At 55.8% G+C, this 277428-nt stretch overlaps 7 protein-coding genes across 17 annotated transcripts; 2 read left to right on the plus strand and 5 right to left on the minus strand.

The window, feature by feature from the left end:
• Positions 1–595: 595 nt before the first annotated feature.
• SPMIP8 (sperm microtubule inner protein 8) lies at positions 596–8897 on the minus strand. Of its 3 annotated transcripts, XM_037041624.1 has the most exons (7): positions 8059–8893; positions 4791–4852; positions 4338–4512; positions 3775–3836; positions 3434–3498; positions 3105–3137; positions 1856–1978 (listed from the first exon to the last, which is right to left on the minus strand). In XM_037041624.1, exons 1-7 carry the CDS (start codon positions 8279–8281, stop codon positions 1948–1950), a joined length of 651 nt encoding a protein of 216 aa, XP_036897519.1. In that variant the 5' UTR covers positions 8282–8893; the 3' UTR covers positions 1856–1947. The 3 variants fall into 3 exon arrangements, with proteins under 3 accessions (XP_036897517.1, XP_036897518.1, XP_036897519.1); XM_037041622.1 differs by lacking the exon at positions 3434–3498 and having other exon boundaries at positions 596–1978; positions 8059–8891; XM_037041623.1 differs by lacking the exons at positions 3105–3137; positions 3434–3498 and having other exon boundaries at positions 596–1978; positions 8059–8897.
• Positions 8898–11783: 2886 nt separating this feature from the next.
• Positions 11784–71261, plus strand: CNGB1 (cyclic nucleotide gated channel subunit beta 1). The gene is made up of 34 exons (XM_037041625.1): positions 11784–11866; positions 13921–14105; positions 16183–16240; positions 16534–16606; positions 17385–17502; positions 17597–17639; positions 17834–17870; positions 18403–18478; positions 18709–18748; positions 19147–19306; positions 20118–20193; positions 21303–21339; positions 26673–26838; positions 27791–27883; positions 34425–34512; positions 35587–35626; positions 39967–40129; positions 41960–42067; positions 44037–44194; positions 45242–45397; positions 46521–46729; positions 49565–49615; positions 49896–49982; positions 51077–51141; positions 51881–52003; positions 55175–55316; positions 56071–56230; positions 57573–57670; positions 57768–57851; positions 60940–61058; positions 61322–61468; positions 67000–67213; positions 69782–69890; positions 70236–71261. Exons 2-34 carry the CDS (start codon positions 13929–13931, stop codon positions 70409–70411), a joined length of 3651 nt encoding a protein of 1216 aa, XP_036897520.1. The 5' UTR covers positions 11784–11866; positions 13921–13928; the 3' UTR covers positions 70412–71261.
• An 18360-nt stretch (positions 71262–89621) lies between these two features.
• On the plus strand, positions 89622–152872 carry KIFC3 (kinesin family member C3). 5 transcript variants are annotated; one of them, XM_037041626.1, is made up of 22 exons: positions 89622–89859; positions 91135–91663; positions 123165–123369; positions 125981–126123; positions 130010–130148; positions 134254–134453; positions 141841–141906; positions 142433–142576; positions 142722–142961; positions 143492–143665; positions 144086–144233; positions 144316–144446; positions 145560–145671; positions 146948–147129; positions 148017–148121; positions 149304–149434; positions 149728–149851; positions 150074–150203; positions 150291–150520; positions 150785–150919; positions 151324–151432; positions 152180–152872. In XM_037041626.1, exons 2-22 carry the CDS (start codon positions 91433–91435, stop codon positions 152203–152205), a joined length of 3105 nt encoding a protein of 1034 aa, XP_036897521.1. In that variant the 5' UTR covers positions 89622–89859; positions 91135–91432; the 3' UTR covers positions 152206–152872. The 5 variants fall into 5 exon arrangements, with proteins under 5 accessions (XP_036897521.1, XP_036897524.1, XP_036897525.1 ...); XM_037041629.1 differs by lacking the exons at positions 89622–89859; positions 91135–91663 and adding an exon at positions 119382–119484; XM_037041627.1 differs by lacking the exons at positions 89622–89859; positions 91135–91663 and adding an exon at positions 151972–151999.
• A 905-nt stretch (positions 152873–153777) lies between these two features.
• Positions 153778–171717, minus strand: KATNB1 (katanin regulatory subunit B1). Of its 2 annotated transcripts, none has more exons than XM_037041632.1 (20): positions 171594–171717; positions 170191–170475; positions 165994–166124; positions 164002–164119; positions 160029–160129; positions 159620–159661; positions 158987–159070; positions 158652–158767; positions 158191–158262; positions 157878–158028; positions 157534–157724; positions 156909–157039; positions 156488–156538; positions 155824–155891; positions 155586–155705; positions 155346–155495; positions 154972–155048; positions 154817–154891; positions 154533–154649; positions 153778–154209 (listed from the first exon to the last, which is right to left on the minus strand). In XM_037041632.1, exons 2-20 carry the CDS (start codon positions 170228–170230, stop codon positions 154077–154079), a joined length of 1968 nt encoding a protein of 655 aa, XP_036897527.1. In that variant the 5' UTR covers positions 170231–170475; positions 171594–171717; the 3' UTR covers positions 153778–154076. The 2 variants fall into 2 exon arrangements, with proteins under 2 accessions (XP_036897527.1, XP_036897526.1); XM_037041631.1 differs by having other exon boundaries at positions 171528–171717.
• A 2003-nt stretch (positions 171718–173720) lies between these two features.
• DRC7 (dynein regulatory complex subunit 7) lies at positions 173721–193198 on the minus strand. 2 transcript variants are annotated; one of them, XM_037041633.1, is made up of 18 exons: positions 193119–193198; positions 190410–190638; positions 189587–189761; positions 188483–188608; positions 187655–187849; positions 185845–186003; positions 184686–184904; positions 182185–182313; positions 180452–180524; positions 179444–179572; positions 179135–179263; positions 177931–178151; positions 176919–177134; positions 176219–176329; positions 176020–176130; positions 174956–175150; positions 174057–174196; positions 173721–173964 (listed from the first exon to the last, which is right to left on the minus strand). In XM_037041633.1, the coding sequence occupies exons 2-18, from the start codon at positions 190601–190603 to the stop codon at positions 173871–173873; spliced, it is 2616 nt and encodes an 871-aa protein (XP_036897528.1). In that variant the 5' UTR covers positions 190604–190638; positions 193119–193198; the 3' UTR covers positions 173721–173870. The 2 variants fall into 2 exon arrangements, with proteins under 2 accessions (XP_036897528.1, XP_036897529.1); XM_037041634.1 differs by lacking the exon at positions 193119–193198 and adding an exon at positions 192789–192892.
• A 962-nt stretch (positions 193199–194160) lies between these two features.
• Positions 194161–215138, minus strand: ADGRG3 (adhesion G protein-coupled receptor G3). The gene is given in 13 exon segments (XM_037041635.1): positions 194161–197142; positions 198289–198563; positions 199877–199970; positions 200160–200440; positions 201847–201956; positions 202090–202190; positions 202372–202411; positions 202942–203076; positions 203797–203943; positions 206732–206870; positions 210552–210735; positions 214926–215028; positions 215031–215138. Coding segments are annotated over 13 exon segments (1830 nt in total). The 3' UTR covers positions 194161–197029.
• Positions 215139–218424: 3286 nt separating this feature from the next.
• Positions 218425–257113, minus strand: ADGRG1 (adhesion G protein-coupled receptor G1). Of its 3 annotated transcripts, none has more exons than XM_037041637.1 (14): positions 256782–257113; positions 231528–231664; positions 230586–231008; positions 228899–229034; positions 228139–228286; positions 227403–227534; positions 227041–227157; positions 226770–226815; positions 226435–226538; positions 225558–225676; positions 222987–223255; positions 221815–221923; positions 221248–221516; positions 218425–219845 (listed from the first exon to the last, which is right to left on the minus strand). In XM_037041637.1, the coding sequence occupies exons 2-14, from the start codon at positions 231589–231591 to the stop codon at positions 219715–219717; spliced, it is 2067 nt and encodes a 688-aa protein (XP_036897532.1). In that variant the 5' UTR covers positions 231592–231664; positions 256782–257113; the 3' UTR covers positions 218425–219714. The 3 variants fall into 3 exon arrangements, with proteins under 3 accessions (XP_036897532.1, XP_036897531.1, XP_036897533.1); XM_037041636.1 differs by lacking the exon at positions 256782–257113 and adding an exon at positions 248337–248528; XM_037041638.1 differs by lacking the exon at positions 256782–257113 and adding an exon at positions 239122–239188.
• Between the last annotated feature and the right edge of the window lie 20315 nt (positions 257114–277428).

The raw sequence follows: 277428 nt of genomic DNA on the forward strand, positions 1-277428 counted from the left end.
TCAGGCCAGGAAGGCCTGGAGTTGAGGCCATGGAGGCTGGGCTGCCCCTAAGGCAGTCAATGCAGGGGGGCAGTCGATGCAGGGAAAGTTTCTAATGTAATCTATTTATAATGAGCAAAGAGGCCCCCGAGGCTGGTGGGGGGTAACCCTGCTGGGTGGGGGCAGGGCTTTCCATTTCTTGGCCTCTGGGTGGGATTTTGAACCTTGCAGATTCCACCACTGTCAGCAACTCCAAGAGAGCTTTCTAGTGGAATATCTCCTACCAAGCCCAGGTCAAATGTCTCCCCCTCCAAGAAGCCTCCTCTTGTTTTTTCCCCACTCTTGGCTTGCATCTCTCTCCTAAAGCAGGAAGGCAGTAGACTGTGGGGGCCACAGGCTCAGGGGTCAGGGGTCAGGCAGGCTGGCTTCAATTCCCAGCTCTGCCAGTCACCCTCTCTGTGACCTTGGGCCAGTCGCCTAACCTCCCCAACCCTTTCCTCATCTGTAAAACGGGTATATAATTACGCACCCCATGGGGCCTGCAGAGTGCCTAATACATGGCCTTGCACTTAAAAAATGGAAAGTGCATGCTAACTCAGCCTTGTTAATGCTCATCTGCTCTGCATTTCCTTTATTCCTGGGCACACATTTTCATATCTATGACATGAGGGTTCAATGTACAGACAGGGGCAAGAACCTGTTCAAATTGCTGGTGTGGGTCACCATTCACAGCCCTGGGGCTTGAGGAACTCGGCCTTGGCACGCCCACATTCTTTCCTCCTGCTTTCAGCTCCGAGGCAGCTGGACTGGAAGCGCTTCAGAGGCAGAGATGGTATCTGGTCTGTGTCCCTCCGGCACCCAGCCCAGCACCTGGCAAGGCCTCAGCTGTCTGCTGGACCACATTCCTGGAGGGACTTGCCCAGTCAGTCACTCAGTGTCGCTGAAGCAGGGCCAGGAAGGCTCCAGGCACTTGATTCCCTCTGGCGGGTTCTCTGGATGTCCCCAATTTCACGCAGGCCAGGACTCCAGCGCCCCTGCTGCCAGCCTGTTAGGCGAATCTCTTCTTGGCACTGGCATGTTAGAGGGGACACGCTGGGCTGCAGAGTTTGGCCTTGACACCCCAAGGGGCTCTGCCAATGGCTTCCCAAGGTTCAAGCCAGGCTGAATATCTGCTGAACTTGGAGGAAAGGGCTTCTTCCTGCATGAAATGGGGGGAGGCTGGCCACCTTCTCGACAGGGCTCCAAGGAGGAAGGGGCTCTGTGACCTGCTTACCATTTCCTGTCTGCTCTCCGCCATACCCCCCGTCTTCTGCACTATTATCATCAAAGCCCCCTACTCAGGACAAAGAGATGGACACCATGGTCCCACACCTTGCTGTAATGATCGTCACCTCCACCCCTAAGAGAGATTAAGATCAGCCTTGAGTCTCTAAGGCAGGCTCAGTCTGCATTCCAGACAATGGCACAAGGTTAAACAAAACATGCTCATTCTGGGAGGTATTCTACAAACGTTGAGCACCAATTATAAGTGAGCACTGTGTCCAGTGCTGGGACTCACTCTGAGCCCCAGGTTCTGGGCTGGACCAGAGGCTGACAGAAAGGCGTGCTGCCTTGGGGACGGCCGTGGAAGCTCCGGGGCTGTGTCCAGGACAACCCCACTCAGAGAGGCTGGGGGAGAGTCTGTCTTCAGCAAGGTGAGGGACCATGGTGCTCATCTCTGTCCTGAGCAGGGGACTTTGATGAAAACAGGGCAGAAGACAGGCCCTGCCCTCCCCACTGGCCCCACACACAGACACACGACATGGGCCTGGCACCTCCCTGTGGGAGCATTAGGTTTATTTCCAGTCAGGCTGAACTCTTGGGGAGACGAGGGAGGCCACCATTCACCGGCTGTCCTGCTGGGGAACCTGAGGTGCCATGGTCTGGCAGCCTGGAGGTTGGCCTCCTGGGCGTCGGACTCCTTCCAGATTAATGCCAGGGAATTAGGTAGTTGGAACGACTGTGGAGAGAGAAACAGGGCCAAGGTGGGCGTCTCCAGGGTATCCTGGGGAAAAAGCAGGCTCTCCTTCTCTAGGCCACCCCCCAAAACCCACCCTCCTGCCCTCAAAGCTCGGAAAACACAGCTTCCACCCTGTCTCTCTATGGTTCAAGGAGCTTGAATGCCTCCCTTCCTACTTCCTTCGGTGTATTTTCACTTGCTGTGCTTGACTTCCAAGCCCCTCCCTTCCAGCCTGCCTCATCTTTATGTCCCTGCGATCCCCAGCTGCACACTGCTGTACACGTTTTCAGTCCTTCTTCGAACCTCCTCTGGCAGGCATAGGACTGCAGGAAAAAATGTAGCAAGTGACCCCTTGGTTGTGCACAGGGTGGGGGAGAGAAGGCAAGTTTTCCATCAGTAATTTCGACGCCACAGTCTGTGTGGCGTGGTGTCATCAGATGGGGTGGTGTGCGTGGTGATGGGTGGGAGGGGTCTGAACTGGAGGGGAGAGGCAGATGGTCAGGGAAGACTTCAAGGATGGGACCTCCAGGTGGGGCTTTAAAGACTGAAGAGTTTTCCCAATACCAAAGGGTCATCTAGGCACTGAAATAGCACAAGTGAAGGGGTGGAGTGCTTGGTTGAGTTGGGGCCTTGGGTCACACCCAGGAGGAGACTGCGGAAAGGCAGGGAACGGGGCTGGAGAGGGAGAGGCGGGAGGTGGCACAATTAGGGAGACGCCTGGTCGTGTGGCCGCTCCAGCAAGGAACCCTAGCTCCAGCTCTGGACACCCCTCGGCGTCCTGGAAAGCAGAGTCTTGGCTCTTTCCAAGTTCCTTATGTCTGCTTGCTCTTCTGGCCCCTGCGCTCCTTCCAGGTAATCCCCTCACCCCCACTCTTGGCCTCCTCAGGGACAAATTGGGTGGGACAGGCTGTCAGCTCCCTCCAGGGGGAGCTGCACTGGGTCTCTCAGGAGGGACGCAGTTTCTCTCTTTCTCTCTGTCCCCCCACCCCGGCCCCCGACATCATGGGGGCTATGAATCCTTTGGAGCCTCCCTCGCCAGGGCCTAAAGGCAGAGCAGGGCTCTGAGAATCCCAGGAGCCGGCAGCGGCCAGGTGTAGGGCAGGGCGGGGTCGGAGTCAGTCCCTACCTGTAGTGGGATCCGAAATGGCGGAAAGTGTTCCTGGGAAAAAGGGAGCTGGATAAGCCAGAGGTGGGGAGGCGCACCCCTACCCCATCTCAGGGAACCTCACTCCCCTCTGGGAGGCGCCATGCCCCCAGAAGGGTCACATTGCCCCTTCGCCCCACCCAAATGCCTCCACCCGCCAAAGGGCGCATTTGCCAGGGACCGGAGGGCAGGGCGCTGCATTTAGTGGGAGTAAACAATTTGTTTTGAAATTGAGACTTTGTTGTGGGGTATTGGAGCGGACCGGTTTTTCCCAGGCCTCACAGGGGTCCGGGGCCTGCGGCCCCACTTACAGGGAGTCGAAGGGCAAGGGCTTCTGTCCGTAACGGTCCAGGCTGGGGTTCTGGTTGAGACAATACTGGGCGGGCCAAAGGGACGGGGAGGGGTGGTGGGTGATCCTGGGACAGCGATTGGGGGGAGCCTTTGGTTCCCACTCACGCCCCCCCCCCCCCCCCCCCCCCCCCCCCCCCCCCCCCCCCCGCACAGCACTGTCCGCGGGCATGCTAGCCCTGGAGGTTGGGGGACGCGGCTTTCGGTCTCCTCTCCCTCTCCCCACACCCCATCCCGGGTTAGCCGCTGCTCCCCTTCACCATGCCCCGCCCCAAGGGACAGGTCGGCGCAGAGCCCTCCCTACCCGCCAGTTCTGGGTCACCTCCGGCTTCAAGTGCCGCACCGCGTAGCCGCTGAAACTCTCGGCTGCGGAGACAGTGCGGGCCTTCCGCCCCCAGCTCCCCAGTCCCCCGCCCCGCCCACAAACACTGGCCCCGCCCTCACCTGAGCCCCGCCTCTGGATCAAGCCCCGCCCCACTCGCTCCTAGACTCCGCCCCCAGCCCTGCCAGGGTCACACCTGTACCTCTCCGCCAGAACAAGCCCCGCCTCCAGATCCCGCTTCCTGGGTCTCGCAACCCTCCCCGCCCTCAGTCCCAGCCCCAGCCCCGGTGGCTCTGCGCCCGAGCCTGGCTTCCACCCTGTCCCTAACTAACACGAGTGCCTTGTCTATGTCCCTCGGTCCGTCTTAGCTCTTCCCTCCCTAAGTGCCCCGACTGCCCCCCAGCTTCCCGCCCTGTCCTTGCTGGAGCCCGCCTGGAGACACGCGGATGTCCCCGTCCCAGTCCGCAGTCCAGGGCTGGACTCCAGGGTGCCCGCTGCTCCGCTGCTCTCCCGCCCAGGGCAGCCTCCGCGCCCGGTAGACTGACCCCTCTTGCTCGAGCAGGGCAGCCTGAACTCTCTGGCAGAGGACACGAAATGGGACCAGTCCTCCAAGGCGCGCATGAAGCAGGGCCAGTCTAGCCGGCTGATGCCGGGCGTGATGGGCGCCAGCTTTCCTTCGCGGCACCTGTCGCGGAGCCTCTGGCCGGTCGCAGTGATGTCCTGCCAGAGCGAGGGGAGTCAGGGCCCGAGAGGAAGATGCAGAAGCCAAGGGAGGCAGCTCCAAACCACCCCGGAGGGCGGAGCCGACACTGGGTTCATCCAACCGAGGGGCGCCTGAAGCCCCTAATGGAGATGGAAACAGGACGAGGGTCTCAAGGCAGAAGCTGAGGAAGTACGCGGAGTAGAGCCCAAGACCAGAGGTGCTGGGGCTGGATGCAGACGGGGCCTTTGCCCATCTCCCCTGAGCAAAGCAAGGGCTGGGGGCAAAGGACACTCACCAAGCACTGCAGGGGTTTGTTGGGGACACCAAGGAGTGTGAAGTAGGCGTTGTCAAAGTCATCTGAAGAAGGAAGAGAAAGGGAGATGTCTCCTGCAGTAGCAGTCACAGACCCACACAGGGGGTCTAAATTATTAGAAAGCTTTCAATTATTTATATATATATATGTGAGACAACTTCTAAAAACCTAAGATAAAGTAGATTTTTACTTAACTTGGCTTAAAACAATATAAACACCTGATAGATCAAAAATTTCAACATAAAAAAAATGAAACCATAGATGTACAGAAGACAACATGGGTGAATTTCTTTTTAACCTTGGGTTGGGGAAGGCCAACCCAGCTCTAACTCAAAATCCAGGAGCCTTAAAGGAAAGATTGATAACTTTTGCTGCATAAAGATAAACTTTGGCATTGCATAAAACAACATGAGAACTCCAAAGACAGGTGGAAAACACATTTTCACTTAATTTACAAATGAGTTTCGATTTCCCTGTTACTGAAAAGCACTCCTTGAAGTCAAGACCAAAAAAGCAAAAAAAAAAAAAAAAAAAAAAAAAAAAAAAAAAAAAAAAAAAAAAAAAAAAAAGAAAGAAAGAAAGAAAAGAAAAGAAAAGAAAAATGGGTAAAAATGAGTACCCAACATGCATAGATAGTTTACACGAAAACACAAGAAATGCAGATGTCCCTTAAGCACATGAAAAAGCACTCAACCTCCTGCACAGTAAGATGGATGCATACATATATTCAAAGTACAATAAGATTTGCCTATCAGATTGGAAACAACCCAAAAGTGAGCGCAGTCACCAGAAACAGGCCCATAGAAAGCAATTGGCAATACGTATCAGAATGACAAATACACACATCTTTTGACTCCACGGTCCTGATTCTGGGAATTTGTCCCGTTTTACAACCGCCCGGCTGGGAAATAACGTGGGGAGGATGTTTACCCTTTCCAGCATTGTCTGTGATAGCAAATGGATGGAATCCACTCAAGTGTCTGTCGTGAAAGAACTGAGCAAGCCAGGATATACCCTCACTAGGCAGCTACCCAAAATAAATCAAGTTCTCCATACAGGGCGGCTAAGGTATGGAAGCACGTACGTCATATGCTACTTTTTGCTTTAAAGCCTAAAACCAAGATGATTGGATGCAGAAAAGGATACACATTCAGGTTACTACTGAATCGTGGGACAGTGACAATCTGTGCCTCCCGCTGAAGCGTTATGGCAAACACAGCATCCATCGCCTGTGAAAGATTCTGGCCAGCAATGTTTCACCGGGCTAATCAAGTCCCTATGCCAGGCTTCTAGTTTACAGAGAATAGATGACCAGGATAAAGAACACCACAAGGAAGCACACGCTCAAGTTCACAATGCAGGACTATCTACACTATAACTGCTTTGGACTCTAAAAAAATATTATGAAGGACGGAAACTGGGGAGACTGTTTCAGCCTACAGCTAAAGAGACATCACAACTAGCTGCAATGCTCAACCCTACCCTGAATCCTGCCCCCCTGCACCCCACCACGTTAAGCTGTAAGAGACATCTTTGGGGGGTAATTGAAGACATTTTCATATGGACTGAATGTTAGATATGATGGAATTATTGTTAACTTCCCTACATCAGATAATGGTATTGTATCATGTAGGAGGTTCTTGTCATTGGGAGCTGCTTGTTAAAGTATGTGCATGCGTGTGTGTGTGTGTGTGTGTGTGTGTGTGTGTGAGAGAGAGAGAGAGTGAGCGAGAACAAAAACAGCAAAACATTAATTGAAGCGGGTGGAAGGTAATGGGTGTTAATAGCATTATTCTTTCAACTTTTCTCCATGTTTGAATATGTTCATAATAAAAAGTGGGCGAGTAGCATAATGCATGTTTGTGTTTGCAATAGTATGGGATGGGAGGAGAGTTTCACACCAAGAGTGTTTACCTGCAAGCGGGCATAGGAGGAGGGGGAGGAGGGAGGCTTGGTAAAACGTACCTTGGTGCAGCATTTTGAATTTTAAACCTGTGACTCAGGTACTGTTTTTGAAACATGCACTTGGAGCAAATACGTATCTAAACCACGAGCAAGCTTTCCCTAAAAACCCAGATTCCAAGAAGAGCCAGGGAATTGGAGGGTCTGCCAGCTGTGCAGACACCCCCCACATGGCAGTGGGGGTGGGGGGAGCCCAGTAGCTGCGCCCCTATGGAGGGGGCCCCACTTCTCCTTTCCCAGTTCCCATCTTGGCCTTGCAGGGATCTGCGTGGGACCTCTGAAGATCACCATGCAGTCTCTGATATGCGTGGGACCAGAGACCAGGGGGACCAGGGTCTTGCTCTGGGCTCCCCCCTCTGCCCCTCTGTCCACACCGGTACCAAATCCTATATTTTTACCTCCTAAATACTTGTCACAATGCTTGCCAGTGGCCAAGACACTGTCACTCCTCCTAAAGTCTGTGGCTTCTCCCAGTGTCTCACGACCCCTTCCCCGTTATCCACCTCTAGTCCCTCTGGGTCATCCTCCACCCCCTCCCCTACAATGCTCGGAACTCTTTTCTGCTCAAAGTCTTCAGAGGTTCATAGCTCCCTCCTGAGAAAGTCAGGGTCCCCGAGCTCAGCGGCAGGGCCCTTCCTGGGCTGTGCCCTGGTCCCCAGCCGCTGCTCCTGCTGCCCCCTCTCACCTTTTCCTCCAGTGCTACCACACCCCAATACCTTGTGCAACTTCTCCCTTCCAGGCCTCTGCATATGCTGTTCCCTCTAGCTGCAATACCCTGCGTTTCCCTGGGGACTCGGCACAGTGTCAGGCATGAATGAGGTGGAGGGTCTCTGTCCCTTTTCAAGGTGGAGAGACGACTGGACAGAAGCTGGTATCGTGGCTGTTATTATTCCTCCTCCTGCAGCACCCACTGACCTCCCACCTGGTTCTCCTCGTTACAATAACAGCATCAAAGACAGCAATGTGCTCCACCTGCTGAGCACCCAGTAGGTGCCAGGCACTACTCTCAGCGCTGTCCCTGCCTCGTCTCACCTTAACCTTGCACCCGCCTTGGGGGGCAGGCCCCACCACCATCCCTTTTCTCCCGAGAAGGAGACAGAGGCCCAGATCTGGCGAGGTTCGAGGTTCTCTGGGGAGGGAGCGGCACAGCTGGAACTAGCCCTCAACTGCTTTCACCCGCCACTGGTGGCCTTTCACTCCCAGATCTCTCTCCTCCAGACCATCCACTCCTTCCCTGGCCCAGGTGGCCCCAGAGGCAGAGGCAGAGGTGGGGTGGGCGGTGCCCGACCTTTGCGGCAGTAGGTGGAGGACCGGCAGTGCTCCTCCGACAGGCAGGCCCTGACAGAGTCCATGTCCATGCGGCGCAGGCTGGGCAGGGCCGGGTGGTAGAGCTGCTGCTTCACGCCGGCCAGCTGGTTTCTCTGTCGCTCCACTGGGAGCAGGATGGCTGGGGACGAGTACACGTGGGTGGAGCCGTCCTCCCAGGGCACCAGGTCGATGATGCGGGCCATGGCTGGGGAGCCGAGTGTGCAAAGGGGTTCGCCCAGGGCTCAGGCCAGCCAGACACCCTTCCACGTGGAGACATGGTCTTGGCCAGGGCTGGCTTGTCTACTGTCCCACAGTTATGGAGCACCCGCTGGATGCCAGATCCTGTTTTTTCAGGGGCTCCCGTGTGGTGGCAGGACATTCAGACGACATGACAGATACACAGAGGATGTGCTAAGGGCACTGACTGAAGCGCATGCCTGGGGAGGGGGCCGAGGCGTTCAGGGCACTGTCTGAAAGGGGTGGCGTTCCAGTCTGTTCTTAAATAATTAGCAGGAAGGGGCAGTAGCAAGTGGGCTCAGATTTAGCTCAGCTGCCTCTGGGCAACTGATTACGGACTCTGGGCCTTAGCGAAGGTCCCTGGCATTTGCTCAGCGTCTACAGGGAGACAAGGGAGAGATGTCATAGGCGTGAACTGGGGAAACAGTGCTGGCTAGGCAGCACCTTCCTGTAAAACGCGGGTGTTCCCAGGAGCCCTTCAGCCATGTCAACTTTAGTGAGAATCTGTTGACTCAGCTTGCTTCCTTCCTGAGCCCCGTTAGCAGTGAGAGATGCAGGTGGGTGGCGGGTGGGCAGGGGCTGAGGACCTAGGGCCGTGGAGGAGCAGGGAGAGGCCATGGGGAGTGGAGAGGGGAGAGGAGGGAAGGGGGGACTCCCTGCTCCTGACCCACCGACAATGGCGGCTGGCCCCCAGGGCAGGGGCCTCAGGTGCACCAGTGTGTAAGGATTTGCTGCTCTTCCAGCTGCTCAGTGGAGAGAGGAATCAAGGAGATGGGCCAGGCCCCAGTGCCTTAGGAGGTGGTAGGAGAATAAAGAATGTTCTGCAGACAATGCCCATTGTAGCCTGATTGTGAGGGCACCCACTTCTTGGCAACCCTGGCAACCACAGGCTTCCAGGGATCCTGTGCTCCCCCTGCCCTTTTCAGCCCCTCCCCCCAAAGGCTGCTCTCCCCAGGGCCACGGCGCAGGCCAGGCATGTTGGGCAGTAGACAGGAAGCAGGACTCTCCTGGGATGAGCGTGCCAGGGTTGGCTGGGGCAGGCTCTGTGTCCCTGTCACTGTTTTCTCTCTGGGCCTCAAGGCTCCCCTCTGTGCTCAGCAAGGGCCCTCGACCCTGCCACGAGGGATGTCTGTGATCTGAAAGGGTCCTCCCCTTCCCGAAAACTTTAGGGCGCTATCCTGCCTGCCAGCCCTTGGGGTCCCAGGGGTGGAGATTAGTGGTGGCCAGTACCCAGGGTCAGCGTAAGGGGATCAGGGAGAGTGGTAGCCTCAGCAGGACAGGGATTAGCAGATGAGACGTCATCCCCAGGTCCCTGCAGGCCTGCAGCCTCCCTCCCTTTTTCCCAGAAAGCAGACTTACCAGTGCCTAAGCCCAGCGCCCCAGAGACAGACCCTTCAGGTGAGGGAACCCTCTGGGAGCCTAACTTATTTGCATATGTTGGTGTGGGCTTTGCAGATACCTGCCCAGGTGCTGAGCCTGTGAGAGGGTCTGGCTCCCCTGTTGCCCCTCCTGCCGTGTTCCACCCAGCCCCAGGGTGGCATAGAAAACTCTGCAGAGTTGATTCCTTTCATCCACCCACCCCATTTATTTTAAACTCTTTTAAAGCTGTAAAATATAGCAAAATACATAAAGTGCATAAATAATGTAACTAATCATTTATAAAGGGAGACCCAATGTAACTAACCACCACTCAAGACAGAGGGTACTACTTTGCAAAAGCAGTTCAGCAGCTTCTTAAAAAGTAAACTATAGCCCTGGCTGGTGTGGCTCAGTGGATTGAGCATGGGCTGCAAACCAAAAGGTTGCCGGTTTGATTCCCAGTCAGGGCACATGCCTGGGTTGCAGGCCAGGTCCCCAGGGGGGGCCGTGTGGGAGGCAACCACATATTGATGTTTCTCTCCTTTTCTTTCTCCCTCTCTTCCCCCCTCTCTAAAAATAAATAAAATCTTTTTAAACAGTGAACCATCAATTGACTATATGACCCAGCAATTCTACCAGAAATCAGGAATCTGGCCAAGAGCAATGAAAACATACATCCACACAAAGGCTTGCACGCCATGTGCGTGCATAGCGGCGTTTCTTTATCGTGGCCGGAAATGGGAAGAACCCGGGTGTCCATTGACTGGTGAACAGGTGAGAACAGACTGTGGTGTATCTAGGTCACGGAATTCTCCTGAGAATGAGAAAGAGCCAGAACCTGTTGCTCTCATGTGGATGATCTTCAAAAACGTTACGCTAAGTGAGAGAAATCAGACGCAGAAGCGCTCCCCGTACGGGGTGATTCATTCACATAACATGTCCACAAAGGGCAGGTTCTCGAGACAGGGGGCAGATCAGTGGTTGCCCAGGCAGGGGGTGGGGGTGGGGAGGGACCATCACAGAGCAGGAGGGAGCTTGTTGGGGTGATGGGGGATGGGGACCCTTGGACACAAGAAGGTGCCTAGCTTGGGCAGTCTGCTAAAAACCGCTGAGTTGTGCACTTGAAATGGGTGAATTTTAGGGCATGTAAATAATACCTCAATAAAGTTGTGCTGTTTTATTTTTAAATATTTATTTATTTTTAGGCAGAGGGGAAGGGAGAAGGAGAGGGAGAGAAACATCAGTGTGAGAGAGAAACACCAATGGGTTGTCTTCCAGACCCACCCCCCCACCCCCCCACCCCCCCAGGCACGTGCCCTGACCAGGAATTGAACCTACGACCTTTCAGTTTGCAGGCTGACGCCCAGCCAGCTGAGCCACGACCGTCAGGGCCCAGGCCTGTGTTGACCAGATGCCAAGGCTGGTACACTGCCGGGCGCATTCAAAGAGCTTGAGAAATATTGTGATCAAGTCAGGTTCCTGCCTCTTTGCTGAATATTTTTCTACCCTACCTCCCACCCAGGTTCACTGGGCCCCTGTCCCTCTTGTCTTCTCCCCCTAGACCTGTCTCCCGTCTCGGGTCTGACTGTAGTTCTGGGGGTCAGCTTCCCTGCAGTCAGCCACCCATCGGTCCTCGTGTCCTTCCGAAGGTGCCCACCCTGGGACCACAACCATCAGGCAGACCCCAGGGCAGGGGCTGCTGAGGCCCTGTCCCAGCCACCGAGGGCCCCGGACCAGAGAGGACCTGATGAGTACGGCACTGGGAGGCTGGGGCGCACTGCCACTGCTCACCGAGAGAGGACAAGCCCCTGCCATGTTGGGGAGTCTCCCAGAATCACAAAGGGACTCCAAGCTGTCATTCTCCCACCAGCCACTCTGCAGCTTGGCCAAGGTGTGTGGGGAGCCAGGCCACTGGTGCCTGGGCAGGCCCTCTGGCAACACATGGCGCCCAAACCCGGGCCACCTGGCACCCCTTGCCTGGACCCCATATCCCTGTGGCCTCTAGGAGGCTGCTGTTGGCTCCCAGGGCATCATCCTCCCCTCTTCCACCACCAGCTCCCCAGCTCCGTTCAGCACCTGCTAATCCTTTGCACACGGCCCCAGAGCTGCCAATTAATCCCCCTGCGTTTGGGAGGCCAGCTGTAGGCAGCAGGGAGAGGGCAATTCCTGGCTGGTGGCCGGCATCGGAGCAGGTAACTCGGGATGTGGTGGCAGCTCGGTGGTGGTGGGACTGCTGATGGGGTCGCCACACTGTCCTGCTAGCAGGGCATTTAGACATGAAGAAGCAGGCAAGGCTGAGAACCCTGGGGCTTCCCTCACCTCTCCCTCCCCATGTGGTGCAAGGGCAGCTGCCGAAATGCAGATTCTAGGTCCCACGGGGTGGGGGAGTTGGAGGAGCCTGGGAATCTGTATTTTTACCAACTCCCCAGTAGATTCTGAAAGGCTGGTGGTCCAAGCACCACTCTTGTCCTGGGCTATCACCTCAGGTCCCACTTTCTACCTGGGCCACCGTCATCAAAGTGGAGTCAGCAGGGATGTGGCTGGAAGACAGAGGGGTCTGCAGAGGTTTCCACGTAGGAGGAAAGGGCTGAGTCTGGGGGCAGAAGAGAAACTGGGAGTGAGGCGGGCTTCTGTAGACCTTTCCAGAAGGTTCAGAGACAGGAGCCAGTGGCTGACTGCTGGGAGGGGTTTGCAGGGCAGGCCTGCTGGTACCACGGTGGGGGGAGGGGACACCTGGGGTCCGGCAGCCCTGAGCATAAATCCACCTGGCTGGGCCACTTACTGGCTGTGTTGCTTTGGGCAAGTGTCCCGACCACTCTGTGCTCCCATTTCCGCTGCTGTGAAGTGCGATGACAACGCTTTTTTACTGGGGCTGGGCGGGAGGCAGTGAGAAGGAGGATGGGTGTGGCCATGGCTGAAGAGCTCTTAGCTTGGTTTGGGCGTGTGAGGCTGCCAGGAGCTGGCTGGGGTCGGTGGAATCCACCTCGTGACCTTGGGATCTTGGGACCTGGGTAATCACTGTATCTATACCCTCATTCCACAGAGAATGGACGACCAGAGGGGTTGTGTGTGTTCCAAGTTCATCTTTTTGGAGACTGAACCGAGGCTCTGTCCCCTGCCACAACCTCTCACAGGGGAAGCTGGGCTTCTGAGGACAGAGTGGGGATAGCAGAGCTCTGAGCAGAAGGGAAGGTGGTGGCCAGGGGCCGCAGGGAGCTGGGCCCTGGGGCAGCGTCCTGGGCCCCGTGCCTGCCCTTTCCAGCCTGGGGCCGGGTCATTGGTGGAGGAGGGAGAGAGGAGCATTCTCCCAGCACCTGGGGGGTGTGGGGGCACACCGTGGTGGGCACTGGCCTGGAAGGGCCCTTTCAGGGCTGGGAGTTGGCACACACTGACCTGTGTGGTGCCTGCAGGCCAAGCCATCCTGCAGGGATCTAGTCACAAGGCCGGGGGCCCGTTCCCCGAAGGTAAATGAAACCAGAAACTGAGCTCATGCAAGGCAGGGTTGAAATGTCACAGTAAACCACAAAAAAGGGGTTTCACTGTCATTTTACCTTAAAAACTGTTAATCATGACAATAGGTTCATTTTGTCTATATTAAGACAGATTTTCCATTTACATATTACTTGTGAAATTTGCATTTATAAAAATTTGCAAGGGGAGTATGCTGAACATGGTATTCCAAAACAGCATTTTTACTTGACACCAACTAATAGTCACAGCCAACATTTTATTAAGCTCCTATTGTATGCAAGCCACTATTCTTAACTGTTTATTTCATCCTTACCATCCCCTCACCCCTACAAAGTAGGTACTATTAACATCCCATTTTACAGACAAGCAAACTGAAGCCCTAAGAGTTTAATGGATCAGCTCATGACTGGAGTCCAGAGCATGCACATCTTTCCACGTTAGTTCAAATAGATCCTTAATATTCTATTATTGGAGGTAGCGTAAATGAATTTAACACGCACCCCTCTTACAGGCTAACAGTTGGGGACTTTCCAGCAGCCAAGCTCCTGCCGATGGGTATTCGAATGGTTTTCATCTTTTGCTGCAATGCTGTCGTGGTCAACCTCTTTTGCACGTACATGTTTGTGGGCTTGAGTATTTCTACGGGGAGATAGAATTGCAAAAATGTTTTACAATGTGAGAGGAAAGGGAAGTGTGTAATTCACAAAAGAGGCCCCCGGATGGTGGGAGCGCTGCTGAGAGCACTCTGGGGGGCTAAGGACTCTGCCCCCTACAGGCGTCAGGATGTTCGGCTGGGTCCAGAGGGTGCTGCCTCAGCCCCCAGGGACCCCTGAGAAGACCAAGGTTCAGGAGGAGGAGGGGACAGAACCAGAGCCAGAGCCTGACCTGGAGACGGAGCTGGAACCAGAGCCAGAGCCTGAAATAGCCCCCCAGGAGGCCAGACTAGAGGAAGAGTCCCTGGTAAGAAGCGGAGGCTGCAGAAGGACATGCGGGGTAGTATTGTAAATATTTTAGGCTTTGTGGGTCATGCCATCTCTGTTAATTACTTCATTCTGTCACTGGTGTGTGAAAACAACTGTAGACAATACGTAAACAAATGAGCATAGCCATGTTCCAATAAAACTTTATTTACAAAACGAGCAGCAGACTGCATTCGGCCCATGGTCATTGTTTGCCAGCCTCTGGCATCTAGAACAGAGCCTTTCGAAGTAGCCAGTGCATGAACCATTTGTGACCAGGCCAGGGTGGAATTAGGAGCTTGCTGGGTGGGAAATCTGCTCTGTAACTAGGCACCTGCTTGGTTCTGTTGTATTTGCTCTGCAGTGAGACTTCCTCAGTGAAGGAAGTGGTGTGTTGATAAACATTGAGGTGCAAACTGCCCATAGTCACTACGGGCCAGTAACAGTTTGCAGGCAGACACGGGTTCATGGACCACCCTTTTAGCAGTGCTGCTCTAGAACCTTCCTTCGAGCACAGCAAAAGTTGCCAGTCTGCATACCCTTCATTCAGGAGCCTGATGACAACTGGTTCAGGAGCTCAGTTGAACAGATTTGATTTAGCTCCTCACGGACTTCAGGCTCTGGGTGCAGTGCTGGGAGCCTAGTGAGGAATATGGCATTGCTCCTGGGGTCAGCGGACAAGGACCTGCTGGGTCACTCTGCAAGGAGGCAGAGGCGATGTGGACATGGGGGGCACCCCAACACTGGCCTCAGGACTCCCCTTCTGTGGGGGCCAAATAAGTATGTCAGACTGAGAACGATGGGAGCTCAGAACAGGGAGAGAGTGTTCTCTTTGGGGATCGGACGCTGGCAGGTAGGGGCTTCCTAAACACAGAGGGCTGAGCGAGTAGTAACTGGAGCAGATAAAGAGGTGGAGTGTGCCGGGGAGAAAGGTTATATCACAGGGTACTGCAGGATGTTTGGGAAACAGGGAGCCACCCAGCTAGAGGGCTTGTGCATGTGTGTGTGTTTGCATGTGCACACGTGTGTGCACATAGAGGAATACTCTGTGCATCCTCAGTGGTATGTTTGTGCATATGTGTGTGTTCAAAATCAGGTGCATATGACTATGCACACACATGGGCATGCACAAGCAGATGTATACACATGTGCCAATGTGCACACTAGTGTGTGCACAGGCAGCATACTAATGTGTACACCTGGGCACATGCACACATGTTTCAGAATCTGTGAATGCATTTGCATGTGTGTGCATCTATGTACATGTTTGTGTGTCTGTGCAGTATGCCCCCGCGTTTGATTTTGTGCCACAGGCACATGCATATGTGTACACCTGCATGTATGCACACATGCACACATATGGTTGCATATATGTGTGTGCCAGGGTATGCAACACAAATGTATGTGCACATATGTTTTGTGTCTTGCATGTGTAATGTGTGGGGACACATTTATTTATTTTGTGCTGGTGCATGCATGCACATGTGCACAAACCCACACCTGTGTCTCCATTTATACACACATGAGCTCACGTATGTTTGTGGCTGTATGTAAATGCCTGTGAGAGTGAGTGTGCACAAGCTCGTGCGTCTGTCTGTTGTATATTTCACATACATGTACACAGCAACAGGAAGTGGCTTTGCAGAGGCAGGTGAGAGGCAGGTGGCAGTGGTGGAAGTCCACCTGGCTGCTGGAGGGGAACGGAAGGTTTGGCCCAGGAAGAGAGGGTTGGGTGGAGGTTCCTTTCACCTCCCTCTTCCCCTCACTTTGCTCCAGGCCTCCATAACTCTGTAACATTCCCCCTTCTCCCCAGGGCACTGGAGTGGGGCAGCTTCCTGGGCAAGGTGATAGGCCTGGGGACCACCTTCGAGGGAGTGTGAGGGCCTAGTCCTGGATGAGGGGACCCTGAGGCTGGGAGAATGGGAGTGTCCCAGGTGGAGGTGAGGCCACCAGGATTCATAGAGACAATTATGAGAACACAGTTGTTTGGTACTGTTGGGGGAGGGGGTGAGAGGGTCCCCTGCCTGAACAAGGCTGGTCCCTCTGAGGGCTTACATGGTCCTGTGTGAACCCCTCAGCCACCCGAGGAGCCATTTGGAGGGGAGGAAGTAGCTGTGGCTGACCCAAACCCTCAGGGTGAGTGCTGGAAGCCCAGGATGGCTAGGCGGGCAGTGGGAAGGGGCTGTGTTCTCCCCTCTGAGCCTCGTCAAAGAACCAGGAGGCTGGCTGGCCCATTTCACAGATGAAGAAACTGAGGCTCAGAGAGGCTAAGGGTGAGCTCCTTGGAACTTTTTAGCTGAGCTGGAGTCCCAGCCTTCTGACCCCCTTGAGGGTCTCCCCTCTCCCCTGCCTCTGACCTGACATCCCCAATGGGGTAGAAACGGGTTCCCTGAGGCCCCAGAGCTGAAGTGTGAGGGACTCTTTTGCAGAGACCCAGAAAGCTGCCTCCGCCCCACCCACAGGCCTTTGGGCCCAGGTTGCTGCAGTTCCCGAAGTGAACAGGTACTGTGCCACCTCACCCCTCCACAGGGCTTCCCCCCATCCAAGCTAAGGAGCCCCTGGGGGGTGGGGACCAGCAGAACTGTCAGGCCCACAGTCACTCCCAGGCAAAGTTTGGGACATTTTGGGAAGGGGCTGAAGGGAGCCCAAGGAAGACATTTTGGGTGTCTCCTGGGCCATATGGGTGGGGCTAGAGGTTCGTCAGCACCTGGGTGAAATGCAGGTCCAGAGTGGCCAGAGCTTCTGATTTTCCCAGGATGCCAGAAATCCAGACTTTCACACAAAATCTCCCAGTTGGCTCCAACATTTTAGACCAATGGTGCCGATCTGAGCAAGCACATCTGTGGCTGGTGGGGAGCCTGTAGCCCCCCTGTTTAGGATGGCCCACCTCAGCCACAAGGAGATACCCCTAGGAATCCCTCAATCCTTTTGGGAGCACAGGGTGTGTGCCCAGGGTGGGATGGGGACCCCTGGGGCCAGGCTAGCAGGGGGCAGGACGGTGGAGAGAACTGCATCTGATAGGGATGGGCTCGGGACGGCACGGGGTGGGCGTAGCTGACTCCCAAAGACATGGTGTCCCCACTTTCCAGAGAGAAAGAAACACAAGGCTCAGGGGGCAGAGGACACAGTGTGTGAAGTCTCGCAGTCGGGAGGGAGAGGTTTGCCATTCCCACCAACTTCTTCAGGTTGAAAAACCGAGACCTTTCGTTGTCAGCGGCCCCTCTGACCAGGCTGGGGCTGGGGAGGTTGAGGCCTGGCTGGTGTCTCTGTCCCTCTGCAGCCCTAGTGCCTGGGTGCTGAGCTGGCTCAGGAGGGGTGTGGAGAAGGTCGTCCCGCAGCCCGTGGCTAGCGGCGGGCCAGCCCAGAGCTTGGCAGCTGGCCCGGAAGGCCCGGATCAGGTACTGCTGGGGCTGGAGCTGCAGAGGGTGGAGGCCAGCGCACCTGGGCTCTCTTCCCACTCCTGTCTGTCTGTCTGTCTGTCTCTCCTGGCAGGCAGGAGCACAGACCCTTGGGTACTGCAGCGCTGGGGGCTCAGGTAAGGCCGCGAGGTAGGCAGGTGTTACAGAGTTGGGGTGGAGGGGTGATTGGCATGGGCCTTGCCCTTGGGGGGAGCCTATGGGGCTGAGTGTCTCGCTGGACTGGCCTTGGGTTCAAACCTGGGTTTGAGTTGGGCTAACTGGAGTCTCTGGACGGTCCTCTTGCTCTTCACCGCCTTGCTTTCTCCTGCAGCTGGGTCCAAGGAGGCCTCCAGGGCGAAGGATGCTGGGTGAGTCCCCATCCCTGAGCGCTGGTTTGGGACCCGACGTCTGCCCCAGGGCAGCTAAATAATTTGGGAGGCCAGGGCAGCATGCAAACGCAGGACTCCTTTAAAGATTGCTAAGGGTTTAAGACTGTGATGACAGAGCATCAAAAATAAAAAATGGGCCCTTCTAAGTGTGGGGCCCAGTGTGACTGCACTGATCACATCCCCATGGAGCCGGACCTATCTGTCCTGGTCACAGGGTGTCCACTGCTGCATCTGGGTCCCTCAGCAGCCCCTACCCCTCACCTGCTGCCCAGGAGGCCAAGGCTGGGCCTGTTAGCCAAGAGCTTGGCCCAGCCCTGGCCAGAATTTGAGGTTGGCAGGTTTCCCCACCACCTGAGGTCTTTTGGGAGTGTCCAGCATAAGGCCTCCACTGTGCAGAATAGGAGCTGAGGGCCAGGAAGGGAGGGGTGAGGCCTGGGGCCCCAGTTGGGGGACAGACCAGTGTAGCTGGCCACTCCTCAGGCCACCAGGCTGACTACCAGCCCCTCTGCAGGCCCGGGCCCTGGCTGCTCAGGTGGTTTGAGCAGAACCTGGAGAAAGTGCTGCCTCAGCCTCCAAAAACCTCCGAGGTAAGTGGAGGAAGAGGGGAAGCAGGAAGCTGACCACCTCAGGGGGCTCAGGAAGGACATACCTACTCCAGCAGTGTGTTCCCACCCCACTCAGGGTCCCGGATGGGAGGAGTGACCGCAGGGCAGAGACAGGGGATTCAGGGGGAAGGCAGGCCAGTGCATGGCTGGCCAGGGGAGGGAGTGGGCAGGGCATGCTTTACTCCATGCCCTTTCTCCCTGCTTATGTCCAGGGCTGCAGAGATGAGCCCGCAGACGCTGCTTTGGGCCCAGGTATGGGGAGGGGGCCTGGGAAGGGGCTGTCTGAGACGGTCACAGCCTGGCCTGGGGGTACAACTGGGGCCTGAGGGATCCTGGGGGAGGACCGTAGCTCTCACCCAGGCTAGGGAGGGGTTCAGGGCTTGCTGGGAGTGGTCTCTTGTGGGGGCATTAGAACCCCCTCCAAAGTCCAGGCTGGACAGCCAGGGGTCTGGGACAGCCTCATGAAGTCTTAGTCAAGTCCCTTCTGCTCCCCCAGCCTTGGTTCTGTGTCTGTTCAATGATAGGGCAACCCCAAGGGGCCCCCACTCAGTTATTTTTGCCTCTCAAGTCTGGCCCCCTGTGCCCGTCAGGGGTTACACGGAGCCCTGACACGTCTGTCATCTTAGTTTCCTGCTGTCCCTGCTGCTTAGAGCCCCCGGGACACCCCGTGGAAACAGAGCCCACGCTGCAGGCCCCGGAGAGTCACCCCCTGCCCACTCCTGGCCCCCCGGAGCCTGAGGAGGAGCTGATTCCACAGCCCGAGCCCGGCTTCCAGGCTTCCTCCCTGCCGCCCCCCAGCGACCCTGCCAGGTGAGCCTCCCTCAATGCCACACATCCTGGGGAGCAGCCGCCCAGCACCCACCCTTCACCAAACACTTTTTAAATTATAAAAGTAACACATGCCCCTGGGAGAAAATTCAGAGGGGCTTCCAGGGCCCCTTCCCAGGGCAACTGCATCCGCAGCTCCTTGGCCTTCCCAGCGTTTTCTAGGCACGGACAAGCTTGTGAGCGCGTTTCACTTTTAAGTGAACCCACCTGACAATAGCACACTGTGTATACTCTTCTGTATCTTTCTTTCTTCACCCTGAAATGTCTCTTTGAAGTGGTTTTGTCTGTTTAGGCCAGCTTCATTCTTTCCACGGCTGCGTAGTACTCTGTTAGACGCATGCGCCAGCTTTTATGTAACCACGTGGTAGACATTGAGTTTGTTTCCACTCTCTTACTGTAAGCCAGAGCCTCGTAGAGGCATCATTTCACCACATGCAAGCAGTTCTGTAGGGTAAACCATAGGAAAAGAAGTTGCTGGTCCAAAGGGTACATGCATGTAAAATCGGGGTTGGTACTGACAGGTGCCCTGCCCCGGCAGTGGGTGAGGGGCCTGAGGTGGACCTATGGGGGTGGGGTGGGGGTTGGGGGGAGCCTGAGTTCCCTGCTGGGGTCTGACCGTCAGCTAGAGACTTGCCTAAGGAGGCCAGGGAGGGGGACCATTGTCTTTGGGCTGGAGACCTGGGTTCTGGTCTGCCTCCTGGCAGGCTTGCTGTCTGCCTTGGGTTGGGGGGGATCAGGCTCAGGCTCTGGTGTCACTTTCCCGCCTGGACAAATGGCTCTCTCCCACCTGCAGGTTGGTGGCGTGGCTCCTGCGTAGGCTGGAGATGGCCCTGCCGCAACCGGCGCTCCGTGCGAAGGCTGAGGAACAGGTGGGTGCTGGGCCTGGGGAGAGAGGGCCTTGCGTGGAGGCAGGAGGGTTATTGGGAGCCCAGGTGAGAATGGGGAGGGAGGCTTCAGTGGGAGCCCAGCCAGCCCAGCCTGCCCGTCTGCACTGCCCAGCCTCTCTGCATGCCCTCTGAGGATCCACATCTGCAGGGCTGAGCCTACGGGTTCAGCTCTGCCTGCTGAGTGGTCCCAGCTGCGGGGGGGGCGGGGGGTGCAGCAGTACAGGGAGGAGACTCCCAGGATCATCAGGGAAGGCTTCCCAGTGGAGGTGGCCTGCAAGCTGAGACCTGAAGGATGAGCAGGAAGTGGGTGTGTGAAAGTGAATGCAGGTGGTTTTGAAAGGGCCCTTTTGGGCAAAGGACCCGCATGTGCAAAGGCCCAGAGATGAGAGAGGCCAGGAATGTCCTGGGGAGAAGGCAGGGATCTAAGAAGCCAGTGGCTCTGTGTGTACTGCTAATGACCTAGGAGTCCAGCAGGGATGGTGCCATGCAGGCAGCAGGGCCTCTGTCACCTCTTCCTGTCCAAGAACTTGGCCCCTGGCCCTTCTCTCTTGGAGACGATTGGCCGTTGTCACAGAAGCACCTGAACCTGGAAGGTGGGAGGCTTGCTGCAGTAGAGGGAGGGCAGGGTCCCCAGCCTGCGACCTGGGCCCTCCATGCGGCCTCTAGGGAGGCAGAAGGAGCGTGGCTTTGGCGTTTCCCAAGAGCATGGAAGGGGGTCTGGTGGTAGAAACAATTAGTCACCGAAGATGCTGGGATGGAGAGCAGGGGCCCCTGAGGACGGAAGTAGGGGACAGGGAAGGTACAGAGAGGACCTGGTGCAGACAGAGCTTTGAGACAACCCTCCCGGGTTTTTCATGCAAAGAGAACCGAAGAGGATGCTCCAGGCACGGAGCCCAGCCTGGGCAAAGGAGCTGAGGCAGGACCGGGCAGGGGCGGAGGGCCACCTTGGAGACGGGAGAGGAGAGGCAGGGAAGAGGGGAGCCCCGGGCAAGGGGATCTTCTGATAGTGTCCTTGTAGGGAAGGAGGGACGGTTGACACAGGGAAGCCGGTAAGGGGCCACAGCAGTTCTTCCCCCTTTCCCCCCATGCAGGAGCCTGGCTCCCCTGGGACGTGTGACGTGCAGTCCAGTAAGTGACACGCTGGGGAGGTCCTCACATGCATCTCTGGGAGTGTTGCATGGGCAATGAGACTGTCTCTCGCCCGAACTTACTTGGGGGTGGGTTGGGGGCAGAGTCAGTGTCTCCCAACCAGGAGCTGAAGGAGCCTGTGCCCTGGAGGCCCCACCTCAGGCCAGCCTGGCCAGGTAGCAGATGGTGGCTGGAGGACCCTGCTGGAGGCTGGGGAGATGGTTGTACTTGGCCTGCCTTCCAGCTTCTATGCAGAGAAGACAGCTCTGAGGCCCAGGAGGTGGGAGCCCCCAGAGGGAGCTCCCATTGCCCCTGGCAGCTGGGCTTGTGGGTTCGGCTGAGTGGAGTCCCTGGCTGAAGGGTGAGGGCAGACGGATGGGGAACTGGAGGCGCAGACTCAGCTCCCTTGAGCTGGGAGGGAAGCCGGCCCCCGTCCCCATGGCCAGGTTGGGCAGGTGAGTGTGGTACCTTTTATCCCAGGCCTGCATCCAGACTGGGGGACAGTCTGAGGCCAAGAGGAGTGGGCCAGAACCCCAAATCTGCCCTTCTTTCATTTCATGGCCTCTGAAAGGTGTGAAGTGAACAGGGTACCCATCCATCCATCATCCATCATCCATCATCCATCATCCATCATCCATCCATGCATTCATTCACACAAGTCACGGAGGGCCTGCTCTGTGCCAGGCCCCTGGGGAGTGCTAGAGGTGGGTCAGCCCAGTCCCCCTAGGCTGAGGGTGGTCTTTACGAGACCTCTGAGGCAGGGGGTGGCCACGGTGGCCTGGAGTCCAGGCAGGGAAGCTGACGGTAGAGCCTGGTCTGACAGAGTGGCTGTGGGAGGCGGGGGGTCTGCGTGACCGAGACGACATTGTGAGCAGGGCTCATTCAGTCTCATGGAGCTCATGGCCACCCTGTTGGACACAGAACAGGGACCCCCATGGCTGCTGGGCCAGGCAGTGACATGTCCAAGGTCACAGAGCAAGTTCTCATGGAGTGGAGGTTAGAGTCCCCTTGGCCTGGCAGCACTTTCCCAGCTGGGCTGAGGTTAAAGGAAGAGGGAAAGTTCCTTGGGACAGAGCCCCCCACCCCTGCCCCTCAACCAGGGGTTGCTGAGAGCATTGACAGATGGAGCCTCTGGCTCCCCTTAGCCTGTCCCTGCTCCTCTGGAGGCAGGCAGAACTCTAGGAAGCAGGACTCTAGGCCAGTTGTAGGTAGGGCCTCCCTGTGTGCTGGAGTGTGGGGCCAGGGGTCAGGGGTCAGGGGTCAGGGGTGGGCACTAGGGCAGCAATGGGGTGAGTCAACACTCCGCCAGGAACTGGGCGTTAGTTTCCTGGGGCTGCCATAACCCAGGGCCACCGACTGGTGCTTCCAAGGAGCAGAAATGTACCCCTCCCCTGTCCAGGAGGCCAGGAGTCCCAAACCCAAGTGTGGGCAAGGTTGGCTCTTCCCGGAGCTCTGAGGGGGGCACCATCCCCGCCTCTCTCCTGGCTTCCAGTGGCGGTTAGCAATCCTTGGTGCCCCAGGCTCCTAGCTGCCTCCTGCCCTCTGTCCGTTTCTGGCACATCCCCTGCTTCCTCTCTTATAAGGATACTGGTCACTGGCCTGCCCTAAATCCAGGGTGATCCCATCTTGAGATCTATAACTAATGCCATCTGTAAAGACCCTGTTTCCAAACAAGGTTATAATCGCAAGTAACAGGAGTTAAGACTTGGGTTATGTTTTGGGGGAACACTACTTGATCCAGTAGACAGGGTGATCTTGAGGGGCTGGGGATGAAGGTCCCCTTCTCCCCGCCCCATCCCCCAGCCTCCCCCTCCTTCACTCGCTCAGGCACTCACTCCTTCTGTGTCTGCGCCTAGCCACCCACCCTTCTGTCTTCTCCTTTGTCTCAGGGGTGGCAGCGGCTGGAGGCCACTGAAATAAGGGAGAAGGGAGTCTGGGAGAGCGGATGGACAAACGGACAGATGATGGAAGGAAAGAAGGGTGTCCTGAAGAGAAGACCTGCAGGGGTGGGGGGATGGGGTGGCTGTGGACCCCCTATGCTCCTTAAACACTGACCCCTGGCCCTCCCCACACTCCCAGGCCAAGCAAGGGGGAACCAGAGTCCCTCCCATGGCCCCAGAGCTTCCTCTTGGGGACTGAGGCTGGCCCCTTTCCCCCAGAACAAGGGGAAGGTCAGCTTGGGGCAGCTGGTGGCTTTAAGGCTAGACAGCAGGGAGAATTCCCACCGGAAGGCTGGGAAGGCCCTTGAAGGGCTTAAGTGGACACCTGCCCAGCCCTTGGCACGGTCCCACCACACAGCTGGTGTCCCCATGGGACATGGGTTTTCCCAGAAGAGGTTCTTCTAGGCTTGGCCTCGTCCCCTCCCCCAGAGGATCGGGGAGTGGACAGCAACAGATGCTTTTATTGACATTAAAGAGCACAAATCAGCACATTGAACCTGTGAATGCCTGATATGAGTACTCCAGACAGGCTAAAACGCCTGCTCAGGTTTGAAAAGTGGGTGCATTCGGTGTGGCCTGTGGTGTGGGGGATGTGGGGGTGGGGAGGAGGGAGCCATGGTCCCGAGCTGCTTGCCCTGGGTCCCTGCCGGCCCACGGATGTCTGTATTTGGGGCCTGGAGTGATTTTAAAAATTAGAATTAGTTGCCAACATCTAAAATGCAGTTGGCTTTTCATAGAAGAAGGCTGGCTTCTCTTGGAAACTGGGAAGAACCAGCTATAACGGGCCCACACTCTGTATTCCACTTCACCCATATACGCCATCTGCCCGGCTGGGGGGGCCTTTGAGTGTGAGACCCCTGAGGTCTCAAACTGGTGGTGAGGGTACAGTAGTCCTGCTAGAAAGAGAGGGACAGCTAATCCCAAGTCCTCCAGGCAGGAGGCAAAACTAGAAGAGTTAGAGACTATGTTTAAGGGACTAGGCTGTGGCAATGGGCAGCCACTGAAGGTGTCTGAGCAGGGGAGTGCCTTCAAAAAGAATACTGAGGCTTAGCAAACATTGCACTTTGGGCCCCATCCAAAGCATCCCAGAGCATCCAAAGCCTGCCGGGGGGGGGGGGAGGTTTTGAGCCAGGGCTCAGGCTGTGCCAGAGCCCAGGGTCTGGGTGGGGCCCTCGGCCTAGAAGTTGTGCCCCCTGCTCCCTGTCTGCTGGTCCTGGAAACAGGAGCTCCTTCCCCAGAGGATGCCGGTGAGCTTCACGGCCAGGGTCAGAACTTCACTCAGTGGCCCTGAGTGACATCCTAGGCTGGCAGAGAGGATGCTGGCCAGGTGGTGGCAGGCCCATACGGACTCCAGGGGTGAAGTGTGAGCCCCAGAAGGATCGGCAGTTTCCACGTGAGCTTGAGCATCCACAGTGGCCCATCTGTGACCTGGACACCTGGGGAACCCTGGAAAAGCCAGGACAGATGTGAATCATGTGTCTGCAGAGAGGGCCTCAAAGCCCCAGGGACAGGGACAGTGGCTCCTTCACCAAGGCCCTGCCCCAGGATCAGTGTGGCAGAATGCCCGCCCTTCCTAGCTGGTACCTGGGGCACCATCCTCCCCCAACCACAGAATCTTTGGCTGTAAACTGGGGACAGCTTGGGGCAGGCCTTGCAGGCCTAGCACAGAGCAGAAAGGAGGAAGTGCCTGTAAAACACTTACTCCCTAAATAGTATCTAAAAGAAAAGGTTAATGAAAGGAAAACAAGGACGCAAGCAAGGATACCTAGACTCTTTGGGACACCAGGGAGGCCCTCGGGGGCACATTTATCACCTGGGATTGCCCGCCAGGGAAACAGGACACAGGAGACCTGGCACTGCCTCTGCCATCCTGCGCGGCTTTGGACACGTCACTCGGCCTCTCTGAGCTAGCTCTGGGTCTGTAAAATGGGCGAGTACACTTCTCACCCTGCAGGGCTGCCATCAAAGCTAATGAGCTCACGGGCCAGGGAATGCACTGTCCCCTGGATGTCCCCTGCTATGCCCAGCAGGGACTTGCACCCAGTGGCTGCTTGGGGTGGAGACTCCACACCATTGCTGGATGGAAACGTAGAATGACACGCGCGACACAGCCCATCACCGCATTTGGGGCCACGCGTGGAAGAGCCCCCTGGGCAAACCCCAAGGCTGCTTGTAGGGCCGGAGGCTTTCCGCAGAGGGCGGCGGGCAGGTGCTCCCCTGTGAGGCGGGGTAACGTCTGCTGTTGGAGGCCAGGAGGCGGCCGTGGGGAGCGAGGCGGCTCCTGGAAAGGGTTTAGCTCTGTGCCTTGTGCATGAGAAGCACCCCATAAAGGGAAGTGCTAATCTGTGTCTCGGTTTGCTCATCAATAGAATGGGGCACAACCTATAATAGATGAAAAAGAACATGGAGATAATTGTTCCCACTTCGAAAGGCTGATGGAAGGACTGATTGAGTTAATCCATGTCATTCACCTAGCACAGGGCCTGGCACTAGTAACTGTTGTCATTATTATTACATATTATTCCACACCATGAATGATGATGTCCAAAGTCACAGGATCAGACTGGAAGCCAGCTTCCAGTTGAAGTCACCATTAGGAATTCATGCTTGGTGCAAGGGCCACCTAGATCCCCAGGGCTTTTGGAAACACCTGGTATCCAGGCAATTTCCTGTTTCTCCCCTTCTCTCCTGCCTGGGGGTGGGCTTAGCTTCCTGATGAGTTTCCCCCGCTCGCAATTCTGCCAAGCTCACAGCCCCAGTGTTCTCACCATCAGGGACCAGGGGATGCGGGGAAATGTTGGAAACTGCAGACTCCTCTCTGAAGGTGGGACCACCTCCATGAAAAAGTTGACCCCCTCAGGGGGCGGGGTCTGTAGGTCTACCAAAGAGAAAAAGACTCCCAGAAGCAGGTGCTGAGATTATGGGCACAAAGTACGCTGTCACCAGTGGGTGGCATCTAGAAGCAGGCTGCGGGTAAGCTCTTTCTCTGCATCCCTTGGGACATGGCAGGCCACCCTGCACCTGGATGTGGCTGGTGGACCTCCAGCTTGGGTCTTTTGGCATCACCTGCAACATTGTGGTTAGAAGCAGTTTCTACTCCACACTAATCCCAAGAAGGGGGTCTCAAAAAGAAACAAAAACTACCTATAATGGAAGCTCCCTCTCAAGTGGAAAAGGGTGGGGGTAGAACAGAAGGGGACAGGGTGAATGATCGTGGGCATCAGCCCATCACGTTAGCGCTGATCTGGTTGCTAATGGTCCTGTTGATAATGGTGCCGTGGCCAGGGTTGGCTGAGGGCTGCTGCGCAGCCGGTGAGGGCCAAGGCTCCCTGTGGGTTCCCTGGGACTCAGAGCCCCAAGCCCACTCTCCCCCACACCCTGTGTCCCCTGCAGTCAGCATCCTGCCCGGAGGGCAAGAGGAGCCGGATCTCGTGCTGGAAGAGATTGACCCTCACCGGGAGGAGGGTGAGCATCAGGAGGGCAGCCCCAGCCCACAGGGCTCAGCAGTGGCGGCTCCAGCTTATGAAGAGGAGCACGTGGCCGCGGAAGAGATGCCCAGGTGGGAACCAGAGAAGGCCCTGAACAAGGACTGGGAAGATAAGGGAGACACAGAACCTCAATCAGAGGCATGCAAGGGCCTAGAGGGGGAACCAAGTCTGCCCCTCCCTCCCTCCCCTTCCCCCAGACACCCATTCCTTCCCCAGGGCACAGCAGCTGCCAGGTTCTTCTGTGCCATTCCCGGAACCACCTGAGCACGACCTCCCCTCTTTTATTTTTGCACAAACCACGGCCTATCGCATGCACCTGCCCATCTGCACCTTGCTGTATGCACTTGGCGATTTCGCTTGAGATCTTTGCACCTTCAGTACATAGAGATATCTGCCCTTTTTTAGCAACTGTGTTGTATTCCATCATATGGATGTCCCCAGAATTTATCTAACCTGTCTACTATTAACGGGCATTGAGGCTGATTCAGAAGTTTGTGATTGTGAATAATTCTGCAACCAGGCCCCTTGCACATGCCTGTGAGTGCAAAGATGGGGAAACTGAGGCTTGGAGAGGATCAGGGGCTAAATAGTCACCATTAGGATCTCAGGCCATAAAGAGGCCTGCTGCTAGAGAGAGCCTGGGGCTACTCGGGTGGGGGGCCCCAAGTTGATTCTTTTAAAAATTTATTTATTTATTTATTTTTAGACAGAGGGGAAGGGAGGAAGAAAGAGAGGGAGAGAAACATCAATGTGTGGTTGCCTCTCATGCATCCCCCCCACTGGGGACCTGGCCTGCAACCCAGGCATGGGCCCTGACTGGGAATCGAATCAGCAACCCTTTGGTTCACAGGCTGACACTCAATCCACTGAGCTACACCAGCCAGACCCCCAAGTTGATTCTCGGTTGAGGGGTTCAGATATGGTCTCCAGGGGTCACAGGACATCTTACTGAAAGTGGGGGCAGGAGGTGGACTTGGGGTGCCCCGGCAGGGGGCTTATCTATTGCTTCTGAACTCATTTCAGGGAGCTTCCCCAGATTCAAGAAGAGAAAGAAGATGAGGAGGAGGAGGAAGATGAGGAAGAGGAGGAGGAAGAAGAAGAGGAGGAGGAGTCTGAGTAAGGCACTTAGGCCCTTGGTTAAGGAGTGACCCAGGGAGGTGGGGTTGCAGGGAGGGGCACCAGGCTTCTGGGGTGGGGCTGCACACAGGAGTGCCTTCCTTTCTTCTGTGCTGGTGCCGCTGAGCACAGACTGGGGAGGCTGGGGGAAGCTGGAGTCCCCCACCCACAGTGCTCACGATGACCTGGAACTCAGTACCCACTGCTCCCCAAACCCATCCCCACACACATGCAAACAAACATGAGAATGCAACCTCCACAGGGAGGGGGTGGGGGCATTTTGTTTATTGTGTCCGCTGCCACGTCCTCAGAGCCTCGAACAGTGCCTGGTACGGCAGGCACGACGTCAGTTTGTTTGAGTGCACAGAGGGGTGAAGGAGTGGACACAGCAGCAAGCTCCCAGCTCTGCCCCACAATTAACCAAACCAAGGCGCAGAGCCCTCTCCCGCCGACACAGCGCCCCCAGTGGTGACCCCGGCTGCCTCTGCGCCCAGTAAGGCTGCTGCGGTGGATTCCGCTCCCGGGCTGGTTAATCGCTGATTCTCCACCCACGCCCACAAACATCTCAGCGGCCAGAGTTCAGGTAAAACAGAGGTTAAAGAAGGGAGATCAGAACCCACTAAAAGTGAGACTCATCAAACTTGCTGAGAAACTCTGTCTTAATTATTCCAACCACTAAAAAGAGTCACTAGGTAACACGATAGAGGTGCCACAATATATAAATGTTATATTAACATTTATGTTAACAGTGACAAATCAACCTGACATTTTGCACAGTGTTGTGTCAAATAGATTTCACTAAAAAAAAAACAAACCAAAACCACCAAGAGGGAGCAGATTTGTAGGCTCGTGGGCTGGATGGAAGGACGGATGCAGGGGGGAAAACTGGGAGGTGAGGATCAGGCAGCTGGACGCCTGAGTCCAGAGTTAAGGGAGCGAGAGGTTGGACTGGAGACTGGATGGCAGGACCCTGGGCGTAGATGGGGCTGAAGCCCGAAAGCCACGTGGCTGGAGGAGATGCCCAGAGAGTGGGCATGGAGAGAGGAGAGGCCCACAGGCCAGATTAGAGCCAAGGAGAGGGGGAGGGGGCTCGGCGAGGGGGGAGGGAGGGGGAAAATGCCAGGCCTNCCGACACAGCGCCCCCAGTGGTGACCCCGGCTGCCTCTGCGCCCAGTAAGGCTGCTGCGGTGGATTCCGCTCCCGGGCTGGTTAATCGCTGATTCTCCACCCACGCCCACAAACATCTCAGCGGCCAGAGTTCAGGTAAAACAGAGGTTAAAGAAGGGAGATCAGAACCCACTAAAAGTGAGACTCATCAAACTTGCTGAGAAACTCTGTCTTAATTATTCCAACCACTAAAAAGAGTCACTAGGTAACACGATAGAGCTGCCACAATATATAAATGTTATATTAACATTTATGTTAACAGTGACAAATCAACCTGACATTGCACAGTGTTGTGTCAAATAGATTTCACTAAAAAAAAACAAACCAAAACCACCAAGAGGGAGCAGATTTGTAGGCTCGTGGGCTGGATGGAAGGACGGATGCAGGGGGGAAAACTGGGAGGTGAGGATCGGGCAGCTGGACGCCTGAATCCAGAGTTAAGGGAGCGAGAGGTTGGACTGGAGACTGGATGGCAGGACCCTGGGCGTAGATGGGGCTGAAGCCCGAAAGCCACGTGGCTGGAGGAGATGCCCAGAGAGTGGGCGTGGAGAGAGGAGAGGCCCACAGGCCAGATTAGAGCCAAGGAGAGGGGGAGGGGGCTCGGCGAGGGGGGAGGGAGGGGGAAAATGCCAGGCCTGAAGGTTGGAAAGTATTTCAAGGAAGGAGGAGGTGATCTTTTGCCTCAAGAGCAGACCACAGTTCCGGGGACCAGTGACAATGTAGCTGTGGAAGGATGGGAGATGATGCTTCAAAGGCCTTGAACTTGACTTCCTGGGAGCAATGAGGAGCCACAAAATGAGGTTTGTGAGCAGAGGAATGGCACAATCTGGCCGCTGCTTTGTGGAAGGACGAGGCAGGGAGAGCAGGGAGGAGGCCGCTGTCCCAATCGGGCCAGACTGATTGGATCAGTCCCTTGCTCCACCCCCTCAAAATATCCACCCCTTTGGCCTTCGGTAGACCCAGGGCAGGGTAGCACCTGGAGTGTTAGGAGCATGGGCTCTGCTCTTAGCAGAGAGTCTTGGGCCAGGGGCACACCTGCACGGAGCTTCCACCCCACACCTGTAAAATGGGGGGCAACAATAGCGCCCTGCAGAGTGGTCATGGGCCCAGCGATGGGTGTGGTAAGATCTGTGCTACAGTGAGGGCCCCACAGAAGGTCCCTGATGTTCAAATCCCCACTGAGGGCTGTGTTTAGTCCCTACCAGGAAAGAGTTAAAATGATGAGACCAACACAAGATTTTGGGGCAGGAATGCTGCTCAGTGTCATCTGCTTTTAGTCCACCCCTGCCTGGGTTGCATATAATCTTTCCATCCCTAGCAAGAAGCCATGTAGCTGCTTGCTTCCCTCCAATGATGGGGAGCTCACCTCTCAAAGGCCGTCCGTTCCATCCACATGCCCCTCTCACTTATGAAATTATTTCTTCCCTTAAAATGAAGTATGCTTCCTTATGATTTCTGTGACCCTGGACTCATTCTGCCCTCTGGGTCCCCCAGAGCCTGCCTACTCTCACTAACAGGTGGCTGCTCTTCCCCTTGGTGAGCACCTTTGATGCTGCCTACCTTCCTTAGCGCAGCCTTGTTCACTGTCTGCTTTCCACCCGCCTCTGTGCAGAGCGTACCAGGGGCAGTAGTTCCCCCGTTAAACCTGTGTGCCCAACACCTAGTCCTGAAAACCCCCTTCTATGCACCATTCCTGAGCTGAAACACCCCTCGAAGGCCAATGATCCAATGTGCTCACACACATGCACGTGCACTACTTGTGTTCTCAGTGCACAGTGCACATACACACTGTCATAGACACAGCAGCACACACATGGTGGGGTCTGCAAACAGACACAAGCTCACATGTACACACTTGTGGATACACTACCCCCTGGGTGTATTCTCATGCACACACAGCATGTGCATCCAGTTACTCACAAATGCTGCAGGCACATACACACTCCCACAAATGTTTACCCAGAGTTTCACACTTAGGGATGTTTTGGGCCCAGGGCTCCAGGCAGGGATGGGGGCGTTCTATGGTGAGAGAGTGTGATCCCAGAGCCCGGGCCAGAGGGTTCCAGGATGGGCAAGGGGCAGGCTGTCACTGTCTGGGGAAGGATGCTCTCAGCCAGCGTTGTGGAGGCGCAGGGGTTACTGATGACGCTGGCAGATGGTCACCTAGCGACCAGGTCTCTGCGGGCAGCAGTTCAGCTTTTCCTAGCAACCGCAGACTTTTGGTCCCCACCTGGCCTCCTGGGAGGGTTTCTGCAGAGTTCCCTGCACATCCCTTCAATCTGATTAGAGGCAGGAAGAATCGGTGGCTCATCCGTCACCCGAGCCACACTGGTTCCAGAGCCAGCCTTGCAGGCTCAGGGCTGAGTAGGTGCTTCGAAGTCTCCACTCGCAGGCCCTGTCTAGGGGCTTGGGATGAGTGCCGTAGCCCCTAGCTGAACTTCCGCACCATGGGCGTCCTTGTCAGCACAGACAGCAAGATCCAAGTAGGTGGCTGCGTCTCCCTAAGGGCTCCCCTCCTCCCTTCTTTTGGGGTTACGGTGCCGGGTGAAGAGTCTGCTGAAGGTGACTGTGAGGGCCTTAATTTGGGGGCACAGCCTGCTGGGCGGCCTGGGGGAGGAGGAGCGGGCTCTGGGCTGCCAGTGCTCCTCCCTGCACCTTTAACCCTTTCACTTGGAGAGCCCGGGACTGGGAGGGCGCTCTGTGTCCGACCCTCCACTTGGAATTCCCTGGGATTTGGGGACCTTCCAGAAGTTGATGGCTTGCTGCTTCTGGGCCAGGGAAGAGGGTTTCTTGGCAGGCACTGCTGACCGGAGGCAAATACGACTTTAGGCACATAAGTCCCCAAACGACCCCTGGTGGCATGGATGGGGCCACGGTAGGGCTGGTTAGGCGTCTCAATAGTGGGGGATGTTTTTCAAAACGTTTCCCAATCCACGTGGGTGATTCATAGCCCTGAAGAGCGCTGCCTCCACTGGGGTTGATAATGGTAATGAGAACGATCCTAGAAACAGCTGTGATTTGGCAAGCACTTGTTCTCTGTGCCAGGCACTGCGCCATGGCGTCTGCCGTGAACCCCATTTCACCGGTGAGCAATCGGGGGCTCAGAGACACGGGTGTCTGCCCTCAGGTGCAGGGCTGGCCTTCTGTCCCAGGCCAGGCTGGCTCCTAACAGACCCTTGGCACCACAGAGAGGGAACGCTGAGGGCCAGTCGTTAGAGAGGGAGAATCGAGAATGACCCCTGGCATGGGGAGTCTTTTCTGACTTTTCCATGAGACTCTCAGTGGCCCTCTGACCTCACCGAAATAGGTCGGGCTGTATGGGTGGGGCAAGTCCTACCCATTCGACAGGTGAGCAAACTGAGGCAGCATGAGGGCTTCCCAGTAACACCCATGGCCACACAGTGCCTTCCTGGCCTAACTCTGGAACAATCCAGACTTTGGGCAGCCTCTCACCGGGTTGTGGGAAGCTCATTTCCTGGAGCTTTGGGCTCTAAGAACCAAGGAGGGCCTAATTCCCACAATGCTTATAGGGGCCCACAGGAATGTTTAAATTTCTTTTAAAATCAGACCAAAAATTAAACTTTGAGATGGCAGAGAATGTTTTCATATATAACATTAACACATGAATCTTCATATAAATGCAGTCACAAAATGTATTTTTTCAATGCAATTTTACGGAGGCAGTGGCCTGTGAAACCTGAAGTGCCCGGCCCCACGGGCGTCATGATATGCCCTCGCTTCTGTGAGTTGAGTCTCTTTAAGGGACTCTTCCTCCCTGGGCAGAGTGGGGAGCACGACACCGACAAGTCAGGCCCCTCAGGATGGAAATGCTCATTCGGCGAAGAGAAATAAAGCGAGCTGGGTCTCTGGGTCCTGCTGACACTCGCCTCGCTCCTCCCTGTCACGTGGGGTCATGGGGACACTCAGAGGCGGGCAGTAGAGTTTTGTGCGTGGTCCTGGGGTCAGAGACACTGTGTTTTATCCAGATTTGCCTTGCACAGGCTGTGTGACTGTGGACAGGACACCTGACCTCTCTGAGCCTCTGATTTCCAAGCCAGCATGGGGGCAGTCGCAGCCCTGGCCTCCCAGGGTCACGTGGGGGAGGATTTGGGGAGACGCTGCATGCAGAGTGCTGAGTGCCGTGCCGTGGCATGCACCCTGTGAGAGCCGCTGTGATGATGGGGTTGCCCGTTGATCCTTTTCCCAGCTTCTGGCTGCAAACTGCCTGGGGCTGTAGCCTGCCTCCTCTGCACGCCCCCTCCCAAACCTTGGGAGGGCCGAGAATAGCGAATCCAGGTTCATCGCCGGTCACCCTCCATGAGCCCTTGCTGACTGGTCTGCTGGGTGAGCGGGCTGTGCGGAAGCGAGAGCTAATTGTACCCACAAAAATCTCATCAGCCCTGATCTGAGTCACATGTTAACCCAGAGGTCACACCTGGGCATCTAAGGCCCCAATTTAGCCTGGAGACAGGCTCTTTGGAATGTCTACATGTTAATACATGGATAGATTAATTTGGATTAATTATCAGCACCAGGAGATTCCACCTTAAAACGTGTAGTTTAGGCTCCTCTAGAAAATCAGATCTGGCCACTGAGACCCCACTCCAAGTGGAGTATGGTTGCTTTCTCAGGGGGCATAGGTTCTCTGATTTGCCTCAGTCCTCTCTGCTCCCCAGAGTATCCCCCTGGTCCCTGTCATTCATGCGTGCCTGCTGCCTGGGCTAGGGACCCCTGAGAGCTTCAGCAGTTGCAGTGTGGCTCTGCTCCCACATGTGGAAAAAGTGCAGGCTGGTGTGTGAGGGTTTATGTGGAGTGTGGCAATGTGCTGTGTGATTTCGGCCAGGTCACTTCGCCTCTCTGGGCCTCGCTTTTCTCGTACTCCCTGCCATGTCTGCATTGTCACCAAGGTTGCCTGGAGACTCTCAGAGAGGAAATACGGGACATGTATTTTGAACACCATACAGTGCCCTTTGATCCCACCCCGGGGGACAGTTCCTCTAGCTGTCCTCCACACTCTTCTTTGCACATGCTGCTCCCCCTTCCTGGACACCCTTCCCCACCTATTCCTGATGGGCAGCTCATCATCCTTGAGGTCCAGCTCAGAGGTCACCTCCTCTTAGAAGCCCTCCTTCCTAGGCAGAATTGTGGCTATGCCCTTCACAGCCCCTTGTGCCCTCATGAGTCTCAGACCGGGAGGCTGTCAGCAGGCCACTTGGTCTGCTGTCCTCCCTGTGCTGGGAGCCTCGGGAGGGTGAGGACATATCCAGGGCAACTTTGTGCTCCAGTTCCTGGCATAGGGCTGGCACTTAGCAGTGCTCAGGAAACATTTGACACCCCTAACCCTGGCCCTTTCCTCCCCGACTCTGGGTCACAGTGTCCTGCTGGATAGCTGTCTGGTGTCAGAGGCCGGCGAGGACCCGAGAGGAGTAGACAAGAAGGTCACCCAGAGGGCCTCATGCCAGGTAGGAGCATCAGCAGGCCTGGCACCGGCTCCCTGTGAGGCTTGGGCTGGCTTTGGTGGGAGGGGCTGGGACCTCATCCCTTTGCTTACAGGGGACAAGGTCTTGTGCGGTGCCCACTGGACAGAGGGGAGCAGGGTGGTGGGGGCTGCCATGCCCTGCTTATACCAGCGGTCCGATGGTGTTAGGAGGGGCCTGAGGTGGCAGTGGGTGGGGAGCCACTGGACCTCATGTGGCTGTGTGGCCCTGGACAAGTCACCACCCCTCTCTGGGCCTCAGTGGCCACCTTTGTAAAGACACCTGCCTGGGTGTGGCACACAGCTGTTTGCTGTGAAGTGTGGTGCCCGGCGGGAGGGCTGCAGTGGGTTCATTCCCGAACACGTGGGGCTGTGTGACAAGACCCCCTTGTTATATGTGACAAGTTGGGGTGGGGCCTGGGGCTCCTGCATGCCGCCCCCCCAACAAGGTGGAGGCCACCTCCCCAGATGCCCCAGAAGGTGGGCTGCACAGGGCTGGGATGGGGCATGGTGGTCACAGCTTCTGTTTCCCCCTTTATTTTTTCAGGAGGAGGCCTCCGCTGCCAGCTCAGGAGGTAGGTGTGTGGTGGGGGTGGAGGGTTACAGAGAATGTCCAGGCTGTACTTTCAGGCTGGGGCCAGTCTGGGTGCAGGGGCACCCCACCTCCTCTCCCTCCATCTGCACCACCCCTATACCCCTCCGCCTGCCCCATCCTTAGGCAAAACTGTCCTCTGTATCTTGGGGCCACATTATCGCAGCCGGCTGATGTATTTCCAAGGGCCCAGGGGGATGGCACTGAGGCCCCAGAACGCCAGCAGGCCTGGGAAACTGCTCTCAGCCAGCACTGCCCCCTCCCCCACTGAGAACGTAGCTCCCTCGGCTGTCACCCAGTGGGGGTTTGGCTCAGACATAACATGTCACAGTGACAACTGGGCCCAGAGCTTGCTAGTCTAGAAGGGCACATCCTAGACTCCACATCTCTTGATGAGCTTTTTCTTGCTGCTAAGTTCTCCAGGCTGGACCCAGCATGTCCCCTCCTACACAGGGACTATGGGGACAGAGTCTGGGGTCTGAGGCTATCTGGACACTGAGCCCTGCCCGTATAAGTTGGTATTGCCCTGGCTGACGTGGCTCAGTGGATTGAGTGCTGGCCTACAAAACAAAATGTCGCCAGTTCGATTCCCAGCCAGGGCACATGTCTGAGTTGTGGGCCAGGTCCTCAGTAGGGGGTCAGCGAGAGGCAACCCCACCTTGATGTTTCTCTCCCTCTCTTTCTCCCTTCCCCTCTGTATAAAAATAAATAAATAAAATCTTTTTAAAAAATCACCAAATACTTAAAAAAAAAAAGAAATCCTGGCATCTGGCTGAACCCCAGGCTATTAAATCAGAATCTCTGGAATGGGCCTGGGCATCGGACATTTCCAGTGCCCCCAGGAGATTCAATGTGCAGCCCCGTTGGGAACCGAGGCCCTAGGAAAATTTACTGCTTCTGTTGTAAGTGGAATTAACTCCAGGGTTTCTGTCTCTGGGATGGAAAATCCTGTAAGGCTAGGAATGTTCGAGTCTTGAGTCTATGAGTCTAAGGGTCTGAGAGTTCTAGGCTCTTTGATTTTCATTTAGTTTGAGTCTTGGGTGGGAAATGCTCCTGGTGATAGGTTAACAGAGAGTGCAAGGGTGGGGGGTGGCCCTGGGCTGGTTCTCAGAGCTGTTGGGTGGATCAGCTGTGTAACATGGTGATGCATTTTGACACTGAATTCCAGGGACAAGAGGGATGCCCCAAGACTTCCCATGTGGCTGCTGTGGGTGCAGGCAGACACCGGGATGGTCCGTGTTGGCCCCACCTCCCTAACTCCTTGCTCCTCCTTGCAGTCGCCAGAGTCCCGCCTCTGCCTAAGACTCCCCTGGTCCCAGCACCATGGCTAATCCAGGCCGGGACATGGAGCTGAGTCGCCTGGTCCAGGACCAGCCACCTGGCCAGGTGACCCTCGGGCTTGCACCCCCAAACCTGGTGGAGCACCTCCCGAATATGCCCAGCTACCGCCCCCCAATCACCCGCATCCCTGTCCTCATCTCCCGGAGGACCACCTTGTCCAACTCCAACTTCGCCAAGGTGACCAGGAGCTCCGTCCGCCGCCTAGGTAGCATTTCTCCCCAACCAGCATGCTCGCACCTGTGCTGTGTGCTTCTGCATGGCTGAGGCTACTTCCCAGCATGCTGTTGCGCTCAGGGTGTGGGACCACGAGATGGGCTCCTGGAAAACCACCCCTTCTTCCTCTGCTATCTGTGCCTTCATCATGCTTTGTGGTGACTTGAGGGTCCTTAGAGTAGACCCCTTCTCTCTGTGCCTAAAATGCCACAATTAGCAATTCATTTTGGGGGGTTAAACATTGCTTTCTGCAGATCATCATTTTTTAAAATACAAGTAGTCACTCACACCCTAGTGTGAACAAGTCACTCAGACCTCCAGGTCAAGAGGCTTGGGGCGGGGAGCTGGGTGGGGGAAGAGAATGAGCAGAGGGAAATGAAGTAGAAAAGGAATGTGGGTGTCCATTTCAGACAGACTCTTCTGACCTTGAGAGTTTGCTGGGTGCTGGCATTTCTGAGGACTGTTGGTATCTGCCCTGCAATTCCATCTCAGGGAAGGAGAGGCCCCGAGGCTGGCGGGCAGGGCAGGGGGAGAGGTATCCTTGGGGGCCGGGGCCGAGGGCAGGCCTGCCTGGCTCTGTGTAACTGTGACACAGTCCCCTCGGTGGCCTTCGGGCTTGCCACTTGCTGCCTGACGCCAAAGCACTCAGACATTCAGGACACACCCCAGTCATTGTCTGCCCAAACACAACCCAGACCCGCCCACTTTCCCTTTGGATCTGTTTATTTTTGGATGACACTGGCCAGAGTCACCTCTGACATCCGTCAGCAGGTAAAACCCGACATTTCCTGCTGTGAGACCCTGTGTCGTCCTCTCTTCTTTTCCCAACTTGGGGTGGGCGCAGAGTGGGTGGAGGTGGTGTGCTGTCATCACAGGACAAGGGCGGTGGCCAGGTTCAGGCTTCCCGGTGAACCCCACGTCCGCTCACTCCACAGGGTCCCCGACCTTTACCCCACACATCACTCCAGGATTTGTAGTCTGTACCAACTCTGCTTTTGTTTGCTTACTATTTTTCTTTCAACGGGTGTGCTTTTTTATTTGATGGCGTCTACCTAAGCAGGAAGCTTGCCTTGCCTATTAAAATGAAAACCGGCGTGGCTTGCCATAAATAGAAATAACCACAAAGGCACTGAAAATGAAGTGATGTTGATGATCTGTAGTGAGACAGATAGGGTGGTCGGCTGAAGGCTCCCAGCTGAGACCTGCTGTCCCAGCCACAAAGAAAGGGGCGAGAGTGGTCACCGAGGTGTTGCGGCCATAGGAGCGTGAGCCTGAGACTTCCGCTCTGTCCATTCGGGACCTAGACAGTTGGAATGAGAGCAATGTTCTCATCTGTGCTGTCCTTCGCCTGCTCTGTGCCACCTGAAGTCACCTTGTGTCCCGCCCTGGTCCCCGGGAGCCCCACACTTTGAGAAATATTCCCAGGAACACATTGGGACAGAGGCAGAACCGGCTGTCGTAAGACACAGGGTTTTAGCTGCGGCAAAGTCAGTGACAGCCGTGGTGAGAGCATCCTCGGTGCTGCTGCTTGGTACCTGTGAGGCTGGGTTGACGCGGGGCCTCTGCTGGTCCCCAGCCTCAGGATGGGGTAGAGTTTGAGCTCTGGGCCCGGCTGCCTGGGCCCACAAAACAGGGACGACTGTGCGAGCCAAGAGCAGCCAGGAAGGGAAAAAGAATGACTGTGTGTAAAGTACTTGGAGTTTAGTATAACAAATGCCTGGCGGGCACACAGAAAGTGCCAACAGTAAATATTATTATTCTCTAAGGAGTTACAAATATTATTCCTTGTATTCTTAATAGTATTGTCCTTGTTCTAGAAATCACTATAATGTAAACCAGTACGATTCCTATTCAAGTTCCCACTGTTTGAGAAATGCAAAGGCCAGGCTCAGGGATTTCCCTTCTCCCCTGGGGCGATTGAGGCGGCAGGTCTCACTCAGGGGTCGGGGAGCACCTGCTCCCACCCAGGCTCCGTGAGACAAACTCCTGGATGGGGGGGCATGGGCGTTTTCTGCTGGACCGTACGTGTCAGGGGCGGTGGGGCCCTTGTCCCTGCTGCCTGCGTGCCTCTGCCCCCACTCAGCTCCCTTCCTGAGTCTGCCAAGAAGCAGCATGCAGTCCCCTCTTCTCACGTTCTCTCCTGCTTCCCGCAGCCCGGGGCATCTCTTGTTAGTCTGGTAGCACTTCTTACATTTAAAAACGTCTCCATTCCTGCTCATTCTTTTCTCCTGGGAGCCTGGGGCCTAGTAAGACCGATGCCCCAAAGACCTGACACCTGCTTAGGTTCTTTCCACCGAACTCTGCCGAGGGTTGGCTCTCCCCGTGGTGGCATCAAAAAGAAGTCACAGGTGTTTTCAGGATGTTCCCTTTCCCCATCGAGGGATGTGTCCCTGCTGGGCCCGGCTGCTGTGGGGAGATCACATGCCCAGGTGCGCTGGGGTGTGGGGGCACCCCCTCCACCCCTCGGCGTCCTCTGAGCTCCGCCTTGGAGCAGACCTGGTCCCAAGTCCCAGGGGTGGGGAACAGCGCCACACCCAGGCTCCAGGGGGAGGGCCAGATTCTTGGGACGTGGGACTCGGCACCAGGCCTCTCAGGCCTCAGGAGAGGGGTTTGGTTGATGGGTTTGGGGGGCTCCCGGCATGTACAAAAACAAAGAAATACCAAACAGGCACCCAAAGAGGACCAATACTCACGACAAAGACAGGCAGTTACCCCTGACTGGAGGAAACTTCCAGAAGTCTCCCTTTGAAGCCCTTTAAGAGAATGGGGCCATGTGCCCCGCCCCCCGCCGGCCCGGGCCTGGGAAGGCACCATCACCCCCACCTCAGGTTGGGGAAACTGAGGCCCAGAGAAGGGAAGCAACTGAGCCAGGCTGTGCTAGGCTTGGCCCTAGGACTTGGGCACCCCCAGGTTCCCCACGCTTTCTCTGAGTGCTGATCCCCCTCCCCCCAACCCCGGGGTCCTTGGTGCTTCCCCAGGCCCAGGGAATGCAGGTGGGGCTTTGGACACCTGGGCCTCACGCAGGCTGTGTCTGGGAGCTCCTGAGACTCCCGTGGTTCGTGGCTTCTTCTGTGGGCCCTGGACTGGTGTCTGGGGTCGCATGGCCCTTGGAGGGCCCTGGGATCTGCTCTCTTGCATGTCCTGCACGGAGCGCACCCCCCTGCCGCGGGTCCCACTGGGAGGTGGCTGTTAGTGCTGCTTCAAGCCTGCTTCCCGTGGCTTCCCTGAAGGACACAGTGGGGCCCCTGGTCTTCTCTCCCTCCCTCTGACTGTCCCCTGCTTCCTCTCTCCAAGTGCCTGCCACGAAAGAGCACCCTGAAGTGCAGGTGGAAGACACGGATGCTGACCGCCACCCCCTCATCGAGGAGGACAAGCCGCCCTCACCAGAGCTGCCGCCACCTTCTCCTGCCAAATCCGACACCCTCACAGTCCCCGGGTCGGCCGCGGGGACCCGCAGGTCGCTTTTCTTGCTTCTCTTGGGCTTTTCACAGCACGGTGCCACCTGTCCATTAAGCAAATGAGGAGACTGAGGTCAGAGAGGGAGACAATTGGCCCCAGGTCACTCAGCGAGTTGGTGTTGGGACTGGCGTTGGGCCCTCCTTTCTCGGTTCCCCCAATTCCCGGCATGGGGCTTGACAACAAACTCACCAGGGAAGCCCTGACCCACCCACCCTCAGCTGTGTGTAAGAAGCGGTACCGAATGTGACAAGGCTGAATTGCAGCCCCCATTTTGTTACGAAATAATGCCATGGAAACACCAAAGAGCACCAGAAAAATAATCATCCGTAACCCCACCACACTAGATGGTGTTTTAGTTTTGTTTTCTCTTCCACACCTTGTTTATAGGCCCGTGCCTTTCTGGGCTTTTAATCGAAGGAGTGGTTTGGATTAGTTTTGTTTGCTGATCCCCTTTCCATTCTGCTAGCCTGGCTCCTTAGCACTCATTTATGATGGCTCCGCGATGTTCCTCCAGCTCCGTGTGCCAGACTGGCCATCCAGCCCCTCCTCCTTCCATTGTCCGTAAAGGCGCTAGGAACTCCCAGGCCTTCTGCTCTCAGTCTGTGGGCTCCTTGCTCATGTGTGGGGTTCCTGGTCAAGGTTGCAGATGTTTCTAAGCATCTTGAGGTGGATGTGCGGCTGCGTGCTTGGAGCTGGTTTTGGATAGCCCGAGCCAGCTTACCGAGACAGGTCCTGCGGGGAGCTGTGGGCAAACGGTGAAGGGCGGGGCAGTGCCTGGTGACTGACTAGAGTGAAGCTAAAGGGGCGTTGCCAGTGCTCTCCAGGAGAGGGCGCCCGGCTGCCTGCTGGAGGGCTGAGTGTGGGTCCCCCTGTAGGACTTCGGCCTCGGCCTTCTCAGCCTTTAATTAGAGTGTGAATGTGGTCATTCATGAGTTTTGCCATGTGAGGCGAGTTGGCAGAAGGCAGCAGGACAGTTTCAGAGCCCTCCTAGTGTGTCCCTGCAGAGGCCCTGCTGGTAGAATCCAGAGGCACAGGGTTGAGGATGGAAGAGTCTCAGGTGGCATCATACCTGGATGCCGTTGGCCGGGACCCCAGAGGCCCACGTGCAGTGCCTGGTGGAGGACTTGGCCTGGGTGATGGGCGAAAATTTAGTCTTTGTCCTTCAGATAAGTCACCTGGAGCTCCAGGTGGGAAAGGGCCTGTCCCAGGTCACCTTATAAACTAGAACTGGACGCTGTGACGCTAACTTTCCCAGCTGGAGACATCTGCAAAGGGAGGGGGTGCTGAGCCTCCAGAGGAGTTAGCCAGATATAGTGGGGGCCCCCAGACTTCACAGCAGCTGAGAGGGTGGGGCCACAGAGAAAGGGGGGTATGGGAGGTAGGGCAGCAACTTTGGACCTGGAAGGGGAAAGGGGGAGAATGTTTAAGCTGAGGCCTAACTGAGAGGTAAGTGTCTCATGGAGTTGGGTAGATTTGGCCCCATTTCACAGAAGGGAAAACTGAGGCGGCTCAGAGAGCGTAAATAACTTGCAAAGGTTACACACTGGTAAGAGGCAGGGCAGGACGCTGGCTCAGAAACCTGAGACAGAGACTGAGTCACTCTCAATGGTATCTCTATCACTATCACTCATATGCTTGGCCACTGAACAGATGACTGAGGCCCTGAGAGCCGCTGCGACCCTTCCTTCTCCCTTTTGCCCCCTGCAGGCAAGTGAGGCCCCTGGGCAGCATCCTCGCCTGCCCCGCCCCCACCCGGGATTTGGCTCTGGGGGATCTGCCAGGGCCTCTGCCCTTGCCGAAGCCCCCTTCTCCATCTGTGTCCCTGCAGGAAGCGGCTGCCTTCTCAAGACGATGAGGCTGAAGAACTCAGGGTGCTGTCACCCACTGAGGCCCCCATGATCGCCTGGTCAGAGGCCTCCACCCCGCAGGAGAACGAGTGAGTAGGGGCCACATTTGGGGTCTCAGAGAGTCCGAAGGCTGGGTGGGGACGGGTGGGCGCGGAGTGGGGAGGACCATGGATGCTTTTAGAGTCCTCCACCACAAGGCAGACTCTGCCCTTGACTTCCAAGAAGTGGGGCGTGGCTGAGCCTCCTGCCAATGCTGCTTCTGGCTGGCCTGGGAGTTCCGCAAAATCTGAAAGATGGGCTCAGACTCAGGGTACCGCTGCATCCACAGCCAGCAGTGATCAGACAGGAAGGTGTCCCTGTGCAGGGGAATCTGTTGTGAAGGAGAAGCTGAGGGGAGCCTCAGGCAGGGGCTAGCTCCTGACGCTGGACCCCTGAAAGGGTCAGCAGGGAGAGAAAGGACCAGGAGGAGCCCAACCCGGGGAGCTGGTGAGAAATGCAGACGCCCAGGCCCACCCCAGCCTGCTGGGTCAGTGGACCTCAGCGACTCCACCTCTATCAGCTCCCAGAGGTTTCGGCCGCAGCCGGTCTGTAGGATGGTGTTGGAGGCAGCTGCGGTGGCAATGGGACCTGAGTCTTTCACATCCAGCCACCCCAAGGCGGGACAGGCAGCGGGAGATGTTTTTCTGTGGCCTTAGCCTGGTGGATGGTGAGGCCCCTCCCAGCCGCAGCTCCTGAAGTAGCCATAGGGGTCACTGGGCTTCTCTTCCAGGCTTTTTTCTGTCCATAATTTTTGGAGTTTATCAGAATTGTGGGGACTTCAGAGTAGTTCAAGAAGTAGAACCCCCCCCCACCACAAACTTACCAGTAATCTAGTGGTTCACATCTTAGGCAGTAGGGTGGGGATTTGGGCAGGGATTAGTAACAGAGAATAAGACAGAAATCTGGCATAATAATAAAAATTACCCTTGAAAACTCTTAAAAAGGTCAGAAACACTTTAGAAGCCTATCACGTGTTAGCTAGGTAGCATAAGCCGCTGTAACAAATAGACCCCAAAGATTCAGCGGCTTAAGAAACAAGATGTCTCAAGTGTCATAGTCCTGTCACTAGTTGCCTGCTTCAGGTCGTTGGAAGGCTCTGCTCCATGCAGTCCTTTAGGGGCCCAGCTGGCAGTGGCTCCCAGGGTCCCGCCGGTCACCACTGGACAGGGAGGATGCAGGCCTGTGGAGCGTGTTCTCTGGCTGGGCGTCTGTGCTGGAGGGGCCCCTCCCCACGGGAAGGTGCCGCTGTGGGCTGGCAGCTGGGGTCTCCGCCACAACCACGTTCGATCTCTTATTCGGGCCCCACGCTGGCTGTTCCCAGTCTGGCTTCCTCAGCCCAGCCCAAGAGGAGTAGCCTTGAGCTTGGTGCCTCGACATATAGGGATAAAAACCAGGTCTGAGGTATCACAGCAGCCCAGCGAGGCGAACGCGGTGAGCCACTCCAAGGGGAGCTGACCGATGTGCCCTTGTCAGCTCGCCCGGGCACTTGCCACACTCTCAGTGGAATGTCGGGCAGACGCTTGTTTGTCTGTTCATTTGCTCATTCTGCCTCTTTCTCTGGCTGTGAGTTCATAGTTTAAATGCCTGCAAGTTAAAAGGGTGTATAACGTAGCTGCACTGTGTGTTTTCGCCACCAGCTCTTTCTGAAGCCTAAACAGCCAGCCCCGTCTCGCTCTGATCTGTGTCAGACACAGTCTCATGTGAGCCCCGCACAGGGACTGACAGCCCTGAACAGTGTTGCCCCCACATCACAGGTAGAATCAAAGGTTGTTCAGAGCGGCCCATCTGAATCAGGGCCTGCCTGGTGCATTTTGTAAAAGCTGGGCCCCCGGGCGTTATTCCTGGGCTGAGCTGCTCGCTAGTGAAGTGGGTTTGATGTTTCTGATTTCCAAAGGAACCTGGGGCAGGCTTCACCTCCTGCAGGCTGGGTGGGACTGAGCTCTTGCTGAGGCGGGGGGCCGGGGGGGCACGGAGCCCCTTCCCACTCAGCCCGCTCAGCCCCGGGTGGTGTCTCCACAGTGGCCAGGACCGGGCATCCTCCACAGCCAGCCAGAACAGCGCCATCATCAATGACCGCCTCCAGGAGCTGGTGAAGCTCTTCAAGGAACGGACGGAGAAGGTGAAGGAGAAGCTCATCGACCCGGATGTCACCTCTGACGAGGAGAGCCCCAAGCCCTGTGAGCTCACAGCTGGGGATGGTCCCCCGCTGCCAGGGGTGGGGTGGGATCCCAAAAGTCCCCTGCCAACTCATGGGGAAGGTTGTCCCCCAAAGTGACTGGAGTGTTTGAGAGAAGCCCTGGTCCCCACTGTCTGGATTTTTGGGTCCTCTGTGCACAGGTTCAGCCGTCTACCCAGGAAAGGGAAGAAGGTCAAAGTTCTGACCAATGATCTGGTTGTACTTGGCTCCCTGCCCCACAGGGCAAGTGCCCTCATTGACGTTCTGCCTCCCCCCAACCCCTGCAGGCAGGCAGCTCACCTTGGGACGCACCTCATGGCCTTACACTCAGGTGGTATAGGGCAGTCGTGGTTTTGAGATGCTTCCGTTGCAATATTCTTACGGGGCTACACAAAAGTTTCTACTTTCAAGGTGCCAGTTGTCCGGGGGGAGGGAGCAGAGGCTCCTAGGTCTTCCCAAAGGGGGACTGTGCCTTAGAATGCGTGGTGACAGCCACGAACCTAGCAGAGCCCAACTCCTCAATCCTAAAGCCAGAAACATGGCCGTGTTGAACCTGGAAGAGCCAGTTCCAGGTCACAACATCACCATGGACGCGGAGGAAGGCTGTGATCCCCTCTGGTGTCTTGGCTGAGAGGTGAAGCAGCTGCTCTGAGAAATCGAGAGCAACGCTGCCCTGACCTGTGACCCTGGGTGGTGGAAGCCCTGGGTATGAGGTGCTCCCGGCCCCGCAGGGAACCACAGGGGCCCAAACACGGACACACAGGCAGGATCTCAGCGGAAACATCCAGGTTGCCCAGCAGCACTTTCGGATCAGGAGCTGGTGCGGGCTTGTGGCTGGGCGCCCAGGTCCCTGTGGGAGAGGGAGCTGGTGGGGGGGCGTGCTCCAAGAGAGCGCCTTGGTTTCTGCACACAGAGCTCGTAGCAGCCTGTGGGATGGTGCAGGGTCCCCTCAGCTCCAGTTCTAGGGTCTGCCGTTGGGAGCCTTTACTCTTCGTCCTCCACATGAGCCTCGGGGCTGGGATAAGTGGTCACCTGTGTCATCCCATAGCTCCAGCCAAGAAAACCCCGGAGCCGGCCCCCGACACAAAGCCCGCGGAGGCGGGGCAGGTGGAGGAGGAGCACTACTGTGACATGCTCTGCTGCAAGTTCAAACGCCGGCCCTGGAAGAAGTACCAGTTCCCCAAGAGCATCGACCCGCTGACCAGTGAGTCCCATGTAACACGAGGGGGCGGGAGGCTGGGAGGGGAGTCGAGGGCTCTGACGGCGGTGGGCCGGGAGGCTGTGGACATCCAAGGTTTGTGACCCCAAAACAGACAAACACAAAAATCCCTGGAATAGGAACACAAGAGCATACCCATCTTACAGACAAGGAAACTAAGGCATGGAGGAGTTAACTGGCCTGAACACACGACTCGTTAGCAGCAGTCTAGGACTCCTGACTCCTGGCCTAGTCTTTCTGCTCTACTCTTGGTCACTCCTTCCTGGAGGTGCTGCTCGGGGCAGAAACGGGAAGAAGTTCTTCCAACACCTCGCAGGGGTGTCCAACCTCCAGCCTGCGGCCCACATATGACCCAGGAAGGCTGTGAATGTGGCCCTACACAAACTTGTAAATTCACTTAAATCATTATGAGATTCTTTTGTGATTACCTGTCGCAGTGTATTTAACGTGTGGCCCAAGACAACTCTTCTTCCGGTGTGGGGCAGAGATGCTGAAAGGCTGGACACCCCTAGATTCCAAAGTGAATTCCCTCTTGCCTCCCTTTTAGCCCACTTTATATTCCTCGGGAGTAACGACCTTGAACATGTGCATGGTTCTTAATAGTTTACAAAGAGTCTCCCTGCCTTTGTCATCTTTGGTGAGGAGGGCAGGGCAGGTGCCACAGAGGGACTTTCCCGAGGTCACACAAGCAGTCGTTTGAGGGACAGACCTCCTACCCCAGTGTCCACTGGGTGTTTACGATGATCAGGTGACCTATGGTATCCACCCATCCACCACATGTCTGTGCATCCATCTGTCCATCTTCTCTGCATCACTTAACCATCGTGCATTTACTAAGGCAGGAAAAAGATTTTTGGAAAAATTTCAATGAGAATGAAAGCAGAGATGTTTCGAGTTGGCTGTCTATTATCCAATAATGCCCCCATGCCTTCTCCTCCTCAGGGCACTTCATTTATTAGGGGCTCACAGTGGTTTATTTGTACTTCCGAGCGGGTTTCACCCCTGTCCAAGTTACGGTGGGGTCAGGCATATTGTTGAGAGGAAAGGTCAGATGCCAGGAGCCCTGCCCTGCTGAGGCTCCGCCTGCACCCGCCCCTCCCCGCTGCAGACCTGATGTACATCCTGTGGCTGTTCTTCGTGGTGCTGGCCTGGAACTGGAACTGCTGGCTGATCCCTGTGCGGTGGGCCTTCCCCTACCAGACGCCGGGCAACATCCACCTCTGGCTGCTGATGGACTACCTGTGCGACCTCATCTACTTCCTGGACCTGACCGTGTTCCAGATGCGCCTGCAGTTCGTCAAAGGCGGGGACATCATAGTGAGTGCCAGGCAGGTGGGGTGGGTGGTTGGGGGCCCACCCCTGATGCTGTGTAGAAGACAAGAGAGACGAACAAGGGAATCCGGGGAACGTCTGCCCCTGCTTCTGCAGCACCATGGCCACCTGGGTCGCACACCTCTGACATAGTCAGATATTGCTCGTGGGCAGAGCCGCTCCTGGACCACCTTGGGGAAGGAGTCTGGAGAGTGGCCTTCAGTGCAGGTGGACCTGGTTCAAGCCCCAGCTCTGCCCCAACTAGCTGTGCCANGAGCTCGTAGCAGCCTGTGGGATGGTGCAGGGTCCCCTCAGCTCCAGTTCCAGGGTCTGCCATTGGGAGCCTTTACTCTGCGTCCTCCACATGAGCCTCGGGGCTGGGATAAGTGGTCACCTGTGTCATCCCATAGCTCCAGCCAAGAAAACCCCGGAGCCGGCCCCCGACACAAAGCCCGCAGAGGCGGGGCAGGTGGAGGAGGAGCACTACTGTGACATGCTCTGCTGCAAGTTCAAACGCCGGCCCTGGAAGAAGTACCAGTTCCCCAAGAGCATCGACCCGCTGACCAGTGAGTCCCACGTAACATGAGGGGGCGGGAGGCTGGGAGGGGAGTCGAGGGGCTCTGATGGCGGTGGGCCGGGAGGCTGTGGACATCCTAGGTTTGTGACCCCAAAACAGACAAACACAAAAATCCCCGGAATAGGAACACAAGAGCATACCCATCTTACAGACAAGGAAACTAAGGCATGGAGGAGTTAACTGGCCTGAACACACGACTCGTTAGCAGCAGACTAGGACTCCTGACTCCTGGCCTAGTCTTTCTGCTCTACTCTTGGTCACTCCTTCCTGGAGGTGCTGCTCGGGGCAGAAACGGGAAGAAGTTCTTCCAACACCTCGCAGGGGTGTCCAACCTCCAGCCTGCAGCCCACATATGACCCAGGAAGGCTGTGAATGTGGCCCTACACAAACTTGTAAATTCACTTAAATCATTATGAGATTCTTTTGTGATTACCTGTCGCAGTGTATTTAACGTGTGGCCCAAGACAACTCTTCTTCCGGTGTGGGGCAGAGATGCCGAAAGGCTGGACACCCCTAGATTCCAAAGTGAATTCCCTCTTGCCTCCCTTTTAGCCCACTTTATATTCCTCAGGAGTAACGACCTTGAACATGTGCATGGCTCTTAATAGTTTACAAAGAGTCTCCCTGCCTTTGTCATCTTTGGTGAGGAGGGCAGGGCAGGTGCCACAGAAGGACTTTCCCGAGGTCACACAAGCAGTCGTTTGAGGGACAGACCTCCTACCCCAGTGTCCACTGGGTGTCTACGATGATCAGGTGACCTATGGTATCCACCCCCCATCCATCCACATGTCTGTGCATCCATCTGTCCATCTTCTCTGCATCACTTAACCATCGTGCATTTACTAAGGCAGGAAACAGATTTTTGGAAAAATTTCAATGAGAATGAAAGCAGAGATGTTTCGAGTTGGCTGTCTATTATCCAATAATGCCCCCATGCCTTCTCCTCCTCAGGGCACTTCATTTATTAGGGGCTCACAGTGGTTTATTTGTACTTCCGAGCGGGTTTCACCCCTGTCCAAGTTACGGTGGGGTCAGGCATATTGTTGAGAGGAAAGGTCAGATGCCAGGAGCCCTGCCCTGCTGAGGCTCCGCCTGCACCCGCCCCTCCCCGCTGCAGACCTGATGTACATCCTGTGGCTGTTCTTCGTGGTGCTGGCCTGGAACTGGAACTGCTGGCTGATCCCTGTGCGGTGGGCCTTCCCCTACCAGACGCCGGGCAACATCCACCTCTGGCTGCTGATGGACTACCTGTGCGACCTCATCTACTTCCTGGACCTGACCGTGTTCCAGATGCGCCTGCAGTTCGTCAAAGGCGGGGACATCATAGTGAGTGCCAGGCAGGTGGGGTGGGTGGTTGGGGGCCCACCCCTGATGCTGTGTAGAAGACAAGAGAGACGAACAAGGGAATCCGGGGAACGTCTGCCCCTGCTTCTGCAGCACCATGGCCACCTGGGTCGCACACCTCTGACATAGTCAGATATTGCTCGTGGGCAGAGCCGCTCCTGGACCACCTTGGAGAAGGAGTCTGGAGAGTGGCCTTCAGTGCAGGTGGACCTGGTTCAAGCCCCAGCTCTGCCCCAACTAGCTGTGCCACCTCTCTGAGCCCCAGTGTCCACAGTAACTGTCCCCACCTCACGGCATTGCTCCGAGGATCCACTGAGACGGTGCGTAGCGCGCTCAGCACAGCTGACTGCTGGCGGTCGGCATTCCCCGGGGGTCCTGCAGAGGGAGCACCACTCTGGCCACTTTGGGACCCTGGGCTTTGGTGGTGCGGGCCTCACTACTGGGGAGCGGACTGAAGTCCTGATGGAGACTTGGCAGAAGCAGGTGCAGAGTCCCTGTGTCCCTGTGTGGGTCTTTTCGAAATTCCGCAGTGACGGCTCTGTGTGTGCAGACAAGCTGAGGTTGTGCTTTTAGAACAAAAAGCATTCCTTGGGCAACCTCTTTGCTGATCTGATCAGAGCCATTGCCAGGTCCTCGGTCAACAAGGTTGCAAATGGCCCAGGGAAGACCACTGTGCTGAGCAGATGGGCTCTGGCCTCGCCTTAATCTTGCTGGGCGACCTTGGACAGCTCCCTCCTGGCTGGGGCTGGGGGCTGGGGGCTCCCCCGGCCCCATTCCGGCTCCTCCTCACCTTCGGGGCTACAGCTCTGATGGGAAGGTGGGGGGTCTTTGCAGATTTCCATTGAGGCTCCGCTCGGGTCAGGGTCAGGGATGATTAAGCTCTCAGGCTGTTTCACGGTCACTACTCCTTTTTCTTCCAGACAGACAAAAAGGAGATGCGGAATAACTACCTGAAGTCTCCCCGCTTCAAGGTGTGTGCTGGCGGCGATGACAGTGTCCGTGGTTCTCGAAAAGTGGTGTCTCTGGGGACCCCGGGGGCTTTGGGGCCAGCAGGACGTGGTTGCCCCAGGATGGGCACTGGCCGGGCAGCCAGACTGAGGCCTGCGGGAGGGGTGTCTCCTGCTGCCCTTTAGGCCCTTCCAGGGCATTGGAGGATCCTCTGTCCATCGCAGGTAGAGGTCCCCACTCACGCCACCCCGCAGCCCTGGGGTTTCCCATTTTACACAGTGTGGTGTCCCCCTGGGGTTTCAGATGGACTTGCTGTGCCTGCTGCCCCTGGACTTCCTGTATCTGAAGTTCGGTGTGAACCCCCTCCTGCGTTTTCCCCGCTGTCTGAAGGTAAGGCCAGGGGCTCCCCGTCTGCACCGGCATTGGCATCTGAGTCTGCCCTGAGCAGCACTGGGGAGTGGGGAGGGGTGTCCCCCAGGGACAGGCAGTGAGGCAGAGTAGAAAGAGCTGGCAGTGAAGAGTCCAGTCTGGGTTCAGGCCCTGGCTCTGCCGTGTACCGCCTGGGAGCTCTGGGCAATCTGCTGAGCTTGCCTGAGCGCCTGTTTTCTCTCTGTAAATGGAGGATGGTTATGCATGCCTCACATGTGAAAACATACAAAGGTTTTATACACACACATGCATGCACGCACACACGGCTAACCTTGAACAGCGTGGGTCTGAACTGCACAGCCCACTGACATGCAGGTTTTTTTCACAGACACATATAATGCTATAAACATATCTTCTCTTCCTTACGATTTGCTTAACGACATTTCTTTTCTTACTTTATTGTAGGAATACAGTGTAGAATACACATAACATGCAAAGTACACATTAATCGACTGGTTATCAGTAAGGCTTCCTGTCACAGCAGGCTATTAGCAGTTAAGTTTTTGGGGAGTCGGAACTTGCAATGGAGTTTCGACGGCACAGGGGTTGGCACCCCACCCAACCTTTGTCACCTGTAAAGCGCAGTCCCCAAAGGTGCTCAGCAGGGAAGAGCGGCTTATTGGTGCAGAAGGGCCCTGAAGCGTGCAAGTGAGGAGTGTTAGGGATGCTGTTCCTTCATGCAATTGTTTTCTTTCTAAGTAAACCCTGAAAACAGTGTCCTTAACCTGGGACACAGGTACCCCTAAAGGTTTCCCCCAGCCCCCAGCCCCCAGCCAGGAGGGAGCTGTCCGATTTAGAGGTGCTGGGAGTCCCCTGCGGTTGTATGCAAACTTTGAAGACTTCGCTACCTGTAATTGTCAGAGGGAGAGGGGCCATGGGGTTAGTCAATGGAATTTCCAGCCCTGATTGCTCCAAGGGCTCAGGGTCAAGTGTCCCCTCCCTGGTCCCCTCCCAGTGGGGGTGTTAGAAAGAGCCCAGTCCTGGTGATGTGGGGTACAGTCTAAGGTGTCCCCCCACGGATGTGGGCTGCCCTGACACCTTCCTTTCCCGCCCAGTACTTGGCCTTCTTCGAGTTTAACAGCCGCCTGGAATCGATCCTCAGCAAAGCCTACGTTTACAGGTGAGACCCCTACGCCTGCGCACACACCCACACAGGCGGCATCTTCTACCTCTGTCGCTTCCCCGGGCCCTGCAGGTCTCCCCGCCACCGGAAGCCAGGCCTCTTCCTGGCCCTTCACTGGGGGATGTTTGTTTTTTAGAGGAGCAGGAATGTCCCATTTCCCCCAATTGTAAGAAGGGCGCACCTAGGTCAACAGCGTGTATGGCTCACCATTGTCCAGGGAGCTGCGCCTCAGTTTGGTTTCAGCTCAGGGCACCGAGCCGCCGCCCCCAGCTGCTCACACACAGGCGTGGAGGGTGTCCAAGGGTGCACCGGGAGACCAGCCAGGCCCTGCTCGGGGACAAGGCTCCTCCCCTCCTCTCTCATGGGCTGGCACTTGGGCACACATCTGTCCCTTCTCTTTCCCTCCCCATGGACGCACTGCCCCGGGACTGTCTGTACAAAGCAGCTCTGTGTCCACTCCAGTCCCCGGCCTTGACAATGCTGTTCAAGTGCCACTGTCCCTGACTAGTGCAGTCTCCAAAGAGCATCTGGTTGGCTCAGTCCAGCCAGTGCCGTTCCATTGGCAGTTTCCGCCCTGCCAGGCACTGGGTAGGGCCGTGCGGCTCCAACGGGGCACATCTGCGGGGCAGGCGTTGGGAGAGGTGAGGACAGGCTTGTTCCCTGCGTCCCCAGCCCTGTGCAAGATGTCACAGCCACCCTTCCTGCTGCTATGTCCGTGCCCTTTCCTCTTCTGTAGGGTTATCAGGACCACTGCCTACCTGCTCTACAGTTTGCACCTGAACTCATGTCTGTATTACTGGGCGTCCACCTACCAGGGCATTGGCTCTACTCACTGGGTCTATGACGGCGTGGGAAACAGGTGAGCCACCCCCTTCCTCACAGGGCTGTCACCCGTGCACAAGGACTCCATACGGAAGTCCCACTGATGCTCATTGTCGAGGCCTCCTTGACCCCAAGGAACCTCTGACATGAAAGGCTGAAGAGCCAAGTCTTCAGATCCCCCCGAAGCTAACGTTTCCTGAGCACCTTCTGCATGCCAGGCAGAGAGGGGCCTGGGCATGAACAAGACCTGCTAGGAAGGTCCGTCCAGCATCCCAGTGTCTAGGAGAGCTGGCACATCCACTGCGCAGGTGCCTGCCCATCCACCCTAAGGGCTCGGTGGGGAGGGAAGGAGGCCAGAGAAACGTCGGCACAGCTCCTGGGCATCACAGGCCTCGGAGGGGCTGGCCCGTAAGGTGAAAGCTCCTTGCCAACCTAGACAGCTGCCATACATAATCGAGTGATTACGGTGATGGTGAAGGCAATGGCAGTGGCCACGCTAATAATAATAACACAATAACAACAGCAGCAGGTTCTGGGGAACAGTGACCATGTACTAGCCCTATTCTGGGCACTTAACAAAGTCGCTCACTTAATCCTCCCAACAGTCATGTGACAGAGGCACTGTCATCACCCCATTTTACGGGTGAGGTCACAGATGTGCAGTGACTTCCCAGGGTCACCTAGCTGTTAAGTTAGAGAGCTGGGATTTGAACCCAGGAGGCGTGGCCACAGAGCCTTAAATGTCACATCACCTGCCCGGTGCTGACGCGTTGGCATGGGACGGTCAGTAGTGAAAGGTTACGTTTGTTCTTGGCCTTTGTAGAGGGAGAGAGGGGCAGAGAACCCCTGGGGGAGGGAGCAACCTGAAGAAAGGTGTGGAGTTCAGAACGATGGTGTTAAGGAGCTGGGTGCACTCTTGTGTCGCAGGAGGTGGGGATGTGCGGACTTACCTGGGGAGGGAGCCAGGGCCAGGTTGCCGAACAGCTTCCTCACCTGGGCGTTCTAACGTCACCTTCTAGACCTTTGCTGTCCAGTACTGCGGCCACTAGCCACATCGGCTACCCAGTGCTTGGGGTGCAAGGGCAGCTGAGATGTGTGGGGCATACTGGCCTTTCTCAGGGTTCTCAAAGGGGTCTGTGTCCCAGCAAGCTAAGGACCCGCGTCCTGGGGCTGGGCCTGGTGAGGAGTGGCCAGCAGGGGGGAGACCTGGGGATGGCTGTCCTGTCTGGGATTTTTTCCTGCAGGGCCCTCGATGCTGAGTGGGGGAGGGGCAGCCTTTCTTGACAACACTACACTTTCCCAAGTGAAATCGTACAGGGAACCCCGATACATACCCAAAGCACAAGTAGTGAAGGACAGTTCCTCTAGAAGCCTAATACCATGGATGATGATTATATTATTAAGTTTTATTATTACTATTATTATTTCCAAAGTAGCAACCATTTGCCGAGTGCCTGGTGTGGCCCAGGCTTGAGGACTCAAGTTCCTACATATCTGGGTCCTTCATTCGGCTTCTGCCCAGCCTGGGGCATGCAGGGGTCCCTGCAGAGCCAGTAGCATGGAAGACAAGGACTTCAGGGAGTCCCCTAAGATGTGGGGTGCCAGAGGAAGATTCCTCCCACCAGGAAGGGCATGGGGGAAGCCTGGGGTTTGTGGACATTACTTCTGTTGGCCCAACAGCTCAGTCCCCTGAAGGGCTATTTCATGCGCCCCCTGGTGACCAGGGCTGGTATGACATGGAATTTAGCAGGACGGGCCTATGTTGTCCTGTGATTTTTCCAGGCAGCAGGTGTTAAGGGGGGGCAGGGGCGGGGTCTGAAGCGCTGCCCCAGGCCTCCAAGCTGGTCAGACACAGAGACCCCTCTCCTGCAATTCCCAACAACCTCTTCTTTCCCCTCCCTCCACCCATCTCATGACACATTTGCTTGCCTGTCCCTACCAGACGGTGAGCTTCTTGAGGACACAGGGGCGTCTTGTTCCCACAGCAGGCACATGACAGGTACCAGCCACAGGGAGGGCCCTGACAGCTGACATTTAGTGAGAGCCCACCTGGCCCAGGTGCTCTAGCCCCTCATTCTGTCCTAACGTCACCTGCGAAGGGTGGTTTCTACTGCCACGCCCACTCCGGGAGGAGGACGCTGAGGCTGACTGGGATGTCGTCACCTGCCCAGGCTATGCAGCTAGAAGGTGGCAGAGCCCAGGCAGCCTGGCCCCGGAGCTCATGTTCTGACTGGGATGCTGAGCGAACACCTGGTGGGAGGGGCCCAGGAAGGACCGATGGGGATCATTCTCAGAGAGGATGGCTTGCCAGCTGGGTGACATTCTAGATTTTGGAGTTGAGCAGAGACGCTGGAGGCATGGGTGTCACAGGACACCGGAGCTGGGCCAGGCCCTGGATGGCTCCCATGTGCCCTGGTGGGAGGACAGGAAGGCACAGGAAGGCTGGAGGGGAGTGCCCCGTGACCCCTGGGACGGCACAGTGTAGGGGTGTGGAAAAGCATATGAGTGACTCTTGCTGCTTTGTGATAATCAGGCGAGTTCAGGGCTTGGCCTTTCCTTCCACCCTGGGACCCATTCCCCTTCCCAGTGGTTCCCACGTGTGCGTCACAGGGTTAGAGATGGTGGGGTGACAGCTCAGAGAAGCAGATGACACCCTGGCCCTATTCCTACCTCTGGAACTTGAGAGCATTGAACATTCTTTTTCCCCTTCAGGGCCTCAATTTTACTATCTGGAAAATGGGTGGGCAAGGGAGAGGGTCAGAAAAGGGGGTCCTTGAGATATATCCCAACTCTGATGGGGCTCGGCTTTCCATGAACAAATGCGACCAGATTGCCAAGAAAAGCCTGGAAATCGACAGAATATGGAGGGAAATGGAGGGATTCCGGGCACCAGGAGTCAGAGGGGCCTGGTCTGTCCTCCTGTCAGCTCTTCCTGTCCATCTTCTGGAGCTTCCGTTTACCTATCTGTAAAAGGGGATGACCCCCTGTCTCTGCAGGGTTGGGGCAGAGCCAGGACAAGCCATCCAGCAGCTGCGGCCATGCTCCGCAGCCTTCAGAGAGCTGTGCGGGCCTGGAGGCTGTCCATCTCAGACACCGAAGCTGTAAAGGGTTTCTTTCCCGGACAGTGCTCATCGGTGAGACCCAGGCCCCCAGGGTCGGTGGCATGGGGCCTGCGATGATTGTGCTCTCCTTCCTCTTCCCTCCCTAGTTACATTCGCTGTTACTACTGGGCTGTGAAGACCCTCATCACCATTGGCGGGCTGCCCGACCCCAAGACGCTGTTTGAGATTGTCTTCCAGCTGCTCAACTACTTCACAGGCGTCTTTGCTTTCTCTGTGATGATCGGACAGGTAGCTGGGCCACTAGGCTGGCTTCCCACCCACCTGTCTGCAGGGCCTCTCTCTCCCTTGCTGACAGAAGTGTCCCCATCTGCACCTGAACCTTTTAGCCTGAGCTTGGGAAAGAGCCCTGGACTTAGGAGCCTGGAGCTCTGGGGCTCCCTGCGTCAGGGGTAGGGGAGGGTGAGTCCCATTCTCTTTGTGAGGAGCTTCCATTTGAAACATCACTTCCTGTGGGGTGTCTCAGAGGGCTGAGTTGAATGGCTTTCCGCGAAGGCTGAGGATTTGGGTTGTTCCCTTGGAGAGGAACCCCTGGAGGTTCCTAGTGGGCTGGGGGCACAGCTCATATTCCAGCCAGCACAGGAGGTGACAATCAGCGATCCTCAGAGTTACCTTTGAGGGGCCCTGCCCTGAGAAGTACACAGGGCACATTTCCCCCAGTGTGGCCTCTGGCGCAAAGGGGCCGTGTTGTACCAGAGTCAGCCCAGCCCGGCGAGGCATTCCCCAGGGACCTGAGGCCACTGAGGGGCCAGCAGCCTTGCCCCTTCACTCCCACCTTTGTCCTTGCTGGAGGCAGAACTTCCACCAGCCAGCAAAACCTTCTCTGTGCATGGACACGGGTCCCCCTCTCTCTGGTCTCCCCCACTACCTCGAGCTTCCCTCACCCCTGCTCTGTGTAAGGTAAACCCATGACGGAGGCCCCCAAAGCCCAGGTGAGCACCCCCCTCTGACCGAGCAGCTTGCTTGACATCTCCTTTGCCCCCAGATGAGAGATGTGGTGGGGGCCGCCACCGCGGGGCAGACCTACTACCGCAGCTGCATGGACAGCACGGTGAAGTACATGAACTTCTACAAGATCCCCAGGTCCGTGCAGAACCGCGTCAAGACCTGGTACGAGTACACCTGGCACTCCCAAGGCATGCTGGGTAAGACTCTTGCTGACTCGTTGACTTGGTACTTTGCTTCTGAAATTCCTCGGCCACTGTTCTTTCTGCTTTCCTGCCCATGATGGGGTGTGTTCAGTAATTCTTACAAAGTGGGAGAATCTTACCTGAAAATCATTTCCAGGTGTAGTGAAGTTTTCCCAGTTTCTAAATGGAACCTTTACTGAAATCAGACTATGCTAATTACATGTTAATGAGTTAAATTTTCCCAGTTTCTTTTTTTATCTTTGGGAGCTAGTTATTTTGTTCTCAGAGCCTGGATGTCGTTTTGGGTGTCTCTGAAAAGCCCAAAGGTCACCGACACTGTGCCTTGGCCCACCCCCACCCCACTCCCTCAGCCAAATGGAAGGGCCCCATTGCCTCCGAGGGGTTCCCTCTGGTCTCAGGGAAGCCATACCTCAGCCCCAAATTCTCCAGAGGTGGGGTGTGGGCAAGCCTGTGGACAATGAGCATTAGGGCTTCATTACTGACCGTCGCCAAAGCATGTAACTCTACACTCTACCAGGCACGTTCACCTCCCTTACCTCATTTCCTTCCGGTGAGGGTGTGCGCTGAGATACAGAGAGGGCCCTGCCCCGCCCAGGCTCGCTCAGACCTCGGGCTCCTACGTCATTATAGCGCGGTGGGAGGGGCACCGGGGTTGGACCCGTGCATTTCCTGTCTCCAGAAGCCAACATTCATGCCATGCCTGGCTCTCTGCGGGGCACCACAGACCTCACACTGGACAAAACAGATCCAGCCCTTCCTGTCCTGGGACAGGTTCTGGAACCATGCCCTCCCACCCCGCATCCCCCACCAGGGTGGGATCCTGAGTCCACCCCCTGGGCTACATGGCCACCGGCAAGTCACTGCTTTCCCGAGCCTCTTCTTCCTTGTCTGTAAAGTGAGGGCTACGATAGTGAGCACCTCTTGGGTTGCTGGGAGGAATTAATAAAATCATCTTCATAAAGGATTCTGTAAAAACAGTACTCGAAGTACTTTAGTTCTTGCTCATTTTGTTGTAGAGAAGATCCATCACAAAGAAACAATTGCAATAGGGGGTGGGATGTGTGCTACAGCACAGGGACTGCTAACATCATAGCTGGTGGGAGGTCTTGGAAGGCTTCCTGGAGGAGGTGACATTAGTTCTAATTTTTGAAGAATGAGTAGAAGTTAACCAGGAAAGTGTACACAAGGGAGTGCCATCTGCAAAGGCGAGAGAGGGCGCTCTCCCAATCCCGGTGACGCAGGAGCGGTGTGGCGGGGTCAGGAGCAGTGCAGACGGGGCCACGTGTTGGGGAGGAGCCTGCCCTGCCTCTGACTGTTGCCAGGGTCTCCTGTGCAGATGAGTCAGAGCTGATGGTGCAGCTTCCAGACAAGATGCGGCTGGACCTGGCCATCGATGTGAACTACGACATCGTCAGCAAAGTGGCGCTCTTCCAGGTACCACCCACCCGGCGCCCTCACCCCGGGGCTTTGGCAGGCCCGAGCCCACGCCTTCCTCTTAATGGGGAGTCCTTTCTGCTCCTCCCCGGGACAGGGCTGTGACCGACAGATGATCTTTGACATGCTGAAGCGGCTGCGCTCTGTTGTCTACCTGCCCAACGACTACGTGTGCAAGAAGGTGAGAGGCCTGAGGCAGCGGGAGCACAGCCTGGGATTGGCTGACCGCTGGCTGCCGGGGGCAGGGCCGGAGGGGTGGTTGCAAACCCTGTCCCTTGCATAGGTGTTTGTGGTTCTTTTTTCCCCTAATCTGAAAAAAAAATGTTGAATTAGTCTCCAACCTTAAAAATGGAAGGTTTTACATAAAAATTCAGATTTCTGGCTGAAAACGGAACATCCACTAGCACTGACGGAGCCTAGTTTCCCCAATAGCAAGAGTCAGCCAGGGTGGAAAAGGGGCTGCCCCTCCAGGGAGACTCCATCCTCACTCCTGAGCCACAAGCCCCACTACTCCCTCACTGCCTCCCACCAGGCTGCCTTCGCGCCTTTATATCACCTGGTTGATCCTGGAAAACATTTGGGTTTGAATCCTGGGGTTAAGCAGTGTCTAGGGCCCTTCTGGTCCCACTCTTTGGGATTCCAGGTGAGACCAAGGTCACTTGGAGTGAGTGATCAGTAGTGAGAGAACAGGAATCAGATTTTAGGCCTCTCATTACAGAGCTGTTAATAAGGCTGGTGTGAATATGGGGGTAAAAATACTGCCCAAGCAACCCCCGTGAGACTCAGAAACCCCCAGCTCAAGAAGCTCCCTGTTTTTAAGCTGTATGCTTTAGCTTTAGTAATTTCTGGAAACAGAGAGCTGGGGGAAGTGTGCTATGTACGGCTGTGAATTGAAGCTGCAGCCTTAGAGACCAAAAGGGGTTTGGGTGCGTTTGGCCCTGGAGCTGCTCCCTAGCTGTGCACCCTTGGGGAAGTGGCTGGCCCTCTCTGAGTTTCTCTCTTCTCATGGGTGAAGTAGAGCTGCTGAGAGTACCTTCCTCCCAAGTTCGTTGTGCGAGTTGAATACGATGTGCACGCAGAGTTTGGCACTGTGCCTGGCACAGAGCAGCTGCTGTCATCCTGTGGGTGACGGAGAATTTGCTTCAGATGAGAAAAAGTGACTCAGGTTGGGAAGTTTGCAGTTGTGAGTCTAAGTGAGCCCTTGGTGAGCATGTGTGAATGGCGCCCTCTGCTGCCTGGTTTTGCTTTGCGAAGATTTTACTGAGATACCCCAGGCCACACCCCTGGGCTGGTTACCGAGGTGAGGGTGAGCTCTTTAACCCCTCCCACATAACACTTCAGCCCCTTGTCAAGTTGGACACAGAAACAGGAAAGTAACACTTTCTTCCTTTTTTGTTAAGAAGGTCATGCAGGTACGAGATACCCAGGAAACATCAGTCAAATGACTCAAAGTGTAATTGGCTTACCTGTCCTTGGTCTTCCTCCCTGTAAACAGGGCAGGTGGGACTGACAGGTAGTGGACCAGGGCAGAAGCCTGTGAGGCCACGAGGAGAGGAAGGTGTGTGGCAGCCTGGGAATTTTTTTTTAATCTTTAAAAAAAATTTTTTTAAAGATTTTATTTATTTATCTTTAGAGGGGAAGGAAAGGAGAGAGGGAGAGAAATATCAATGTATGGTTGCTTCACACGTGTCCCCTGCTGGGAACTGGCCTGCAACCCAGGCATGTGCCCTGACTGGGAATCAAACTGCGATCGTGTGGTTCGCAGGCCCTCGCTCAATCCACTGAGCTACACCAGCCAGGGCCAGACTGTGAATTTCTGATTGCGGTCTGAAGCAAGCTGTTCATTCATTCATTCATTCATTCATTCATTCATTCGGTTTAACCTGGGACAAAGGCCATTGTATTCCTTTGCTACAGCTGCTAAGCACCACAGACCCAGTGGCTTAAAGAACAGAAACATACGTTTCACAGTTCTGGGGGCTGGAAGTCCAGGACAAAATGTCACTGGGGTGGTTCTTTCTGAGCACTGGAGGGAAGGCGTCTCTCCTCGGCTTGTTGGTGGCTGTTTCCTGCCTGCATCTCTCCACATTGCCTTCCTTCTATGTCTCTCTGCGTCTGAATGTGCCTTTTAGAAGGACGTCGGTCATCGTGGACTAGGGGCGCCCCCAACTCCAGTATGACCTCATCTTAATTTAATGCCATCTGTGAAGGACCTATTTCCAAATAAGGCCACGTTCTGAGGAACCAGGGGGTAGGGTGAATTTGGGGGAAGGGACGACACAGTCTGACCCACAACAACCATGGACCTGGAACCAGACTGTCCGGCTTTGAATTCCAGCTCTGCCTGTGGCTGGTTTTGTGACCTCCGGGGAGAGCTGCTGCCTCGGGGGGCGGTTGAGGAGCATGCTGGCTCGGCNGTTCTTTCTGAGTACTGGAGGGAAGGCGTCTCTCCTCGACTTGTTGGTGGCTGTTTCCTGCCTGCATCTCTCCACATTGCCTTCCTTCTATGTCTCTCTGTGTCTGAATGTGCCTTTTAGAAGGACGTCGGTCATAGTGGACTAGGGGCGCCCCCAACGCCAGTATGACCTCATCTTAATTTAATACCATCTGTGAAGGACCTATTTCCAAATAAGGCCACGTTCTGAGGAACCAGGGGGTAGGGTGAATTTGGGGGAAGGGACGACACAGTCTGACCCACAACAACCATGGACCTGGAACCAGACTGTCCGGCTTTGAATTCCAGCTCTGCCTGTGGCTGGTTTTGTGACCTCCGGGGAGAGCTGCTGCCTCGGGGGGCGGTTGAGGAGCATGCTGGCTCGGCCACATCCAGCCCGTAGGACAGGGGCAGGCCCAGACTCACGTGGCCTAGGTGCTGGGCCCTTTTTTGTTAGCAGGTGCCAGGCGCTCACCGTGCCCCGATGCGCCCCTGATGCACCCCTGATGTGGTGTGCGCTGGGCATTGGTATCGGTTTACCGTCTGAGGCACTGCAGGCGGCCCACACTTCTGGGCCGTGTCATGGGAGTTTTCAGAGGACCGGTACCCCTGCCTGGTTACATCTAGTGCTCTGCTTTCCACCACCATACTAACTCCCACTGTGATCCCTCCCCACAGTCCACAGATAGAGGGATCGAGACCACCCCCTCCTTGCCCCAAGGAGTTGGCGGCAGGGCGGGGCCTCAGGGCAGGTGTCTCCGCACTGTGCCTCGCTGGGCCAGGTCCTACTGCATCTGTGGTCACTTTGACAATGACTTCCCTTTCTCTGTCTCAGGGGGAGATAGGCCGAGAGATGTACATCATCCAGGCGGGGCAGGTGCAGGTCCTGGGTGGCCCTGACGGGAAGTCTGTGCTGGTGACGCTGAAAGCTGGCTCTGTGTTTGGAGAAATAAGGTCAGAGGGGAGCAGAGTGAAAGAAGGGGAAGGTCAGGGGGGTGGCCAGGGATAGGTATGGGACCTCATCCTCCAGGGAACCTCGGTGGGTCTGAGGGAACTACTGCCGGGTGCAGCCCCGGCACCTGTGGGTGTAGGTAGGTGACACGTGCTCTCACCTGTGTGGGGCTGCCATTGTGCCCACGTGGGACTGGGAATGGACACTCAGTGTGATCAGAACCTCGGCCTCCGGAGGGCCTCACCACCCTGCTCTCTCACCGCAGCCTGCTGGCTGTCGGGGGTGGGAACCGCCGCACCGCCAACGTGGTGGCCCACGGGTTCACCAACCTCTTCATTCTGGACAAGAAGGACCTGAACGAGATTTTGGTGCATTACCCCGAGTCCCAGAAGTTACTCCGGAAGAAGGCCAGGTACGCTTTTTTATTTTAAAAATCCACCTATGCTTTAGTGTGCATTTCTGAAGGACTAAGACGTTCTCTTACGTAACTGTGGCAACTTTATCAAAACCAGGAGATTCAGTGTTGAAACAATACTGTATCTCATCCCTAACCCAGATGTGAACTTTGCTAATTGTTCCAACCCTGTCTTTCATAGCTTTTCTTTTCTTCTTTTTCGCTCCTGGGTCATGTCGGGGATCCACTGCGTGATGTTGCCGTATTTTGTCCCCTTCAATCTGGGATCGACGTTCCTCAGTCTTTTCCTGTCTTTAATGGGTTTGACTCCTTTGACCATCCATTCTTGCTGTTTGTGTTTATCTATATTTATCCATTGCAACCCGACACCACAGAGTTCATCTCAACCTCCTCCTTTTCCGTGTTTGTAAATTCCTTCTGCCACCCAGAGGAACTTGACTCTCTATTCTCCCCACATCAAGACGGAGAAAGTAGCATCCGCATCACGACCAGGTGTCACCAGAAAAAAGAGAGGCTTCTGAGTGCAGTGCGGTTCTCTCTGTCTTTAGCGGGAGGGTGTGTGACAGACGCCTGTCTTCAGTGTGACTTGGATTAATTCTCATGCCCTCCCCTGAGTCCTCCTGAAATGCAGCGGGGTTGGTGTGTTCTGTTCTAGGGATCCAAATTCATGTGTATGTGGGTGTGTGGCTTTGAGCACGAGATGTATTAACATGGTACCAAAAGTCAGTCTGCTACAAAATAGGATCCTCAGAGAAGGGTCCCACCTTCCGCCCACCCCCACCCCCCCGCCTATTGCCACCCACCCCCTAAAGGACCCCAGTCTCATTAGTTTCTGCTTTTTCCTCCCTGGGTTTCCTTTTGCGAAAACAGGCAGATCCGTGGATGTTTCCTGACCTCTGTTTCTGTCTTGCACGACACACAGCGTACCGTAGATTCTCTTTTGCACTTTGCTTGCTTGTTATCCCCATGAGCACATGTCCTGAAAAGCTTTCTCCCTCGGGCTGCAGGCAGCACGCCCATCCCTGCAGGAGCCGCAGACCCTGCTGGCGAGTGGGCATTCAGGCGGTTGGCAGTGTTTTGTAACAGAAACAGTGCTGCAGTGAGGAACCTTGTATATCTGTATTTTGGATTGCTGGGGAGTAGGTGATTTCTTAGAAGAGCACACTTTTGCTTTCAGCCCCTTCGGATTAGGCTTTTAATTGAACGATGGAGGCCTCATTGTATGGTATCAAGCTTGGGAGGTGGATAGGGCTTAAATCTCATCTGCGTGGTACTGGCTGTGTGACCTCGGAAAAGTTACTTAACTTTTCTGGTCTCAGCGTTCTCCCCTGTAAACTAGTGGTAACCATAAATGAAATACCATGTGTAGATGTCTCCAGCAGGGAGCCGGGCCTGTGGGAGAGCTCAATAAAAACAGTCACCCGTTAAAGCCCCTTTATAATTTTTCCATTGGATTATGACCTTTTAATCACCTCTCTGCTTTCTGCCCCACCTTGCCTTTCATCGCACATTATTTTCCACTCCTTTTGATGAGATAACACCATAAATATACTGCCCAGAGAGTGGTTGTGATAAAAGGAACCGACTCACCAGCATGTATTCATCCAGCACAATAATTTATTGAGGACATAGCTCTTGGCCCTGGGCACGCAGCGGGGACCAAACGGAGCTTACGTTCCAGTCGGGGAGACCAGCAATGGGGAAATGAAGGGCTGGGAGACATGTCAGCTGGGAGTAAGGGAATATGAGGGAACATAGAGCCCCGTGAGGGCACAAAGTGATGGAGAGAGCTGTTGGAGATAAGTTGGTAAGGAAAAGCCGTTCTGAGGAGGTGGCATTTCAGCTGAGACCTGCCCAGAGTAAGGGAGTGGGCTGGGGCACTGCCTGCAGGGAAGAGCATGCCAGGCAGAGGGAACAGCATGTGCAATGGCCCTGAGTTGGCACAGCCTCAGGGGGTGTGCAGACCAGTGAGAACGTGCAAGCGTCACTGGATATGGGATGGGAGAAGCCGAGGAGCTGAGACTGGGTGCGGACCCTGGGCAAAGCCTCAAAATCCCTCGGGCGCTTACTCTGAGGGAGATGAGATGTATGCAGGGTTTTACACAGGGGACGACTTGCGACTCAGGTCTCCACAGGGCCCTCTTGGCAGCCACTCCCAGGTGAGTGGATGTAACGCCGATATCATAGGACAACACACAGGAGGCACTGGGGTCCCCTGGGGAAGGCGGTTCAGCCTGAACTGCTCCTGCAAAATTGCCCATTGCCCCTTCCTCTCCCGAGGGCCAGGGAAGTGAGGTGAGCACTCGTTATTCATGGACCTTGTAGTTGCAGTTGCCTCCTCACTGAAATTTATTTACGACCCCATATCAATACTCAAGGCCATCCTGGTGCTTTGCAGACAGCGCGGAGCAGCGGAGAATGTGAGGTGGCCCCCGCCCCGCCTGTGTGTTTAAGCTGAGGGCTGAGCGGCAGACACTCTGCCTTCTTGTTCCAGCTCCTACTGTAAATGAGTGTCTTTTTTTTTTTTTTTGGTGGCCTGTTAGGTGCCATGTTTTTTACATTTTTGCAAACAATTTTTGGTGGTTTTGCTGCTTAAAAGGGCCCCTGAGTGTGGTGCTGAAATGCTGTCTCGTGTCTCTAAGGGCGAGAAGGCTGGGATGTGCCTTCGTTCAGACCCCAGTGATGGAGCTGGTGGCCCGGGCTTCATTGTTAATGGGTCAACGGTGTGTTAAATGAGATGCCTTTAAAGAGAAACACGCACACGCAGGCTTCGTATTGATCTGCTGATGGAAGTGCTGTGTTGAGGGGCACGCAGAGCCTTTATCCTGCCGTCCCCCAGCGGCAGCAGTTCAGTAGTTGCTAATTCAGGGTTTGCAGGGACTTGATAGACCCGAATCAGGGGGACGGACTGTTTATGTTTGAGAACCGGCCCCGTCCCTGCCCCTCCCTCCTTCCCTCCCTTCGTCCCCCCACCCACTTCCCTCCCACAAGAGGAGCACGGCAGGAAAGCCTGCTGCCCCCAGTCTCAGGCCGGCTTAGGTGAGGGTTTGCCGAACCGGCCGCATCCTCCCGAGGCCTCGCGCCTGACCTGCCTGCAGTGTGCTGCGGGCATGGGGCAGGGAGGAGGGTCTGATTCGGGTTCTCCGGACAACGAGCTTGAGGAGAGAGGCCCAGGCTCTGCCCACCGAAAGAGAGCCTCAGCCTGAGTGGGCCTGGGGATATCTGAGGGGGTGAGAGCCCCAAGTGGGGTTCTGCCTGAGCTCCCCAGTTTATGGGGGAGACCTGAGGCCCCACACAAAGGAGGTGCTCAGGTCTTTGACTTGGCTTCTGCAAGAAACGGGGCAAAAATATCTCATGTGTACCACTTCCTTCANTGCCGAACCAGCCGCATCCTCCCGAGGCCTCGCACCTGACCTGCCTGCAGTGTGCTGCGGGCATGGGGCAGGGAGGAGGGTCTGATTCAGGTTCTCCGGACAATGAGCTTCAGGAGAGAGGCCCGGGCTCTGCCCACCGAAAGAGAGCCTCAGCCTGAGTGGGCCTGGGGATATCTGAGGGGGTGAGAGCCCCAAGTGGGGTTCTGCCTGAGCTCCCCAGTTTATGGGGGAGACCTGAGGCCCCACACAAAGGAGGTGCTCAGGTCTTTGACTTGGCTTCTGCAAGAAACGGGGCAAAAATATCTCATGTGTACCACTTCCTTCAGGGGTGAATGTTTGATCCTAATTAGAGTGAAATGCATGTCCTGTGAACACGAGGCTCCATTTCCTCCATCTGGAAATGTCCCAGAAGCCCGCTCGATGTTTCAAAACGGAGCCAGCCACCAGCCACTAGCCACTAGCCATCAGCCGTCAGCAAAGGTCCTATAGGTAGTTCTCTTGGGTCATTTTGGTATCACGCCAAGCCTTCCTGTGGACTGGTGTGCTATGCACGATTGTATCGAATGACACAGGTGACGGTGCCGGGCATGGGAGAGGCCTCTGATGGGTTATGATGTTTGTGTTCTCCTGGGAGAACCCCCGCCAGCAAATTCCAGGCTTGGGCAATTAGTATCAATACGCACAATTTAAATCCATTGCCTCTGATTAGATAAGCAGCCAGCGACGGCCTCATTTTTAAACAAACCAGCTTTGCTGGAACTCTGATGAATGGATTGGCCAATTAGTAGTCGAGGCCCTAGACTGCAGGCAAAACTCATTTGTTCTCGAGCCAAACCACGCATCATAAATTTGTAGTATGGAAAACTCCTTAGAGAAGGCCAGGGCTCTGTCGGATGGAGAATTCTCTCTTCATCTGGGAGTCGGCTGATAGGTTGCGTTTCGTCTGGGTTGTTACTCTGTGTCTGCCACTTCCTGGCAAGTCACTCCCTCCATTCTGGGCCTCAGTTTCCCCAACTCTCACAGGCACAGTAACCCTTCAGCATCTAAGAAGAGCATGACCGAGATGTAGCTTTGTAATCACTGAGCTCTGCGATGCTGGGGTCGGAGGCGTGCGTTTGAAACCCAGCTCTGCCACTTCCTGGCTGTGTGGCCTTGGGAAAGTTACTCAGCCCCTCTGGACTTCCATCTCCTCATCTGAAATGAGGGAAGGTAATAGGGCCTACCTGAGGGTTACCTCGAGAGTTAAACGACAGAGTGCATTACCAGTCATCTGTTGCTGCATAAAAACATTACCACAAGTTTAGTAGCTTAAACATCACAAAAACCTCAAGTTCAGGTGGGAAGGGATCTGCTTCCAAGGTCACGTGGTTATCGGCCGGATCCAGTTCTTATAGTTATTGAACTGGGGACCTCTATTCCTAGCTAGTTGCTGACCGGTGGCTGCCCTTAGGTTCTTGTCACCTCATGTCCCTCGATGTGGCAGCTCGCTTCCTCCGAGTCAGCAGGGATTTGCTTGTCCTTGCAAGACAGCGATCACAAGGCTATGTGACATATTCATAAATGTTAGATTTGAGCGCCCTTGCTGTGTTCTGTTGATTAGAAGTGAGTCGGATGTCCCACTCACCCTCGGGGGAGGGATAACACAGAGGCATGAACACCAGGCGGGGGATCCCAGAGGCCACCAATGAGTGCCTGCCTGTAAAGGACTGAGCACAGGGCCTGACACTACAGACAGACACTCAGCAAATGCCGACGGTGGTGCCAGTGCTGATGGTGAGGTGACAATGAAGCAAAAGAGAGAGAAGCAAAAAGCTTGGGGTTCTTTGTCATCTGGGCATCTTCCTTCTGATCCCGTTTACTGAAGTACCCTTCCTTATTTCCTGTGTGACCTCAGAAAAGTTACTCAACCCCTCTGGGCCTCCGTTTCTCCATATAGAAGGTGCAGACAGCAAGGCCCACATCGGTTGTTCTGACCATTCAGTGAGATGCTATGCATTCAGCGCTGTGCATGGCTCAGAAAATGCACCCAAAAACGGCTCGCCAAACAAGCACCGTCACACACGAGTCCAACTCAGAGGGCGCAGACGACGCACACGAGCCCCTTTTCTGTCCCAGAGCCGGCTTGTGACACCCGTGGACCCTGCTTTCTTTCAGGCGCATGCTGAGGAACAACAACAAGCCTAAGGAGAAGAGCGTGCTGATCCTTCCCCCCCGGGCCGGCACCCCCAAGCTCTTCAACGCCGCCCTGGCCGCAGCGGGGAAGATGGCCAGGGGGGCGAAGGGCGGCAGGCTGGCCCACCTCCGGGCTCGACTCAAGGAGCTGGCTGCGCAGGAGGCGGCTGCGAAACAGCAACAGTTGCTGGAACAGGTAACGTGGTGGGAACCCAGCCGCCCACTCATTTCACCTGTGGGCCGGGAAGGAGGCCTGGGGACCTCAGAGAGCAGGTCCCACATTTAATTTTAGGGAGTCCTTTCCCTTCCTTCTCTCTGGCAGGGCTTGTCTGATTGCGAGTGACAGAAACGCAAGTGACAGTACAAGCTCTTATTCCATTGAGAAAATGGAATTTATTGGGTCAAATAATTAAAAAGTTCAGGCAGGGCTGGATCCCAAAGCTCAAATGATGAGAATGGGGTGCGGGGTGCTGGTCAACAACTCTGCTCCCCTCGGGGGTGGCTCTATTCCCAGGCTGGCCCCCGAGAACTCTGGCTTACTCCCTCCTGGTTTAACAAGTCCCACAGAAAGAGGACCTCTCTCCCAGTGAATCCAGCAAAAGTTTCAGGGCTCCCTGTCATTGGATGGCTTGGGTCACATGTCAGTTCCTAAGCCATTTAATGGGTGCTCTGCAGAGGCCTGGCTCACATGCCCCTGGCTATGTTGAGGGGATGGGGTGGGTTCCCAAAGGGAAGTCTTGGTGTGGGCAGGGAATGCCCCTCCCTCCCCAGATGAGAGTGGTGTTCTCATAGTTAATTTTGTGTCTGTGACAATTTAAAAGATTTGAAAATGTGACAGGCATGGTGCCGACTGCCCCATCCCCATAAATCTAAAGGGAATTTTGAAATTAGTTCTGGGACTTTTTCTGTGACTAATGCCAAGAATGCCAATTAGAACGATTGCATTAATTATGGCTGCTCATCACTGTCCTTCAGGGAGGCTGCCGGGAAGGGGGGGTGGGGTTAGGCAGGGGCTCAGTGGCAGGAGGGGACAGCAGTCTCCGTGAGACCATTCAGAGGAGCCCAGTGAAGTCAGGTTCAATCCAGGCCAGTGTCAGAGTCCAGGGACCCCATCAAAAGCCATGTGACAGCAGGGGACTGAGGGGTGATCTCAAAGCCACCTGGGGTTCCAGTTCTCAGATGTGATCAGCAATGCCGCAGACCGAGGACAGACGTGCCGATCTGGCTCACAAACTGTCCGGGGCGGCGTCAGGCTGGTAACTGGGGTCTTCGGGGAGGCTGAGTGGACGTGAGCTCCGAGCATGTTCTGGGTACAGTGACAGGCTTTACCTGAAAGGGGTTCCTGGTGTTGGTGCCTCACTGGGGCAGCTGGGAGACATGAATTCAATGTGCACAAAGCTGCCAGTAAAAGGCACGTCCCCCGCAATTCGGAACCAGGGCAGAATGGCGGAGTGTGAGAAGCCCTCAGGTAGCCGTCCAAAGGCACAGTCCGAGTCCCAGGTCTGTCATTGCCGGCTCTGTGACCTGGGTGGCTAGCTCCTCAAGACTCCCGAGACACCCTGATTCCTCGTGGTTGCCATATAGGGTGTCAGAGGGGAGGCGGGGCGCCCAGGCTGCCTTTTGTAAAAGCAGTCTGACCATGGCCAAGCCCTGGACCAAGCTTTTCACAATTCTTCTGGCTCTGTTTAGAGCAGGATGCTTCCCTCGGCCCCACAGGGGGCCACACCCATGGCCTCAGGAACAGGGTCCCACAGGGGGCACACCCACGGCCTCAGGACACCCAGCCATCCTGCCTTGGGGCGTTGTCAGAGTTCAGAGTAGATGGGGGAGGGTGGAACAGGTACGACAAACGTGCAGGAACAGGGACAGAGGGCGTGGTGAGTCCCCCAAGGTGCCTTGGGTTCTAGGAGCATCCTGTCCCCCATTCTCCTTCCTTCAACACTTCAGGACTCCAGCAAACTTCGGGGTCTCTATTTCTCACAAGCATGCCGACTGCCCTCACTTGAACTCACCACCACCCTCTCAAGTGGGTCTTAGACATCTGGGGACCCCCTGGGGCTCCTGGTCTGGAGGCTGCACTGTCCCCTCTGTCCTTCTGTGCAGAGATGGGGTGGGACAGGGCAGGAGGGGGCCATGGGCGCCTGCTAAAGCATGGGCGTTCAACCAATCTGCCACTGATACACAGGCCGTGGCCAGCACCCATGCGCAGACCACAGGCTGGAGGCTGGAGCTTCCCACCAAGTCCCCAAACTGGGGGGCTCAGCCCAGCCCAATGCCAGTGGCCCCTGGGCAGCTCAACCTTTGAGACCTTCCAGAAAGGGGGTCAGGCCACATCTGCTCCTGCCCTCATCAGTCTTTTCCCTGTTTTCCTAGGGTTTTTCTCACTCAGGAGCAGGCAGCCCTGAGAACTGGGTGGGCAGGGAGGCCAGCTCAGCTTGGCAAGGAGATGCGCCCTCAAGGTCATGGCCTCTCCTGCTTTCCTAGCTCAGGGAAGGGTTGGGGTGGGGGCTCGGTCCTGCAATGCAGCTGAGACCGAAAATGTTGCCCTGGAGCCTTCCACTAAATCCATCCAGGACTCAGAACCCCTAAACCTGCGTCCTCTGTGATGTATTGTCTGTACCATTAAGCCTGATGCGGCTCTGCCAAACCCTCCGTCCTGAGCCTCCACCAGCCCCTCCCAAGGGGGTCCGACAAGGGGAGCAGGGGGGTGCCTAAGAGCCCTTGGATGTGCTCTGCCTCACCAGTCGCTCTTTTGGGATTCCAGGCCAAGAGCTCGGAAGATGCTGCAGGAGAGGCAGGCTCCGCCGTCCCTGACCAGCCTGCGCCCCCAGAACCCCCAGCCCCAGAACCCCCAGCCCCAGCCTCNGGGCCGGGTGGGGGTGGGGGCTCGGTCCTGCAATGCAGCTGAGACCGAAAATGTTGCCCTGGGGCCTTCCACTAAATCCATCCAGGACTCAGAACCCCTAAACCTGCGTCCTCTGTGATGTATTGTCTGTACCATTAAGCCTGATGCGGCTCTGCCAAGCCCTCCGTCCTGAGCCTCCACCAGCCCCTCCCAAGAGGGTCCGACAAGGGGAGCAGGGGGGTGCCTAAGAGCCCTTGGATGTGCTCTGCCTCACCAGTCGCTCTTTTGGGATTCCAGGCCAAGAGCTCGGAAGATGCTGCAGGAGAGGCAGGCTCCACCGTCCCTGACCAGCCTGCGCCCCCAGAACCCCCAGCCCCAGAACCCCCAGCCCCAGCCTCTCAGCCACCTGCCTCCCCAGGGGATGCCAAGAAGGAGGCAGCTGGTCCCGAGGAACATTCGGTGCGGATCTGCATTAGCCCCGGCCCGGACCCTGACGAACAGATCCTGTCCGTGGAGATCCCAGAAGAAGAGAAGAAGGAGGCAGAGTGAGGTGCCCACTACTTGTGCTCCCCCAGCAGCCAAGCAGCAAGACGCTGGTCCCCAGGGGTGGCCTCAGTGGCTCTGAGCTAGCTGCCCGCCACCCTTCCTGCCCCGACATCAGCCTCTCCCGGGGCTGCTCTTGAAATCAACACATTTCCCAGTGTCCCTAAGCTCCCACCCTTGCTTGAAAATCCTACTTCCCTTGACTATTATTTTTAAGAACAGCAATTTTTTCTGGTTTGGAAGTTCATAGACAGGGAACAGATAAGGCTCTAACATCATGGGATGCTTCGTTGGAGATGACAAGGCTTTGAATGTTTGGGGTTTCCCTTTGGGAATCTGTCCCCCACAGTTCAAGGGCAGGAAGTGTCCAGCACAAAGGCGGGCAGCTGTACTGTCCTTTGGGCCCGCTGGGAACCGGGGTCCTCTGACCCCATGTCGCATGCCATCTTTGCCGGCAGCCACGTTGGCAGCAGGATGCTGGTTAGGGCATGAATGCTTGTCTTCCCCAGACCACGTTCAGCCCCTGCGATGCCATTATCTCAGAGCAGATACAATAGAAACAGGCCCGCTGGCCAGGAGCTGTGGGCGTTTCTGAGTGCCCCCTCTGCCAGTCACCCCCTCTCCTTAGCAGGGATCGACCTACCCCTCACTTTCAACACCCTTGCTGTCAAGGCGATGGTGGCAGCTTTGATGACTCCTAGGAGATGAAATCTTTCAGTTGATACCCCTGAAATTTCCTAAGCTTCTCCCCATCACCCCATGCTGCTTTTATGATTTAAAAAGGGGGGAGGAGAGTGATTCAGTCGATGGATTTTTAAAAATGTCCCCCAAAGAGATGTTTATTGATTTTAAAGAGAGAGGAAGGGAGCGAGAGAAACATCGATGTTAGAGAGAGACATTGATTGGCTGCCTTCTGCACGCGCCCCAACCAGGGATTGAACTTGGGTACGTGCCCTGACCGGGGATCAAACCAGGAACATTTCGTTGTACGGGATGGCACTCCAACCAGCTGAGCCGCCCGGGAGGACAATGGGTATTTATTGAGAGGATCTGATTTGCAAACCGAGTGGCTCTTAGGGGAGTGGGGACTGAAAAATACAATCTAGTGCTGGGCCGTTTGTTCCCGCCAGCGACGATGAACACAAAGGGTTTCTGGTAGGCAGTGCCCATTTTGTATAAACTCACTGAACACAGGGAACTGCTAACCGGGCCTTTGAGGGCTTGCAAATGGTCTATGTTTTCCCACCAACCGAAAAGCAGCACTTTCATTTCCCCTGTGAAAAAAATTAAACTCGTTTGATGGGGGGTCTACACCTCCAGGTGCCAGGGTAACGAGCGGATTTACCTAGTTGGTAACGTGTCGCTGGACCAGAGTGGCCATCACATCGGATACAATGAGGAGCGACATTATTTTACCCTTTAGAAAAAGCTTTTGTTAATTTGTTTTGATGGCTAGTCGTGTATTTACATGGGTGTGGAAGGGAATCCCGTAAAAAATTCTCCCTCTTCCCCCTGGTGCCCAGCCTCCCTCGTCTCCTTCCTGGAAGCCACCACTGTTACTATGAGTTTCTTCCACGTCCTTTCAGAGGTACTGGAAGCTTTCACAAGGAATTGTGCAAATTCATTCTTGTTCCCTTCCTTTGCAACCCCTCTGCCCCCTACAAATGGTAACACGCGAGAGCTACTGTTACTTTTCTCTTGATTTGTTTGGGAGCGTCTTCCCTTTCTGTCCATAAGAGTGGGCTTGTTTTTTCACCGCTGCACTCCAGTCCACTGCCTGGCGGTGACGTGACATTTCTAATGATCTGCCACTGACGTGCATTTGCGTCGGCTCCACTCTTACTCAGTTAAACAGACGCTGCAATGACAAATTCCGCACAGGCGTCCTGTCACTGGGAAACACTGTTTTGAGTAAGAGGTCTGGAGGTTTGGGCTCATTTTTTTTTTCTCGGCCATCCCCGTCGATCATTCCCATAGTTGCACGACATGTTCTAAGGCCCCAGCACAGAGAATGCTTTCAGCTTTAGCAAGGATTCCAGATGCAGCCAGTAAGCAAGCGTGCTGCCCTTCAGCCGCTGGCTCAGTGTTTCCAAGGCAGGCGCCCTCACTGTGAGATCCTATTTTATAAGAAAAATTGTTATACTAATGTACTTATTCTTTTAGGCACCAGCCCTTGAATGTATACTGCTTATTACACAAAGCATGGGATTTTTGAGGGCCCCAAAGATTGTCCTGGAAAGAAAATTGATTTTGAGACGAGATTAACAGTGTCTTAATTGCGCTGAGCTATCTCATTAAACTCGACAATTCCACAGGACTTGGACATCAGATAAATTGAATTTGAGGCTGGCATTTGGCTCCAGATGGAACTGGATGGGTGGATCGCCAAGGCAGAAATGGTATTGCTCAGAGATATTGTAATTCTGCAGTTGAACAGGGGCTGTTACGTGTGTGCGTTGAATCTCGACTGATTGAAAATGTCTCAGCCTTTCCTGCACTTTGGTAGAAAATGAATAGCAAGCTATTTTTTTAAACTACATAAACATCTTAAGTAAAATTAAACCAAGAAGCTATTTCAAATTTCATTATCAAAAGTGTATTCAGCTAAACCTGGAATATGCTCATGTTTTCCTAGCAAACGTGAAGACTGCCTTTTACACTCTGGCTCTCGTCCTGTTACAATGCATTTTAATTAAAAGTATTTAGACAAATGTCCCTGGCTCGTGGCTTCATTTCAGAAACTGACCGTGTATGACAGACACTTTTGTGGGAAAAAGTGCGTGTATTTCCTGGCTCAGGCTCCCGGGCTCGTCTCCCTTTGACAGTTTTGGGGTTATCACCCGAACTGTGTTCCTGTGTCCAAGTGATACCCCTGTGGCACCCCCTACCAAAGCTCCCTGGGGCCTAGGATTCTAAGACCCTCCCCACTCTAAAAAAAGCAGCCCCTTTATATCTGGGCTCACCAAGGCGGTTGTTCGTAATTTCCCCGACCCCCTTAGATTTACTCAGTGATGCAGAGGCTGATAATCACAGGTTCTGGGTTCAGAGAGCCTGGCTTCCAGGCCCAGCTTGCCCATGTCCTGTGGGTGACCATGGACCTCTCTGGGCCCCAGCGACCACGTCTATAAGACGGAGATAATTCATTCTACTGCACGGGGCCCCTGTGGTGAGCAGATGATAGACAGACAGGCATCACCAGCCTGAGTGGGCATGAGGATGAAAGCTGCCTTCCCCCTACTTCCTCTGCTACGGTTGGGGTGGAGTGGACCCCCCAGAGACTTGTCTTCTCTGAATTCTGCCTCCGCCCTGGGTTATATGCACAGAAAGGGGGTGGCCGCCTCTTTCTTTGCTCTCTGAGACCTAGTACTAAGGCCTGGACACATGGTTATTATAACAAAACAAATCACAGCTTTCCCCACTACCCATGAATGTATTTTAATCCAATTTCATGCGAAAACAGACTCTAAAACACCTTCACCAAAGCTTCTGGGGATGGTGACTCTGCTCTGGGCCAGGCCAGGGCAGACTTCACGGCCGTGACCTGGGCAGTCCCACAGGGTGCATCCTCCAAAGGGCCCCACGTTTGTTTAATGCTCTGCTGTTACCGTCTTCAAATTCTCCATAATTTGGGGGCAATCAGGTCCTGCATTTTTATTTGTACCAGGTCCCGTGAACTACACAGCGTCCCCTGGAATGCCACCTGCTGTCTGCAAGGGCCGGTGGGAGAGGGAGGTGGAGCAGAGCCCCTTGCACTCAGCCTCCGTCCCCTGTCTTCCAGCGAGGATCCTGCTTCCTTCTGACATGTCACCTTTCAGTCGCCCACTGTGACTCGGGCCAGGCTCATTGGTTCTCTTTCAGTCCGTCTCCCATTCAGTTACTCTCTTCGCTGGGCATTGAATGCCGAGAGCCCCTGCCCCGTCTTCCTCGCTAATGGAACCTTGATTTGAGGCAGCAACACGCCCAGCCCTGGAAATGAGGTCCTGGTGTAAGCCAATCGCTGCTCTTCTGTTCCCTCTGCCCCGTGCTCACTCCCCAGCCTTCCTCGTGGCTGGGGGTGGGCCTCGGCCCCAGTTCCAACCAATGAATTATAAAGGGGTGAACTTGGGGGGGGAGCTCTTCAGTAAAAAGGAAACCTCCCTGTTTCTGCTGTCCCTCTTTTTCCCTGCTTGCAGTACTGGTGGGAGAATGAGTCTGGAGCCGCTGCAGCCTTCTTGTGACAAAACAACCAAAGAATTGGAGGCGCAGACCGTGGCATGCGCGAGCCGCCAGGCCGACCCCCACAAACCACGCATCTCGGTAAGACAGTGAAATGAACACCTGTGTCCGTTCAGCCACTCTTGGTCATGACCCCGGTTTCCTGCAGCTGAGAAGCCTCCAAGTCACAGAGCAACACGATGAGAGGAAAGGGAAGAAGCAGAAGTGGACACGTCACAGGACTCAGCATCCTCGCCACACGGACCGTTCGTTGCTGGTGCTCAGATTCTCGTTACTCCCTCTGTTCCTGTCCTTCCTGGTCTCGTCTTGTGTTTTCCCTAATTCCTCGAGCTGCCTTGTGTATTTTTGAAAAAAATTCGCCTTCGGCTCAAGTCTGCCGGAGTTGGGTTCTGTCGCTCACACGGGTAGGGACAGCGCCGACGCAGATGAAGGCACTCCGGGAGTTTCCCGGTTATTTAAAATGCAGGATCTAGGCCACCCAGCCTGGGTGTGATTTGTGGTCTAGCACAGGCACTTGCCGCTTCTCGGTTTAGACACCAGGAGGAGATCCTGGGGGAAGGGAATAGAGGAGGGAGGCAGCTGTTTTGGCCCAGATCACATTCAAATCCTTCCCTGCGGAAACCCACAGGAGGGCTTGGGCATTGAGCCTCCTCCCCCACAGGCTCTCCCCAGCTTCCTCCTTGTCCTTGACAGGGACACGGCAGCCAAGCTCCTGGGACAGACCCCTCATTGAGGACCCTTTACTGATCTGCCTCCCACCGCTCGCCGTCTTTTACAATTAAGTGCCAAGAACACAGGTGGGTGTCCTTACGGTTTTTGGAGACCTTTCCCAGTCAGCTTGCCTCACCGGGCACGCAGCTGTGGGATGACCAGGAAGGGGTTTATGAGACCTAAATTAGAGATGAGGAAATCCAAACCCAGGCAGGCAAAGGGATTTCATCTTTGGGGAATCAGCACCTTGGCCAGCGACAGAAACAGCTGGGGAGAAAGGACCCCTGAAGCCACAGCCCTGCCACAGTCCTGCCACAGCCCCGTTTGGTTGTTAATATTCGTCATTATTAACTTATCCTGAATGCACGCACGAGGTGTTCTGCCTCTGAGACAGATTTCTTATTAATTTCCTTAATGCAAATCATAAATACATCAACCCACTGGCATATCCTCGAGATCTTACCCTGGGCCAAGGACCAAATGCCTTTGCAAGCAGCCCAATGGTCCACAGAGGAGGGATAAGGAAAATAGCTCCTCTGCTTCTGGAGAGGAAGGGGGGAGCTGTGCCCCTCCCTTCCTGAAGGACTCTCCTTGGAAACTTAGCGGGTAGATAATCTCTCCTGGCGCTAGACATCCTCAGTGTCCCCACTGTCACCGCCCGGTAGGGTCTCCAAGGTCTGGCACCTCACCACTTTTGATGTGAACACCGATGGAGACAGTGCTGGAGTCTGCCGGCACCTTGGGGCATCACCTAGAGACCAGGGCCCAGCTGCAGCCGTTTGGCCTCTCCCTGAGATCCGAGTTTATCACCCTTTCAGAGGAGAGCAATTGACTAGACAAATGGCTACAGATCTCATTATCACAATCCCTGCAGAGTCGCAGGAGGCTGGCGCTTTTCCCTGGAACCCTGAGAAATCTGGGGACTTTGTGTTTCCCACAGTCAGTCTCTCAGAAAATATGCATACAGACCGCCGGTGAAGCCCACCTTCCACCTTTCCAGGTTTCTGAAACCCAAAACGCTCTGCTCCTTAAGAAAGGGGGAAGGAAAAGAAGTGTTTCAAGACAGGATCAAAAGAATAATTCTGATAATGCTGAAAAGATCCACCTATCAGCCATTAGCATAAGTGAACCGTTTTAAAATCAGACCGGCCTCACCTCCGTGGAGGATAATACCTGTATTTTGGGTGATTTTCAGCCAATTTGCAACAACCAGCACCCACCAGGAAGGAACCTGCTAGGAAGGAGGATGAGCCACAGAAGCTGGTCCCTAGAAACCACACTGCACTCGGTCAGAATCTAAGTCTACGTGAAAGGGTGGAACTGAGAATCCTTTTCCAAATGACTCCTGAGGAGCGTGGTTACAGGATGGCTACGGAGGAGGAGGTTTTGAAGACCAGACCAGGAGGTCAGAAACTTTGTGCGATTCCGATTTGAATGGTCGTTGCAATCCGGGGCGACTCCTCCCCGTGTGAGCAGTGCCTCCGAGAGAACAGTGGGCCGGAGCGGAGAGCAGAGCCCTGGGGCCGCAGAACCGCTCAGGCGGCCCTCAGAGCCCCGTGCGCTCGGGGACTTGGAGCTGTCCTCCTTAGCAGTTCCTTTGGGGTGTTCACAGGGTATCTCCCAGGAGAGACAATTGCTCTTTTAAAGCCATAAAATGAAATAAGGAAGTGGTCAGCTACTGAGACTGCCTTCCTTTTTGATGTTCTGTCTCATTGTAATCTTTGGTCGCTGCTGAAATCTCTTCGTGTTCTGCGGGTTAGGAAGCTGCGCATGTGCGGAATCTTCAATCGGCTTTCTTACAAGGCCTCCAGTTGAGTGTTTTGTGACTTCTACTTAGCACAAAACTGCCGCTCTCAAGGCCACTAGACTGTTTGTGAACGATAGCCGCAATGTCCCCTACCTTGTCACTGGTTCTTTATTGGGTTTTTGACCTTTAGTCTGTCTGTTACTCACACTTGGTGGGTGTGTCACCTAGATGTCCCTGCTCAGTCAGCCTCTGCCGTCCCTGGAAACGCCCCTCTCCTTCCTCCCATTGGAGACGCTGTGTCCAGCTTTCTTGGCTGTGGGCTTACATCCATCTCCTTTCTTAGTATTTTATCACATTTTTAGATGTTTATGTTATGGAAAGTATGTATGCATGTACTTATAATCTAATCCGTGTTTCTTTTCAGGATATATGTGTGTGTATATATGTATACACACACACACACACACACATATGTATCCCCAGGCATTGAAAGAAGTAGTTTTTCTTTTATTTGGGCCCCTGCATAATATTGGGTGCTTTCCTTTACTTACATTGTGCAATACTACCTTTCTTTTTTTTAATGCATTCTTTTTTAAAAGATTTTATTTATTTATTTTTAGAGGGGAAGGGAAGGAGAGAAGAACAGAAATATCAATGTATGGTTGCTTCTTGTGAGTCCCCTGCTGGGAACTGGCCTGTAACCCAGACATGTGCCCTGACTGGGAATTGAACCACGATCGTGTGGTTTGCAGGCCCACGCTCAATCCACTGAGCTACACCAGCCAGGGCTGTGCAATACTTTCTTGAGGGGACAGTCCACTGTCTTATAATAGCTTTGGGACTAGTCTTCACAATCCCTGTGAAGTTTACTGGACCCAAATGGCCATGTCATTTTTCAAGGATATTATCTTTTTAGAGGCTTGGAGTAGCTCATAATTCTGTGCATTTATAATCTGAGCATTTGGATTCTTCCATAAGCATGGAATTTGACAGCATAAACACACACACACACACACACACAAAATTGACTGTTAAGCATACAGCCTGAACTTTGAACTGATTCTAGGTCTTTGACTCATTAAAGCAAAATATTTTTACTTAAGGATTTTATTTTTTTCCCTCTCAAACAACTCGCTTCTTGCAAGGCTTCTATCTTCAGGAAGAACCTAGAAATAAATTAATGTTGTTCCTATCGATCTATTCATTGATTTCAATGGTTGGGAAGCAGTTCAGTTGACAGAGTGAAAACACGGGGGAAAATTCCACCTATGAAGCACATTATTGGAACAAAGGAAATGGTTCTTACGGAATTAACTAATTCAATGATCTGCTTTAACGTAACTCTTCTTATTGTTAACCTAACCCAAAACGAAACACTAGGGACATCGAGTGGGCGCACAAAGCGTGCGTGACAGAAATGCTTGGACACTGGGGATAAGAAGTGGCATTTTTTAGCTGCGCCTTTGTTGTGTGATATCAGCTCATCGAGTTGACAGGTCCATTAATCAAGGGACACTTACATCCAGCAAGCTGAAAAGACAGGCTTCATTGGCTGAGTATTCATTACAGGAAAAATAACTCATGAGAACCTCTAAGCAGGGCACACTTATCAACAAAACAGAGGGAATGCCGGTGACATCCGTGGAAACACAGAATTTCCAAATGGAATTTCAGGACAAAAAAAGGGTGAGGGGGGTGAGTCTGGAGAATAAGAGCACATTTACATTTCAATGGGTGACGATTCAGAAGGTAATTTTTCACGATAGCCTAATATACTTTAAATCACCATGAAATTAATTGCATTGAAGTTAATTAATGGTGTTCCTTGTTTGGATTTTATTATGGAGCTGATGACTTTGCAACTGGGCTAACGGACTTTCTCCCCGAGTTCTCTGCTGACCGATATAAGTGTTATTAGAATTTAAAGTTATTATTTATTTAAAGTTTGTCAATCAATAACAGGGAGCCAAACATACGGTGGTGGAAGGTGATTTGACTGCGTGATGGGTACACAGTGCAATATACAGATCATGTATGATAGAAATGTACACTCGAACCCTATATAATCTTACTGGCCTATGTCACCTCAACAAACTGAACTTAAAAAGTTGGTTTTTCAACTCTGTGCATTTGAAACTCTTTTTGAATTTGTCAGATAAAATGGAGCTGACCTGGAGAGAGCACATCCTCCTTCGTGTAACTGTATTGGGGATAAAGGACAGGCAACTAGAATGCTTACAGGTTGAGGCTTTCATTAATATTTAATGGCAGGTGGAATGTAAAAATCAGGCTCATAAGCCCATCACTCATAAATGGCTACATTCTTTTATGCGGTTAATGCCTGAGCCGTTGGTGCCCAGAGACTCATCCGCTTCCTTCAAATCTGTCTCGGAAACCTGCCCGCTGGAGGCTGCGTCCAGCCACAGAAAGGCCGGTCTGTCTCTCCTTCTGCAGTTTCTGCCGTTTTCGCCCACGTCCGGATGATACACTTCCCAAGAAAGAGAGAACCTGGAGGCATGCGCATTGGCCGTCTGGGTTTCCCCTTTGTCTCCATGCGCAATTCTTGTCCGTGCCAGTGGCCTTATATGGGGTTTGGGAGGTGTGGTCACGGTTTGGGAGGTATGGTCCAGTTTCATTGCTACACTCTCTGCGTTCCCGGGGTCATGCAGTAATGGTGGCTGCATACCCAAGGCACCAGTCAATACATAGTTACGGGGGTCCTATCAGCCCCCCGGAGGGCTGATGTAGGGGAGCAGATTTATGCAGTGGTGCTACCATGATTTGCTGATGTGATTCAGCTCCGCAGTGGGACCTCCCTTTGGGGGTGGTGCCAGTGTAGGGCCGATTTGCCTCCTTTCTCCCCTCAAAGGCCGCCCCCCCCCCCATTTACTAGGTGACTATTGAGTGCCTGCTCTTTGGAATGTTTGCCTTGCCCAGACGGTGGTCTCAGGGTAACTCAGAGACCAAGGATCAGGACAGGGCAATGTTTAGGTCAGTGGGTTTACATGGGATTTGCTTAGACACCAGTGTTTTGTGACGGTTGTTGCCGCTTCTCTCAGAATCGTCCTTAGTGTTTTCCGTAATGTTAATTGGCCATACCCGTATTTTTAGCATGTTTTACCGCACTCCGATGAAGGTTAAACAATTTTTAAAAAGCTGAATTAAATACTAAACTTAATGGTTTTGTTGGATTATTAGAGTTCTGTGCCAGGATTCAATCAGGCTAACAGCAGAAACTTGATCAGAGACGACCGTAGTAAACGGAATGGTTGCTGCCTTTTCATGTCCCAGGTATCTGGGGTTCCCTGGTTATTTCATCACAAGGATAAAGGACTCAAGGTCGCTGAAGCGAGGCCTCTTGGTTCAACTTCGCGGTTGACCTAATTTCTGTCGCCTCCTAACGTGTTTAAGCTTGGCATCTCTTTCTCACGCTCAGCAGCCCCACTGGCCGCCTTTCTCCCCGCTGCTGCAGCGCCTGTGTACCACTAGATGGCGCTAAGACCTGGGTTATAGCGGCTAGAGGCTCAGGCAAACAGGTGTTCTGGAGCCCAGGGGCTGGAATTTGGGAACTGGGCGATCCCTTCAAAGCTCATCTGAGCAGCACGCGTGTGTTACAAATGAGGAAACAAACTCAGGGAAATTAAGCAATTTGTTAGAGTTCCAGGGAACTCCCTTCCTCCCCGTCCCCTGCCCTCCGCCCCCCTCTTTCATCTTGTTAACAGCTCCCAGTCTAACCTCAACGTCTCCGAAGGAGCCCAGGAAGGAATACAGGTGGAAGTGATGCAGTCAGGTTTGCTTTGTAGAAACAGCTCTCTGGCAGCTGCAGGGTACCACTCATTCATTCATCCATCCATCCTTTCACCTGTCCAGATAGAAGCCATTATTAAATATGCTCATTTTGCTTTGCACAGTGCTAGGCCCTGGGAATTTTTTTTTAAAAGCAAGGGCCTTAGGAACTCATATTCTCTTAGGGAATATAGCAATGAAAAAAATCACACCCTGAATCAAAGATGCTGCAACATAGGACGAGCTGGTCACTTAGAGGAATTTGAAAGCAACTGCATGAAGCACTTACAGGGGAGCGTTCGGTGGGATCACATTAGAGGCTGGAGGGCACCTGGGGTCTGTAGGCTGAGAAGTGGGAGGAAGGACCTTCCAGGCAGAGAAGGGAGGGGTGTGCTGGGGGGCAGCTGGTTGTGGCCACACTCAGTGGGCAATGGGAAGAATGGCGGCTGGTGATCTGGGAGGAGGGAACAGACTGTGAGGGTCCAGTCCAAGGTGTCACCCTTGGGAATTTGCCCTTTATCCTGAAGGCGCTGGGACAGCTGGAGAAGCAGTATTGTACAATAGCTCAGAAAGTGGTGCGGACAGGTGGCTTTTCCGAAACAGCGCCCTGCTGGCTGTGTGGGGGCTCAGGGACAAGGAAGGCTGGGGGTGGGGGCTGCTGTCACAGAGCAGGGCCAGGTGAGGGTGGCACAGGGTGGGGGGGAGAGGATTCCAGGAGTGGAGGCGACTGGCTTCTCCTTGCAAAGCAGTGATTAGCACTGTAACCAGCCTCCTTGGAGGGCTGTTACAATTCCAGTGCTTGAATTACTTACAAGCATTCAACAAATTAAGTTGTAATTAAATGCACATATTACTTGGATAGCATCTTTAAAATGATTTTCGAAGTGTAATTGAACGTCATTCCAAGTTGGAGTAGATCAAATCTTCCAATAGGGGAACTGCGGCCCCCAACCCTGCTCATGAGCCCCCCAGCCCACTGCCCCATGCTCCACCCATTTCTGTATTGCCGCATGTATGAAGTCAGTCCGCAGTTTTCACGGAGAAGTTAAGGGAGGCCTCTCTGGCAACGTGACACTGGAGCTGAGACCTGAAGGACAAGAAGGTGCCACCATCTAAGGGACACAGCTGCTGTAAGCCCGCCTGTCTGGGTTTGCACCGGGAAGCTCACCCTCACTCTTTGCTGCTCTACACGCATTACAGACCAGTCGTCCTGCTCCTGGAGCTTGGGCACATCCTGCCCCTAGGAAAAGGTTCTCTTGGTCACGCAGCACCCTTCTGCCCTCCTGCCCCTCGATACCACGAGGAACACTCACGAGTGTCCACTGGGAAAGTGCCAGCTGCCAGGTCCGTCTGCCGTGTTTCCTTGAGAACGTTCAGGCCCATCGTTTGCCCTGGTCAACCCCATTCGATCTGTGAGACCAGCAAACTGATGATCTAAATTTCATTGAGATCATTTTCATTGAGATCAAAATTTCATCTAATTTCATAGAATTAGAAGGAATAGAAGATTGGTAGCGGTGATGAGTGAAAAAAATGCAAGTTCATTTCATTTGAATGCCCAGTTTGATTTTTCTGAACTTCACTCTGCATTTATATAGTTTCACTGAGAGGGTTTAAGAGACCTCCACCTGGCCAGTGCAGCTTATTCACCCCTCGCTGAGGCGGGTCCTTCCCTGGGGGAAGTTAGCTTTCGGGAGACACTGAGGCCTCTGGACGACAGCCAGGTGAGTGAGTCTCCTTAGAAGGGCGACCTCAGCCATGGTCAAGGCTTCAGGCGCCTGCAGCCCCAGGTGACACCTTGCAAACTCATGGGGACCTGGAGCCAGAACCATCCAGCTAAGCTACTCCCAGATTCCTGACCTTCAGAAATTGTGAGATAATACATGGCTATTGGGTTTTAAGCAACTAAGTTATGTAGTATTTTTCTTGCACAGTAGTAGATAATAATCTACTAAAAATCACCCTAAAATTAGAAAAAAGAGAGATGTTCATCCGCCACTCTTGTTTTAATCTTCAACATTTTTACAAGTCATGTGTTTTGAAATGAAACCAAGAGTTCAGAGTTTTTAGTTTCCTGCACAGTTGCCCCTTCCACCCCCCCAACCATGGTGACTATCTTCAAGGCCAACGAAGACAACATCATCTCAGGGTCTGTGGCAGCTCAGCAGGAATGAAGGAGCCCCACAGTGGGGTTTCCGAAAGCAGCTATAATTAGTATCTCTAACTAGTATCATTTTTACTCCCAACTGAAGTCATTCATGCTCCTGGAACCACTGTAACCTGATTTAGGGGAAGGCGGCAGAGAGGGAGTGGCGGGGGAGGGGGGTCTAGGAGTATAGCCTTTTCTTAAACTTGGAAGCAGAAACGAAGAAAAATAAGCAGAGAATATACGTTAGTAAACTATCTTCTTTTGGTGCATGGGAAATTAGTGGTTGTAGCACAAACATTTCTGGAAGGCTTTGTCTTCCCTCTTTGGGGTCGGGCCTTTCACATTGTCCTTGCCGCCCACCACAGTGCAAAGCAGAGGGCAGCTGGCTGTAAGGAACTCTGACTCCGGCTTCCCCAGAATAGAAACTGTTTAAGACTTCCCTGAAATAGAGCGGTGGATGTGGTCCTATATGTTATTTTCAGGCTCTTAAGAGTGTGAAGTAAAGATGTCTTTTTGTTTACTTTCTTTAGTCGTAAAACCAAAGAATACATTGTAGAATATTTTTCTCTGCATTTGTCTGTCTCGATCCACACGGAATTAAATTTGCTCTGAGAATTCAATTATGCCTTTTCATTAAGCTCATTGAAGGAAGGGAGGGTATTTTTTTTAAAAAAGGCGTGCTGGTGAATTAGTGAACAATAGAAAGTAGACAGCATTTAATTATACACCTGGAACAGAACCCCGGAGACAGACAATGCTGGCTGTCGTGGTGTGAGTTTTGTTTTCTGGTGAGCAGTGCAGGACATTTACGTTGTGCGCCTTTCCACTATTGAAGTGTGACAGGAAGGAAGAAAACAAAAACAAATGAAACAGAATGCAAAAACCACACAAAACAGAAACCTTCAACTGGCTTCAGTTGCTCTGGATTTGGGGGAGACCCAGGCTTCACCGAGGGGACAAAGTGATCTTGGCGCTGGGGAGACTTCAGTGGTCGTGCCAGGAGGCTGTGAGGACTAAAAGAAGCCACGCTTCTCTGCTTACTAAGTATCAGGAAACGTGAAAAGAGAGAGGGAGGAAGTTTGGGAGGGTTTTAGGAGAGGCTGGGAAGGGAGAACGGAGAGATGAGTCTCGGAAGGCCAGACTGAAGTCAGGGGACCCAGAGGGAAGCTTTCAGAAGGAGGGAGGGCTGGCGTCTTGGGAACAGCGATGCTTGACCCTCAGGCAACTCCGCTTCCTGGGGAGGTTGGCAACAGCCAGGAGAATATACCCTTCCCCCTGGAGACCCTTAGAGAGACACACACGGCACGCAAGGGGAGTGGCCTGTGTCACTCTACCATTAAACTAAGGCCTCCACCCAGCTTGCGCCGATGGGTTTTGTGGTGTGTGGTCAGCGATGGGCGGCACTAACATCGACATGTGGAACTCATTGCTGTCGGTAGCGCTGGCCTCAGGCCATGAGTTGGGAGGTGTCTCTTGTCTACTTATCGCAAGAGATTGTGAGGAGCTCGTATTATAACGTCTCCAAATATCTGATAAAATTTATCCGTGAAACCATCCGGGCCTGGGATTTTCTTTATCAGAAGAATTTGACAAGGAATCCAATTTCTTATTGTAGTGATAGGACTGTTCAGACCATTTTCAAAAATGGATTTCTAGCTTAATTTCTTTATGGTCAGAGAATATATCTTGTGTGATTTAAAATTTTAAAAATATTTTATTTATTTATTTTTAGACAGAGGGGAAGGGAAGGAGAAAGAGTGGGAGAGAAACATCAATGTGTGGCTGCCTCTCATGTGTCTCCTACTGGGGACCTGGCCTGCAACCCAGGCATGTACCCTGACTGGGAATTGAACTGGCGACCCTTTGCTTCATAGGACCATGCTCAATCCACTGAGCTACACCAGCCAGGGCTGATTTAAAATTTTTAAAATTTCTTACAGTTTGTTTTACAGCCCAGCACATTGTCTATCTTAGTGACTGTTCTATATGTACTCGAAAAGAACATGTATTTGGAGCCCTGGCCTGGATGGCCCATAACCAAGGGGTTGAAGTTTCGATTCCTGGTCCGGGCACACACCTGGGTTGCGGGTCAGATCCCCAGTCTGGGTGTGGGTGCATGTGACTCCCCGTCCGTACACCTATGATCCCTAGTTGGGGTACGCGCAGGAGGCAGCCGATTGGTGCTTCTCTCTCACCTCGATGTTTCTCTCTCTCCCTTCCTCTCTCTCTCAAAGCAACAACATAAAAATGTCCTCAGGTGAGGCTAAAAATTTATTTATTGATTTATTTATTTATCTTTAGAGGGGAAGGGAAGGAGACAGGGAGAGAAATACCAATGTATGGTTGCCTCTCATGTGTCCCCTGCAGGGAACCGGCCTACAACACAGGCATGCACCCCGACTGGGAATCGAACCGTGATCCCCTGGTTCACAGACCCTCGCTCAATCCACTGAGTTACACCAGCCAGGGCAAAATTTTTTAAAAAAATATGTATCTGCTTTTATTGGGTGAACTATTCCATAAATATCAATTAGATTCAGTTAGTTGATGGCAATGTTTATTTCTGTGTCCTTGATAATTTTCTGCCTGCCTCTCTGTCAGTTCCTGAGAAAGACATGTTGACGTCTCCAACAATAATACGGATCTGTCCATTTCTTTTTTTTTTGTTACAAGTCTCTCAGTTTTTGCTGCGTGTATTTTTACGCTCTACTGTCAGGTGCATACACATTTAGCATTGTTATATCCTATGGTGAATAGGCCCTCTTATTATTATGTCAAGCTCCTCTCTACCCCTGGTAATTTCCTCGATCTGCAGTTTAGTTTGTTAGTATTAATTTAGGCATCAGCCCTTAATTTGCATAGTACATATTTTCCCATCGTTATGCTTTTAATATAACTATACCATTATAGGTAAAGTGAGTTCCTGATAGGTAGCACATAGTTGGATCTTTTTTAAAACTCCAACTTAATCATTTTTGTCTTTTAGTTGGTGTGTTTAGATTACTTACACTTAATGTAATTATTAATATTTTAAAATTTAGGTCCATCATTTTATTATTTGTTTTCTGTTTGTCTCCCACACTTTTCTCTATTTTGCCTTTTCTTTCCCTCTTTTAGGTTATTTGAGCATTTTGATTATGTTCTTTCAATTTATCTATTGGGTGTCTTATTATAGTTCTTTGTATAGTTTTTCTATCCAAAGAAAATTTCTACTTCTATGCTAGTTTTTGTTCTATACAGACAAATTTCTAGCTGTTTCATGCAAAGTGATATTCTGCAAAAATGTTTAAATTGCTCTAGGAATATATATAACTTTCCACAGCCTGCTTAAACTTGATAGTCTACCACTGCAGGTCAAATACAGAAATCTTTTCACCACATAGCTCTCTTTTCTCTCCCCGAGTTGGGTTCATTGCCTGAACCCTCAGGAAGTAAAATATGAATGTGTACAACTCCTAGTTACGCATGGAGGCTGGATCCCATGGGTTTATTTTCATCCATTCCTGAACCCGTACGAAATGACTGTCTGGCGTTTAAGAAGTAAAAACCTGCAAGAATGAGGATATCAGAAGAGGAAACAACAGCAGACAGGAGATGTCAAGGAGTCTGGATTTGGAGAAGTGGGCCCACGAGGCACCGAACCCAACACAGGGATCATGGCAAACTCTGACTCTGAGCGATGAAACGTCCAACTTCCTTCCTCTCTGAGGTCTCAGAGTGTTGGCCGCCAGGACTATCCCCAACCTAAGCAGGAGGTGGGTGGGACTCTCCATTTCTGGGAGAACTGAACAGCTCAAGAGAAAAGACCTAACAACACTGACAAAGGAGGCCTTCGGGTAAAGGTCTTGGCCCCGCTCCCTCACCCTGCAGGGCGCTGGCTTTGTGGGGCCCCGTCCTTAAATATGCACAGAAAGTCAAGAGTAATCTAACAGGAAGTCTCTTAAGTAACGCGTAGATACCGAAACAAAACACACAGGAAAATTGGCCTACAGCCATATGATAAAATGATCAACTTCATTAATCACCAGGGAAATTAAAGAAAATCACAGTGCGTGGTTGGACTCCAACATGGGTAGACCTCAAGGACATTACACTGAGTGGGGGGGATGGGAGAGGTGAGTGAATTATTTTTGCTTTTCTTTAAATAAATTGAATAAATAAATAAAAACATGCAGGATAAAAGAGGGAGGAAGCAGACAGCCCAGGCAGCAAAAGAGAGAGAGGACAAAACCAAACCTTGTAATTAATAGCCCCAGAGAGATGAAATGCAATCCTGTTGTTGAAATGCTGTTGATAAATGAATGGGGGGGAAAGTCTCGGGGGAATTAAAATGCCATGTGAAGGGAAGAAAATCAATAGGTGGGTTGGAAGCTCAAGCTGAGGAAATTTCTCAGGAGCTAGAACAAAACGAGAGAGGTTAAAAGATAGAAGAGAAAAGCAAGGTAGCATCTGATCAAGAATTGCAAAAAACAGACCCAAAAGAAATCTGGAAAGAACCAAGAAAATAGAGTGGAGAAAAAATACATCCAAGAAACAACACAGGAACTTCCCCTCAACTGACACGCATGAGGTTCTAGGTTGAAACTGTCTTGCTCAGTGACCAGAACGATGAATGACTCATTCTTTGAGGAGTCAGGTATCTCAGGTACACCCAGGTACTGTCTGTCTGTTCCCTCAGCCATTTTCACCATTAAGCGAAAGAGGAAACTGCTCATCTCTTCTTTCACAAAGTTTCCCCCTTTTAAAGAAATTCCCCATGGCAACCAGGAGTGACCCACGGGAAACCCGGTGAACGGTAGCGTCGTGCGGTGATGGACATTCAACACTTGCCCTAAGCCCCTCCGCTCAGCCTCTTCTGGTCCAGCAGCCGTGAGTTTCCGCCCTTCCCTTCGCAAAACAAAGGGCACTCACTCTGCAGTTGGAAAATCTACACCGACCTTCAGGTCCTCGCAGAAGTGCCACCATGCATTCCCTGAGCACTTGACCGAGTGCTTGAAAGTTAGCCCAGCAGTGATGACAAAGGACGTGCCTTCCCCATAGACCCTGGAGGGAGTTTATCTCCATGGATCTGGTGGGTCCAAATTGGCATTGTCGTTATCTACCCAGTAATTCATCTCAATTAAACTGGTCTGTAGGGAATAAATGGGTGAGTGAAAAATGGGTTTCATAGCTGCACTTACTTACCTGCCGGTGACCCTTCCGACTGAGACCACCAGTTATCAAGAAGCCTCGGTGGCAGTCGCCTTTGGACTGACTGGTGAATGGGGTTTTCGTCTCCAATCCCAGGGCCCGATTCAGGTGGCAGGTATAAACCTCCGAAGCCTGTGGCTAATCCCTCTGCTAATCCCTGCACCATCTGATCAGCGGGTATGATTGTTTTCTGCTCGTCAAAACGCCCTTCCAAAGTGGCTTTCTTATCATGACATCGAAGGGGCGATGTTTTTAGGATTCTAGGATTACGCTTCAAAGAGACAAACTTTAGATCACCAGAGAGATTCCCTCCCAAAGCTTGATTTTACGGGAATAGTTTCTCCCTTGAAATCAAAACACGTTTCAGGTTGCTGCCTGCAAGGAACCTAACACCTTTGGAATTGTTTTCCTAACAGAATTTGTTTGACCTTGAAAAGGTCTGTCTAGGCCTTCGCTGTTTTCCTTCAAGGCTGCCTAAAGCTATCGGGAGGGTGATGTCCTCAGATGAGGCATCTGAGTTAGAAACACCCTGGGGGCCTTCTCGGGGCTGCTGGCTCCTGGGAGAGGGGCGCCAGTTGTCCACACGCAGACCTGAGACCGAGATTCAAGTCTTCACACAGGTCTGGGACGTCAGCTCTCTGGGTGGTCCTGCTGCGGTCAGTGAGTCACCCCTTGTTACTTCCAGCTTTGTACTAAGAAAACAGTTACGCAATAACATTGATGCCAGGACCCCTCTGACTTCCCGGGGGGCATCTTAACAACAGATGAACGCCTGGGTGGATGAAACAAGCTTCTCAATTTAGCAGGCTCCCCCAAAATGTGTGGCAATTTCAAGGTATTAGACAGAAAATGATGACTTGATAAAACTTCGGCCTCTGGATTATTTTTTAATTAACAACAAAGAGGCCCCAACAATCATGTTTTTGGAGTATTTTGATACTACTCTATCTTTGCAAAGGACTGTTCTGGCATCTAAAAGTCTATTCTATATTTGAACAATAAGATGGAGGAAGAGAAGCCTCGGTCGCTTCTTCGACACCCAGAACATCGGCAGATTTCCTTACAGATCTTGCCTGGCCGGCTTCTTTATCACAGAAAATCAGGTGACCCTGTGTGTGTTTGACACAGACGATTGGGAATCACAAGGGGAGAGAAACTCGTTTTTATTGGGCATTTCTTTGTCTTGCTCATAAAAAAGTTGCCCCAGGTCGTAGTCCAGATGGTGAAATTCATTTAAGTAGGAAGTTTCTCAAAACCCACACCTGAGTGTGTATGGGGGGGAAGGAAACTGGACCTGTGGGAATGGACTGAAGGTGGACGGGGCTGTGGGGCTGCGGCTCTGAACCAGCCAGGGGAGTGGCCTTTCTAATCCGATTTTCCCATTGACAGCCAGATGGAGAGGGAGGGAGGGAAGAAGCTGGGTTGTCTGTGACCAGATGCACGGAAGAGTCGCCCTGACGGTTTGAGGAGGGAACTTGCAGTTGCTGGGGCTGCGCAGGGCTGTCCTCTCCGCCTGGGTGGCGAGAGGGACAGGATATTCCCTCGTCTTCAGCGAGCCCACTTCTATTAGGATCACACTCCACCCCTCACATTTCAAGATCAAGGTTTTAGGAAGCTGAGTGCCTGGAAGGCCCACACGCAGGTGGGAGGCCACAGGTAGGCAAAGACGCGTCCTTCAGCTCTGGCTGCTTCTCCGTCCTGGAGCCAGGAGCCCCAAGGTGCTCTGAGGGCAGCTGAGGACCGAGCCACCAGTCCCTAGAGGTCAAGGACCTCCTCTCCTGTTGGGGGTGGGAGTGGGCGTAAGTTTGCAAGTGGCTGTGTGTGAAGGTGCCTGTCTTCATCCCTCCTCCCACCCTCTCCCCCAACTCATCTCCCCAGCGGCAGGAAAGTCCAAAACATTCCCTCTGTTTCCTTCCTCCTCTTTTTTCCCCCCCACAGAAATTCCATGCCTCCCTGGGCCTCGCCTGAATTTCATGAATCTTTTCTGAACCTTTAATACATGCCAGGATCTGTGCGGCTGCACGAGACAGACCGGCACCCGAAACAGGCACACTACACCTTGTCTGCTCCCTCCCCTTCACGGGCAGGGGAGACAGGTAATGAACAGCAGACACAACAAAGATGCCCGAGGAGAGGGGTTAAGGGCTGTGAAGGAAGAAGGAAAAACCAGAGTAGGGCGCGGGCGTCAGGAGGGCAGGTGGAGCAGGGGGTACAGAGGCAGAAGGTGGAGGGTGAGCAATGAATTGTCATTTTCAGTGAATGAGCTTCCTTGAGGAAAAGACATGTGAGCAGCTGTGGAGGCAGGCGGGGAGGAAGCCGTGAACATCCGGGTTGAGGAAACAGCATGTGCAAAGGCCCTGGGGGAGCCAGGGGGGATTTTAGGAGCAGAGTGCAGAGGAGTGGTGGGTTTGAGGTGGAGAGGCCTCCGGGGCTGTGTGCGGTCACACCTGGACTTTTAGGCAGAGTGATTGTGGGGGCCATCGAAGGCTCTCTGCAGGAGAGTGGCAGGCAATGGCTTTGATTGTGACCGGATGCTCTGGCTGCTGAGCTGGGCAGGGATGGCAGTGAGTCAGGGCTGGAGCTGGGAGGCCAGGCAGAGACTGTTCCCGGCGTCCACGCGGAGGCGGCAGGCACCGTGGACATGGTGAGAGTGGCCAGACTCTGACCCCTATTTGGAGGAGCTGTAACCGGTAGGATGTGGGGTGTGCAAGAGCGCTGGAGCCCCAGATGCCTACGAGGTTTCTACTGAAGTCCCTGGAAGGTGAGGTCACTATTACCTGGGATGAGAAGGCTGGGGGTGGAGCAGGATTTGGGGGGTGAAAATCCAGATTAAGTTTTAGGTATCTCAAGTTCCCACTTGAATGTCAGGAGCCTAATTCACTTTATTTTTGCCCCCTGCCTTCCACTATCACAATTCGAATTCTTCTCAAGGCCCTGAGGACTGCAAAGAACGCATGCTGGCTGGCTGGCTAACTCAGAGGACTTTGTGTTAAGACCCTTGCTTGGGACCCATGTCATCACTTGGAAACTAAAGGAGATCGTGTCCTCAAAGCCTTTTAATTACTGGACGGAAGACTGAATGCCCGCCTTGTTCGACACCAAAGCCGCTGCTGGTCCAGCTAAAAATTGGTGAACGAAGCAGAAAATTCCAGGGCACAGGCGATTACAGGCTCCCATCTGGAAGATTCTGTTCCCACAGCCTGACGGGGCGAGCCGGGCCACAGCTGCCATGTTCGTGGTCCCTGCCCTGGTGCGGCTTAGCTCCAACAGCTGGGCCCTGTGGAGGGGACAGAAGGGAGAATGGCAAGGACACCCCAGCACAGGCCAGCAGGAGGAGGAGGAGGCCCCCCGATGGCACCGGCTTGGCTCCGGCACCTCCCTCGGAGCTCTCCTTGCCCAAGTGCGGGCCCCTTCCCGAGGCAGCGGCCCGGTGTCGGAGACAGCGGCCCAGGGCTCACAGGTGAGGAGCGGAGGGGAAGGCCTTTCCAAGGGTTCTCTGTGACTTCAGATCAAGGAAAGAACCTTCTCCAGGATGGGGTATGGGTGTTTCCCCCCACATCCTGCAAACGTGTCTGAAGGTTTTTCCAGACCAGCCATTTCTGGTATCTTCTATCTCCTGCCATCTGACCAGATCTAACCCCAAGAGCACTAGGTTTTTCCTGTGATGGGTCTCTGTGCCGCCAGAGCTGAGGTCAGTACTCAGCTCGGTCGCTTCCCAGCCAAGGGAACTTGAGCAAGTAACTTAATCGCTCTGTGCCTCAGTTTCCTCATTTGTGAACTGGGGATGACAGCACATAGAAATGAGGTCATGCGTGTCCACTGCATGGCCCGGGGCCTTGCTGATAGTGAGCGCTCCATACACGGCAGTTCACATTCGCATTGTGACGATACCACGGTTGGGTCTCTTTCAAGTAGTTCAGCCTCAATCAAATATCCTTTCATCAGAACCATCCCACTTTGCCTGTGAGACGATCTCTTTCTGAAAATTTTCTTGCACCGGCTCCTTTCACACCGTAAGTGCCCCTGTGGTTTCTTTAGAGTAATTGGAATATAAGTGTGTAGCTTCTGTTAGGATCCTGGCTCTATCCCATACCAGGGGTCACAAAACACCTCAAAATCTCACGTGTTGGTCCCATGGAAATGGGACTAGGGGCCCATCTCTCACCGTGTTGTCACAAGGATGAAAAGGGGAATGCCTAGGTCTTCCGATAAACACCCAAGTTACGAGTGTGTCTGAGCTGCCTCGCAGAATGGAATCACGCCCCAAAATTACCGAATTATTACTGAATTGTTCTGGTTGCTATTGTCATCGTTGTCCTTATTCTGGATAAGACGGCAGAGCCTGAGATGGGGGTGGACTTGTTTTTGAGTGATTCCCGCTTTGCTGCCCTGGACTGCATTAATTATTTACAAGTTCATTATCTGGTTCTCTGTGATTGATTGATTTCTTCACTGGATAAATATGTATTGAATGTTTGCTCTGTCCCAGGCCCTGTTCCAGGCTGTTCCAGGCAGCACCATTCTCTCTCTTTTGGAACTTGCATCCCTGGAGGGGAGGCAGACAGGAAAGGAGATGATTTCAAATGGTGATAAGAGCCACAATGTGCATAAAACACAGAAGGAGGGCAGGTGATGGGAGGCTGGCAGTGGTCAGGGAAGGCTTCTTGGAGGAAGTGGCATCTTTAATATCTGAGGGTGGACAGGAGCCAGCCTTGAGAAAAGGAGAATGGAGGGTGGGGGTGTCAACCTAAATAAAGAAGTAAACTGAGGCAGGAAACCTAAATAAAGAAGTAAACTGAATGACCAGGAAGTGAGTTCACTTGGGAAGAACAGAGGAATTGCAATTCAGGAAAACATGTTTTAGCAACCTATTGACACGTGAGAATCTGTTCAGGGTTTGGGGTGGGCTGTGTTTATGAGCAAGGAGTGCAAAGAGGGGGGAAGTCCAGCCAGAGGCCAAGCAGTAAGTGAGTTCATTGGCTTGAGGATGGAGAGGAATCCTCAGCAGGTATTCATTGGTCAGGAGACAGGTCTGGGTCTTCTGTAAATGGGGCCCATACGGGAAACCAGTCTCTCATTTCCTACATTCCAGTCATCTGAGGGTGCATGGGTGAGATTCTCCGTTTCATAATCTCGGGTTCCGTTTCAGACTGAAATCCTTTCACAGGGCGTGTGTGTGAAGGGTGTATCCCAGAAAGAGGGCACCTGAAATGGGAAAGAGCTGGGCGTGGAGACAGACCCAAGAGAGACTCACGTGGGCAGAGAACGGAGGGGTCGAGGGTGCAGATGCTGTAGGACCTCGTGGGCGATGGCAGGGAGTTCAGGTTTTATTGTGATGGGATAAGAGGCCGTCAGAGGTTGTCCCTCTTCTCTGGGTATTGGGTGGACCTCTCTCCCACCTCCTTCAGGCCTCAGACGCTCCCTTCGGTGGGGCTTTCGCGCACCGCTGTACCTAACGCGGCCACCCCCATTTATAGAGCTGGAATGAATCCCGCCGCTCGCCGCACTCCAGGGCCTCCTTCTCTGGGTTGTGTCTCTGCACAAGTCTTCTTGCCCTCTAACACCGTGCGTTTCATCCCTTACGTTGTTGATTGTCCTCTCCCTGACATGAACGCAAGGTCTAGAAAGTGCTGGAACCGTGTCGGCGTGGGGTGTGTCATTATTCGCTGAGTGCAAGACAGAATAAAGTGACTCGGGGTAGGTTATGCTTTCATAAGGTCTCATGGGGGCGGGGTGTTGGGGACCCAGAGAGACTAGAGAGGCGACTTCCAAAGCCCTCCAGGATGAGGGTGGTGGGAGGCGGTCTGGTTTGAGGTCGAGTTGCCCGTGGGCCCACTGGACTTGCTCATGGTCAGTGCATGGGTTGGCTCCAGGGTTTTCACTGGAGTGACTGTGACCATCTGTGTGACTGGGAAAGCTGGGGAGGAACAGATCGGGGAGGTGACACTCCAGTCAGAGCCAACGCAAGGAGGCTATCAGGCAAGTCAGAGTGTCATCGTCCATGGACAAAGATGGGTATGAAAAAGAAAGCGCTTAAAATAGTAGAGAAACGGTAAACAGTCAAAGCAGCAAATACAAACTGTTCAAGTAGCATGGAATTTGGGATCCAGAAAACCCCCCCAAAAACCTGGATCTGAGTAAGTCTGGGTGAATAAATCTGATCCTTTTTTTTAAAGATTTTATTTATTTATTTTTACAGAGGAGAAGGGAAGGACAGAAAGGTCAGTGTGTAGTTGCATCTCACACGGCCCCTACTGGAGACTTGGCCTATAACCCAGGCATGTGTCCTGACTGGGAATCGAACTAGTGACCCTTTGGTTCGAAGGCCAGCGCTCAATCCACTGAGCCTTGACAGCCAGGGCTAAATCTAATCCTTATATTACATTGAAGTACAAAGCATGAAATAATAATATTAGCCAAAATGCCTATATTTTCAAGTCACAGGAAGGGCTTCAAAATAAATGTCAATGGAACTTAAAATAAAATGAACAGAATGGCAATGGGGGAGATGTCCAATTTGTAGGATTTTTTTTGGCCTTTCAGTCACAGAAATAATTACAAATCATATTTAATATTATAGGGGCAGAGTACCATCCCAAATAAGGGTTATTTCCCAGAATACCATTCTCAGCTTTCAGATTTCAGGAAGAGGCCGCTGAGTTTTCCCTCTGCACGGGACTGTTCCTGCCTCCCCCTCATTTCCCAGGGGCCATGTCAACCAGGCCACCAGGCCACAGAGAGCTTCGTGTGTCTGCATGCACCGCTGTGTTGTTGTTTGGTTTTCATGCACACAGACGCCAATCTTTCTATGATGAGATTTGTGGTAAGACGCAGGCGCGGTTCCAGGGCAGAGGTGACAACACCAAACCTGTGTGGAAATGAACTAGGCAAAGCGATGGTGCTGGCTAACCTTGATGGGCTTCTGGAAAAGCATTTTTTGCTTTCCTTAAAAAATGGAAGTTCCTCCCGGAGAAGTCGTCAGAGCAATATTTTCCACCTAAAGGTTTTCCTGCCCCCGCTGAGGCGTTGTGCTGACGGCTCATATTTTCCTGCACGGAGCTGTGCTTTCTGCACACTGTCTGTCTACGGATGCTCTGTAATAGATTTTCGCATGAAGCCTGGCCTTTGAAATTGCTGCAGACAAGCTCGGGCAGGGCTGTAACCAGGTGGCCGTGTTGGGAACTCTGGGGTGTGTTTAGCATTCCATGTGCATCGAGGTTGCAAGGACCCAGCCAGGGCTGCCTCCGCGATGGCCGGGCAACGCCCAGGGCACATGGGTGCCAAATCTCAGAGGCCGCTTGGAGGAGGATGGTAGTCAAAACATCAGCTGCTCCTGCAGGGACATCTGCATTACATTCCATCTCTAGTCACTTGACCTTGAGGGGAATGCTTCCCCCCAGGTCTCTGTTCTCTTTCCTCTGGCTGCGGATTCGCTGGCAACGCATGGTCGGTGCAGAACATGACTGCTCCTCTGGAACAGGAAAGATGACCGTGCTCTGTGGGCGGAGCTAAGTTGTGCTGTGCTGCCTCCTCTCCTTGTTTTGTCCCCCAGCCCCTTCTACTTGACCCTGGTTTAGCAAACCAGTGTGCCTCAGCCACCAGGAGTCGGTGGCCTCGCACAGTCCTGCACCTGAGCCTCAGCATCCCATCGGGTGGCAGCACATGGCACCTGGTGTGAGACCGGGGGAGTCACACCAGACCTTGGTTCAGCAACTTGGTACCTGCGCTCTGGCTAGGAAAGAATTCAGAGTCGAGACTCAAACTATAAGGGAACATTTGTTCAGAAAGTTACAGAGGGCCCTGGCTGGTGTAGCTCAGTGGATTGAGCACAGGCCTGTGAAGCAAAGGGTACCAAGTTGCTGGTTTGATTCCCAGTCAGGGCACATGCCTGGGTTGCAAGCCAGGTTCCCAACAGGGGGCACATGAGAGGCAACCACATATTGATGTTTCTCTCCCACTCTTTCTCCTTCCCTTCCTCTTTTTCTAAAGATAGGTAAATAAAATATTTTTAAAAAGAAGAGAAAGTCACAAAGGTAGCAGAAATGGGCTCAGGAAATGAGTCACAGCAGCAAAAGAAGGGCCCTTGGAGCCTGGGAGGGAGGGAAGCAAAGGTAATGCACTTGGGGAAGAAACAGGGCACAGGAAAGGTCCAGGCGTGCTCCCGGGAGGGAGAGTGCGCTGGGTCCTCCCTCTTAAGGGCTTTTAAGGGTGGAGATTTTAGGGGCGCTCTCAGGGAGGATCTCAATAGAATATTCGTCAGCTTTCCAGGTGTGTCCTTTCAGGACCAGGGCAGGGGGCCATTAGCCAATGCAGCTGGTCCTGATGTTGGCCGTGGCGTTGCCTGTCTGGTTTTGCTGCTTTTCTGGGCCTGGAGCTGAAACACAACTGTGGCCTAGATGTATCGACGTGGGTCAGAACCTCATTGTCCTGGGGACTTCATGCTTCAGGGCTGTTCTCCAGGCCCCTTGTTCATTCCCCCTCAGTGGGGGTCTGACCCCCCATAACTAGCAACATGCCGGATGGGGAGAGGCCAGGGGAGGGTCCTAATTGCATGACCAACAATATACCAGGGGAGCAAAGGTTACTTTAGGGGGTGAGGTCCTTGTTTTCCCAGTTTTACCCGTTGCTAGGCACCCAGGGCTCTCCTGGCCTATCGTCCTTGCTCTGCTCAAATCCGTCTCACTGCTGACCACGCATCCATTAAATGAAGAAGTTCAAAATAGCATTGCCCAACTCTGCTACAGGGTGGTGATGCAGTGCCTGGCAAGGGTGCTCAGAGACCCAGGCTTCTCTGGGCACTGACTGTCTAAGGCCCCAGCTCCACGGGCCTTACCTAGAGGCAGTCTCAGTGCCCCCAGTTATGAACAATAACAGCAGCAAGTGGGCACACCCTCAGCTCCACTCATTCCCCGGGACACTATCTGCTGGCACCTGCCCAGAGTAAATGCTGGGAAAATGAAAATGTCAATTAAATGGTTGCTGTGGCAACCCGATCTCCTGTTTGCTGCTATATTTTCAGGGTTGTAATTGGTCCTCCTCCCCCCACCTCCCATGGAGTTCATTGAATTCCTCAGTGGTTGTAGCCTTCCCCAACTCCGACTGCCTTTCAAAACATACACATACACATTCAGGCACTCACACCCCTCACCCACTGGTTTGAAGACTAACAGAGCAGGTGATGCATCTTTAAGGGGCTGAGATAGAAGCTGTGAGAATGCTTTCGAAGCAAGAGTACACATTTATGAGCCTTTTGGGGGTAGTTTAATGAGATATAGTTTCCCCCGAGACCAGGAAAACTCTCCCAGGAATCCCCTTCTCCAGGTTGCATAAGGTCCCCGGCTTCTTTAGCAGGAGGTTCAGCTCTTTATCAAGAGGAAATAGACTCTTAGCTCCACCCAGGGTCTGGTCAACACCCACGAGAAAGTGCCTGCAACCTTCGTGTTCCCCTGAGAGGAGCAATTTGCACGCTGGTCTGGGCTGGGTTTCGCTCCGGAGCCCAGAGTGGCCCAGGAAGGAGCAAGGGCCTGGAGGCAGGTGCGGGTTGGAATCGGGTTTTATTAGCCACAAAACTTTGGGTCAGGTACTCCCTCTGTTGGTCTGGGACGCCGAGGTGGAAAAGACCAGTGCTATCTCATCAGGCTGTTCCGACACTCGGTGATACGCCATAGTAAATGCTGGCATGTGGGAAGTACCCAATAGACGGTCGCTCTTATTGTATTCATGTCAGTCGCTTCAGGAAGCCCATAAAGGAAAACTGTACAGTCCAATCGTCCTCGTTGGAAGACCTGTGCTTGAACTTCTTTCATGCGCATCTTCACAGCTTTTGGAATGCGTTCAGCTTTATCTTTCAGAGCAGAATGGGCTGCCTGGAATAAACGTTTGTGTTTCTTCTCCCAGTTGAGAAATGAGCTGATTTGATTTTTGATGTTTTAAAATTTTGTTTCATTTTTTAAAAAGTGTTTTATTTTTGCATCTAATATCTTAAATTCAGGTAACATTGGTTAATGACATGATATAGTTTCCGTTGTATACCATGATCATTTGGTATCTGTACACTCTATGGCAGCAGTCCTCAACTGTTTTGGCACCAGGGATGGTTTTGTAGAAGATGGGGGTGGGCCGGGAGGAGGTAGGTGAGTCTGGGGGGCCCTGTTCTATGATGTGCTCACCACCCAAAGTCTAGTTGCTTTCTGTTACTATGTATTTGATCCCCTAACCCATTTTGCCCCCCCGCACCTGCTTCCCGCCTCATAACCACCCTTCTGTTGTCTGTCTCTCTGAGTTTGTTTCCGACCTTTTTTTTTTTCCTATTGACAAAACCTGATGATGGAATTGTCTGTCATTAACTCAGAGAGATACCAGTGCTGAAGTGCCTTGAGGGAAGAGGTAGTATTGCTCCCATGACTGAGTGGCTAGACACAGAGGGCGGCATCTCTGTCCTTACTCACAGGGCGAGTCCCTGCAGGGACCCAGGCGGCCTTGGCAACGAGGAAAAGGAACGAGGGAAGCTTTGGATGGCTTTTTTTATGCTCCGGCGTTTACTCTTTCCCAGACGGGTGTTTCCCCCTGTTTCCTCGATCTACGTTCTTGGGGAAGACGGAGGGACAGCAATGCTTGTCTGTCGCTGCCTCTGCGGCAGGAGGGGACACAGAGAGCCACCCATTCTAGGTGGCATCGGAAGGACTTATTATTTTACAGAAATCTCAGAATTTTAACACTTTAGAAGAAGATCGAGGTGAATGTTTTACTGGATAGTGAGTGAACCGTACCCTGCATATAATCTCGGCAGTGTGTGTGCGTGTTTAAACCATGTCAGAGAGCACAGTTTGCTCAGTGTGTGCTTCCCAGGCCCAGAACGGCTGAAGCAAGGAGAGCGCCACTGAGATTTCTGGTTTCCGCAGATGGAATTTTTGATCCATGGATCGGATGGTGTGTTCCTAAACCACAGCATGCGCATCCCTTTAAAAGCGAAATGGTAAATGCTTTCCTAAATATTGAATGTTATTAAAGCCGGTACGTGCCGTGGGTGTGACACCACTTTAGAATTGCTAGTGGATTCTTTGGGTCCGTGCCCAGGCTCCCTTGCGGGGGGGCTGGCCTTAAGTTCTTTTTCAGTTATGTTGAGGCCCCTCCCCCTCTGCTGTCCCCAGAATGGGGAAGCCCAGGGGTAAGGTCTCTGCATTGCAGACTCAGAACCCCTGATGCTGGCACCGTGGGTGTCCCGGGCTTTGGGTCCTGGGTGGGGGTGGGGCTCATCCAGGCTTGGGGCAAGGAGCCCTGGGGGTGTCTGGAAGGTTCTCTCTGAGGCCTGCCGTGCCCGGCTGCCTCAGTCTGTGCACGACCCTGCTCCCCAGTGCAGGGCTTGCGCCCAATGCAGGGAGTCCCCTAAGGGGCTTGGACCCGCATCCCCAGAGTGCTCTGGCGAAGCTGACTGTGTTCCAGAATTAGGGGAGGGGATCCCGGTGGAGTTGATGGCGGGGCTGAGGGGCTTCCCTTTGTCTGTCACCGCATTGGCCACCGCATCTTGCACAAGAAGGGGGACTCACTGTCCCCTCCCTTCTCCTGAGCCCCTGGGCTTGTATTTGCATAAAAGAAAAGAAGAAGCCCACAAGATGATTCTGCAAAAATCCCTCTTTTAAAGTACTTTTCCATGAGAGTGAGCAGGGGGCCCGAAGGCCAGCCGGGGTTGGCAGAAGGGGTGATGGGAGAGGACTGGACTTCACGTGTTTTCTGAAGGACAGCATGTGACCACCACCGTTAGTGGTGACTTTAAAATCTCCGTCAAAGGACAGTGCCAGAGGATCTTGCTGGCTTCCTGCAAAGGGTGTGGGCCAAGTGAGCACGCTGGGGGGAAAAAGGAACCGTTAGTGAATTAACCTGCCACCAACGTTCACACTTACTTCATTTTGCCCCCCATCTCCCCACCCCCCAAGAAAAGTAATCATAAGGACATAGTTTATAGCTGCTGGGTCCTTGAAACTCAGGCTCCAGCCTGTAAACTGCCAGGGCTCCCTGGTCAACCTGGTGAAGCTCAGCCCCAGGTGTCCATGGGATCAGAGGAATGACAATGTCCTTTTTCTCACCAGCTGCCTCAGCGTCGCCTGGGCTCTTGTCACAGAGGCAGAATCTTAAGCGCCACTGAATCTCCAGCTGTGTTTTAACCACATTCTTGGTGATGTGTGTGCTCGGCTCAGTTTGGAAACCCGTTGCTCTGGGAGAGGAGCAGGATGGGGGTGGGGGGCGCCATCCTCCTAGGAGGCTGCCCCCTGAGAAGCTCCCCTGTTTTGTCACAATTTGGTTCACAGGGTTCCGCCTCCCTGGTGTGAGCAGATGCCATTCTAATTATAGCCCCGAGCCTGGGGGTAGACAGCTCACCGGCTGGGCAACAACGCTGCTCACCTGGAAGGAACCCCAGGTCTGCTCGTTCCTGAGGCCTCTGCTGTCATTTCAGGGTTTCTGCCTCAGGTTGTGTCATCCTGGACTTGCAAAACTCAAGTGTGAATTTCCAAGTCTGGTGACGCCTTAATTAAAGGCGACGCTCCCCTTCCATTAGTGAGGTCACTACCTCTTGTCTAACCTGTCCCCTCAAAGACTTGGAGGGGACAGGATGCTGACCTCATGGTGTGACCTCAGTTAAGGCACCTTTGGTGGCTTCTCCAAATTGACCAATGTCTTGGGGGAGCACATGGCATAATAGTTACTCATGGACCTAGGGATGTTGGGGTCAATTTTTTTTCCTTCCCAAACAGGATAGTCCCTGCTTTTCCAAACGGAAAGAATTTTATTTTTGGCAGTTTAACCCTATTGCGGGGCGGTTACAGTTCCCATTTGCCAGAGGGGAAGACAGAGTCACGTTCTCAAGGTCACACAGCAAACTCAATGGCAGAGTGAGGACCTGAACCTAGGGCTGAGTGATGCCAAAGCCAGGGTTCTGTGTCCCCCTGGGCCATGTGTGGACTTTCAAAGACAGAATCCCCTGGGTTGGTCGGAGGAGAACCTCTGTTGTTTCCTTTCAGGGGAGGAAGAAAAGCTGGAATGTCTCCCGATGGTTTGATAATCGTGCTCATTCTTCTGCTTCTTCTGCTTCTCCCAGGCAGGCAGGTGCCTCCACGTGAGGCCTCACAGCATCTTCACTTTCTCCCCGCAAGGGACTTGACCCCTAAATGTGGTTCCTCTGCTCCGACTGGCTTCTTAGAAGGTCAGGAGTTGACCCCAGGAAGCTTACCTGCCAGGGACAGTGGCCAGCAGGCTGAGTGTCCATGGCTGAGCGTCTGTAGCCTTCCCAGGGACAGGTGCTCACTCAGCTCCCAGAATGGCCCTGGGCGTCTCTTTGGTCCTGGGGGAGAGGCTGAGTGTTTCTGACAGCCGTGACCTTCAGGGGAGGACAGGTCTGGGGTCAAGTCCTGCTCAATCAGGGCAGTGTTATGACTTTCTAGGCCCTGGGTACCTGCGCTTTTGAAGGCCCCTTCTTCTATTCAAAAACAAAATCTGTCCCCAGAGGGTGTGGCTCATTGGACTGAGTGTCGGCCCGTGAAGAGACCCGATCTATCAGGGCAGAGCTGAGAACGAGAACCCAGGCTCAGACCCCAGGCCAGAGCTCCTGGGCCCTACCCCAGGCTGTCTCCTCGGGGGCGCCACCCTCAGGGAGACAATTAATTACAGGCCTATCTTCTTAGCAAAGACATAATAAGACTTTGCCACAAACTGCCGCCCACAGGGCCTCCTTGGCCTTTCCCCGACTCGCTCCCTCTCTTCACGAGACACCCGCATGTGGGCTGCCACGTGCAGGGCCTGGTGAGGGCCTGGCCTTGAAAGATGGCACAGCCCCAGGCAGAATCCCGGCTCTCCCGCTGAGACACTGGGCAGGCTGCTTCGTGTTGGCTTCCTCCCCTGGGAAAGGGACAGGACCATGTTTCCTACTGCAAGGGGCAAGTGCAAAGGTGGCCGGAGATAAAGCACCTGCTCCGTGACAGGCATATGGTGGTGGGGGTGGGGGGAACCATCCTGAGGATGAAGACAGTGAGGAAGAGGAGGAGGGACGCAGAGCGGGGAGCTGCTTCCTCCCCCCTCTCCTTCAGGAAGCTGCCTAAGGGAGAGGCCCCAGCATCCGAGGCAAAGCGCTGGAGCAGAGGGGAGTTCCTGACCGTCATGGCCTCCTGGTTGCTAAGGTGCAACCTGATGACTTCCCTCAGCCTCAGAGAATGGCTGTAGTCCTGGGAATTTCTGCAAGGTGTCGGAAGGGCCGCACAAGGCTCTGGAGAGAGTTGGGCTCCAGGAACTTCTAGGGAAAGGGGGAAGGAAGGGGAGGGATGGCCGGTGTTGAGCATCTCCACTGGGTGGCTCTTTGCTCAGCTTTGGGCTTGCGGAAATGGCCCTGCGTGAGTCCTCTGGCAGGTGGTCAGCCAGGGCCCTTGGCTCTCTGGCTTCAGCTCTTGCCATTCAGCCTCAGTCTTCACTGTAGGCAATGCTCTCTGACTTAGAGCCAGCTGGACACCACATCCCATGGCCAGGGCTCAAGGGAAGCTCCTGGCTTCCTTCTGAAGGCACCAAAGTCAGACCTTGAGCCCACTGACGCCACCTCTCTGACCGGCCACAGGCTGCTCACATATGTTTCCCTTCAGCTTTTCTTTGGTGGAATCTCTCTCGTCTGCTGTGGCTGCTGCGTGAGAGATGATGCCGTCTGCTCTCTCTGTGCAGGCCTTTCCCGCACAGACTTTTGTTACCCCGAGTCCTTACTAGCTGCAGCATAAAATATTAATACCTAACCGAGCGTGTGCGCTCTGGAGCCTTCCTGGTGCAGGGTCTGGTTTCACAGTCTGCAGGTGGCAGCTGCAGGCAGGGTCTCCGGCAGGTCCAGGGCCCCAGCGCCACTGGGAGGAGCAGCCCTGGCCCGGTGCTCCGGCTCAACAGCCACATTCTGGGGATCTGCCGGCAAGGGGCGCGGCAACCGTGAGAGGCATGTTCCCCGGGCGGGTGGAGCGTGGTAAAGAATCTGAGTTCTGGAATCTGAACTGAGCTGCGCTGGCTGCTGGCGGAGCCAACTGGTTGCTTCCTGTGCAATGGCTGAATCAAAGCATTCACCTACTCACACGCGTGGAAGTGACGGTCAGATGCAGCAGCCTTACACATGCTCGTTCCCCCTATTCCAAATATCTCCACATGGACCTGCAAGCCTTCCTCCAGAAAGTGCATGCAAAATAACTGCATCGTTTTTTTCCCAGAGAAAGGACTTTTACTTCATCATTAATTCTTAATGAAGTTGGTGGGCCCTTCCCCAATTGAAAAATGATAATGCCAGCAATTGGTCTTCTAGGAATACCTATGGCTACTTGCAAGTGAGAGCAAAGCTCCAGGTCCAAAGACATTCCTGGAAGCATCATCTGTGATTGCAAAAGACAAGATGTGGAGGGCTCTCCGAGGGGGTGAACTAAGAACGGCAAAGGGCGGGGGGCTGGGTGAGGGATTTCTCAGCATGGGTTTCCACGTGGGGGCTCCCTCTGGGAATCATCCAGCCCCTGGTCTCAGTGATTGTCTCAGAGGAAGCAGATGTGGGGACAGAGGTCAGGGCAAGTGGAGGCTTCCTTTTCAGCCAAGTTTGTACCATCTGAACTTGTACAGCTTAAAAACAGTCCAACAACAACAACAAAAAAAACAAAGCCCCACCGGGCAATGTGCCAACTTGACTTTCAAAAGAACCGGAGCAGAGAGAGAGGCATGCGAGCAGGGGCCTAGGGAACAAGGGCTGGCTAATTTGGGTGGGCAGCTGCCGCGCCTCTAAATTAAGAAGGTGGCCAAGGTCAAGGTCTGACTCACAGCTGGCTTGCGGTGGCCCAGGGAGTTAAGTGGAGTGGCGTCCTGCTTTGCGGTGTTTAATTGTCAGCTGCATGCAAGCTTATATTTTCTCCATAATCACAGGACCTAGGGCTTTCCTGAATGGAGCTTGAAGCTCAAGTGCAAACCCCACGTACCCTCTGCTGAGCCCTTCGGGGCTGGGGTGCTGTAGCACAGACTCTCACCCTCTGTCGGGGTGGGGGGGCTGGAGTGGGGGGGCTGCATAATGACTCCTGAGGGCTGATGGAGGGGACTTTGCCCCTCTGTACTTAGGAGGGAAGTCACCCGGGAGGTCATCTGTGTGGCAGAACAGCCTGGGATTGCCCATGGGCCAGGCCCTGGCAGCTGCCAACCTGCCAGGCAGGCTGGGCTGGGGTAAGCTGAGCTGATGGCTACATTTTTCGGCCGTGAAGTGTCCATCCATCCTTCACACTGTGATTGCATGACCCAGTGACAGCTGAGTAGGCTTTCAATGCAGGTTAACTATTTGCCTGAGGCCCAGTGAGGGCTGGTCAAGAGGTAGGGCGGAGCCTCAGTGGTGGTCCAGGCCCAGGGCTGCTGGGCTGCTTTGAAATCTTGCTCTCTGAGGTGAGCACCTTATTTTGTCAGTAAGTCGCTGGCCCGGCTCTTGGGTGGAATGGGATGTCCAGCCTGACTTCTGCCCACTCATGGCAGCCCTGCCCCTGGCTGAGGACTCAGCCTTTGGGGACCCCCACAGCAGGGATGCTCGCCAACCTGCAGAGGCTCCCCGTGTACCCACAGTGTCCATCCACCAGGCTCGCCTGGACGTAGGCCACTCACCATGCCGGGTCACACAGGGCTGTGGGATGTCCCAGGAGGCGGGACTTCCAGTGCTAAACCCGGAGCAGTCCTGGGCAACCTGGGTGGCTGGTCACCCTGGAAGCCTGTCACCCAAGGGGCATGCTGTCCTCTGGTAGACTCGCTACCTCCCTCCAAGGCACAGGCCCTGCATTTCCTTTACTTCCCTTTGATCATTACAGACTTTGCAGAAAAGTTGCGAGAATACAAAGAATTCCCAGATAAACTCCATCTAGATTCCCCCAAGTTTTTAACATTTTGTTACATTTGCTTTATCCTTTTCTCGCTCTTCCACTGAAGAGTAAGTGACAGGCATGAGGCTTCTTTACCCTAAATACTTCAGAATGCATTTTTCTGAAAACAAGAATTCTGTTTTACCACTTCTGCCAAGATGGAGGCATAGGTGGAAACACTGTGCCTTCTCCCACAACCAAGTTTGAATACAACAAAGGTTTGGAGAACAAAGACACAGCCAAAAAACAGAAAATTGAATTATACGGAAGTCCGACCACAACGAACCGTTCAACAGGGATGGTAAGAGGGGCGGAGCCAGCAGTGGAGCAGGGTCGGGCAGGGCAGATCCCCCGACCTAGGCGCGCAGGCAGCCCAGACCCAGTCAGGGTGTGGGGCAGACTGACCGCGGTCGCACATTCGTGCACAGTGAGACGGACCACGCAGGCCCCAGAGGGCGAACCCAATGGTGGAGGGCTGAAGGCGGTGGCACACTTGCGTGCAGTGGGACGAAACGCGTGGGCCCCGGTGATGGTGGCAGCTGCGGCACCTGTGGGGGCCGTGGCGGGAGGCGGCAGACGGGACGCCACTGCTCCTCTTTGACCCCGCCCCCACATACAGCGTCACAACCCAGCGACTGAGTTGCCCTGCTCTGGTGAACACCTAGGACTTCGATCCTGCTACGTAACAGGCACGAACAGCCCAAAAGATGGCGAAAGAAGAACTCAAAGTCCCAGAGCCAATAACTCTCAGCGACCGAGAAATTGCCAGCCTCTCAGAAGCACAGTTCAAGACACTGTTTATCAGGATGCTCACGGAACTGGTTGATTATAGTCACAAATTAGAGGAACATATGAAGGCTAAACTAATTGAAATGAAGGGAGATGCACAGGAAACCAATAGCGATGGAAAGGAAACTGGGACTCAAATCAATGGAATGGACCAGAAGGAAGAACAAAACATCCCACCAGAAAGGAATGAAGAAATGAGAATTCAAAAAAATGAGGAGAGGCTTAGGAACCTCCAGGACATCTTTAAACGTTCCAACATCCGGATTATAGGGGTACCAGAAGGGGGAAAGAAACAGCCACGAGTGGAAAACTTATTTGAACAAATAATAAAGGAGAACTTCCCCAGTCTGGCAAAGGAAATAGACTTCCAGGAAATCCAGGAAGCTCAGAGAGTCCCAAAGAAGTTGGACCCAAGAAGGAACACACCAAGGCACATCATAATTACATTAGCCAAGACTAAAATGAAGGAGAGAATCCTAGAAGCAGCAAGGGATAAGGGGACAGTCACCTACAAAGGAGTACCCATCAGACTGTCAGCGGATTTCTCAAAAGAGACCTTACAGGCAAGAAGGGGCTGGAAAGAAGTATTCCAAGTCATGAAATCCAAAGACCTACAGCCAAGATTGCTTTATCCAGCAAAACTTTCATTTAGAATGGAAGGACAGATAAAGTGCTTCTCAGATAAGGTCAAGTTCAAGGAGTTCATCATCACCAAGCCCTTATTATATGAAATGCTAAAGGGACTTATATAAGGAAAAGAAGATGAAAATATGAACAGTGGAAGGACAGGAAACTCACAGTTATTGACAACTACACCTAAAACGAAAGCAAACCAAGAGGACAGCTAGATGAGGAGCGGAACCATAGAAATGAAGAACACATGGAGGGTTAGCAATAGGGGAGTGGGAGGAGGAGAAGAGGGGAGAAGGTACAGAAAATAGCATAGACAGTATGGTGGGGGAGGGAGTGTGCAGGTGGAGGGGAAAGAAGGGGGGGAATAGAACAACTGTAATGGTATAATCAATAAAATATATATATATATAAAAGGAATTCTGTTTTACAACTGCTGCACAATGAACACAACCAGCACATTAATGTTGTAACAACACTACTATCAAATCTACAGACCGCACTGGGGTTTGTCAACTGTCCCAATGATGCCCTGTGTGGCGAAAGGAAATGCCAGCTCAGGTGTGGCCTTTGGTTGTCACGTCTCCTTAGTCCCCTTTCATCTGAAATAGCCCTTTGTTTCTTCTGAGTTAATTTGTGTTGCGTGGTGCTCCCTGTTTTGAAGAGGACAGGCCAGTCCTGTCGTGGAATGAAGGACCCTGCGGCAGTGTCTGGCACATAACTAGCCCTTTGTAAATGCTATCATGTATTGAGCGCCTACTGCGTACCGGGCTTTTTGCATTAGCTCATTCATCTCTTCAACAACTCTTTGAAGGACAAAGTGGTATGATTATCCCTGTTTTGCAGAGGAGGAGCAGACATTCTAAAGATGAGGAGCCAGCACGTATGGAGTTTGGGGAATGGCATTTCAGGCAGAGGGAACAACAAAAGCACGTCTGGGGGAACACGAAGGAGGTTTGTGTGGCTGGAGCCGAGCGGAGTGGAGCAGAGGGTTTGTGTGGCCCCGAAGGGCCATGCAGATCATGGTTAGGAGTTCCGGTTTTATGGGAAGCTCCATGGGAAGCCATGGAGGCTCTTCAAGTTGGAAGGCGACATGATCTCCTTTACATGTCACCTTCTCTTCGTGGATCAGACAGGAGGTCCCCAAGGGTCCCACCCTCCTGCCAGGACCAAGTTGTGCCCTCCCCCTCCCCCTGCATGGCTCCACCGTGCCCTGGCTGGCCTCTGTCTCCTGACGGAGAGGTCCTCAGTCCTGACCTCTCTTTCTCAAATCCTCCGCCAGCCCACCCTGTCCTTGCACACTCAATGATCCTTCCACCACGGCGGCCACTCTGCAGCCTCCAGCCCTCGCTGAGTGCCCTTCCTGCAGAGATCAAGACAGGGGCTCTGGGCTCAGGCAGACCTGGGACCAAGTCCTGGCATGGCCACTCACTAGCCTGACCTTGCCTGAGCCTCAGTTTCCCTTCTAGAAAAAGTAAATGTACCAATAGCACCTACATCCTAGGTTGCTTGCAAGGATCACCAGAACATGCTGGACTGTGCCTGCCCACTGTGCCTGGCATGGGGCCAGCAGTGGGCTGCCTGGGTCTCACCTTTTCTCATCGCAGAGCAATGGAGGGACAGTGCCCGCCTCATCCCTTGCTGCTGCTGCCCAGGTTGTGTGACTTGGCTGTGAGCCGTGTGGATTCTTGACCTGGTTTTTCTCGACTTCTGACAGTCCCAGTAGCTGGCTTTGCTGCAGGCAGAGAAGCCAGGGACCAGGGGCTGAAACCTGAGGAGGTGAATTTAAGCGGCAGATTCACAATAGCTTCCGTGAGCTTGGCAGGTGGGGCTGAAGCAGGCATTATCAGTAGATGCAGCAAGGCCATGGCTCGCCTGGGTAAACTCCCCCCAACCCGGCTTGGTAAAGCCCTGGAATATTCCCATTAGACCCCCTTGGGGTCTACGTGGTGGAGCGTGCTGGACCTGAGGTCAAAAGCCCTGCCACCCTCCAGCTGTGTGACCTTGGCCGAGTTAATGAACAGCCTGTTTCTTTGGTAAACCACAAACCAGGGCTTCAAGGTTGCAGTGGCAAGAAGAAAGTATAACAGTGACCAGGAGAAGCTTTGCAAACGTTGAGCCTCTAGGCCCCTGTGACGGGGATGGTGATAAGGATCATGTCTGGGACAATGAACCAGAGAGACTGGGTAGCACTCCCAGCTGTGTGACTTTGGGCAAGTTACCTAACCTCTTTGAGCCTCAGTTTTGTCATCTGTAAAGTGGAAATAAGAGTGGTGCCAGTGTGGTTGGGAGGATTACATGGGCTATACCAGGTTGAATCGTGCCTCCCACAAATTCACGTCCCTGCGGAATCTGCAAATATGCTCTTATTTGGAAAGGGGATTTCACAGATGGAATCAAGTTAAGATAAAGTTGCACTAGATTAGAATGAGCCCCAATCCAATATGACTGACGTCCTTACAAGGAGAGAGGGATTGAGAAAGAGACACGGACACACGGAAAGGAGAACACTGCGTGGGAGCGGTGACAGGGATTGGGGTGATCCATCTGCAAGCTGAGGAACGCCGAGGACAGCCAGCAGCCGCCCGTCGCCAGAAGAGGCAAAGAAGGATTCTCCCCTAGAGCCATCGGAGGGAGCCTGCCCCCGCCGACGCTTCGAACTGAGGCTCCAGACTCCAGAACTGCGAGAGGACAGGTTGTCTGAGCTTCCCGGTTTGTGATGACTTGTCGCAGCGGCCACAGGACCCTAACACATCCCGAAGAAGGGCTCCCTGCGGCACTTGGCTCACAGCAAGCTCCGTGTCACTGCTGTCATTCTTCTGCACTCACGTGCCGCTGACCGATGGGGACGCGCTCTGAGAAACCTGCCTTCAGGAGATTTGCCGATGTGCGGACAGCGCAGAGTGCGCCGGGGCAAAGGGTCGCGGCCTGGCCTGCTGCGCGCCTGGGCTGCGCGGTAGAGCCTGCTGCTCCCGGGTTACAAGTCTGTGCAGCACGCGACTGTGCTGAGTACCGCTGGCAATTGTGACCAAGCAGTAAGTATTTGGGCGTCTAACCACAGCGAAGGCACTACAGAAATGCGACGGGAAAGACAGAAGTGGGTGCCCCACCCCCACCCCGCACAGGGCACGTGCCATGAACGGATCCCGCAGGCGGAACTTGCCCTGAGTGAGTCCGTGAGGGTGGGGTGAGGGACCGTGCAGGCCTGGAACCTTCCTGTGCTGTGATGACTTGTGCTGTGACATCACCACAGCTACGACATCACTAGGCCTTCGGAACTTCTCAGCTCCACCGTAATTTTTTTAAGGTAAGTTTACTAGGGCAGCAGGAGTTAATAAGATGATGTAAGTTTCAGGGGTACCTCTATAGAACGACACCCGTGTGCTCTGTCGTGTGCCCACCACCCGAAGCCTCACCTCCCTCAGTCACCCTAGGTTTGACCCCCTTTACACTCTCTGTCCTCCCCCCATCCCCTCTGGTAACCTCATGGGACCCCTCTGGGACCTCATGGGACCACTGTCGTATATGTGGTTCGTTGGTGGCCGAAACATTGTTATTTGACACATGACTATAATTATCCCTAATAATGGTTTCTCGGTAGGTTGTTATGGCTACAGACAGTGGCTGGGGGACAGCCCCTGCAATTTCCCTGGCCTCAAACCTTGCTGGGGGTGAGGGTGGTGTGGCTGTCCAGGCTGTGGTCTCCATAAGTCCTTGTCTGGATGGGGCGGCTGCCCCTGGGGGTGGTGGAGGGTTCCCATGAATCTGCACGGGGTGAGACCTGGAGGGTAGGTCTCCAGGAGCCCTTGTTGGGGGAGGGGTGATGGCTGCCCCGTGTCTGTAACCTCCTGGGAGCCGCCCGGCGTGGCAAGAGCCCAGGCCTGGTTTCTGGATTCCACCTTGACAGATGCCTCATAAACCTGTCTGGCAGCGACATTCCTCCGACACCCGGAGCAGCTGGCTGTCACCCCGCAGCCCGCTGTGGTTTCGTGACACGCCGATGAGGAGCGCCAGCTGCAGCTCTCTGGACGGTCCTGAGCCCGGAGTCTCCCCACAGTCGGGCAGGCAGGGCCCTTGCCTTCTGCCCGACTTCTGTTCAGAGACCCTCCCTCGGCAGGAGGGGAGGGAGACAGAGGCCTCTGGGCCCCTCCAGACTCTCAAACAGGCCTGACTCCCACTTTCCACCTTCCTCTGGGGCCTGTCACAGCTTCTGGGTTTGGGGTAAGAAGTGCCATGGTGCGGGTTTCAAGTAAGAGTACGCAGTGGCGAGAAGTGGCCTCAGAAGAGCTGGTTCTGGCATTTTCCTTGCACTGGCCACTTGATCTTTTAGGGTCCCAGTTGTTCACCCGGAAATGGGGATGTTCTGAGGACATGAGGAGCTATCAGAAGTGGAGAGTCCCCTCCCTCCCATGCCCTACAGCACCAGGCACATGGACCAGGAGGAGCAGGAAGAGGGTTCGACTGCATCCTTCCTTGTTCTTGTCCACTAATTTATACCAGGGCAGAGGAGGCCTCTGCGGGGAAAGGGACAGGACTCCTGAATAAAGTCAAGGTTATAAAAGCCTGTCTGCTGGGCCGGGTGGCCCAGCTGAGCCCTTCCTGTGAACGGTTCCCCAGGCTGAAGCAGGAAAACACGGAGACGGGGAACATTCCGTACCCATGGCCTTGAGCCGGCCAAACCAACCCTGAAGCTGTTCTGATGACAAATGTGCATAGATTTGCCCCTAGTCAGCCACCGAGGACCTCAGAGCCTCAGGCAGCCTTTACCAGGAGGCCCGTCCGGCAAGGATCTCTGAGCATTGCAGGGCTGGTTTGGGCCGAGACTATTTCCAGGGGCAAAGACAGGGCTGAAAGGTGAAAGCAGACCACCCAGCCCCCCTGCCCCCACTGTCTGCTGGCCTCACTCAAGCTCCAAAGGTGGAGTCACCCCATCCAGGCCAGGGCTAGGCCTGAGTATTCTGGAGCATGTGCAAGGCTCTGTTTATGGAACTCTCTCCCTGTCCAAGTCCCCTCCCATTTTCACCCACAACTGAATTTAACGAACAGGATCTGAGTGTCTGCTGCATGCCAGGCTTTGTGGCAGGAGAAAGGATCGCAGGAATAATAACGGGGTAGTCCTAACGACAGTGACAGTTTCTTCATCTGTCACATGGGGGGACAGAAAGGACTTAGTTGTAGTGCCTGACACGTAAGTGCTTAATAAATATTATCAATAATAATAATAATAATAACTATTATTGTACTGTGACAGTTTCTTCATCTGTCACATGAGATAACATAAAGGACTTAGTTGTAGTGCCTGATGCATAAATGCTTAATAAATATTATCAATAATAATAATAATAACTATTATTGTTAGGGCTGCCATTTATGAGGACATCGAGGCTCAGAGAAGTTAACGGCCTTCCCCCAAGGTCACACAGCATGGAGCCTGAATTCAGGGAGCTCAAGCCTCATGGAGAAGACAGACATGCCCCTCTCAAGAGGGAGGGGACTAAGGGGAAATGAGCTAAGGGAAAGGTAGGTGGTCTCAGGAGAGCTCTGACCAGGCAGGTGGAGGAAGGGGTGCTAATGCCCATGGGGCCTCACCAGGTGAATGGGCCGTTGTCATGGAGGTAACTGCGTGAGCACAGGTGAGGAGGCGTGAACACGCAGTAAACTCAAGCAGCAGAAAAAGGGCACCTGGGGGAATCAGTGGGAGAGAAGGTGGGGCAGTTCCACAGCAGGCAGATGCCAAAGAGCCTCACACGCGTGCTGAGGATTGGCCCGGGGCAGCAAGGACCTCACTGACCATGGCCTTGAGAGGCAGTACAGCGCAGCGGCTCAAAACCTGGACTCTGGAGCTGGCCAACCTGGGGTCCAGCCCACAGAGCAGGGCCAAGAGCAGCACGGGCACCCCTCGGCAGGAGGAGGAAGGCAGCATCCCCCAGCCCAGCGCCAGCCTGTCCACCAGGCCTGGTTTAGGTTTCAGGCCAGGAGAGCATTCAGGTCTGCCTTTAGGCTGTGACTCTCCAGCTGCTCTGGGTGTCTGGAGTTCTTGGGCCTCTTCCCTCCAAAGCAGCCCACTGCAAAGGCTGTGCGGACGGCCAGCCTGCCCAGGGGAGTGGTGCCCAGCTGCTGTGTGTTGCTGGGCACAGGCAGGATGCCAGGTTGAAAGTCTTCGGAGCCGAGTGACATTCTAATAAATTATTGACAAGCAGGAGCTTGGCAGGCACGTGGGTTTGCTTGACCCCGGGGCTGGGACTCTCAGAAGGTGGTCAGTCTCCGAGATGCAGCTTCCTTGGCCCCAGTAAGGCTGGGCCATCTGCCTGGAGAGGCAGGCCCTCCACACCCCCCCGGCCCCCAAGCCACTGATCTCCTTTCTCGAGCTGGTGTTCTTTTGTGGAGCAACTGCAAAGAATGAAAGCAGAGGCCCGGATGTTGAGCAGAAAGGACCCTTCCCTTGTAGTCATCCCTGGCACTGTGCGTTAGTGCCAGGAAGGTCACCAGCGCCCCACCCCCACTACCCAGGGATGGACAGGAGACCGGGACAGGAGACCCAGAGAGGGGAGGAAATCAGCGCAAGCCCATGCGTGCTTGGGGACACAACTCCTGTCTCCAGGTACCAGCCTTTTTTCCCAGCACTCCAAGCTGCCTTCCCACAGCGGCCACTGACTCGTTCATGGGCCTCCACCCCACCATTCTGATAACGCAAAGTCTCAGTTTCTCCATCTGTATAATGGCAACAATAGCACCTACTGCATGTGTTCTGAGGATTAAATGATAGCAAAGGCCTATCATTTAAAAAAGGGTGTGTAAAAGGGTTAGGCCCGTGTTTGGGACCGACCTGTCCCTCAGCAGAACTGCACTAAATCGAAGTCAGGTCCCACCCTGCTCTTCCAGGCAGGCCCCAGACAGTCCAGTTGTTTGGGACGGGTGGAGGTTCTCCCCCTCCCCAGCGAAGATGACGAATGGAAGCCGCTGAAACGACCGACGGAGCACCTAGTCACTTCGTCCCGTCACCTGGGAGCCGGCGATGTCAGCAGGGCAGGCAGGAGGTTGAGACTTGTCAGCGATGACTAAGAACCCAGAGCTGTGGGAGTGTGCTTCAGCAACAGCATCAAAACTTCCTGTGGCTGTTTGCAAACAAGGCCACCCCCAGAGAAGGAAGACCAGAGTGGGGGGGGCGGGGGAAGCCCCGGGGCCACCGAAGAACCTGGCTGAGTGATGCTGGCAGTGCCAAGAGGCTGGCAGGGTGGTCAGGAGCCGTGGCTGCCGTCCCTCAGGATCACAGGGCTCCCCTCACCTGGCCGCTGCCTCTGCCGAGTCCAGCCTGCCCCGCTAGGAACCGAGAGTTGATTGCAGATGCCGGATCTCTTCATTGCAAGAAGCCAGAAGGAAGTGCCAGCCGGGGGCCAGAGCTTGGGTAACCTTCACGATGCCGGTGGCCCCCTGAACAGAATCTCCTGGGGTTGAGGGATGTTCCCAACCCCACCTGGAAAGGCAGGTGACGAGAGGTGAAAGAGCAGACAGGGAGGGGGCGCGCTGACTCAGTGCTCAGCCCCGCCTCGCCCCGCCCCACCCAGCAGACAGAAACCCAGCGCAGGAGCCAGACTGCTACCCCTCTCCTGACAGCCGGGTCGCAGACGTCTTTTTAGATGCCTCCTGCCTCACAGGGGAACCAGCCGGCGGGAACTGCAGATCCAAGAGAAAAACTGCAAATTAGCGCGAAAAGTAGTTGCCATCAAAAATGCTGCCAACGACAGTGTAAAGTGGAAATTTGGGACAGACGTCCTGATGGCAATCTGGCAACATGGTTAGAAAGTGTAAAAAAAAAAAAAGCCTAGACTTTTTATTCAGAAAAAGTCTATGAGATTAACAGCCCCCTGTTCATCCCCACCTTCCCGTCCAGGGAATGAAACAGGCTGTGGGGAAGTGAGCCCGTGTTGACAGCAGTTTTATTTATAAAAGCAAAAAAGTGGGAGCTATCTGACCCCATGGACGGCCAGGCCGGTCAGGGCAGTGTTCAGCGGGGTACTATGCAGTCATTGAAAGCGATTTTTTCCCAGTCATTTTTATGGGGTCCAGCATGGGTGGCTCCCCAAGACACTGGCACCCCAACGTGGAATGGGACCGGGGCCTTGTCCTTGGTCTGGGGCCTGAAGTTCAGGAAAGAGCAGGCCTTAGAAGGAAAAGGGAAATGAGTACACGGATTTAAGTGAGGAAAGGCAGAATAGAAAATTGTGCAGACTCCGCCTCCCTCTGCAAACTCCTGCTGACTGTGAAATGCCGGCTGTGGTGGGCTCCCCACAGGTCTGCCCTGCTTGCTGCTATTTAGTTACTAGCACCCAGTGGGTCAGGTACTGGTTCCACTCTCACGGTCATAGCAGAAAACCGCAGCACGGGGAAGTGACCTTGCCAGGGGTCAAACCCAGGACTTCCTGACCCCCTCAGTCTTAACCATCGCTCTATCCTGTCTCTCCTTAATACAGAATAACGCCTGTTCAAAGTCAAGTACCAAAGAGAAAATCTGGGCCAATGGCCCAGTAAGTTAAGGATGGTGGGATAGCGGGCTTTTTCCTCTCTTGGTTTCTACTACATTTGTGCAGGAAAAAAGAAAAAGTAAACTCAGACACCTAGAATTTGCAGCAGATGGGGAGAAATGAATGGGGAAGTGGGAAGGAGTTAATAATACATGTCTTGGCTTCGAACAGGGAGACAGGATGATTGAGGAGCAAGGAGTGAAGCCAGGAGCATTTGGGTGATGGAGCTCCCCTGGCTTCTGGACCGCCTTTGAAGCCCAGACTCCCAGAGGAAGGGTGGGGGCAGGGCTATCCCCCACGCCCTCCCCACCTTTCTTGCTAAATCTTTTTATCACCCAGTAAAAGTGCATACCTCCTCATTGTTTGCATTCCTTTCATTTTTTAGACCACAGGAAATGATAAAGGGAAAAATCTGTTTGCTTTCTGTCCTGGAGCCAGGGGAGGGTTATCTTTGCCGAATTCTCTCTTAGGTCATAAGAGGTTTTAGGTTCCCCTCACTGGCAAATGCAGAAAGGAGTCGCTGTCTAGAGATTTGAACGCAAGGCGGTTTTGTTGGGAGGAGGGTTGCCTTGCTCCCTGCAGAGACCTCTGGGAACGGGAGAATCTTTTTTTCTGTCGACACAGCTTTTAGAAACTAGGCACCCTCAGACAGGGCCGGGGAGGACCCAGAGGGAGCCGAAGGGGTGAAAGGTCCCATTTGTTCACCCAGTGCCTGTGGGTGCTGAGTCTGGCTGAGAGGGATAGGAGCTACAAGGCTGCAGAGGGGGCGTGGCTTCCTGAGAGCTAGCAGGCCAGCCCACCCACCGTGCTTAGAGGCTGAATGATCAGACTCCTGCTCCAAGGGTGAGGGGCAGAGTGTGCCTGTCCCCACTGCGGATTTCCACCCGCCCCTGCCCCACCAGCTCTCCCAGTGTCGTCCACCACGGACTCCTTCAGGGCTGCTGCAAGATGCAGTGTTCAGTCGGCTCAGGATTACTGACTATGTGACTTGTAAGCCCAGAATGTTGTTCTCCGACTTCAAGAAACTATTTCTCGCCCAGACTCAGGCAAAGATACACCCTTTTCACAACGGCTAGGGTGCTCCTTACTGACCACATGGAAATAACTGCTTAGGGATCCGGCTCTTCCTTCCTCTCAATAGGAATTATCGTGCATTTGCACGGGAAGAAAGCCTGTTTGGAGGTGTTTAACGTACCCTGTCCTTCCCCCACTGGCTTGTACCTGGTCTGTTTATTGACTCTGCGATGTGGGCCCTGCACAGGCCTTCCCTTCGGTCAAGCCAGGAAAGGGCCCTGATGTCAATCAAGGAGCTGATTACCATCCAGTGCAGGTGGGTGGGCGGCGGCAGGGAGGTAAGGAGTCAAGTGACTTTGGAGCCTAGGATGGTTGAGGAAAGTGACCTCTATGCTTGAAGGACTTGAAGGGCAAGCAGGAGTAGGTTGGGTAAAGGTGGGGCGAGGCAGATAGGAGCAGGGCAGGTGTGACAAGGCTTATAGGGAGGAGAACAACCTTGCAGGGGCCTGGAGGTGACCAAACCTCACGTTAAATCATTAACTCTGCAGCACCACGGAAGCCTGGCGTGTGCTTTACTCTGAGTCAAGCAAACGCCTGTGCGCTGTGTTCTGAGCAGAACTCTTGGGCTCTTGGCTACCTGGCAAGTCCTCCGCTTTCCCGGTAGCCAGGGGAGAGCTGGCAGTTTCCACAGCAAGCCATCAGTGACCATTTCCAACATAGAAATGACCTTGAAGTCATTGGTATGTAGTTCCTGGTGACATTGCACATTCTTAAACTAAATTTTTCTATCAGAAAGCAATTTATCTGTGCCCTGGCTGGTGTGGCTCAGTGCACTGAGCACCAGCCTGCGAACCCTAAAGGTCGCTGGTTCGATTCCCAGTCAGGGCACACGCCTGGGTTGCAGGCCAGGTCCCCAGTGGGGGAGGCATGTGCATTTTTCATACATCGATGTTTCTCTTCCTCTCTTTCTCCCTTCCTTTCCCTCTCTCTAAAAGTCAATAAATAAAATCTTTAAAAAAGAAAGAAAGCAATTTATTTTTACATTGCAAGTCAGAGTTTTGCTAGAATTCTGAAAATGCTTCCTCTTAATGCCTGAAATCTCTTTTTCCTTCACTGGTCTTTTGATCTGAGTGAACTCTGGCAGCCGTTCACACAGGACAGCCCGATATGCGTGTGCGTGTGTACCTCTGCAGCCACACCAGTTGGGTGTATCTTAGTTCTATCACACCCCGAGTGTGTGAGCGATCTTTTGGAGACTGTTTCCTCTTCTAAAAATGGACCCATGACAGTGCCCACCTCATGGGTGTTCAGGGTTAAACCGGTTCTTGTTTATAAAGAGCTTAGAGCGGTGCCTGGCACGGTGTTAGCCTTGAATAAATGGTGGCTATTATGTGCACAGAAAAAAACAAAAACAAAAAGACCGTCCTAAAATGTTGGCAGCATTTATCTCTAGTGGGTGGGATTCTGGTTACAATGAATATCTATTTCTTTTGCAATCAGAGATAAAGAACAAGCAATGTTATTATTAACTTAAAAATCTGGCTTTGATTTTGTTGGAAGGAACCTGTAGTTACTGCTGGTGTATCGGCCTGCAAGGAAGATGAGGCATCCGGTTTTATTCGAGGATGTGAAACATAGACACCTCCCCCACTCCCCAATCAGATAGTAGGGACTATAACAAAGGGAGATACTTGGTCAGGGGTCTGGAGAAATTTCACCCTCATTCGACCTTGCCGTTCCCCTGACCATGGCTGTCAGGAGGGCGGGCAGGGAGATTTAGAGAAGGTAACTCTCAAATGATGGTTCTCTCTCCCTTTGGGTGGGTTATCCGGGACTTTTATCTGCAAGCCTCTAACTCTCCAGGGAACCATTCGAGGGAAGGAACATTTATCCTCTGTTGGGTTTTTGCTCAGGTATCTTGGTTAGAAAATGAAACACACACTAAGCTCATGCCCAGCAGGGGGACTGTAAATGTCCTGCTCTGGCAGCCGGGACAATCTGAGGCCCTGAACCTTGGCTCTGTCGCTGGTTGAGATTCTTGACCACCAGCCCAGTGCCTGGGCAGCAGCAGGAGACAGAACCTCTTATGGCTGCAGGACCCCCTTCAGTCCCCTCTTTGCTGCTCCTGGGTCATCATCCCCTGCCAAGCAGGAAGGGGCAGAGTGCCCACCCTCCTCAGATTATCTGCGGCACCATCAGCCTGCACTGGGCTGGCTTCTGAGCTTGCTTTCTTTCTCCTCCTTCCGCACCCTGGAGGAGGAATCTTGCTGCTGACTCCGGAGTAAAATGCCGCCTCTGTTTGGGAGACAAAGAACAGAGTGGCTTCTCCGGGTCAGCTGTCTCTCCTCGGCTCCTCCAGGCATCTGCAGGAGGGCCTTTGGGGGTTACCCTGGGAGCTGCCGCCCTCCAACGGAGTTTTCACTGGGGCTGAAAGGCATACCTTACCTTAAAAAGTCCCAAGCAGCTCTCCCGCTCTGGGAGATACTAATCTGCCTGGGGGGAGGGGAGGACTGCCGGGGTGCCCTGCCTGGAGAGGCAGCCTGGCCTCTGTATTCCTGGCAGAGCTAATAAGAGCATGTGTGTGAAAATGTGTGATAATGTGTGAAAGCATATGTGTGTGCACAGTCACTAGAGTGTGAGAGAATGGGTCACAGCATGTGGAAGTGTACGTGTGTACTAAGGAGCATGTGAAGTGTCTGTGGGGAAGTATGTGGGTGCATGTGTAAGCATGTGAGAATGTGACAGTGTATACATGTACTAGCTAGAGTGTATAAGTGTGTGTAAAAGCATGTGTTAGAATGTCAAAAAACGTGTACTTGAGTTTGAGAGTGTGTGAAGGGCAGCAAGGAGGCATGTAAGTGTACGTGAGTACTAACTAGTGCATGTGAAAGTTTTGTCCTAGGGTTTGAAGATGTGTGTCTTGGAGTGTTAAGTTTAAGTGCAAAAGTATGTATGTACGAACTGGTGTGGGAATGTGTCGGAGCGTACCAACTAGAGTATGTGTGAGGGAGGTGTGTACCAGCGCGTGAGTCCGTGCAGGGACGCATGGGCATGCGTGTGCGCCGGTGAGTGATGGGCATGTGTGTGCGCCGGTGAGCGAGCGCGCACATGTGCACTAGCGTGCGCGGGGTGCGAGGAACCACGGCACACAGGGGATGGTCGGGGCGGAGCACGGGTAGTCGTGGCGTGGGCCGGCGCGCTCGTGAGTGCTCGCGTGAGTGTGCGGGAGCGCGCGCGCACCGCCGCCCCCCACTGGGTTGGAGCCAGTTGCCATGGGAACGCGCCGCGGCCCGAGTTAATCATTTCCTGTGGAAAGTGTGCGGGAGGGGTGGAGCGGGGCGGGCCGAAGAGGAGGCGGCGTGGACCTGCCTCCCGCCGGCTGGCGGAGCCCGGCCGAGCCCCCAGCGCTGCGGCGAAGCCGGGATTCTGCCTCCTCCAGGCCGGTGAGTTGGGGCTCGAGTGGGCTGGGAGCGGGGTGGGCGCTGGGCGTCTGCCCGGCCCGGGTGATCTGGGCGCCGCGTCCGGGCCCACCCTGCCTGCATCGGGATCCCCATGCCCGGCCCCTCTGAGGCGCGGGGAGGACCGGGCCCGGGAGACCCAACCCTGTGCGGTCTTCTGCCTCCCCCAACCCCACCGCGGTCCTGGTCCAGAGCAGGGCATGGGGCGGTACGTCCCCTAGGATCAGAGCCGCCTCAGGACCCCCATTTCGATTTCATTGGCTCGGGAATGCCGTACCCTACCGGAGAACCGCGTGTCCGTTAGCGCTGCCCCAGGGCTCCCTGGAAGGCTGCAGTTTCGGGCCCTCCCACCACGTACGTTCCCTGGGCAGTTCTCAGGGCCGGGAATGCGGACCAGCCCCAAGGTTAGGAAAGAGCGCCTGGGCAGTGGGAGAATCGAGCAATTGACAGCAGCAGCCCGGGGGGTCCCAGCAGGGAGAGCAAGCCGGAAGCCACCTCCTTCAACCCCCAGTTGTGAGTTCAGCAGAACTCTGGCGCAACGAAGGGCCTGGTCCTGGGAGATTTTAAAGAGGAAGCTGTGTTTGAACTCTCAAGCACGCCTCCAACCCCCAACCCCCAGCCCCCAACCCTCCTGTGTCAAGGTTGTGGGTGGTGGCCACCCCTGGTCTTTTACATTCCCTTGCTCACTCATGGGTTTCAGGCCAGGTGAGGACCTCCGCCTGCCCAGGTCTGTTGCCCATGCCCTTGATAAAGTAGCCATCTCCTTGGCCGGGAGAGTCATTTGCAAAGAATGCAGCCTCAGAACGGAGCCCTGTGTCTTCACTGACTGGACTTTTCGGGCCATAGGGTGATGAGTTCTGCTGCCCTTATGGGCACGAAGGGAGCAGCGGTTTTGAACTCTGGGTTGTCCCGGAAAACCCATGACAGGTGGCTGTGTGTAGGGGCAGTCCTAGCTCCTGTCCAGCCTCCCTGACCTTCTGCCCGCTCTCCCAGGGAGACTAAGCCCTCCCCAACAGAAGTGGTCAGGTCAGTCCCTCAGTCATTGCACTGTCCCTGGTTTGGGGGGAGGGGAGCGCTGCAGCTGTGTCGATGTGGCCTGAACCCGGAGAGTCAGTGCCCCTGTCCTGAAGCCAGCCCCTCTGTATTCTCATACCCCTGGAGGGACACCACTGAGAAACACAACGTTTGAGCTCTTTGCATACACCAGTGTTGTTCTGAACACTTTATGTGTGCGTTGTCTAATGGGTATACCGATCCTTTGTGGTGGCGTTCTGCCCATTCTCAGATGAAGGCGATGAGGCCAGAGAGGCAAAGTAATTGTCCCAAGGTCACACATCCTGTAAGTGGTACAGCCAGGTTCTGGACCAGCTTTTGGACCAGCCACTCTGACACCATGCCCCCGTGGCACCACCCCGTGAGGGCTAGGTTGGTGGCAGCCCTGGTTTTGGGCTTGTACTTTGGATCTTTACACTCTGTGCTAAATTCAGCTGCTTTTTCCTCTTCAGGATCTTGCACACACCCTTCCCCTTTCTTCCTGATATCTTCCTGGCTGCCTCCCTGACTTTCCTTCCACAAAGCCACAGGAATACTGTCTCTTCCTGTCCCTGCCCCTCAGACTTAGCTGATCTCCTTAAAAGTCTTTTCCCTCAACCATGGAATTGACATTCAATGCCCTGTTCAGCATGCAGATGGAACCCGTCTCTCTCCCTCCTTGCCCATCGGGTAGCTGGGCATTAGGGTTGCTTGTGTGATCCACTCCGTGACAGGCAGTCTGGAGAAGAGGCTGTCTGGCTGCCTACTGCCCCCGCCCTGGCCTCCAGTTCCTTAGTGGAGACGGCCTACACAGTTAGATTAGCCTCCATCCTATCCTGGGGCCCAGTCCTGCCCCCTGGGGCCCAGTCCTGCCCCCTGGGGCCCAGTCCTGCCCCCCGACCCCGTGAGACTGCACCTGGGAGCCCCCTCCTGCAGGCTGTCTCCCTCAGTCAAGGAAGGCAGGGACCACAAATCCCTAGTCAGGAGCCTGGCATTCTTCCCGGGTTCAGCTCTGCGAACATCAGTCACCATGTCTTAGGGCCACCTGTCCCTGCACTCTTATTTCCTTTTCTCTCTGGATGCTTCCATCATTCCTTCCCCTCTGCGACCTAACATGTCCCAGTGGCTCCTCAGTACCATGTGCTCTCAATGCAGCCTCTCTTTGAGAAGGAAGTGGTGGCTCCTGAAGCCCCTGCACACCCCTCGGTTTGCCCTCTGCTTTGCTCCACGGACGCTGTCCCTTAGAGGGGCCCCAGGGACTCCCTTCCAGTCCGCTCTCTCCATGGCATGGTTCGCTGGGAAGTGACCATCCTCTCCTTCCTACTCACGGATCCCCGCTGAGCACTGTGCCCCTGCCTGGTGCTCCTGCCACCTCCCTTGTCCAGCTGTCCTCCCACCTGGAGCGGACTCTTCCCACCCTGGTTGCCTCTTGTTTGCATGACCCTGCGTCTCCGTATTCAGCCCTGCTCTCTTCCAAGCTTCTGTCCGGGCCTTTGTGTTCGCTCTGTCAGGGCGTTCAGCCAAGAAGCCATCGCTGGATATTTGGTGTGGATGTAGCTGTAGCTCCAGGCTGGGTGCTGTGGGGCTTCCTGCGAGCTTCCCCCTGGGCAGCGAGCCACAGAGGATCAGGAGAGAAGGACACTGGTCAGATAGATGCCTTGGCTGCCTGGTAGAAAGCAGTCAGTGCAGTGACAGGCAGGAAAAGTGGTATTCAACCCACGTAGAACCAGTAAGAAGTCCTTGGGTGCTTCCAACTCCACTTTAAAACCAAAAGCAAACTCCACGTTGCCTCTCTGGGCTCACTCACTAGGCTTCTTGGGTACATGGCATCACTGTTAACGCCAAGAGTCCCTAAGTCTGGAACCCTAGCTTGGTCACCTCAAATGCCCTCAAGGCTGCTTTGCACACAATACATGCTCAATAAAAATTTGTGCAGTGAACGCGGGAAATCTGTTCTGTTCATTTGCTCAGTTTATAAGGGATCTATGGGCTTTCTATCTGGGCTGTGCTCCCCACCCCACCCCCATTCTCCCAGAGCTCCGGGGGCCTCCTTGCAGCCTGGTGTGACTGTGGAGGTTTGTTGAAGTGTTTACCTTCCTCCCCACAGGGAGCTTTGAGGCCCTGCTTCTCTTGATCAAAGAGGACTCCTGGCAGGTGCTTGGCACACAGCAGGCACTCAATAAATAATAATTAAATGAAGAATGAATGAATCTTTGTATCTCAACTCCTTGCCTGCTGTGTTGTAGTTTGAATACATGAATGAGCTGACTTGCAGAGAATTTGATATACAAACCTAACTAGTCACTGGCAACCATCAGGGTCCCTTCTGATTAGATTTGCAGAGATGCCTTTGACTCATGCTTCCTCGCAGTGGGGCTGTGACCCAGCTAGTCTTCAACTGCCAGGCTCCGAGTGGAGGGGTCGGGAGTGGGATCTCCACATTGTGCTGCTGACACACCCGATGGGCTCCTCGCCCCCTTCTGAGCCTCCCTGTCCCGAATGGTGACCCGCCCGTTTTTTTCCTGTGAGCCCTGAGGTTCTTGGGGGACATGGGAGTTGGCGCAGATCCTCCAGGTCCCGGCTCCGGCCAGGCCAGCCGTCTTCAATCTCTTCTCCCCTTGCTGTCTCCGCAGGCTGCCGGGGGCCGGGAGGAGGCTGCTGAGCCCCGGGCCATGGTCCAGTCTCGCCGGACCTGGAACCTGGGAGCCACGCCCTCGCTGCGCGGCCTGTGGAGAGTGGGCCGGGCCCCGGAGCTCGAGCCGGGGATGGCTCGCCCCGCCCCAGCCAGCCCGGCCGCCCGCCCTTTCCCACACACCGGCCCAGGGAGGTTGAGAACTGGTGAGTCCGCATTTTTAAAATGCCTCTTTATTTCCCTTCCTTCCTCCAGATACCAGAGATGAGAGCGAGGTTTCTCGCAAGTTCCTAGGCACAGTCAGAGCTGTCAGGTAAATTACAGGGTCCGGCAGCCGGCGAGCCGAGCCGGGCGTGGAGTCGGGGCGTCAATCTCGCCGCGGCTGCTGCCCTGCGCTGCCTGTGCTGAGAAGTCGCGGACGCCGAGTTACACTTTAACGCAGCCCCGAGAGCAGGGGCAGAGCGCTGCCAACTGCCACGCGGTCCCGGCCGGCCAGGGGCCAGGTCGGGGTAGCTCTGCTGTCCGCCGGTCCTTGGCGGAGCGCTCAGGGTCTCCCTCCGGTTCCTGCCCGTGGCTGGTAAACAAGGTAGGTGAGGTGGCTGCCCGGCTCCCTGCGCGCCGCTGACACTTGATCCTGCCTGGGCTGGCCCGCGGATGGCGGGAGGAGTGGACTGAGGCTGCTCCGGAGTGGGGGCCTGGCGGCGTTTGGGTGCCCTGCGCCCGGTTTTTGGCGCCATTCAGGTGGTTTTACTAGGTGCCCGCCACAGCAGGTGAGTAGGGAAGGAATTCCCGAGTCTGGGCCCCCCGCTGCCCCCCTAGGGGAACTGTCAACACCAGCTCTCCTTTCTGGGTCATGTCCCCTGGTGCCTCCCACGTCAAGAAGTGAGCAGCAACTCTGATTCTGGGTTGGGGCTGGATTGTCTGGATTGCCAGGGCTGGGGAGCTACCCTTGACCCTCTCTCCCAAGTGTGGCTTGGGCAGGCCTTCCTGGAAGTGTCAGGGGAGAGCCGTGTCTTCAGGCAAGATGCCTTTGGGTGTTTGCTGTCTGGGAAAAGGGTTGGATCTGCAGGGAAAGGGTTGGATCGCCGGCCTGTCTGAGCTAGCAGAACCCTTTCTGGCCTTCGGGTCCAGGACTGCGCATTGAAAGAAGGGGAAATTGAGGCCCCGGAAGGGCTCGCAGCAAGCTCCTCTTTGGTTTCCTCTCTCCCAGCACATTTGTGCCATTAGTGGCAGCCATAGTGATGCCCTCCAAGGTCTCTCTGGGTGGGGACAGTGAGACTGGGACAGGGAAAGATTGGTCTTTGAGGTCGGGTAGCCCCGGTTGCCTGGAGGGGCTGAAGCTGGCGTCTACCCCACGAGATTGTCCTGAGAGTTACAAATGGAATCGGAACAAGTATTGCTTTTGTGGTTTAAAAAACCTCAACAACAAGAAGCAAAACACATGTGTCCTTGAAAAACTAAAAACAAAACCCCTAAAGTATAAAAAAATACAAATAGGCACACCTTGGAGATATTGCGGGTTCGGTTCCAGACCACTGCAACAAAGAGACTGTGGCCATAAAGCGAGTTTTCATCTTTTTGCTGGTGGAGGGTCTTGCCTTCAATTTGTAAAAAGCACAGAATCTGTGGAGTGCAGTAAAATGACGCTAGTGTAAGCTCGTCACTAAACATTGTAGATCGTCCCCCCAAGTTGTGTGTGTGTGCACACGTGTGCATAGCTGTGCACGTGCATGTATGTGCATGCCTGTTTTCACGTGCATGCATGTGCCCATGTAGGTCTGTCAGATGAGTGTTGGGAGGATTCTGTGCTTACACAGGCTTTTACCCACTTTAAAACTTTGAGATAAAGGTCAAGTGAAATCCGGTGTGTGGAAAGCTATGCATAGTGCCTGCCACACTGGGTAGGGTCTCTGCCAACATAGTTGACCGTGGGCCCCCACCTTTCTGGGGACCTGGCACTGTGGGAGCACTTTGTGTGGGTCATGTATTTTTGTCCTCACCACAGGACTGTGAGTTTGGTTCCTTATCTCATTTCATTGACAAGGAAACTGAGGATCCAGGAGGGTAGTAAGGCCTGGAAAGCACTAGGGCCCTGGCTGGCATTCGGGATACATCTCATCACAGCCCAGGGCGGTGACCGTTTGCCCTGTGAGGTGGCCCCCTCCCACCCTGCGGGCAGTGGTGGGGGTGGCCCTGCAGGCTGTGGTGGGGGTTGAGGCGGGGTGGAGGGGTGTGGATGCCATAGTCAGCTCTCTCCCCGACCTGGTGAGACAGGTGAGATCTGGTGAGACAGGAGACGTGTTGGAGGCCTGAGGGATGCTCTTTAGCTAGTCAGTCCCAAGCGTGCTTTCTGAGGTCTCAGGGACCAGGCCACCCAGTGTGGGGTTGGCCTTAATGAAGGCAGGGGAGAAGTTGCCACCTAGAGGCAGCCAGGGTAATAAAGCTGTGGCCCTAGGGCGCACCTTGGATGATTAATTAGCACAGCTAGCTTGGTAAGGTTTCCTCTGCGGCCTTCTGCAGATGGCGCTCATGAGCAAGTGTGAGTTCCAAAGCCACAGTGGAGGGAGGGGAGCCCGAGAGGGTCTTGGGTGCCCTCTTGGAGAGAACCTTGGAGTAGCTTTTGGTAAGAAGAGCGCTCATCCCCTGCCCAGTGCCAGGCTTCCTTCCATGCAGGGCAGGCGTGTGAGAGCATGTGCGTCCCTTCTCACCGCCCCTGGGTTGGCTGGAGTGTATGCAAGCCGAGCTCAGCCACGGCCCTGCCCAGCGGCCCGTGACCAGCAGCCGGAGCGCCTCACCTATCTTTCTGTCCTGGGACAGGGCGTGGAAAAGACACTCCAGCCGGCGGTGATGAAGACTCTGGTGCCCGAAGTGCGGCTCGTCCGGCCCTAGCTCAGTGCCGGGCCCTCAGCGTGGACCGTGCCGGCCCCGGCAGCCCCCGAAGGCTCTACCTGAGTGTGCAGGTAAGCCCTGGGGGCTTCTAACATGGGACGTGTCCAGCCAGGCAGGTGTGCCTGGTTTCTCTGAGCTTCATCAACTGGATCCCTACAGGCTTCTGGGTGGAAGGAAAGGGCGGAGGGAGAGCCCGGGACCTGCCTCGCGCCTCTTTGCCAAGCTCCTCACAGCACATCCGCCCGCGTGCCCGTATAGATGGAGCAGTTTGCTTTATTAGGTTATCTCAGGGGAAATCTCAGGAGGCGACCAGAGCTTTTTAGCCACACCCTGGCTGGGGGGGATAAGGTGGGAACTGCGGGCCTTCTCCGGGAAGCTGCAAGGAAGGCTGGGAGGTTTTAGGGTAGCAGCTGATTCCCACTCGGACGTGTGAGACCGCAGGACAATACCTGCATTTGCTCCTTTAGAGCGGGCGCCCGAAGCTGGACAGAGGGCTTCGCCAAAACTTGGGGCCTTTTCTTGTGCAGTTGTCACCAAGGGACTTTCAAAAGACAAACTTGACATATATATTTCATTGTAGAAATAATACAGAATGAAAACAGTAAGAATAGCTGCTATTTATTGAGCACTGACTTGGTGCCAGGTGCTGTACCATGTATTATATATCTCACACCAGTCCTCCTAATGGTCTCAAGAGACAGTAACTGTTTTATCTCAGTTTTGTGGATGAAGTCATGGAGCTTCAGAGAGGTTAAGTAACTTGCTACTGGTCACACAGCAAGCTGGGATCTAAACCACTGAATATGACAAGCTTTGTAACGTGTGATGTAAAGAATTTGCACAGGGCAGAAATGTAATACCTAGAAACTAAGTGCCTCCTATAGTCCTGTATTGTTGAGAAATCCACTATTCACTGTCTTAAAAAGAGGTTTTATTTATTTATTTATTTTTAGATAGAGGGGAAGTGGGGGGAGAAAGAGAGGGAGAGAAACATCAATGTGTGGTTGCCTCTCATGCGCCCCCTACTGGGCACCTGGCCCGAAACTCAGGCATGTGCCCTGACTGGGAATCAAACCAGTGACCCTTTGATTTGCAGGCTGGCGCTTAATCCACTGAGCCACACCAGCCAAGGCTGAGAAATCCAGCATTTAGAGTTTAGTGTTTATCTTTCCTATATGACCACTTAATTATATGTATACATTTTTAAATGATTTATTCTCACGTACTGGTCTGTGGCTAGCTCTTTCTTGCAACAGTAAATCTCAGTGCTTTCTTGTGCATGTCAGTATTTAGACAACCGCCTCATTCTTTTAAACCGCCGTATAATATTCCACTTTGGGGTTTACCGTGAGTTTTCTAACTGACCCCCTGTATCAGTTCTGATTGCGCTGAGCTCCTTAAAGTCTATACATTTGTGCAGCTACAGTGTCAAGCAATTTAGGACGCACGGCTTCTGCACTTTGTCAGTGCGTGCCTATTGACACATACTTGTGGAGTGCTCGGTCTGTGCCAGGTGCAGTGCCAGGTGCCACGCTAGGTGCTGACGTGCAGCAGAGAAGAGACCCAGACCTGAAAGTCTGATGGCGGTGCTGCAGAGGAATCAAATGATCACAGATGTAGGAGTGCGAACGGGCAAGGGCCGTGGACACAGAGGCGAAGGACGAGGGAGCAGAGTTATCTGGGCATGCCGGCAAGCCCCCCTGGCCAAGAAAGGTCATGCACGAGGGGGCCCACCTTGAAGTACCGTGTGCAAATGGAGGGAGGAATGGGGCGTGGGAAACGCACGTGCCCTTTGAGCTCGTCCCCCTTCGTGCAGGCGGAAGTCCTGGTTCTTGGTGGCGTCTGGTCCCAGGTCTTGATCTGAGCGTGGGCCCGGAGAGTGATGCTGCATCAGAGACAGTCTTGGGCTTCGAGGTGTTTCTTGGTCCTTCTTCTGTGGTCCGTCTGAAAACTGAACCGAATGGCCTGCCATCAGTCAGTTCTGGGAGAAAAACCGGTCTGGTGCGAGAACAGTTAAAGAAACCAGAGAAGTCTTTTTTTCCTCTCTGACTTGAGCCACTGGTTGTTTCGTCGGGCGGTGGTCAGAAACTGGCTGCTCAGAGTGGGGCGGTGGCTCTGTTCTTGAGTCTTGATTACGGGGTGCTGCGTTGTGGCTGCAGCCGAATCCCGGGGTCAGCAGATCTTCCCCGAGCCCCGAGGTGCTCCGGGCAGCAGCCCCGTGTCTTTCCGGGCGCCACGAAGCTCTGTTGTGTTGTAGGTGCTTGGAGGTCGGGGGTGTGGGGCCCAGTGGGGACCCAGATGCGGGTGGGTGACTGTAGGCATGGTGGCCCTCCCCGCCAGCCTCCCAAACAGCTAAAACCTGAGCCGGTCCCTACGGAGGCATTGTAGAAATTCCCACCCCCCTGGGAGCCGGCTGCCCTTCCTGTGGCTTGGCCCGCAGGCCAGAAATAGTGTAACCTTTGCTCCGGCCCACAAATGGAAACTTCCAGCTGCCTGGCCGTTGCCGCCACCGCTGACAAGCCCGCTCGTGATGGAGTGGCAGTTCGTCAGAGGGTGGGGACAAAGCGAGCTTGGCAGCGTTTTCCTAAATTTGAGAGATGGCCCTCTGCCCTCCCGCCTCCAGCAGCGCGTAAGGTTGAGAAAGGGCAGGGATGGCAGACTAACGGGCCTGGTGATGTTGCTTTTTACGTCTTTTCAGTTCCCTTCACTGGCTTTTTGATGACACAAGTGAAAGGTCTGACAACACTGGAAATTACGTAATGCTACCTGTATGGAGCTCCTAACAGGTGCAGACATTTTGAGTAGTGGGTTAGGGTATCACCTCCGTTACCTTTTACACCAGCTCCAGGAGGTGGGTGGTTAGCATCTTTTCAACTCTAAAAATGGGGAAAATGAAGCTTCAGGGAGGGGAAGGGACCTGCCCAGAGCCACACAGCTCCCTGGAGACAAGGAGCCAGTCAGGCCTTCCCGACTCTAGACTTGAAGTGTGTTTAAAACTTCGGCCCCCATCTCTTTGGAACAATGGCAGGCGGGAAGACACGTAAAACACGCCTGCAGCCTCTCTTCCCAGATAACTTTTATTAAAAAAAGCAGAGCAGAAACTATAGATGTTTGTAAGGTTAAAAAAGCAAATGCCAGCAAGGTTCAAAATGAAACGCAAAGTCTCCCTTCCTTTCTTCCCACCTTCTCTCTGTTTATTTTTTTATTCTCCAAAAAGTTTAAGTCATGCATGTTTCTCCTCTCACTGGGCCTCCCAGGGAGAACCCGGATTGATTTTTCGAGGTGTGTTTCATCTTGCTTATCCTCAAATGGGACCGCTCCGCAGGCGAGGCTCCTACCTTGATGGCTTTCCGTGCGAGCTGCAGGCCGTGCCCTGTGCAGGGACCGCTTTCTGCCTCTCCCCTTCTCCTCGCCTGCCCGCCTGTCTGCTCTGCCCAGCGTTCCCTGCCTCGTCTCCTCCTAGACTACAGGGGGCCACAGTGGGGTGGGCCGTGACCTTCCTCTGCTAGCGTGGACCCACATGCCCCCTCCCTGGCAGGCTGGTGCCGTTGGGAGGTGGGGACAAATTGACATCACGGGAGGATGGTTGCCCTTTGATTGCCACCGGCCTGGTGGGGCTGTGGGCCTGTGCTGAGTGAGTTGCTGCTCTGGTGGCTTATGCACCCTCGGGCCAGGTGGGCGTTACCCGGGGACTTCTAAGTGCCCAAGAACCTCTCTTGCTGGCGAAGAGGGCCAGCTACCGATGGGGCCAGGGGAACACACAGCCACTGTCCTGCCGTAGGAGCTGGGCACGTTTTCTTCCAGACCTCCTTGTCCCCACCGACCTGCACAGTGAGGGATGGCCCTCGGGGCTGGCACCTTGTCGGCCCCAAGGGCTGATGCAGTGTCCTCCCGTTCTGGCGAGTCCCTCCCCACGGCAGTGCCCTTCACGTGGGGACTCTGGTTGTGTCTTGGCAGCAGGCCCTGCAGGACAAGGGGTGCAAGAGCAAGAGTCAGGGGACGAAAGACGAGAAGCTCCCGAAGAGGCCAGCGCCGGCCCCCAGGCGGGACCGGGAGGCCCAGGAAGCTGGTGGCACCATGAATGTAGAGAAAACAGGTAAAGGAGGTCTGCCCACTGACCTGGGATGGCGCTCGCTGAAGCTGGCGCTGGAGGGGAGCCTCCGGGGCTTCTGAACCGACCCCACACACTGTCCTCCCCCGGAGGTGGCCCGTCCAAATCCTGGGCGCTGTGACATGGAGCGCAGAGACCCCTGCCTGCCCGCCCGCCCCTCCTGGCACACCCTCCTCCCAGAGCGACCGAGCCCCACTCGGTGATAAGACGCTTTGGCTAGCACGGGCTGGAGTTGAATTTCCCTGCTTTTTGTCTTTTCCCCAGTGCCCGTCCAAAGCAGGGCGATGGGGGGAAAATGCCACCGTCTGCAGAGAGTGGCCTGGCTGCTTCCCCTGGCATCCGTGGGCCCACTGGGGACCCAGAGACCCTAGGACAGGGCCTCACTCTGCTGCTTCAAGGCCGAGAAAGGGGAGCTGGTGGCTCCACTTGTCTCTGGCAAGGCTGACTGGCTCTGGAAGATGCTAAGGGCCTCCTTTGTGGGGTTCCCCAGAGGGAAGCCTGAGCCCTGCGAGACTGGGGAGGAGCACCCTGGAAGGGCCCAACGGGGAGGCGAGGAGGGTGCGGAATGACAGCGTCGGCCTCTCTCTTGTTCCCTCCTCCTGTCGCCAGAAGTCTGCTCTTGCTCCACGGTGGAAGCCTCTAATGCCCCCTCTGAGTCTGTGCCAGAGCCGCGCCCGCTGGGCCGGCCCTCCGGTGTGCTGTGGCAGGTGCCAGGGGCTGGCCAAGCCCCAGGCAGACAGGCCTTGGGGAGGGGGCCCTTGTCCAGCCAGGCAGGTGGCCTCTCCTCATTGGCTGAGAGGAGAGAGGCCACTTTTAGTCCAGAGTGAGGACTGACTTTTGTCCAGGGGGCCAGGGCGGGGCCCACAAGGGGCGGGGCCCAGGCAGGGTCTCCAAGGCATGCTCTGTTTTGAAACTGACGTGCTAAGAGGTATGCGGCCTCCTCGTGTAAGAGCAGATTCAATAGCTTGTCCCCAAGTGCCCGTTGCTCTCCCACTGTCCCTTAGCTTCCTCAGGGTCCTTTCTCCTCCAGCGAGCACTCTCTGGGCGCCCTTGAACTCCCCGGCACACTGACAGTGTGCTGAGTCTGGATGGACCTCGTGGGGCGTGAGCTCTGAGGGTGTCGCCAAACCTTCTGTGATACAAGCCGAGTGCTGGACAGGCAGGGCTACTCTGTGTCTGCTGGGTAGCACCCACTCTCACTGGCTCATGCCTCAGGGCATCCAGGCTCCTGTCCCAAGGGCTCGGACGGTTGTCCTCACTTTGCGGACCCCGAGGGGCCTCTCCCACACGTCTCTCCAGTGGCAGAAGCAGCTCTTCCCCAGGGCCCAGGGCTCCCCCNCCTGGCACACCCTCCTCCCAGAGCGACCGAGCCCCACTCGGTGATAAGAGGCTTTGGCTAGCACGGGCTGGAGTTGAATTTCCCTGCTTTTTGTCTTTTCCCCAGTGCCCGTCCAAAGCAGGGCGATGGGGGAAAGATGCCACCGTCTGCAGAGAGTGGCCTGGCTGCTTCCCCTGGCATCCGTGGGCCCACCGGGGACCCAGAGACCCTGGGACAGGGCCTCGCTCTGCTGCTTCGAGGCCGAGAAAGGGGAGCTGGTGGCTCCACTTGTCTCTGGCAAGGCCGACGGCTCTGGAAGATGCTAAGGGCCTCCTTTGTGGGGTTCCCCGGAGGGAAGCCTGAGCTCTGCGAGACTGGGGAGGAGCACCCTGGAGGGGCCCAACGGGGAGGCGAGGAGGGTGCGGAATGACAGCGTCGGCCTCTCTCTTGTTCCCTCCTCCTGTCGCCAGAGGTCTGCGCTTGCTTCACGGTGGAAGCCTCTAATGCCCCCTCTGAGTCTGTGCCAGAGCCACGCCCACTGGGCCGGCCCTCTGGTGTGCTGTGGCAGGTGCCAGGGGCTGGCCAAGCCCCAGGCAGACAGGCCTTGGGGAGGGGGGCCTTGTCCAGCCAGGCAGGTGGCCTCTCCTCATTGGCTGAGAGGAGAGAGGCTGCTTTTAGTCCAGAGTGAGGACTGACTTTTGTCCAGGGGGCCGGGGCGGGGCCCACAAGGGGCGGGGCCCACAAGGGGCAGTGCCCAGGCAGGGTCTCCAAGGCATGCTCTGTTTTGAAACTGACGTGCTAAGAGGTATGCGGCCTCCTCTGTGTAAGAGCCGATTCAATAGCTTGTCCCCAAGTGCCCCTTGCTCTCCCACTGTCCCTTAGCTTCCTCAGGGTCCTTTCTCCTCCAGCGAGCACTCTCTGGGAGCCCTTGAACTCCCCCGGCACACTGACAGTGTGCTGAGTTGGGATGGACCTCGCGGGGTGTGGGCTCTGAGGGTGTGGCCAAACCGTCTGTGATACAAGCCGAGTGCTGGACAGGCAGGGCTACTCTGTGTCTGCTGGGTAGCACCCACTCTCACTGGCTCATGCCTCAGGGCATCCAGGCTCCTGTCCCAAGGGCTCGGACGGTTGTCCTCACTTTGCGGACCCCGAGGGGCCTCTCCCACACGTCTCTCCAGTGGCAGAAGCAGCTCTTCCCCAGGGCCCAGGGCTCCCCCGTCTCCACCCCCTGCTGGCAGTCTGCACAGGGCTGAGGGCTGTGCCCATCACATGCTGCCCACGGGTGGCAGCCCTGTGGGCAGGCCTGGAAGCATCCATCTGACCTCACTCTCTCTAGAACGCAGCAGAAGCTGGGCCAGCTGTGTGTGACATGCAGCTGGGTCATAGGCAGGCCACGTGGTCAGGGCCACTAGCCAACCAATGGCTGCCCCTGCTCCAGCTCTCTAGAGGGTTTCCCGAGTCAAAGTTGTTTCAAGGGGTTGGGAGCGGGGACTCCTCACTGCCCACCCCTCCTGCGGATGGCGCCGACAGGACCTGCCCCGCCGGGGCACCTGCCCCCTCTACCCTCCCTGCTCCGCCCCGCCCCACGGGCGCAAGCTGCCGTGTGGCTTCGCCACAGTCCTGGTAAGCAAACTTGCTGCCTCCCATGGGTCGCAGCTGCCAGTGGGGTGTATGACTTTGGGTGCAGGTGGCTTCTTTCACAGACTCAGGGCCCCCAGTCCCGCCCTCAGGGATGGGGCTCCAGAGTCTTTTGTGGGGGCATCCAGAAGCCCCAGGGCTCTGAGGTCAAGTGGAGGTTTGGGGCAGCAGGTGCTTCTTCCCCTCTTCCCTCATGGACACTTTGCTCTTGGATACTTCCTTCTTGCTCCGGCGGGCTTTGCCCTTTGACCCTGTCCCCTACCCCAGTTTCCCCGCTCCAGGGTCTCTTAGCCAGCTCCCCACCTGCAGAGACCAGGACCATTCTGGGTGCCTTCGAAGCAAGCTCCAACGAGCCTGGGTCCCAGGCCTTGACTCTGTCTTCTGTCTTTGTCCTTCCGTCGGTCTGTCTGTCTCTCTCCTGCTCTTGGTGGCAGGACAGTGGAAGGCTGAGGCCGGACTCAGGTGGAGCCGGCCCACCCTGGCACTAATGCGTCCTCCTGCCTGTGTGGCAGTCCCTGTGCTCACCCCCCACATGAGCAGGCCTGCCTGTGGTCCTGCCCACGCGCCGTGTCTGTCTCTGCATTCGGTGTGTCTGTCCCTGGCACACACCCCCCACCCGCCCACCCTTTCCATGTGCAGGTGACCACACCGTGCAGAGGGCAGAGGGGGGCAGGCAGGGGAGCCCCCACCTCTCTTCTCCACTCTGCAGAGGGCTTGACGTTTAAAGAAACCCTGTCTCCCATGCACAGTGCTTTCTGGGGAGGTAACCCTGACTCCTCAGCTGCTGCCAAAGGCACTTCTTTCTTAGTCGCGGTGACTGGCAGGCTGGCCATGGACAGGGTACCGCCCACTAGACCTAAACCCATGCTCTTTAGGGAGTGTTCAGGGAAGCTGCTTTCCTGAGTCCTGACCCAGGCGTTTCCACCCCCAAGAAGCTGCCCTGCAGAAGTGACTTCCTCCCGAGGCAGGCCCTGGAGTCCCGTGACTCCCCCACGCTGCTGCCCCCCAGCCCTCGCCCTGCACCATCCCCTCTCTCGCCCTGAGAGTCTGGTCGGCCCTGCCACGGCGGGCCCCTCTCCTCAGCCAGGGTGGATCCTCTGCTGCCCTGCTGACGGGTGACTACTTTGCTCATAGGTGGGCTGCTAATTGGCAGCGGGAGGTGCTCGAGCCTGTCGGGGTCCCCAGGTGCAGTCCCCATGGTGCATAAGATGGTGGAGGCCATGTCCCAACTGCAGGAGGAGAAAGCCCGGCTGCAGGAGCTGGCGGCCTTACGGGAGAGGCTGGCCCTCCAGGACAGTGACCTGCAAACCGCACCCACCCAGCTGCAGAACCAGGTACCTGGGGAGGATGGGAGGGGCAGAGGCCACTTCCCACCACGGAGCAGGTTGGAGGATGTCGGCCGGGTCACCTGGAACCCACCAGGCCGCTGGCATAATGGACAGCTGGGTCTTCTCTCCTGGCTTGTGAATGTACAAGAGGGCAAGGTGGCAAGAGTGCTGGCCCTCCCGTCCTGGTCACCCTTGTGCCCCATTCCTTGTAGTTCCCAGGGGCTGGGACCGCCGCTCCAGAGTGTCCGGCAGTGCACATAGACGTGAGAGGAGCAGGGAGGGGCAGGGACACTGCGTGCCCTGAGTCCACCCGTCTGCTTGGCAGCCTGAGGGGACCATAGTCACTGCAGAGGTCACCCCACAGAAAACTGGCAGGCAGGGAGAGGCCAGCGTGAGTGTACCTGGGAGGAGGGCGCACTCTGGCCTCTGCGGGGCAGGAGAGCTGAAGGTTTATGCTGTGAGCATCGTCTCCTGCCTTCGCTGGCCAGGAGGACACTTGGGGACTCTCAGCCCTTGCTTTATCCTCTTCATTCCCCATACTTGGGCAGCAAGGCCCCTTCCCTTGGGCTTAGCTCCCCACTCCTGTTGGCCTGTCTTTTGTGCCTGTGTCTGACCCCCCACTCGCCCAGGCCCCCAGCCCCCTCTGCCCCATCATCGCTGCATTGGATCCAGGTCTGCCCTGTGGAAAGCGCTGCCTCTGGGCAAAGCCAGGTTCTTCCCTGGGGGACACACAGCATGTGGCCCTTCTCTTGACCGACTGTCACTGGGTACTGTGACTTGTGCTCAGTTCTGGGGAGTAGTGGTCTCTTTATGTACTTTCTAAAGGCAGCATTTTTTCCAGCTTAGGGGTGTGTCTTCTTCTCAAGAACTATGTGTCCTGACCACAACCAGTCCCTCGCTGAGTCGGGTGGCCCTTCTTGGGTGTCCCTAGGGCCTGTGTCTCCCTCATGTATGCAGACTCTGCTGTTTGGTGCCTCTGGGCCCGTCTGCCCCACGAACAGGGCCTGCTCCAGGCAGGTGTGACGCAGCAGGCCTGCACCGCCGCTGGCTCCTGCAGTGCCCACCTGCCTCCCTCCCTCAGGTGTTGGCTGGCTTCCCAGGAGGTACTGGCACCCAGCTCAGTGCTGGGGATGCCCAGGGAGACAGGTGCGCCCCCACCTGCGTGGCTGTGGTCTGGGGAAGACACATGCTGGTTACACGCGCCCATGCCAGGGGAAGTGCAGATGGCTCTGAGGGTGGGCATGCATTCAGGGTGTGGGGGCTGTGCCAGGAGTTTTGTCTGGGAGGTCAGGACCCACTGGGAAGGTCAGGGGTGGCTGCCTTGAGAAAGTGACACTGGAGCTGTGGCCTGGCACAGAACAAAGGAAATGTGCTCTGCACTGAGGGAATGAGTCCATGCAAAGGGACTGTGGCCGGGAAGCAAGACGAGTGAGTGCATTTGTTATCTAATGGGCTTGGTTCCAGGCCCCCCACCCTAGGGACACCCAATCCTCCGATGCTCAAGTCCCTTTTAGGAAATGGCTTAGTTTTAGCGCAGATCCTACACCCTTCTTCTCATAGACTTTTAGATCATCTCCAGATCAGAGTGCCTAGCGCAAATGCTACGTGAATAGTTTTATACTGTATCATTTAGGGATCAACTTTCTAGATTTTTATTTCCCAATATTTTATTATTATTTTTAAATATTTTATTCATTTACTTATTTTTAGAGAGAGGAAGGGAGAAAGAGAGGAAGAGAAACATCAATGTGTGGTTGCTTCTTGCACGCCCCCTCCTGGGGACCCAGTCTGCAACCCAGGCATGTGCCCTGACTGGGAATCGAACCGGTGACCTGCTAGTTTGCAGGCCGGCACTCAATCCACTGAGCTACACCAGCCAGGGCTATTTCCCAATATTTTTCAACTGAGGTCGGTTGAATCCCAGGATGTGAAACCCGAGGATACAGAGGGCCAGCTGTCTGAAGGCAGAACCAAAGCCTGGGTAGCTGGGGTGCGGCACGGGGCACTGCCTGCGGGGCAGTGGGGCTGTCACGGCCTGGTCTGCAGGACACACCCTGGGACATGCGTCGGGCCCTCGGCCAGCCTCAGCAGCTCTGCCTTCCCTGACCTGCCCCAGGGCAGGCCGTCCAGGCTCCTCACTGTTCAGACACGCTGCTTTGTTTTTAAAGAGCTTTACTGAGACATAACTCACTTACCATAAAATTCACCCCTTTGGAGGTGTAGGGCTTAGTGGTTTAAGTATATTCAGGTGGTGACGCCGCCACCACCACTGGCTAATGGTGGAACATTTTCATCATCCCAAAAAGATCTATTAAGTCACCCCCACCCCACACCCCCTCCTCCTGGCAGCCGCTGATCTGCTTTCTGTTTTATGGATTTGCCTTTTTCGGAACATTTCATGTAAATGAAATCATACTATCACGTGGCCTTTTGTGATTTTTGAACAAGTTTTTTTTAAAAACCGTTTTTACCCTTAGTTCGCCCAATCTGCTTCTTAGAGGGGAAGCTGAAGGCGAAGCGTTGAAGCCTTTCTGGTGTCTCTGAGCCCCTGACTCCCCCCTCCCCACCCCTGCCCCGTGGCCCTGGCCGACCTGGAGAATTTGGAACGCTGCCTGGTCTTTGCTCACTTTGGTTTATCCTCAGACGTTCGGAGAGCCGGCTCCTTCCGGACAGTTTCTCAGCGGATGCACCTGAGCTGCAGCGCCCGAGCGAGCCGCTGCCCCCCGGGGGTCCTACCCTGGAGGCAGGTTCAAATCCTGACTTTGGCACTACTTGTTGGTGGTGTGACCTTGGGCTGGCTCGTCATCGCTCTGCACCGCAGTTTCCTCATCTGCACGGTGTGGGACCCACTGAGACATCCAGGGCTACGGCGGGGCCGCCATCAGTGCCACTGTCACTGGGGAGGGTTATGGATTGGGAGTCACGGGGGCGGGACTCTGGTCCTGGCTTTGCTGCTCGCTGGCTGGGCAGCCACAGGAAGTCCCTTCCTGTCCCGGGCTGCATTTCCTGGTCTCTGACCTGGGGCCCACAAGTGTCTGCTTTGTGGTTACAGTCCGCTGTGAGCCTGGACAGAGAGATGGAGTGCAAACTGTAAAGTGCTGTACCTCGTGAGGGCCACTCCTGCATGCTCCCGTCCCCCGTCAGCCTCGCTGTGGTTTGACATTGACCTTCCTGGTCTCGTCAATGTTGGCTCTCTAAGGAAAAGCCCACCATGAGATACTCTCCGCCTTGTTCTCTCGGTGCCTTGTTCTCAGCCTTGTCCAGACTCACCTCCTGAACGGGGCTGCCCTCCTGAAAGGCAGTGCTAAGAGAGGTTAAGAGGGAGCACTCTAGGGGTTCCTGCTGGGGGGCCCCCCGAGTTACACTCTTAGGTCTGCCACCTAGCTGTCAGGTGACCTTGAGCCAGTTGCTTAACCAAGGCTTAGTTCAATCTCTTGGAACCTCAGTTTTTCTTCCTATAAAATGGGGATAATAATAGCATGTACCGCAAAGGATCGGGGGTTCACAGTGCCGACCTGACGGAACACCCTTGCCCACGGGCGAGGCCGACTCAGTGACTGGGGCTGCTGTAACCCTTGTCCCGGCCTGGGCTCATGAGGGCTGCTTGTGACTTTCCAGCCTCCTGCCGGTTATGTGTCTGATGGAGATGTTTGTGTTTGCGGGGAGCCTAGTGTGCTCCTTGTGGGGAGCACTCAGGCCAGAGGTCACCTCCTCTGTCCTTGAGCACCAGCTGACCCAGGCCACAGAGGCCGCTGGTCTTAGTCTGGCCACCAAGTGAGGCTGTGGCTAGTCTGGATGACTTCCCCTGACGTTGGCAGCCACAGCAGCCCCAGGTGACGTCGTGGTGGCTCCAAGCGCCCTGCCCTCTGGAGCTGTGACCCCGTTATACAGGTGTGGAAACCAAGGGGTGGCGAAGTGGAGGCTTGTCCAAGGTTATGTGGTGGGCAGGGCGACGTCTGCATTATGGCCTGGGCACTCTGGTGGGGGAGTGTGTTTTCCAGCTGCCCCTTGGTGGCAGGACTTGACTACAGAAGCTTGGCAGTGGAGGCAGGGCCGGATGGGCCCGGCCAGGTCAGGTCAGTGGTCACGGAGCCAGGAGTCAGGTCCTATGTTGAGAACAGAGTAGGGTTCTCTATGTTGAGAACACCTGGGGCTGCCCCTCTGGTTTGGGGGATGTTTCCTTGAGGCCCAGTGGATCCTAGGCCCTCTGGCCTCCCCATCCTAGTAAGGCCTCCTTCTCACCCCAGCAGAGCCCTCTGTTCCCGTAGGACACTCTGCTGCTCGTGGGCCAGCGCAGCTGGAGGTGGACGGCAGGTTGTCTGCGTTGAGAAAACAGGCCGGCGCAGGGCAGTGCCGCCCTCTACAGAACCGTTTCCACCAAAAGATATAAGTGTCGGGCCTCAAGGTGCCCAGGTCTCTGCTCCTGCAAGGCCCCTCTGTACCAGGCTCCTGACTCAGCTTATCTGGCTGATGGGGAGCCTGGGCTTGGGCCTAGCTTGCTCCCCTCCTCAGCCCTGGGGCTGACACTGAGCTGTCTTGCAGCCCAGCACAGCAGCCTGTCAGGAGCCTGCTTTGCCCTCCGGTGTACCTTTGCTGGTGCTTGGAGCCCTTACTGAGTATCTGCTGGGGCAGGGGTGCGTGATGAGCCGTAGAGAGGCTCCTTCCCCTCTCGGCCTGCAGATGCAGGCACCGTTGCTGAAGCAGAGCTGTGGTGGGTGCGTGGGGGGGTGTTTACAGGGGCCCCCTCTGGGGGAGTCCCTCCGGTCTGGTGAGGGACTCAGCCCCCCCACTCTCTGCCCTCATTGCTCTGAGCCTGTCGGCCGGCTCCCATCGTACCTCCTCCAGGCACCTGCTTGTCTCTCTTTTTGATCATTGTTTTTCTAACCCCGAGGCACCTTCCCCGCAAGCCCTCCTGAAGCAGACCCCTCTGGTCAGGGGACAAGGGTCCCACTCCTGGGCAGCACAGGTGCTAATTCCTCAGCCTCAAAGGAGTGTTTGTGCCTGACTGACCCCTGCAGTGTTGAGACATGTCCCCTGCTGCGCTGGACCAGCAGAGGGGATGACTGAGTGCCTGATACCTCTGACCAAAGGGGTCTCTCACAGCCCCGCCCTCTGCCCCCTGTACAGCCACATCCTTTTGGAGTGTCCCCTAGGGTTCCAGGTAGAATCCTCGAGCACCTAGGGCTCCCATTGTGATGCAAGAAGGCAGCAGGAGCCAGGGCTGCAGGCAGGTGGCAGGTGGGCATCCCGATCCCCCAGGTAAACACTGGAAGAGCCCACTGTCACTGCCTCAGGGGCTGAGGGCCAGGCAGCTGGTTGGGGACAAGGCATGTCAGAGCATTCAGCCCAGAGAACACAGCCTGTCTGGGCGGCCAGTTCTGTGCTAATGGACAGTTCTGGGGTGATTTCTAAGGTAGGGCAATGGGGCAAGGGGACCCCAACCTTTCAAAAGCAGGTAGACCCACCTATTTCAGGGTGAAGGGAGAGAGAGAATATATATTCTCTGAGACTCAAGAATTAGTGAAAAGCATAAAGAGTTCGTCAAATGTCATGGTTCAGAGATTTCTACCTTTTGGTACTGCTCACAGAGTTTTTTTGGGGGGGTTTGTCTGATGCACTGTGTTGGGGAGCCCTGCCCAGTATTATTTAAAACTCCCGATGAACACAAGGGATGAGTGCTCGATCGTCTGTGTGCGCCTACGCCACGTACCGGGCCCTCCCGTAAGGCTGGCTGTTCAGGTGGTTACCGGTTCCACGGCTAAGGAATGCAACACTGCCCTGTGCAAATGGTCCCTCCGCCCGCTCTGGGGCCAGGGACTGAGCACCCTGCCACAAGGCTGTCAACAGGAGGGGGTATTGGGAGTGTGCAGTGAGGTGGCCTGAGCTCTGCCCACCTGTGTGGTCCATGACCCAGCGCACTGCTAGGAGGGCTGTCAGGAATGCAGCCCACTGGGACCACCCTGGTGCTGTGGTCACTGGGCTGTGCCCTTAGGTCACCTGCTTGTCCACCAGGAGGACTTGGGCAGCCTGGTCAGGCCTCCCAGCCCCTCTCTGGGCCTGGGTCTGGGACTCCTTGTCCCCAGCCGTGAGTGCGTGGGCTGGTGTCGTGGCCTTCCCCTCAGAGGTCCAGTGGAGCCCATGGCTGGCTTCCTCCCCGAGCTGGTCCAGAAAGGCAGGGGCCCGACCTGTGGCTCAGCTTCGGTCTCCTGCCTGGAAGTCTGCCTGCTCTCACATGGTTGATGGCCGCCCAGCCGTTTTAGGAGATTTCACACACACACACACACACACACACACACACACACACACACGAAATTCTAATGTCTGGCCTCTCCTGAAAGGCCAGGAGGTTGGCAACAGGGAGCCTGTGTCCCCCTGGCTGCAGGGGGTACATGGTGGCTGCCTCCTTCCGGTGCATCTTGGGTGTCCAGGCCTGTACTGCCCCTCACCTGCCTTGGCTGGCTGGCCCCCGGGGCAGTTGACTTTGTCACCTGCGGTTCAGAAATAAGAGCCCAGTGCTTTGGGGCCTGCTGTGTAAACCGCAGCTCCTACAGCTCCGAGGAGTGAGTCCAGCTCTCACAGCTCCTTTCCCAAGGTGTGGGGCGGCCGCACAGACTGGTCTGCAAGGGCACCGGCAGACATGCCTGTGCTGGGCTGGGGCCCTGGTCTGCGTTTTGGGTTCTTTTCCAAGGAGAGGTTCCCAATGTGGAACCGTCGAGAGGACAGTCCAAGGAAGGGACCGATCCTGGGATCCGCTCTTGGGGAGGGCGGGGGTGGGGGTTTGGGTTCCCTGCCCAGGCCTCCAGCTGAGCCGGTCACCCTTGCCTCTCGATGGGGCACAGACCCCCTTCTCTTGCCAACAGCCTCACCCGGCCACAGCTCTCTTGCAAGGCAGACTGGGAACTGGGATGAACACGGGTCCCAGATGCGCCCTGGTCACTGGCAGACCTGTCCCCACAGGCGGCCTCACCAGGAACTGCTCAAAGTGGAACATTCTAGGGGCTGGGCAAAGACAGATCCAGGTTTTAGAGTGTCTACAGTTTATACAGCCTGGGGGCCCCTTTAAGAAAAAAGAATATAACGTTACAAATACGAAAGTAGGTCCAGGCCTTGGTAGGGGCCTGTGTCCCCTGTTGAGCTGCCTGTGGCGTGAGCCCCAGGTGGCACGGAGGTCACCTCTGCTGCGTTGCCCCCCAACTCTCCCGAGAGCCCAGGCTGACTGGGTCCTGCGGTGGGTGAGGGTGCTGAAGGCTGTCAGGACCAGGCTGGGTGTCACTCACCTGGAGTCCCAGGTGTGGACTGCCTTCTCCAACACAGGGAGGGCTGGGGCTGAGGCCTGGGTGTGGACTGGAGGCAAGGAGCAAGGCTCGAGGTGACCTTGGCTTTGTGCCGGCAGGTGGAGAACCTGAAGGAGAAGCTCATTGGCCAGGCGCAGGAAGTGAGCCGCCTCCGATCAGAGCTGGTGAGGCCAACTGGGCAGCCTACGGTGTGGGGGCGGGTGTGGGGTGGGGGTTGACGGCTCGGTGCAGACGGCCCCCTCCCGGTGAGAGGTGTGACCCGGGCCGCCCACACGGGGGCTGCATCCTCTTTGGGAAATGCTTCTGGAGGACTTATCGCCGTCACTAGGTTCTCAGAGGTCATGTGACTCCCAAGGGGCGGGAGGTGAATGCGCCTTTGCTAAAGTAAAATAGGAGTGTGAACTCTGTATAAATATGACTTCTCTTGCTACTTTCACACTCAGGAAAATAGAATGAAGGGGGGGTGCTGCCGGGAGCTGTGCCTGCCTCACCACCCTTCCTGATCTTTCTCTCCCGTCTTCATCCTTATTTCTCTCTCGAGCCCCTTCTCTCTCTTCTCCCTTGCTTGCCCTCCTTTCTCTTTTCTCCTCCTCTCCCCGCTCTCCCCTGCCCTTGAACGTTCTCTGCCCCACACCCTTCTTGCTTCCCCTGATGTGCCCTGGCCGCATGCCCCCTGGGCTGACTCGGCAGGGAGGCACGGACTTGGAGAAGCACCGGGACCTGCTGATGGTGGAGAATGAGCGACTGAGGCAGGAGATGCGGCGTTGCGAGGCTGAGCTTCAGGAGCTGCGTGCAAAGCAGGGGGCCCCCTGCACGGGCTGCGAGCACAGCCAGGCAAGCACAGGGCCGGGTGGTCCCGGAGGGCCGCACGCATTCCTCACGGACCCCAGCTCCTCACAGTGACCCCCGCCTGCTTGTCTGCCTGTCTGTCTGCCCGCCTCACACTTGTCCTGGCCCTGTCCCCATCCTCTGTCTGCAGGAGAGCGCTCAGCTCCGGGACAAGCTGTCACAGCTCCAGCTGGAGGTGGCAGAGAACAAAAGCGTGCTGTCAGAGCTGAACCTGGAGGTGCAGCAGAAGACCAACCGGCTGGCCGAGGTGGAGCTGCGGCTCAAGGACTGCCTGGCCGAGAAGGCGCAGGAGGAGGAGCGGCTCAGCCGGCGCCTGCGTGACAGCCACGAGACCATCGCCAGCCTGCGGGCCCAGTCGCCGCCCGTCAAGGTGAGCCGAGGTCTGGCGGCCTTGTGCAGAGCCTGTGCAAGCCTGGACTGTGCCTCAGCGCTCGGCCGCGGGTCCCCAGGGCAGGGCTGGCACGTGGAAGCAGGTGTGAGTGGTTGAAGGCTGCGTTCCAGCTCTGTGCTCAGTCTGTTTCTGGCCCTTCGCTCCTCGCTGTCCAGGGCCAGGCAGGCACGTGATAGGCCTATGGCAACTGGTGCTTGATGTGCCCACTGTGGGCCAGGCACGGGCATAGGGCATCGCTCCATTCTGCCCTCATCTTTGCTTGTCTGTCTGTCCTGTGCCCTGGCTGGGGCCACAGTCAGGCTCACAGTGGGCTCATTAAGACAAGAAGATTGCGGGAGGCCCTTGCAGCATTCTGGATAGCCAGGACCTCATGGCGTCTCTAGCTTTTGCCAGGCTCTTGGTGGGATGTCCCTGAGGGACCCCTGCCCAGGTCGGCCACATCTCAGGGCCCCAGAGTGAGGCTGAGGTGCCCTGCATCTCCGTGCACCCGCCCGTCTCTCGCCTCGCAGTACGTCATCAGGACGGTGGAGGTGGAGTCGTCTAAGACCAAGCAGGCCCTCAGTGAGTCCCAGACCCGGAACCAGCACCTGCAGGAGCAGGTGGCCATGCAGAGGCAGGTGCTGAAGGAGATGGAGCAGCAGCTGCAGAGCTCGCACCAGCTGACCACACAGCTCCGGGCACAGGTGTGCCGGCCACGTCGAGGGTGGTGTGTGGTTATCGGTGGTGGTGGTGGGGTGCTGAGGCCAGCCTTTGGTACAGTGCAGCAGACCCAGGCTCTGGTCCCTCCTCTTCCCGCTGACTGTGTGATCAAGGGTCAGTTTGTCTGAGTCTCCCTTCCCTCATCTGTACAATGACATGACCACAGAACCCACCATGCAGCGGGGCCCAGGGGCAGACTCACAGGAGGCTGTTCTCACAGCCCAGCACACGCACTCTTGGAAGGCGCTGTGTTCAGTGTCACAGCCAACAGGCTTCCTGCTCTCCTGGGGCTTGTGCCCCCGTTATGTGCCAAGTTGGTGCTGGGGCGGTGCAGGGCAGTAGCTGCACCCGCCCCCTCCTTCCCAAGCCCCTGAGTTGAGCTGCTCTCTGGCCTTGGCCGCCAGATCGCCATGTACGAGTCTGAGCTGGAACGGGCCCACGGGCAGATGCTGGAGGAGATGCAGTGCCTGGAGGAGGACAAGAACCGGGCCATCGAGGAGGCCTTTGCCAGGGCCCAGGTGGAGATGAAGGCCGTGCACGAGAACCTGGCAGGTGAGCCGGCCACCCGGGCCCTGGCCTGCCCCAAGCTGCAGCCCTTGGCCCTGTCCGCCTCATACCTGTCCTGTCCCCGTAGGGGTCCGGACCAACCTGCTGACTCTGCAGCCGGCGCTGCGGACCCTCACCAACGACTACAATGGGCTGAAGCGGCAGGTGCGGGGCTTCCCCCTGCTGCTTCAGGAGGCCCTCAAGAGCGTCAAGGCCGAGGTGAGTGCAGGCCATGGGGGGCCGGGCTGGGAGCAGCCCAGAGCCCTTGGCAAGAGGCAGAGTCTACCAGGACTCTGTTCCTAAATGCAGACAAAGCGCCCCAGACAACAGCTCCCACCACCCCCACAAGTGACACACACTGTCGCCCCAGACCTCGTTTGAAAACGTCTGGCCGGGGCAGGTATTTGGGCATTTATCTAATTATGACTCTCCCACCCAAACAGGCTACATATGTCCTTACATCTGTTAGGGTTAATTTAATGTTTTCAAGCTGAGCTTGTTCGATATGAGAATAGCCAACATCTTTTAAGTGCCTCCTACATGCTGAGCCTTTTATAGCTGTCAGCTCCTTGAATCTGCATGACAGCCCTGTGGGGTAGACAGACCCGTGTGTTCTAGGAGTAGAAAACAGGTCTTCTTTCAGATACTATGTCAATAATCCCTGGACGTGGCAAGAAGTTCAAACCCTGCAGAAGGACATGGGATGAAAAAGAGAGGACTCTCTCTGCCACCCGATCCCCAAAGGCGGCCTCTCTGCCAGCGTGTCCCCCAGGGCATTGTGGGCATGAGGAATGGGGTGCTGCCTATGCCCTCTTACCCACAAGGGCAGTGTACGGACGTGTGGCCTGCATGTGGCTTCTTGCCCCTGCGAAATGCCGCTTGGAGATCTTTACCTACCAGCTCCTACAGATCCTCGAGCTAGGTGGTGTTATCCCCGTTATATTGAGAAGAGAATTATTCTCCCCATTTATTGAGGCTGGAAGACATCGGGCCTGTTGCCTCAGGTGCCCCAGCTACTCGGGATAGGGCTGGGATTTGGGTCCAACTGAATCTGTAGTCAAGTGTAAGTGCTGTGGAGTGAGGCTGAGTCCCAGCTCTTTGCCTATTTAGCAGGGTGACCTGGGAACTATTGGCTTAGCCCCTCTGGGGCTCAGTTTCTTTCTTTGTAAAATGGGACTGGTAGTCGTACCTACCCAGAGGGGTCACTGGGAAATTTTGACATGTGCCAGCACATGTCAAAGACTCAGCCAGGGCGGGGGACAGTGCTCGGCCTCTTGGGGGCAGGCAGTCTGTGGAGCTGGCCCCTGGATGGCGCTGTGTGTCCCCCACCAGATCGGCCAGGCCATCGAGGAGGTCAACAGCAACAACCAGGAGCTGCTGCGCAAGTACCGCCGGGAGCTGCAGCTGCGCAAGAAATGCCACAATGAGCTCGTGCGGCTGAAAGGTGACTGCTGGGTGGGCGTCGGGGACGGGGGCCGGTGCCCGGCATGGGAGTCCTCGGCCTGGCTTGGAGGTGGTCGCGCCCTTCCGCTCAGCCCCCAGCACCATCCTATGAGCTGTGCCCTGTCATCCAGGAGCTGTTGTCATTCCCTCTTTGAGGATAAGGCAGCAGAGTCACAGAGAAGTCAGGGACTTGGTCCGTCCGACTCAGAAGCCCTTGCCCAATGTCCACAGCAGGCCACCCCCAGGCTCCGGGTGGCCACGGGGTCAGTATTGGAACTGGGTGGGGAGTGTCTAAATGCCACCTGTTCTGACCTGGGGCCAGCTCAAGCTCGAGATTTCACCTGTTCGCTGCACACAGGTGTAGAGAGCGCACCTGCCCGGTGCCAGGTGCCATTCCAGATGCTGAGACAGATGTGGCTGCGGCCCCACAGATGCCATCCCTGCCTCATGGTGTTCACTTCAGCCCATAGGGTGGACAGTGATCGTTGTTTAGCCAGAGAACCCCAGCAGGGGTTCTGTTACCAGGGCTGGGGGACAGTGCCAAGAGCCCCTGGGTATGTGATAGCAGGGGGCGGTGTTGGGGGGCTTCCTGGAGGAGGCAAAGCTAGACCTGAGAGCTGGCCTGTGAGTTGGAGTGGACAGGTGAAGGGGGAAGGTGGGCCCGTGCTGGCCGTGGTGGGGTCTCCTCTTGATCCCAGGAGCTCTGGGTCCCCCTGAAGGGCTTGAGGAAAGGGGGTGGTGGGACCAGATCCATGCCTCTGAGAGCCCCGGGGCCATCCTGTGGCTGGGCCCATTGGTGTGCTACCAGTTGTCCACCTGCTGTCCAGTCCAGTCTGCCCTTTTGTTCCCCGGGCCCCATCCTGGCGTTTGCAGCGCCCTTTCTGAGTGATAGAATGAGCATTGGCTTACTGGGACCCAAGCCCTTCACTGTGTACATGAGGAACCTGAAGTACAGAGATGCAAAGAGAGCGTCCGTTTTGGCATTCCCACCAGACTTGGTATCCCCTCCCCCCATCCACATGACCCCTGAAGTTGACCTTTTCTCCCTGTCCCAAGGTGAAACTCCCACCCTAAACTGGTTTGTTCAGGAAGAAAGTGTAACAATAAGTGAATTCATACTATAGTGTGAGTGACTGACAACAGTTTTGTGGCCCTGGGTGCCTTGCTTAGAAGACAGGAGCCTTCTGTGCCACCAGGCTGCTTAGGACACCACTGGATACAGAGCAGTCTGGTCCTGATGCGGCCTGTACCTTTCTCTGCTCCCCCACCTGACGCAGGGAACATCCGGGTGATTGCTCGAGTCCGGCCGATCACCAAAGAGGATGGGGAAGGACCCGAGGCGACCAATGCTGTGACCTTCGATCCTGATGATGACTCCATCATCCACCTGCTGCACAAAGGAAAGCCTGTGACCTTTGAGCTGGACAAGGTCTTCTCCCCAAGGGCCTCGCAGCAGGACGTGAGTGTGGCTCCCTTGGGTGGTGGTGGGGAGAGAGAGTGGTGGAGAGAAGGGGTCATAAGGAGACTCATCAGGAAAGGGAGAGATGGTGGGGGGTATACAGAAATGTGAGAGGGGAAGGAGACAGGATGGAGAAGCCTGGGTGCCAGGGTCCCTCCCTCCTTTCCCTCTGGAGAGAAGAAGGTGGGAGGCTAAGACTCAGGGCCCTTAGAAGCCTCTGCTGGAAAGGACAGATCCATGTACAGCCCCACCTACCACATGGCCCCTCCCACTCTCTGCCCCACCCACCACGTAGCCCCTCCCATCAACGTGACCCTGGCCAGCACTGCTTCTGGTCCCTCCAGCCTGTGAGAAGCAAGTGGTCTCTGCATCAGCTTTTGTCTCACCTCTGCCAGGGCCAACCTGGCCAGGGCCAACCTGCCAGGCCTGTCTTGCCTGTGCTGCGCCATCTGCTCCTGGCCTTACCTTTGCCCCAACTCAGCCCACTGTCAGGCAGGCAGGCAGAGGCGGTACCATGCAGGTGACTGCCTTCTGCCTTCATTTAGCAAAATGAAGGAACTGGGGCTGGTCTCCTAGGGCCGGGCTGGTCTCTGGAGCTCCAGAGCTGGACGGCCCCTTCCTCAGGTGTTGGCCGGCAGCAAGCACTGCGCTGTCTTCCCTTCTGTCTTTTGGCAACCGGGTTACCATTGACGTCTAGTGCAAGTGACTAATTAGTACCAAACTCCTCCACAGAGAGCTGGTTGCCCACATTAATGTGCTGTTATTGCTGGAGGAGAGAGCGCTCGGGGGAGGTGGCTGGACTGGGAGCTGGCGGGAACCCTGGGCCCCGTGGCTCTGGGCCCTGCGGCCCTGGCAGCCCCACACCCTTCTTCTCGTCTCCTCCCCAGGTGTTCCAGGAGGTGCAGGCCCTGATCACCTCTTGCATCGACGGCTACAACGTCTGCATCTTTGCCTACGGCCAGACGGGCGCTGGCAAGACCTACACGATGGAGGTGGGTGCCAGCCGGCTGGGACTGCGATTTGGACAGTGAGGACCACCCCTTGCTGCCATCGATGGGGCGTCTCCTCACTAGTCTCGGGGTTCTACATGGTGTGCGTGTTGCCTTACTCAGTCTTCACAACCCCTCAAGTCACCAGGCCTGAAGAGGGGACCCTGTGGTGGTCTCCCTGGGTAGGAGAAGCAAACAGACTAGGAGCAGAAGGATCTTGGCCTGAAGTAAGAGTCAGTCTCTCAGGACCAAACTTCCTGAATCGCCCACACACATCTGCTGGGTGCTCGCCGAACGGCTGCGCTGTGCTGGGCCCTGGGACTGTGGGGATGGATGAGGGCAGGTCTCACCCTAGAGGAGACCTGGGCAGCTGCAGGGACCGGCCCAATGCAGACGGGTGCAGACTGCAGTGGGGCGCCCAGCTCTTCCTGCCCCTCCCGGGCAGAGCGTCATCTCCCTGCTTGGGCCTGTCCCCTCTCCACGGGGCACCAGGGCCCCCAAGGCGAGGAAGAATCTCGACTGCAGATAAAAAGGCTGGCCCAGGGGGTGTCTTCGTTTTGTTAGCGTGTCCCTGGCTCTTTGGGGGGTGCTGTGGGGATCCCTGGGTGTAGTGGGAGGGCAGGTATCCTGGTGTTGAGACAAAGGGAGTGGACAAGGGGAGCGAGATGGCCCTTTGGCAGGAGGCGCCATCTATGGGGGGCGAGGGTGCCATGAGATTCCCTCTCAGAAAAGCCAGGCAGCTCAACGGGGCCGGGTTACCTGCCGGCCCCCTGAGCCCCCCTCCACGCCCCCAGAGCCCGGCCTCTGGCCTCACTGATGTCAGACCAGCAATGTGAGCAGTGGCAGGGAAATCTTAGCTTCCCGGGGCCCCTTCCAGGCAGCTCAGCACCCCCCGTGTGCAGTCCCCCGCCAGGCATTCACCTGAGGGCCCTGGTCGGAAGTCTCAGGGCAGCTCTGTCAGGGGTGGTGCCGGGAAACCGAGGCCCACGGAGGGGAAGGAAGTTGCTTGCAGCGGGCAGAGGGGGTTTCGGGGCAGACCAGCATGCAGACGGGAGCTTCCGGCATGGAGGCTGGCCTGCGTGCGAGGGGTAGCTGGGGGGTGTCACAGACACCCTGTGAGCATCCGTAAGGCCATCCCAGTGTGGGGAGGGGCCTAGCTCACTGGGGTCTTGCTCCCGCCCTCAGGGGACCCCTGAGAACCCAGGCATCAACCAGCGGGCCTTGCAACTGCTCTTCGCCGAGGTGCAGGAGAAGGCGTCCGACTGGGAGTACGCCATCACCGTCAGTGCGGCCGAGATCTACAACGAGGCCCTCAGGTGGGCGGCTCTCTCGGGTGCAGGCGCTCAGGTTGGCGGCCCTGGTGCAGAACCATGTGGGATGGGACGTGGGATCTCCCTGAAGAAGGGAGATGGGGGCTGTACCCGAGGACTCTGCTGGTCCCGGCCCAACCCCCAGCCAGCAGGCAGGGCAGGAGGGCTCACTCTGAGCCCTGGGATGCGTAGACGGAGGTGCTCCTTCCCCCTGGAAGTGGCCTCCCCGTCCCTGCAGGGTGCACCCGTGGGAGACGTGGGAAAAGGGAGTCACTGTCCGGCCTGCCCCTCCCCACCAGGGACCTGCTGGGGCAGGAGCCCCAGGAGAAACTGGAGATCCGGCTGTGCCCAGATGGCAGTGGGCAGCTATATGTGCCGGGCCTGACTGAGTTCCAGGTGCAGAGCGTGGAGGACATCAACAAGGTGTGGGCCGGGGGCTGGGGCAGGGAATTTGGGGAGCTCCCACCCAGAGCTGGACTGCTCTGGCTCAGCCATGTCCCCTCACCTCTTGGGGCCTCAGTTTCCTCCTCTGTACAATGCAGGGTGGTTCACCCCTCACAGGCAGGGATGGGGTGGTTCCAAGACTCCACTCCAAGCCCTGTGCCTCTGACACGCCCCCTGCCCCGCCCCCACCCCCACCCCCAGGTGTTTGAGTTTGGCCACACCAACCGCACGACAGAGTTCACCAACCTGAACGAGCACAGCTCCCGCTCGCATGCCCTGCTCATTGTGACTGTGCGTGGTGTGGACTGCAGCACTGGCCTCCGCACTACGGGTGAGTGAGGGCCGTTGGCAGCCAGGCCGGAGCACCCCCGCCCCTGCCCCCGGGGCACTCGTGACCTGCCTGGTGCGCTCCCTGCAGGGAAGCTGAACCTGGTGGACTTGGCCGGCTCGGAGCGCGTGGGCAAGTCCGGGGCGGAAGGCAGCCGTCTTCGGGAGGCACAGCACATCAACAAGTCTCTCTCCGCGCTGGGGGACGTCATCGCAGCCCTGCGCTCCCGCCAGGGCCACGTGCCCTTCCGCAACTCCAAGCTCACCTACCTGCTGCAGGACTCGCTCAGTGGGGACAGCAAGACCCTCATGGTGGTGCAGGTGAGGGCCTTGGGTGGGCTTGGCCAGCATCATGGCCAGGGACCCCTTCCAGGTACCCAAGCCATGTGGAGAAGGGACCTTTGTCCCCCCCAGCTCCAAAGTCAGTGCCGCGCACCCCTCCGGTCTCCCCAGCAGACCTGGCCACACGCGCCGGGCGCCTCACAAGGGCCCCTGGCTGTGAGCGCCCTCCGGCAAGCATGCTGCCCACTCTAGTTCTGTGGGGGCAGCTGGCCTCGGTGGAAAGCAAGCCCTCGTGTTCCCCAGGTGTCCCCCGTGGAGAAGAACACCAGTGAGACGCTCTACTCCCTCAAGTTTGCTGAGAGGGTCCGCTCTGTGGAGCTGGGCCCTGGGTCCCGCAGGGCAGAGCTGGGGTCCTGGTCCAGCCAGGAGCATCTGGAGGTAGGGGAATGGCACAGGCCTGTTGCAGGGGCAGTGGGCAGAGACTTCCAGGTGAGGGGCAGGATTGGGGGGCAGGGAGGGAGGAGAGCTGCCAGAGGGGCTGGAGCCAGACTGTGAACCCAAACCCAGTAGGCTCTTTAGCCCCAGTATTTCGGGGCCTCGGAGGTCCCTGTGGGGCCTTCAGCTGGTCGGAGAGGTGGGCCGCAGGTGGGCACACAGGTGCTCAGCGGTAACTAGGTCACTTCTTTACTCTCGTTTAACTCTCACAACTGAGCTGGGGCATCGCCATTGCCACGCCCATTTTGCAGATAAGGAAGGTGTCAGGAGGCTGGGAGGGGAGGGGAGGGCAGCAGGTCTGGGAGGGAGGCAGCACAGCCCCACCCACCTGCTTGCCCTGCCCACAGTGGGAGGCAGCCTGCCAGACGCCACAGCCCTCAGCCCGGGCTCATTCGGCCCCCGGCTCTGGGACCACTAGCCGCCCAGGCTCCATCCGGAGGAGGCTGCAGCCCTCAGGTGAGCCTTCGGGGAGGGAATGGGTGGGTGGGTGAGCCCCATCCCCAGCAGGCCAGTCCCAGCCGCTGGGCTGCCCTTACGTGGACAGGCTTTTTACTTTCTCTTCTTAAAAGTTTCTAAAACACCTCTAGAGCCTGTGCCACATCCTTCTCTGGGCCCAGGAATGGGGGCAGATAGTGCGGGGTCCATTTTACAGATAGGAAACCGAAGACCCCCTCCTAGCTGGGCGGGGGGCCTCGAGGCCCAGGCCATGAGTGTCCCAGGTTGGGCTCATGGGGCACGCCTTCCACAGCAGGTCTGGCATCACTAGACCTGGGCCTTGGCTCCGGGGGCGGAAAGGACAGGGCTCACTCCATGTCCCCGGTGAGCAGTGAGCCTGGTCAAAGGACTGGAAACCAGGCCTCCGGCCCCCAAGGTGGCCCCAGTTGCAGAAAGGCCCAGCGAGTGCTTGGCGCACAAAGACACAGGGGCAGCAGGGTCCTGAGGGGTCCTGGCCCCAGGCAAGCCCCCCAGTGAGACGCCTGTTGCTTTGATTTCAGCCTGAGGCTGGGGCTGCAGAGTCTCCAGGTGAGTGTGGGCTGGGGGCCCAGCGCCACCTGCTGCCTGGCCTCGTCTTGGGTTGTCGGGCTGTGCAGGGCGCCTGCTGCTCCCGGCTGGGTCTGTCCTTCCGCTGCCTGCTGTCTGTGTGCTTCTGCTGGGCTCCTGCCTGCTCTTAAACAGAGACTAACAAGCCCCTCCCCCCCACAGGAAAGTCGAGGCCGTTGCCTGTCTGATGGACTGATGGATGCGTCCACCCACCATGCCAGGGGCTAGGTCCTGAGGCCTCACTGGCCTACGCCTGCTGCAGCTGGGGGTCCGGGAGGCAGAGGCCAGAGCGAGGCCCCTCTTCTGTCTCCCCTGAGATGAAACATGTTCAGAAGGAAATGGTCTCTCAGTTGTGGCTCATGGTGCAAATGACTTAGGTTGGAAGGACAGGGATGTCCTGCTCCACCCGGCAGGCCCAGACCCTCAGATAGTGGCCCCTTGTGGGGAGGGCAGTGGTGTCGGGAGGGTGGCCCACGCCCTGAGTGGCCCAGCTCTCCCAGGCTGCAGGGTGCCCTGTGAAGTGGGCAGCTGAGGGGCCCTTGGGAGGCACAGGAACCAGAACAGGCTGGTCAGTTGGTGGGCATGCCAGGGAAAGTCCGCCAGGGGGCGCCCCATGGGGCATGTATATGGTGTGCACTGGTGTACATAGGAACACGGCCCAGTCAGCCCCAGGCCGGGCCGTATTTATGGCTAGCAGGAGGCCAGGGGGTGGGGACTGTTGTACCCCTCATCTGCCTGGCACCAGCTCTCCCTGCTCCCTGGCCTCTTGACATATTCCTCCCTCTGAAACCCTATTTAAGAACTTTTGGAAGCTTAGCCATTTTTATGTATTAAAATAAAAGCCTTTTTACACAAGCGTGGTCTGGAAGGGTGGGTCTCGCGAGCCGCTGGCCATCAGGAGCGGGGCAGGGGTGCTGGCGCTGCCTGCTGGTTGCCTGCAGCCCCCCAGGGAAGCCTGGCGTGTCCCGAACACCTGCAACTGGGGGCCGGCGCCCCCTCCCTGATGGTGAGTGACCGACCCACGAACAGTGCTGGCACCTCCACCTTGCAGACGGGAAGCGAAGGCTCCGCAAGTCTTGGAATTGTCCCTGTAAGTGAACTGGCCACAGGCGTGGGCCACCTTCCTCTCAGGGCTTATAGGACCCTGACCACCAGTGCGGGCAGCCCCCACCCCCACTATGGGGTGTGTTGGCCTGGACTTGGTCCCAGCCTAGGGGGAATACTGTGCTCAATGGGGCGCCCCCTCCGACAGGGGCTGAGCCACCCACTCACTGCTGCCTCTGGAACAGAAGCGAAGCCCACTGGCTGGGGTAGCTTGTCCTGGCCAGCCAGCACTGGGGACTCCTGCACGAAGTGAAGTCTATCCAGGGCCCTCCAAGGCGGGTGTGGGGCCTGCCCTCCCAGCCCTGGGCCTGAAGGTTGTGTGGGGGGCCAGGATGCATGCTGGGCTCTGGGCCAGCACGGTGGTGACCATGGCTGTGAGGTGGGGTCCTGGCATCCTGCAGGATTTAGCTGTTGGCCATGGAGGGCCCAGTGCACCTCTGGGAGTGTGGCTGAGACAGAGCAGGTGGTGGGCCTCCTCGGCCTCGCCTTTCTCCCAGCCATGGAGGAAGAGTTGTTGCCTCCCCTTCCTCTCTTCCAGTCAGAACTGGCCCCATTGGCCTGGCACTGCTGCCCCCTGCTGGCCACACAGCCTGGTGCACCGTCCCTGCAGAAGCCCCTGTGGCCAGATACGCCCCTCCCCGCAAAAAATCCCACAAGTAAATAGTTACAAATTTAATAAAATTTGCCTTATAAATTACAGCAGCAGCCGCAGGGCTTGGTTGGCTGCCCCAGGAAGCAAGATTTGGGCGAAGCTGGGCAGCCACTGCTGACAGGAGTTGTCCGAGTTCGGGGCTGTGGAGGCCGCCGGTGGGCCAGTGCTGCTGCCTCCAGGACGGCTGCAGGGCAGCGGAGGGGGCAGGGCAGAGGCTCTGGGGCCGGTGGGCGCACAGGGGGCAGGAGTGCAGGCTGAGGCCAGGTCCCAAGGGCTGCCAGGTGCCCCCGCCCACTGGACCCCTCAGTCCAAACTGGCCATGAGCAAGTGCAGCTCCCGGAAGGCACTGCCGTGGCGGCCGCTCAAGCCCGCCTTGCTCTTGACGAGGCTGCTGATGCCCTTGAGCTGCTTGTAGCAGAGCCGGCACTTGTGAAGCCTGTGAGCAGAGGGGCAGCAGCGCTTGAGGTGACCAGCTGCCCGGACACCATGACCCCCTGACCCGGGGGCCTTGCCTGTCCTAACTACCCCCACCTGTCTCCTAGGCTACACCAGCACTCACGGCAAAGCCAGGCTGTGGAGGAGCCCAGGCTCTGCTACCCCCACCTGATGCCCTGAGCCAGGGATTCTGCAGACACAGTAGCCTCCTCCACGGCTGTTCCAGCAGGGCCTCCCAAGAGTGGGCTGGGCCCCTGGGCCTGTGTGCCCTCACCAGGGGTGGCACCCCTGCCCCCAACACAGGCACATTGCCAGGCCCCTTACCTCTCCTCCCGGCTAATGTCCACGCCCACAGAGGGCGGGGCTGCCAGGATGTCAGTGATCAGGGGCAGAAACCGCTGCAGGATCAGCTTCAGTGAGGTGCAGCCTGTCTGGACATAGCTTCAGAGGCAGATGGAAGGATGGAGCCACAGACAGACAAACAGCAAGTACACAAAGGCAGATGGGCAGAGGCAGATCAGAGGCAGCCACCTCGAGTGGTCCCTGTGGGAGCCTCTTTGTCCCCTCCTCTCCCTGCTGTGAGGCTGGCAGGGCTTCCCCACACGTACCTCTCGTACTTGCTCTGCAGAAGCTTCTCGATCTGCGGCAGGACTGTGGTACACAGGTCCAGCTTCCACAGGGAGCTGGGGAGAGGCCCGGGGACAGGTGCCCTCAGCACCCAGCCCCGCCCATTATGCCCACTCTGCCCGCTGTGGCCACTTACGCTTTCTGGTTGACGATGTTCAGGAGGTCCACTACTACCGACAGGTCATTGATGGCCACGGCCGAGTCCACCGATGTCTGTGCAAACAGAGCACCCATCACAGAGGGCTGGGGACAGAGGCCCCTGCCTGGGTGTGGTGTGATGATGGGTTTTTTGAGGGGTATTAAAATGACCACCTAAAATAAGGATCCTTGCAAGGCCAGGCCCATAAACAGGTGCTCAATAAATAGCTGGTGAGGACGAGGGTGGAAGAAATAAAGGTGGAGTCAGCCACGCTGTGGTGAAAGGGGCTGCCTACCCCCCACCACCCCGCATCCTGTGGCCCTCTCCTTGGTCAGCCCTAAGCCTGGGGCAGGGGCGAGGATGGCCCTTGCCTTGATGTCGCCCGTGGTCCACATGGCCCGCACAGTGTCCAGGTTCTTGTGGCGGCTGGTGAGCACCACGCACATGGTGTCGTGGCCTTTGCGGATCTGCGACATGGCATCCTCGTCCACCAGCTCTGTCTGCTGGGGGATCTTCACAGCCTGGTGGGGCAGGGGCCCAGGCGCTGGCAGCAAAGCCCTACCCTTGCCCCACGGGCCTCCACCCCACCCCTGGGCAAGGTCCCCACTCACAGGCAGGAAGTCGGAAGCCTTCAGCCCTATGGGCTCGTTTCGGGTGGCCGGGATGATGGCAGGCTCGGCCTTGGGTACAGGGGTGGAAGTGACGACCTGGGGCCAGGGCGGGGCCTCAAGCTGGAGGACCAGAGCACAGTGGGTGGCTGGCCTGAGGGCTACCTCTCTGCCCCCAACCCTGGCTCAGGGTCCCAGCCCCGCTGAGAGTCTCACACCACAGCCCACCACCCTGACATACGTTTGGCACCGGGAACTGTGTGTCCATGGCTGGGCTGGGCTTTGCCGCCTCCTTGGCTATGGCCGTGTCTGGGGGGCAAAAGGAAAGGTCCTCTGGGTCAGGAAGAAGGCGGGGGTCAGGGTGAGATTCTGATGGCATCTGCAATTGTGGGGGACAGAGCAGGAGCCCGCGGGCAGCCAGGGAGGAAAGCGTCAGCAGTGTGAGTCCTGGGGAGGCCCAAGGGCAGGGGCTGTGCCTGTCCCCCACTTTCTACCTCCTCCGTCCCAGGCCTGGCAGGAAGCAGGCATCTGGAACTGTGTGTGGAGGGGGCACCGGGAAGTGTGTGCGGTGGTGGTGGGGGGGGGGTGCTTAGTGGTGAGCAGGTTACTTCTCTCACCAGACCCAGCGTGCTCCTTCACAGCACGCGTGTTGTCTCTGGACCCGAGGTGTGGGGGTCTGTCTATCTGCCCTCCTCACAAGGGGGCAGGCTCTGGGGGGAGCGCCTGCCTGCCTGCCTTGTCCGTCCGGACTCACCAGGGCCTAGCCCAGGGACCAGCACAGTTGGTGCTCTTGAGCCAGTGGGAGAGGGATGAGGGTGGTGTCAGCGAGGGGATGCCGGGGGAGGGGCGGGGGTTTGAGGACTGGGAAGCCTGGAGGCCAGGCCCTGCCCCACCCTCTAGCTCACCATCTTCTGGGGGTGCTGGGAAGGGCTCACTTCTTCGGGGTGGTGTCCGACCTGTAGAGGCAAAAGGGGCTGGGGATTCACATTGGCTGGCGGAGGCTCCTGTCTGAGCCCCTAGGGCTGAGGTCACCTGGGGTCCAGGGGCCTGTCAGGACACGGAGGTGGGTGGGAAGGTAGTTTCCAGGCATGCTGCTGCAGACTGCGGACCCTGCCCCTTCCCACCCATTTGCCCTGTGGGCCTCCCTTTGCTCAGGGGACTGAGTGGCTGCCAGGGCTCTACTGGGGCTCAGAGGACCTGGGAACAGAGTCTGCCAGGTGGGTGTTAGGAATTCGGGAACTGAATGGACGCAGCCCCTGGAGGATCGTTTGCATCCCTTTCACAGAAGGGGATGCTGGGGTTCGAAGGGTGGGAGCCAGGCCTCACTGATGCTGTTCTTGGGCTGGAAGATCTCATTGTAGTCCTCGGCGTTCCGGATCTCCGCCCGAGACTCCCGCTCGTCCCGGTCATCCTCGCTGCTGGGGCTGCGGCGCTCGCTCTCCGAGTTCTGTTTCACCCTGTAGGGGGGCTGGAGCCCGTGAGGCCAGGCCGCCCACCCCAAAGTCTTCGCGGGATGGGCCCACCTCCTGTGCTCCGCAGCACCCCAAGCCCACCTCTGAGGCTTGCTGCAGGTTGTGCTGGGCCCCCCAGTACCCCACGCCCCCAGCACCCCGAGCCCCAAGCCCACCTCTGAGGCTTGCTGCAGGCTGTGCTGGGCCCCCCAGTACCCCACGCCCCCAGCACCCCGAGCCCCAAGCCCACCTCTGAGGCTTGCTGCAGGTTGTGCTGGGCCGCTCGTAGATGCGCCGAAGGGGGGCGGNTCTCCGAGTTCTGTTTCACCCTGTAGGGGGGCTGGAGCCCGTGAGGCCAGGCCGCCCCACCCCAAAGTCTTCCCGGGATGGGCCCACCTCCTGTGCTCCGCAGCACCCCAAGCCCACCTCTGAGGCTTGCTGCAGGCTGTGCTGGGCCCCCCAGTACCCCACGCCCCCAGCACCCCGAGCCCCAAGCCCACCTCTGAGGCTTGCTGCAGGTTGTGCTGGGCCGCTCGTAGATGCGCCGAAGGGGGGCGGTGGGGAGGGGTGGCTGATGAGCCAGGGGCCGGCTGTCCTGCACGGGGTCCTGGGCCACCGTGCCTGTCCTGGTGACCCGTGTTAGGTCCACCACATAAGAGGAGACGTTGCTCTGGGAGAAGGCCACGCCTATCTGCAGGAAGGGCAGAGCTGGGGTGGGGCCCTTTCCGGGAGTGGCTAGGGCATAGGTGGGTGGGGCCCCTGCAAGGGCCTGGTGGAAGTGGGGGCCTGCTGGCCTGGTACAAGCAGCCAGGTGGCCCGACGGGAGGGTGGGCAGCTCTCTCACCAACTGGTTGTTGCAGACGGCCAGGTCGGCCACCTTGCCCCAGTTGACCGGGACCACGTCAAAGCAGCGCTCAGGCTCCCAGCCGTAGACACGCAGCGAGTCCTGGCAGCCGCTGTATAGGCAGCAGCCATCGGGGTTGAAGAGGATGCTCCTGGTCCGGGCGAGAGTGGGCTGTGGGTCCTAGGAAACCCACGGAGGCTGCGGGGACCCGAGGACACGAGGGAGCAGAAGCGGAGATGGGAAAAGCCCGCCCACATCCACACCCCACCTCCCCAGAGGAAGGGCTAAGCCCACTGCCCAGCTGCCTGCGTACCTGACGGGCCCAGGCTCCCCTTCAATACAGCTCACCACCTGGAATTTCTCCAGGTCCCAGAAACGGATTGTCCTGCAAAGGTAGCCAGGCCATGCTGGAGCCAGGGCCCCCATCTGGCCTCCAAGCAGGCCAGTGGCTGGGGCGGCCAGCTTCTTTCTCCTCCTGCCCCCACTCAGAGCCATTAAGGGCAATGCCTTGGGCAGGGTAGGGTGGGGCTGCTGGCCCTGGGCAGGCTCGGGGAGGGGACTCTGGGCGGGAGACTAACAAGGGCTTTGGACCAAAGTCCGGAGGGATGGCACCAGGGTCCCACGTGGTCTGGGCTGGCAGTTAATACCTTCCACATAGGCTCATCAAGCATATGACACCCTGGGTCACAGACACAGACTGGGGACAGACACACACACTCGGAGGCAGAGATGTGAGGAATGGCGGTCATGGGCAACGGGCCTGCGCCCCCTCACCTGTCGGAGCTGCCAGAAGCCAGGAGGTACTCGTTGGGGTGGAACTCCACCACACTGACAGGCCCCGTGTGGCCAGGGAACTCGGACATCATCTTGCCAGCGGTCAGATCCCAGAGCTGCGGCGGGGTGGGGAGGGGGTGAGGACCAGGCTGGGCCCTGCCACTCCCCCCCCCCACTCCACCGTTCCAGCCCAAGCTCTTTATCCACACTCCACCGTCCACTCTGGATGGGCTGGGGACACGCAATGCCAACCAAGAGGGAGGTGAGGACCCCGCCTGAGTGTGGCCAGCAGACGCCAGCCCGCAGCCCTGGGCCCCAGTTGTGCTTGCGGGTACCTTCACTGTGTGGTCATCTGCAGCTGATGCCAACCACTTCCCGTCGGGGCTGAACCGGAGACACCGCACGGCCTGGCTGTGCCCCTGAGGAGAAGGCAGGGCATGGGGCTCACCTGAGGGGCTGGCCCAGGGGGCTCTCCTTCCCACTCCCCCACCGGGGAGCCGGCAGCGAGGGGACAGACTCCCAGGAGATGCCACTGAGTAAGGCTCCCCATACGCGGTCACGGACCCTGTCCCGCAGGCTGCTCTAAGAACTCAAGATTGCCCTCTCTGCACGCCAAAGGGTCTGCAGACCTCCAATACTAATTCCACATTAACCTCAGTGCTCCTACACTCCTGTGCATAGGCACCCCCTCCCCTGATGGTGCCTGTTTCCTGCCTGTAAAACCAGAGCACAGGGCACAGTTTGGTAAATGCAGTTCTGAGGGAATTTGTGGAATGCTGGGGGTCCGGTGGACCACCCACAGCACCCCTGCTCTGCTCTGGGTCCACGCTTCCCATTGGGACTCTCGTTTGCCACGTTCTCACCCATGGTGGACAGCAGGGCCCTCCTGCCCCTGCCAGTCGGGGCCCCACCCATGCTCCATTCCTGCAAGGTGCTTGTGGGACCACCCACGAGGGTGCCTTCCTTACCCTGTACCGGAAGACACAGCCTTTCCTCCGGATGTCCCAGAGCTGCAGGGAGAGGAGCAGAGGGGCAGAGTCAGGAGAGGTCACAGCCCCGGGTGGCTGGGGCTGGACAGGCCTAAGGCCTGGGCCGCAGGGCAGTGTGTGGCTGTGAACAGAGAAAGGCTCCGGCACCTCCAAGCCATCACACCCCACATGACAGGACTCTTGAAACTGTGCACTAAAGCTGGTAATTCCGGGCAGAAATGTCTGCCGAGCGCCTCCACACTTCCCTTCTCTAGGCAGGTGTGAATGCTGCCACAGAGAGAGAAGACGCCCCCGCAAAGAGCCAAAAACCTGCCCCCGCAGAAAGGACACACAGCTGGGTCCCACTGCCAGCCTAGGGCAAGACACAGGGCTCAGCGTGGCATCTCACCTTGATGTTCGTGTCCTGGGACCCCGAGGCCACGAACTCGCCGTACGGGTGGAAATCCAGGCTGCAGATGTTGGCTTTGTGTCCCACGAGTGTGCGGAGGACTAGCAGGAAGCAAGAAGAGACAGCATGTGGGAGGTGGACAAAATGGCGGAGGAGAAGGGCTGTTGTGTGTGCGTGGGCTTTAACATTAACTGAAGAAGAGCACAGATTTTAAAATGTGGGGGGAATCAACCCTGACAACTAATCTTCTGGTTTTCCTTCTGAAAAGCAACAGCCATTTCTGTTACTAACTGAGCCCCCAGAAATGCATCCGGAGCCTCTCCCCCCGCTCCGGTTTGCCTCTGGACTGGACCCTGTGTGCTCTCCTGAGAGCGAAGGGCAAGGGGTGCCAGGGAGAGGAACGTGGTGGGCAAAGGCCCCAGGGAGGGCACGTGGAGGGCACACCTGGGGTAGCCCTGGGGCCCACACTAGTCCACCGTCCCAGGGAGGGTGGCTGTAAGGACGGGCCTAGGGCCTCAGAACCTGGGTCGTGGGGCAAATCACCTCCTGCTGCCCCAGGAAACCACGTCTTCCACCCTTCAGGGTTCTGCAGGCAGCTCCCTGGCCCAGTCCAGCTCGGCCCGCAGGGAAATCGTGTTTCTGTCTCTGGTACCAATCAAATTTGCCTCCTCTTTCTGGCCTGGTGTGTCTTCCTTTTTAAAAGATTTATAATTCCGCTGTCTGAATGGACCCGATCACCCCACGAGAGCTGGGGCCAAGTGGTACAGGAGTCCAGCCATGCTTGGGTTGGGGCCCAGGTGAGACAGGGTGCCAGAGAGGTAGTGAGCTCTCCGTTGACGGAGGTGTTCACACAGACACCAGACACACCACTTCAGGGACGAGAGTCGAGCTCTGAGCACCAGGTGAACTAAACAAACTACTGTACAACAGTCTGTACCCCTCCGGGTCCAGTCCCGGGGCTCTGGAGCCAGGCAGAGGGGGAGCAGTCGTTGGCCCTGCTCCTGGTCTGCCGTGTGGCCCTGGGCAGTCTCATGCAGGGTCCTGGTGAGGATTATGTAATGCAATGGACGTAAAGTTCTTAGCGTGAGCCGGACGTGCAATAAGTGCTCAATAAATGCGAGTTATAAAAATCCTTGTACTGTCTTCCTGCACAAGCCCTGGTTTCATCCTTTCCTGTCTCCCATGCTGAACCTTCTCCTCAGGCACTTGTCCTGGTTCTCAGTCCTGTGGCCCCAGGGATGACCCAGTACTTGGTGCCATGGCCTCTGGGCAGCCCCCTTGTCCCAGGACACCCGCCGAGCACCTCTGTGTGCCCTGCACAGGCTGAGTGACTTCTGAGCATGAGCCTCCCCAAGCCCGGCACTGCCAGGGGGCGGGTGAGGGCCAGAGGCTCTGAGGGGGAGTGGCCCACTGGAGGCCAACCAGCAAGGTGCAGAGCCAGAATCTAAACCAGGCGCCTTCCTCTTGAGCCGCTGGGTCACACGTGTCTCAAGCTCCCAGGACAGGACAGGCACAGCTGAGAGTGGGTAACAGAGAGCTGCTTTGGCTGCCATCTGCCTGGAGGATGAAGCCCATCCCACTGCCCACCACATGCACGCACCCCACTGTGTGGGCCTCTGCAGGGGCCCAGTGCGCTCCCTTTACGTCCCTTGAAGAGTGTGACAGGGCACCCGCCGAGCCTGTCCACTGCGCAATTAACTCCATCGCACCAAACCCTGCGAGGCTGCCCCTCCTCACTATCTGTGGCAGCACATGCCATCCGGCCCAGGCCCTGAAGGGGGCGGACTCCTGCTGGCTCCTGCTTCGGCCCCCAGCTCGGAGTGGCATAGCCAGGTTTCCAAACCCTGCCACACCCGGAGAGGACGTCCCGCCCTGCGTGGGCCGGCTTTGTGAAGCGCAGGCAGCCGTCCTGTGGCATCCCAGCTGATCCGCCCTTGCCCTCCTCCTCGGGCTGTGCCATGGAAAGCAGGCAGGACCACATTCTTCTGGCGTGACTTCTGCCTTTGCTCTTCTGTCCCAGGAGGGCCCTCAGGAGGCCTCCATCACAGGAGCTGCCATGGGAGTCCCAGGAGGGAACCCCCAGCCCTCCCAGCTGCTCATCCTCTGCCCAAACCCTCCAGTGATGGGCTGCCTTTCAAAGCCACCAGTGTGATAGCAGCTCTTCCAGAACGCCTCCTGTCCCCAGGTACCAACTGGCCTGTCCCATTCACTCATGCAGTGGTGGGCAGGGCCGGAGGTAGGCGTGAGGTCTCAGCTCTTCCTGCCAAGGCTGCCGAGGGCAAGTTTCTCTCCTACCAGAGAAACCCCCCAAACTCAAGGCAGCAAATGGCAAGGTGGAGACCGCTGGGATGGGAACTTTGACACAAGGATGCGAGTCCCAGCTCCTGCCACTCCTGGCCACGGGGCTGTCACCAAGTGTGAGGCCTGACCGACCTGGCTCTGCACCAGAACCCCCTGGAAGCTCACTGAAAGCCGGGAACTGGGCCGCCGCTGTTCTGAGCCATGTCCTGGGAGTGGGGTCTGGGCCACGTGTGTGTGACGAGCCTGAGAGCGGCCAGCCCTGGGAGACCAGTTCCTAGGGGTTCCAGACAGCGGCCTGCGGTTGGTCTTCACCCACCTTAAGGAGCGCTCACATCTCCCTTACGTGTGAAATACTCGTGGCTGAGAACACATGGTGCCCGTGTCTTCTCTTCTGCCCTTGCTCCTCAGGGCCTGGTGAATGGCTGGTGCTGTCCACTGGGATCTGGGTCCAGGCAGAGGCTCCCCAGATGGAGAACCCCCTTTTGCTTGAGGCTTTCTGCTTTCTCAGCTGGAGGCCAGGCAGCCGGCCTTGTTCCACCCTGGCCCCTTGAGTCCAGCAATGCCCCAGCACAGATGACGTGGGTCCTGTGTGTGGCCCAGGCTGTGGCTCAGCGGGGCCATGTGCTGAGTTGCTAAGCCTGCAGCTCATTCGTTCTGAGATCCTGGAGTCCGTTCTTCTTAAGCAGCCCACCACTAGGTGGGCAAGCATCACCCAAGAGGCCCGGGGATGCCATCTTTCTTAAGGGCCATCTACACAAGAAGTCAGCTGCTGTTGGGCAGGATGAACCTGGCAGTGGGTGTGTGTGGCTGTGTGTGGATGACGGCCACTGTCCTACAGCAAAGGCAGACACATGCCAGGAGAGGCCCGGAGACCTGTGAGTCTCAGCTCAGCAGGGGGCTTCTTCTGGGAAAAGCAGGCTTGCCAAAATCCACGCCAACCTTTCTCCCCCTGTCCTTCAGGCCTCGGGTAGCCTCCTGCCCAACCTGCTAAAGGGGCCGGACGAGAGGCGGGCAATCAACAGAGAGCGACGGGTTTGCTTGGACCTCTCAGTGTGGGCCTGCACAGTGTTCTGTGCTAACGTACCAAACGTTTTTAGAAAGAAATTGCAGCATAACCATGCTGTTTAGATAGATGGAGGGAAGGAGCAGAACTCCAGGGAAAAGGAGAGGGACAGAGGCTCCCTCTCTCCACTGTGGATATTTGCAGAACTACTGGCATGTGACCTCCGCACTCCGTCTAGCCCCTCAAATGGCGAAAATGCAATCAAAGCGAAGTACAGGGGGACAGAAGGCCGGGCCGCCCCAGTCCCGCTCCTGCAGGCAGCAGTCAGAGATGCTGAGTGGGGGCCTCGGGGTGCCCCCAGTATGCCCTACACAGCTACATCACCTCTTCATGTGTGCTGTGTGGCCCCTGGTGGCGCTTGATGTCCTTCCAGGTTCTGAATCCACACATACACCTACCCGCCCATACACACAGTCATCCATTTGGACATTACTAGGCAGCTCCTAGGTGCGCGCACTGAGATGGGACTGGTCACTCCTGCTGGGCTAGTGGTGGGGGTGGTCACCACGCTGTCTGGTCAGTGATCTAGGAGGGAGGCACCCAACCTAGTCGGGACAGAGGGAAGTGACTAAACGGGGGCCTTCGGGGAAGGAAAGCACAGAGGCCTACTTTTGGCAGCTTCCAGGTCCCAGACACGGATGGAGCCCGACTGTGAGCCAGCCACAATGAGCTCCTCGGGGGCGTTGAGGCGGACACTCTCCACTGGGGACGTGTGACCTGTCAGGCTCTGTGGAGAGAAGGTGGAGGCTTCAGTGCACTGCGTGGACAGACACCCAGCTGCTGCCCCAAACGAGGGGACCCCAGGAAGTACATCAGCAAGAAGTGGCCCAAGCAACAAAGCCACACCCAGCTCTCCCAGACGGTGGAGCAGCTGCCTCCCTTGGCCTTGGCCTCAGCTCCCAGGGCTAAGAGTGGGTCAGACCCCGGTCATGCTTCCCACCCCTTCCCCTGTTCACCATGCTCCTGACAGACGCCACTGAAGAAATGGCCCTGGGCCCCTTGGAGGGCAGCAGCCAACCCTTTGGTCCAAACTGCCACCCACCTAGGCTCTGCTCCATCTCTACTCTCTGCCTGGCCCAAGCCCCTCAGGAGTGGAGACCACGACAGCGGTGAGGCCTGGCTCGCCAGCGGCACCCATCCTGCCCCTCTGAAAGGCCTGGATCCCCGAAGGACCCAGCCACGCTCCCAGGAAGGGGCTCTCAGAGCCCACAGCCTGGGAGTCACTCTGCTGGAAAACACAGACAGCCTCATCCAACCGGAGCTGGGCCAGGCTGAGACCAGGAGGAAGGGTGGAAAGTGCCGGCATCTCCAGCTTTCTGCAGAGAGGCCAGAATCGGAAACCTGTGGAGGGTCACTCCACAGCCCACAGCCTGGTGGTGACTCCATCAGTGTTTGCTAAGACCATTCCTCATGGAGGTCGGGGACAGAAAAACTGCTCCTCAGTGAGAAGCAGCTGGTCTGACTCCCGAACGCCGTGGGCAGGAGTGCACCTCGGTAGGACCTCGTGAGTCGAAAGCATGATACTACCCGGTGCTGCACGGGAGTGGGGACAGAGTGGGGACAGAGTGGGGACAGAGTGAGGGTCTGTCGTTCCTGGTTGGAATGTAAACTGATTTCTGGGGGCAACTTGGCAATCTGTTTTGAAAGTCTTTTTAAAAAAAGTGCACCCCTTTGGATTGAATGCATTGATCACAGATCTATTCAAAGATGTAGGCAGACAGGAATGTTCACCGTGTGGCTAAGCAGAGCCAAACGGCTGTGCAGGGCCTCCACACTGGGGGTGGGGCTCCACTTCTGGCTCCTCCCACAACGGCATACCACCAGGCCATTAAAGATTGTGTCATTAGAAGGGATTTGTTGACACAGGAAAATGCTCACATATTGTTATTTTTAATAACGTATTGTTCCATTCAATAACATATTTCTGTGTTTGCACATGTGTGTGTGCTTGCGCATGTGTGTATGCACAGAACCACTCCTGCACATGCATGCACCTGCATGTCTGTGTATCTATATAAGCACCTACAAGGGCACCGACCAAAACACCAGCATAGTGGTCTTTGGATGATGGAACTCTGTACAATTCACAGTCGTGCTTTTTCCTCCTTTATGACTTCCTGTTTCAGACCCCAGTTTTCGGCACTGAATGCAGTCGTGTGCGCAGGAGGGGAGAGTGCTGTCAGAGGACCAGCTCCCTGACCTGCTCCAAGCGCCCTGAGATCCTTTTAGTGCAATGAGGTGGGGAACGCATCAGTCACCCCACACAGAGCTGAGCATGGGCGGACGGGCTCTGGGCAAGGCAGGCTCAAGTTCATTTTAGCCTTCTCATGTAGGCTCCCAGAGTGCTGTTCTACAGCGGGGGGGGGGGGGGGCGGGGGGAGAGGGGGGACATCCCCTTTCCGAGGACCGGCCACTGTCCCTGCCATCTGGAGTTGCCCTGGGTCTCCCTGAGCAGACAGCTAGGGGAGGCACGGATGCTGTGCTCTGTCCCCCTACCCTCAGGATGGGCACCCAGAGGAGCGGGTGCCTGCTGCCACCTACAGCCCCGCCCTCTCACAGTCCCCTCCCCTGCCCTGCCCCCACCCGCCAACCGAGGCTCACCATGATGCAGTTGGGCTTGTTGATGGACCACAGGTTGACGCGGCAGTCATCCCCGCCTGTCGCCAGCAGCCGCCCGGAGCCTTTGCCCAGCACCAGCGAGGACACGTTGCTGGCATGGGCGACAATCTCCTCTGCACAGGAAAGGGCACGGGGGGCCAGTCAGGTGCTGGACAGGCCACATGGGGCAAGGGTGGGCTTGGCCCTGCTTGGCCACCAGCTCTGGCACCAGATGCCCCTCTCAAAGGCTCTGGCCTTTGGCTCCCCTTTGGGCCCAGACACCCCTTGTGATACCAGTTGACAAGGCTGGGCCTGGGCCTGAACCAGAAACGGCTATTTCTCAACCCCAGTCATTCCCGTCCCACCCCGAGGCCTCCTGGTTTTCTTCCTTTTTCTGCACATTCACTGGTAATAGTATTGACCTTACTATGCTCGATTTTTAAACATGACTTGCTATTTTTGTTTAACTCTGTCTTGTAAGCAATAATATCCATGAAGTTATAAGTGTGATATGTTTAATATATTTTTTCTGATACAAAAAGGGAAATGAAAACAATAACTAAGATAGAAAATATTGACCCACATACCACCTAAGCACCTTGTGAGTTGCCGCTCGCTGTGTATACAAACTCCTCTTTGGGGAAGACACTTTAAGAACCAATTAGGTCAAATCTAAACAAGCTGTCCCCCGGGGAGCTCACCCAGGGCTTCAGCCCCCGGCTTCAGAATCATGGACCTCATTCTAATCCGAGCTCCACTCTTGCAGGCTGTGTGGCCTGAGACAAGTCACTCGTCCTCTTTGAGGGCTGGGTTCCTCGTCTGGTACGTGGGGATAATAACGGAGCCTGGCTCACTGAGCTGCTGAGGATTCAGTGAGACATGCCTGTGAGCTAGAGCAAGGGCTCTGTGTTGTCAGGCAGGCTGAGGGCGATCACCGCGAAGACCACGGGCACTGGGACCCCCGGTGGGCACGGGAAGGTGGGCTGCACAAAGAGAGGGCAGCTCACTGAGAGGTCTGGGTGTGAGGGGGTGGAAGTGAGGGCTGACCAGACAGAGTGGGAGGCGAGATCTTGGTGGGCAGCCTCAAGGGCCCCTGGTCTGGCCTGTTGGGGCAGCGGTGGGGCAGCAGAGTAAAGCCCCAGGGGCATCAGTGCTCCAGGGGGAACCAGGCACAGCCAGGAGCCAGGAGGCAGCCCAGGTCTCTAAGCTCATTCCTCAGTGAGTCCCTCCTGGGAAGAAGAGATAGACAGGACAGGTCTCCGGACCCAAGAAGAGGGAAAACCCCACCATGCCAACACGCTGAGGCAACTAGGGAGCAACTGGGAGGCTGGCTCAGGCAACAGCCTCGGGCAAATAATGGTAGATACAACCCTCCCCCCTGCCTGGGGGTCTCTGTGGTAAGGACCTCAGACCACAGGGAAGCTGGGGAACGGGGTCCAGGAAGGCTGCTGGCCCGGCAGCCTGGCTCAGAGGGGCTATCAACACTGCCCGGGAACCTGGCCGCAGGCTTGACCCCAGGGCCTGGACAGAGCCAGGCACAGGTGGCAGCCAGCCCCTGTTGGGGTGAGAGTCCCCTGCAGCCCAAATGCCAGGCAGGGACTCAGGGCCCTGACCCTCTCTAGCTCTGGACGCAGCAAGGACAGAGTAACCTGGGCTCTTCCAGGCTCTAGCCACAGATACTGGTCTGTTCAAGGGCTTCTGCAGGGTCAAAGTGCCATCCAGGCCAGAAAGCGGCAAACCACCTTCTCCCTGAGCACTCACCCCCAAGCCTCAGGCACTCTGCCCTTCTCTGACGCCACTCCGTGTGTGCCCTGTCCCCACCCGTGACCCATCTACAGGCCTGGGTGTCTACCCTGCCTCTCATGCTTTCCAGGGAAAGTTCTGGCTGAGCCCACCTCACGGGGCCTCCTGGGCACACCGCCATCCCTCTCTGGGCCTCAGGACCACTGCCCCTGGAGACAGCCATTATATATTTGATTCGTGGGAGCCTGCTCCAGGCCCGGCACTGGCGAGACGGCGGGGGAATGACAGTGGTAAAGTTCTCATCTTCATACTCCTGCCTGGTCAGCTAGTTCCTGGGCCAGGGCAAACAGCTGGGAGAGCCACAGACTTGGGGGTGAAAGGAATTTGGAGGCTAGGCCCTTCTAGAAGGGCTCAGACCACTCCCCTCTAAGCAGCCCAATCAGGGACTGACCAGAGCCCCCGAGGGCCGGGAGGGAGGAGGCGGCACACCACGGGCACCACGCAGAGGCCTCAGCACAGGGAACTGGCCAAGGGCTCCCCTCTGGCCTGAAAGACAAACCGGCACCCAGGCCTGGGTACTGGATTTTAGTGCAAACAGATGAAGGTCGCACAGAATCTACAGGTGGCTGCTGCTCCACCCTGTGGCAGATGCCCACGCCAGCTTCCCAAGCACAGGTGGCACAACCCGGGCCCGGTGTCCCAGCCAGAGCTGGGAACACCGCATTCTGGCCAGAGGCACAAGTATTCAGTGACCCCATGCGGGCCAAGCACCTTCTGAGTCTCAGACTCTTGAGCCACAGGGAGTCAGAGGTCACTAGCCTTGGGCCCTTCAGATAGCTAAACTGCTGTGCAGGGAAAGTGTGAAACACCTGAACATGTGACCTCCCACCCGAGCACTTTCACTGTCACATGGTCTTGCCTTTCAGCTAAAGCAAAGCCTCCGAAGGGCTGGGGTCCTCATCAGCCTCCGTGGGACCACATTCTCCCCAACGCTGTGCTGCAGCCCATGGCTCCCTAGACGTCTTCCATCGCTCTGAACTTCCCACCCCAGGGCCTTTGTACGTGTGGCTCAGGAAGCCTTCAATACCTTCCTACCCTACTTACCATCGCCTAGTTAACTGATTCAAAGCACAGGTCCAGCTTAGAATTTAAAGAGGGACAGAGGGGTGTGGTGCTCTGATTCCTGCCGGTCGCGCTCCCCAGGCTCGCACTCCATTTCACAGGGACCTTGCCTATTTTGTCACCTACTGCCTGGCTCTAGGCTCAGGAAAGGCCAGTTGTTACAGGGATTGATGTATAACCCCAGGAAACGCAAAGCCACTCGGTCCAAAGTGCACCTTCCTTAGGAAACCTTAACAGGATTTTCCCAGAAGCCTCAGGCTCAGAGGAGCAATTGGAAAATGGTCCAAACCTCTCATTTTACAAATAAAGACACCGAGGCCCAGCAAATAGCTTTGCCCAAATTCCCACAGTTAAGGAATGAAGGAGCCTTGCCCCAGCTCTGGAAACTGCCAAGGAACAACTCATAGCATAGGTGACCAGCTGGGCACCAAAATTACGCCAACCAGTTACTCCAAGGGGGGAGGGGAATGGCCTACAGAGGCACCAATGAATAGGGCAGCAGTCCTCAAAAAAAAAAAAAAAAAAGAGAGAGATCTGGGGAAACTTGGAGTCTTCAAGACCAAAACTATTTTTATAATAATACTAATACAGTATCTGACTTTTACGCTCTCATTTGCTCATAAGAACCCAGTGGAGTTTTCCACTGTGAAGATATATGACGTGATGACATCATCACTAACAGCATGTTTGATGACGTGTCCTTGTTTGAAAATGTCCCAGTATTGCTAACATGGCAAATAATGGTAGATACAACCCCCATGAACAAAACCTCTCTGGGGCCCTCAGTAATTCTTTAGAGGATAAAGAAGTCCTCCGATCAAAGAGCTTGGGACTGCCACGTAATGATGGGGGTGGGTTGTGCCCACACTCAGTTATGTGCCAGAGACCTGCCAACATCCCTCTGCCTGTCCTCTCTCCTGGCCCCGCCCCAAGATGCCCTCACAGGATTGGGGAAGTTTGACTTTGGGATGTCTGAAAATGCCAGAAAAGTCTTTCAGAATTTCTCGCCCCACCCTGCCTGTCAGCCTGACTGGAACCCTTGCACTAAGTGCTTTATTACGTCCATTTTCCCACTTGAATATCGCAGCAACTCCAGAACATTGGTGTGATTATCTGTACAGACAGGAAACTCAGCCTTCCAGAAGGTTAGTCGCCTGACCAACGCCACCCAGCTAAGTGCCAAAGTCATTACTTGCATTTGGTCTGTCTTAATCCAAGGCCTGGGAGTCTCCCCTTGGGCCAAGAACAGATGACAAAGCTGGGGGTTCAGGCCACCCCAAGAACAAACATCTAACAGGGTAAATGGGGTGTGAAAAAAAGAAGAAATCCACTCACGCAACTTCCAGGCCATCTTGGTGACCACAGGGGTGGCCATCCTTCAGTTGTCTGGCAGCTGAAGCTCCAGCCACAAAAGACTGTCTTCCTTGAGGGGTGGGGGTGGACCCCCCCAGATCTGCCAATCAGGTTGGCAGGGAGTTCCCACACATCCAGGCAGACAGAATGCCTTTCTCCGGCTCTGGACTGACTCTTAGTTTTAAATCATCCACAGCAGCCTGAGCACACCTGGCAGGATCCTGGATCATGGAATGTCAGGCTGAGCCATCTCAGCTCAACAGCAGGCTAGAATGCAAACAGAGGAGACGGCTTGTTAGGAAACACTGGGTGGAAAGCTCAGTGGGGGCGGGGGGACTGATTTGCAGACTGTGGTTACAGCTCTCTGGATCACCAAGGCCACTTGATAAAGACAGACACCCACCAAAACCATCAGGGCCAGGAGCTGCACTACAAATGAAATTTGAGAATCAGGAAAGGGGGCACCTCAGGTGGGGCGACTGGGAACACAGGGAAAAAGAAAGTCCTCCCAGAGGCCAGGGTGATGGGAGGAGGCGCTGCACCAGGAGACTGGTGCCGGAGGTGCAGCAGCCGCAGTGGAGCGAGGAAGAGCACATGGCTGCAGGTTTGATAGATTTCTGGGAGTCACCGTTTTGTCTGACCCATAGGAAGGGGGTGGAGTCAAGGCTAAGCTTAAAGGCCCAGGATAGGCACCCCAGGGACAGGTACTGAAGTCTTCTCTGGGGAGAATGTCAAACAGGGCCCCGAGGATCTATCACCCCAACCTCCACCCCCAGTCTGTGGCAAGGGAACTACTCCTGGTCTCTTGAAATTCCCAAGGACAGCGCTGGGAACTAGGTCCCAGCTGGGCATGAGTCGGTATGACTCCTCAACTTTAAAAGGCCACCTACGGTGCCTCCTCTCCCTTCCTCCACGCCTTTTTTTCCCATGAAACCTCTCCTCTCCATCCCTTCTCCTAGGTTCCCCAGTCCTGCCTCTCTAGTCCCCCATTCACATACATGTTGTCTCCTGAGTTCCCAAATGTGGTACCTGTCTCGCCAGACCCCTTTACTGCCCTTTCCCCTCTGCTACCAGTATCTCCATTCATTCACTCTCGTGCTTCCAGCGTCCCTATTCATCACCCATCACCCCGCAGACCCCCAGCTCTGCTTCCGGCCTCCCCCGTTTGGCCCTCAGGCCTCCACGCCGGTCCCACCCCACCCGAGCTAAGGCTGGTGCCTTGGCCTCCGCTGATCCTCCCACTCCTCTCAGCTTGCGGGGACGGGTTCCAGCCTCCCCGTGCCCAGAGCCCTCTCCGCCGCAGCGCGGCCTGGCCCCACCTGGCTCGGCCCGGTGCAGGGCCCACCATCCGTCCCCTCGCCTCCTCTCCCCGTAGCCCACTCCACCTGCAGCTGCGGCTCCCGAGGCCGAGGCTCTGCTCCAGCGACCCCCACTTGCCTCCATCCCCTGCCCTGATTGGCCGCTGCTTGACAACCGACCCTCACAACAAAACCTCCGACTCAGAGCCCCGCCCTCCTCGCCTGTCGCACCAATCCGTCTCCGCGAGAGCCCCTCCTGCCGCCAGGTTTGGCCAATCAAAGCAGGCACTTCTGCCGCTTTCCGTAAGTACCCTCCTTCTTTTCCCAAATTGGGCTAATCACAAGGAAGGAGCGCTCGAGAGCCGCCCCTCGGCCTCAAATGAACCAATGCCAGCTGCCTTTCATTGGGCCCGCCTCCGCCTCAAACTTTCCCTTTCCTCCACCTTACCTTTTCTTCCTCGAACCTAGTTTGCATTTAAAAAATTTGCGAGGCGACCTCCAATGGCGGCCGCACCAATCGTTTTAGCAGCCGTCCCAGTTTGACCAATCAGCGTTCTGATTATTGAAACACCAATTCCCAAGTAGCCAATGGGAAGGGAATATTGGGAGCAGAGTGAAGCTGTGAAAGTTCCATCTTGGAGTGGGGCGAAGCCAGGAGAAGTACCCAGCATTTTGCAGTGTCTCTTGCTTCTTCCTTTTACCTGAGGGCAGTTCCACAGGTGGTCTGAAAGCCTTTCCCTTTTCTTTGGTTGGAACACCTGCTTGAATCTCCAGAGGGGAACAGAGACTGATTCCGGGTCCGAGTCGGGCATGGAGCTGGGGAGGCTTGACCCCACGGCCGACGTCTCGGTGGATGGAGGAGTGGGACGCTGCCTTATGGGGGTCGCCGACTAGGGATCCAAGAAACGCAGGCTTTATTTGTGATTCGTGGGTGGAATGGGCTTATTCACCAGTGTACTGCAGCGTCTGCCGGAGGGAGGTAGAGTGCCCATTCGTCACGTTGTACTGTGGAAGCTGTCCGAAGAGGTGCATGGGCACTACCAAAAGAGGCATAGATTAGCAGAATAAAATCCGGTCAAAACTGTCCACGCTATATTCTCATCTTTTTATATGAAAACTTCATAGAGGAAACTTGAAAGAATGCTATAATGATGTATAATACTGTAATGATATGATGACCCAGAAAGTTACCATGTGGATTTCAACTTTATTGCTAACTTTTTGCTATATTCGTGTGTGTGTGTTTTCCGAACCATCTGAGAGCTGTAGATATCAAGACATTTCACCCTGGCACTAAGTACTGTGGATCATGTAACTCTTAAAAGTCAGTCCCCTGTGCTACATAACCATTGTATCACCACACCCAAGAAAACTAACAACTCTTTTCCAATCCAGATTTTCGTAAACATCCCCAAAAATAGTTTTAATGATTTTTTTCTAACTAGGATACAATCAAGATTCAGCACACTCGGCTCTTTTAAGCTCAATCTATTTTGGTTTCTCCAGTGTTTTTTATTTTTTTAACAGCACTGATCTTTTAAAGAGATTGGGCCATTTACCTTGTAGATGGTCTCACGTTATACTTTTCTCTGGTGTTTTCCTTGTAGTGTCATTTACCTTATTCCTTTCCCCCCCCGAATTTCTTCTTAAACAGAAGTTAGAGCTTGATTAGATTCATGGTCACCATTTTGAAACACTTTATACTGAAGTATATGTACTATAAACCCCACATACCGCAAGCGTACGAGGTGGATGAAATTTTCACCATCTGAACATAATTCAGGTCAAGAAGGGTATTACCAACACCCCAGAAGTCCCCTTGGTGTCCCCTTCTGTTCACTAATCCTCATCCCCAAGAGTGGCCACTATCCTGACTTCTAAGACCATTGATGAATTTTGCCTTCTGTTGTTCATTGTAGTAATGGGATCATGAGGTGTACATACTTTCTTGTATCTGGAAGCTTTGATACTATTTTTGAGAAATACCACCACGTGGTTATGTTTCCACTGAGCCTGTGCAGGGTTTCTCCACCTCAGTATTATGGACGTTTTGGGCTGGATAATTCTTGAGACTATCCGAAGAGCCGATGCAGTAGGGGGAGGGACAGGAAGTCGATGAGGAAGGTGGCCAAGGTCCTAGGCTACAGATAAAGAAAGGAAGGAGAGAAAGGCTGGTGCCGGAGCTTAGGGAACATGAGGTATAAATCGCAAATCAAAATATGTTTATTTACGGGAAAATCATGAGAAGCAGGAACAAGCGGGGCTGCAGGGGTGGCGTGGCACTGAGGCCAGGCTCCTGAAACACAGGGACCAGGCTGCGGGGGAGTTCTCTCTGGCAGCTTAGGCTGAGGCCCAGGCCGGGCATCAGGCAAAGGTTTTCAGGAGCTCTGCCAGGCGTGGGTCCTTGCAGAGCTTCTCCTCCAGAGCCATGTACTTCAGGGGGGCCAGCTCCTTGTGTCTGAAATCGGAGGGAGTGAGAGGTGGTGAGGGGTGACAAAGCTGGTGCTCCTGCCTCCCGCTCGGTCCCCTTGGGCTCCCCTGCCCCCTTACCGATTGAGCCGCTGTTCCAGGATTCGGATGCGGAACATGGCCTGAGAGCAGTAACTCAAGTACAAGTCTTCGTCCTCGGCTGTCAAGGTCACCTGGTTCTCCTGGTACCACTGCTGCTTCTTCTGCAGCTCCTGGGTCTCCTGCGGGTGCGGGGAGGAGGGAGCAGGGGTTTTGCTGAGCACTGACCCTCACTCAGGCTGTAGGCTGAGGTCCCCTGGTCGCCAGACAGCCAATGAGGGTTGCCTCTGCTACCCCCACCCACAGAAGCCAAAGGAACAGAGGCATGGCCAAAAAATGTCTTGAGTGGGAGCCACTGGGGTTGTATTTAGAGGGATATCATGTCCATGAGGTCAGAGCAGGGTTCAAGGCTGAGACGGCCATGTGGCTCTGAACAAATGACATTTTCAGAGCTTCAAATTTGTTGTCTGCCAAATGAAGGTCATTGTACCTACCCATGACCACCACACCACCATGGGAACTGCATGGTGTACTTCCGACCAACAGAAATGCGTCAAGGACGAGGAGTTGTAACAATGCACCAACCATCCACCTACCCATTCATTCATTCATTCATTCATCTACCTATCCCTTATCCCATTCATCCTTCCACCAATCTATTCAACTACCCATCTGTTCATTCATTTACCCATGCCTCTGTCTACCCTTCTATCCATCCTCCTATCTGTCCACCACCCACCCATTCATCCACTACTCACCCATCCATCCCATCCCTTCATCCACTCTTCTATCCAATGAACAAGAATAAGGAAGGACAACTTGGTCATTTGGAAACTCCAAGCAATTAGTCCCTCACAAGTCTGTGGCATGATGGGCAACCAGCCCTGGGCCCATGTTCAAGATGAGGATGCCAAGGTCCTCTGCCTGGGCCCTGGCCGTACCTTCTCGAAACGGGCCTGGATAAGGTTGGCTTTGTCAATGAGGCGCTGCTTGAAGTCACTGAGGCACTCCTCCTTGACGTGGATGGCTTGCCAGCGTGTCAGCTTCTCTCCTGGGGGCAGCTGTGCCAGGAATGGGGCCAGGTAGTCCAGCTGGGCCTCCACCTGCTGCAAATGCTCCTCGTGCATGACGCGTTCCTGCAGAGGTGGGGATAGTGGTCACCTGGACCAGCAGGGCCTGCAGAGACCTCCTAGCCAGCTCTGCATTAACACGTGACCTCACAAAACTGGGCCTCACATCCAGATCCCTGTGTTTGGTGCCTCTGGTCTCGGAGGGGGCCTGTGTGCTCTCTCGTGCCTGTGGTTATTGGTAACAGCCAACTACGTCTTAAAGGAATTGATGTTTCTCCACCTGAGCCTCTGTACACACCTAACGCTCAGCAGGTGCTTGCTCAGTAAATGGCGATATATGGTTGTTATGGATGACATTAAATCAAAAATGGCCAGTCTCTCTCTTTTCCTCCTTCATCCTGGAGCCTTATGTTGTGTTGGGAGACACGGGCCAGGGACGTTGGCGATGTGGGGGCTGATGTCCATCCCCGGGAGTCTGAGAACCAGTCATCTGATGCCCTGTCCTGCTTCTCCAACCTCAAACTATTTTTAGAAATCTCTCCCTGGTCGATGAAGGAGATTTAGAAGCTGGTGTGGAAACCAAGCTGGGCCTTGCAACCTGAGGGTGTAACCTGAACGCTCCGTGCTGCAGGGGATGGGGAACTCGGGCTGGTGGCCAGAGGTGGCTTCCTGCGGCCACAGGTGGAGGTGGGTGCACGACTTTCATCCTTTCCCAGTGAAGTAGAGGCCGTGGCTTGGCCACAGCCCCTGAGGGTGAGGAAGACCTGGTCTGGCTCCCGAGTGCTCTCTGGGGTGACACGTAGAATTGGTCAGCTCAGTGGCAAGGATAACCACCATGCTGTCGGTAACTTCCTCCGCTCTAAAGGCCTTCCGGCAGAATCCCTAATCATCCTCTCCCGCCAAGGCCAGGGCCTGGGTCAGGGAGCGAGGCCCACCCTGGCCTCCCGGTACTCCTTGCTCTTCTCATTGCGCTTTGTGTCATAGATGGAGATGGTCAGCGTGTGCGCCTCCTCCTCTTCCTCTCGAAGCTTCAGGATCTCCAGCACCTGAATTGCAAAGTGGGGGAGGGCATAGTTAAGGCACCCCCCAACCCTTGCCACCTTCCTGCCTGCCCACTCTCCCACGGGACCCCACCTCCAGCTCCGACTCCCAGGCCTGATGTCTGCATAACTTCTCTTCTTTCTTCAGCTGCATCATGGTCTCGTACTGGTAGAGAAGCTTCTTGGTGTGCTCCGTGGGCTCCACCTGGAGCAGCAAGGACAGGGACACACAGAGGCAGCAGTGGCTGCGGGCATGGACAGACTCTGGAGCCAGTCCTCTTGGGCTGAAATCTTCTCCCGCCATTTTCCAGCTGTGTGACCCTAAGCAAGTTGCTTAACCTCTCTGGTCCTCAGTTTCCTCGTCTATAAAAACACACATACTACTAGAAGAGAAACTAGGGACTTAAAATGGATATGCGGGGAGAGTGAGGATTTGAACTAGGAAAGCCAGCCCCCTGGCCATGAGAGGACCGTGTCCTCCAGTATTGGTCCGGGAATGTGAGGTCGGCTCCGCCCAGGGTTCTGGGGGTACGACCAATGCAGGGTAGTCTCTCTGCCTGTGGGTGGGGCTGACTTTCTTGGTGGAAAGAGGAGGGCTCTCAAAAGAGCTGTAAAGAGAAGGGTCTCCCTATGGGAGCTCTTGACCTTCCCATGGGACAGAGACGAACTTGCAGTCTGGGAACCCCGAGTTTCCACCTCAGCCCTCCCGCACTGCTGCATGGGGCGCAGGCCCCCCACCCCGCCCCGTTCCTTCCCCTCACCCACGTCGCCCGCCCCCGCCCGCCACGGCCCACCTCGAAGCTGCTACACATGTCTGGCGTCATGATGATCTTGTTGCCCTTGCTGTCCACCTCAGTGCGCCGCAGGAACTCGCGCTTGGAGGCCGTGATGTGGTTCTCCCGGCAGTGGTAGCGCAGCTGGATGCGCTCCTCCAAGATCAGAAACACGCGCTCCGCCACGTCCTCATCCGCAGGCTTGGCGGGATTGCGGAAGAACCGCTCTGTGATTTTCTGGGAGCCGGGTCAGAACACTCATAGAATGGGCGGTGGGAAAGAGAATCTGCGTGGGCCCCGAGGGCGGGAGCAAGGGACACTCAGGGACACTGGGGTCCAGAGTCATTTGGGGGTTTGCATGGAGCAGCCTCTCCTAGCCAAACAGTCGTTCTCAGTGCTACGCCACTCCAGCCCTTGAGCAGCACAGATTTCTTCTTTAGCTCCCTCCACAAGACTCTGCTTGCTCACCTCCAGAAACAGGGAGCTCACTACCTCTCCAGGCAGCCTTCTTTATCACTAGATATTCACTAGATATCCCTTAATGCTAGAAAGAGCTTTTTTTTTTTTTTTTGGTATGCTGCCATAAAACTCAGTTGTCAAATAATTTGCAATGGTATGAAGAAGAAATGCACAATTCAATGTTAAGTGGGTGATGCAGGGATTCCACTTATGTGCATGTTTCAATTAAGTTATAAGAGATTCTCAAAACCAAATCTATACAGTATTTTGTAGTTGTATCTGAGAGATGCCATTCCGAGATACTTGTTACTTTTTTTTCTTTCTACATCTTTCTCTCTGTATTTTATATTTTGCATTTAGCTATATTTTCCCACATATTCTCAGTGTTTAATTTGAGTGTACCCTTTTTATAGCAGTAAGGAAATAATACCTCCCTGACCCAGGGGCTGAGGGCACCGGTGGGAAAGGCCGTTTGGGAAAGACGCTGTTCCGGAGTCGGGCTGTACCCACCCCGGGTAACCAGCCTGCAGGAGGCAGCAAGACACCCTGTCCCCGGGGCCCAGTAGGCACTTACCAGAATGGGCCGAGGATTCGATTCTGTGCTGTTCTGAGTTATCTTCTTGACCCTGTGCCCAAAATTGACAAGGCGGTAGGAGAGGAAGTCCGGCCGTCCTTGATAGTGTTCCGTCATCGTCATGGGCGTCTCCTCCCGCTTTATCAGGCCGTCCACGCGGACCGTCTTGTAGAACTCCATGACGCGGTCCGTCTCAGGTTGCATGGACTTGTAGGAGTGCACTGCGGTGGGGGGCGGGGCCGCGGAGGCTGCCGAGTCAGCACCGTGAGCCCTGGCCCCAGACCCCCAGGAGAAGGCACACCCCTGACCGCTCATGGATGTGCCTTAGGTCTGAAGCCCAGCCCCTAACGCTGTTTCTGGCCTTTTTCTTATTAAAAGCAACACGGAGATGAATATCCGCACATCACGCATTTTAGAAAAGTTCTTGCCCAGGAGGGGAAAAAAGATTTGCTGAGGACGGAGTTTCAGCCGTCTCACTACTGGTCTCAGCAGAAATATTTTAAGGCGGGTATTGATTATTTTGCCTAGCTGCTCTCCGGAAAAGTTGTGCCCATGTGCTTCCACCAGCAACCAGGCAGCTGCCGGCTGCTTTGCCCAGCACCTTGCTCCCTGCAGGGCCGTCTTTGCATCTTTGATGACAGGAGGGTGGTAAGACGGTCTCTCGGGGATCTATTTATTTTTATTTCAACCATCAAGTGAAGTTGACCTTTCTTGACTTTTTTTTTTAAGATGGTACATCGACCCTACGTTTTCTTTTGTGACTCCTTGGTTACGGCCGTGATGCTTTCCTAAGACACGGGCGTCCCTCCCTTCCCAGGGCTCACAGTCATGTCCACAGCTGCCGCCCCCTCCGCCCTCTGCACCGCCCTCGAGGAGGCATTTGTTGGTTTTATTGCTCAGCATCCTGAGCCCTCTGTGAACGTGGCCCCCGCTGTGTGATCCCAACCACAGAATCGGCAGGTGGCCCTGGCTTTCACTTTCCTGGAGGTTGTCACGTTTCCTTGTGTTTTTTGAGCTCCCCACGACCTCACGTCTGGTTTGCCCAGGGAGGCGAGGTGGTTTCTGTTGCTTGCCACCCAGAGAACCCTGTCGGTACCCGGATGTTGGTTCTTCCCACCACGTGCCAGCCACACGGAGGTTGTGCTAAGAAGTGTGTAAGGCGCTGCTGGGGCCCCTCACTGGCCCAGTGGTGTGATCCACTCACCACGCAGAGCCTGGGGGTGGCCCGGCTTGAAGTAGTCGATGATCAGGCCTGTGACCTTGTTTATGTGCCTCAGTTCCAGCATGTCCTCCCGATTCTGGTACCACTCCTTCACCTCCAAAGTCTTGGTGCCTGCAAGGCAGGCAGGGGGCTGGCTGCTGCTGGGCCAGCTGTTCCAGCCTCTGCCCCACCATCCCCAGCACACAGGAACCAGCAGGGCCCACACTCACACTGAAGGAGCCTCAGGGACATGCCCAACGTCACCCAGCATGTTGGGGAATCGGCTCCCCACTCCTAGGATGCCCCTCTTACACTCCAAGTCCTCGTAGGTGGTGAGGCGGCACACGAGGCCGTTGCTGTTGAGGTACGGGGCCCACTTCTCCAGCTTGGCCTTCTTGTACTGTATCACCTTCATCCCATTTGGGCAGCGGGTCTCAAACACTGCAGACACAGGGTGGGCTGGGGTGAGGGGCCTCCCCGGACCAGGGGAGGGGAGGCCAACCCCACTTATCCACTCGCCTGGCCACTGCCCACGGAGCGGTCTGCTAAGCTCCTGAAGGCCCCAAGCCCACTCCAGGGGGACAGAGGACAATGGACAACAGCGGTGGCTCTCTTGGCCTGGGAGGAGCTCTCAGATTTGAGCCCGACCGGAAGACCCGCACCCTGGCATTCCACACACTTGCTGCCAGGCCACCCCTCCTGCCCTAACCTGACGTCCTCTGGTGCTTCACGGCTCAGCTCGGATGACCCCTCCTCCTGGAAGCCCTTGCTGCCCACCCGGGGCTGGGCTGGGTGCTCCTCATGACCCCTTTTCTGGCCCTTCCTGCTCTGCTGGAATAGCCTATGGCCCATGCTGTCCCTGTGGGTCTAGCAGTCCCAGACGGGATGCTCAGCAGCCAGAAGACGTTAGCTCGGGGCACAAGCATCCCTGCCCTTCTGCTTTGTCCGCCTGCCCTTCCCTGGTCAGGCTCGTCCCCTCCCCTGTGCCACCTGGGTACTGTGCGTGGCCTCCTCCTGGAAGGGCGGGGCCAGGGAGGGGGCCGACTGTGTCTGGTCCTCCGTTGTCCATCACCTCCCACAGTCCATCATCATCCCACCTGAGTTTACTGGGCCCCGTCCTGTCTGCCACACTGGTGCCGGGCCCTTGATGGCAGAGCTGAGTGTGTGTGGTGGGGAAGAAGGGGGGGTGCAGCAGGAAGCCGGAGAGGTGGGAATGAGGGGCCAGGACAGCTTCTGTGGGTGGTCCCTGCCTCGCTGCGGCCACAGACCGTCCCAGGGGCCCAGGGCCTGGGGAGGGGAGTAAACTCGGCGTGTTCGTGCCTTCGGGGGGGATCTCAAGCTGCTCCACCCACGAGTGCGGCATGTCGAAGCACTTATCCTCATCCTCCTTGACCTGTTGGGAGAGGTGGGAGTGGGGGGCACTGGTTCTGGTCAGAAGTTACAGGCAGAACCTCTGTCTTGGCACCTCCCCCCACACCAAGGCCAAGCTAGGGTGGCTTGTGAGCTCTCCAGAGAGCCAGAAGTCACGGGCAGTTCTGACCTGGCCCGGAATGACCCAAGACATACATGGTTACCGCTCAGACCTCCGCCACCTGCTCTTCTAGTCAGGCCTTGTGGCCAGCAGGGGGCGCCTGTGCACTGAGATTTACTGTCTTCAGCAGCCAAGGCTGAGGATACTGGAAACGCTAAATACAATTTCCAGGCAGGCCCATCGCACCACCTTTGTCCTCAAGCACGCCCAGCAGGTAGAACAGAGTCGCCAGAGAACCCAGACTACGGAGCCGGACGGGCCAAATCCTGGCTTCCAACTCCAGCTCCGTCACTTCCTGGCTGTGTAGCTCTGGCTCAGTTACTCCGCCCTCGGGTTTAAGTCTTCCTATCTGTCAAGGGGATGATAGTCATGGATGATAATACTAGTCCCTGCCTCACTTGGCGGTTGTGAAGATTTAGACAAGTTAATCCAGGTTAAGCACCTACCTATGGGCACTCAGTAAGGGCCATATGAGTGTTACCTATTGTTATGGGCTGAATGGTGTCTCCCAAAATTCCCATGAACTAACCCCCAGGGCCTCAGAATGTGAGAATATTTGGAGAAAAGATCTGTAAAGAGGCAATTCTGTCGAAATGGGGTCGTTCAGGTGGGCCCCACTCCAGTGTGACTGGTGTCCTGTAAGAGGAGGACTATAGGATGTGGACACACAGTAGGTGACCAGGTGAGAACATGGGGAGAAGACAGACATCTACAAGCAGAGGAGAGAAGCCTCCGAAGAAACCAGCCCTTCCGACACCTTGGCCTTGGACTTCCAGCCTCCAGAACTGTGGGAAAATGCATTTCTGTTGTTCAAGCCCTGCTAGCCTGCGGTACTTTGTTGGGGCAGCGCCAGCAAATGAATACACCTAACTGTGATTGGCTCCGCCCTGCCGCTGTATACACAGATGATGACACTGGAGCTTCCCGTGATTAGGAAGTGTGCCCAAGGCATCACAGCCAATAGCTGCAGCCTCTGGACCCCTGACCTACACACCCAGGGCTTCCTGCAGACCTGTCTGGAAGACCAGGAGATCACAGAAGAGATGCTGCCGACCTGGGGAAGGCCCCGAGTCAGTGACCTCTGGAAGGGCAAAGAGGAGGCACAGGAAAGGCCCAGAAGTGCTTGGAGGAGATCACAGTGGCTATGCAGGGAGGCCTGGGAGTGAGGAATGACCAGCTCTGTGGCTCCCCAGGCCTGTGGAGAGGGTGGTAGCACCCTACTGCCAGGGGCACACTCTCTGAATGGGACGGGTGTGTGGGGGGCAGGAGACCTGAATGTAAGTCCCAGCCCTCCCCTGCCCCGCTGGGTGTGTGGGTGGTTCCAGGCACGTTGTTGGACTTCTCGGCCTCAGTTTACCTGTTTATAAATTATGGACATAGTCCTGCTCCTTCTGCTCTGAGGAATCTATAATCAGTCTATTTGGACTGTCCCCTCCCATACACATGCGTGCTAGCTGGGACATTTGTCAGGCCAGCCAGAAACAAGACAGGGTGTGAAGCTCCACAGGCAGATGAGACTCACCAGATTTTCTATGTCATTGTCATCATTCAGGTTGTCATCCTCTTCCTCTACCACGGACAGGTGAGGCTTATCGGTCCCCAAAAGCAGGTACTCCCACTTTACAGGGTCTCCCAGATCAAAGATTAAGTCCTGATGGGGGAGAGGCTCAACTGAGTGTACCCCACGGCCACCGCACCTCACTCCTGCCGCACAGGGTGGTGGGAAACAGCTGCTCCTGGGGTGGAGAAGGGCCCCTGGCTCTGGGTCAGACGGACCGCCTCTATGAGTCCCTGCCCACCCACCCTCCTCATTTCAACAGGGACACAGAGGCGAGGCTAGAACAAACGCCCTCTCTCTTGCTCAGTCTCCCTGGGAAGATGCCCCACTGTCCCCCTCTGTGGAAGGTGTGGAGACTCCAGCCTGGGACAGGTCTGGAGGCAGGGCCATCCTGCATTGTCTGGGGTTGTGCCGGGCAGTGTGTAGAGCAAGTGCAAGTGCAAGTGCAAGCCAGCGAGATTTTACGGGAGGCCAAGCTGGCAAGTTGAGAAAAGGCTCCTTCCCAGGTGTTGATTCACGCCAGGGAGGGAGGGAACTGGGCAGGGGCAGGTGGGAGAGTGCGGAGGAGGCAGATGGGTTTTGTCCCCCTTGGCCTGGGTCCTCTCACCATCCAACCCACCTGGGCCCAGGCTCACCTGCCAGGTAACTCCCAGCAGGTAGGGAGCGCCCCAGTTCCCAGTCTACCTCCTCGGAGTGTCACGCTGTCACCAGAATCAGTGTCCCAGAGGGGGCAAAGGCCTAAGAACAGCTGCCCTGAAGGGGATCCAACATGAAGCTGTCCCGAAGCCAGCCTATCCTAGTCCTCACTGTCGTATCTGAGTCCTGGAGGGCTTCCGAGCATCTCTCTATTCCAGTGGGGTGTGGGGGAGAGGAGAGGGAGTGGGGGGAGAGGAGAGGGTGTGGGGGGAGAGGAGAGGGTGTGGGGGGGAGGAGGGAGAGACAGGACTGCTCCTAGCTGTGACAGTCACCGCGGATATAGTCCAGGCTTAGTGGAGAGGAACCAGACTGTACAGATTTGGCATTTCTTTCCATCACATCCTTCATTCTGCCACTTTTGTAAGTAGTAAGCGGCAGCTGGGGGCCTCGCTGCTTAAATGTCTGTTTCTGTAGGAGAAACATAACTGAACAGACAGCACGGTGTCCTGGGAGCATAGGGGGTCTCGCTGTCTCCATGTGGGGCCTCGTTGCTGCTCTCTGCTCTCAGTGCCCTTTCAAGTTTCCATGAAGGAACAAATCAGCGCTTCCCTGCTCACTTGGCAGTCAAAGTGACTGCCGGAGTCATGGGCCCTTTCTCCGTGCCCTCTGGCCTCACGTCCCCCCCAGGCCCCCTTCCATCTCATAACCTCTGTTAACCCTGACACAAATTCTCTTTGCCTGGCGTCAGTCCAAGGCACGCTGTGAACGGAGGCAGAAGACAGGCTCTTCAGCCTGGAAAAGGGGCACAGGAGGACTGTCACAGCCTCTCATTGGTCATGACTCTTCTGAGGGCACATGAGCCTGGACCCTGGGGGAGGACAGTTTTGGCTCTGCCCTGTCTGTGTGGTGTGGGATGCTTTCTTTCTGTAAAATAAGGGTGACCTTGGCTCATGTGGATTCAATGGCCAGGGACTGACTGTTGTAAGCACCTACTAAGTGTCATTTGCCACCACCTGGTGAGGCCGGTGAGGGCTGAGCAACCCTAGACTCGCAGGCTAAGAGGCCCTGGCGGAGGGCAGGGGTGTTCCTCCTGCCACGAAGGCAGACGCTCCACCTCGGGACATCTGACTTGCACGTGAAGTGACGAGTGCCAGAGCGCACCTGCGTCAACCCTGCCTGTCTCCCACGGTGGCAACAGCAGCGCCTGGGACAGGGCCACCTTGGAAGAGGGGCCAAAGGGCCTGGGGCATGCCTTGGGGAAGCTGGCCTGGTTGGAAATGGGGGAGCTTGGGAAAAAATGAAAGGGCACGGGACTCAGAGCCTGGAGTCTGTCTCCCTGTGGGTTTGTGGACGGCTCGGTGAACTTCTGTAAATGGGACATGCCTTGGTTTCCTGCACCCGGATCAAGAAACAGAACATGCCCACATGCCCTGAAAGCCACCCTGCGTCCAGTTCGGACCTTCCTGCAAAGGTGCGTGTGCATTTTCAACTTATGTAAGTGGCTCTGAGTTTGTACGTCTGTGCCCATGGAAGTCCATTGGGCGGGACACTTAGGACGAGTGCACTTTGCCGCCGTGTAGGTTGCATTTACTACAATGTTTTCCAAAAGTCTTTCATACAAACCCACAATCCACACTTCACAGGATACGTGAATCGAAAGAGAGGCAATAGTCACATCAGAATGGGTTTTGTGGGCAAAGGTGTGGGCAGTAGAGACTCGGCGACCGGGAAAGTCTGAAGCCCTCATGGCCTGGGGGCCACCTCTCCCCACCGCCCGGTCACCGTCCCCCGCTGTGACTGCCACACCCACGCAGACCCCTGCCCGGCACCTTGCAGCAGTTCCAACAGTCCTGCATGTTGATCCAGTAGTTCTTGTGGTTCCAGAGGCTCTCGATGCCCAGGAAGTGGTTGTCCTGGGGGCTGTAGCTGCGGGCCGTGAATGGGTCGATGAAAAAGCTCTCAGGCACCTCGCGCTTCCCGGACAGCACCAGCACCCAGGAGTGCACCCGCAGGCCGTGCAGGGGGTCGGTGTTCGTACTACCCGACTCCTGTGCAGAGAAGGTGGGTGACTGTGGGCCACACGGGTGGGAAGTAGGGGGCCAGCAGCCCAGACAGCTCCCTGGGGCTGGGGAAAGAGCAGGGGAGCTGAGTTCTGATCCAGACTGTGCCCATCACTGGCTGCCTGTGTGACCTGGGGAGCATCACCCACCTCTGAGCCTGTTTTCTTATCAGTAAAATGGGAGGGACTGGCTCGATCGGGGGGTTACTAACTGGGCCCTTCGGAGCTCTAAGGTAGCTGGGATTCAGTTGGTCCGGGCGAGACTTAATCCGAAGAAACATGGTGGGACACCATACGGCTTCCTCGTCTGCCTCCCTCTGGGAGAAGGGTGACTGTGCCATGTTTATTGTATCCCCAGTGCCTGAACTAGAGGAGATGCTCAGTGAATACCACAGAGAAGGAAAGCAAAGCAGGGAGGGAGGAAAAGAGAGTAAAAGGGAGGATGGCAGTGTGGCTGGGTAGGAGAGATGGATGGATGAATGGACGGACGGGAGAATGGGTGGAGGGATGGATGGATGGATAGGAGGACGGATGGGTGGGTGGGTGGAGGGATAGGAGGGTGGGTGGATGGGGGAATGGGTGTTGGAAGCAGAGCTGGGAGGGCAGTCGGGAGAGTAGGTGGGAGAGTGTATGTGGGTAGGGCTTCAGTGACAGAGTCTGCAATGAGGAGGCCACACGAACTGCCCCACAGGAACTGCCCCAGGCAGCAGAGCTTTGACCAGAGAAACCTATCACTGGAAGCTGGCCGACCACCAGTGGGAGGCTCCCCCTTGGCCCGGCCCGGGCGGGGATGGTCGAGAGGTAGAGGAGATGATTGGGACCTGGGGGTCCATAGCACGTTTCTTCCGTGCCCTGTGTCTCTCTCATGTTCCTGGAAACCCCTCCCTGAGAGCTGAGCTCCAGTGGAGGGTGGTGCGAGGTGGGCCCACCTGCAGGCGCTCCTCTGCCTCCCTCCGCCGCCTCTCCTCCTCCGCCTGGATCTTCTCCTGCTGCTTCTTCTCCTGCTCCTGCTCAAACCTGCTGGTCAGGTCCCTGGGTGGTCTGACGGCGTACTTCTTAGGTGGCACCGCTTCCTTCTCCCAGAGTGCCTGTCTCCCGAGGAGGGAAGAAGTTCAACAGTCATGAATCACCGCCCCTCTCCAGCCCCGGCCCCCCCCCCACTCCCCAGCCAGCAGATCAGGCTTCTCCTGGAGCCCAAGGCTGTCTGGCACCTTGGCCTTGGGCAAGCCCTCCCACTCCCCTAACCTGGGCTCATCTGGAAATTGGAAAGGCACTAATTAGCACCTTCTCCTGGGCTTGTTCTGAGAATAAAGACAGGAAAATGTCCATGGAGGGGGTTGCCCGCCAGGGCCAGTGCTCAGGGGATGTGCTTTTCTCTTCTTCACCCCCACTGCCCTCCCTGGCCACCGCTCGGACAGTGGGCCAAATCATTGGGAGTTGGATCGTCCAGGTTTTGGCATTGGGGGGTTTCATGGGTTGACGTAAAGTAAGAGTTTGCTGGGCAACGAAAGAAGGAGAAGAAAGTGTGTGTGTGTGTGTGTGTGTGTGTGTGTGTGTCAGAGAGAGAGAGAGAAAGAGAGAACACTTGGTGGCAAGAAAAAAATTCAGGAGAAACCACTACAGAGGCTACAGCAGTGGGCTGGGGACAGTTAGGAGGGAGAAGGAGCAGATGTCCATGGTTTAGAGTCTGGAGACCATGCGCCCATCCCTGGGTCTCCATTCACCAGCCGGGTGACCCTGGCAAACATGGAAAATGAAGGGGAAATGCCCACCACACAGCGTCGTTCTGAGGGACAACCGAGTCAGGGGACATGCCAGCGGCGTGTACACTGTAGAGTTCTCTGCCTTCGTTAGCATTGGTATCATTTTAATAATAAAAATTTGGCCTGAGAAGGGCCCGAGTGCAGGCTCATAGGCCTTTGGAGCCAAAAGCAATGATGGAAGATTCCTTCTTCCTTGAGGAGGTGGGCTGGAGACAGCAGGGCTCTCCCTGGGTGCACCCCTCCACCAGAGCACCACCCAGGGCCCCCAGGGCTCCCCCGGGTGCAACACAGGTGCCGTGGGTCATGCTGGGTGCCCAGCCCTGAGCTGCAGATGCCCGCGTGCGTTTGGCTCTGATCCCCGAGTTTTGGGGTCAACCCAGCTCATGAAGAGCATCTCCTGCCTGCAGTGTGGCTCTCTTCCAAAGGCAAAGAGATGCTTCCACGGCTCCTAAAATGAAATGCACGGAGGAGCATTTCTCGTGCTCACGCAGCGTCTGGCCATTATGGCATGTCAGTCAACACAGAGAGAAACACACCCACAACCTGCTCAAGGGTAGGTAACTTTTTTTTTTTTGCTGTTAAAAAGGAGCCTTTTTACCTGGAAGGGGGGAAAAATGTCAGAACTAAATGTCTGTCCCTGCGTCTGTTTCTTCCCCGGATGAAAACGGCTGGGAGGACTTTTATGAAATGTGCAGGGTGAATTTGGAATAGTTTGACTTAAGGTAGGAGCCAGTTGGCATTTGCAAAATTTACCCCATGGGGCACGCAGGAGCTGAAACTGAGTTACAACAAGGGGAGAGGGACAGCCGGGGTGGGCACCTGGGCCATGAGTGTTGAGAAGCCGGGGTCAGAGAAACCATCAGTGGTTGGAAACAGGAACTCCGTGGCGACGGAGCTGCCTTCCAGTGGCAGCGGCGCTGGGAGGAACTGCAAGGACACGCCTCTGTGAGGGCGGCGCCTGTGGAGCCCCGCTTACCTCCTTGGGCTTCAGGGTGAGCGGGCACAGCTCCCGGGTCAGGTCCATGAGGCACAGGTCCTTGGAGCCGTAGCCGTTGATGCAGTAGGCGTCATAGCCAGAGCCGATGAGCAAGGAGCAGAGCAGCGTGCTGAAGTCGAAGCAGTTGCCCTTCTGGTAGGCGAGCACCGTGGTTGACGAGTACAGGTGCGAGGGCTGGCCATGGAGGGTGGTCAGCGCCACGGGGCCTGCTGCCCCTGGCCTGTCCTCCCCATGTGCAAGGGCAGGGCGCTAGTGTCCACACAGGCTGGACCCCGACGGGGCTCCTCGCCTCCGTTGGGGGGGTGCTGCTAAGAATCGGAGGAGAACCACCAACCCCGTGTGTCCAGAAAGAGTCGCCCACATCTGCCTGCGATTTTCAGGGGGTGTGCCTTCCTGTTGGGGAGACCCCGTGGACGGTCTGTGGCCTGATGCTCTCTGATGGGCAATTCTGTGATTTTATCCCAAAGTTCCCCTCACCTCCTCCCCAACCCTACCCTTCACTGCAGACCCTTTCTCTCTCCCTCCCTCCTTTATCAACGAGAAGCCGACTGAGCTGGTCAGAAGCCTGCTCTTTCCTTTCCCCACTTCCTGCAGTCGGGAAAGGAAGATCCTCTGAAGGCAGAAAGAGGCAGAGGAGGCAAAGCGGCAGGAGCCAGAAGACCAGGCTTGCTGTGTGCCGGCCCCTCTCTGGGCCTGCCCCCGCCCCTTCCAAACAGACTCATGGGCGGAGCCTCTTTCTCCAGACCTGCCTAGCTCCCCATCCCAGGCCTCACTGGGCCCAGGGCTGCAGCCCAGATTGGCACGTACCGGCTTGAGAGGGTCGGCCAGGGGCTCCATGGAGAGGAAGTCTGCGACAAACTGGGCGCAGCCGTCCCAGTTGTAGAGCTCTGGGTAGGGCATCAGCGTGGGCCGGATGGTCGTGCTCACGAACTTCTGCGGGGGGGGGGGGGTGGAGACCAAAGACCTGGGGGAACATCCCGCCTGGTTGGCTGGAGAGTGTGGCGTTCCCGGGAAGCCAGGATCTCTGGCTGGGCGTCACGGGTGCTCTCTAGGCCTCTCTGGGCTCCAGGCTCCTCCCCGGTGCCTCGGGAACTGGAGAAAGGTATTCCCCGAAGCTCTTCCAGCCCAGATCCAGGAGAAACTGCGCTGTCCCCAGGGGCTGAGTCAGTGCCTCCCTGTCATCCCCACTGTCCCCCCGAGTGCCCCCAGACCTGCCGTCACCCCAGCCCTGTGAGGCCAGTCCCATTGACAGAGGAGGAAACTGAGGCTCCAGGAAGTGCACTGATGGGCTCAGAGCTGGGTCTGTCTGGCTCTGGGCCACCACCCAGTGCAGGGGACCTCGGCTACTGGGGCCCTTCAGGGACCACTCTGCCACCTGGGGCCTGGGGTCCAGGCCTCCAAGGAAGGCCCGGGCAGCAGCAGATCTCATGTGGCCCCACAGGAGGGGTAACCCCGGTACCAGCCCTGCTGCCTGCTGCAGGCCTGGGGAACGCAGGCCTGGGGTTACTGGGTGAGAAAAGAGGAGAATAGGGATCTGCACGGGAATCGCCGAGCTTCAGAGCTGGCAGCTAACACGTAGGTTAGAAAGCACCGTGTGGGCCAAATAAAGCCACCTGCAAGTCTCTGCCAGGCCCTGGGCAGCCCTTGTACAGCCTTTGGATTCATCCTCTTGCATTCCATCTTCAGGGGGGGAAACTGAGGTCCAGAGAGACTCAGGGAGGAGCCCTGGGTCACAGGGCTGGAAGGAAGAAGTCCAGGGCTTGGGTCCTGGGGCCCATCTCATCATTTTGTCTCATGTCTTCTCTCTTCCCTACCTACAGGCTCTGGCCCAGGACAGGGCTGCACGTGGGCCCACCTCCCCCACCCTCTGCCATCGAGCCCCCCGCCTGGCCCTCCATAACCTGGCCTTACTGGCACTTGGCACTCGTTCAGCGGATACAGGAAGAGGGGTACGCGGTCCGGGCACAGGTGGCTGTACTGGCGGGAGAAGTTGTCTGCCACCTCCAGCAGCTGTTCTTCTTCGGGCGTATTGCTTTGGTAGGAAAGAGGCAGCTTGGAGATGTCGACAGTGTCCTTGGTAATGATCCTGTGCCCGCAAGAAGGGTGGCATTAATTAGATTGTGTGAAGCTAGGCCTGGACGCAGGGAGCCCTCGATCCACCTTAGCTGCCAGGGCCTCTATCCTCACAGCTACCTAGGAGGGAAGTACCATCATTCGCATCTGCCCTTTGAAACAGATGAGGGAACTGAGGCACAGAGAAGTTGAGTGATTTGCCCAGAGTCACACAGCAGAGTGTGGATTTGGCCCAGGTGGTCTGAAAGCAGAGCCCTCACTCTTTTTTTAAAGAAAATGTTTTAAAATCAGCAGAGACAGGGATTCAATCTTTATTTATTTATTTTTTTAGAGAGGGGAAGGGAAGGAGAAAGAGAGGAAGAGAAACATCAGCATGTGGTTGCTTCTCATGCACCCCGTACTGGGGACTAGGCCCATAACCTAGGCATGTGTCCTGACTGGGAATTGAACCCGTGGCCCTTTGGTTCACAGGCCTACGCTCAATCCACTGAGCCACACCAGCCAGGGCTTGAGCGGAGAGAGCCCTTACTCTTAACGGCCTCTCTCTATGCCTTGGCCCTGCCTCCCCACCCAGGTGCCATCATCCTGCCCGGCTCCTACTTTACCCTGTTCTGGCCCTCTCTGGGGCTTCTGAGCCTGAAGCCCCCATCCCGACACTCACAAGGGCTTCTCCGGGACGGTGAGCTCAATACCCAACAGCTTCTTCTCCAGATCTCCGAGCATCTCCTGAGTCATGATGGTTTCCTTCCTCTGCACCTCCTGTGGCTGCATCATCTCGCCCGTCTCCGCCTGCTCAGCCGTTGGCTCCTGCTCAGCTGCCTCCTCCTTCTCCACTTTCTCCTTCAGGACCTCCATCCTGGCTTCCCTCTGGCTGCCGAGAGATGGAGCCTCTGCAGGGGGGATAAACGCGCTCAGCACGGCCGTCTTCCAACCAGGAAGGGACCGCCAAGACCACCTGTGTCCCTGGGTGCTGGTTTCCTGTGGTTTCGGTCACAGGGGGGAGAAGCACGTCTCCCTTAAACTTCCTTTCCATCCAGGAAAACATCTCTGCTTGGCGCTGACTCGTCTGTAACACCTTTCTGGCCCTCACCAATCTCCCTTTAACACAAAGACAAGCAGCCCGCGGGTTGAGAACCACCGTCAGGGCAGGAGAGGGTGGCCCAAACTTAGCTGCATTGCTTGCCTTCTCGTCTGTTTATTCAGACCGTATCTTCTCTTTATGGCAAATGATGCTAATGCCACAGAGATTACGGCAATGTTACACAATTTCCTATTTCAATGTGTTCATCAACCCCAATAAGTGAATTGAGTAAAAGAAAATTATTCATAATAGCAAGGTGGTGATGTGGAATATGACCCCCGGAAAGGTAATGTCACCATAATTGGAACTGAGGCACAGGGCGGGGCAACAGTAGGGCTGCCACCAAGGCACCTGGACGAGGGGCAGGTGTGTGTGCACTCTCCTGGCCAAGCCCCATGTCACCCCTCAGGATGAGGTCATTTGGGAGCCACACCGAGATGCCGTATGTGCTCATGCGCCCCGGGGAAAGCCTTGCCGTGGTCACGGGGCCATGCCTCCCTGAGGTGGACTGCTACTTGCCTACCCAAAGCTCCAGGCTTCCATAAAAAGAATCCCATTTCATTGGGGGCAGCCATGTGCCTGGTTTGAAATACTCAGCTTCCCAGCCTCCCTTGCAGCTAGGGTTAGCCCTGGGATTTGAACCCTGTTTTGGCTGCTGAGATGGGAGTCAAAATTGTCACACATTAAAGCGACGAGCCCAGCTGGCACAGACACTTCCCCCTCCTCTTCCTGCCTGGGACAGGGGGGCATAAAGCAGGAGCTGGGGCCACCAGCGCATGACTGCGGGGTAACCACTCCTGGGGACCAAAGCTGCCTGCTAAGGATGGCAGAGTGAGGAAACGGGGAGGCCTTGAGCACCACCTTCAGACTTCCCAGCGTATGAGGAAACCCAGCCCCAGCTTGTTTAAGCAGGTTCCTGTGTCACCATCTCAGCTGGTCCACCAGCCTCCTGCCTCCCAGCTCAAGTCTTCATTGCCCCACCTCGAATACCTTTTTTTTTTTAACACAACAAACGGCAGAGGTCCAAAGAGGAGGAAAACTGGCCCACTGCATAGGATGTAATAGTGGAGAGGTAGTGGAGAGAAAAGCACGGGGCCTTCCCAGATTTGTAAACAGCCCAGCCCCTGGGGTGACCAGAGCCAAGAGGGCAACAGGGACCTGGAGGCAAAGGCTGGACCCCGCCCTTCCGATCCAGCCCATAGCTGGGCCACCTGAGCTGCCTGGGCCTCTGGGGGAGGCACGTCATTGACCACCAGCCTGGCTAGGGCGAAAACCAGGCTCCACCACTCCCTGTCCCTTTCTGGGCCTCAGTTTCCCCTTCTGTAATATGGAAGGACAAGTAGATGTTTTCCATCCAATTCTGACATTTGGTGGGACTCAGGAGGGGCTGAGCACATGTGTCACTTTTCTGAAGGTCAGTGTGGCGAGTCCCAGGGGTTCGACATCACAACTGAGGCCCTGTGCCCAGCAGCAGGCTTGTTCCAGATCCCAGTTCCCTGCAGGTGAACCTCCCACTGTGCCCACCAGCCAATGAGCCCGGCGACCAGACCCTCTCTGCTGCCAGGGCGCAGTGACGACGAGCTCAGAGAGGGCAGTGACAACCATTACAGGCGCTTCCGGTTTACTGAGCCCCCACCCTGTCCCAGGCACTGTGCTGGCTAAGGGGTTACAGAGATCATATCACTTCTCCTCCAACAACTGGGAGGCAGACGCTATTAGGAAACTGCCTTTGCAGTTGGAAACACTGAGGCCTAAAGAGGTTAAGTGCACTCACTGCCTAGGGTCACAGAGCTGGTAAGTAGCAGGCGTGGGGTTTGAACCGTCTGTTTCCAAACCCTTGGCACTGAAGGGCCTCATGAGATGGGATGTCTCAGAAGTATGCGAGGGGTGGGGACGGAGAGGAAAGAGAGAAGTAGGGTGGGCAGAGGACCAGGGTGCCAGTGGGCAGCAGGGGCTTACACCGGGCCTGGTGCTGAGACAGCCCCGAGCCCGAGGCCGCAGAACCCCGTCCTCAGAGGCAGAGCTGGACCAGAACCTGCAATACTTCCTTCCCCGCATCAGGCAGCCTCAGCAGCTGTAGTGCAGTTTGAGGAGGGCAGTCTGGACTGGAAGTTTCCTGAACCCTGCCCAGAGGCCCAGAGGCCCAGAGGCCTTCCCCACACCCACAAGCCATTTTCTGCACCCACCTCCCCAGAAGCAACCTCTTCCTCCTTGACACACACACACACAGTGAAAACTTCCCCAGAGAGGTCAGGGCTGAAAGCCCCCAGGCAGAAGACACCCTCTTACCACCAGCACCCTCTCCCTGTCAGGCGGGTCCAGCCGTCCCTAGTCTCCTAACCCCCTCTCACCCCTTGGAGGACAGCCTGTACAATCTGTTAGTCTGTCTCCATAGTAACAGCTTTCAGAAGCTGAGGGCCTGTCCTGGAAGGGGAGGCTTCTGGGAAATGTAGTCTTCTATCACCACCCAGGTCTGGGCCCAGAGGACCTGGGCTGCATTTCTATAATTTGATTTTTAACAATGGCTGTGAATGTCAGCTGGCTCACCAACCTTCCTGAAAGTATAACAGTCAGCTGTTGCAAAGCTGGCTAGTTGTTAAACGTTTACCAGGACACCACTGCCCGTGCCCCAGACACAGTCAAAGTGGCCTTCATCAGGACAGACAGAAACCAGTGTGGGTCCTGCAGTGGTGGCCTGTCATGGCGGACCGAGCCAGGCTGCCTGAGTCCCGGGTTCTAATCCAGGGTGGGCCTCAGATTCAGGGCAGTGGAAATGTCCCCATTATGTTAGTGGCCCATGAAATATTTCCTTTTAATATCTTTTAAATTCAAAAGAAAAAATGAATACACTACCAATGAATATATAATTATGAGCCCACACTGGATTATATTCATCTTTGTACTAATGTAATTGCAAAATACAGCTTTTGCCGTTCTGTTTTTGGACCAAGGGACCCACAAAAGTCACAGCGTGGCTCTGTGGAGGGTTGGGGGTAAACTATACTGGAACTAGTTTTCCAATACCATCCCCAGAGCATACATCCTTCTTGGTGATGCTCACTCTTGCCGTGGATTAAGTCTCCTAGGTATACGTGAGCCTGCCTTCGAGCTGTCTAGTCTGTTCCCCTGGTCTTCATGCCTATCCTTGCACAGACCCCACGTTGGATTATCATCATGGTCTTGTACCAACTTCGTAAAGAATCTGTCATTCAAGTCGTCCTTCTATGCCCTCTCTCACTAAGGCTGACTTAGCTATTTGAGGCCGATGTGCCCCCATATAAATTTTACAGTAATTTTTGGAAAGTCTTAAAGAATCGTTTGGAATCTTTATTGAAATCGCATTATATTCCTCGATTAATTTGTGGAGAATTTGAGTTTTTTGATATTGTTATCCATCTGAGAGCACAGGGCAAGGGGGTCTTCTCATTTCCTGTGTATGTGTTTATGTTGTAATAGAAAACACTAGGCATGAAGAAACTGGGGTAGAACAGAAAGAACCGGGGAGCCCTGGTGGGGGGGTGGGGGAACCCGTCCTGCAGCACACCAGTGGCCACCGCAGCTTGACAAGGTGAAGGTGATGGCCAGAGAAAAGCTCGGGGTCAGCCATATTCCTGCTGGGCCCGGTGGCCGAGGCGCCTCATCTGCTCCGCCATCCAGCCTGTGGGGCAGCTACTGCCATCCCACCTTGATGGGTCCAGTGGGTGAGGAACTGGTCCGAGGCAGGTGCGGAGGTAGAATTTGGACCGGGCAGGCTGCCCGCCTCCTGGGTTGCTATGGTGATGGTCCAGTGACAGGTGACCCCTGCTTATTCATCCTGAGCCTTCGGGTACATTTGGACCATGGCCCTGCCTGGCCTCAGCACCTGCTCAGCGTGGCACTTGGAGCTGCTTTTGCAGTGACCCCCAGCAATGAGGGGCCACCCCTCTGCCCCTGCCTGGCCCTGGGCGGCGGAGCCATGGCTCCCCGCACCCTCTCCCTCTACACTAGGAAACTGGACTCACCTGGGCTTGGGATTCCCTCTGGAAGTGTCTGGGAAACCACCGCCCAGGGGCTCAGGGGTCAGGGGCAGGGCGATAACCCTTAAACCCAGGGAATGCTCTGGGAGGAGGCATCAGCAACCCTGGGACACCCCAGCCCTAGCGTTGCCCCGGCTCACAGACTGGCCTTTTGCAGGTCGCTGGGCCTCACAGGGCCACCAGGCCTCATCCCCCACAGGGCTAGGCCGCTAGGCCGAGGAGCAGCGGAGTTATGGAAAGGAATCAGGAAGGGACCTTTGACCTTCACAGCCCTCCTAGTTCACGTGCAGGTTGCAGAGGGTCGTGCTTTACCCGAGGGCTCCCCGTGGTGTTTCCTCAAGCCAAGGAGGCGGGTCTCCGGAAGCCAACTGACCCCTGCTGCATCAGGTGACCCGGCACTTGACTTTTGTGACCTCACTTAATGCTCTCAGGACGAGGCAAGGACCTGATCTCAGTTTTACAGACAGGGAAACTGAGGCTTAGAGAGGTACAGAGACATGCCCAAGGTCACACAGCCCCCGAGTAGCAGAGCAAGGATTTGGGCCCAGGCCTGGCAGACACTGCTCCTCCCGGGTGCAGGCTGGTGACCCTGAGACTCGGGGGAAAGGAAGCAGAGATCTTGGGCGTGAGAAACATGGGTCTGGGAAGATAAGCCTCCAACGCCACCAAGGAAAGGCACAGAAACTAATGAAGCAGCTCAACCGAAGTAGTGTCCCCACCCTGGGGTTTCCCTTCCAGGAACACAGTGGCCTGCTTAAAACTAGGCCCCCTGCTTTCCTGTCTTTCCTCTGTTTGCTGGCCCCATCCATGTGCGAGGAGGGGGCTGGGGGGCAGCAGATTGGCAGTGGGGCTGTGGGGAGGGTCTAGTAACAACAACTGGTCATCTGTAGGAGGTGCGCGACTTTCTCCAAAGCCGGTAGGGAGCAGGGTGATCGGGTAGGGGAGGGAGTCCCCCGATTAGTAAATGAAGGCTAGACTGGGAACATGAACCTGAGGGGGCCCCAGGGAGGGGGACCAATCCCTCTTGGTTGGGGCAGGCTTGGGGAAGGGGGCTGCGGCCCTCCCGCCTCTGCCCGTGTTAGCTTGTCTGTTACCCCTCCCCCCTCCCTCTATCCCTCATCTCTCATCTCTTCCTCTATCTCCATCATCTCTGTCTCTTTTCGTTTCCTACTGGGGAAACCAGCACAGGGGTGTGACACAGTAGAGGTCCAGCCACTGGAAGTGGCGTCCGTCCTGAGACACTTTCCTGGCCTGGGGCCCCATCGGGTGGATGTCAAACTCGCACATCCACCTATTTGGCCACAGCAAATATTCACTCGGGGCCCCAAACGCACCAGGGCTGGGCTGAATGGTGAGTGAGGCCGCCACAGTTCCTGCTCTGTAGGTGCTCAGATTCCAGGGGAGACCTGGCCTCTCTCTCCCTGCTTAGCCCAGCCCGGCCCCCGACCTCGGCCCCTTGGCCCCCAGGTACACATAGCCCTGGACCCCCAGCCCACTGTGACAACAGACCAGAGGTCAAGCCACCCACAAGGCAGTCCGAATGGGAACAGGAGGCATCCCACCCACTAAGTGGCGTTCTCTGAAATTCAGCATCGGGGACACCTGGACGGCTGGCAGCTCCCTAAGGCGGGGAGATAGGCTGAGCTGAGGGGCAGGCAAGCTGGGAGGACCAGTCCCTCAAAACAAACCTCCAGTTAACAGCCACCCCAGTGCCCGAGGGGACGAGTCTCACTAGAGGCAGGGGGAGTCAGTGACAATGACGAGACAGTGACCGAGAGGGCGGGAGGGAGAGGCTGGGGCTCCTTTGAGGGGCTGGGCCAACAGCAAGCGTCTCTAGTTGGGCTCGGGCCCTTACGGAGGCCAGAAGATGGGCAATGGGAGGGATAGGCTGCTTTGCTAGGAAGAGGAGGAGTGGGGGCGTAGTGGAAGGGGTGAGGGTATCACTCTGTGCTGGCCGGGTCCCAGGATTGTAGGAACTTCGGATGCCTGCGGCCCTGGATTTGTGGATTTTCAGACCCAAGATGAATCAGGATGTGACCTTTGAGGTCACATGGTCCTACCTGGTCCCCATCCCCTGCCCCCGCCACTTTGTATGACGTGGAAACTGAGGCCCAGAGGGTGGCAGGGAGCTGTCCAAGGTCACAAGGTGGGTTGGAGCTGAGTCTAGAGCACAGGGCTGGCCCCCTATTCCTGCGACATGGTGCGGGTCTGCTCAGCTTGGGCAGTGCCACCGGAAGAGGGCCTGGTGCTCTGCCTCGGGAAGTAGAGCACAATGATCCAGCAGAAGATGAAGACGCCTGCAGGGAGGAGAGGCAATGGCTGGGTCCAGGAGGCCGCAGCTGCCCGGAGGAGAAAGAGCCCCCCTGTAAAAGTTCAAGATCTTATGGGAAAATCAGTTTCCATGTACTGAAGGCCTCCTATGTTCCCCAAGTGCATTATCTCAGCTATTCATTATGAAATCTAGCGAAGCTGGTGTGGGATTATCCCAACTGTGGAGATGACTGGGTCCGAGGAGCTGAGTGACTTGCTGGGGTCACAAGTGGAGCCTGGATTTGAACCCAGGCCTGCCTGTCCCCAGTGCTCCCAGCCACGATGCCACACTGTTTCAGGAGGCACTGGCAGCCAGGCCTGTTTTTGTGGGCTTGCACCTGATGGGTCCAGGACACGGGGGCTCCCTGGACAAGATGAGACTGTGGACCAAAGCCTGGGTAGGCAGGCTGTGAGGCTTCTTTAAGCTGTGTGCATGAAAGGGGGGTGTGCAGAGGAGGGGTGCACGCAGAAACCCCGGAGCACTTGCCCCTTTGCTGGGATATCAGAGGAAGAACCCTGTGGGGGCAGGAAGCAGATGTATCAATCATTTCCTCCACTAGTCACTTCCTTCTGGCCTCCACAACTCCTTGGAGACTCTGTCCATATCATGTGGCCATCACATCACGTGACCGTGGCCTCCTGGTAACTGCTGGTTGGACTAGAGATGGACACCTGACTAAGATGGCCCAATCAGATCCTTGATTTTCCTAAGAATGTAGAAGAGATGGAATCAGACCGTAGTTACTAGACTTGGAAGGTCATGTAGGGTTGAGGCGTCCACCTTGGGCAGCCACGGGGGTGGGGGGCGTGGGTAGGAATGGGCCAGTGGGGAGAGAAAGATGGAGGAGTTTCCACAGAGAGAAGAAGGTGAGAGGCCACGTGTGGCTCCAGAGGAAAAAGATGGAGAAGGTGTCTGCTTTGGTTTGGGTGGCTTTTCCTGAGCCTGGCACCAGCTCCCATGACGTCAGCCAGGCTGCCACCCTGGGGTTTCTGGGAGAGCTCTGGATGTCTGAAATCGGTGCCCTCGATTTGGGCTGGCCTTCGTGGAACCCTATTTCTTGCAAACCACTCCCTCCCCACCTCCCAACACTCTTGGTGCAGATGAGGCAGCCCGCCCCCTCCCTGGGCCTCACCTTGGAAGGAGTTGAGCAGCACAAAGACATAGATGGTGGACAGGCCCAGGGGGGTGAGGATGGCCAGCCCCCATGTCATGCCCACCAGGCTGGAGAGGCCCAGCAAGGTGAGGACCCCCTTCCATTTCTCCCGCTTCTCCTTGCCTGCCGTGGCACTGGGCAGAGTGAAGATCTTCCAGGCCACCAGGCCCAGGACCACGGTGTTGAAAAGGTAGGTGATGAGGAAGTAGCCATGGACGGTGATGTAGAGGGCAGTTTTCTTACTGAACCAGCACCTGGTAGAGGGGGGTGGTCATTGGGACTGGGCCAGGAACCCCCTGACCAGCAAGCCCTGGGCAGTCTCCCCAGCCGACCCTCAATGGCCAGGAAGACACCTTCCTTTCCCCGCCTCCACCCGTCAGTCCTCCGCTCCCCAGGGGAAAGGCACTTAAGCGGCTCTGGTCTGCTATCTCTTTAGACCAGTGCGGGCAAAAGGGTCCATTTGGCCCCAACCACATGGTTTGTTTGCCCCACATTATGTTGTACAAAGACTGAACTAATGACCATCCTTTAAAAGGTAAGACTGGCCTTGGCTGGCGTGGCTCAGTGGATTGAGCACGGGCCTGTGAACCAAAGGATTGCTGGTTTGATTCCCACTCAGGGCACATGCCTGGGCTGTGGGCCACATCCCCAGTTCGGGGCATGCAAGAGGCAGCCACAGATTGATGTTTTATTCCTTCTCTTTCTCCTTCCCTTCCCCTCTCTCTAAAAATAAATAAATAGTCTTTGAATAAAAAGTAGGACCACTGGCATACACACCTTTCTGCTTTTCTTGTAAAACCATATGCCTGGCCGCTGCCCATTAGATGGGTGTGTGACTGCCAGTCAACTATAGTCCCCACCCAGGCCACCACATGCACTTTGTTACTACCCACTGGAACCCTGTGACCCCCCACCCCCACTTTGAGGCCCAGGGGACAGGACAAAGGCCCCACCAACCCCTCTTAAGCACAGAGTCATGGGCCTGGGACAGGCACCTGGGAGGGGCTCAGCTCTGCCCCCTGCCCTATGCACTGCAGGGTGAAAGGGCAAAAAAGCATGTCTATCAGCTCACTTCCCCCTCTCCCCCATTGTACAGATGAGGAGACTGAGGCCCAGGGGGAGGACAGGCTTGCCCATTGTCACAGAACAACTCAGGCAGAGCCAAATAGGACCAGAGCTGCTGGGAATGTTGGGCAGGTTATGCCCTGTCCAAGGGCACCTGGCTGAGGGGGCAGGTGGGGGCTGAAATCCAGCTGAGTGCCCAGCGTGGCAGGTTGAAGGTAGGATACACTTTAAAAAATGTGTCCCAAAATGCCATACGGGCTGGTGGTAGGCCAGGCAAGAGCAAGGCATCCTGCCTCCCGGTCCCGTGCCCTCTCCTGCTTCTCAGGCCCCCTCGCTCACTGCATTCCTCTCCCCAGGCCTCAGTCTACTCCTGCGGGTCATGTACTGGATCTGAGGATCCTTCACCTTAACCTACTCCGTCTCTCCCCCCAGGTTTCCCACCTCCCTCAATATGGGCAGCCAGGGCCCTGACGTCACTCCCGCTGCCACAGCCGCCACTCACAGCTCCAGTGTGGTCCTGCCCTCCTGGTCTTGGATGGTGTAGATGCCATAGCTGTTGGCACTCCCAGTGCCAATGACCATTAGGGCTGGCAGGCCTGGGTGGGAAGAGGAGGCATGGCATTGCTGGGACTCCTGGGACATGCCCTCCTCCAAAACCCCCTCCGCCTGCCCATCCTGCAAACCCCGAGCCTGTCTGAGAGATAGAGCCACCTCTCCCCTAGGCTGCTCCTGTCCCTGCCCCTTCAGGGCCAGACGTCCCCTCTGCCCACCCAGGCAACACCTACCCCAGCCCACCAGGCTCAGCTTTAGGAAGTAGTGCCGGAAATAGGTGTTAAAGACCCTGATGATGAGTAGGTAGAGGTGGAAGGCTTCCAGGCCCATCCAGGTGAAGACACAGAGCAGGAAGTAGTGGAAGATGGCCCCCCGGGCCCAGCAGGTAACAGAGGACAACTTTGGGTCATGCTCCAGATTGATGAAGAAGGTTAGGTTCAGGAGAAACAAGCTAACGCTCAGGGCCACGTGGATCTTGGGAGTGTCTTCTGACTCGAACCTCTTCCAGGAGAACCTGGGGGCAGAAGGGCCAGTGAGAGGCTGCAAGAGGCCACAGCTTCCCTGGGCCTCTCCATCCACTCCCTGTGCCCACCCCTGCCGCAGCCAGAGCATGAGTGACCTTAGGCTCTGGCCTAGGAGCCGTCTCAGGGTGCCTCAGACCCTGCTGGCCTCAGCCCTCAACTAGGAGCTTCAGCCAAACTGCATCCCTTGTGATTCCCCAAATGCATCTTGTTTTTCCCACGCCTCCCACACTTTGCCCTTTCTCTTCCTTCCACTCTCAATTGTTTTCCCTACTTTGTCTTCAGATCTCTGCTTGGGCACTTCCTTCTGGGGAGGCTGTCTCTGAACGCCCCTCATCCCAGGCTGTTTACTGTCCCCTGGTCACTGGAGCTGGCCCTTTGTTAGCCTGAGAGCAGGCACGTGACCTGGCCTGGCCAATCAGGGCAGTTGGTCCTGTGACCACGTGGGGCACAGTCCCGCAGGGGCACATGGCCCAGGTTAGATCAGTAAAGCTCAACTCTGGTGTGCGTGGGATAAATCTGCACAGAATGCACATGCATGCATGTGGAAAATGGCAACAACTCGACGAGGCCTGTCTCCTAGGTGGTGACCCTGGACCAACGTCAGCTTCCTGTTTTTTTTAAAAAATATTTTATTTACTTATTTTTAGAGAGAGGGGAAGGGAAGGAGAAAGAGTGGGAGAGAAACATCAATGGGTGGTTGCCTCTCATGGGCCGCCTCCTGGGGACCTGGCCTGCAACCCAGGCATGTGCCCTGACTAGGAATTGAACCAGCGACCCTTTGCTTCACAGGCCCGTGCTCAATCCACTGAGCTACACCAGCCAGGGCTTGTTTCCTGGTTTTGATATTGTACTGGAGTTACGTAAAATGTCATCTTGGGGGGAAAGCTGGATGGAGAAAGCATGGGACTCTGTGTACTGTTTTCACCACTTCCTGTTAGTCTGCAATGATTTCAAAGTTGAGAAAAACTTAAGACTTAGATTCTGGGACTCAGTGTAGGATAGGAACTGTCTTGGCAGCTAAGACACTAAGAGGTACGTCTGGGGCTCCCTGGGCCCCTGAGTGGGGAGAAGCCGCCCCACATGACAAAGCAGAGCGCGAAGCTATGAGCAGCAGAGAGACCCCAATTCCTGGGGATGGCGCCGTGGCTCCCGCTGCAGCTTGGGCTTTCTGGTTACATGACCCACACGTTCTCTATTACATTTAAGCTAATTTGAGTCTAGCTTCTGCCATTATAATGGGAATGGCCCAATGCATATCAACCTCCAAACCCATTTTACAGGTGAAGAAACTAAGGTTTGGAGAGGATGTCAGTATGATTCTACACGATCAGGGTGCCTTTGACCCAGCCCCGCTGCTGCCTCTGAGGACAGGAGGGAGCTGGAAGGTGTCACCCACCTCAGGGCAGCAAAGATGATGGTGAAGGCCAGGAAAACCATGGAGGCTCCACAGCCAGCCTGGGAAATTTTTGTGAGGGCCTGCACGGTGACCTTGTCCAAGACTGGCCTCTGTGGGCAATACCCCCAGACAGGACCCCGTCAGTTGGAAGCCAGGTCCTGGCCCCTGCCAGGAACCGTCCTCCCTGGGACAGGAGTCTGGGCACCTCCAGAGCTGCTGGGATCAGGGTGGGTGGGCTGTTACCAGCAACAGGGCAAAGAAGGTCAGGTGGTCACAGCGGCAGACAGTCCTCTCGGCTCTGAGCTCTGTGGAGCAACCCTTGGAAGACCAGTCTCCTGTTGACCCTGGGCAGGAGGGGAGGGGATTATAAGGGACAAGAGGGAGGAAAAAAGGAAAAGAAGAGACCACAGAGGAGGGGGAGGGAAGGGAAGGAAGAGGAAGGAAGAGAGGGGAGGGGCCTTGCACCCCTAAGGGAGCCCGTACCCTCCCACCTGTCCTACCAAGAGAGGGTCCTCCAGGCCCTACCTTTAGTCACATCCCAGAATACGCAGGTGAGAGTCATGTTCTGAAAGCAGAGAATGGGAGTCAGGGGACAGACAGGGCAGGTTGGGAGAGGAGAGACAGACACACGGAGGGGAGGTGGGAGGCCAGTGTGCTTCCTGGTGTCAGCACACATGCGCATTGGGTAGAGAGCGAGGCTCACCCCTTGGTCACATGGGAACACTGGCCGCACCATGTGATGGCTGCTAGTCAGCCCATGAGGCTGGGAGTGTGGTGACAGGCAGTTGGCGGGGTGTGTGTGTGTGTATGTGTTCTTGTCTGCAGGGGGGTGTGTACTGCCAAGGGCGTACTTGTGGGATGTAGGCATGCCGGGTCCTGTGCACACCTCTGTGAGCATGTGAGTGGGGGGGTCTGGGCGCATGTGGGCGTGTGTGCACAGGTGGACGGGTGTCCCTGGGCACAATGGTGTGTACGGCCCTAGTGGCTTCTCCCACCTGGGTGGGTGTGGAGGGTGGGTGGTGCAGAGTCCTGTGCATGTCTGTTCACATGCCTCTGAGTAACTTCCAGGCCTGGGAGAGGCCAGGGGGGACTCACGGGAGGCTGCCGCTGGTGGGAGAATGTGATCTCCAGAGGCTCCATCAGCCTGGTGACCCCTGTACGGCCCACACTCAGGCCCACCAGGCGGTTGTTCAGCACGCTGCCATCGTTCTCCAGGCTGAGCCTGGGGCCCTGTGGAGGGAAAGGAGAGGGTCCCAGCTGCAGAAGGAGCTTCCTGGGGGCCTCCGAGACCCCTGTGGCCCTTGCCTGGAAGGCAAAGTCTGAGACCAGGGGAGCAGGGACCAAGGGGTCACCCCATCTGCTGCTCCCTACAGTCTTTTGCTCGGACTGGACCAGGGTTGACCCTATAGTCTCCCTTACTGGCCTCTGGGCCTCCTCTGCCCTGTTAACCCGAGGGTGCAGGGCTTGAAGAAAAATCAGTCCACAATTACAGAGCAGTGGGTGCCCATGGGGCAGGGGTGGGGTGAGCACCTGGCCACACCAGCACATAGGTGTACGCATGTCTGTGTGTGAGCAGATACACGTCTCTGGGGACACACGTGGGGCACTTGGCAAGGGCATGGGTACACCTGCTCACGTGGATTATGTGTGAACCAGGACCAGGGGAGCATATACATGTTTGTGCATGCACAGGGACCCACGGGGGACAGGGCCTCACTTAGGATACACATGCAAGTCCAAGGGCACAGGTGTGTGGGACCAGTCTACATCAGAAGTCCACAGGTGCTAGAGACGGGGGTCTGGGATGAGCTTGGGCTGCTCAGGAAACACCCCCAGAGAGTCATCGCCTCCGCCATCCCCATCCTCAGGGAAGACTCCACGGACGGCAAGTTCAGGCACTGCTTGGTGAGCCTCAGGGCTGCCCTGGGCTGCCATCCAGCTTCTCCTCACCTTGAAGAGATTCCCCGACCCGATGTCCAGGACAGACACAGCCAAGCGGACCTCTGATCTGCTGCCTTGCAGGGATGCAAACAGGCTCCTGGGCAGCCGGACTCTGTCAGGGAACTTGTGCTTGTCCCCCAGGACCTGGCCCGGGATCTGTAACCACAAACCCAGTGGTTCCTTCCTTACCCAAGGATTCCAGCCCCCATTACAGGTGCTGCCACTCCCCCACAGGGAAGGGAAACTGAGGCACACTGGGTGGAGAGGCAGCACCTGAGGACCTCAACTCTGAGAGGCAGGGCATCTGGGGGCACAGCCCAAGCTCCACCCTGTTCAGACCGTGAACCCCCGGACAAGTCCCAGCACCCACAGAGCCTCCGTTTCCCCAGAATGGAGAATGGAGGTAACCAGGGGCCTGCGTGACCACCTGCGAGGCTGAGTGCACTGCGAAGAGAGGACACCTGGAGGAGCTCCATTTGCAGGTGTTGGGGAGAGTAGGCTGTGGTGCACATATGGCCAGGGTCCCAACAACCCCTGTGGCCCTATAGGGTGTTATGGGGATAGTGTCTGGCTCCTGACTAAGGAATAAGTGGAAAGAATAAAGCCAAAGCTAAGACTGCTCAAAGTGTTAAAATACCTTTCACTGGCAAATGCAAAGCAAATGTCTTGTTCGTTCTCCAGCCTCACTGTTCCCTGGAGCCAACCCCACCTGGTCCTGCCCGATCCCACCAGGTGCTTCCTCATGAGCATCCCGTGGGCAGAGGATCAGGGTAGCTAAGGGTTGGAGCTGAGGGCTCCGGCTCCCTCCTTCCCAGTCTGCACACTTGTCAAAAGGACGTGTGATTTCTGGAGCCAGGGCACACCTGCGCAGAGGGCTTGGCCGATTGGAGGACACGATAAAGGGTTGAGAAAGGCCCTATCCAACCTCCATCTCCCCTTCTCCAGACAGACCCAGAAGTTCCTCCTAACCACTGCCTGCCCTTCCACGCCCTGCTTCTTTCCTGGAGGAGGCTGCACCCTCTCCATGCCAAGCGCTCCCTGTGAATTATCTCATTTGCGCCCCACCTGATAATCTTGAACTTGGGCAACACTACCATCACTTTACGGATGGAAAACTGACTCTAAGAAAACTTCAGTAATTTGCCCAAGATCGCAATAGCCAGTAAGGGGCAGAGCTGGGATTTGAACCCAGACAAATGTAAATCCAGAGACTTCCCACTCAGCCCTTTGCAGGACCATCAGTGTGGCTTCACTTGCTTCAGATGAACCCCCGGGTGGAAGAGCTCACAGCAACTCTGGGCTTTGAAGGAGTCATGGAGCTCATTCTACAGATAGGATGCCAGGGATTTCTGCTCTTGGTGCGGGGGGGTGTGTGTGTGGGGGGGTGCCGCCAGGCACCTGAACTCAATCTCCTCGTGCTCCATTCAGTGATCTTCCAAATGTCTCATACTAGAACTGAGATAATCTGTCACCAGGACCCACGCATCCATGAACTCACTGGCACCCACGACTAGCAAGGTGGCAGAGTCCCACCGAAAGGGACACGTTTTGATAGGCACCAAGCGCAGACCATGCCTCTCTGAGAACTGAAAAACGTGCCCCAGGAAAGCAGGCCAGAGGTGGGGGTTGAGGGGGGAGCTCTTCACCTGAGAGGGGGTCAGAGAGAAGTGCAGGTCGTCTGAGATGTTGGTGCTGACGTTCTTAACCAAAGCCTTCAGAAAAGACAAGTTCATTGCCTTCTCCAGGCTCCCTTCCACCAGGTAGTTCTCGTAGTCCAGCCAGTATCTGCAAGAGGCCGGGGGTCAGAAGCCACGTCAGACTCTGAAAGCTGCATCGCCCAGTCACCCGGGCCCCAGCCTGGGTGACAGGAGGTAAGAGATCATGGGTGATGATCATCAGGCTTTTGGGATAGGAGGGGTGACCCAGAATATCACGGGAAAGACCCCGAGGTCACCAAGGAGAAAAGGGGCGGCAGGGGACCAGTCCAAACTTGTCCCAAGGGACTCCGGCCAGAACTTCCTCCGAGTAGTTCATGCGTTTGTCTTTTTGTGATATATTTCATATAACATAAAATTGATCATTTTAATCACTTTAAAGTGCACAGTCCACCCCCCCCCAAAGGAAACCCTGTGCCCCTTAAGCAGCTCCTTCCTTCCCTCTTCCCCTAGCCTCTGGCAACCACTAATCTGATTTCTGTTTCTATAAACTTGCCTATTCTGCCTATTTCATATAAATGGAATTATGCGGCATCCGGTTTTGGTTTTTTTTTTCTGCCTGGCTTCTTTTACATAGCATAATATTTTCAAAGTTCATCTATGTTGTAGCATGTAAATGTAGTTTCTCCACACTGTCTTTGGTCTTTAAATACATGAAGTACTTGAGTATATTCCTCAGTGTTACTTTTCAAGGTGTTTGTAGTCCATTTACACTTGATATGAACAGATGGATGCTTTTTGTATTTTAACTNGTAAGGGGCAGAGCTGGGATTTGAACCCAGACAAATGTAAATCCAGAGACTTCCCACTCAGCCCTTTGCAGGACCATCAGTGTGGCTTCACTTGCTTCAGATGAACCCCCGGGTGGAAGAGCTCACGGCAACTCTGGGCTTTGAAGGAGTCATGGAGCTCATTCTACAGATAGGATGCCAGGGATTTCTGCTCTTGGTGCGGGGGGGTGTGGGGGGTGCCGCCAGGCACCTGAACTCAGTCTCCTGGTGCTCCATTCAGTGATCTTCCAAATGTCTCATACTAGAACTGAGATAATCTGTCACCAGGACCCATGCATCCATGAACTCACTGGCACCCACGACTAGCAAGGTGGCAGAGTCCCACCGAAAGGGACATGTTTTGATAGGCACCAAGCGCAGACCATGCCTCTCTGAGAACTGAAAAACGTGCCCGAGGAAAGCAGGCCAGAGGTGGGGGTTGAGGGGGGAGCTCTTCACCTGAGAGGGGGTCAGAGAGAAGTGCAGGTCGTCTGAGATGTTGGTGCTGACGTTCTTAACCAAAGCCTTCAGAAAAGACAAGTTCATTGCCTTCTCCAGGCTCCCTTCCACCAGGTAGTTCTCGTAGTCCAGCCAGTATCTGCAAGAGGCCGGGAGTCAGAAGCCACGTCAGACTCTGAAAGCTGCATCGCCCAGTCACCTGGGCCCCAGCCTGGGTGACAGGAGGTAAGAGATCATGGGTGATGATCATCAGGCTTTTGGGATAGGAGGGGTGACCCAGAATATCACAGGAAAGACCCCGAGGTCACCAAGGAGAAAAGGGGCGGCAGGGGAACAGTCCAAGCTTGTCCCAAGGGATTCCGGCCAGAACTTCCTCCGAGTAGTTCATGCGTCTGTCTTTTTGTGATATATTTCATATAACATAAAACTGATCATTTTAATCACTTTAAAGTGCACAGTCCACCCCCCCCAAAGGAAACCCTGTGCCCCTTAAACAGCCTCTTCCTTCCCTCTTCCCCTGGCCTCTGGCAACCACTAATCTGATTTCTGTTTCTATAAACTTGCCTATTCTGCCTATTTCATATAAATGGAATTATGTGGCATCTGGTTTTAGGGTTTTTTTTTCTGCCTGGCTTCTTTTACATAGCATAATATTTTCAAAGTTCATCTATGTTGTAGCATGTAAAAGGAATTTCATTCCTTTTTACAGATGAATAATATTTCATTGTGTGGATAGATCACACTTGGTTTACCCATTTATCCACCGATGGACATTTGGGTTCTTTTCAGGTTTGGGCTACTGTGAACAGGGCTGCTACGAACAGTCACATACGAGCATTTCTTTGAAGGCCTGTGTTGGATTCTTCTGGGTATATACCTAGGAGGGAAATTGCTGGGCCATTGGTGATTCTACATTTAACTTCTCGAGGAATTCTCAAGCTGTTTTCCACAGCAGCTACACCCTTTTACTTTCCTGCCAACACTGTCTGTTTCAATGTCTTCGTATACTTGCCAACAATTATTTTTTATTATGTTTTTAATTGGTGCCACCCTAGTGGGTACGAAGTGGTATCTCATTGTGGTTTTAGTGTGTACTTCCTTAATGTGTAACGATGTTGCGCATGTTTTTATATGCTCGTTGGTCTTTGCACGTCTTCGGAGAAACTCCTCTGAGTGTTTTAAACTGTGGGATGATAATTGTGTTGGGTGAGTGAGCATGTCATCACATTTCTTGAGTGCTGACTGCATACTGGGGATTCAGTCTTTAGAGACTGAGATGGATGGAAACTGCCTTATGGGAACTGAGCTGTTGTGGAAACCACACAGATCACAAAAGTTAATTGGCATTTATTTTACTGCAGCTCCCTTGCTTCTGCTACCCTACCAGGGCACGTTCATAGCGCTCTCCGTGGTACTGAAACCTAACGGCACGCCAGGTTTCTTTACCTAAACCTGGGGTCCTAAGATCTGCTGCCTGGGGTACAGGCTGAGACAGCAATGAGAGGGAAGAGGGGGAGGGAAGCAGACACCGTCAGATCAAGGCTGTTGGAGAGAAACAGCTATGGAGGGCTGGCCAGGGAGACAAAGGGAGGCTTTTATTTTGACATCGTTTTTGAACACTCAGTTATCAAGGGGAAAACTACCAGAGAAACCACAGAAACAAATATTGCCCCATATAGAGAGTAAGCCATGCAAATATGTGCAAATGTGCTTGGGCAGAGCAAGCCATTAGAACACCATCAAGCCAGAAACAGTGGGGAGAGTTGGTCCAAATCCATGGACAGAGCTACTTCAACTGTGTCTAGCTTTTACTTACCTTCGAAAAATCTAAACAAACAAGTATTGTGATTGTCATTGTTACCAAGTAAAACAGTGAATTGTATTTCATTATATATATATGTATATATATGTATATATGCAAGTTTTTAAAAAATGTATATATATCCTCATGCACTTAATTTTTTGGGGGGGGCTCATAAAACAACCCAATTTACTTTCTCAAAGAAAGATATTCTCATCTGGTTTTCAAGCCACTTTCAAAAATTATTTAAGTTGTGAGATATAACATATTTAAAAAGTCTAAAGCATAGATATACCAAAGACTTTTTCATTACAACATTGACACCCATTTAAGCACTATCTTCCTTGTCTGATGTTATTATAGCTGCTCAGGTTTCTTTTGTTAATACCCATCTTTCCTCCTTGTGCTCGTTTTTTTCTTCATGGTAAGTAGTGTGGCATCCAACAACTTGTCTTTTACCCTGGAGGGGACGTCTTGACATTCTCAAGACATCTGAATGCCCAGAAAGTTCAATGAGGTGAGGGGCCCCTGAATTCTTGTGGGGTTTATCTCCCATCCCCTAGTTCACCTGTGTCTTCGTAAGGCACCTTAAGTCCTTGCCCATTTCTGCTCACTAAGTCAAATCAGCATGGTGCTGTCAATGTAGCAAACTGGGGATGCTTTGTAGAATGTCAAGATTAGTGAGGTCTCTGTGAAGTTTATTATGACAGAGCGGAAGGATTGACACGGTCTCAGTGAAACACTGTGGCAGAATACTGTTGGCTATGCCAAGTAAAAGTAAAGGGCTCTGGTAGTCCTTGACAACTGGTATAGAGAAAAAAGTTTCAGCCACGTAAGAGCTGCGTACCAATTGCCAGGGGCTGTGTTGATTTATTCAAGGAAACACATTCACCTGGGACTGGGACTGCAATTGGACCTTCTACCTGATTAAGTTCAGGATGGTCCACAGTCATTCTCCAAGGTTCACCTGACTTCTGGTGAGTCACGTGGTTGGGGTTGATATCACCACCTCTGAGCCTTTCAGAACTCTCCTGGTGGCAGGGATGTGGTTTTGTTTCTGGCTTACTACCTTGGGAAAAGACATTCCAGGAACTTCCCCTTAGCTCTTCAATGTGATGCCCTCCCAAAAGCAACTCAGTGAAGAAAGTATAGTCTTTTCAACAAGTAGTGCCCAAATAATTAGATAGCCAGATGCAAAAATAGTAGCAATAATAATAATACTAAACTTAGACATTTATCTCTTACTGTGAACAAAAAAAAACCCAATTCCAAATACATAACCTAATTATAAGAGCTAAAACCATTTATTCGAGGAAGAAAATCTTTGTAACCTTTGGCTAGATGAAATTTCTTTGATTTGATATGATATCAAATACACACACAAATTTCTATTGAACTTCATCAAAATTAAATGTGTCGATCTTCAAAAGATATCATTAGGAAAATAAAAAGACAAGACATACGCTGGAAGAAAATATTCACAAGTCATGCATCTGATTTTTAAAAACTTGCATATATACTAAGTTCCTGAAACTCAGTAAGAAGATAGCCCAATTTTTTTTAAAAAGGGAGGGAAAGACTGGAGTAGTTCCTTTCCCAAAGACAACACACAAGTGCCCAAGAAGCATAGGAAAAGATGCTCAGCATCATTAATCCGTTGTGAAAAACAAGCTAAAGTCACGGGGAGATCTCGCTTTACAGGCACTGGGTGGCTGTCACCTCAAAGGCTGGCAATACTGCAAGGATGTGTGGGACTACAGCTCTCATTGTCCCGGCCTGTGTCTGTCCCTCCACGACCTCCAGGGCCGAGTTGACGCAGGGCTGACTTGTGTCTGCATCCACCGGCTCAGAGGGGTCTCATCAGGGGGGTTGGGGAGAATGGGTCAAACAACAAGGTGCAGGGAGAAGATGGCAGCAGTGGTTTCTAGGGGGCGTGGGGGCCGATAGCCCCATCCCCTCCTTCCTCCCCACCCCAGAAGGAGCCCCAGGTTCCTGCTCCAGCTCAGAGGGCCTGGTTACCTCTGCAGATTTCCCAGATCACAGGATTCATTGCTCGACCGCTCACACTTTGTGAAGCACTTGGCAGTGTCCTCAAGATAGAAGCTTTCATAATGGTCCTTATTGATGAGCCCCAGGCAGGCGTTCCTTGAGTCCTCGGGGTGGGGGCTTCTCGATACGGGGGTGCTTGTGAAATTTTCCTCACCTAAGGGAGGAAGGCAGAGTGTGAATGGGTTGGGTGGGGAGGGGCAGCAAAGGCTCCAGCGTCCAGTGGTGTGGGCTGGAATTCCAGCTTCGGTCCATTCACCCTAACTCTGTGCACTTGAGCTGGACTCATACCTTCCCTGGGCCTTGGGTTCAAGGTGAAAGGAAATACCACCCTCCATCTTGCAGGGCCAGTGAGATGCTTTGGAGAAAGAGTATATGAAGGGCATATGACTCTGCAGATGAAAGGTTTGATATGTTCGTGGTAGTAACCTTTGCCACCTCCTCCAAGGAGTCTGCCAGGCTTTTTTGCAGTTGTTTTACACCAGACTTTCCAAAGCCCTTGCAACTGGGGCCTCAGGGTGTAACTCTTGGATGTATAGTCTTGGTTTGCCTCGTTCTCCTACATTCTCGTTACAGCCCTCACATGACCTTCTGAGGTGAGTAGAGAACACAGGAAGCTGAGGACCCTGGAACATAGTGACGTACACAAGGTCACCAGCTAGTTGGAGATGGCTCCAGGACTACAGAGCAGCTTTTGTGACTTCCGGGTCAGTTCCCTGTCACCTGGTACAGGGGACGGAGAGGAAGCTTTGGGTTGCTTATGAGCTGTGTGACTTCAGGCAAGTTACTTCAACTCTCTGAGGCTCAATCTTCCCATCAGCCAAATGAGGCTAATGATGCGTTGCTTGCAAGTTTGGGGGACGATTAAAGGTCATAGCCATAAAGGTCATAGCTCACCGTGGCTGTTCAAAGAGCCAGTAGTATTTATTCCAGGAGGTAAGAAATTCCTTGTAAAACTATTTGTATCTTTATATATTTACATGGGGTGAATGAAGGCATCTACGTATTTATCTACTTCTGAACAGAAGTATTACCTACAGAGAGTTAAAAACAAATTAAATTGTGTCCAAAAACACACAATGAAAAGTAACAGTCCTACGGATCCCAAGTTACACTCCGGAGTTTACCAATGGTGACAGTTTATTGCGCCAGCTTCCACAAGTTTTCTGTGCACATGTTTGTACTAAATCGTTTAAAAACTTACATGGAGGGAATCCCTTCGCAATAGCCCTTGAAGAGCTTTCGACATCAGCACATACTGACTCCCTGCATTCCTTGTATATTTGCACACTCTTCCACTACACGGGTGTTCAGACACTTACTCAATCGGTCCTCTGTTGGTGAGTGTTTAGGGTTGCGGCTGAACTTCCTGGCTATTGAACACAGTTGCTTCCACCTCGGTCACAGGAAACATGCCTATCGTCGGAATTTCTGTGTCAAAATGTGTGCTTTTAAAAATTGCTAGCTAATGTTGAATTCCCCTCTGGAAGGGGTGCAGCTTTCACTGACTCCCAAAGTGGCCGAGCGAGACTCGCCCACGGGCTCAGAACCCCAGACTTCACCAAACACTCGCGCCTTTGCCAGTCGGGAGGGTGAACCTGAACTTCGCTTCCATTTAAGGAGGAGGTTGAGCATCCGTTGGTGTGCCTGTTTGCGTGAACAGCTTCGTCAGATCCGTTATCCGTGGTGAAGGGGGTCTTAACAGTCTGTGCCTTTTCACCTCTAGCGGGCCAGGAGCTATCGGGGGGCTACCTTTGGGGGGTGCAGTGCCGGGCTGAGGCGGCCAAGAGACACAGGCCTTTCATTTTCTGTACCCTTCTCCAGTGTTTGATGTTTTCTCTTAAATCCCGCACGATATTACTCTCACAATAAAAAAAATTAGTTCATTTTAAAGACAAAAATAAAGTACGTGGTAAGATAATGGCAGGTCCAAGTTAGAGTAAATACCCAGTAAAAAACCAACATTTTAGAGTGGATTTTTGTAATGACCAGATAGAGAGCCATGTGCATTGATGCCATAAGTCGCTTATAAAGGAACTCTAAATTTCTGTTAGGTTATAAAGGTACTCGCAGCACATTGTTTAACGTAGAAAAACACATGATAGAGGAGTGTATGTATTTGATCCGCATTTGCTTTTTAAACAAAAGAGGAAGAGAAAGAGAGGGAAAGAGAAAGAAGGAGGAGGGGGCAGGGAGGGAAAGCAGGGGAGGAAGCGGGGGAAGGAAACTGTGGGCTGGAGGGGAGACCCCGTATTTCACGTCAGTCAGCCCAGCCGTGTGGCCCAGGGGTCAGGAACCAGTGCTGTGAGGGGCGTTGACACAGCCTCCCTCCTGGCCTGCGGTCAACTCTGGTGCTGTCACGTCTGGGAAGCTGTTGACAAGCGTCTAGTGCTGAGAAGGTTACCAAATACCGTTTTTTGTGACTGTTTCTGGAAGGCACTGGAAACACGGAGCCCGGACAGGGAGCCCTTGACACAGGCCAGGGCACGGAGGGTGCCGCTTGCCCCCTGCAAACGCCCCCTTCTCTAGTCTACTCTGTCCCAGAGGCTGGTCTCGGAGGATCACCTGGGCCTAGATTTAAATGGGGAGCAGACTGGAGGTCAGAGGGCAGGGCGGTGCTTGCCGCTTCTCTTGCCCCTACAGCCCCTCCCCCTGGCTTTCTACCAGCGACCTGCTTCTCTCTCACGCCCGCTCAGCCTCCCTGGCCTGGGTCCCCCTTCATGGTCCCGCTATCCCTTCATACGCCTTCATAAAGTGTCCCTTTATTAGAGAGTGTCTGCTTCCTACTGGGTCCCCGTCATGGCCTTGACCCCTCTGAAGCCCCCTGGTCACTGCTAGACTGTGAGCCCATCGAGGTCAGGAACCACATGCTGTACCAGTGCAGGGTCTGGCTCCGCGTAGAGGTCACCACCAGAACTTCATGAATGAATGAATGAATGGGCACATTGGTGACTAACCCATAAATACACACAAAGGAAGGAGTCTTACCTCTACATAGAAACCTCCCGAGGCTCCTTACACTATTCCAAGGCTGGCACTTTGCCTGAACCAGACAGACCACTCACATCGCCACGGTGTACACTTGGCCACTAGGAGCAGCCTTGGAGGCCCAGCCAGCGGATTACAACTTTTGTGAAGGGCCCAGGGTCCTTAGGATGCCCCAAGAGACCGTGGGACAGCCACCCTTGGTTATCAAGTTGATTAATCCATCAAGTGTTGCCTGCCGGCCTGCTTGGCACCTCCCCAGCCACCAGAAGGAGAGTGCTGTCATTTTTCACCTTTTTTTTTGAGCCAGGAGCTAAGTTTTGCACTTCACTGAATCTCCCAATATTTGAAAAGAAGAGACTTCTTTGAAGCCCGGAGTGGTCAGCCCGTGCCCCCAAAGCCACACGACCCACTGTGAACAGACACATGGGGGGACAGGCACATGGGCCACTCACTGAGGAGTGGCAAGGTGCTGAGATGACAGGAGTGAGCAGGGAGCACCCCCCAAGGGATCACTGGGGACTTGATGGAGCAGTAGACGGGTCAATGAGAGCTGGCCAGGTGGGCGGGTGCTAGAGGACAGCAAGGTCAAGGCCTGGGGTGTTCCATCTGCCCCTGGAGAATGGCCACACATGTGTAAGGCCAAGAGCAAAGCAGGCAGAGAGTCTGGTTCCTGGCTTGGGTGACTAAGGACTGTGGGGCCCTTGTGGGGACAGGGAAAGGGAGCCGGTGGGTGGTGTGGGTGGTGGAGGGCCCTGCAAGCCCTGCCTGGCCTCAGCCTCCAGTGTGGCCCAGCCCCTTCCCCAGCAGCTCAGAGACCAGCAGGGGAAAGTCTTGTCCGGAGCCTCCTTGGATCCCTGAGCCAGGCCTGCAGAGCGACCCAGCCCAGGTGGGGGAGTGAGGAGCACTTTTTACACTCCTTCCATCTCCAGGGCAGTGTGGGCAAGCAAAGGGGCTCTGAGGCCTGTGTGGGCCAAAGTCTAACATCAAACTCAGGGACAAGGTTAGAGAAGGTGCTCAGACCTTCAGGGTGGGCTCCTCGGAGGATAGGCTGAGACACCCCCGCTCTTTACAGCACAGGCGGCAAATACAAGGCCGGTGGGCCGAACCGGGCCCTCCCCCTTGTTTAATCCGGCCCAGCACCTTGTTTCTACCTGGCAGCAGCACCGAGCTCTTTGCCCCTAGTTAAGGGGTAGTTACATTTATACAGTCCTAAAATTACATTCGGCCCTTTGAAGGCAACTGTAAGGCTGATGTGGCCCCCAGTGAACATGAGTTTGACACCCCAGCCCCACACCATCCTTGTCCCTGTTACTGGGCTTCCCGGGCTTGGCAGGAGGGGATGAGGGGCCAGTTGCTCACCTGAGGCCAAGAGCAGAAGGAGCAGGAAAAGCTGGACCCCCAGGGCCCTGGGGGTCCCCATCCTGGGCCAGCCTTGCCCACGCTGGCGGGAGCCCGGTGGCTGCAGCTGTCCTCTGGTCCCAGGATCTGTGGGGCCCTCCTGTACCCACCCTCCACTGCAGCGTCAGAGCTTCCTGTGGCTTCTTTGTAACCCTTCCTGCTCCATGGCGCCATCGGGTGGGTTGTGAAAGTGTGGGGACTGGGCTGTTCTCCTGCCTCACCCCATCCTGTGGCCCCTGCAGAGGTCGCCGGACTTGGCGGGAGCTGCTGGACCCACACAGGGACGCTGCTCTAGGGCCCTGCCCGGGAGGGTGTGGTGGGGCTGGGGCCCTCTAGCTCCAGGGGCCTCTGCACAGTGCGCAGGGGTGAACCGCTGGGCAGTGGTGATGAGCACAGGCTTTGGGGTCAGGCACACCTCCCTAGGACCTTCCTCCCACGAGTGGGAGCCCCTCTGAACCTGTTTCCTCCTCTGGAAAGCACACCGCCATGGGCTGCCCCCCCAGGACAGGCTCAGAGTGTGAGCAGACGCATTCCACGCTGGCACACAGCCCGGCTGTAGGAATGAGGATGAAGACATGGATGATGTACTTGGCCCCTTACTCACACCAGTGGTTTTAACAAGACCAGGCTCACCCTGGCTGGTGTAGCTCAGTAGATTGAGCACAGGCCTATGAACCAGAGGCTCGTGGTTCGATTCCCAGTCAGGGCACATGCCTGGGTTGCAGGCAGTTTCCCTGCAGGCCAGTTCCCAGCAGGGGATGCAAGAAAGGGAACCATACATTGATGTTTCTCTCCCTCTCTCCTTTCCCTCCAAAGATGAATAAATAAATAAAATCTTTAAAAATAAAAATGATCATTTGCAAGCTTAAAAAAAGACCAGGCTCAAATCCATGCCTGCAAATCCATGCCTGCTGGGGGCCTGGAGGATGGGAAGGAGCCAGGCCCAGGGCCCTGTCCCAGTCCCTGTCCCCCCAGGCTGGAGAACACGAAAGGCAGGATGGGAGGGGGAGGGGGAGGGGGAGGGGGACAAGAGCATGAGCTCTGGGCGTCTGTCCTGGCTGGAGGAACTTCCCTGAACTGTCCATGACTCCCAGCCTCTCATGAAGTGTGCAAGGAGCCCGTGGAACTGCTGATTCCGTTTGCACGGCCACTATCATCACCATCCTTTTGTGATTATCGTGTGTGAAATCATCGTCGTGGTGGCCCAGGCAGGAAGTCGCGGCAGCAAACACTCATGGAGTGCGGCGTGAAGGATGGGAGGGGCTGGCCACTGAGGCTCCAGCGCCAGTGGCCCAAGGAAGCCATGGATGAGGCCCTTGGCAGGGTTCCACCGCCACTTTGGTCGGAAGTAAAGGGCATCCCCTGACGAGAAGGTGTATGTCACCAGTAACCTCCTCCAGCTCTCAGGGCCCGGGTGAGACCTGCTCTGCTTTGGGGGCCTCCTGTTGGCCCACCCAGCCCTGACTGGCCTCTATTTCCACTTCTTTCCACACAGGGTCTGGACAGTGCTCAGTCCCCTGCTGGGTTGGGGCTGCAGGAAGGCTTGGGGGGGAATGTCGGGGTCACTCATGGGTGTGGGTGGCAGGCAGGAATCCAGCATGGGGCCCCAGACCTCTGCAGGACAGGCTGAAATGACAGGGGTGAACCACTGAGCCTGTACCTCCTCCCACCCAGCATCCTGACGGCCTCCCCGACCCCCACTCCCTGGACAGTGGACAGGAGCTCCATGAATGGTCAACTGCTAAGCCCACCACTGCAGACCTGACCTGACACCTGGGCCCTGAGAGGGAGACCCAAGTCCTGGAGTGTTCTGCATACCTGGGAAGACAGGACACGTGGCAAGGGAGGGTCATGGAGGGCCACCTTTTCTAGGCTTCGTGGACTAGCCTGGAGCCATTTACGGAGCCCTGGGACCCTTGAATCCCAGCACACACAGACTGTAGCTTCCCTGTCAGCCACCTCCCACCCTGTCTGAGGGGCTCCAGGGGCCCCCCTGGGGGGTCTCCAGGGGCAGGGCCTCCTGTCCTCTGCAGAGACCCCCCCAGCCCTCACCCCTCTGGCTGCTCCAACCTGGTCCCCACCCCAATGGGGTATTTCTATGACCAGATGCAAACCTGGCCACATCCTGGAGGGAACAGTGGCCCATTGTCTGAAGTCCCAGAGCCCAGGGGAGTGCCTGGTAAGAGCCACCAAGGTCAAGGAGAGCCACAGAGCTGTCAGGTGGCGCATCCAGTGCCTGTCGTGAGAAATGCAACCCAGGACACTCCTCTCCACTATCTGAGCTGTCCTTGAAAACAGAAACGAGCTGTTCAAGAGGGTCCTTTGAATTCTTGAAGGGAATTGATTCGAAGGGAGTACTGTGTCCCAGGGTGGGGGACTGGGTCACTCCCTTCCCTCTGGGGGTGGGGGGAGGTGCCCCTCTCAGTTCTAGCCAAATGGCAGGGCCCCCAGGGGGCCCTCTGGGGAGACCAGGAGTCTGTGGGAGGGGAGCTGGCTGTCATCCCACTAGCTGCCCTCAGGGCTCAGGAGCTGGAGGGAGGTGGAGGCAGAGGCCAGCAGAAGAGGTGGGAATGGAAGAGAGGCTGGGAGAAAGGCCGGACGCAGGTCCCCAAAGCTCCCACGTTCACACCCATCTGGGGCACTGCCAGTCCGCTGTTGGCTGCCAAGGTGGCTTTGCACCCATACCCCCAGCCCCAGAGACCCATGCCTCCTCCCCGGCCAGGACCCCTGGGGCAGCCGGGAGCAGGGGAAGGAGACCCTGGGGGGCAAAAACACCAGTGTGTGCTGTGGGGGCCTGCACTGGCCCTGTAGACCTGGACACAAGTAGCGGTGACCAAACCCATCTGCTTGCGTAATTCAAGGTGGACAGAAGTGTGTGTGGTTCATCTCGCCTGTGTCACGGGTCAGGGAGGGGAGATTTGACCCAATAAGGCTGAAGGCCATGATGGGACAAGAGTTTGGTCATCTCCTTCTCACAGCCCACCTACCTCACATGGGCAAGAAACTGGTTACATGAGTCATCTGCCCAGCCAAGAGCTGAATTCGGCCCTCAAGTGGGATTTCTTGGGCCAGCAAAATTTGGGGGATGATCCAGTGTTTAAAATCAAGGGACATGACACCAGCCCAATAGGCATTTCTCGTTTCTCATCAAAGGCAGGTGGTCTGGCTACACGGGCCCTCACCCTTTCGAGGCAGGCAGTGACTGGCAGCAGGTGAGTGGTGGCTGCTCCCTCAGTGTGGGTGCACCATTCCCAGCGGACCGCAGACCCCACCACTCCCCATTGCCTCCCCAACATCGACACCAAGTTGCCCTTTATTCCCTCCATTGTCCTGATAGTTTCCAGCAGTAGATTTTTTTCCTCACACATGGTCTTCTTCTCTCATTCATGTTTCCTAATCAGCAACCCTTCATAGATGCAGAGAAGAAAACTCGGAAGGCAATGCTCCAAAAACAGTTACATTGGTTTGGTCATGACAACAGCTGATTTTTATTTTCTTCTTTACACGCTTCTATAGTTTTCAAATTCTCTACAATGAACATGTACTTGTTTTTAATACCAAAGACAAAAGAATTAGTAGTTAAAAAGAAGATCCTCCCCATCTTTGAGGCTGAGGTCCAGATCAAATGCTGCTTCCTGCAGGAAGTCTTCCTGGATTTCCAGCCAGGAGGATGGCTTCCCCAACCCAATGGCCACAGCTCCAGGAGGTCCTGTCTTGCGCATGCCTCACGCACTAGACTGAAAGTTCGCAGTGGGAGTGGCAGGCCTGGCTATCCGTGTTCAGGAGAATTAACTGTGATGGGCTCCAGGCCGGGGGGATATGTCTCAGTCTTCAGAGTGCGGGGGTAGGAAAAAATAGTCTGCCACACACCACAGTTCTTGCCACCAGAGGCCAATGGGAGAGGCTGAGGTCCTCTGCGAGGTATGGGCTTGGCAGTGGTGAGCAAGGATGGTACAGTTTATAGAGAGGCCCAGATGGACAAAGGGGCCTAGCCCAGAACATACACACTAAGCCTGAGTCAGGGGCCAGCAAAGGCCCTTGCAGTAGATAAAGGTTTACAGCAGGCACCAGGCGGTTCTTGGGGACCACGACCCAAAATACCCCATTGGAATGGGCAACCCCAGGCTGTGAAAGGGGAGGGGAGAGGAAGAGGTGAGCTGGGCCCAGAGGTAGGGCAGCTGCTGCTGTGTGATGGGCATGGTGTGGGGGCTCTCCTTCTCCAGGGGTCCGAAGCTTGGCCCCAACCCCTTTTGCCCTGGGTGCTACCCTTGGGTTAAAATGGCAGGGGCTGCAAAGTATGCTCCTGGTGGTCACCAGAATCAGGACAGCTGTGGCACATTTCTGTCCCAGGTGAGGGTGCGGGACCAGGGATGCTGTCAGGTCTCCAAGGTCCATGACCAGACTCTGGGGCCTGCGGGCTCCCAGCCCCCAGCCACCAGGGCTAATCCCAGTGCTGGTAAGTTAAGACTGGCCTTCAGCCCCAGGTTGGGATGGCCAGGAAGACAGCCCCACCACTCCAAAGCCCCTTGTGAGCTGAGCCTAAGAGCCAAGCGGTCCGCAGTCCAACGCATAAAGGCCAATCTGGGAGTCCGGCCGCCGTAGCAACAGCTCCAGCCCTCTGAGGCCGGGGGCCTTCCTTCTCAAGTCTCCGGCTGACTTGCCAACAGCCAGTCCCAGCAGCAGGGGCTGCAGGCAGTGGTGAGGAGAGCCCATGTCTCTGCTTCCTCACACTGGGCGGACGGCCGCTGGCCTAGATGCAGCTGGACGAGGTGCTGCCCGAGGTGATGGGGAGCTTGGTACCGTCCGAGCTGCTCCTCAGAGGGGAGGGACCACCCTGGGCCTGCAGCCGCATGGACCAGTACCAGAGGAAGATGAGGAAGCCTGTGGGTAGCGAGGGACACGGAGCTCAGCAGGCTGGCAGCATCACCCCTCCCCCAGACATCCCCTTCCAGAGTCACCTTGACTCAGATCGGCCCCCTGCCCTCCTTCCGGCAAAGGCTCCCACGGCAGCCTGGGGGCACCTGCGACATGCTAGCCCTGTGTGATTCGCTGTGTGCCCTCCTACTTTGGTGTCTTACATTCCTGTAAGGCCAGGCCCCCTCAACACCATTTGTGTTACAAATGAGGAAACTGAGGCCCAGGGTGCTTGAGGACTCAGCCGAGCCAGGAATCAAACGTCAGTGGTCGGGGCCCAGGACCTGTCTGCTTCCTCACTGAGCATTGCTCCTTTCCGATCATCACTCGATGACTTGTTAACAGCCCAGCAAATGTGTGTGGGGGTCGATGGGCATCACTTATAATCCTGCCAGAGCCCCCTCCATGTCACAGGTGAGAAAGAAAGACTGGCCTCCTACCCCTGACACTCCATCCATGGGGACCCCATGTGGAAGGCCAGCCTCACAGCCCCTGTGTGGCCCTAGGCCTGGCCATCCCTTGCCTGTCTTCCTGTCTGAGTCCTTCCAAAAACAGAGGTGTGTATGTGTGTGTATGTGCATGTGCGCATGTGCACATGTGTGTGTGAGATGAGGGGGGCGGTGGTGCAGGGCTGCAGGTATAGCAGAAAGGGACTCTTCTGTCCTCAAGTTAGATGCGCTGCTCCTCCCTGCTCACCTTCTCCACCTGCTGTCCCCACTCACTCCCTGAAGCCCTGCTCAGCCTCCCTGTTGTACGCAATCCCCAGTCCCAGCCTCATTCTACCACTGCCTGGAGTGCTCCTCCCCCAGAATGGGTCTCCCCGACCGGCAGTGTGCCCCTCAGTGCCTGCTGTGATGTGGATTCTGACTCCCCAGGTCTGGGCCGGGGCAGAGTCCGCATTTCTAATGATCTGGTCTGAGGAACACGCCTGAGTGACAGAGCCCTTGATCTCTCCCAGGCCGGATCCCTCTGTTGTTTTCAAATATCTCCTACACAGAAGTCACCCTGGCCACCCTCCCTAGAAGGCCCCTGCCCAGACCAGCCTGTCCATCACCACTATTCCCTGTTCTGCAAGACCCCCTTTGATGGCTGCCTGGTGCTTGTCACACAGCCTCCCCTACTGGAGATGAACAAGGCCACCACCCAACCAGTTCACAGCAGCAGCCCCAGGGCTGAGCATGGGGCCTGCCCAGAGTGGTACTCAATACAGACCCATTGACCAAGGCCTGGATGCCCCCACCTTGTGAATGGGAAAGCTGCAGCCCAGGGAAGGGGCGCCTTCTGGTGGCCTGGGTCATCTACTCCCCTGCCCTGTGCTCGAGGTACAGGTGGCCTGGCTGGCCAGGGGTAGGGTCTTCTCCACGCCTACCTTGTAAGGAGGTGACGATGCTGAAGAAGTAGAGGACAACCAGCTGGAAGGTTCCAGAAGCAAAGGAGAAGAAGATCAAGGCCCAGGGCAGGCCGAGGACCAGGCTGAGGCCCAGCAGGGTCAGCACATGGGGCCATTTCTGGGTGTGCGGCCGCAGCCGCAGGATCTGCGCCACCATGGTGGCCAGCATGGCCGTGTTGAACAGCAACACCAGGCTGAAGAGGCCCAGGTTGGTGATGTGGCTGACCAGGGTGTCCCGGATCCAGCACCTGTGACGGGGGCGGGCAGCTCAGGGCATGCAGGCGGCACAGGGAGGTGCAGGGGCCCCACTTTCGACCCCAAGCCCCTCTCTTCTCTGTGCCCCCGGGCTCCTCTGCTGAGGTCAGAGGAGAGGCCTGGTCGCTGTGTCTATTTCCCAGTTGTAGTTGATACGATCGTTTTTAGACATATATTTAAATTACCGTGTTGGGTGATTTAAAGAAAAACATTAAGCGAGCAATAATACTGATGGCACAAGGCGAAGCCCACCGAGGCCCAAGTTCCTACCCTCATTGCCCAGCCACTCACATGGAAGGGTAGATGACACTCTCGGGGGTCTTGTGCACAGACAGGATGATGGAGCCGTAGTTGTTCATGTTCACCAGGGCCACCAACGTCACCAGGAAGAGCGGGAAGCCTGGGGACAGCAAAGCGTGGAGCTCCACTGCCCGCCCTCTGAGGCCCACGCCCTCCCCTGACCTCTGGCAGGACCTTCTCTCGGCCTGTGCTCCAGAACCCGAGGAGTCCATCTGGGGTGGGTTCTCCAGGCGGGGCCTGCCTCTTCCCCACTTCAGTTTGGGTTTTCCACAGAGGAAACCCATCTCTCCTGACTGCATCCCTGTCCCCTCACCCTCTGGGGGAACCTTAAGAGAAAGGACCTGCAGATTCCTGCTGAGGGGCTGGATGTCACAAGGAAAATGGGAGAAGCAAACAGGACATTGGTGGGATGAGGGACAGTTCAAAGGGGAGATCCAGAGTTCTGCCCCCAGGGGATGTCTGCACTGGGCCTTGACCTTGTCCATGAGGTGGAGACGGAGAGCTCCCTGAAGGGCTGTCCTACCACCAAACACCATGGTCTGGGCAGAGAGCCACCTCTGAAGGAATTTCATGGGAGTCACAGGAATGAACGGAGAAGAGGCCGAATGAGAAACACAGGAGAAGCAGCAAGCTGGGCCAGAGACATGCAAAGGTTGGTAGGATGTGCGATGTCCACAGGGCTCGTGGTGTGTGCCCTGGGCCTCCAATCTGAGAAGGGAGGTCTGGGCCATAGGTGAATTGGGTCGTCGCTGGCCAAGAGCAAGTGCTGGAGACATAGACTCTGTCGCCCGAGGTTCAGGGGGATCCACAGGCAGGGCCACTGCCAGCCTGGGGGATTAGGTGAGGGGAAGACTGGATGACAGCCCCTCTTGTCCTGGGACTGAGTGCCTTCGAGCAGCACATAGCCTGCGCATCTGCACGTGGTCACTGCCTGCAAACTTCCCCAGTACAGTGGTGAGTGACTTGGAGAACCTGTGTTTGTTGGTGGACAGGGCTCATGGCCTCACCTTCCCCAACCCAGCAGAGGTACAGACCCCCTGAGGCTGGGGGAGCAGTGAAGGAAGCAGTGAGAGAGGAGGGTAGAGAAGCACAGCAGAGTGCCTGTGTTTGGCCAGAAGCCCAGGCAGGTCGGAGGGCCCCACCCACAGCCTCCACCAACTTACCCCAGCCCACAACGCTCAGCTTGAGCAGGTAACCGGGGACATAGGTGCCGAAGACCTCAACCACGAGGCGGTAGAGGTTGTAGCCCTCAAGGCCCATCCAGGAGAGGCAAGCGAGCAGGGAGAAGTGCAGGAAGATGGCGCTGGCCCGGCAGCCGGCCTCCGAGCCCATCAGTGCCACCGGCTCGCTGAGCAGGAAGCTCACATCCAGCAGGAAGACGGCCAGTAGCAGGTTCATGTGCACCTTGATGGTGTAATCCCGAGTCTTCCTCCTGTGTGAGGGGTGCAGGGACAAGGGAGAAGGGGTATCTTGTGACCAGTGTGGGGAGGTAGGGGGGGTACCTGCTCCTCCTCCTCCAGGCAGCCTTCCCAGGCCACACACACACACACTCCTATGGCTGCAGCCAGGCTGTTCCCCACTCTACTTGTTCCTGTGCACTTACTATGTGCCAAGCACCCACGGGCTTGGGCACTGTATGTGCATTTGAGAGCAGCTTTAGCCAGACAGAGCAAAACAGACCAATCAGCCACAACAACCACCCAGAAGCCCCCAGAGTTGGAGGAGAGAGGTTTTTGGGTTTGTTGTTGGCTTGGAGAACCTGTGCCTCCCCTGTCGCATGCACCCGTCTGCACAACCTTGTCTATCAGTCTGCAAGCATGGGGTGTGGGAGTCTGTCTGTCTTTGGGTTTGCAAATCTGTGTGTGCACCTCCCAGCCCCAGCCCCACCCAGGACTCTGCATGGTCCAGGGCACGGCAGGCCTTTCCTGCCCACCCCTACCCCCACCCCCAGCCATGATCTGCCCACCCCCCACTGCCTGTCCTGGAGGGCACAGCAGGATACTCCAGCCCCAGTGTCACCGTCCTGGAATCCTGTGCCAGTCCTGCCCCACCTTGGGCTGCCCCTCACCCTCAGTTTACTCATCAGTGGAGTGGGAGGACGGCCCTCAGCACAGGGTCAGGGTGAGGGTCACACTGATGCAGAGTGTCTGGCACAGGGGGGATGCTCAGTCCCCCTAAGGGTTCCTGTCCCAGTGTCCTTGGGCANGACCAATCAGTCACAACAACCACCCAGAAGCCCCCAGAGTTGGAGGAGAGAGGTTTTTGGGTTTGTTGTTGGCTTGAAGAACCTGTGCCTCCCCTGTCGCGTGCACCCGTCTGCACAACCTTGTCTATCAGTCTGCAAGCATGGGGTGTGGGAGTCTGTCCCTCTTTGGGTTTGTAAATCTGTGTGTGCACCTCCCAGCCCCAGCCCCACCCAGGACTCTGCATGGTCCAGGGCACGGCAGGGCTTTCCTGCCTACCCCTACCCCCACCCCCAGCCATGATCTGCCCACCCCCCACTGCCTGTCCTGGAGGGCACAGCAGGATACTCCAGCCCCAGTGTCACCGTCCTGGAATCCTGTGCCAGTCCTGCCCCACCTTGGGCTGCCCCTCACCCTCAGTTTACTCATCAGTGGAGTGGGAGGACGGCCCTCAGCACAGGGTCAGGGTGAGGGTCACACTGATGCAGAGTGTCTGGCACAGGGGGGATGCTCAGTCCCCCTAAGGGTTCCTGTCCCAGTGTCCTTGGGCACTTTGGTGACAATGGGTAGGCCTTAGGGGCTTGTGGCCCTTCCCTCATCTCTCTACTGAGCCTGCCCACTGTCCCTCCCCACCAGTGACTCTGGGCCCACCATGTGCACAGCTGTGGGCACACACAACCAACTGCTTATGTACATGCATGCCTGCGGCTCCACCCATGCCACCTCCCAGTTGAGGCTGTGAGCACCCTCCCCATGTCCCACAGAACTAAGGGGGTCGTCCCTCCTGCCAAAGGGGCCCAGGCCCTGATGCAGGCAGCCCTCAACTCAGGCCAAGCCAGGCACCGAGCATCCAAACCCCTGCACACGGCTGGTCTGAGGTTGGGTGATGGTATGCACCCTGCCTAAGGCTTCCCATGGGTCTCCTTCCTCCTTGAGACACCCAAAAGGTGGGGTGACAGAGCCTCCGTGGGGAGAGGTCAAACTCAAATGCCTGTGAGGGAACAGACCTCAAAACAGACACTATAGAATGGGCGGGGGCACTGCCACTCCGCTCCTGTGACGGAGGCCTTGGGGACCTGGAGGCTGCCTGCCTGGGTTCCAGGCTGCCTCTGCCACTTCCCTGCTGTGTGACCTCAGGCAAGTCACTCACCCTCTCTGAGCACTCTTGCATAGGGCCCTTGAGAGAGTGGACCAAGCTTGTGCATGGAAAACTCCTGGAACAGCACATAGCATGTGGGAAACTTGATGTGTTAACTAGTATCATTATTATCATCGTAGTAGATGTGCTTCTCACGGCATCGCCTCTGATTACCCAAAGGCAGAAATCTAGATTCTCATGTCAATTCTCCCAATTTGCAATGTTAATAAAACCGGCAGATGCTGTTACCCAAACACCATAGATCTGAGTAGGAAATGCAGCTCCCAGGGGCCAGTTTCCACCGCTCCCACAACCACACCCCATCCCGGTCTGTGGGCCAGTGTCCAGGGCGGGCAGATCTCCACAGCGGTGGGGTCCCTCCACTCTGCCCACCCCTCCCTCTCAGGTCCTACCTGGAGCAGAGGTAGGAGGCGATGGTGAAGACGCAGGCCAGGGCAGAGATGACGCAGCCCACGTAGGAGAGGAGGGTCAGGTAGTGCTTGTGCACGGCATCCACCTCCACGGAGGCGACCTGGGCCCACGAGACAGGTCAGGGCTGGCCCCAGGGTCCCCCCGATGCGTGGCGGGCCTGTGGTCCCTCGGTGGGCCTCGGGAGTCTGCGAACCACCTCTGAGAACCGAGTGGCCCACAGGTGCCTTTCTCTAGAGGGCTCTATCACTTTCACCACAGCTTCGAGTGGGTGCCTGACCCACAGAGGTCGAGAACCCTCACCGGATAGCCCTCCTCTGTCCCGGAGCTGATTATTTTCCCACGGCACTCAACACAGAACTAAGCTTTCTGTGGGGGGAGGAAGTGCCCACCCCCAGAGAGAGCTGATAGCCCCGGTGGCCCCTCAGATGCTGGGCCTACAACTCTGGAAACGTGAGCCTGGGACACACAGCTTCTGAGGTCTCCAGGCACTAATGCCTACCTCAAGGCCCTGGCACCCCCTTGAGGGCTCATTAGAAACACACTTCTGGCCCCACCCCAGCCTGTGGAGTCAGAATCCAGGTTAGGGCCAGGAATCTGCATTGTTATCATGCACCAAAACTTGGCAACACACAGCAAGGGCTTTAGAGACCAGCTCTTTTACTTATTCGCTGTGTGACTTTGGGCAAATCGCTTAACCTCTCTGAGCCTCAGTTTCATTGTCTGTGAGCTAGGACAACAGCAGGAGCCACCTCCGATGGGGCCTGTTGTGAGGAAGGGAGGACACGTGGTCGGAGACGTGGCCGGCACACAGCAAGGACTCGGCCTGCGGTGTGGCCGCAGGGCTGGGGGGCCACTCACCATCAGAACTGCGAAGTACGTCAGGTGGTTGCAGAGGCAGGACGTCTGCATCTCTCTCCTGATGGTCTCACACCCGGCGCTGCTCCAGCTCCCTGGGCTACTCACTGAGGAGGGCAGGGCATGGGGCGCTGTCAAGCCCAGCCCTCCAGGACCCCGCTGTACCCCCAAATGCATGACTGTATCACCCTACTGAGCCTTTGCTCCATCTGGCAGCTCCCTCTTCAAAGCCTGCCTTTCTCCAGGAAGCCCACCCTGATTAACCCCGTGTCTCCCACCCTCCAGGACCCCTTTCTCCTCCAGATGCCTGCCTGACACAGGGACCCCTCCACACTCACGTGCCGGATCTTCAACCCAGAATACGCATTGTAGAGTCACGTTCTTCTGCAGGGACGAGAAGGCAGAGTGGGTCCCATTACAGGCCACCCCCTCATGGGCCACACTGAGGAAGTCAGTGTCAGGCCACCACCCCACTTGGACCCGACTGGCTGGTGCCCTCGGCCACTTTGTCATTTTGTTAAAGTCCAGGGATTCAGAAGACAGGGGTGGGGAAGGGAAGCCTGGCCATAAGGGGATCGTCATCTCCTTGGTTGGTTTGCTCACACTCACCGGCTGTGGCTGGTGCTGGAAGGTGAGCACCACGGGCTCCGAGAGGTTGGCTACTTTGGTCTTTGGCACAACAATACCCAAGACCTTTTCACCCAAGACTTGGCTAGAATTCTTGTCCTAGACATATGGGGTGGAGAGAGAGAGGAGGGATGGGGCTCAGGGCTGAGAAGAAAGGCCCAGAAGTCCCCCAGGCTCTCTAGGCTCCTGTCTCTAAAATGCTGGGTCTCCCTCTAGAAACACTTATTACACATGTAGTCATTTACACTGTAGTGAGAACAATACCATTCAGCTTTTTCCTGACTTTACACAGAAAGGCTCTGACTCCTGGAGGAGGGGGAGCCACTAGGACAAGGGCCTCGTACCTGGAACAGGGCTTGGCTGCTGAAGTCCACCAGGAGGAGTCTCTTTGCAGCCTCTTCCCTCCGGCCTTTGGTCTTCTGGAAAAGCTCACGGGGCAGCAGCACCGAGTACTCCAGGACCTCACCCTGCTCCTCCTGCAGACCAGGGTGCCATTAGGGCTCAGCCAGAGATGCCCCCAGTCCCCCACCCCCCACACCTTCCTGGATACTACCATCTCTAAGCACACCTCCTTCAGGAAGCCCTCCTCACCACCACCACCACCCCTGCCTTCATTTGACACCAGCATTAGCTGGGGAGCTCTGTGGTTAGAGCCCAGGGGCCCCGGAGGCAAACAGGCTTGGGAAAAGCACATGGTACCCTGTCATCTAGGCTTCCGAGGCCAACTCTGCCTACAGCATCCTGGCATGGTGGGATGCAGGTGTCCCCCAGCTCACCAGGCCCATGCAAGAGGCAGTCTCAAGACTGGGGTGCATGCACAGGCATTTTGGGGTTGGTCGCCTGTTCACATGGGTGTGTCACATGAGCCCCTAGTGCAGGGAGCAGGTCCCCCCACCTCTGTCCCCACCACTGTGCCAGGAAGGGTCCTCAGTGCTGTGGGGTAGCCACGGACTGAGGGTATTCTTTGGGCCTGGCTCCTTCCTGGTCAGCACACATCTGGCCCTGGGAGGCCAGGGAGGGACGTCCTCACAGCCTCCACATCTGCTTCCTGCCCCAGCCTGCCTGATCCTGAGCCCTGACCTCCTGCCTGGAGTGGATGTGCAGGTCCCGGAGGCCAGCTGTGGGCTGGAGCTTCCACACAGTGGCGTTGACCCGATCTTCGTTGAAGGACATGGCATCCCCTGTGAACCTCAGGGAGGTCAGCTTCGACTCCAGGTTCTGCAGCTGCCTGGCGGGAGAAAGAGAGGGTGGGCAGCTGCTGGGAAGGGGATCCGGGCTGCAAGCAGGAAGCCAGAGCCAAGAAGAGACTGGGGCAGATACACTGGAAAGAGGATGATGGAGAGACGAGACAGGAAAGAAGGCCAGGGGAGAGAAGAGAGGGGCGGGAGAGAAAAACAGTGTGGGACAGAATGACCTGCAGGAGGAAGAGAGGGAGCGGGAACACCCTGGCAAACAGGAAGGGAGGGGTCGGGAGGCTCTCCTGGGCCCAGTTTGCCTGGACTGACTGCTCTGTGGCCATGGGCCTGCCCTAACCAACTCTGGGCCGCAGTCTGCTGAGCTGTAAAATGGGACCATCCTTTCTCCTTTACTGCTGGGGAGAGGGCTGGGGCGTGCTGTCGGGGGACCGCAGAAGTGCCAGTGGTCTGTACTGACCCAGGCGGTTGTAGGGCTTGGACGGCAGCCTGTATCCTGACCCCGCCAGGATGAGATGGAAAGACCAGAAGATGCTGCCAGCCCCAGGGGCAGCCTCCACCCCAGCCCCCTGTTCCAGGTCCCCGGCTGGGATCCAGGCCTGGGGGATGCCTCTCCCCAGTGCCCCTGCACTGACAGCCACACTCACTGGCCAGTGTGCGTGGCTGAGGGCCTCCTGGAACTCTTCCCGGGAGACTTCAGAAGCTGGCTGAGCATCTGGAGGTCCCGTTTCAGCTCGCACATGTCCACGGAGGAGGCATTGTGGGAGGCCTTCTGGGGAGGACCTGGGGGGCACAGGCAGACGCCCCTGAGGCTCTTGGTGGAGGTCTGTGTCACACTCACAAGCCTCTCGGTCCTTCCCCAACTCTGCAAGACTTGTTCCCATTTTATAGAAGAGAAAACTGAGGCTCCTCAAGTAGGGCAGACTCCCCACAGTCACTCAGCAATGCAGCCAGCCAGCCAGGGACTCCCACACAGAACCTCCAGCAACTGTGGCCCCAGCAGGGTGACATGGGACACACCCTCCCAGGTGCCCTTCTGAAGGGTTGGGGGGTTGGGGGTGGGCCTTCCAGGGCCCTGACCTAGCCAGGCTTCCTTCAAGAGGGCCTGGATGTGGCTCATGTGCTGGCGCTGAGGACTCCATAACCCCGGCCTCCCGACCCCAGGTTCCAGGCCCTCCACCTGGGTTCCCTGCACCCCAGGGCTGCAAACATGAGTGTCTATAGCGGTCCAATGGGACTCAGATGAGGCAGGCAGACCAGGACAGGTACATGTTGGGGAGTGGGGGCCACAGGAAAGGCAGGCCCTGGGTAGCCACATCTGAATTTCTAAGGCAAAAGCTTGAGTTTTAGGTAATGTGAAACCTTAAGCTCATGTTTTTGTTTAAAAACCTCTCTACAGGCCAGATAAGACCAGGCCAGATCTGCTCTTCAGGATGTTGGTTTGCAACTGGGCCAGAATTCTCCCTCCAAGGCTGGGGCAAGGTACTGCCCAGCCACTGCCCGGCCCTGTCTGCTGCCCGGGACAACACCTGGGCCAGGAGCCAGCCCATTCCTGCCTCCCCTCAAACTCTTTCATGGGCCGGGGCTGCCAACATATTTGAAGTGCCAGGCCCCCACCCCCTAGTCCTGGGAATTTCCCACCCTAAGCTGGAGCTGCCTGCAGCAACAGAACCAGGGATATCCTAGAGCCTCGCACCCCCTCCAATAACGCCTCCAGCTCCTGCTGGCCACCCTCTCCTCCCCCCATCCAGCACTCAATGGGAGGCAGGGGCCACATCACACCTGTCATGTCCCAAGCAGCACACGCAGTCCCTCAGAGTTGGCCTCACTGAGTTCCTGAACTTTGACTTCTCTGGCTCTTCCCCACCCCACCCATGCCAACCAGCTACTGGGTTCCCATCTTGGCTCCCTTGCTTACTAGCTATGCAACTTTGTGCCTCTCTGTGCCTCAGTTTGCCCTTCTGTGAAATGGGGACCAACCAGCTATGATGATGATGCTGCTGCTGATGAAGCAGAATTTTCCCTCTGGCTCCTGGCAGCCCATCTCTTCTTTCCATTCTCTCTGTTCCCACCCTGCTCAGACCCCATCTCCCTGCACCCGGACTTTCCTGCAGCCTCTGGAGAGGACTTGGCCCCTTCCCGGCCCCCAACACGACTGCTGAAGCACGCCTCGGATCGTACTCTCCCCTCCCTCAGACACCTTCCATGGCTCCCCACTGCCTGTGACCAGAGCCCAAGCTCTGTGAGTGAGCAGACCTTCAGACCCTGACTTGCATCCTTCTGCCTTCCCTGCCTTAGGGCCTTTGCCCAAGCTCTTCCTCCTGCCTGGCTTACTGTGGAAGGAAAAGGTGAAGCCAGCAACGTTGGGCAGGCTGGTGTTCTGGGGGCTCCACCAGGACCTGACCGAGGTGGCGAGCATCGGGGGGCCCGGGGCTAGGCTCTCTTGCTGGTTCAGGAAGCACAGGAAGTCAGAGGCTTGGTCACTCAGCAAGAAGTCATTCTTGCCGTAGCGAAGGTGCAATCTCCTAGCATGGCGGTTCCAGTAGAGGCAGAAATGGTAGAGGCCCCTGGGACCCGGGAAGGCTCTGGAAGCCGGGGAGGCTGCAGGGAAGGGGGCGTGGACTGTGAGGGCTGCCTCGGAGTTCTCGATGGAGATGCGCAGCTCTGTCAACTGATTATAGTGGAGGCTGCTCCTCTGTGTCTGGTTCCGCTGGCCGCAGAAACGGAAGTCTTCCCGGAAGCCTCCACCATGGACACCTGAGGAGGCAGAGATTGCGGGTGGCACTCTGGGGCAGAAGCCACAGGAGGGGGCAGGCCCTTGGCACAGAACACAGGAGCCCAGTGCGTGAGACCCACGCACATTTCAAAGGCCTGTACCTCAGAGGGTCTACAAAAATTTTTGAGTCTAGCCCAATCGAAAATTACTGGGTTCAAACTATGACAAAGAACAAACTCAAAATGAATGGTAACGTCAAAGGCAAAACATTCTCCCACAGGGTGTTTAATGGGGCGGGCTGCGCCCTGTGCGAGGATGCTCTGGCTTCAGAGGCAGGTAGGGCTGAAGCCCAACCCGTGTCCCCATCCCAACCCGAGTCCAAGGGACTCCGTCCACCAGGGAAAAATAAGACGCCTTTCTCTTTTCCCCAAGGTACCACGTCCACTTGCCACGCTGCGTCTGCAGGCCTGTGCCTGCCTGAAGGGGCGAGTGGGTGTCCCACAGCTGTCCTAGACACAGGGCACATGAACGTGAGTCACAGCAGTGCCCGGGAAGCCTACCTTGAGCCCCGAGGAGCAGACCCAGCAGGAACAGCACCGTCTGCACTGGCTCTCGGGCTGCCATCTTCCTCCTTAGCAGTCACTCTGCGAAGTCACTGCGTGAAAGTCGCCAGGAGCGCAGGTCAGCGGGGCCAGCCCTGTAGAGGGGGAGGCAAGTGTGAGAACAGTCGGTGGATACTGGGGACCACTCTGCGTGGTTTCGGAGATGGTAGCTCCCGGCCACGTTCAATTCCTGGCTCCACGTCTGGCTTGCTACGTGTTCCTGTATAAGTCACGGAAAATGGGGCCGATCATTGTACTTCCCTCTGGACCCAACAGCGAGAGGTTAATCTTAGAATAGGGTGGGGAAGGCTCTACAGGGCCACCACCTGGAGCCACCGTGCCCACTCCAGGCCTGGAGGAGACACAGGGGAAAGGGGCCTCTCAGAGTTCTCCTTTGGAACCTCACCATCGCCATCCCTGAGATGCAGCTCAGAGGACACCTCCTCCAGGAAGCCTTCCTCAGGTCCCTCTGCAAGGAGACCTGGCCTCCTTTAGTTCCCACCACTGGCCAGAGTCCCCTCTGTTTGCCTCCCAGGGACATGCAGAATGGACATTCCCTCCTCAGCCAGCCATGCAGCACCCTCCTCACCCATCTCTGTGGACAGGGCCTAGAGCAGGGAGGTTGCTGGATCAAGGCTGGGCTGGGGACTTGTGAAGGAAGAAGAGTTAACGATCAGCGTGCCCATAGCGCCCTCTACAGGGGCTGGAGACAGAGGGAGCTTCCCATTATGACCACCAAGGGGAGCCAGTTTCCTGGGTCTTGGGGCAGCTGGAACTGCAGTGGGATGTCCAGATCTGGCAGGGAGACATCCTACTGCCTAAGTAGGGCAGGGGGCCCAGCTACCCTTGCCTCCACCTCCACCCTGGTGTAGATGGGGAACTTCTGACCTACTATGGCCTCTACTAGTGGAGCATCGACTGCCTCCCAGCCAGCGCCGTTCCACCCCACCCTTGGACCAACATTGACGCTTGCTCCAACCCTGCGAAGTGGCCATGCTGAGGTCTCCAAGGTAAATGACTTGCCCAGGATTACTCCAGAGGCCAGGAGCTTTCCCTGCCTGGTCAGAACTGCAGTGCCTGGCAGGGAACCTGTGTGTCTAGCACTCATAGGAAGATGCCAGGGTGGCCTGGTCCTCCCCACTGCCACCTGGCCCTGTGACCAAGCTGGGCGGTGACAGACACAGACATCCTCATTCTGTGGGGAACTGCATATGGTTGTGGTGACAGATATAGTCATCTGCCACAAGCCAGATGAAGGGAAGCTTGGCAGCCTAGAGGCTAGCAAGGAGTCTGAGTTTGGGAGAAACCAAGGAGGGCTTCCAGGAAGAGGTGGCTTTTGGAAAGACTATTTGAGGATAGTGTTAAAGGTAGGGGTGGCCCAGGCAAGAGGTCATTGTTTCCTGCCCTGGCCAGGCCTTCACTGAGCTACCCTGGAGCTGGTCTCAGATGCCCTACCATGTGCAATGGAAACTTAATTTCCTAGGCTTCATAAATCCAATCACTGGTCAATTGAGCTCATTGGCCTGCTCTGTGGCATCACAGGACACCTTTGAAGGAGGATGTGAACGTGTTTTAGGGAATGGTCATTGCTTCCTAGGTTGTGATTTTTAAAGTTTTACTCTGTGGCCTCTGAGCATTTTGAAACTGCCTGCCACCCCAGACCAGAAGGAAACCCAACATCCAGGACAGAAATATATCTCCTACACCCCATCCTTCCTTCTCCTTTCTGCCTGTCTGGTGCTGTCTGCCCCTGACTTCCAATCCAAATGTCGCCTCTTCCAGGCATCCCCCCTTTGCAGTGACATCTATTCTACTCTTGTGGACTTGTAGTTCATGGACCACGTTGAAAATCTGGCTTTTACATTTGAAGGTAGAGAGGGCCAATAACTCCCTGACATCACACAGCCAGTGAGGATGGAGCGGGCTGGGAAGTATGTATCTCTTGGGCACAGTGACCTCCAAAGTGAGCTACCACTGTCGGTGGACGAGATCTCAGGAAAGGGTAGAATTATCCTTTGTATCTGCCCTCCTGGATTGGCTTTTGAGAGCAAAAGACAGAGACAGGGAGTGAGCTCCCCATCACTGGAGGAGCACAAGAGGGGATACACCACCACAGGGTGCTGTGAAAGTAATTCAAACACAGACAAGGGAGGGACTAACTGCATGACCCTGACACTTCCTGGCTCATCCCTGCCCTATCCTGTCTGAGTGGCCACTCCAATGGATGACTCCGTCCCCATGGACATTCTTGGGCTTTGACAGGGAGGGACTGCCTGGCTTCCTTTAATCCACCTTTAGTAGAGGAGACTCTAGAGTCGGAGTCCATGGGTTCAAATCCCAGTTCCCCCAGTCACTGCTGTGTGTCCTTGGGCCAGTTGCTCACCTTCTCTGGGTCTCACTTTCCTCATCTGTAAATAGGACTAACTAACAGTCAAGCCCACGTCAATGGTCATTGGGAGGATTAAATGAACTGATACTCATAAAGGACTGAGAACAGGGCTGTGTATGCAGTAGGCACCCCCTCTGTCAGCTAAATATCTCTGTACACCTTCTGACCAGCCCATGCCTGCCCCTAATTCAACCCCCAGACCTGTTGCAGGCCCTCTCTGCTTCCCCCACCACACCCCGCTCCATGCCCTGCCCTTGTGGCCACCATGCCAGCGCAACCTCCCTAGCACCTTGCCGGGAAATTCTTAGAGCGTGAAACTTCCTTTCCAGGAGTGTGATGGGAAGACGGACACCCCACCCAGAAAAGTTCCCTCCTTGCCGTCCATCCGGAACTGGGGCCAGTTCACAGAACCCTCGGAAGGACCAGGGAGCAGACTGGGGACCAGGAGGAGATTCCAACCCACATCGGGCAGGGGGAGGGCACTGTCCACTTGGGCACTCAGCACTTTGCCCAGCCCCGCCCCACACTGCAGCCCTGCCCACCACCATTTCCCCAGCACCCCAACCCCGGGGGGCACAGTCAGTCTTTGTGATGGAGGTGACACCCCCACAACACCTCCAGCAGGGCCGCAGAATTCCCGGCTCTCCACCCCAGCTGCCCCCAACTGGCTTGGCCAGGATTGAGGGGCCCTGTTTTCTGAAGACGGGACCCCATGTGTGAATCTCCACACGGACAATGTGGCCTTGTCCCTGGTCTCTGGAACTGTGGACCCACAGAGCAGGATGGACCCCAGCCGTCAGATATCCTTAGAGCCACTGGCCCCAGGCCAGTGCCCACGGACCCTCGCACAGCACGGGCCAGAGCCGGGAGGGGCTGAGAGGGGGATTCTCTCCCCAACGACCACAGCGGCAGCGCCCTCTACACCACCACCCTGCAAGGCAGGTCCTGCCACTCGGCCATCTTACAGATGAGACCACTGAGGTGAGGGAAAGGCCACGTGCTCCATAGCCACCGTGGTGGGGTCAAGGTGCGGACCTGGGTCTCACGCTGGAGAGTGCCTTGCAGACCTGGTGCTGGCAAAGCCCCCGAGAGGCACACTCCCCTGGCTTGGAAGATCCCCCCCAAAAAAGGAGAGAAGATCAGGGGGGACAGCACAGGCTGTGCAGACAGTTCCAGCCTGGGAGAGAGGGTTTGGGGGCCGAGCTTCTAGAGGGGCCCCCCCAGCTCCCCTTCCAGAGCAGCTGCCCTTGACGTCAGGCTTTCCGTAAACATGCAGAGAGAACAGAACAGTCCGGCCCAGCCTGACACAATGGGGGCCACTCACAGGGTCCCCAAGGATCCCGACGTGACTGGGCCCAGGGGAAGGGGCTCTGGCTCCAGCTCAGGCCCAGCCCTGCCACCCTCGTGTTGGCAGAGGGGTACACGGGCCGGAGACCCGCACCTCACTTCCCCCCTGGGGGCCTGAGTCACTTCCTCTGTCAACCGTGTCCAGCCACGAGTCACCACTAGCCTGGTCCAGGCTCCTGGAAAACCCATTTCCGCAGAGGATGGCGGTGGAAGTTGAGTGGACAGGACCTGGGTGGCTCTGGGGTTAGCTCTTCCCCGGCAGGAAGATGCCCCGGGGCCTGGTGCCCCACTCTGACAGTGGACCACACCCACCCCACTCACCTCAGGTCCCTTTCCTGGAATGCCTTCCCTATCCCTTGGACAAGCCACTTAAGACACATCCCCTCCTTGAAGCTCTACCTGACCTCCCATCCCCCACCAGAATTACCTTCTAAATTACTGGGGTGGGGGGCAGTTACCATGGAGTGGACCTGCAGTGGGTCTTCGGGTATGAGCCTGGTCTTACTCCTCTGTGGGGAGGGACGGAGGGACAAGACCCAATTCAGCTTCCCTGTTCCAGCCCTGGTCCTCAGCTGCTGCTGGGGTTGGGGGCAATGTCAAGCAGCTGGCGATCCACCTTGAACCCTGGGCAGAGGGCCAAGCAAGGGCTTGGCCCAGGAGAGGAACAGGGAGAGGGGTGGGGGAGGGCGAGGATGAAACCTTGAGAGTGTAAGTATGCGAGTATGTGTGTGTGAATGTGTCCATGCATGCATGTGCCCGTGGGCCTGTGTGTGCCCATGTGTGCACAACTATGCAAGTGTGCCCGAATATGTGTGTACCCATGTATGCATGCCCGTGCATGCCTGTGCATGTGTGTGCCTGTGCGTGTGCATGCCCATGTGCCTGTCGAGGATGCAGGGGGACCCCGAGGAGGAAGAGAAAGAAGCCTGAGGTGGGGCAGGTTGGCTCTGAGGAGGAGATCAGAGAGGCTGCTCAGACAGGAGACAGGCCCCGGGGCCAGCTGGGGATGGCAGTTAGATGAGGACTGGATGGGACGCCCTGGCAGGTGTTTCCTCCAGGAGAGGTGGGGAGGGGCGCCAAGAGGACCCTCCACCAGCGGTTTCCAAACTAAAAGTCAATCTCACTTAGAAACGCCTGTGCCCAGCAAGTCACAGGAGGCAACCTCTGTGGGGCCAGGGGCCACACCTCCCTCCCAGCACAGCCCCCCACCCCGCCAGCCCAGGGCTCCTGGGGGCACAGCTCGCCAACACTGAGCCTCTCTCCTGCTCCTCTTCCTGCTTGAAGTGGGGTGACCGGGGCCCAAGCTAGGTGACTACACAGAGCACCCCCCAGGAAGAGGGATCTGGCATTGCTGGAGGAAGTGGGGTGACTTCAGGTTTCAGGAATTTTCCTACAATAAAGGAAAATAAAAGTGAAGCAAGCAGCTTTCCCCCAGAGACTGGAGATGCCGAAGCCTGGCTCACTCACTGCCCAGGGCGAGTCCACATTCCTGCCCGGATCTGCTGGTGGGCCGTCCTGCCGTGGCCCCACCTCCCTCTGGGTGCCCAGATGGGCCCGGGCCCTGGCCCTGTGGGGGCCAAGGAAGTGGAGAAGGGGAGGCTCCCAGCCTGCGTGGAAGGACTCAGTCACCCAGAGCCACCCTTCCTGAGGTCTGCTCTCTTGTGGGATCAGAGCATTTGCTTAAGGGACTCCAGAGAGGTAAACACACAGTCAGCCAACCAGAGACGAGCCCGGGCTTCAGTGTTCCCGCCCCCAAGCCTCTGCACGCACTGGGATGCCAGCCCTGTGGCAAGTCTGTGCAGGTCTGGATGCCCTGAGCCTCCGCCTTCCAAACCCACCAGGTGAAAAGGACCCCGGGATTCCAGAGAGACGGGGGAGGACCGCTCCCACCGGCAAGTGCCCAGCTCGTGCCTGGTGTCATGCAAAGCACTTGTACAGATTGTTAGTCTTCATCACAGCTCCGTGAAGCAAAAGTTATTACGCCCCTCCCTGGTTTAAAGATAAGGAAACTGAAGTCCGAAGAGGTCGAGCGATGCCCAAGATCTCCTAGCAAATAAGCAGCTAGGCCAGGACTCCAGTCCAAATCCCTCCGACCTTAAAGCCCATGGTTTTAGCCACTCTGGTGTCCGGAGTCCCTTCCTTTCTCCAGGACTGCCTTCCTGACTCGACCAGGAGGGACCTGGAGAAAGCCAGGACACTCTCTAAGAAGGACCACTTCCCAGGTTAGAAAGTGCTGGAGGCCCAGCCTGGTCTTGCATTCTGTGAGCCCGTCAAAGGTTCTGATAAGTCCTGCAGGATGAAGATCCACGGGGCGTGGCTGCCCTTAGTGTCCCAGTCCAAGGTCGTAGTGCATCTTTTTCTTTTTCACGGGCAACAGTTATCAGCACGAAAATAAGCTCTCAGAAAGCATGAACGTTGCACAGACTTGAAAGCCTGCTGGCATCCCTGCTCCTGGCCTCCAGCCCCTCCCTCCCCTCTGAGCTGTCCCAGAGGCCATTAGAGATGGGCTGCAGGAGCCATTTAGGCTGCGATGGTCCCCAGGGCATCCCTGACACTTCCAGGCAGGAGGTCCCGGGAGCCAGGGTACACTCGGCCCCGTCCCGCCTCCCTGCGCCCACAGCACCCGCTCTTGAGGAAAGGGCACTGCCAGCCTGTCCCCAGGTCGGCTGTTCCATTAAAGCTGACCACAGCCAGCTGGGCCCTCGGCCCTGCCTCCAGCCGCTGAGACACTTAGAATGTGGGGGTAGGGGGGGGAGAGAAAGAAAAAAGAGAGAGAGTGTGAGGATGCAAGAGCTTTTAGGAGTTGAGAATCGAAGCCTCTTAGAATTTTATGTCAGTTGAGGAAACTTAGACCCTAAAGGAGGAGGAGGAGGAGGGATTAGGAGGGGTCCCAGATCCAGCCCAGCCTGGGGTGGGGCTCAGGCACCGGGGTTTGTCTGCCCCAGCCCCGACCCTGAGGAGCCACTGAGGCTGGACACCAAGACCCCACGGCACACACCTGTCAGCACCTGTCAGGGGAACGCCCAGCCCCCAGTCAAGGGTGGCGGGAGTGAGACACACAAGGTCCAGAACTAGCTGTGCAGCCAAGTGTCCCTGTCTGGGCCTCATGCCCTCCTCTGCTGAGTCAGGAACTACAGTCCCCATGCCCCGCCTGCTGCACAGTGACAGGCTCACAGGGAAGGGCCCAGCTTACCTCCCAGCTGGCAGCCAGGGTGGTCAGGGCTGGTCGTCTCCCCCTCCCTCCTGGCTAGACTCCCTTGTCTGGCAAACCACAGTCGGACCTCAGCTGTCTGGCTGAATTTCCCCTTCCCCATTTACGCTCCCACCAGGCCCACAGGGCTGACCGTTGCCTCCCTGCTTGCTTTCTGGAGGCTGCCATTCATTCGGCGGCCCTGGCCCTGGCAGAGCACCTGCCCTTGAAGTACAGGACCCCTTAGTGTTCCCAAGGTCGGCCACCAGCCCTCCGTTTTTTTTCTTCTCTTCTAGGTCGCTGTTCCCTGGGCCAGGCTAGGGCTCAAGGCCCAGGTCCTGGTACACTGTCACTACCAGGGACGGTAGATTAAGATCCCATCCAAGTTCACTGAGTGCACAGGACAGCCTCTGCAGGTCCATTGCTGTTTACACACCCCACAGGTGGGGTGCTCACTACCTCCAGGGACACAGCTGGCATTAATTAAGCTCTGTGAAAAGGCAACACTTGATTCTAAGCATTTTACTCAAGCTGACACACTTAATTCTCCCCAAACCTTATGAGACAAGTACCATTTAATAAATACAGAAACTGAGGCCCCAGTAGGGCCCCAGGAGGTAAGTGACCTGCTGGAGATCACACGATTAGTGGGAGGTGGCGATGAGACCCCATGGCCAGGCTCCAGAACTCACGCCCTTGATTTTGCCGCCTGTTCCCCTGGACCCAACCTGACTGTAAAGAGCGTCACTTCAAAATTCATGATGAAAGATGCTCCGAAAACTGTTTCCTTGGGGTTCGCTGAATACCTCCCAGGGCGCTGGTCCTAGGGGATGTCAGGACCCCCAGGTGACCCCATCCCCGCTCCACTCCCCAGTTTTGTCCTCTGCAGGTCCTGGACCCTCGTCTCTGACCATGGGGGTGTGACCCCAGGATGGAAAATAATCTATAGCCGGGGTGTGACCGCGGGGAAAGGTGTGAGGACCTTCCTTACCCCAAACCACTTCCTCACTCTTCTTAAAGCTGTTTAATAAACCAGTTCCCCTAAAAGTAGGGTTTATAACTCGGGGCCTTCTGCCATCCCAGCCTCTCCCCCACCCCACTCCCATCATCAGCCACACTGTCAGTGTGGGGAGAAGAGGGGGGGAAATGGGGATGCAGGGGGAAGAGATGGAAGAGGACAAAGATGGAGGAGAAGGGGAAGGGGACGGGATGGGGGGGGACTGGAGGGATGTGGGGAAGAAAAGGGAAAGGAGAAAGATAGAGGGGAAAGGAAGGAGGGCAGGGGTGGAGAAGGAAAAGGAATGAGGGGAGGAGAGAGAAGCAGGACCACGAGTGAGAGGGATGGAGGGAGGAGGGTTGCAGGGCAGACATACCTGGGCTCCTCCTCTGTGGAATCAAAGGGACTAAAAATGCAGAAAGAGCTTCGATACACGAGCCAAGGGCTCACCTTGCACGCAGGCCGAGGCTGCTGGGGCTCTGGGTCAGTTTCTCCCGGTTCAAGAGGCTGGAGGGGGACTTGGAAGCCCAGCCACCTCAGCCTCTGCCCCCTTACTCTCACGGAGCTTCAAACAAAGGGGGTAGCCAGGGAAGATGGGCTGAAAGCCGCCAGCCCGCCAGCTAGCGCGGGAGAAGGGGCGCAGGTGACAGCAGCCCCTGGCAACCGTTCCCCTGGCAACCATTGGCAGCTTCAGGAACTACGTCACTGCCAGGCTCCGACCCAACACAGCTGAGGCCCCCTAACTTGTCTCCTACCCAAGTGCCCGTGACTTGGATGCTGGCCAGGCCAGGCTGGGAGCTGTCAGGAGGAAGGGCAGCGTTTAGGACAGTGGGTTTTGGAGAGCACTTGCCCATCTAAGTTTGTCAGCATCAACTTTAAATCCAAATCTTTTTAGAACCCAGTGTGTGTGTGGGGGGGAGGCTTACTCTGTGACCCAAAATGACTATTGACAGCTGCATTTTCCTCTAGAGGCCGCCAACCTGTGGCCTTGACCTCAACCCAGGCTGGACACTTCTTTAACCCCCATCACTGGCTGCCATGCATGCAGAATGTGCACCATACTACCCTGAAAGTGTCTTCAGGAGCCACTTTCTCCAGGAAGCCTTCCCAGATTGCCATAGCCCACCTGGAATCTTCCTTCTGAGTGAACCCTGGGGCTGGGGAATCTCTCTGGCTTTTTCCAGAGCTTCCCGGGGTCCAAGAGTACATCAGACCCTCCTCTCTGTGTCCCAGAGTCAATACCACAGGGGCCAAGCTTCTGAAACCCCCTCCGTGTGCCAGTACATCAGACCCTCCTCTCTGTGTCCCAGAGTCAATACCACAGGGGCCAAGCTTCTGAAACCCCCTCCGTGTGCCACTACAGTGGGCATTTTGGAGGGCCATTCCCACCATTCTGAGAAGTCAGCCTCATTGAACCCATTGTCCAGATGAGGAAAGAGAGGGCTGGGCAGGTGATGTGATTTGCTCAAGGCCATCTACCTGGTAAGAGAGGGGCATGGAATTCAAACCAAGATCTCCTCCAAGATTTGAAGATGTCAAGACCAGGGCTGGTCTATTGCTTAACTAATCGTGGCTCTTATCCGGTGCATATCCAAACTATTTGATCACCTTTGTGACACGGAGCTCACTTCCTCCCCAGAGGGTGCACCCTTTGACCTCTAGAAAATTCCCCTGAGTCAAAAGGAAAAGGATATCAGATTCATGAGGTGGCTTCCAGGGGTCAGACAGGGCACAGAAGGGGACAGGGGTGGGCACCTCCACCGAGGCCTGTGGCTCCAGGCCAGCAGCTGATGGGGAGACAGGGTGGGCTGCTCAGGGAGCTGAGAGCTCAGGGTCTCAGCCATGCAGCTACAAGCATTTCCCAGAACGTGTGGGGAAACACCTTGGCCATCACACTCCAAGGAAATGGCGGGGATCTGCGATGATTTCTGGCAGAGGTCATGGGAAAGACAGCAAGGGCTTGGGGCCACGAGGCCAGAGTGCCCCATACCCCCCACAGCCCCACACCTCCACCCCCACTGATGGACCAGAGCCAGGAGGCCTGCTTTAGTCGGTCAGGAGGCGGCTATTGTCTTGCTGCTGGCCCAGAGCTGTGTCCCATTCAGGCACTATTTTTGGCCCCCGGGGGGAAGCGGAAGAGAAAGCAAAGAAAGGAGTTGCTGTTCTCAGTAGAACCTTGTCCTGGAAGAGACTCCAGGGCCTGCTGGGCCAGAGAAGGCCGTCTTCGCCATTGCACTGGGATCAAAAGATCCCGTGCTTAAAGGGAGCTGGCGGGGGGCTGCGGTTCAGGCGAGCCGGCGGGGGCATGCAGATGGGGCCCCCTGGCCTCTTACACACACTTGGTGCCTGCAAACTGCAGCCACACACACACACACACACACACACACACACACACAGAGGCACGGCATCCTGGGTCCCACCCACAGCCACTAGGCTCTTATAATAACAATACCCACAACAGCTCACAGCTCCTTGCTGCCTGGAGCCTCGTCTCTGCCAAAGAGATTGACAACATTCACTTCACACCCACGAGACTGCTGACTAGAGTGATGGTGGGGGACAAACGATGAGGCTCATTTTATGCCCGATGACAGGCTGGGGGCAGCAGGCCTGCTCCCCAACATCTTTCTGTCCTCAGGATGGTGGACATGCAGGTCCAAGAGGCCCAGGACCAGGGGCCAGGTCCCCTCACCCCTACATTCCCATTCTGCCTGGACAGCAGTTACTGCAGCTTCCCACTCTGGTTCCCCAAGCCCACGTCGGGGGCAAAGGCCTGGCTCCCGGGGGTGCTATGGGGAGGCACTGCTGTCCCCCCACTCGCCACCACCATTACCGCCGGCGATGCATCCTGCACCTGGGCCTGGCTCCCTCTACCCAGTTCAGGCACTGAGACCCAGGCATGCGTGACTCTCACCCGGGAGCTTGAGAGCAGACGCTGCCCAGCTGGTTTGGGGCCTGTCCATAGGTGGCAGAGCCCAGGTGGGTGTGGCAGACATGCTCACGGACACAGGATAAGTACATCTTTGAGAAAACCACAGGAGGATTCCTTCTGGCCCTGCCCACTGCCATGGTTCTCCCAAGGCAATGTCACGTGCACTGTGGGCGGGAGGGGTAAGGGCCTCAAGGTTAGGGGTACCCCTACCCAGGCACAGGCCCACTGGGTCACGGAGAGCAAGGGGCAGCATCAGCTCCCCATTGATTTAGGGTGTCCCTGGTTCCCCACCCCTCCCTTACTCCGGTCCCATTCCCCTGAGCCCCTCTCCCTCCGTGCTTCCCATCCAGCTCTCTGAGCTATTAGCCAGCTAGTCGGAGCCCCTGGAGACGCAGCTGGGCAGCACTCATGGTGCAAGTCCGGGCATGGTGGCCGGCAAGGCTCTGAGAGGGTTCCGAGAGGCAAGTATGGCCTGCCCACACACTCTGCCTGGTGCTGCTGGAGGGACCGATGTGCCATCAGGGACTTAGTCCCAGGGAAGAAGGTGGGAATTGGTGACCACTCACCCCCAGGACCAGAGAAGCTCAGGGCTGGAAGGGGCCGTGAACAACACACATGACGCCCAAGCTCCCTAACCTCCCAGTCAAACTCAGACCCCTGCAGAGACTCCCGCTCTCCCCCAACCAGGAACGCTATCTGTGGTGTCATGGGGACAGGTCCAGGCTGGAAGGCAGGGGACCTGGATTTGGGCCCCCGGCACCTCTGGCTAGGACCTGCTTCCTCCTCTGTGAAATGAGGATAAAAATGTGAGTCTCTGGGAACTAACAGCACTTGGACCTGAGTGAGGGGCTTTGCTGGCAGTGAAGCGGCACCCAGCAGGGGAAGGGCATTAGGTTATGAGCTGCCCCAAGGTTTGACACATGCCCGGATGGTGACACAGCTGGAGGAGCAGGGGCAGAGGGCACTGGGCCCAGCATGACTCAGCTGCCCCAAGCATGGCCAGCCCCTGGGGTTCACCCCTTACATTTGTCACCAACAAGGCAGGTGGGTCTGGGCAGTTGTCTCCACTGCCATAGGTCAGGGACATGGGGTGCCAGCCACAGAGCCGCGCCCTGAGGGCCAGACTTGGCCAGACACTGAGAAGGAGCCCCAGGGGCCAAGGGAGCTGAGCCCGGTGGAGAAGTGACCGCAGAGGGCTGTCCTGGGAAACCAGCCCAACTTGAACTCAGGCCTCCCCTGCAGGCCCAGGACCATGGCCAAACTGGTCCGGCCTTGGGTCCCAGGGAGCAGGAGGGAGTCCTAGCCTTGAACAGCAGCTTGGGCCAGCAGATCAGAACCCCACTGGGAGAGGGAGTTCATGGCAGCAGGTTCTCTGATGCCTTTCCCAGTGACATCATGTGAGGCCAGGGCCCTGGCTCTAGGACACACTCCCTGCCACTCTCTAGCAGAAGGGCTTGGGGCGGGCCCAGAACGGTGGCCGTGATAACATCGCCACGGTGTGATGGCACCATGCTCAGCACTCAAGATGCACCGGCTCCTTGGGGAAAACGAGGCACTAAGAGGCCGATACAGCTGTCACGCCTCTGATGGGGCTGGGACAGAGCCACACTGCCCCAGGGCTGCCGCACCTCACCACGGCCTCTCCCAAGGAGACAGCTGAGTGGGCGGTGGGGGAGCCGAGGTCTGGGACAGCTGGAGAAGGCCCCCCTGCCCGGCGAGCGGCTGTCACGGTGAATCCCTGCAGGGGCTCGTTTGGATGGTGGAGATTCAGGTCTCCTCAGTTTACCTCCTACGTAGTAAAGCTTCTAGGTCTTAAGCTGCTTGCTTGCTCAAGGTCACTTTTCAAGGATTCAAGCTTGTTCTAACTCAATCATCCCATGGCCCGGGAGACAAAGCCTTCGGCTGAAGTTTAGGAAGGCCTCTCGAAGGTGCACGGTGGGCCAGTCCACTCTGTGCAGCCATTTCTTGCCCCACACTCCAGCAACAGCCCTGCCATGGCAATGATGCCACCCCTGTGAGTGAGTAGGGATATTGAGGTCCAGGAGGCTGGAGCCTGGGGCAGGAGGCTACGAGCCCCTGCTTACTGCTGAGAGCCTAGAGCAGTCAGGGAGGGAAGGGACCAAGAGATGGCAGAGGCCACTCTACTCTCGCCGTGGCTTGTCTGGGGTTCGGTTAAGTGGTCCTGAGCCTGGGCAGCCACACCAGACCCATTAGCTACAGAACCTCCAGCCATTTAGGGACAGGAGCTGAGCTGGCTTCAGGACATTGAGGCCCCCAGCCCCAGGCCATCTCCTTCCAATGTGAAGGCCTGTCCCCTGGTTCCCAGAAGCTCTGCCAGCTCCTCCAGGCCTTGGCTTTGGTCTCTGCCAGCCTGGAGCCGCCAAGCTCACCACGGTCGGCCTGAGCTGGTGTCAGCTCAGGAGTAGATGCGCCACCCCCCACAGGCCTCCCAGCCAGAGCACCAGTGAGGCTGGGGGTGGGGGCAGGGCTCTTCCCGGAGCCCAGGTGGCCCCAGCTCTGGGCGGGGGTGGGGGGGTGGGACTAAGTCCCCTAGGCTATTAGAAGATATTCCTGGGCCTAGTGCTCCCATCTGCCCAATGGGGAGATCACGGTAAGACTAACATTTACACGGGGAAGGGGCTGCTCCAAACGCTTCCCTACCCACCACGATCCCACACAGACACTATCATTATCCACGTTTTCCAGACGAGGAAGCTGAGGCAGACACCCAAGTGCCCACAGCCAGAGAGGGACAGAGCCAGGGTTCTCCCTGGACAGGGGCCCTGCTCTCTCTGTGGCTCCTGAAGGACTTGGGCAGGGGTAGGAATGGCCTTTGAGACGAGGGCACCCAGCACANAGATCACGGTAAGACTAACATTTACAGGGGGAAGGGGCTGCTCCAAACGCTTCCCTACCCACCATGATCCCACACAGACACTATCATTATCCACGTTTTCCAGACGAGGAAGCTGAGGCAGACACCCAAGTGCCCACAGCCAGAGAGGGACAGAGCCAGGGTTCTCCCTGGACAGGGGCCCTGCTCTCTCTGTGGCTCCTGAAGGACTTGGGCAGGGGCAGGAATGGCATTTGAGACGAGGGCACCCAGCACAGACCCAGGCCAGCCAAGGAGCCCCCTCTCCACACAGGGGCAGGAGAGCTGGGTGGAGGAGAGCCCCAAACATGAACGGTCACGCACAGGCAAGCCTCCTGCACCTCAGGGTCCTCACCTCTAAGTGGGCTCAGCTTGCACACCAGCCTCAGAGCCTGCAAAGCACCGAGCCCGGGGCCCCGCAGGCTCTGAGGGCCCAAGCAGGGTTCTGGCCGAGCAGGCTGAGCCCCCAGGGGACCAGGGAGAGTCTGGGGTTTGAGGGCCCTGGGGCGCGCCTCAGCCCACCTGTGACAGAAAGTGTGTATCCCAAGCTTTTCTCCAACCCATGGCCCCTCTGCCCGGCAGCCCAGGCTGGACCCCAGAATCTGCAGGGCTGCCCAGGAACCTCAGGAGCTCCCGATGGGGCTTGCAAACCAAACAGGCAGAGGGCAAGCCTGGATAGGTTGAGCCCAGCCAGGCCCCTGCCCCACTCCCTTTCAGAGGCTCCTCTGTGCCAACCCTGCCTAGATACCCCCAGCCCCACCATCTGCCTGTTCCCTGGGGTCCTGGTCCCCCAGCTGCCAGGCTTGCTCACGTGATGCCCCCATCTGCTGTGAGTCAGAAGGAGGGGTCCACAGAGCTGCCCATGGTTGAGGCTGAGGGTGCAGAGCCTGCTAAAGCTCTGGGGTGGGGTAGCACGGGGTTTGGGGCTCTGTTGCTCTCACGCCCCCACGAGCTCTGCCCTTGGCCCTTCGCCCCTGCCATGTAGAAGCCCACCCACATCCATGAAATGGGCACAGCTCCCACCACCCACACATGGTCCCTCGAGCACCAGCCTGGGGCCCACACCACAAACGCTGCCCTTTCCACCCTGCCCAAGGCGTCCTACCACCCCTTCCCCCCTCCCCCACCACAGGAGCAGACTGGAACCTGCTGAACTGGAACTCCGGCCCCCATGAAATGGCCCCCATGAAATGACCCGTGCCTGCCAGGTCTCCCGGGCCATCCCCGCCCCATGTCCCCAGGCTCTCACCATTCCCAAACCTTTCCCCACAGCTTCCCCTGCCAGGAACGCCCACCCCCACCTTCACACAAAAACCTCAACCCTCCTCCCTGTGACCCAGCCTAGATGTCCTCTGCCTGCGGAGCGTCCCAGGCAGAACGCCCCAGTCCTCCTCCGCTAGAAAGTTCTCTCCCGCCTCCACCAAGGAGCTAATCTCACTCCTCAGCCTCAAATCCTGTTTTGTTTGTCTGTGTCCCTGACACAGTCCTGGCCCCTGCCCAGTGCCCCAGGCAACAACAGTGAAGGCTGCTTGGGAGACCACACCTACCTGTCTGCCCGGAGCCCAGCCTGCCTGCGGCTCCCTCCCGCCAGGCCCACTGCAGGCTGGTCAGCCTTGGAGGTGGACCTCAAAAAGACTGAAAAGACCGACCAGCTGCAGGTGTGGTCTCCCTCACGGACCTCGGCCGCAGGGGTGTCCTGCATGACCAGACACTCTCAGCTGAAGCCCAGAGACGGGGGAAAGCAAGGTGGCCGGGGTGCTGCTGAGACCAACATGGGTCTGTACCTGAGCCCCTGCATCAAAGGAGCAGGGGGGTCAGGGGGGGCCCCAAAAGCTGGTCCCAGCCCTAGACCCCCACCGCCTCGCTGGCAGAGACCCTGGCCTCCGTTCTGGGAACCAACTCGGCAGCTGGTGGCTCTCAGGGACCGAAGACACTCCTTCCAACTCAGTCTCCATCCCAAGGACCCCGCCTCTGCCCTCAGGGTGCCTACAGGGTAGGGAGGCGGGTGTGAGGGCTTGGCTGTGCCGTGAGTTCTGAGACACATTATTTATCCATTCACTGCTCTGCCCATCACCCCTAGGACAGTAGCTGACACACAGTAGGTATTCAATAAATGTTTATATGTATAACTTCCTTGGCCCTCTGGAGCCACAAAGGCTATTTCTACACACCTGCCCACCCACCCACCCCCCCACCCCGCCAGGGCTGCTCTGGGCAGGGTGGTGGTGGGGAAGTGGTGAGAGGGGCCCTGCAACCCTCCTCAGAAAAATGGGCACCAGCCCTCCCCTGTGGGGCCCTGGGAGACCCCAGCTCAGCACCACAGGAAGGAGGCTGGTGGGGGAGGTGGGAAGGACAGGAACCAGAAGTTTCCCCATGGTGGGACAGGGTAGCCCCCAGGGCGGTGGAGTGGGGGAAGGCCCTATCAGTGCCCAGCAGGCAGGAGCCCTGGGGCCTGGTGGTTAGTGGGTGTCGCATTCTCCAGCCCTCAGCCTCAGCTTCCCCATCCGTCTTCCCCTGGTCCCCAGAATTCAAACCTCACAGCCAAGACCATCTCCTCCCCAAGGACCTCCGTGTGATGAAGAGCCAGACTGCCCTCGCTCCCTTGGGGGCCCAGCCCCAGTCCTCCAGCGCTGGGTGCCCTGCCCCCTGCGGCAGCTTCTCCTCCCCGAGGCTGGACCCCAGCTCTCTAGCCTGGCACTTGCCATGTGACATCAGGAGAGCACCTGCCTTCTCAGAGCCTTGGTCCTCCTGGCTGTGAGAGGGTGTGAACAGCTGTCTCACCCCAGGGAGCAGCCCCCCGCTGGCTGTGCCCAGTAAGCCTCAGTTGCCCCAGCTCACCACTGACTAGTGCTTCCTCAGGTCCCTCCCGCCTTTCCACCGATCTGTCTCCCTACCCACCCACCCCCAGCTCTAGGGAACACAACGACACTCCCCGGGGCTGGCTCCCAGCCAGGTGCCAAGACCTCCAAATTCCGCACTGTACCACCACCCCTCTCTGCCACACGCACACCCCATCCCTCCTCCCTCCTTGATCTGGTACCTGGTGCCAGGGAGAGGGTCCCAAGTAGGGTCAGGCAGCTGAACTGCCTTTCAAGATCCACCTCCAAGGCTTAACCTGCCTGCCGTGGTCCTGCTGGGAGCCGTTCCTTCATTGCCGTTCCTTCCTTCCCGGTGCGTGTGGTGGTTGCCCAACCCCTCTCCTGCACAGGGCAGGGCAGGCAGGGCAAGCAGGCAGGCAGCCAGTGCTGAGGAGGAGGAGGAGGAGCCCAGGGAAGCGCTGGGGGTTTGGCGGCGGGGGGATGCCTCCTCCTGCCCTAGATGGGCTCCTCCCTCTTCCCCAGCAGGGCTGGGGATGACGGACCAGGAGTGAGTCACAGATTCTCAGAGGGAGGCTGGGAGCGGGCAGGGCTGAGAGCTGATGCGGCGACCCTGAGGGATGCCTGTGACTCAGCGATGAACAAGGGGGCACCTCAGCCTTACCCCTCCCTCAGGCAGGCAGGTGCCAGGCTTCCCAACGGAGGCTGGCTGGGGATAACGCTGCCTCCTCACCCTCTGTCTGTCACTTCCCCAGGGCTGTTCTCCCCAAAGTTCCCACAGAGGCCAGGGTTGCTATGGCAACAGGCCACTTTGATGCTGCCCCCCACCCCCAAGCCCAGGACACAACTGCCCTTTCCTGAAAGAGCCCAACCTCCTTGGCGGCAGTGGGAGCCGGCGCTGACCTGCTCGGCAGAGCGGAAGGCACTGGGGGCGGGGTATCAGGCACCTGGCACACAGCCAGCCAGTCCGTACCCAACTGGCTACCTGACCGAGAGCCCCCCTGAGCTCCAGGCCTCCCAGCAACCGGGCCCAGCTCAGTGCTCCCCAAGCACACACAGTTTCAACACCCCGAGACCGACCCGGGTTCAGGGTTCTGAAACCCCAAGGGCTTCTAGAAAAGGCATCCTTTAGTCCGTCTGCTGGGCCAAAGAGGAAACTGAGACCCAGGTGAAGAGCCATTGCTGGTGGCTACAAAAGCTCAGAGAGAAATTTGGACGTGGGTCAACGACCCCTTCTCCTTTCCGGTCACCGCTCTCTGTTGGCAGCTCGCTCCCACCACTGTTCCTGGAGGTGGGAGGCTTCCAACGGCTCACGGGGGTCCTGCCGGGTGGGAACTCCCTGCCCTCCCTCATCCTTACAACACGGACAAATGATTGCCAAGTCACAGGTGCCAGCAAGGGTTTCACACCATCACAAGGGGAGTGATGAGAACAATAACTAATGACAATGGCAATTACTCTTACTGACCACTCACTGCATTTGAGACTTTCCCTCACTCCGAAGACAGTGTGTGTGTGTGTGTGTGGGGGGGGGTGATGTGTTGCTCAGACCAGTGCCAGCTGTTGGATGAGCCCTCAGAAAATAGTTGCTGTGAATGTGGTAATGAGGGAGGGAGAGCACAAGACAGAGAAGGGAAGCTCAGAGAGGGGGTGGGTTAAGTTGCCTGAGGTCACACAGCTAGAAGTGGGGAAGTTGGGACGCAGCCCAGTGTCAGGACTCCTCTCCGGCTAATCCGCTCACATAAACGCTGCAGCCTCCCCACCCCATCCCTGCCCCGCCCCCGGGGGTGGGGCCTGCACAGAGTGCGGGGCTGGGGCACCGTGGGTCCCTTCTCTGAAAGAGGAGGAAAGGCACCTGACGCAGCATCATGGAAGTTTGTAGGCAGCCTAAGGGGGGCGGGCTGTTGCAGGTGAGGATACCCCTCACCTGCCTGCGTGAGCCAGGCTGCAGGGAGGAAGAATCTCAATGAAGCCACCCAGAGGGCTGTCCAGACTGTGTGCGCAGGCCCACTGAGGGGAGGGCCCTTGGCCTGCCGCTCCCTCCTAAGGCCACAGTGGACACTCCATTATCAGGGCCGGAGAGATGGGCCCACCATGGGGGTCCAAGAAACAAGGGAGCAAAAGGGAGTTCTCCAGGAAGGGATGAGGAGTCCCTTACATATCAGGAGGCAAGTCGCCACCTCTAAGCCTCAGTTTCCCCAAGGTCTGTCCTTCAGGGCTCGGCCACCTACTAGGTGGGGCAGCCTCAGCTGTTCCCTGGGACCCAGGCGTGCAGGGCAGCTACCCCCAGCCACACAGCCCCCCACCAGAGGATGCTGGCCAGCAGGACACAGATGGAGAGTTGGAGCACATGGCAGGGTCCTGCTGGGCTGGCTGCCCCAGCAAGGGACACAGAGACGGAAGCCAGCGGCCACCCTGACCGCACAGAAAAGGCCTATGGGACAGCCTGGCCCGGCAGCAGTTGGCTGGCCAAGCTCTGGCCACCCTTTCACCATCGGGCTCCTCAGAGACCTACTACGTGCTGGGCACTGTGCCAGACTCCGGGTGAGGGTGGGGAATAGGCCCCCGCTCCAAGTCTGACTCACATCAGGGTGGTAGCAGGGAGCCAGTTATGGGCACCACAGAGCTCCCAGGCTTTGGGGGTCAAAGGAGAGGATCTGAATAAATTATTACTAATCACACCACTGCCAACCATTAGTCCTACTAACGGGCCTGAGATCAGCCACTGTGTCCATAAGGACACTGAGTATGACCGCTTGTTTTACGTGGGTCACTCTAATCCCATCCTCCCCATGCTGTGGCGGGGGTCCCGCTGGTACACTAGAAACAAAGTAACACAGCCAAGGTCACACAGCCAAGGTCACATAGCTGGTATGTGGCTGGGCCTCCTGGCCTCCTGATGTGTGGGCTCGAACCTTCCAGGTCCTTCTGGGCTCTTCATAGTTGTTGCCTCCTCTGGTTCTCAAAACAGTCACTACCCCTACTTCTCGGGACAGGGACAGAGGTGCAGAGAGGGGGAGGGCCTCACTGTGCCCTGCAGGGACAGAGCCAGGGTTTGACATGGAGCCCTGGCTGGGTCTCTTTTTTTTTTTTTTTACAGATTTTATTTATTTGTTTTTAGAGAGTGGGAAAGAGAGGGAGAGAAACATCAATGTGCGATGTGCGGTGCTGAAAGTAACAGTGGCCAGAGACAAGGTGGGGAGTGCAGAATGACTTTTATTTTGAAGGATGGAAGAGAGGGGGCTGAACTGCAGAGAGAGGTGAGAAGCCCTGTGGCTGCGACTCCCAGCTGGGAGACTCTGCCAGCTGGGTGACTCTGCCAGCTGGGTGACTCAAGTGGGGACCGTAACAGCACCACCAGTGACAACAAGTGAAGTCACGTATGTAAAGCTCCTGGCCCAGGCCCAAATGAGCACCCCTGATGTATCTGTGAGGGTTTTTACAGTTCAGAGTGGCCTGCAAATGTGACAGTAATGGGACCACCAGGGAGGTGGGACGTCTGGGAGCACGTGAGGACCACAGGGCAGGGTAAGAGAAAGGGACGTTCATGGTGCTCACTGGGATAGGGGCCCAGGCCAGTGGGAGGACACGGCTTTGCTCCTGGAGGCCTCACCCCTTCCTGTCTCCAAGACTCCAGCCAGAGGGTGAGCCAACCTTAAAAACAACGCAGAGCGGGGCCACCTGTGGGAAGGGTCACAGACGCCCCTGCCTGTTTGGAGGTGAGTTTTTATTGGACAAGAGCATTCGAGTCCAGGCTTCCCTCCTTACAAGCTGAGTGGCCTTGTAAGTCACTGAGCACCACACCTGGCACACAGCGACGATGCTCAACAAATGTCGAGCCGATGTCATCATGTTACCGTAAAACAGACTTTCAGGGTGCCGGGGGAGTCTCTACCAGTGGCCAAAATGGTGGCAGGGGAGGTTCTCACCCTGAGCGAACAAAAAGCTAGCAAGACAATTGGACAGAGGCAAAAACTCGATCCCACTCCAGTACCGGATTGGGGGTAGTTCCCAGGGAAGGCAAGATCATAGGCCATAAAAGTCAAAATGGCACAGGGGGAGGTACTGGTCCAAAGAGACCTGTCAGTCTAGCCTGGGGAAGGACGGGATTGGTTGGGAGGTGGACCCACTCAAAGTGCAAGGAAGTTTGGGGAGTTGATTGGTCATCTTGAGAAAGCACCTGGTCTGTCCCACACCCAACCCAAAATAATCCCAGGGGAATGAAGAAGCTCATGGACTCCCATGGTGCCTTAGCACTGTGGCCCATGGCCTCCGCCCCCACGTGGCCCTCGGTCTCCAGGAGGGAGCCTCTCTCACTTTCTCTTGCCCACCTGGTGATGAGCACGTGACCGTGTGGCTCCAGCAGCTGCGTGGCCCAAGGCCCTCTGGGCTCCACATGCAGGATCCAGGAGGGACCCTGAAAGGATGGCAGCTGGGAAGGAGCGAAGCTACCCGATGGGTACCAAGACCATGGCAGCTGCCTGCGGGTTCCCACGGACTGTACTTTAACATGGAGCGGGACACTGGCTTTTGTCCGGGTCTTTCTGAGGACAGTTGGACCTTCTCCAGGGCAGAAAGAGGAGACCGGCTCTGAGACGGGAGTCTGCCATTCTCCCAGGTCTCATGGCACCTGACAAAACCTGCTTCCTTTTGCGCCTGTACCTGTCTCACACACTTGGCTTCTGTGGCCACAGGCAGCAAACCTCTGTTCTTCTTTGGTTACAATTATGATTATAACAAAGTCAACACAGTCCTGGCTGGAGTGGCTCAATGGATTAGGTACTGGCCTATGAACCAAAGGGTCACAGGTTCAATTCCCAGTCAGGGCACAGGCCTGGGTTGCAGGCCGGGTTCCCAGTGGGGGGTGTGCAAGGGGCAACCACACATTGATGTTTTTCTCCCTCTCTCCTTCCCTTCCCCTCTAAAGATAAATAATTTTTTTAAAAAAGAAATAAAGTCAACACAACCGCCGAATAGCCCAGCACCCCACAGTGCACACAGCCCCTTTGTGTCCCATACCCCTTCTACAGATCGGTGAGGGTTGTTCCCATTTTGCAAAGGTGGTAACAGAGGCTCAGAGAGAGACCCTTCCCAAGGCTTCACACCATGTCTTCAGCAGATCCAGCACTTGAACCCAGATCCTGGGATCCAGACCGCATGGTTTTCAGCCAATGCTCCCAGCCGCCTCCCCATTCATTCCCGTGGGAAAGCTTTCTGGCCTCAGGCGTGGGGGTAGCCACAGCCCCACAACAACGCCATCTCCTATCACACCCGCCCCAGGGCCCAGGGGGATGGCATTGCCCATGTGACTCAGCCACAGTCACAAAGGGAGCTGTGTGCCCTGTGCCCTAGGCCTGCCTCCCCAACCCTCTGCTCGTCCCCCAGCTAGAGACGAAGCAGGAAGCCTGACAAATCCAAGAATCGAGGAGAGCAGGAGGGATTGTCAGCCATTAATGTAGCACCTGGCTAATGGCGACTCAGGCCTCGGCTTGGGGTACCAGAGGTTGGTGCCGCTCTCATAAAAGGCCCAGGTCCAAGCCAGTTCTCTGAGACCTTATTTGGAGCTCTGAGAACAGACTCAACCTCATTGGCTCCCTCTGGGGTTGAGCCCAGGCAGGGGCCCTGCCCATATTTACCTGGATCAGGTTTCCCATGCCTGTGAGGAAGCACCAGTCACTCCCTGATGTCAACGCCTGTCCCCAGCACAGACTTCTGTCCACCCCTTCCCCTGGAGGTGGCAGACCTGGAGCCCACGTGTCCCTATCCAGCACTGACGGTATGGAAGGCAAACAACTCCGTGCTTTCTCCAGCGCCCTATCAGGGGAGCCTTGGCCCATTTGCAGGAGGAGCAAGCAGACTGAGGCTCAGAGAGGGAGGGGTGCCAGCCCAAGGTCGCACCGGATTTGAGCCAGGATCTGACTTTAGGGCCGGTTCCCTCCCCCCTCTTGGTTCCTATGGCATCTTGACCACTTGCCAATAAGAAGTGACCTTGGGCCCAGCCCAGACAGGAAGGCAGACAGACATCACCCCTGCTACAGTCACCCTACTCCTGTCTTGCGGGAGGGGGCCCTGCGGAATGCAGGTCCTCAGATGGAGTTCAGGCTGGCTGGGCCTCCCAGGGCCGGCCCTGCTGACCTCCCCAGGAGGCGGGCACGGGCACGCCTGGGTGCCCAGCTGCCCAAGATAGAGGGTAGACAGGGCATCCACCCTCTCTTCCTACACATGACGGAATGTCTGATCCCGGCTCAGCCCCCGCATACGCTTTGAAGGACGGTTGGATCCGGACAGAACAGGCCTGGAAGGTTGCTGTGGCCACATTCCTGTCTCCCAGCCTTCCAAAGTCCCTGAGACCAGGGCAAGGACGGGCCCACCAAAGATGGGCCAGAAGCCCTTTCCCCATCCCATGCCGGTCAGCCTGGGCCACCCCTGCCACAGGCAGCCAGGGCGGGACCGTGCAACCAGAGGCCCGGGTTGCTCAGGTGAGGCCCTGGCCATCTATATGTGTCAGCCCACCTTTGCAGCTCAGGAGTTTGGAGCTGGGTGGGCTCAGCCTCTGCAGCCAGATGTGCAGTCCCTCCTCGGGGTGTGACAGTGGCAGTGGCACTTTGCTGAGGCCCAGAGGAGACCCAGCGATGGGAGGTTCCAAATTGTTCCTGGCCCCACCTAGACTCTCCCCAGCATTTCCCCAAAGCCCCTAACATAGCACAGCATGGGACCTGGTATCACATCTCCCAGCTCTGAGCTGTCTGCACCTCAGCACCCCCCACCCCCACACAGGTGTAAAGTGGAGACGTGCCTGCCTGGCAGGCCAGACAATCACAGGCGCTGCTGCTTTCCCAGGGTGTCTTTTCAGTGCAAATTCCCCCAACTCAGGGAGTGGACTCCGCCTATTTGTCTTGCACCATTTCCGGTTTCTATCTCCTCCACAGGAGCCCCTCAGGCAGGAGGTCCCAGACAGGCCATCCCAGCTGGTGCTGGTGTCCCCACGGTTGTGACTGTCTCAGTGGCTCCCTCAGCCCTGCCCTGGGAGGTCTGGGGAGCAGCCCAAGGCTTGGTCCAGGCGCCTTTGGTCGGGCAGTGAGGCACAGTCACTCCCACACCCAGGGAGGCGAATGAGGCCTAGAGAGGTTCAGTGACAAAGCACAAGGCAGCCCCCATAGATGTGGAGAGGGCAGCCTCTGCTTTGTCTCGAGGGTGACGACGTGCCATCTCACTCGACTGCCACAGGGTCCACAGGGCCCAGAGTCTTGCCTTTGACCCCCCATGTGCCCCACCCCTCCTCCTGCACACACTGGTGCCCAGCACAGAGCTGTGCTAAGGTGTGGGCTGCAGGGGACCCCTCGGGAGTCATAAAGAGCGAGCCTCCGTGTCCCCACATGAAAACCAGGCTGCCACCTCTCCTCTTTCGGTAAACGAAGAGTCGGAGTTGGGGGAACTCTGCGGAGAGCCCACGGAGCACCCAGCCTCGCCCCAGGATGCCACCAAGGAGTGCCTCTGGCCCGGCAGCCAGGGCGCCCCCCGGGTCTCCCGCTAAGTGCTGGGGCGCAGATGGCTCAGGAGGCGTAATGGAGAAAGGATGATAGCTACTCATTAGCAGGGGTGGCCTAATTAACAGAGGGAACGTGGGTGAGGGTGTTCTGCCCATACACCTCAGGGAGCCACATTGTAGGGGCGGAGCTGGCCGGGTGCCAGGGCCCCACTGACTCCAGCCACCCACCTCTGTCTGGCTGACATGTGGGGCCAGGAGATTGGGTTTGCAGGGGTGGGGGCATTGGGGGACTGTTGGGGCTGGGGTTGGGGGACTGCTGCTTTGCAGACCCCAGCCCCTGCCCACCTCCCTCATGCCTGGTGAGGAGGCAGCCCCGGAAAGCAAGGCCTAGGCTTCCTTTAGCAGGGAGGCATTAGCAGGGCTGAGCCTTCTCCTCCACCAAGGCCCCCGGTCCTGGCGTGTCCTTGGCCACTGTGTAGGAGTCTCATCATAGTGGCCTGTCCCAGAGAGGATGAGCAGTGCACTGGGACACAGTTTGGCCTCCTGCCTCTCGCAGCCAGGGTGGAAAGGGCTGTGCTATTGGGTGAGGGGCTGGAGCGAGGCCAGAGCACCCTGGGCTGCCAGACGGGGCAGGCTCCTCACCAGGCACGAGGGAGGTGGCCTGGACCCTGCCCCCTTCCACTGAGCGGACCACAAGGCTTCCTTCCTCCTCCTTGTCAAAAGTTAAACAACCCAGGCCAACCTGCTCCCAAACCGGTTTCCCATGGGATCCCAGCTGGAAACAGGTCTGGGCACAGGGAAACAGGCAAAGCGTGGGTCCCAGTGGGCACAGGCTCTGCCTCCCCATCCAAGCGCCAGGGTGCACAGCCTCCCCCTGGCCTTCGGCCATCTGGAACCCCCTCATCTGAGCACTGGGTGCACACCCCACACCCTGCCAGCTTCCCTGGGCACCACGTGGACACGCCCCACTCACACTCGGAGCAACAGGGAGCAACCCTAGGACAGCAGGGCCCCCAGACCAGTCCAGAACCCTGAGCAGGCTCAGGGCTAGGCCTCACATGTGGCTTCAAGTCACTGAACTAGACCGGGGGGCCGGCCAAGGTCAAGTAGGCCCCACTGGGAAGTCACACCCTGCTGACCTTTCTTCCCCTCTCCCCCACCCAGAAGAGCAACTTCTTACCTTTGTGTGTTGACTGCAGACGCTGCCTCCTCCCCTTCCACCTCCTCCCAGGGCTCCTGCTCCCAGTCTGAACTTGTCTGGGTCCGTCGTTACAGGTGAGGCTCCGCCTGTTTGTCTTGCACCATTTCCGGCTGGCCCCACAGCCAGGGCTGCCACCTCCCTCTCTCATTCCCGGGTTTCCATGCAGGAGCTGACGGTCCTGGCCCTTTGGGTGCTGAGTACCCTTCACCCCTCACCCCTCACCTTAGCCCTCCGAGAGCTTTAGCACCTCTACTCAGGGCCGCATGGGCTATGGGCCCATCCGTGGATCCTGGATGAACCTGTGGGGGGGTCACTGGATGTCTCTGAGCCTCAGTAGCACCCCCAGGGCAATTGTGGGGGTGTGCTGCTCCCCATACGTAGTTACCGACTCCGCGAGTTCCCTCCCGCCTCCTGCCTGAGCTCAGGCCCCACGTGAAGTCTGGGCCGAGACTCACCTGCCTGCAATAAAAGCAATGCAACAGCCCACAGATAGCTGGAGGCTGCAGGCGTGGGGCTCAGGGGAGTGCGGAATGGGGCAGAGCCTGCTCTCAGGACACCCAGCCTCCTGCAGGACACAAAGCAAGGACAGAGACATGGGGTGGGGGCAGGGATAGGAAGGGATGGGGAGCAGCTGCTGCAGGTATTGGGGGTGGGGGATGCAAAAGGAAGTGGTCCAGGCAGCCTCTGCCCCACCCAAGAGGCCCCCATGGAGATGCTGGCCAGCCTCCTCCTGGACTGCCCGCCCCCAGCCCCGCCTGGCCATCCCCAGCTCCACCCTTCAGGCCCCCCGACAACCCAGCACTTCTCCGGAGGGAGCTTTCCAAAGCTCTCACCCCCAGGCTCCCCCTCCCCCAAGTGGCTTCTGCTTCCTGTCCCCACCCCTGGTGTCCCCAACATTGAGAACTGAGCCACCACTTCTTGCTAGAAGCCATGGGTTCATTCGACAAAATCTGCGGCGGGCAGGTGCCGGCCCCAGCGAGGCACTGAGGCTCTGGGTGCTCTGGGATATTTCCCCGAATCCCATGTGTCTCCAGAAGCTCCCTGGGTTCTGTCACTTGGGACCCATCCCCCAGTGTCCCCATTATGTTTTCTCTATCTGTGTGCCCTGCCAGATTGCTGAACCCAAGCCCAGCTCAGGGTCCAGTGCAGGGACATTCTGGGTGACTGGTGAGTTAAGGAGAAAATGGAGGAAGGAGGAATGGAAGATGCATGCATGGATAGATAGACAGACAGACAGACAAATGGATGAATTCAGCCACGCATGTGGCAAGTGTTTATTGAGGGTCTGGTGCCAAGTACTGTCCTGGACACTGGGGACACAGCAGAGAACAAAACACAAAGAGCTCTGCTCCCTGGGAGGAGACAGCTAATAAATTAATATGTAAATAAATATGAAATATATCCAGTGGTAAGAACTAGGAGCAAAATTAAGCAGGGGGAGGGAAAGGATGATGGAGTGATCCTTGAGCACTGACCGAATGTGGCAAGGGAGGTAGACCTGCAATGTCTGGAATAAGGCAATTCCAGGTAGCAGGGCTGGCATGTGCAAAGGCCCTGTGGTGGGCGGGTACTCGGTGTGTTTCAGGAACGAAGAGGAGGTGGGTCTAGGTGAATGGAGTTGTGGTAGAGATGAGACCAAGGAGGTGAAGGAAGGACAGATGGACAGATGGGCAGGTGGGAGCAAAGGTGGACCCAGCCCCGGTGAGGGGTCAGAGAGCCCCAGTCCTGAGGGCAGGTCTGTCACTGGCTACAGGTCAGACACACACATGGAGGCTGGCCCAGGGCCCCCGGCATTCCTAATCCCCACACCACCCCTGCACCCCTTCCTCCCAGCAAATGTCCAACTGCTGACACTACCTCTGCTCTGCCGTGGGTGGCAGGACCCTGTGTCCCCCACCCCCACAAGCTGTGCACAGAAGAGGGGGTGCCCAGAGAGATGTGTCTGAGAACGAGGGCTGCAGGAAGACAGCTTCCTCCCCCAGCCCCGGACTTTCCCGAGGGCCCTGAGAGCTGCGCTCATGACCCAGAGAGGCCGGCCACCCTGATAAGGACACCAGGGGTGTCCCAGTGACCCACTGGTGACTACCCCACTCCTGACACCCACACTCCATCTGCCCACCCCTCCCTTCCTCCCTCAGGGCGCCCAGCATGTGATGCAGTCACGAACCCTGCTGAGCCAGCCGCAGGGGTGGGGCTGCAGCCCTGGGTTCAAACCCTCCCTTGCTGGGTACACCGGGAGGGTTGCTGCACCGCTGCGCCTCGGGTTATTTATTAAATGAAGAAACGCATGCCTTGGCCCTGCCTGCCTCTCGGAGGCAGAGGAGGGATAGGGGTGGGGCAGGAAAGTGCCCTGCTAGGGCAGGTGTCTGGTGGGCGTTTGTGTGGTGGGGAACTTGGTCTCTCGGTCCCCTCACCCAGGACCCCGACTCCTCAGTATACCCTGTGAGGCAGGAGCACTTTCGTTTTTATCTTCACTGGAGAATTTGATTATTGATTTGAGGGGGAAGAGAGAGGGAGAGAGATTGACCACCTCCAACACATTCCCACTGGAAATTGAACCCACAACCTAGGTATGTGCCCTGACAGGGAATTGAACCCATAACCTTCTGGTCTACAGACAATGCTCCAAGCAACTGAGCCACCCGGCCAGGGTGGGAGCCACTTTGCAATGTGTGTATGTGGTGGAGGAGGCATTGGGGGGGGGGGCGGTGCTGTGTTGGGAAGGGTGGGGAACGTCAAGCAACAATCAGCAAACCTTCCTTCATTTGGGCCACATCTGGAAGAAGGTGATCTCCCTGGCCAGATGTGGTGTCCAAGCCCGCAGGTCCAGAGCCCCCTAAGGTCAGCCCCACCATCCTCACGGTGCTGGGACGGGCTTCAGAAAAGAGGAGGAGAGATACCGGAGGCCGCCACCCTGCTTCCCAGATGAGCTCCCCCTCCATCATCTGCGTGCTCAGTCACACTCACTTTCCAGGCTCTGTCTGCACCTGATCCTCTGTCCGCGCCCTGCATGAGGATCAGGGGACCTGGCTCCAGTCTTGGGCTTGCCACTCACTGGCAAGTGGTGCAGAGCGGATCAGGGCCCATGTCGGAGCCTCAGAGCCCCCATCTGTGAAAGGGGGATGATAAGAAGAGGGCTGGCCCATCCTGCCGTGTTTTCAAGTGGACCACAGAGGAGAGGAGGGGCAGGGAACCACTCTGAAGTGCGCTGTGCCGCCTGAAGGCCTCGTACCCACAACCCGGAGGTGTGCCTTTCCCCATTTACAGACGAGGAGGGCAACTCAGAGAGTCAGTGCGGCTTACCCAGACCCACGTGAGTCAGTGGCATCAGGCCACATCCTTGGCACTTCGTGACACCACGGGAGCTGGCCTGGCACAGTCCCAGGGGCGCCCTCCAGGTTTGTTCCGTGTACAGCTGAGTGAGTTCTTCCAGGGCTGGGATCAGGGTGACTGACCTCTTCTTGGGGCATTTTCAGCCCATTCTCCTGCCTCCTCTGAGTCGGCACTGCCTGTTCAGCAACCAAACACGGGAACAGGAAATGGGCGCAAACCGGGGACAGGAGACTGCAGGCCTAGAACAGGGAGAAGCACCGAGAGCGTCAGTCACAGCCCAGGACAGGCCTGATGGGCCCCCACCCAGGGTCTCATACAAGGCCCCTGATCTCCCCACCCCTGTTTCTGCCTGGAGAACCCAACCACCCCCATTGATAGCCCAGTTCAAATGCCCTCTATTCCAAGAAGCCCTCCTGGAGGTATGCCCTCCTCCCCTGTTGGAAATCTGCCTCTGAAGCTCTGAACCTCAGAAGTCCTGCAGCTCTCTTCCCACAAATACTAACTGCTAAGTCTCCTGGGCACCTCGTTGCATAAGAGACCCTTCCCTTAAGCTCTGCGTGGACTGATTTCATTTCATCCCTGTGACACCCCTGTGAATCGGTGCTATCATTACGGACAAGGAGACTGAGGCCCAAAGAGATTTGGTAACCTATCCCAGAGCGTGTGGCCAGTGAGTGCCGGAGGCAGGACCTGAACCCACCTCTGTTGGACTGTGCTTTACGTCTTTGTTACGCGGCTTCTCAGTGGATGTATTTCACTGACTGATTCAACAAACCTGCAAAGTGCCAGGCCTTACTCTGGGCTTTGCAACACAGTTACCACCCCTGCCTTCATGGGGCTTATAGATCGACAGGGTGAGGGACAAAAATGGACATCGATGCAATAATTAATTAATCATGTAATTCAATAAGTATGAGGACAAATCATTACATACGACATAAGGGCAATGAAGACAGCAACCCAAAAACCAAAGGGGAGAAGATGGCATGCAATAGAGAACCTGCCTCACTTAGCCACATAATCAGGGAAGCCTTCTTGGAGGAGACAGCGTTTGTAACAAGATCCTGATGGATGAGGAGCAGCCAGACTTGGAGCAAGTTTGCCAGAGGCACAGCATACCAGGCACAAGGAACAGCACCGCACAAAGGTTCAGAGAGGGGAGTGAGCTCAGAGCGCTGAAGAAACAGGCAGCTGGTGAGTATGGCTATTGGCCAAGGCCGAGTGAGGCTGCCTCTCCTGCATCACAGGCCAGACTGGAAATCTGGGCAGGAAACCAGCTGTTACCACCACAGGGTCCCCTAGACAGAGGTCACCAGGCGGGAGTCCTACAGAGGTCCCCCATGGCAGAGATTGGGCCGGCCTCCTACCCTCTCCAGCGGGGAGACACTCCAATCCACCCACAGCAGCTGGTTCCCAGAGAGCTGGAAGGTGGGCACCCACCCACCCACCAGGCAGTCTGTCCGTCCATCCACTGGTCAACACTCTGCAGGCTTGAGCCCCTCGGTCCAGCACAAGCCAGAGCTGGCCACCCCTGGCTCTCACCAGTGGCGAGCTGCTAAATGCCCTCTGAGTGCTCTGTGCAGACAGGGATAGTGACGGCTACTCTCATTTACACAGACGAGTGAGACGAACGTGAAAAACAGTAAAGGCGCGCGTTGGAACTTCACTTGTTCTCAGTGACGTGAGTGATCTTTTGCTGAATTGGATACCAGTTCTCAATTACTGGAATCCTCACTGACTCAGCTAAGAGCTTTTGAACACAGTCCTGAATGGGACAATAGTTTTCCATTGTTTTTGTGTGTGTGTGTGTGTGCTATTCATGATGTAACTACCGCAGACATGACCCACTGGGTTGAGTGTGATTTCTTAATATTTTCTCCACCACATTATTACGTCTATCTAGACAACCAGCAGAACAATGAAATCAACGCCTGGTGGGCAGTGTTTACAGATTTCCATGGTGTACCTCCTCCCACCACGGCCAAGTTGAAGGTGCAGGTGCTGAACGTGGAACTGGGAAAAGCTGTGCCCTGGCTCGCCATCCTATGTTGCTCCCACTGCACCGATACGATAGATGTTAACAACCTCGAGAGCACAGCCGATGCGTTTGTTGGGGCCGCTGTAGCAAAGGACCTCGGGCTGAGGGCTTCAAACACAGAATATTATTGTCTCACGGTTCTGGAGGCTGGACGTCCAAGATCAAGGTCTCGGCAGGATTGGTTCTGTCTCAGGGCTGTGAGAGGGAATCTGTTCCGTGCTTCTTTTTAATCTTCTGGTGGTTTGCTGGTGACTTCTGGCACCTGGACCTCTGCTTTCCTCCTTCCATCCCATTCTCCCTGTGCACGCCTACATTCAAATGTCCCCTTGGATAGGGACACCAGTCTTATTGGATTAGGGCACACCATAATGAGCTCATCTTAACTTGATTACCTCTGTAAAGACCCTGTCCCCAGAGGAGGTCATGTCCCAAGGCGCTGAAGGTTAGGGCTTCAGTATATGAATTGGGAGGGGATCACACAATTAACCCGTAACAACAGATGAAAGCCAAGTGGGATGTAATAATTAGACAGTAATGTAGTGTGAGTAGTCGCCATGTTTAACATGATTTAAAGCATATGTGATTCCATTCCGAAAGCATGGTTTCACACGGTGGCTTGTATTTAACATCCCAACCAGCTCTCCAGGGCCAGTGTGAGTGGCTCGAACACACCATGGGTCTCGTCCCCCTCTCTGCCTTGCCCCACGTCCCTGGCTGACCTTCCTGGCAGCTCAGATGAAGGCCAGGCCAGGAGAGCTGGGTTCGAGTCCTGCACACCTTCCCTGAGGAACCCCCAAAGCCAGACCTCCTCCACCCTCAGGCTCTGGAGGAGAGGGCACTGGGGTTGCAGGCCCACCCACCTGCCTGACCGAGGAGGCAGACCAAGTGCCCAGTGCCAGCATGTGGCTCAGCAGCACAGCCAAGCTCTGTCCCCCAGGGCGACCAAACATCCCTATTTGCCTGGGGCTGTCCCTGCATTAGCACTGAAAGTTCGGTGTCCCAGGAAGTGCCTTAATCCCTGGCAGGGTGGGACAGTTGGCCACCCACCCCTCGTGGGCACACAGTCATGATAAAAAAAAGTGTTTATAAATACCAAATTCAGTGACAGTAAGCAAGGAACGAAGGCGATGTGTCCGTGTGTCCCCAGGGTCTGTTTCTCTGTCCTGAGGTGGGGCTGCTGCCCAGAAGTTACTTGGAAATGCCCTGCAGAGCACGAACAAGGCTGTAGACTCAGTTCCTCTGGGTCGGGCCTAAAGGCTGCAGGGGGCGTGGACAGGGGAGGCCATCGTGAGGAGCGGGTGAGCACGGGGCTCTGGGGTGGGTTCAAGTCCTAGCTCTCCCACACTCCAACGGTGTGGCCTTGAGGAGGTGCTTCCGTTTCTCCGTAGACAACCTGCTCCCACCTCACTTCGGGGCCGGGCAACCAGCCGCAGACATCGCGGCACCTGGCTCTGGGCAGCAAGCACTTCAGCGGGGGCAATGAGGAAGCAAAGTCAGGGGGCAGGATTGTGGGTATTTCTTTCCATTTTAGAAGGATTTCCATCATGTTTATTCTTACATCATCTATGTCATCGGTGCAGTCAGAACAAAACCAAACCCATACATCTCTATGTACGATATATGTAAACAGAGTCTAAAACCCAATGCAGGGCTGCGGCAGGGAGGGGTGCAGGGCTGTGGCGGGAGGAGCGCGGTGGTCGCTGCTCCCCGGACGCCTGTGGCTGGCCCCTCTGCGTGACACTTCTTGGAGCGGTAGAATCACAAGTGCTGACAGCAGACAGTGAGTGCCCTGAGGTTAGCAGGCCCACTCATCTGAGAACTAAAACCTGAGCCAGGGCTCCGGCTCAGGAAGCGGGAGGTGGGAGGCATGGCTCCTGACTCAGAGAGGGCGTCTGCGTTTCCAGGGCAGCTTGGCCCGGTGGGACGCAGGCCCACCTCGGTGGCTGACACAGATCCGTTCCCCTCGTTGCGCCTCCTCCCCTGCCACAGCCCCAAAGGAAGAAAGTCACCCCATCACACAGAAGGGGCTGCCACACCCTTCCAATCTGCTTTCCAACTCATCTCCCAGCTGTGTCCCAATAATGAGTATGTCTTGTGCAAGGGGGTAGAGGGACATGCCAAGGGTGCAGAATTTAAGGTGGTGCTTGCTGCCGGGCGTTGAGGACCCAGTACCTCACTTCAGTCCTCCTGTGACCCTGTGTCGCGGGATCATGGCCAAAACAAAACAGGAGGCTCAGAGGGCAGGTGTCACGGGCCCTGGAAAGTGGCAAGGCTGTAATTTGAACATGGGCCCCTGGCTGACCCTCAGGTGACCGGTGTGGCAGAGGGCACACAAGCTGAGTTTGCAGGACGGAGCTGGCATCCGAACTCCGGTCCAGGCTCACTGGGCGACCTTGGACAAGTCCCTTCTGTTCTCCGTGTCTCAGTCTCTCGTCTGTGGAAGCGGACAGCTGTTCTAGAGCAGAAGTTACCAACTGCAGTGCCCATGGGGGCTGAGCTGGCCATGCTAGTGAGAGCAAGGGGGAAGTTGGGGGTGGGTGGCAGGGGTGAACTGGAGAGTACAGGTCACTCTGGGGCCACTACCCAGCTCCAGGGAACTGTCACCTGAGGGGATTTGGGCTCAGAGTGCCCTGACATTCTGTTTTCAAATAGATTTAAAACCCTTTAAGAATCCATCAAAGCCTGTAGGGTCAGACCCCACCCAGGGCCTCCAGCTGGCAATCCCTGGATGCAGGTCAAACCCTTTGGGTGCGCCCCAATATCCACTTCTTCCAGAGGACCAGAACCTCAGGTTTTTAGCTGGGCTCATAGCCTGCCAAATAGAGACATCGCCCCCTGACTCCCTTTGCAGCTGTGTGGTGAGGGGACCAAGGGCACCCTTCCACTGAAAGGGAGATCACAGTAAGACTAACATTTACAAGGGGAAGGGGCTGCTCCAAACGCTTCCCTACCCACCATGACCCCCACAGAGACACTATCATTACCCACTTTTTCCAGATGAGGAAGCTGAGGCAGACACCCAAGTGCCCACAGCCAGAGAGGGACAGAGCCAGGGTTCTCCCTGGACAGGGGCCCTGCTCTCTCTGTGGCTCCTGAAGGACTTGGGCAGGGGCAGGAATGGCCTTTGAGACGAGGGCACCCAGCACAGACCCAGGCCAGCCAAGGAGCCCCCTCTCCACACAGGGGCAGGAGAGCTGGGTGGAGGAGAGCCCCAAGCATGAACAGTCACGCACAGGCAAGCCTCCTGCACCTCAGGGTCCTCACCTCTAAGTGGGCTCAGCTTGCACACCAGCCTCAGAGCCTGCAAAGCACCGAGCCCGGGGCCCCGCAGGCTCTGAGGGCCCAAGCAGGGTTCTGGCCGAGCAGGCTGAGCCCCCAGGGGACCAGGGAGAGTCTGGGGTTTGAGGGCCCTGGGGTGTGCCTCAGCCCACCTGTGACAGAAAGTGTGTGTCCCAAGCTTTTCCCCAACCCATGGCCCCTCTGCCCGGCAGCCCAGGCTGGACCCCAGAATCTGCAGGGCTGCCCAGGAACCTCAGGAGCTCCCGATGGGGCTTAAGGACCAGACAGGCAGAGGGCAAGCCTGGATAGGCTGAGCCCAGACATGGGCACCCTCACCCCCTTGGAGAGGCCCCTCTGTACCAACCCTTCCTGCCCCTCCCCCCACCCTGCCATCTGCCTGTTCCCTGGGGTCCTGGTCCCCCAGCTGCCAGGCTTGCTCACGTGATGCCCCCATCTGCTGTGAGTAAGAAAGAGGGGTCCACAGAGCCACCTGCAGTCGGGGCTGGGGGTGCAGAGCCTGCTAAGCTCTGGTTCAGGGGAGGGGCTGCCCTGGGTTTGGGGCTCTGTTGCCACATTTCCCCCACTCCCGCCGCCACCCTGACATGTCTGCCACCTCCTCCATGCCTTCCCTCAGAGTTCTGCCCTCCCACTCTTCACCCACCCACACTCCTGAAAGGGCGCAGTCCACCCACCCACAAGCGGCTCTTGCTGAGGTGTGGGGAGAGGGCTGGGCTGAAGCACCACCCATGTGGACCCCTGCAGGGCTGTCCCTGCCCCCCAACCGCTGCCTTTATCATGCTAGGCCATGCTAGGAAGGCCCTCCCCACAACCCACACGCCGGGCTACAGCTCTGTTGTCTCCTCCACACACCATTCCCTCTGCAAGGCTGCCCCTCCTCCTCCCCCCACAGCCACCCAGCCCCACATTTCCTCACCGCTCCCCCTGCGCCTGCCCCCACCACACCAAGCACCCCTTCAGGCCCAGGCCCCCTGTGTGCTCCTTCTACAGGCGCCATGTGACCGCCAGCAAGTCACTGTCCCCTCTGGGCTCCTCTCCATGGAGATTTATGCCCTCCCCCTGAAGTTTCTGATTTGATGGGTCTGGGATTTGGCAATTTGTTTCCAGGCTTCTTCTGCCAGGTGATTCCAAGGTTAGGAAACGCAGAGGGTGGGGCTTTCTGCCCAGGGTTTTTGGGTGTCAGTCACCCAACTCTCCCCCGGCCTGTCAGTGGTTCAGTCTTTACCCCCCGAGGAGTCGGGTACGTGGAGGCAGTGATGTGGAAGGCAGAGACCTCAAAGGGTCAAAATCCGGGTTGGTCAGTGGTGGAGAATGAAGCCCTCGGCTGGCCCCGGCAGCTCCGCAAACAGCCACCACCTCCAAGTGGCAGGAGCCCTGGGGCCAGCCTCCTGCTGGCTGTCAGCCAGGGCCATCCCACCTGACTCTGCTGAGCCTCGCCAGAGTAAGAGAGGTGGGCCACAGGGTGTCACCGAAACAGCCAGTCCCTAGAGACACACAGACCAGGGTCTGGTCCCCCTTCCTCCAACCCGCAGTGACTTCGGGCAAGTCTCCTTTAGCCACTGTGCCTCGGTGGGCCTCGATCTAGCAACAAAACAGTAAGGTGCCCAGCCCAGCACCCAGCCTAGGGGCAAAGCACCATAACAGGGAAAGAAAAGGAAAAAAAAAGCTAAGCCAATTTTTCCTTTATCCAGAGCTTACAGAAGTCAGTAGAGGGTGTCCAAGGTTAGCACACCAGGAAACAGCAGCAGAAGCGTGTTCTTTATCACTCCGAGGACAAGCAACACCAAAGGGAGCCGCTGGAGTGGCGGCCTCTGAGGGACCTTTGGCAGGAAACCGGACCTTTCGATAAGTCCTTTTCACCGGTTCAGGTTTATTAACGTCTCTCTATTAAAAGTATTTATTAAAAAGTGACTCCGGCCTCTCCAGTGCTGTTTTGAGAGGCCACCCCTGTTAACAGAAGTCTTTTTGGCCTAAGAAGCCAAAATAAGGTCAAGTAACCCTGCTGCAGAGTCAGGCTGCTGGGGTTCAAACCCTCACTCGGCAATTAAGGAGCTGTGCTGCCCGGGGCCAGTTCCTAACCACTCTGGCCTCCGTTTCTTCATCTACAGAATAGGAATAACCATCACTCCACGGTGCTGGCTTGCATAATCGTGAGATATAACTATTATGTATACCTGTAACTCATGCAAGCAATGTTTTATGGAAAAGGGGGGGGTGTGGCCACACATAGTCTGTGCTACTTGCTTGCTTTCTTCTTGCCAAGATACCATGACCATTGTTCCAGATCTGTACATAGAGTTCCGTCCCGTCTCGTTCCAACTGATGCAAGAATTCCATTGCACAGAATGTAATATTTATTCACCCACAACCTCCTATTGAAGGAAATGCAGGCAGCCTCCATTTTTCAGTGTAATGCGCTTCTCAGCAATTCACATGTACCCTGGGGCACATGTGTTGCTGTTTCTGAAGGGTGTCCCTAAGAGGGGGATCGCTGGGTCAGAGTGCATGCAATTCAAGCTTTCATAGGTACCCCTAAATTGCCCTCCTTAAAAAGTGGTACCAGTTAGAGTCCCTGAAGTACTGTGCGAGAGTACCCATTTCTCATGTCTGTGCTGCTGCGTTTAACCCTTGCAATCCACAGAGGGGTGGTGTCAGCTTCGACGTGCCCGTTTCCTATGGGAAGGGGACCCGACACCTTGTCCTAACTTCCTCATGTGTTTTCGTTTCTTTGTGTGTGAAACAAGTGTTTAGGTCCTTAACCTATTTTTTTAAAGATTTTATTTTTTTTAGAAAACATCAATGTGTGATTGCCTCTCACATAGCCCCCACTGGGGACCTGGACCGAAACCCAGGCATGTGCCCTGACTGGGAATTGAACTGGTGACCCTTTAGTTTTGCAGCCCGTGCTCAATCCACTGAGCTACATCAGCCAGCGCCTTGACCCATTTTTAATTTGGCTTTTTGTCACTGATTTAATCATTCTCTTACTGATTTATAGGACCTCTTTTCATATTAACGTCCTTTGTTTTTTAAATACATACAAGCCAGTATTTTCTGGTGGTCTATTACATGTTTTTTAGAAAACATTCTACCCTGGCTGGTGTAGCTCAGTGGATTGAGCGCCGGCCTGTGAACCAGAGGATTGCGGTTCGATTCCCAGTCAGGGCACATGCCTGGGTTGCAGGCCAGTTTCCCGCAGGGGCCAATTCCCAGCAGGGGCCAATTCCCAGCAGGGGACGCACAAGAAGCAACCATACATTGATGTTTCTCTTCCTCTCTCCTTCCCTTCCCCTCTAAGATGAATAAATAAAATCTTTTTTAAAAAAGAGTGCATTACTCTAAAAAAAAAACATTCTTGGTGTCTTTGGCATAGAAAGTTTTACATTATTATATAGCCAAAGGTCGCATTCTTTTTGAGTTTTGGCTTTTGTAGACAGAGATTTCCCTAGCTGGTATTTATTAAAAATCCCCTTACATTTTCTTTTAATATATTCATAGTTTTATTTGACACTTAACCCACCCACCTTGAACGCCCACCTATACGGATGTGAGCTAGGGTCTAATGTCCTCCTAAAGGAGAGCCAATTGTCCCAACAACAGGCGTTGACTAACCCATCATTTCCCTGATGACTTGTGATGTCCCCTTGCCAAAAGGAGACTTCTGACATCTGAAGCAGGTTTCTTGTGACTGGCACATGACAGAACTGTAAATGCTGACTGGGAACAGCTGAAACAACTTCTAGATGGGAAGCAGCAGGTACTATAGGGCAGCAAAGCGCAGGTCTCAGAACTGACAATGAATCTAAATATTATTTATTTTTAGACAGAGGGGAAGGGAGGGCAAGAGAGGGAGAGAAACATCAGTGTGTGGCTGCCTCTGGCATGCCCCTTAGTGAGGACCCTGCCAGCAACCCAGGCATGTGCCCCAACTGGGATTTGAACCCCCAACCCTTTGTTTTGGCAGGCCCGTGCTCAATCCACTGAGCCACACCAGCCAGGGCTGGTTTGGTTTTCAAATTAACTTTCTATACCTACGATACAATTTCCACAGTTTAAGTATGCACAGGTCAATCACTTGACAAATGTGTACCCCTGTGTCACAGACACCCCGATCAAGATATACAGCTTTTCCATCTCTCTAGAAAGTTCCTCTGTGCCCCTTTGTTGTGAACCTCCCGTCCCCTCCCCGCCCAGGCAACCATAATTCTTTTTAAACTGTGTGCATGTAGAACACTGATAACACATTCAGAGGAGTGAACCGCCCAGCTGCAGCGTGAGCCCGCTGGCTCGGAAGGAGGGCTGACTTCCCCTCCAGAGAAGGACTTCTCTCCTCGGGCTCCCAGACCTGTTTGCTTAAAAGAGAGTGGGTACCCAAGGCCAGGTCTCCCCAAACTTCAGCCAGGCAAGTTCGCGCTCACGTTTTTCTCCAAGTCTACAAATCAAATCTGCCAAATATTTACCTTATAGGTAAAACAATTAAATAAAATGGATACACTCGCCACTTGCCCTTACTTCTTGGGCTCCCCACCCAGGATAGAGACAGTCCACCCCAACTACCCAGGACCCCAGGTGTCAGCTTCGATGACTCCCCGCCCCAACCTGACGTCCAGTCAGGCATTCCACCCCGTGGAGGATCCACCTCCCAACAGCTTCCATAGATCTTTTTAGATCTATGGATCTTTATAAATGGAATGCATAATGACTGCTTTTAAAAGAAAACATAATATCCCTGTTTAAATCGCCAGGGTCACATGCCATAATTAACGAAAGGCTATTAACGAGACTAAAATGAAAAATTACTCTGCCTGGGTCATCTAAGATCACACTGAGATTGCCTCACCGAGGGAATCATGGATACAAAAGAGGTAAGTGAGCAGCTGAGGAAGGATCCAGAACTTAAAGATGGAGGCTTGTGCCTCAAGGGGCAGGAGAACATCTGGGGGCAGGGCGGAGAAGCCGGCCTCAAGTCTGGGGGCTTCCTTCATCCCTAAAGCAGTGGAGTTGCTTTGGGAACAGACCTGAGTTCGTACACCCTGTTCCTGCAACAGGCCCTCAGCTCACAGGTTCTGGGGCCTTCCATCCATAAAAGAAAACAGGAGTATTTGCGGGGGGCACCCAGGGGGCCATACCTTTGGAGTCAGACAGACTGCAATCCATCTGTACGTAGTTCTGGGTCCTTGGTGAAGAAAACAACCTTCCTGAGCCTCAATTTCATCACCTGTAAAATAGGAGGAAGAATAATCCCTTATTGTAAGGCCTGAGCAAGGTGTGGTTTGTAAACTGCTTGGTGCAGTCTCCCTCTCTGTAAATGACAGCTGGTCACCTTTGATCTCCCCCGGAGGGGCTTGGAGGATGCAAATTTTGGAAACAGCGCCTTTGCCTGGGTGACAGTAGTTAATCAACCCTTTGCCTGGGTTGACAGTCCATCCTGAAGGAAGTGGCTCTACGGTCACCAATTAGATAATTGCTCATTAAAATCTTCCTATCTTGCTAATAGGAGCAATTCACTGCCTGCAGACTGGCGGCCTAACTAAATGATAACGGATTTGGGGCTTGGCTTGGAGGCTGGCCCTGCAGGATTTGGGTGTGTGGAAGCCCTGGCTGCCGAGGAGGAACTGTGGATACCTGTTCTGAAACTGCCACACCTAAGGCTCCCTCTGGACATGGACACCCGGGTCCAGGAAGGGCCTGGGAGCTGACTCAGCCCTCAGGCCTGATGGGGGCAGGGAGGGGGTCTTAGGGGGTGGGAATTACCTTTTGCATTACCGAGTGCTTGCACTGCGCCAGGCCCTGAGCGGGTTAGCTCAAGTAACCCCAGCCCTGCGTACACAGGGAAGAAGGACAAAGGCTCAGAGAGGACAAATAGAATGAGGTTGGGGCCAGGGTCCCCGAGCTAACATTCAGTGCTGCCTTTCCCCTGCAGCAGGGAAGGTGGAGACCCAGGCCACACACTGGGAGAGACCATCACACCCTAATTAGACTGATGGGCAGGGCAGGTGGGGCCCTTGAGACTTCTGTACAGTATTCCCCACTCTGTTTCATCGATGGGAGACCAAGGCCCAGAATAGAGCAGGGACTGGCTTAAAGCACAGACTTGGAGGCCAGAACCCACCTTGGCTCAGAGCAGGCAAGACAGAGGGCAGCAGGAAGTTCTCCCCCGGGGCTGTCGCTCACCCCGGTTCCGTGAGAAGATGCTCACCCAAGCCAACTATTGGGTAACACCCTTGTTAGAGGTATAGGTGTGAAGGCCATTGGTTTGGGGCCCCGCACTTCTCAAGCTTGCAGGCTCTGTAGACAGCTTCAACCAACTAATCATTCAGGGGCAAACTCGGCACCCACAACCCCTGAACCCCCTGATACAGACCTTGGCATTTGACTATGACACTCCTATCCCCGGATGGAGCTGGAGGCAGACAGAGGGGTGACTGGCCCTTCCTCTAGGTTTACCAATAGGGAAACTGAGGTCCCGAGAGGAAACAGACCAGGCCGCAGTCACACTGCCACTCAGTGGTGTCAGGACTGGGACTGGGACCCCAGAGTGTTGCTCTCCAAGCGAGGGAGCCAGTGGCCTGCTGGGCAGCTCTGGATGACTCTCTGCCCTCTCTAGTCTGTGATGAAGGGGTTGCCCTAGACGAGAGGAGCAGGCACAACACTAGTATTGTGTCCATTCACGCACTTCACTTGGAGAGGAGCTTGAGGCAGATTTACAATCCCATTTTAAAAATTTATTTATTCATTTTTTAGAGAGGGGGGAGGGAGGGAGAGAGGGAAAAAACCATCAGTGTGTGGTTGCCTCTTGAGTGCCCCCTACTGGGGACCTAGCCTGCAACCCAGACATGTGCCCTGATTGGGCATCGAACCAGTGGCCCTTTGGTTCACAGGCCGGTACTCAATCCACTGAGCCACACCAGCCAGGGCTACAATCCCCTTTTTTTAAAGCAGATTTTATGTATACACCAGACATTCTCTTAAGGGCAAGACAATGATTAACCCAACTCTCCTAGCAACTCTGTGAGGTACGACATACAATTCTGGTCACCCCACCCCATCCACTGGGGATCTGGAAGCTGAGACCTGGAGAGATGAGGTCACTTCCCTGGGATTGCATAACTCCCGCATGAGGAAGCTGGGACTTCCATCCGGCCAGCCCAGCTTCAGAGTCCTTGCTCTTTAACCAGCCCCCCATATACCCTCATTTCATAATCCAGCCAGGGAGGAGGAGGAAGGGGGCTCTCGGGGCAGCTGTGTGGGGCCAGGTGGACATAGGAGAGGTCCCCAAAAGGCATGCCAGTAGCTGGGGAGTTGGGGTCCACTTACCTTTCTCCCCAGGGAAAGGAAGTCCCTCCGATCCTCCTGGGCCCTGCCTGTCGCATCTAATTCACTTCTTCTCACACCACCTCAGAGAACATGGGTTCCTAGCAATGGCGACACCAAAATGGTGACAAGTTGCAGGTTGGACACATACAGAAACTGGCATGACAAAAGCAGTATTTCCGTTTATGCACCTTCGCATGCTACGGCCCCTTGGTGGATGCATCCCCTTGGGCCCTCAGACCCTGTGAATCTACAACTGATCTTGAAATAGTTGTTGCCAGTGACAGCAGACTTGCTCTTCCCACGGGACACAGTTTAGAATGCTGAATGAACTGTTTTAAGGGACTGAAGAGTTTAAGTGACCATGGAGAAACAGCAGGCCAAATTCAAAGAACAAAACATAAATCCAGGGACGTCAGCAAAATGACAGAACCACCAAAGCCACTTCTGGGTTAGGGGGTGTTTGCAGATGCCACACTTTTGGCCTTAGGTTGGGGGGCTTTCAGGGTGAGTAGGGTGGAAGTCAAGGCCAAGGGCCAGACAAGGCAGGAGAGCAACACCTCTCCACGTAGACTGGGACCCCCACCTCAAACCAGAATGGAATCATGCCCTTCCCTCTGGCCCCAGAAAGTGATTAGGGACAGGGAAGAGCAGGAGCAAAGGGGAAGAGGAAGTGGGAGAAACCCATTCTGAGAACTGGTAGCCACAGAGTTTTACTTATGCACTTGGCCACTCCTAGTACAGTGGCCTGAAAAGTTTCCACCTGGAAGCGCCCCAACTGCCTATCAGAAACAAATGCAAGGCTGAAGGGAGCCACATTCATTCCAGACATTAGGGGGAGCCCCACAAATGATTTTTCAAAGCCAATGACCATCACAAGGTCAGAGACGACGAAGTTCACAAGGACGAGAGGGGATGTGAGGCAGAACCAGCAGAGCAGACCCATGGTTGGTGCAAATGCCACACGGATCAACTAAAGAGGCTCAAATAACTATCTCACTAAAAAAGTGGACAACACCTGAAAATACTACAGGGAGTAGTAAACTATAAAACGTAGCATGCATATGTTAAAAAGAACCAAAGAACACTTTTAGAAATGGAGACAAATGTCAATCAAAATAGAAATGCCGTGGACACATTTAGCAGCAGACTAGACATAGTAGAAGGGAAAATGAGCAAACTTGAAGATAGATCTGGAATGTACTGCCTAAAGACAGAAAGACAGAAAACTAAGATAAGAGTGTAGGAAACATGGAGGATTAGTGAGAGAGAAAAAAACTAATGTGTATTTGACCAGAATCCCAAGGAAAGAGAAAGAATGGGTCACAGGAAATATCAAAAGATAGTCGCTGAATACTTAGTGTTTTCTGGGACCGATGCAAGATATCCGTCCTCTGACTCAAGTGGCCCAACCAGAATATACACAAAGACATTAATATTGAACAGAATGGTAAAAAACAATGAGAAAATATTAAAACCAAACAGAGGGAAAATTTACTTTGAAATGAATGACAATTAGCCCTGGCTGGTGTGACTCTGTGGACTGAGTGCTGGCCTGCAAACCAAAGGGTCGTGGGTTCGATTCCCAGTCAGGGCACATGCCTGGGTTTCCAGCCAAATCCCCAGCAGGGGGCGTGCAAGAGGCAACCACACATTGATGTTTCTCTCCCTCTCATTCTCCCTCCCTTCCCCTCTCTGTAAAAATAAATAAATAAATAGATAGATAGATAAATAATTTTTTGAAAGAAAAAGACAGGAAGAAATGGTAATTAGACTCACAGATCATTCTCAACGGCGAGGATGGAAACCAAAGAACAGTTCAGTGAAATATTTTATGAAACGAAACAACTGTCAGCCTATAATCTATAGTCAGCTCAAATATCTTTCAAGAATGAAGGCAAAACAAAGGCTTTTTTTGCTGGCAAAAAGAAACAGAGAGAGTTCATCACCAGCAAACCCTCACTAAAGAGCGTTCTAAAACATGTCCTTGAGGCAGTAAGAAAATGATCTAGGCAGGAAGCTAAAGGTACCAAAAAAAAAAAAAACCCAACCAGAGAGTAGACAAAGTGGTAAATCTGTGGGAAAATGCATAAAACATGAACTGTATAAAACAGCAATAATAACGTCTTGCAGATTTTAAAAGGTAACAAAAACAGCAGACAGCACAACATATAAATTGGGAGGTGGAAGTAAATGCTGTAGAACCAAAATGTTCTAATAGCAGTGCATTATCCAGAGGAAGGGCAAGGCTTTGGGAGAATTTTAGACTTTGATAAATTGAGTGTGCCTGTTACAACGTGTAGGGTGAACAATGAAACAACGGTCAGGACACTTTGACCATGACCCAGATCTGGCTCGCGGTCTGCTTTTGTATGGCCTGCAAGCCAAGCATGGTGTCTTCATACGAAAAAGTTTATAAAACTTTAAACAAAGAATGTGTGACAGACTGGCGCAAAAAAGCTACAAATATTTACTGTCTGGCCCTTTGCAGAGAGAGCTCTCCAGCTCCTGCAGTAAATGAGGAGAAGCAAAGTATATCACTTCAAGCCAGTTAAGGGAATAAAATGAAATGATAAAGTACATGCAAACAATTTTTTTAAGCTCAAGGAAGAAGAGAAAGAGTTGAAAATGAGTAAGGCAAGTGGTATCCAGGAAGACGGCAGATTTCATTCTGAATATTTGCAGTAGACACACGTTACATCTAATTCACCCACATAAATTTACACCGACTGTGTGACTGGGCTAAATGCTCTATCTAGTTAAATGGCAAAGGATTGCAGATGTGTGAAGGGGGAGGTGTTTGCTGTTTGAAAATGAACAGACACATCTAAAACATAAGAACAGAGAAAAGTGGAAAGTAATAACATTAAATCGTTGTAAAAAAGAAAACTGATGCAGCTCTACTCCTAAAAGACAAAGTACAATTTAAGGCAAGAGGCATTGCCAGAGGTAAAGATCATGATAAAAGTTAATTGGCCTAGGAGGACATAAAATTAAATTTGTGTGTACTTAATAACGTAAGATGAAAATATACAAAGCAAATTTACTAGGACTACACAGAAAAATAGATAAGAGTTACAATAGGAGATTTTAAGATACCTTTTTCAATTTCACAGAGAAAGGACACGAGGACATAGCGATTTGAAAAACTCAGTTAATGAACGAGACTTAACAAACACAAGCAAAATCCTGCACACACCAGTTGTAAAATACACATTTCAAGCATATTCAGATGTTGATAAATATGGCCTGTATTCTGGGCAATAAAACAAATCTCAAGTCCTTTCAAGGGATTTAAATCATTGAGATAAGTTTATAATAAGGAAATCCCCGTATGTTTAGGAAAATTTAAAGAAACTCTTTTTAATAACATATGGGTCAAAGAAAAAAATCACAATTAAAAAATAAAAGTATTTCACCCTGGCTGGGACGCTCGGTTGGTTAGGGTGTCATGCTGGACACACCAGGGCTACAGGTTGGGTCTCCCAACAGGGCACAGATGAGAAGCGACCACTGAACAAAAATAAGTGGACCAACAAATTGATGTCTCTCTCTCTCAAGTCAATAAAAAATAAAAATTTTAAATTTCTAACAGAACAATAATGAAAATAGCACCATTCAAAACCAGTAGCAAATTTTTCTAAAGTAACACATGTCAGGAAATCTATAACATATACTAGGAACGAATAAGGACTTAAGCTTCATGAGGTAAACATCCATCTCAAGAAGGTAGAGAAAGAAGAGTAAATTAAACCTAAAAAAATAAGGCAAAAAATTATAAACACAATAGCATAAATTAATGAAATAGAAAGCAAACATACAATTAAGAAAATCAACAGAAATCAAAATTGTCTTTTGTAAGGTAGATTTAACATTAGGAAAAACAATGTAATTCACAACATTAAGAGATCAAATGCAAATATCCTAATGACCATCGAAATACATACAAAATAGACGCTCAACAAAATTCAATTTCCACTCATGATTTAAAAAAAGAAAACACTTAGCAAATTGGAAACAGGAAGGGACTTCCTAAATCTGAGAAAGGGCGTGTCTTGTTCCGTCTTTTGAGTGGGTCCAACTCTGTTTATTTCACACATACACTTTCATTTTCTTCTGCCGCCCCAGGAATGACCACAACTTAGTGGCATGTGTCATCTCACCGTTCTGAGCAGGTCGAGTGGGCCCAGGAGGGCGCAGCTGGCTCTCTGCCTCCGTAGAAATCACGGTACCTTTCGCCAGGGCTGCGCGGCGCTCTGGAGGCTCTGGGAACAAGCCTACATCCCAGCTCTCGGCTGAACTCGATTCCCTGCGGTCCACGGCAGGACTAAGCTCCGCTTTCTGGGCTTGGCTCTCCACCAAGGCTGGTCTCTGCCCCTAGAAGCTGCCCGTGTCCCTTGTCCTGCTTTCCTTCTGCCCCCTCCCGCAGCAGCAGGTCAAGTCCCTCACACGCCGCTGGAGAGAATGTTGTGCTTTTTAAAGTGCTCCTGTGATTAGGCAGGGCACACGCAGATAATCGCTGATAATATTCCTGGGTAGAAGTCTGCGCCCTTAACTACACCTGCCAAGTCCTTTTGGCCAGGTCATGTAACGTCATCCTTTGGTTAACCTTCCTTCCTCCTCCTTTGGAGAAAAATCCCGGGA

Source organism: Sturnira hondurensis, unplaced genomic scaffold (assembly GCF_014824575.4).
Source record: "Sturnira hondurensis isolate 20B ecotype Veracruz unplaced genomic scaffold, ASM1482457v3 Scaffold0003090, whole genome shotgun sequence".
Classification (NCBI taxonomy): Eukaryota; Metazoa; Chordata; class Mammalia; order Chiroptera; family Phyllostomidae; genus Sturnira; species Sturnira hondurensis.

What these genes read in the sequence shown, in the direction of transcription:
- SPMIP8 (XM_037041622.1), bottom strand. Translation starts at nt 8,281, where the DNA reads ATGGCCCGCATCATCGACCTGGTGCCCTGGGAGGACGGCTCCACCCAC. An exon ending in ACAAACCCCTGCAGTGCTTG is followed by an intron (nt 4,513 to 4,790) that starts GTGAGTGTCCTT and finishes TCGCTCTGGCAG; the next exon opens with GACATCACTGCGACCGGCCA. An exon ending in GCCCTGCTCGAGCAAGAGGG is followed by an intron (nt 3,837 to 4,337) that starts GTCAGTCTACCG and finishes CTGTCTCCGCAG; the next exon opens with CCGAGAGTTTCAGCGGCTAC.
- KIFC3 (XM_037041626.1), top strand. Translation starts at nt 91,433, where the DNA reads ATGTTCGTGGTCCCTGCCCTGGTGCGGCTTAGCTCCAACAGCTGGGCC. An exon ending in GGCTCTACCTGAGTGTGCAG is followed by an intron (nt 126,124 to 130,009) that starts GTAAGCCCTGGG and finishes GTGTCTTGGCAG; the next exon opens with CAGGCCCTGCAGGACAAGGG. An exon ending in GCAAGACCTACACGATGGAG is followed by an intron (nt 148,122 to 149,303) that starts GTGGGTGCCAGC and finishes TCCCGCCCTCAG; the next exon opens with GGGACCCCTGAGAACCCAGG.
- KATNB1 (XM_037041632.1), bottom strand. Translation starts at nt 170,230, where the DNA reads ATGGCCACCCCTGTGGTCACCAAGATGGCCTGGAAGTTGC. An exon ending in CACAGTTCCCGGTGCCAAAC is followed by an intron (nt 155,706 to 155,823) that starts GTATGTCAGGGT and finishes CTGGTCCTCCAG; the next exon opens with CTTGAGGCCCCGCCCTGGCC. An exon ending in CTGCAGAGCAAGTACGAGAG is followed by an intron (nt 154,650 to 154,816) that starts GTACGTGTGGGG and finishes CTGCCTCTGAAG; the next exon opens with CTATGTCCAGACAGGCTGCA.
- DRC7 (XM_037041633.1), bottom strand. Translation starts at nt 190,603, where the DNA reads ATGGAGGTCCTGAAGGAGAAAGTGGAGAAGGAGGAGGCAGCTGAGCAG. An exon ending in TGGCCGACCCTCTCAAGCCG is followed by an intron (nt 187,850 to 188,482) that starts GTACGTGCCAAT and finishes CTCCATGGCCAG; the next exon opens with CCCTCGCACCTGTACTCGTC. An exon ending in AGGCAGAGGAGCGCCTGCAG is followed by an intron (nt 184,905 to 185,844) that starts GTGGGCCCACCT and finishes TTCTCTGCACAG; the next exon opens with GAGTCGGGTAGTACGAACAC.
- ADGRG1 (XM_037041637.1), bottom strand. Translation starts at nt 231,591, where the DNA reads ATGGCAGCCCGAGAGCCAGTGCAGACGGTGCTGTTCCTGCTGGGTCTG. An exon ending in CTTCACCTTTTCCTTCCACA is followed by an intron (nt 229,035 to 230,585) that starts GTAAGCCAGGCA and finishes TGTGCCCCCCAG; the next exon opens with GTCCTCCCCAGAAGGCCTCC. An exon ending in GCTGAGCGTTGTGGGCTGGG is followed by an intron (nt 221,924 to 222,986) that starts GTAAGTTGGTGG and finishes TGCTGTCCCCAG; the next exon opens with GCTTCCCGCTCTTCCTGGTG.